The sequence below is a fragment of the Epargyreus clarus genome, unplaced genomic scaffold, assembly GCF_041222505.1.
Source record: "Epargyreus clarus isolate Ecla_fem2 unplaced genomic scaffold, WU_Ecla_fem_2.2 ptg000036l, whole genome shotgun sequence".
In the NCBI taxonomy this organism is placed as follows: Eukaryota; Metazoa; Arthropoda; class Insecta; order Lepidoptera; family Hesperiidae; genus Epargyreus; species Epargyreus clarus.
This window is the reverse complement of record NW_027332241.1, coordinates 850,047-1,070,224: the sequence shown is the minus strand read 5'-3', so window position 1 is coordinate 1,070,224 and position 220,178 is coordinate 850,047. Positions and strand designations below refer to the sequence as shown.

The 220,178-nt window shown below is 36.4% G+C and overlaps 9 protein-coding genes and 1 non-coding gene across 15 annotated transcripts; 5 read left to right on the top strand and 5 right to left on the bottom strand.

The window, feature by feature from the left end:
* Positions 1 to 7,219: 7,219 nt before the first annotated feature.
* On the bottom strand, positions 7,220 to 20,607 carry LOC140757028 (uncharacterized). The gene is made up of 6 exons (XM_073092581.1): positions 19,434 to 20,607; positions 14,913 to 15,021; positions 11,152 to 11,336; positions 10,229 to 10,341; positions 9,540 to 9,695; positions 7,220 to 8,981 (listed from the first exon to the last, which is right to left on the bottom strand). Exons 1-6 carry the CDS (start codon positions 20,450 to 20,452, stop codon positions 7,927 to 7,929), a joined length of 2,637 nt encoding a protein of 878 aa, XP_072948682.1. The 5' UTR covers positions 20,453 to 20,607; the 3' UTR covers positions 7,220 to 7,926.
* An 11,771-nt stretch (positions 20,608 to 32,378) lies between these two features.
* Positions 32,379 to 38,647, bottom strand: LOC140756867 (uncharacterized). Of its 2 annotated transcripts, none has more exons than XM_073092399.1 (4): positions 38,278 to 38,647; positions 36,805 to 36,926; positions 36,074 to 36,170; positions 32,379 to 35,237 (listed from the first exon to the last, which is right to left on the bottom strand). In XM_073092399.1, exons 1-4 carry the CDS (start codon positions 38,486 to 38,488, stop codon positions 34,537 to 34,539), a joined length of 1,131 nt encoding a protein of 376 aa, XP_072948500.1. In that variant the 5' UTR covers positions 38,489 to 38,647; the 3' UTR covers positions 32,379 to 34,536. The 2 variants fall into 2 exon arrangements, with proteins under 2 accessions (XP_072948500.1, XP_072948501.1); XM_073092400.1 differs by having other exon boundaries at positions 38,290 to 38,647.
* A 280-nt stretch (positions 38,648 to 38,927) lies between these two features.
* Positions 38,928 to 67,667, top strand: LOC140756895 (uncharacterized). Of its 2 annotated transcripts, none has more exons than XM_073092431.1 (11): positions 38,928 to 39,349; positions 55,108 to 55,243; positions 56,921 to 57,026; positions 59,450 to 59,981; positions 61,615 to 61,807; positions 63,221 to 63,327; positions 64,234 to 64,332; positions 64,780 to 64,848; positions 65,908 to 65,991; positions 66,786 to 66,865; positions 67,412 to 67,667. In XM_073092431.1, exons 1-11 carry the CDS (start codon positions 39,151 to 39,153, stop codon positions 67,433 to 67,435), a joined length of 1,629 nt encoding a protein of 542 aa, XP_072948532.1. In that variant the 5' UTR covers positions 38,928 to 39,150; the 3' UTR covers positions 67,436 to 67,667. The 2 variants fall into 2 exon arrangements, with proteins under 2 accessions (XP_072948532.1, XP_072948531.1); XM_073092430.1 differs by having other exon boundaries at positions 38,928 to 39,361.
* Positions 67,668 to 87,600: 19,933 nt separating this feature from the next.
* On the top strand, positions 87,601 to 147,557 carry LOC140756894 (fatty acyl-CoA reductase wat). Its single transcript, XM_073092429.1, has 15 exons — positions 87,601 to 87,690; positions 106,596 to 106,790; positions 107,448 to 107,709; positions 136,034 to 136,149; positions 137,084 to 137,206; positions 138,007 to 138,191; positions 139,056 to 139,139; positions 139,678 to 139,787; positions 140,597 to 140,682; positions 141,412 to 141,527; positions 142,096 to 142,218; positions 143,015 to 143,134; positions 144,158 to 144,348; positions 145,338 to 145,404; positions 146,040 to 147,557. Exons 2-15 carry the CDS (start codon positions 106,599 to 106,601, stop codon positions 146,140 to 146,142), a joined length of 1,878 nt encoding a protein of 625 aa, XP_072948530.1. The 5' UTR covers positions 87,601 to 87,690; positions 106,596 to 106,598; the 3' UTR covers positions 146,143 to 147,557.
* TRNAV-UAC (transfer RNA valine (anticodon UAC)) lies at positions 134,978 to 135,050 on the top strand. The gene has a single exon. It is a non-coding gene; the product is annotated as a tRNA-Val (tRNA).
* Positions 147,558 to 151,404: 3,847 nt separating the features above from the next.
* On the bottom strand, positions 151,405 to 164,387 carry Zip102B (Zinc/iron regulated transporter-related protein 102B). The gene is made up of 6 exons (XM_073092439.1): positions 164,110 to 164,387; positions 162,025 to 162,211; positions 161,116 to 161,226; positions 158,715 to 158,853; positions 157,811 to 157,929; positions 151,405 to 154,198 (listed from the first exon to the last, which is right to left on the bottom strand). The coding sequence occupies exons 1-6, from the start codon at positions 164,203 to 164,205 to the stop codon at positions 153,978 to 153,980; spliced, it is 873 nt and encodes a 290-aa protein (XP_072948540.1). The 5' UTR covers positions 164,206 to 164,387; the 3' UTR covers positions 151,405 to 153,977.
* On the top strand, positions 155,167 to 156,350 carry LOC140756807 (neuronal acetylcholine receptor subunit beta-3-like). The gene is made up of 2 exons (XM_073092343.1): positions 155,167 to 156,138; positions 156,327 to 156,350. Exons 1-2 carry the CDS (start codon positions 155,167 to 155,169, stop codon positions 156,348 to 156,350), a joined length of 996 nt encoding a protein of 331 aa, XP_072948444.1.
* Positions 164,388 to 166,995: 2,608 nt separating the features above from the next.
* Positions 166,996 to 172,742, bottom strand: LOC140756907 (uncharacterized). Of its 2 annotated transcripts, XM_073092444.1 has the most exons (6): positions 172,298 to 172,742; positions 171,154 to 171,189; positions 170,258 to 170,380; positions 169,661 to 169,819; positions 168,831 to 168,903; positions 166,996 to 167,067 (listed from the first exon to the last, which is right to left on the bottom strand). In XM_073092444.1, exons 1-5 carry the CDS (start codon positions 172,362 to 172,364, stop codon positions 168,869 to 168,871), a joined length of 420 nt encoding a protein of 139 aa, XP_072948545.1. In that variant the 5' UTR covers positions 172,365 to 172,742; the 3' UTR covers positions 166,996 to 167,067; positions 168,831 to 168,868. The 2 variants fall into 2 exon arrangements, 1 of the variants encoding a protein (XP_072948545.1); XR_012103915.1 differs by lacking the exons at positions 166,996 to 167,067; positions 168,831 to 168,903 and adding an exon at positions 168,978 to 169,003 and having other exon boundaries at positions 170,258 to 170,412; positions 172,298 to 172,741.
* A 3,922-nt stretch (positions 172,743 to 176,664) lies between these two features.
* On the top strand, positions 176,665 to 194,799 carry LOC140756892 (uncharacterized). Of its 3 annotated transcripts, XM_073092426.1 has the most exons (14): positions 176,665 to 176,992; positions 178,138 to 178,290; positions 179,189 to 179,356; positions 180,298 to 180,357; positions 180,959 to 181,078; positions 182,051 to 182,209; positions 185,033 to 185,179; positions 188,164 to 188,349; positions 189,138 to 189,254; positions 190,013 to 190,180; positions 191,156 to 191,272; positions 192,066 to 192,230; positions 193,268 to 193,473; positions 194,125 to 194,799. In XM_073092426.1, the coding sequence occupies exons 1-14, from the start codon at positions 176,932 to 176,934 to the stop codon at positions 194,287 to 194,289; spliced, it is 1,992 nt and encodes a 663-aa protein (XP_072948527.1). In that variant the 5' UTR covers positions 176,665 to 176,931; the 3' UTR covers positions 194,290 to 194,799. The 3 variants fall into 3 exon arrangements, with proteins under 3 accessions (XP_072948527.1, XP_072948528.1, XP_072948529.1); XM_073092427.1 differs by lacking the exon at positions 179,189 to 179,356; XM_073092428.1 differs by lacking the exon at positions 193,268 to 193,473 and having other exon boundaries at positions 194,125 to 194,274.
* A 1,475-nt stretch (positions 194,800 to 196,274) lies between these two features.
* On the bottom strand, positions 196,275 to 208,152 carry Ets97D (DNA-binding protein Ets97D). Its single transcript, XM_073092438.1, has 11 exons — positions 207,833 to 208,152; positions 206,734 to 206,832; positions 205,611 to 205,732; positions 204,221 to 204,377; positions 203,429 to 203,561; positions 202,318 to 202,443; positions 201,873 to 201,946; positions 200,401 to 200,483; positions 199,662 to 199,803; positions 198,219 to 198,372; positions 196,275 to 197,315 (listed from the first exon to the last, which is right to left on the bottom strand). Exons 1-11 carry the CDS (start codon positions 207,978 to 207,980, stop codon positions 197,186 to 197,188), a joined length of 1,368 nt encoding a protein of 455 aa, XP_072948539.1. The 5' UTR covers positions 207,981 to 208,152; the 3' UTR covers positions 196,275 to 197,185.
* Between the last annotated feature and the right edge of the window lie 12,026 nt (positions 208,153 to 220,178).

Genomic DNA, 220,178 nt, shown 5'->3' with positions numbered 1-220,178 from the left:
GCAAACATATTCCATATTGCATGAAACAAATATTTTTCCTTGTAAATAACAATTTATTAAGTGACAAAACTTTACTGTAATATGTTAGGGACAATTTAGCAATTACTTAAAGGTTTCAATGGGGAATAATGTTAGAAAAATATAGAGATTACCCCACAGCCCTGTATTTGTTTTGTACCCAATCTTGATATACCCATACCAATCAAACCTATTCTTACTTAATAATTTATATCGGTCAGTTTACATGTACTTTTGACGACCCGCGTGGCGGAGCGGCCACCATACCGGTCTGACACGCAAAGGGTCCCGGGTTCGATCCCCGGCCAGACAGATATCTAAATGATGAATTTAGATTTCTGTTTCTGGGTCTGGGTGTTTGTGTATTTGTCTATGTGTGTCCATGGCACCCACGACACAGGGAATCCTAGTGTGGGGCTGTGAGCGTTTATTATTATTTATTATTATTAATTTGCGCCTGAAAGTTGAAAATCGTATTTAACAACATTTTATTTACAAAAAACGAAATGGAATTTTACGTTTGAATAGGGTTTCATAAATGTTACATAACCTTACATAAATATACATTATTATGTAAATTCGTTTTTTTATATATAGATAAAATTAACATTACATTGGAAATAAATAACGGCAATATATTAAAATTAAATATAAACATAACACGTCTTATGTATGTATTTATAAACTAAAATTCCTTAAAAAAAGTTACTCATATTTTAAATTATAGAATTATTGTATACTTAATATACTAGTATGTTCCGCGTCAAGCTGCTAGTCCGCTCTGAAGTTGTTGCGAGCAGGTGTAGTCATACAATTTGCTATGGCGACGCGATTCATTTCTATATTCAGAGCAGACTAGCAGTTTTACGCGAACTATACGTAAATACAGTAACACTTATGCGAGACAAGGTCGTATCACGACACATTGCGACGTCGTGTCGCGGTACGATGTCGTAACAATCGTTGTGTCGTAATTGCTTATGACACATAACGATTTTTGTGTGTCGTAATTGCTTACGACACATTACAGTGCTTGAATAGGCAGATACTCAGAACATACTGGATCCATTGCTATCCATTGAGATTGCATCGTCAGTTTCCACGACACGACGTTGCGCTGTCGTGTCGTGAAAACGAAAATGATAACGTACTATTAAATTAGCAGCACGTAACACACGATAACGTGTTCCGAGCGTATAATATCGTACAACGTAATCACTCAGCAGGGATTCTTTGTATTGCATCGGTATTTGTATTGTATGTAATGTGTTATATTAGCAGCACGTAACACACGACGGTGTGTTCCGAGCGTTTAATATCGTACAACGTAATCACTCAGCAGAGATTCTTTGTATTGCATCGGTATTTGTATTGTATGTGTGTAATTGGTGTATATGACGCAAATTGATAGAATTTGTTCTTCAATATAAAAAATCATTTCCAGGGAATATTGAGTATTACATAATTATTATTTTCTGTATAAAAACAAAACTTGATAAATATAAAATGCACTTATTTATTTTATTCCATAATTTTAAATAAAAATTGGTTGTTAAAAAATTCTCTCCACAAATTTCAATACTTTATTAAGTATTCCAAAAATCCCCAAATTTATTATGTCTGTTTATTACGCTCAAATAGATAATTAAGAAAAACCAAATGAAAAATAAAACAAAAAAATTAAAAAATCAACATTAAAAAATAATTAATTTAAAAAATGCATTCAAAACTTTTGGAGATTGTATTTATTTTATTATGCAATAAATTTTAGTTCAATATTTTTCTAATACAACATTTTTGCTTAAATAATCCATATAAATTTTGTTAAAAATGAAAGTTGCATTTTTTATATAAAAGACGCCACACTAAATCACTTTTGTAACCAGTTAGACCTTTATATCATTATTATTTTTTTATAATGTATTTTATAATGTAGGAGTAGCAGACGAGCATGCAGTCCAGCTGATGGTAAGTGGTCACTGCAACCCATGGACATCTGTAATCAACCCCAGATAGGATTAGACATTCCTACCTGAGGTCAACCACAGACGCTCTGCTATCCCTGAGGACTAAGCTGGAACGCCTCGGAAAAGTTCATCACCCAATCGCTAGATGGCGTTAATTATTGGGATATGTTCATAGCAAAGTTACTAGATTGCAACAATTATTACTTTATAGTTTGATTAACTATAAAGCGTGGTTTTACTTTTTGAAACTATAATGTATACTATAGAATACTTTGTCCGCTACGGCACGTGTCTGACATGCTATTTGTCTGTAGATGTCGCGGTGTAAGTCAGATGAGCGTATCTACAAAATATTAAAAATCGTTTTTCTACAAAACGGTTCTCAATGTAGTCCTTTATGAAATAGCAAAACGACGTAACGCTATGTAGCGACTTCCCGCTACTCGTTAAGAGATGGCTTAACTCCTTTCAGCATTTTTCGCTTATCCTTATAAATTCGGATTTGGCCCTGAAGGCCTATTTGAAAAATCCACCCTGTATACAAGCTCCGAATTGAGACTGTCGGAGCGCGGTCGCTGTTCGGACATGATCACCTAGCCCATAGGGAGATCTCCCTTTGCCAAAGTGGTGACCCCATAGATTAGTAAAGATACTTCGCCGCCTTGAAATTGAATGAAACCACAAACGGCTTATTAGTAAGTTCTTTTTTTGAATTCTTCACAAATAAAAACATTTTTAGAGAAGATTTACGAATAAATAACTAACACTGCGTAATTTACATAATAAATAAATAAGTATTTCAAATATTTTAGGGACATTTTAGCACGGCGACGTGGCAAAACTTTTTTACGCAACTATTTCAATTCTCAAAACTGGGTACATTTTCTTGTTGGGAGTAAGTAATCTTTACTAATCTATGGGTGACCCTGAAAAGAACACGTCCCTTCTCGATGGTGGCAATAGAGGACCGAATGCTGCACCGGAATTTTGACATTCATAATCGTTTAATGCATCAGTCAACAAAGATACTGCGCGGAATCGAGAGCGTTTTAATGTTATCAACATGAGATTTTATGTAATTTATTTCTATTGGCATTAAAACATGCCTTAACATGACTTAACGATTAACCGTCGTAGAGTCAACTTACCCTGATGATGCTCCGTTTTGGAGCGAAACACGTGTTGGTGGTGGTATGTATGGTGGTGTATATTTTTAATTTTTGCATCTGCATGCATCCTTTGAGGGAGGGAGGGTGGTACATACTGCATGGTTTAAAATACATATAACAATCATACATATTTGTAGGATTGTTGCGAAGTAGTTTTAATTTTAATATTACATTAAAACATGCTTATAATCGCTAATTAATTTAACAGAACCTGAGGGATAGAAATAAATTCCTGGACTCTTCGTAATATATTCAACGAATTTTTCACATTTGAAACCGTGACAATGTAATGCCAGGCTGAAATAGGATAGAAAGCAAGGAAAAGGATTTACTTACAATGAATACTAAATAGTTACTTAAAAGTTAAAATTAACATGAAGTAATTAATTTTTAACAAACCTTTAAAATATAGTAAAAATAATAATAGAATATATAAAGAAAAATCAACCTTTATTTTTAAAGGTTGAATAATGTCTTTCCTTTTTGAAGAATAAATTAAAAACGTTTAAAATGACATTATTAATACTAAGCAATGTATAGAAACGGTGTAACAAAGAAATTAATGATTACAACCTAATAGAAGTGTATAAATTAAAATTGCAAAAGAAAAAGCAGTGTATAATTTGTATAATACGAAATTGTATAAATTGCAATTGTATAATTTGTATAAAATGAAATTGTATAGGAAATAGAAGGACGTAAATTGTATAAATTGTACTTGTACAGGAAATAGAATTGTATAAAATGAAATTATATTATTAGAATTTGTATATATGTATAATGTTTGATCTACATTAATAGCGTCAGTGTTGACAATTACTCATTGGACTTTGTCGTAATTGGTCTAAGGGCTCGTACACAAAACTGCGATGCGACGTCGCATCGTAAAGATATGCGAGCTTCCTCAACGCATCGCAAGAACTTGCGAATCAATTCGCATCGCGCATTCCTGCAATGTTTCGTCACACTTGTTGACGCCATTTTTAGTTCGCTCTGAGACAGCGTGTGGGGAAGACGTACAGAGCTGTATTTATTGGGTGGCAAGACGTATACTTTAATGTAAAAAATGACAAAGTACGTCGTTGACTTTTTTATATTACTGATTGAGGAGCGCCCTGTTCTTTGGAAAACTAAATATAAAATAAATGATATACATATGATAAATGGATGAACCCAAAATTTTCTATTACTCTTTCCTGTATCTCTTAAGCAATAACAAAAGTGCACACTTCTTTCTACGATCCATGTCACGACCTAATTTTCAAAATACGTTCCGTACGGTTGACGGCTGTCGGAAGAATGGTCACCCTGGGAGACGCTATGCCGCACGATATCGCATCGCAGCAATTCGTGTCGCAATTTTCTGCGTTGCGAATTCGCATCGCGTCGCATCGCAGTTTTGTGTACGAGCCCTAAGATCCCGATATAAGACGACCTTCATCGAGCTGCTAATGGATGATTTTTTTTTTATATCAACTTAAATGTTTCAAAAAGTGTATTGCAAACGGGTTGTCTAAAAAATTTCAGTCCAGAATATGATTCTTTTTAATTAAAAAAAAATTTTTTTTATACATTTCACTGGTCTGATTTTTTGGACAAATTACATACCGATCGAAAGTATGAAGCCTATAGAATACGCAAATGTTAGGTTGACTCAGGGCCGGATTTAAGGGAGGACAACCGGGGCCTCTACAAAAGAGGGGCTCCCACAATAGACTTCGGATTTTTTTTTAATTCCGACTAGTAAACACTGGTAAAAAAATATATCTTTTCCTTTGATATTTTTTTCGCTGTTTTACCTTTATCTACAGTACTTTGTACAAACATGAATACTAGAAGAATCTACCTGCGTTTCACAATAAAATATTTATTGAAAAACTCAACTGAAAAAATTGTTCATTTTATTCGGACAATAATTTGGAGCCAGGGGGCCTCCACTCCTTTGTTGCCCCAAGGCCTCTCGACCTCTAAATCCGGCCCTGGGTTGACTATGCTTTTCCTGTCACAACCCTTGAGTAGGCGGGTACAAACAGGTAATCAAGTTGACCTCCAAGGACTGTGACGGGAAAAAATAGTCAACTAACGTTTGCATATTATAAGGCTTGATACTTTCGATTAGTATGTCATTTTTGTATGAACGAAAAAATTGAATTTTTTAAGTATATTTTTGATTTCGTTCAACGCCATTTATTATGAAAATAAATAAAAAAAAAACATTTTGACAAAAAGTGGAGTTGGCTAGTTTGCGAATTAAGGTATCGATACTATCGATATATAAAATAATTATTTTGCTCACCTGTTATGTCATGTTATATTATTTTTTTCTGTTTGTTTTATGTATTATATGTATTAAGTACTATATATCCTTAATGTAACAGGATGTTTACCGAAATAAATGTTTTCTTTCTTTCTCTTTGACATTGACATTGACGACCCGCGTGGCGGAGCGGCCACCATACCGGTCTGACGCGCAAAGGGTTCCCGGGTTCGATCCCCGGCCAGACACATATCTAAATGAGGAATTTAGATTTCTGTTTCTGGGTCTGGGTGTTTGTGTATTTCTATGTGTGTGTCCATGGCACCCACGACACAGGGAATCCTAGTGTAGGCTGTGAGTGTAGAAAGCGTTTGTTTGTTTGTTTTTTTCTCTCTTTCTTTCTTTCTATATTAAAGTGTCCACAAGAAAACAACGTGCATAGATCAAATACTTAGCAATATATGTTAATAAGTTTGAAGGTGCGAATTTTATGTATATTTGTTCTCTTGTAAAATTGATAAAATGTAGATACGTTCATCTGACTCTTACACCGCAATGTTTCAAACCTTTATTCGTGTCAAATAGTCTTGGGCTTATTATAGATTAGTATAGATATCTCACCGCCTTATAATTGAAGGAAGCCAAACAAACAGGCAGCCATTTTCCCATAACGTCTCCGACTGTCATGGTGTAATTTACGCAAAACAATAAAACTAACTAACATGTGCAGTAAAGTGGTGCAAAAACAACGCGAAATCGAAGAAAAAGTGCGGAGAAATGTCGTTTTATTTGTGAATGCTCTAAAAACTACATTTTTTCATATTTTTCAAACACGAAAATAGTTGACAGTGACAATTTCAATTGTCAACATTTCACATTTTCTTGTTAGGAGTGAGTAATCTTTACTAATCTATGGCGTAATAGTTCCCAACTGGGTCGCTCAATCTAGTTCTAGCTCCTAAACGAACTAGTTCGCTCTTTTAGTTCGTCTGCACCCAGCTGCTTACCGAACAGTTAGGAACTGAAGAACAGATGAACTAAAAGAGCAAAAGATCTGCCTTTTTTTAAATCAATTTGTCGATTTGAATTTTGTAGATTATGTACGAATGCATAAATTAAAATGTTTGAACGCTAAAAACAGGATCAACCTATTGATTCATATAAAATATGACATTAGTTCGGTTACCGCCATTTTTCACTAGTTCAGTTAGGAGCTATTTCCCGCTCAATAGCTCGTTAAGCTATTGAGCGGGAAATCGGGGATCTAGTTCGCGTAGTTCATCTGTGTGAGCGGTTCCGAACTAGTTCGTTCGCGAACTACACAACACTAGTGTCAAATAAGTGAAAAAAATAATAATATTTCCATCATCAACCCATTACTGCCCCACTGGGCACGGCTCCTCTCAGAATGACAAGGATACAGAATGACAGAAGGCCATAGTCCACCGCGCTGGACAAGTGCGTATTGGTAGACTTCACATACCTTTGAAAACTTTTTTGAAATGTCATTTTCTACCAATCCACACTTGGTCAGCGTCAAAACTAAAAAACACGCTTTTACGATAAAATCAACTAAAAAGTAGAAAATAATTTTCAAACTAGGAATCAATTAAGGAACAGTAAATAGTATAATTGTGGAAAAAGTGTGGGGTGCTTTACGAAAACTGATAAATGGAGCACCCCACGCTTTTATCACGATTATACTATATACTGTTACTTAATTAAACGTTACTAGAAATTCAAGACGGCGGAAATTTTCTTATCCACCCTATTATAACATGGGTATCAGATGAAAGAGTTTGAAAGAAAGAAAGAAGAAAGATTTCTTACTTTCTTTCAGATGAAAGAGTTTGCTGTAAATAACATAAAAAATGCTTTTAAAACATTGTTATTTTAAATTTATGGGTTTTAATATTTAGTTATCATTACTGTCATTTAGAAAACGGGACAATTTTGTAACCTGAAGTTATTTCGGGAATAACGGGACGAATCATCGAAAAAAGGGACTGTCCCGTTTAAAAACAGGACGTATGGTCACTTTATATATGATTATGTACCACTGTGGGAGGATATCCGTGCCCAGCAGTGGGACAGTAATGGGTTGATTGAATACTAAAGTTGATCATACTTGGGAACTAAGCTGGAACGCCTCGTGTCCCATTTAACATAGGAATCCTACCTGAAATGTATTACAATTTGTAAAACATTTCACATGTAATACATTTGTAATTTACAAATGCTTGGTTCTTAAGGACTAAGCTGGAACTCCTCATGTCCCAATTAATATTAGGGTCCCATCTAAAATTCATTATAAATGTCTGTTTACCTGAAGACTAAGATGGAACCTCTTGTCTTCCGTACCACTTTCCTGTTCTCTGGCAGAAATCGGTGTGACAACGGTACCTCCATGCAACTTTACCAATGAACTAAGTCAGAACGCTTCGTCAACACTTATCAGAAATTGGTGTGACATTGGTACCTTTAGTTCTTCTACTTAAGGTTTCATTTTGCAAAATTATTTAGTTTCAATAATTTTAATTTCTTTCTTTGAATTGTCGCCTTCTTTATCAACAACTAATAATGTAAATGTTTTGACGCCCACATTGCTAGTATTACTAGTAGCCGTATTACTAGTAGCCGTATTACTAGTAGTAGTACTAGTATCAGTGCTAGTACTAGTATTAGTATTACTAGTATTATCATCATTAGATACAACTTTCTTCTTTTTAGTATAACTCTTTGTAGCCGGTGTCGTTCTAGATCGTTTGATCGGATTAGGCATTTCGGTATCTTTCTTTTTTCCCTTCAAAATTATCTTTTCGTCTTTTATAATTTTAACGGGAGATAATAATGGATCTGTTTTGGGCAATATTTTTACAAATTTAGGCGTGTCCTTTGATGATACATTTTCATAATTCGTCACTTTGTAGACCGCGACGGGCTTTGGGCTCTTCTTATTAATATTTTTTGTAATCGAAGCATTTTTACCCGAAACTTTTGTGATCGAAGCATTTTTACCCGAAACTTTTGTGATCGAAGCATATTTACCAGAAACTTTTGTGATCGAAGCATTTTTACCAGAAACTTTTGTGATCGAAGCATTTTTACCAGAAACTTTTGTGATCGAAGCATTTTTACCAGAAACTTTTGCAATCGAAGCACTTTTACTGAGATCAGTTTTACCCGAAGCATTGTTACTCGAACTTTCTTTACTAATGGACGCATTGTTATCATCATAACTATTTATTTCTCTATTACTAGTGATGTCCGTGTCATCCCTCTTAATTTTATTTTTAGTCTTAATTTCAGTCACATTGACTTTCCCATCCCTATTTTTGAACAACATATAGCTGTTTATATCGTTCGCTGTAAACTTTTTGTCTTCGAGCAGTTTTATCGAAGTTAGTTTATTGGCAATGAGGACGGATAAGTCTGTTATGTGGTACTCTGTGAGTAGGATATTGACACTGCTACCCGAATAGTTCTCTATTTTGGGATCAGCGCCGTTTTCGACCAAAATTTCTATCGTTTTCAGAAAATTCTCCGATACTTTCGTGTGATTTGAACTGTCTGAAAATAATTAATAATAATAATTTAATTTCATTTGAGTAGCAGACGAGCATGCAGTCCACCTGATGGTAATTGCCTACTGCCGTATGAACATCTGTAATCAACTCCAGATAGGATTAGATTCCGCCGCTATCCCTGAGGACTAAGCTGGAACGCCCTTTCCACACCCTTCAAACCAGAACACAGCAGCGCTTAACACTGCTGTTATGAGGAAGAAATTGGTGTGACGGTGGTGCCGCTGGAGTCAAACCACAGAGGGTTCTACCACATTTAAAGTAAACTATCTTTATTTGAAGTTTCTTTGTTTTTTGTCCCTTAAGTCCTTAGGTAGCGGCATATCTATGGCTGACCTCAGGTAGAAATTTAATCTTATCTGGGGTTGATTACAGATGTCCGCAGTACAAGCGACTTATCATCAGGTCGACTGCATGCTCGTCTGCTACTAAAAGAAAAATCCCTTTGGCTACGGAACCCTACGTTACCGTACACCATTTTTCTTTTCTAGACCTAAAAGATATGTTAAAAAGATAGATAAAGATAAAGATAAAGATAACTCACTCGAAGCCTCCATACAAGCTGCCGCGACGGCTAGGAATAACGCGGTGCTCCCACAGTTGGGCATAGCCCTGTTGATGGTGCGGGGCGAAGCCCCCACGAGGAGTTCCGTGGTGCTGGGGTTGCCCTGCTTGCTGGCTAGCATCAGGGGCGTGTAGCCTGGGGGCAGGGGGTCGAAACATTTTTAGGGGTTCGAAACATTTTGTTTTTTTTTTTGGTCATGGATATTTTAGAGGATACGGGATTTTTTATTAAGGGATTTGTAACATTTTTTATTAAGGGGTTTGTAACATTTTTTTCAAGGGGTTTATAACATTTTTATTATGTGATTAGTAACATTTTTATTGAGGGATTCGTAACATTTATTTTTTGGCCAGGGATATTTTGGAAGATACAGGTAAATTGTTTAAATTCCTTATCAGGAGGTAGTAATATTTTGCTTTTTTTTTTTGATAGACGTGAATATGTTTTATATAACTGTCACCAAAGAGTACAAATAGCTGCAATGAAAGATGTTCATTTTTGACTTGTTAACTTCACGCCTGGTACGGATATAAAGGACGCTCTCAACAAATATAATAAATAGTATATTAATCATAAAATTATTTACGCTTTCTTAAGTTTAATTTCTGGTCACATTTTTGAGCATTTGAACTTTCCAACCTATGGGAAAATTCCTGATTATATCTCACCTTGATTATCAAACATAGAACATATGTTATCTAAGAGAATTTGGGCCAATTCTTCATCGGAGAAGTCCTCCATTTTCGATTCCCAAAGTTCCTCGTCATCCTTCAGGATTTGTCTGAAAACAATATATTAATAAATTATCTTCTAGTTATAACGATCAAGATGTGAAATGAACTTCCTTCTGAGGTATTCCCGGGATGCTATGACATGGGGTTTCTAAGAAGTGTGCAAAAAGAGCTCTCCTTCAAAGCCGGCGATTCTGACGACTCCTCTTGTGTTGCAAATGTCCATAGGCGACGGTGACTGCTTTCCATCAGGTAGCCTGTCTGCCTTATCGCTAGACTGTGTTCTGGTTTGAAGGGTGTGGTAAGGGAGACATACTTTTCCGAGGCGTTCCAGTTTAGTCTTCAAGGGTAGCGGCGTATCTGTGGCCGACCTCAGGTAGGAATCTCATATTATTTAGGTTTGCTTACAGATGCCCATGGGTGGCAGTAGCCACTTACTCATAACTCTGTACTGGGCATCTGTAAGCAAACCTAAATAATATGCGATTCCTACCTGAGGTCGGCCATAGATGCGCCTCTACCCTTGAAGACTAAACTGGAACGCCTCGGAAAAGGATGTCTCCCTTGCCACACCCTTCAAACAAGAACACAGTCTAGCGATAAGGCAGACGGGCTACCTGATGGAAAGCAGTCACCGTCGCCTATAGACATTTGCAACACCAGAGGAGTCGTCAGAATCGCCGGCTTTGAAGGAGAGATCTTTTTGCACACTTCTTAGGAACCCCATGTCAAAGCGCCCCGGGAATACCTCAGGAAGAAGTTCATTTCACATCTCGATCTTTATAACTAGAAAATAATTTATTAAGGCACCTACCACACAGATAATCCTAATGAAACTAAGTGTAAAAAGCGTAACTCACCTAGCATTAACCTTGCAATGTTCTAGCGCGACTTTAAGATGTTCTGAGGAGACCTCAGCGGCGGTGTGGAAGAAGCTCTTCCCCTCGTCGTCCTGCAGGCGCGGGTCGGAGCCGTGCTGCAACAGCAGCGCCGTGCACCGCTCCCCGCCCTTGTATATCGACATCTGCAGCGCTGTTTGCGAGTACTGGAATACGTACAATTGAATAATACGTGTAATAAAAACCAAATTGAGAAGGAGAAGGATTAGGCCATAGTCAACCGCGCTGGTCAAGTACGTATTGGTAGACTTCACATACCTTTGAGAACTTTTTTTTTATTATAAATCTCTCAGGTATGCAGGGTTTCCTCGCAATGTTTTCCTTCTGTTTTGAGCAAGTGATAATTAATTTCTAATACGCACATATCTTTGAGGTGACGTGCCTGGGATTTGAACCTCGGACCTCCAGTTCGAGAGGCCGAGTTTCTTAACCATTAGGCTATCACTGCTTTTTATTCTCCTTCTCATTCTGAGAGAATACCCGTGCCCAGCAGTGGGATAATAATGGGTTGATGACGAAACTAAATTGAATTATACATCAAATCAAATTGTTTTTTTTTTTCTGTCTGAAATAAGTCAATTGAAATTGGATTAATACAAATTATATTTATTAATTAATTTTCTGCTTGTGAATACTGAAATATCTATACACAAAAATCACTTGCTGTTCGTTAATCTCGCTAAAACTCGAGAACGGCTGGACCGATTTGGCTAATTTTAATTTAGAATAATTTGTGGAAATTCAGAGAAGGTTTAAAAGGTCAAAGATAAATATGAAATACATTTTATAAAAAGTTTCTGAGGCGGTATAAAGTTTGCCAAAAAAGTGGTCAAATAAAATAATATTGATTACTTCAAATCAATATTATTTTATTTGTCAAATCAGATCAAGTTAAATCAAATCAATTTTCAATTTGATTCATCAATTAATTATTTTTGTTTGCGCCTAAAAAGTTTCCTTTCATTTCTAAGTCGAACCATTAATAGTTCTACCACCATCATTTACATATATGCGTCATAGTATAGATATCTCACCGCCTTATAATTGAAGGAAGCCATTAATTGGCTAATTAATTTAACGGCTGATAATTCTGTCAGCCATTTAATGGCTGTCATGGTGTAATTTACGCGAAACAATGCCGACATGCGCAGTTAAGTGGTGCAAAAACAAAATCGAAGAAAAAAGGCGGAGAAACATCATGTCATTCGTAAATGATCTCAAAATTACATTTTTTTTTAATATTTTCCAAACACGATAATAGATGACAGTGACAATTTCAATTGTCAAAACTTACATATTCTTGCTAGGAGTGAGTAACTTTTACTAATCTATGATATGCTTACATAGATATACTACTAATAACGACGTAGTATGCGCATATATTTTCCTCATTATAAAATCATTACGTGTTACATCGTATGACGCGTATTTACATTCGTAGTACTACCTCACGTTTCTCAGCTTGTGATGTAGAGAACAAACATCATTATCAACGATTATGCTGATAACCGCGGAATATTTTTACTCTAAAATTACGTAATACTTATGTGATACGACAACGCCCACGACAACTTCATAGTTTACTCTAGTTATTTATTTACTAGCTGTGCCCGGTTTCACCCGCTTTAAAAAGAAATAACGAGTGAAACCGCGGGATACAGCTAGTACCCCGCGGTAGATACCTGCCAATAAATGTCCCGTCAAAATCGGTTCAGAGATGAGCCGGAACAAACAGACAGACAGACAAAAATTGTAAAAAATGTTATTTTGGTGTATGTACCGTATGTATAATGTATATCCATATACATGTAGTGAAAAGCGGTTATTTCAATATTTTAAACAGACACTCCAATTTTATTTATATGTATACACGAGCTTTTGCCCGGGGCTTCTCTCGCGTTACGTAGTAATATTTTGATCCCCTATTTTATCCCCTTGGGGGTAGAATTGATCAAAATCCATCTCAGTCAGTCCTATATATATATTTAGATTTATAAATTAAATGGAACCACAATAACAAGAGAAACAGTGTTTACAATGAATAAATTTGAAATCAGGTCAAAGGATACATTCCAACTGTCCTTACTATTACGGGTAATCACATTATGCATTATATTACAAGTTACACATTTTTAAAATCTAAATATATATAACTCAAAAGGAGACTGACTCACATAGTGATCTATCAACGCACAGCCCAAACCACTGGACGGATCGGGCTGAAATTTAGCATGCAGGTAGATGTTATGACGTAGGCATCCGCTAAGAAAGGATTTTGATCAAGTCTACCCCCAAGGGGATAAAATAGGGGATGAAAATATTACTTCGTAACGCGAGCGAAGCCGCGGGCATAAGCTCGTATTACATAAAATACAATTATATTTTAGGTAATACAAAAAAATCTATGTCTAAAGCTAAGAAAAAATAATAGTAAGTCGAGTTCAACGGCATTAAGTTAGATTGGATGAATTGAATTAAATTTTAATAATGTCAATAAAAAGTTCAGAGCGGACTAGCAGTTTACGCGGACTATATAACTACAACCGTTTTACTGTTTTTACAATTACCGAATTATTATTTCCCCTCAATGATAACATTGTCCTTATGTGTTTAAGAATGATTTCTTTGAACACAACTTTGTAACCACTTCAAATGTAGACTTTTGAACCATTTTTTTTTTTTGAAATTTATCATCACTTTCTTTAACAGTGAAGAAATAATTGTAAGGAACTATACGACGCGTGGCAACGATCACCATACAGGAGAGTTACTACCATCTCTTAAAACAATATTATTTTAATCATACATTGAAATTTCGTACCACGACCTCGTTAAAGTAATATTGTCTTTACAATATTACAATAAGCAGTTTTGTATTGTGTCGGTCGAAATTATTCATTTTTTTGCAGGAAATTTAACTTTTTAAGCAAAATATGACAATTTCAGTTGTTTTTAACACTTTTATTAGCTTGGGTTGTATGTATGTATGTATGTATGTATGTATGTATGTATGTATGTACGTAACAGTAACGGAATCTTTGAACCCGATTTCTATCCACTTTGAACGTTCAGTTTAATTCAAAATTTTGAAAAATTATCAAAAAGCAATGACAATACACATTTTTTAATATTTTATACCATAATCCTTATCGACATCCTCAGGATTAACTATTTTCGAGGCGAGAGAAAGCGCCTTAGGGAGAGTTCTGGCAAAGTTACTAGATTGATTTTTAGTTTTGAAAAATAATAATGTTATTTCCCTATAACTCAAATGTCCTGAAACATATCTATAATGCCATCTTGTAGAATGATTTTTAGGATTCCGTACTCTCTCAGACCCTCCGCTGTCTGTTCGTGAGTCACAGGGCTTTATCTCTTAAACCGTAATAGATAGACACTTGATTTTTTTTACAGACGTTGCATAATGATGGCCGCTATAACAACAAATACTAAAAATTAATAAAATAAATACAGTTCAAAAAACTAAAAAACACGCTTTTATGATAAAATCAACTAAAAAGTAGAAAATAATTTTCAATCTAGGAATCAATTAAGGAACAGTAAATTGTATAATTGTGGAAAAAGTGTGGGGTGCTTTTAGAAAATTGATAAGTGGAGCACTCCACGCTTTTTTCACATACAGGTCAAGCGAATAAAACCGTGGCAGGAAAATAGCATTCTATTGGACATTGGACATTGTCCAGCAGTGGGTTTGTACTCACATTATTGATGTTTGTGGTGACGTCGATGGTGCCATGTTTGTTCCTCAGCGCTGAACACTGTCGCTTGAGGAAGTCCAGGTCGTTCGCCATGACTGCTTGATGGATGGGCCTGAAAGTAATATATAAGTTGCAGAAAGGTTTTATAATATAGGAGCGGACGAGCATGCAGTCCACCTGATGGTAAGTGGCTGCTGTCGTCCATAGACATCTGTATTCAATCCCAGATAGGATTAGATTTCTACCTGAGGTCGGCCACAGATGCGCCGCTATGCGCCCTGAGGACTAAGCTGGAATGCTTCGGAAAAGTATGTCTTCCTTACCACACCCTTCAAATCAGAGCACAACAGCGGAAATAGGTGTGGCGGTGGTGCCGCCGGAGTCGAACCACTAAGACTTCTAACACTTTCAAGAATATTATATTTGCGTGTCGTGTTAGCGAATATATTGACTTTTCGGGGCCCTTCTTATGTCGGGGACCCTAGTCACAGGCCCCCTGTGCCCTTAGGGAAAACACCCACATTATATTTTAGTCAATTATAGTATACTAGCTGACCCGGCAAACGTTGTGTTGCCATATAAATAAAAAAATGTTGCGGGTGAACAACCCTTATAACTTAGGGGTATGAAAAATAGATAGTAGCCGATTCTCAGACCTACTGAATATGCATATAAAATTTGGTGTAAAAATCAGTAAAGCCGTTTCGGAAGAGTACGGTAACTAACATTGTGACACGAGAATTTTATATATAAGATTAGTCAATTATAGTAAATGTTATGATGACCCGAGTGGCGGAACGGTCACCATACTGGTCTGACGCGCAGAGGGTCCCAGGTTCGATCCCCGGCAAGACAGACAACTAAACGATGAATTTAAATATCTGTTTGGGTCTGGGTGTTTGTGTATTCGATTTTGTGTGTTCATGGCACCCACGATAGAATCTTAGTGTGGAGTTGTGAGTGTAGAAATCATTTTATTAACGAACTAGCTGACCCGGCAAAACTTTGTACCGCCTCAAAATCAATTTAACAAATATATTTCATATAAAATATAGCCTATGTTACTCGTGGATAATTTAGCTTACGAATGGTGAGAGAATTTTTAAAATCGGTCCAATAGTTTTTGAGCCTATTCATTAACCAAACAAACAAACAAAGTTTTCCTCTTTATAATATTAGCGTAGAAAAGGTATTTATTAATTTTTCTTAAGTCTTGCCTCATCAAAGTGACTGTTACGCCCTTTTTTCCAGCCCATTTATTACTCACAACCAATAATTCTTACTAAACAATGAATCATTTACAAAGCACATTATATTACAATGTACAATGATTCCTTTATTATCTGATATTCAATACTTTTGACTCAATCATTGTATGTTTTATACATAGATTAGTAAAGATACTTCGCCGCCTTGAAATTGAATGAAGCCACAAATGGCTTATTTTAGTAAGTTCTTTTTTTGAATTATTGACAAATAAAAACATTTTTAGAGAAAATTTATGAATAAATAACTAATACTGCGTAATTTACGTAATAAATAAATAATTATTTCAAATATTTTAGGGACATTTTAGCACGGACACGTGGCTAAACTTTTTTACGCAACTATTTCAATTCTCAAAACTGGGTACATTTTCTTGTTAGGAGTGAGTAATCTTTACTAATCTATGGTTTTATAAGGTAGTTCTTACGCGCGGTTTTGTACGGAATTTTTACACGTGGAAGGTAATGTTTCTTATGCGTTTGTATGTATGTATGTCTCATTCTTTAACGCTGTGTAGATTTTAACATATAAGGTGTTTATTTATTTATTTATTTAATTATTACAAAGTCCACAAAATTGTGTCGTTGGATTCGTCCAATTGTAGAAGTAATATATTCTATATTTTTAAGCCCGAAGGTTTTTTGTTTTTAAAAGACTTAAAAAAGGAGGAGGTTTCTCAATTCGACCGTATATATATGTTTTTTTCGGGTATAACTTCGTCGTTTATGAACCGATTTTGTTGATTTTTTTTGTCTGAAACAAGATATTTTGAAGGTGGTTCCATTATAAGGAAATCAGGGTCTGATGGCAGACCAGAAGAATCGGTTGTAAGTTTATTCATTAAGTATATGTATTCTATATAACATTTTAATACAAACGTTAGTATGTCATCCCTAAAAAAAGTGAAAAAAAAAGTTAACGAAAAAAATACAACCGACTTCTATGTCACTTGTGTTTGTGCTGCAGCGTGACAAAGAATGAGACATACATATGTATAGTCTACGCCAAACTGCTAGTCCGCTCTGAAGTTGTTGCGAGCATTGTAGTCATACAATTTGCTATGGCGACGCGATTCATTTCTATATTCAAAGCGGACTAGCAGTTTTACGCGGACTATAGATACTCTCAGAATACATTACCCTCCGTCGGGGTATGAATGACACTCATACATCACCCGATTACGTCATCATTCGTCGTAAACCCTTTGTGGTTCGACTCCGGCGGCACCACCGCCACACCTATCTCTGCCTCATAACAGCAGTGTTAAGCGCTGTGTTCTGGTTTGAAGGGTGTGGTAAGGGAGGCATACTAATGCGAGGCGTTCCTGCTTAGTCCTCAGGGGTAGCGGCGCATCTGTGGCCGACCTCAGGTAGGAATTAACCCTATCTGGTGTTGATTACAGATGTCCATGGGTGGCAGTAGCTTACCATCAGGTGGACTGCATGCTCGTCTGCTACTCCTATATTATAAAAAATTCACCCATCTACTATATACAAACATTCTGTCGAATCTATTTTATATACACTTCAAATTTCAAGCGAAATTGATAAGAAGGGATTCCCCTATGGCAATGTAAAGGTTATCCTTATATTGCACAATATGTTCTCTGATTAGTATATATATTAGGGTCAGTAGGAAAATCCAAAATTATTACACATACAGGCAAGCCAAGGGCTTGGAGGTAGAACACTGTGGGTCAACTTCGGCGGCACCACAGTCACACCTATTTCTACCTAATAACAGCAGTGTTGAGCACTATTGCATTCTGGTTTGAAAGGTGTGGTAAGAGACATGCTTAGCCCTCAAGGGCAGCAGCGCTGTGGCCGATCTCAGATAGAAATTTTATCTTATCTGGGGTTAATTATAGACGTCTATGTATCGCAGTAGCCACTTATATCAGGTAAACTGCAGATTTATTAATGCAGTATTATAAAAATTAAAGCATTGTTTCAGTATCAGAGGGTCCTAGGTTCAAATTCCATGCATGCACTTCTGATTTATCATAGTTATGTGTAGAGGCCTAGTGGTTTTAAATCGGCCTCTGAATCGAGATTTGATTCAAATCCAGGAATTTCTCAATTCACATAATTTTTCAAAGTGTGTATTAAAAATTGATTGTAATGTGCTTAAATGGTGAAATAAAGTTTGTGAGGAACTCTGTCATACAGGAGTTGATTAAGAAAAGGTCATCAAAGGCATTGGAAGTCTATGAATCCAAAATTGGCCCAGTGTGAACTATGACCTAAGCCCTTCTATGAGAGATTATGTCCAGCAGTGGGACAATAATGGGGTTATGAGTTCAACATGTGAAAATTTAAACTCAAAAATTACAGATACTGAGAAAGTAAGAACCATTTTTTAAAGAAATAGAAGTAATATAGTCCGCGTAAAACTGCTAGTCCGCTCTGAATATAGAAATGAATCGCATCGCCATAGCAAATTGTATGACTACACCTGCTCGCAACAACTTCAGAGCGGACTAGCAGTTTGGCACGGAATATAAAAAGGTATCAGTCTATTGACAGTATGGCATTGCTATATGGACATTTATAATCAACCGCAGATAGGATCAGCCATAAATGCATTTTGAGAACAAAATAGTACCATATATAAATGGCCTCTTTATATAAAAAGTAGAAATAGGCCTTAGTGCTTTCAGAATTAAACCGTGAAAGATTCTAGCACTTTTACTATTTATTATAAGATCGTTATAGTTGTGGAACAAAGTCGGATTTAACAAATACCAAACTTTACAGGGCAGCCATTTCAAGTTATTCACAAACGTCATTTACTATGAGCGCATTTCAAATCCGTCGTAATACCTACTGATTAATTTTAAAACTAAAATACGTAGATTTTTTTCTGTAATGCAGTAATAATATTTAGACAACGACTATGACGAGATAATCACAGTTTGCATAACAAAATTTTCAATGAGATTTTTTTATTAATTCTTTTGTGAAACTTGCATCATTTGGACGTAGTTATGCAAAATGGATCCAACCCACAAAAACCATTTTTTTAGTTATTATCACAAATGCCATCAACTTTCGTATATGCAAATTCAAGCAGCATGGTACATTTCTTCTTTGGAAATATACAGATATCAGTGATACCAACTTTAAATAAGCTATTTAACTTTTACTAAACCTATTTTCTTAAAAGCTAGTTTTTGTGGTTGGATCTATTTTGCATAACTATGTCCATTTGTGAATATCAATAATTCTATTGTAGTTTGAAACAAAGAAAAGTACTTACAAATAACCATCTTCATCCCGTTCTAAGCAGTAGTTCCAGTCGATGATTGCTTGTTGGTACAGCAATTTACCCCTCTCGATAGCACTCAGGTTCTGCAGGATCTCCGGTGTGGCCCAATGGAACTTGTCCATAGGCTTCGCACAGACCATGATAACTGACCCGTCACTCAAAGTCAAGGGCACTGACTGCGGGGCCAGTGTATGCTGGTCAACACTGTTGAGTAGCACATTTGGGTTGTACAGCAGTTGGGGTATTTTAACTGAATGTTGGCTGGATAGTGATATATTCCCGATGCTGGAGTCAGAAAAATTACTATCCTCGTTCAAAATCCCCTTCAATTCCGGAAAATTTTCAGCTTCTTCTACTTTTTCGGTCACTTTTTCCTTTCTTTGCGTAATTACGTCCTTAGGGTCGATAACAACTCTTTTTAACTTCTTTTCAATGTCTTCCCGGGGCACTATGTACGGTTGTTGCCGCCTAATCGATCTAGCACGGCGTTGTTTTAATTCATCTAATATTTTACTAGCCGTTTCGTAAGTTTGGCACTCGGCGTCTTTTTTTAAATCATCTCCCGCCTTCGAAGGTTCCGATTCTTTATTCGAATTTTCTTCTTTATTCAAACTGTCGCTCAGTAGCGCTAAAAGCGCTCTGATACGCAATTCCTCGCTTATGACAGAACTAAGCACAGTAAAAACTAGGTCGTAGTTTTTTTGACCGATTAATTTCACTAATTGGTTCGAATTCTTCTCGACAACACGCCCGTTTGAAGTGAATCTCGCGATCGTAGTACGTGAAAAGTTGACTACGTTTGATCGACTGAGCAACGTCAAGTCTGGGTACTCCCCTCGGAGGAAATCGTTCGGCTTAGACTTGTATATAACTTGCTCAACAGACACTGAGCCACTCTTCAAATAACGTAGCAACAATTCTTTCGGTGCACTTGCTAACGATATAGTACTCCCTTTCCTTACTACCACGGGAGTTTTGGGCACTGTTACCTTCGATACATTGGCATCCATTTCGACACAAATTAAAGCTACAATTGTTACATTAAACGGAAATTCATATTTTTATCAGTTGTCACATTTTTAAGGCTATTGTGTAAACATTAATGATATGAATAGTATCTTAAATTCATTTTGTAATTTCATTTTACTGGGGCATCCCCTTTGCTAACTTGTAGAAATATCAACATAAATTCCATAGAGTACGGTCCAAAGTAGTCACCTGTACCACAGATAACAAAATATTCATACTATACTGTCATTCCATGTTTTATTTTGTAATTATTTATAGAAATGATAAAAGATTTAACTGCTATTTTGTCTTAAATGTTTATTTAAATATATCCGATTATTCAGACTTTAATTCAGTGAATAAAAATAGCATGTATGTAAAGAGTGCGTTCAGAAACCTAAATTTATTAACCAAAAAATTTTTTATGCAAATCCTAGTATTAAAATGTCAAAGATAGTTTACTTCACATTATATAGAAACGAAATAAAGTGTATTATTCATTTAATAATACTGTATAATCGTATACTTTTAATGCATTTTTGTTTTAAAAAAATACATCGATAATAGACAAGTAAAATCGCGCCAAAATATAAAAAACAATTAGCTCAAATAGAATAAAATTATGATTTTACTCAAGTTATATACGTTTCTTACATTTTGTAACTATTGTTTTTATATCCGGCGGCACCACCGCCACACCTATTTCTGCCTCATAACAGCAGTGTTAAGCGCTGCTGTGTTCCGGTTTGAAGGGTGTGGTAAGGGAGACATACTCTTTCGAGGCGTACCACCTTAGTCCTTAAGGGTAGCAGCGCATCTGTGTCTGACTTCAGGTAGGAATATCCAATCCTATCTGGCGTTGATTACACATGTCCATGGGCGGCAGTAGCCACTTACCATCAGGTGGACTGCATGCTCGTCTGCTACTCCTATATTACAAAAAAAAAATTAAATTAGATCGTATGTATGACTATTTCTGTCGCCCGGATTGGCGCCTAACCGTCTTAATGTAGTTCTTACATGCGGTATTGTTAAATTCGTTTTGGTAACTAATGACGTATGAATGTATAGTTCGCGCCAAACTGCTAGTCCACTCTGAATATAGAACTGAGTCGCGTCGCCATAGCAAATTGTATGACTACACCTGCTCGCAATAAATTCGGAGTGGACTAGCAGTTTGACATAGATTATACCCTACATTGAAATTTAACGAAATTAAAAAGGCACCACTAATATTTTTTCTTCGCAACAACCGTTACTATGATACTTTAAATACGAGTCCCCTATTTAAATTAGGTCATCCTGTTTGTACATATGCATAAAGTAGAACAAACATACATTTTATAGTCAGAAATAAGAAAATCTGTACTTCGGGTTATTATTTTCTAGTTGGGTGTGGTAATTATGCTAAATCCCTCATAAAGGTGTTATGTGTCGTTATATATTTATATTATGTTTTTACTCAAGCTAAAAGTTTTAAAAACTACAAATCTATGAAAAGAACTTAAAAAAAGGCAGCTTCAAAATAGCCTATGTCACACCAATAATTTAGATGAATCCAACGGCACCTCATATATTAGAATCTATGAAGCCGTTTGGGTTGCAGGACGTGTCAAAGAATTATACATACCTATACCAAAATATTACTTATGTAATTAGATAGTAAGTAGTAATATTAATCATTTGATAGTAAACTTTATCATCCAGCACATACATTATTGTCCCACTGCTGGGTACGGGTCTACTCTCAGAGTGAAAAGGCTTTCGACACCTTGAGAACATTTTTTTGACATTTTTTAAGGGTAAAAAAAATATCATAGTTTGAAAACTAGAAACCACGCTAAAATCGCACAAGGAAAATCGTTAATCATGATACCTGACGATCCTGATGAGGTGAATGGGATACAATTATTAAAATCGTGTATTGTCATCGGTTCTTGATAATTGTTTAAAATTTTTAATTTAATTGGACAAAAATTGAGTTCACAGATTCCATTGCATACATACATACAGGTCAAGCTAATAAAAGCATGGTAAAAATGTTTAAGTCCTATTCTCAGACCTACTAAATACAAACACAAAATTTAATAATAATCCTTCAAGGCATTTCGGAGAAGTTTTGTTACAAACACTGTGACACGAACATTTTATATTTTATACATTGCAAGATTTGTGATAGTTTTTGAACAAGTTTTTGAACGTAACTTAATTGTGTTGTGACGTAACATCCGCCCATAGAGAAAGTAAATCCGGGGATTCCCCAAAATTATGTTATACCTATGCTTACTACAACAATAATATGTCACAATACATTCACTGTTTCAAATTACACTGTACTTTGAAACTTAGGCTTATGATAATAAGAAACTAGTAAATTAACCTTACATACTTATTACATTTGTCATTATTGAAAAGGGCTAACATTTCATTTCATGTAGGTAAATTATTTGCTGATTCCATAGATTAGTAAAGATTACTCACTCCTAACAAGAAAATGTGCCCAGTTTTGAGAATTGAAATAGTTGCGTAAAAAAGTTTTGCCACGTCTCCGTGCTAAAATGTCCCTAAAATATTTGAAATAAATAATTTATTACTTATGTAAATTACGCAGTATTAGTTATTTATTCGTAAATTTTCTCTAAAAATGTTTTTATTTGTTAAGAATTCAAAAAAAGAACTTACTAAAATAAGCCGTTTGTGGCTTCATTCAATTTCAAGGCGGCGAAGTATCTTTACTAAACTATGGCTGATTCAGTTTACTGTACACACGATTATCTTTGAGGTTTAATAATACCTACCTGCTTAGCATTATCAAATTTGATTTTTGTAAACTATTGTTATCTAGTAATCTTTATCTACGTAAATAAATAAAATAATTGACAGATTTTCATGTTAAAATAGCAACTTTTTAGTAAATGTCATAAAAGTATATACGGTACTTATAGCAAAAAAAACAATATAAGATTTTTGTTTCTTTTTGGCTAATCTCCAAAACGGCTAGACTAGCAGCTAAGATTTTACTAAGAGAGACTTATACTATTATTATTCATGAGAAAGAGTTAGGATTCCATGCACATAAAAAGCGCAAGAAATCTCCCAAATATTTACACTTTAAAATACGGATCAAACCGCGGGTCACAGCTGGAATCTTATAAAAAATAGCAACCATATACTAATATCCATTAACTTAAAATAAGTCGGTATATTTTCATGAATTACTTTGATTTTACTTACATAATGTTGCATTTTTAATGGAAACAGATACTGATTTTTTTGTTTTGGCATACTTGCTTTTATTTTATATTTATAGGATTTTGTAATCAACCCCAGATAGGATTAGATGATTCCTACCTACAGTCGGCCACAGATGCGCCGCTACCCCTGAGGACTAAGCTGGACCTCCTCGGAAAAGTATGTCTCCCTTACCACACCCTTCAAAACGGAACACAGCAGCGCCTAACACTGCTGTTATTAGGTAGAAACAGGTGTAGCGGTGGTGCCGCTGGAGTCGAACCACAAAGGGTTCTACCACCTTCTTATCCTATCCTACCTTAGATTGAAAAGAAATCTATGGCCACCTGCCAAGTAGACTGCATGCTCGTTTGTTACTAGGAACTTTCTCTCGAGTTTGTTATATTATTGTCAACCCATTACTGTCCCACTGCTGCGCTCGGGTCGAGATGAGAAGGATTAGGCTATAGTCGTATTGGTAGACTTCACATATCTTTGAAAACTTTTTTGACGATCTGTTAAAGCAAGTGATAATTAATTTGTAATTTGCACATAACTTTGAATATTACAAAGCGTGCCTAGGACTCGAACCTCGAAACCTCTCTTGAGGCAGAGTTTCAATATAATACGGCAGACAGGATGGATTTGGGGCCCTGGGAGCCTTGTCGCAATAAAGGAGCGGGTTCCTAATTATTTTCCGAATAAAAGAAACATTTTATTTCTGTCAAGTCTTTCAAAATTTTACTGTCAACCTTTAACTATTACAAAGAATGTAGTAATTAGTTAAATATTATCGGTAAAAATGCGAATAAAGACTTGGAGAAGAAAACATAAGTTCCTGACTCATAAAGTTAGATCTAGCTTAGATATCCCTTTTGTGGAGACAATAGACTTGTCTGCCCTTCTGAATACGCCCTTGAAGGGAAATGACACAGTTGTATTGCCCCAGTTATATCTGAAACCTACATCAAGTTGAAATATAAGCAATCTACCTTTAAGCTTATTCTTTTGAACTCATTCAAAAATCAAAAAAGCAATGATAATTGTCAGCCATTAAATTTCACAGTCGTAATAAGCTAAAATATTCAACAATAAATTAAGTTTCATAGTATTAAAAAAATAACTCTATATTAAGGTATCACAGTTCAATTTTATATAACATAAAAATCAAATCCATAGACAATTTTTTCATTCATAAATTGAAATTGTCTATGACAAGGGGTGTCCCGTGTCTCTAGAACGAAGAAAAAGAGACAGGTATATAAAACAACTGTACCCTTACCATGAGTTTTTACGTTTTGACAAATATGACTGTTTTGGTATTTGTTTACGTATTTGCCCATACAATTTCCAATCAGCGCCCCTACTGGATTGTTTCAGAACTATAGTATCAGTAACGTAACATTAAATGTCTAAATAGACTTTGAAGGTGGTAGAACCTTTTGTGGTTCGACTCCGGCGGCACCACCGCCACACCTATTTCTACCTTATAACAGCAGTGTTAGGCGCTGCTATGTTCTGGTTTGAAGGGTGTGGTAAAGGAGACATACTTTTCCGAAGCGTTCCAGCTTAGTCCTCAGGGGTAGCGGTGCATCTGTGGCCGACCTCAGGTGGGTATACCTAATCCTATCTGGGGTTGTTTACAGATGTCCATGGGCGGCAGTAGCCACTTACCATCAGGTGGACTGCATGCTCGTCTGCTACTTATATAGGTATTATAAAAAAAGACAAAATGGCGCTTTATGTTTTGTTTCTCTTCTTCTTCTCTCTTGCAAACATGTGAGGCAGACAAAAAGACTTGCACATTTACTTATTGTTACCCAGTCTACTGAAGCAAACGGAACAGAATAATGGATTGAGTAAACGTAATGTATAATTGTGGGAAGTTTTGAAAACTCATGGTAAGGGTACTGAATGTAAATGAGATGGGAATATGTGTTTTGGTAACGTCAAAATATTTCAGAATTTCAGATTAGTGCTGATTGCTGCTCACAAAAATGATTGTTACCAAGTGACTTTATCACAAGGTATATTTTATTATTAACACGCTTTTATTAGCTTGGGTTGTATGTATGTATGTAGGTATGTATGTAACTATGTAACGGAATCTTTGAACACGATTTCTATCCACTTTGAACGTTCAGTTTAATTCAAAATTTTGAAGAATAAATGATCAAAAACCTGACAATACACGATTTTAATAATTTTGTACCATTGTCCTTATCAACATCCTCAGGATTAACGATTTTCGAGGCGAGATTGTTCGAGCGCCTTAGAGAAAGTTCATCGCAAAGTTGCTAGATTGCAACTATTATTGCTTTTTAGTGTCAATAATTTTATACCCTTCATCTTTAAAATTTTCTTGTTGGGATTTATTTGGATAATAAATAGATATTGTATGTACTATGTTTCAGTTTCGGTGATGCCAAAATAAACTTCTTTTGGTGCTTGATTTAAATTTTTGTACATAAAATTTGATAACCTTGCTGTAGATAGGGTAATCAGACTTAGTTGTGTAAAACATACAATTTTAACCTCTGTAAAGTGTAGTATAGTAAATACTGATAAGTAAAAACCTAAAATTACATGTTAGAAAAGTATTCACTATTTTAATCATTTTTTGTTATTTTCACGATATGTTATTTTTAATAATAATTAAATGATTCTCATTTATAAAATCGCTGGCTGGTAAGATGTTATGATTGAGCATAAAAAAGAACATGACTTGACATTTGAGTGTTACGAGTATTTTCAGCGGGAATAAAAAAGTTGTAAGCTTGTTGAATAAATAGTTTTATTTTTACATAACTTTGAATTTCGTTTGTTTTGTACAACGTATCATTCTCGATTTGATGCAATATTGATTTACTAGTAAAGTTGGTAATAAGTTCAATTCAATTCAATTCATTTATTTATTGCAGGATAAGGTGAAATACATTATATATGGAATACATTAGTTTTGTGGTCCTATCCTAACCCAAAGGGTATGCAAATATGTCATAGGTAATAATTCTAATTAAAATAATAATATTGAATTAGAAAAGGATACAATAATAAAATTAATAGAAATCATCATATTAAATTATTAAATAAACAACAAAATAGCATGTCAGTACAAATAAAAATATTTTATTATAAAATAATGGCTCATACATAAAACAGACAAGATATAATAGAAAAATAATTGTTTCAGTTAATGACATTATAAAAATCATTAATATGGTAGTAGGACTTGTCAATGAGATATTCGTGTAATTTATTTTTAAAGTTTTGATTGTCGCTTATATGCCGTATTGTTTTTGGTATTTTATTGTATATCACTGGTACTTTGGAAAATAAGCTTTGTTTAAATATATGTGTGTTACATTTCACAGTTTGTACCTTATCTTTAAGACGGACTCTAGAATGAAATTTAAATAATTCTGGATTACGTTTTACAAATAAAGCGCATTCAAAAATATATAAGTATATACTTACTATGATTTATTAAGAAAGAAAGAAGAAAATAAATATGATTTATTAAGTCAAAAATTGTGGGGATAAATTTATTTTCAGATGAATCGTTAAGCATTTAGTAAATACATTTGTAGGTTGTCTAATAATTTACTTCAGTTCGAAATGTGCTTTGTTATAAATGATCTAATGATGTTTATTTGTTATGTTACATTTGAAAACATAAAAATAAATAAACGATTAAATTACACACATATATATATGAAATAGTGCGATAAGTAATAAGTTTCTATTATATTTTTCTTTATCATTTTACTATATAAGACCTTGCATACAATAGGTTTTTTTATAACAGGAATAGCAGACGAGCACGCAGTCTACCTGATGGTAAATGGCTACTGCCGCCCATGGACATCTGTAATCAACCGCAGATAGGATTAGATATTCCTACCCGAGGTCGGCCACAGATGCGCCGCTGCCCCTGAGGACTAAGCTGGAACACCTCGGAAAGGTATGTTATATGTTGAAATAGGTAGAAAGAATATCGTACAATATATACCCCGAGATTATCCCTTCCCGTTCCTTTTCTTTTAGTTTGTCATTTATAATTACTTCCCAGAATTTAATCCTTATAAGCGACACTATCCAATGGTGGAACTTGTTCGATTCCCGGGTAAGGAAATACATTAAAAATATCTAATAATGCAGTTTTAGTTTTTTTTTAATCGGCCTCATAACTCCTTTCTTTCTTTCAATTTTTCGCTATTTCTTATAATTTCGGATTTGGCCCTACAGGCCCATTTTAAAAGTTCACTTATAAAGGTTTTTAGTGCTAAAAAGGATGAAAAATAAAAAAATAAATATAAAGGTACATTTATTCTTACATAATTTATACAACTTCCAAAAAGAAAAAAGAGATCAAAAATTCACAAAAAACAGTCTGTTTATAGATTCAATACTAATTCATGTATAATTAATGAAATACCAAATAATGGTTCGGACCTATGTTCTTTTTTAAATAATATACGACGTAAGACGAGCATGCAGTCCACCTGATCGTATAGTCCGCGTAAAACTGCTAGTCCGCTCTGAATATAGAAATGAATCGCGTCGCCATAGCAAATTGTATGACTACACCTACTCGCAACAAATTCAGAGAGGACTAGCGGTTTTAAGCGGACTATACAATAGTCAACATTTTAACACACTTTTACCACGCTTTTATTAGCTTGACCTGTATGTATGTTAAGGAATCTTTGAACTCGACTTTTACACACTTGAACGGACACTTTAATTCAAAATTTTAAACAATCATCAAGAACCGATGACAATACACGATTATAATAATTTTGTCCCATTATCCTCATCAGGATCATCAGGATTAACGATTTTCGAGGCGGTGTTCGAGCGCCTTAGAGAAAGTTCATGGCAAATTTACTAGATTGCAACAATTATTACCTTTTAGTTAACTATAAAAGCATGGTTTTTAGTTTTTTTAATAATAATTTACATTTATTTCATTTTATTGTTCATCATACATATGCAGTCGGAAAATCTTTACAAAAACCAAAAAAACAATAGATTTTCTTAATTAAATTAAATCTAGATTTTCCATACACACCTAAATCAAAATAATACATAAAAATATATCTAAGAAGGCACTAATATTACTATATCTAGAGTAAACTTAGCAAAAAAAAATTTCAAAATCGGTGGGGTGCCAATTATTTACATAAAACAGTCTTTTTATATCAACCCTTATTTCAAAAATGAACTTTATTTTCAAAATATTAAAAATATACTAGCTGACCTGGCAAACGTTGTGTTGCCATATAAATAAAAAATGTTAAGGGTGAACAACCCTTATCACTTAGGGGTATGAAAAATAGATAGTAGCCGATTTTCAGACCTACAGAATATGCATATAAAATTTGGTGAAACTCAGTAAAGCCGTTTCGGAGGAGTACGGTAACTAACATTGTGACACGAGAATTTTATATACATATAAGAAGATATAAAAATATATTTAGTTTTAAAACAAAAACAAAATTCTCCACTCATAGTCGCACACTTGGATTTTTACCGGTCATGGACACAAACAAATACAGAAATACCCAGAACATAAATCTAAATTCATCCTTTAGATATTTGCTTAAATGGGAATCGAACCCGTAACCCTTAGCGTGTAAGACCAGCATGCTGACCGTTGCGCCACGCCGGTAGCGAAAAAGCATAATCTACCTGATGTTAAGTGGACTGTGGATTAGATATTAATCATCATCATCGACCCATTACTGTCCCACTGCTGGGCACGGGTCTCCTCTCAGAATGAGAAGGATTAGGCCATAGTCCACCGCGCTGGCCAAGTGCGTATTGGTAGACTTCACATACCTTTGAGTTGTTTTTTTTAATCTCTCAGGTATGCAGGTTTCCTCACGATGTTTTCGATCACCGTTTAAGCAAGTGACAATTAATTTCTAATACGCACATAACTTTGAAAAATCAGAGGTGCGTGCCTTGGATTTGAACCTCGGACCCCTCGAACGAGAGGCCGTGTTTCTTAACCACTAGGCTATCATTGCTTAGATATCAATAATGGACAGAGGAAAATTTATTTGCAAAAGAATATAAAGTTCATTTCAGAGTTGGGTTAGAGTCAGTCTATGAAACAAAATTTTCAGACATTTAATCTTAAATTTCGTAAAAATTAATTATATATTTTTTAAGCTATTGCATAGCTTCTATCGCGGGCCTTGAGCGTGGAGACCGAATCCAGAAATTCCGTAACGAAAAAAGCCTAACACCCCCCACTCCGACCGGCACAGCGGTGATACTTTTTAGTAGCGATCTGTGCGCCCCGGGGCGCACACGCCAGTTGTCGGGTTAATGACTTTTTGAAATATCACGCTTGCAATTTGCATAAGTTGATAAAAATGCTATGCAATAGCTTTACCGCGGCAGTCTCTGAGTGCCACACGTATTTTTTTTATTTATAACATTGAACGAACGAGCATGCAGTCCACTTGACGGTAAGTCACTGCCATATGGCCTAAAACCAACTCCATATCGCGGTGTAAGAGTCACATGAACGTATCTACATTTTGTCAATTTTACAGGAGAGCAAAGAATACTGTGAGAATTCGCCACTCCATACTTTACCAGATCAATAATAGAGATTATATACAGTAGTTTAAATAAAAATATACAGGGTGAATTTTTAAAACGGGCCTTCAGGGCCAAATCCGAAACTATAAGGATTAGCGAAAAATGCTGAAAGGAGTTACGAGGCCGATTTTGATACAAACTAAAACTGCATCATTACTTTTTTAAAATAACTTTTTCCCTAGCCGGGAATCGAACGAGTTCGTTTTGAAAAAAAATGCACTTTCTATATTATTCCACTATCTGATAGTGTTGCTTATAAGGATCAAAATCTGGAAAGTAATGATAAATGACAAACTAAAGAAAAAGCCTCAATTTTAAGAAAATACATATTTTTTCATATTTATTTGGCAGTTAAGTTTCCGCCATTCATCAATTTAAACATTTCGTGTATTAACTTTTTTTTTGGCTCAATGTTTCTAATCATTCGAAATGGACGTTTTGTTACGCAATAATTTATATTTTTATGCCCGACTTAGCTAAGGTTATTTTTAGGACCATTAAAATAGATTTACTTGCTATGGACCGAGTTTCGTTTAATACAGATGTAAAGTTGACAATTTGCGAGAATTACTTTTTAGAGTCAAATCCGAGTGATTACTAAAAAAGAGATATAGAAAATCATATTTAACGTTGAAACGAAGTTGAAAAACAACAAACAATAAGAATTTACTATTTAATCAGTTATCTATTTTCATTAAAAAATAAATCCCAAAAACGGCGGTTACTTATTTGCCAAACTATTACTTTCTCATACTAAGCCGTATGGCATAGTCATAACATCGAATAATTAGTTGATTAACCAACAAATTCTTCAATGCTATGACTTATGTCTGTTTCTAAAGAATTATACATAAATCATATGTTATGTATAATCCTTAAGGGTTAGTATGCCAATGTATGGAAAAATACGTATTTTCTTCAAAATTTTGCTTTTCCTTTAATTTGTCACATAACATTACTTCCCAGAATTTGATCCTTATAAGCGACACTATCAGATAGTGGAATAATATAGAGGTGTCATTTTTTTCAAAATGAACTCGTTCGATTCCCGGCTAAGGAAAAAAATATTTTAAAAAACTAATGATGCAGTTTTAGTTTTTATCAAAATCGGCCTCGTAACTCCTTTCAGCATTTTTCGCTAATCCTTATAGTTTCGGATTTGGCCCTGAAGGCCCGTTTTAAAAATTCACCCTGTATATTAATATATTGTCGTACTATTAGAGTTTTTAAAAATATAAATAAAAAAATATATTTATAAAAGCTTACAAAACACAATATATATATTTTTTTTATTTATTCGGTTTTATATTTATTAAATATTGAATACAGCATAACGTCGTTTTGCCATTTCATAAAGGACTCATTGAGAACCGTTTTGTGAAAACATACCGATTTTTGATTTTTTGTACATACGTTCATCTGACTCTTAAACCGCGGTATAGAACAGGTTCTACCTTTTTTTTTTATAATATAAGAGTAGCAGACGAGCATGCAGTCCACCTGATGGGAAGTGGCTACTGCCGCCCATGGACATCTGTTATCAACCCCAGATAGGATTAGATATGCCTACCTGAGGTCGGCCACAGATGCGCCGCTACCCCTGAGGACTAAGCTGGAACGCCTCGGAAAAGTCTGTCCCCCTTACCACACCCTTCAAACCGGAACACAGCAGCGCCTAACACTGCTGTTATTAGGTAGAAATAGGTGTGGCGGTGGTGCCGCCGGAGTCGAACCACAAAGGGTTCTACCACCTTCAATTGAAGCCATTCACAGCGTCGCCACTTCTGAGGACTAAGCTCGCGTCATATGTATGTTACTACATATTTTGACATCATATTATGTTTCTTTTAGACCCGTACCAGACATAGCACAAACATTTGAACACATGTTTGAATACAGTGAAGGACGGGTATTTGAGATCCGTGCTCAAACATGTGTTCAAATGTTTGTGCTATGTCTGGCACGGGCCTTACACATATATTCGTGAATAAAACAGTAATTCGACTTTAATGTTGTTAATTCAACATCAGCTTTAAGAGAAAATGTGCTAAATCCAATTATAAGTATTTTAATAATCCATTACTGTCCCACTGCTGGGCACGGGTCCTCTCAGAATGAGAAGGATTAGGCTATAGTCCACCGCGCTGGACAAGTGCGTATTGGTAGACTTCACATACCTTTGAAAACATTTTTTTGAAGATTTCTCAGGTATGCGTTTCCTCATGATTTTTTCCTTCACCGTTTAGCAAGTGATAATTAATTTTTATAATAGACGTAACTGAAAAATCAGAGGTGCGTGCCTGCGATTTGAACCTCGACCCCTTGATGAAAAGGCCGAGTTTCTTAACCACTAGGCTATCACTGCACCTGTTACATAAAAAAAAAAGTCTAAAATCATGTATGTGTAGAATCGAAAGCTTATTTAAGACAATTATATTTTTTGCTTTTTTTGAATTTAGCACATTTTGACTATAAGTTGCTAAATATAAATAGAACTAAAGGTGGGATCTAAAACAAACTAAAACTAAATATGTTATACAAAATATAGTACCTATTACATAATACTGATTTTATATATCATACCTTAGAATTATAATGACGGAAGTGCAAATCTCGCGATTCCTTAAAAAGATTTAGTCTTAAACATTTAACTGGATTAGTTAATAGACAAATTTTAAAGTATTTTTAGCAAAATGACTAAAATTTTTAGTCAACCTATTTGCAATATATTTTGAGACATATGAAAGTACGTTTCATCCATTATCCAGCTCGGTGAAGGTTTTTTTTTTTTATAATATAGGAGTAGCAGACGAGCATGCAGTTAACGTGACAGTAAGTCGCTACTGCCATACGGACATCTGTAATCAACCCCAGATAGGATTAGATATTCCTACCTGAGTTCGGCCACAGATGCGCCGCTATCCCTGAGGACTAAGCTGAAACGCCTCGGAAAAGTCTCTCTCCCTTACCGCACTCTTCAAACCAGAACACAGCAGCGCCTAACACTGCTGTTATAACAGAAATAGGTGTGGCGTTGGTGTCTCCGGAGTCAAACCATAAAGGGTTCTACCACCTTCAAAGGACCTATATAAGAATCTTAGACCATTAGAGGCAGCTGAAGGCAACACTGATACTAATACATTGCTCTCCGGCGCACGGTATTTGCACTTACATCATTTTAATTTTAAAGGAAAGATATAATTGTTTTACAAATTATAAGTTTGCAATATTAATACCACAATTATTACTGGCAGTCATATTTATAGATTAATGTCATATACAACAGTGGACCGGAGAGGTCTACCTTCAAGTATACCAGCGCAGGTATAGTCCGCGCCAAACTGCTAGTCCGCTCTGAAGTTGTTGCGCACGGTTTAGTTAGCATCTACTCCGTAACGTAAGCACATTAACGTAACTATGTACCCGTGGGCGAGAGCGGGCAGCTTGTAATTTGCTATTGCGACGCGACTCGTTTCTATATTCGGAGCGGACTAGCAGTTTGGCGCGGAGAATACAAATTTAAAATAGTATACTAAAAGTATACTCTTCATTCAGTTAAGAATTTTATGAATTAGCCCTTTCATGTATGCATGGGCATATATTGGTCCTTTTAATAAATTTTAGGACATATACTCTAGCAAATATTGCAATTTAGACATAGAAATATTACAAAAAACTACACAAAAATGTAGAAGACCAAACAATCATCTAAAAGGTTTAAAGTTTGCAATGAAAAAACGTACAATAGGCATGATGACAAATTTTGAAAACCCCTTCTATAATGTACATACACGTCTACTGATTCCAAAAATCGTATTGTTTTTACAACAAATTCCGTATTAACGAAAATAATGGCATATTTTTATACTTATTTTGGATTAAGCGCGAAAACGCTCGCGGTGTCATGGCGTCTGATGGTGACGTCACGTTAGAACATCCCATACAAAAGTTCAAGCAATTCAGTGACATACCCAAAAGTGACGTCATTCGCGCCCCGATTAGCGTTTCAGACAAGATGGCCGACTGCATTATTTTATACTTTCATTTTATTTAATCTTAAAGTTATTTTTTAAACTGAGTCATTTTTGAGAATCCTTTCAATATATTGTTTTTACTTAAATCATTTATTCTTTGATTTTTTAATACTACCATCATGCCTATTAATACAGTACAAATCCGTTCTTAATTTTCAGTTTATCATTAAACTTACACTATTTTATACATAGGAAAGTCATACTTACAAATTATCATCATCATCATCATCATTTCCCTCATCTATCACTAAATTATCATGAGTATCATAGTCTTGCTTATCACAGTCATTTTTATCAACAATATTTGGTCCGTCATCAACTTTTGTATCTCTATCATCATTATCATTATCATTAGCATCAATTCGATTATCAATGAAATTGCTAGTCATGATAGTTGATAGATTTCGCAAGTAATTCTCCATGTTAGCCGCTAGAGCTGTCATTATTTGGCTTTCAATACTATTAACGTTAGTATCGAAGGCTTTATTACCATCCAAATCACTGATAGAACCTTGTGGAATGCTAGATTTGAGTAAATTAGCTAAAATGGGATTCGCTTTAAGCGTTTCCTGAGTATCATGTTCAACTATATTCTCTTTTTCAATAGTTTTAACATTTTTCGTGTGTACCCGCTTATGTAGTACAAACACGTCGGGATCTTTGAAACACTTCGAACATTCATTGCATCTATATGTAACTTTATTCTCTAAACCAAAACTACTGATACTATCTACGTCTGTCTGTCTGTCCGTTTGTTTGTCGTCTATATCTGTGCTAGGATCTATAGGTAGGTTGCGCTGTTGTAGAATATTCTCGATTTGGTCATAATTTAAGCTCATCTGGTCTGATTGGTTACTTGTCGGAGATCTTGAGCTGTCTGTGTTCGGTGAGGGCATCTGTTGATCTGAAAATGATAAAATGATGATAGTATTGATGATAGGGTGATGATAATGATTATTGCCCGATAATTAACATCAACAATGTCTATTTTAACCTCACAACAACAGTATCTATAACGGTTTCTGGTTTAAATATGTAAGACTTATAAGATGCATAAAGCATATAGCATAAAGATGTATAAAACACTTATAAGATACTTATTTAGATCATTTAAACCTTATTCAGTATATTTCAGTATATTTCTATGGCCGACTTTTAGACCAATCTGTACCCTTACCATGAGTTTTTACGTTTTGACAAATATGACTGTTTTAGTATTTGTTTACGTATTTGCCCATACAATTTCCAATCAGCGCCCCTAGCGGATTGTATCGAAACTATAGTGTCAGTAACGTAACATTAAATGTCTAAATTGACAAAATGGCGCTTTATGTTTCATCTCTCTTTTTTGCGAACATGTGAGGGAGACAAAAAGTTCATCCTCACATGAGCACTTACTTATTGTTACGTTTACTCAGTGGTGCGCTTTCGACAACTCATTCTACTGAAGCAAGCAGAACAGCAAAATGGATAGTAAACGTAACGTAAAATTGTGGGATGTTTTGAAAACTAATGGTTGGGGGTACTGAGGTTAATTACAAATGTCTTTAAGCACCAGTGACCATCAAATCCACTGCATGTTAGTTTGCTACTTCTGAGGACTAAATTCGATCCTCGCGCAAGTCTCGTACCTACTACATTTTAAACGAGAACACAGCAGCGCTACACTACTGTTATAACAGAAATAGGCGTGGTAGTACCTTGAGGTCGAACCACAGAGGGTTTTTATACTAAACTTACCATTATTAAATAGGTTCGTGTTGACATCAGTAACTCCGGCTGCCTGCATCGCTAGCATTGTTTGTACGTATATAGCTTGCGCCATCTGTTGGTGCAACTGAAATTATAATAAATTGATATTTATTAGACGACCCGCATGGCGTAGCAGTCACAAGTCTGATGCGCAGGAGGTCCCGGGCTCAAATCCCGTCCAGACAAATATCTAAATGATGCATTTAGGTTTCTGTTTCTGGGTCTGGGTGTTTGTGTATTTGTTTGTGTGTGTGTCCATATAACACATGATACAGGGAATACTATTGTGGGTCTTTGAGTGTAGAAATCGTTTATTTACATCACAAAGGTTTTTCTTAAATTAATTAATATATTATTATGATCCATTAAAAAATTATGTATTGACAAAAGAAACAAATGGAGAGAAAATTAGAGACAAAAAACTCTATTTTTTTATATTTCCTTAAGGTTTCAAGCCCGCTATATATTGCATTAAAATCATTTCAATCAAAACTACTTTTTACAGAAAAAAAATGCAAAAATTTACTTAACAAGTTAGTAAAAAGTATTTTGAATTTGGGGCTCATGTTAAGATTGCGTCAAGTTTACGGCCCACTTCACATTCTCGAGAGAAAGCGAGAAAACCACGAGGAATGAGAATGTGGAGCCTATACGAATTGGGTTTTTCTTGCGTTCACGCGAGAATGTGGAGCAGGCTTAACATTAGTTTAAGTACATACCCTAGGATCAACTGCATTGGACGGTGACCATGGTGTGAACACTCTTCGGTGGTATGGCGTCGGTGCTTCCGTTGGTAGATTCCTGGACGGTATTGCGTCTTTCCTTAATGTTCTCCATTGACCTGAAATTTATATGGAAGACTTATTAGGCAGATCATCAAAATTAAAACTAAGATGTTTTTACAATCCAGAAGTAAGACGAGCTTGCAGTCCACCTGATAATGGCTACTGCTACTCATCAACATCATCATCAACAACCCATTACTGTCCCACTGCTGGGCACGGGTCTCCTCCCAGAATGATAAGGATTAGGCCATAGTCCACCGCGCTAGCCAAGTGCGTATTGGTAGACTTCACATACCTTTGAGATTTCTTTTTTTTTTATAAATCTGTCAGGTATGCAGGTTTCCTCACGATGTTTTCCTTCACCGTTTAGCAAGTGATAATTAATTTCTAATATGCACATAACTATGAAAAATCAGAGGTGCGTGCCTGGGATTTGAACCTCAGACCCCTTGATTGAGAGGCCGAGTTTCTTAACCACTAGGCTATCACTGCTATACTGCTACTCATGGACATTTATTATCAACCTTATATAAGAGTCCTACCTGACGTCAGCCTCAAATATGTTGTAGAGTGTAACCTACAAACCTCCTTCTATCTCTATATCGAAAACCTAATATTTGAGATGAAAAAGAAAAAAATGACAATATCCTGTCATGTCAATTGTGTATATATGAAAATTAATATATTATCATTTTTAATTATTCTTATTGTTCGCTAACTTTCGCTTCTCAATTGTAATCTATAAATCTATAATATAGTGTGTCGTGTAAATAGCTTTGGAGTATTAGTTCTAACGATGCACCACTACACATTCTATAATGTCATTAACCCTGAGGACTAAGCTGGAATGCCTTGATTATGCATGTATCACTTCTTTGAAACACAGCAGCTCTTAACAATACTATTATTAGGTACACACAAGTGTGGAGATAGTTCCTCCATAGTCAAGCCACTAAGGGTTAGACAATACAAAATTTCTAATTGAGAAATAGTTTCAACCACTTGTTTATCACTAAATCTGTATTAGCCCCAAATAAGACTGAGTTTCTGTCTGAAAACTGAGTTACTGTTATACTGGTGCCTGTGGTCTTCGAAAAATATGAGAAACTATCCACACTTTAAATCAGTACACAGCAGTGCTACACTGCTGTTACGAAACAGACATATGTAGGGCAGTAGAAGCAACAGTCATCCAGAGCAATGTCAGATCAAGGGATGTTCTACCTTTAACTTCCAGTATTATTCGTTTTTAGACCACCCTACCTTATTAAAACCCTAATGTAGGTAATAGGACACTACTGTAAACGTTGGAAACGGTGTAGTGCGCAATAATGTTATTTTAGTGTCTATTAGAGTTCAATTTCTACTTACCGTGGTGATTATGCATCTAGTACCATAATTATATACCTTTATATTTACCAGCGTTTGTTATTGTGTAATCATCGGGCGTGAAGTGCAAACTGCACACTTTTGAGTACTTCGTGTACGGCTTCCCTCTTTTCAGGATCTTATTCCACAGTTTAGCTAACTCCTCATCCCTAGGGAACTGGTGGAAGGACACATTTTTCACCTTCCCCGCCATCGACGTACAGCGCGGCACGGTACAGTAATACGGCATCTTGCTATCTCAAAATACGCAGAAAAACACTAATTAACATATCTAAATCGCGTTCTTTCCACCTTTTTTGCGTCCAAGCAATTATGTTACAAAAACAAACAAAACTTCGCGCATAAACACCAGCCAAGCGCCGACATGATTAGAAAAAAATTGTTTTGTTTGTCGTTGGCCATGTTTCCGTCAACTGTCACTTGAGTTTGTCTATAGAATTGCGTATTTATTTTGCATACGCCGGCAAATTATTTATTTATTCTTATCGTTTTACGTAATGATTTCATGAGTAAAGGTCAATTTTGATTATCTACATGGGAATACCCTGAAACGAGGACATATATTTCGAAAATTGCATATGTAATAAATTTCTTTAATCTGTGGTTAGTCTCTACAGTTTCTGGCACCAGAGTGGTGGTTTCTCATTGTCTGTGTCTACGCCATTTTTCTGAAAAAGTGGGAAGTGGGGAAGGGAAAAAAAGGTGAATACATGTCAAATATTTCAAGGCTGCGGGCTAATGAATTCGATTTTTGTAAATGTTATAAGTTCGGGGGAAAATAATTGAAGTTTAACGCGCAGTAACTGTGTTGTGCGGTGTGTTTTAATGAGTGTGCGGTGCGTTGATTGCCGGAAAATTGTACCATAACAAAGGTTGGCTGTTGGGATCGCGATGGGCTATTACTGCACAGTGCCACAATGCACTTCGCTCGCCGGTAAGACGAAGAACGTGAAGTTCCACCGTTTCCCGCGCGACGTAATCATGGCTGACAAGTGGAACATAATTTTGAAAAGAGGAAAACCGTACACAAAGTACTCCAAAGTTTGCAGCCTGCATTTCACCCAAGCAGATTATAACGTTACAACCATGGGTAAGAATAAAGGTATTTGGGTTTTTCCATGTCTATAGCTGTAATACATATATATGTATATCGTATATATTATATTTTCACTTACCGGGTGACTCATTTTTATGCGTAATATTTTTTGTGTAAGGGAATCTTGGAGGACGGAAATTTAGCAAACTTAACACTGTTGCAGCTCTGAATTATTTCCACTAAATGTGTTGAAAATGGAATTGTTTATGTATGTTTGGTTATCTGCGATAGCTGCGCCAATTTTGGTGAATCATCCGACGATAGATAGATTATTGGATTGTGTTGCAACACAAGATAATTTATGTAGATTTTTGACAGCCAAGTGTCCTTTGTCTTGAAAATTTCAAAGTTAACTTTTTAGTATGAAATAGGTACTCTGTTTGTTCATTTTATTCTCAATAGTTTTATCAAGATATTTCTGTCCTACTGCTAGGAACAAAACTTATTAAAAGCAAAAAGGTTTAGGGGATAGTCCACTAATACCCATTAGTAATCAATCATAACCAATCTTTGCTTATTTAGTTCGAAATTTGATTCAAATTCAAATCTCATTTATTTCTAAATTGATTCATGTAGAATAGTTTTTGGATGTCAACAAACTACCACCGCTTTGGATGGTTTCACTATGGAGAAGAAGCGGTGCAAGAAACTCCATAAGTGTGCAATATTACTATTTAAGTAACTAGTCATTATTATCACAAAAACTTTTGACACTTTTGAAATAATTTATTGAAAAGGGAAGTAATTTTTTTCTTTATAATATAGAAGTAGCAGACGAGCATGTAGTCCACCTGATGGTAAGTGGCTACTGCCGCCCGTGGACATCTGTAATCAACCCCAAATAGGATTAGATATTACTACCTGAGGTCGGCCACAGATGCGCCGCTACCCCTGAGGACTAAGCTGGAACGCCTCGGAAAAGTGTGTCTCTCTTACCACACCCTTTAAAATGGAACACAGCAGCGCTTAACACTGCTGTTATTAGGCAGAAATATGTGTGGCGGTGGTGTTGCTGGAGGCGAAACAAAGGGTTCTACCACCTTCTAAATGTAGCCTATGTCACTCCCACAATTTAGACGAACCTATCAAAACCTCATATGTTGTAATGTATCAAACCATTTGAGCTGTAGAGTATGGCAAAAAATAAAACTTACATAAATAATTACACTTGAAAAACATTACCCTCTACAGTTAGAAAAAAATTGTCAAATTGTGAACTTCAGTTCAACATTTAATAGATATTACCAATGTATTGACCAAGTGCAGACTGGCAGACTTCACGCTATTTAAAGAATTTTCAAAAATGTAGGTTTCTTCATAAAAAAATTCTTCATCTTCTTCCATAGCACATGCAATAACTAATTCGTAACATGCATATTCGTAACTTCAATGCATGTGTTTTGTTCCCTGGACATATAATACGAGACCAAAGCGCTATTTTCAGAGGCTTTACTTGTAATGCTTAAACAATTTTTCGATGTGCCCTGATGATATGTGGCTGTTACCACTCATGTACATGTAATGAACCCTAGATAAGATAAGGTAAGCCCTGAGGACTAAGCTAGAATGCCTCAAAAAAATATGTATCCCTTACACACTTCAAAGCAGAACACAGCAGCGCTTGATACTGCTGTTATAACAGAAATAGGTGTGGCGGTGGTGCTTGCGGAGTGGAATCATAGAGGGTTCTACCATCTTCAGAAACACGTGATTTCCATATATTTAAATCCTTACTAATATTATAAATCCGAAAGTAACTCTGTCTGTCTGTCTGGTTGTCTTTTCTTCACGCCTAAACCACTGAACCGATGTTAATGAAATTTTGTACAAAGATAGTTTAAAACTCGAGAAAGGACATAGGATAGTTTTTATCCCGGAAATCCCACGGGAACTAGGGATGGCGATCTAAGATCGATTAATCAGAGAATCTATCTTTTGGACCTAAAAGTCGATTATTTTAATCGATATTAGTAAGGATTGAATCGTAAACTTTGCATTTGTTCAAGTGATGATCTTTAGCAAAGGTGTTGTCCATGAGCCCACGAAGGTTCCAGACTTGGTACGACCAATTTTCGCCAGATGGCGCCACTGGTATTCCAATATATATGTATTTATGTATGTTAGTATGTCATATTATTTTCTTTTAAACGCGGGCGAAGCCGCGGGCGAAAACTAGTGTTTCTATATATATGTTATGGAAGATATGAATATGAACATATATACATGTTGTATAATTTTTTTTTATAATATAAGAGTAGCAGACAAGCATGTAGTCCGTGTGATGGTAACTTACTGCCACCAATGACCCAGATGTTCATTGGTGGCAGTAACTTACCATTAAGCAACCCCAGATAGGATTAGATTCCTACCTGAGGTCGGCCACATATGCACCACTACTCCTTAGGACTAAGCTGGAACGCGTCGGAAAAGTATGTCTCCTTTACCAAACCCTTCAGAATACAGCAGTGCTTAACACTGCTGTTATTAGGTAGAAATAGGTGTGGCGGTGGTGCCGCCGGAGTTGAACCACAAAGAGTTCAAATGATATAATTTTGTTTTGCCATCGACCGTATCTGTACATACAACATCTGTAGACATAAATCCACCATAAGAAATAAGTCTACCACTGATATACTACTAGTAAAAAGGTAGATAGGTTACTAACAAAACAATTTACGCTCTTTGGTGGTACTTGGCGAGAAATGCACATTAGGAAGGTGTAAGGTGCAAGTAGGATAGCGTGTCTAAATGTATGTGCAAAAACGAGATAGACATAGTTTGTATGGGACAGTTAAGCTGTATTTCATGTGCCACTTTTTGTATGTGTATGACTAAAGCAGTGATAGCCTAGTGGTTAATAAACTCGGCCTCGCAAATGAAGGGTCCGAGGTTCAAATCCCAGGCACGCACCTCTGATTTTTCAAAGATATGTGCATATTAGAAATTAATTATCACTTGCTCCAAACAGTGAAGGAAAACATTGTGAGGAAATCTGCATACCTGAGAGGTATATAAAGATTAAAAAAATTGTCTCAAAGGTATGTGAAGTCTACCAATACACACATGACCAGCCCGGTGGACTATGGCCTATCCTTCTCATTCTGAGAGGAGACCCGTGTCCAGCAGTGGGACAGTAATGGGTTGATGATGATGACCTATTTTTAATAGTGGTATATTAATTGACTTTACTATCAAATAGGTTGTGTAAATAGGGTAAAATTTGTATATAAAACCTGTCATCCTGTTTCAAGGTGCCATTTCAGATTGATTGCTTTTGCCAAATAATTTGGCAAATCTCATTAGCAATTGGAAATAGGTTGTGGTTAACCTCCTCTTCATGTATGGTATGATGACGTAGTTAAATGTCAAACATAGTTAATTGTATCAGTTGTTATTTTGCGCAAATCCATGCTATTAAGTTAGGATTAAAACTACTTCGCAACAATCCGCTACCAATATGTATGATGGTATAGTCCGCGCCAAACTGCTAGTCCGATCTGAATATAGAAACGAGTCACATTGAATAGTAAATTGTAGATATTAGCGGAACGAAGACAGTGCGGGACCACCTGGCACCCTCCGCTGCCCGTTCGCGCCCACGGATACATAGCTGTGTTAGTATGCCCTTACGTTGCTACAGAATATATGCTTGTAGTTGTGCGGAACAACTTCAGAGCGGACTAGCAATTTGGCATGGACTATATACATTTTAAACCATGCAGTATGTACTACCCTTTTGTGGGAGGGAGAATGGTAAATGCCATACAATTCATACAAGGAAATTGGTATAACAACTGAACTCTTCATTGACCCACTACTGGGCATGGATCTCCTTGGGAGTGAGAGATTTAGGTCATAATCTGCCACTCTGACCGAGTTTAAATTGAAAGAGTTAACATACTTTTGAGAAAGTTTTTTTAATGGATTGAAGGCACATTAGTTTCCTCATAAAGTTTTCCTTAAATGCTAAACCTTATAAATTCATTACTAATACATTCAGAACTTTGAGTAATCAGTTGTATATGTAATTGAATCGCAGATCCTTACCACACCCTTCAAACCAGAACACAGCAGCACTTAAAAATTCTCTTTACTTACTGTATTATTTAGAAATAGGTGTGGCTGTGGTGCCGCTGGAGTCAACACAGTGGGTTCTACCACCTTCAAATTTGGACAGTGGGTTCATTTTATAATGTAGGATTTTTTGGTACTCCAAGCGTAAGAGAGTTAAACGTGAGTTGAAATTCTGTTTGAATATTTGCCTATTTTGAAGCAAGCAGTAAGAGAATTTCAGATAGAATTTTGCTACTTCTGTATAACACAAAAAAAACTTGGTTTTAGTTACAGTATTTTAGGTTCTGCATGGTGAAATGAATGAGTAATATATAACTGACTACAAAAATTTCATATATAAAATTCTCGTGTCACAATGTTAGTTACCATACTCTTCCAAAACGGCTTAACCGATTTTCACCAAATTTTATTTGCATATTCAGTGGGTCTGAGAATCGGCTACTATCTATTTTTCATACCCCTAACTGATAAGGGTTGTTCAGCCTTAACAATTTTTTATTTATATGGTAACACAACATTTGCCGGGTCAGCTAGTTTCATTTTAAAATTGAAATTTAACATAATTATATTTTTACTTATAAGTTCATTATGTTATTGTTTTGTGCTTTTTGTAAGATTAGGTAACTTAATTCTGTTTATTAAGCTATTGCATAGCCGACCGAATCGAGAAATTCCGTAACGAAAATTCCTAACACCTTAATTCGTCAACTTGAAAACAGATGGCAGTAATACACATTTTTTTTAATTTTATTTTTTAACAACAATGTTGATTAAGTCTGATGTTTAATATGTTTATGCCACTAGCGGTCACTCATCTAACATCCGACCTCGACAAACGTTGCTTAAGTTACGTCTTAGTAATTTAAATGTTGATTACAATTGCTATTTTAATGTTTTTGTCACTAGCGGTCACCCATCCTACTGTCGGCCGTGCCCTCCATTGCTTAATTTACGTTTTAGTAATTTGAATGTTGATTACAACTGTTATTTTAATATATTTTTGTCACTAGCGGTCATCCATCCAATTTTCGTCCGCACCCACCGTTGCTTAACTTACGTTTAAGGAATTTAAATGTTGATGTTTTTAAGCTATTGCATAGCTTCTATCGCGGGCCTTGAGCGAGGAGACCGAATCCAGAAATTCCGTAACGAAAAAAACCTAACACCCCCCACTCCGATCGGCACTGATGTGATACTTTTTAGTAGCAATCTGTGCGCCCCGGGGCGCACACGCCAGTTGACGGGTTAATGACTTATTGAAATATCACGCTTGCAATTTGCATAAGTTGATAAAAAATGCTATGCAATAGCTTTACCGCGGCAGTCTCCGAGTGCCACACGTATTATTTTTAATTAGTGTAACTGATATACTACCCTTCTAATTAATTTAATAAATATTTTTTTTAAGTCATTCAGCGAGTATCTTTTCACTACTTAAAAATATTATTATTTATATAACTTATATTTAGAAGCTGTTGATAAAAACATGATTTTTAGGGAAAACCCAACATCAATTTTATACAATAACATAATGAAAGTTCCGTCTGTGATAATTTTTGATCTGTGAACCGTGATACATGAGATAGACATACTCCATTTGAATTTAATCACTTATTTAACCTTATGTATGTGATAACAGCGTTGTGGTGGGAAATTTGGCGTAGGCTATGGTACAGGGTTCGAATCCTAGTCCTAGGAAGTTAAGATTTTAAGTTATGTATGTATTAGAAGCAGTTGCAATGATTGTTAGCAAAATGTGTTAATATTAACACTTTCATGTAATAATATACAAAGTTATAACGATTTATTCGTAGTGTGAACGTTTTGACCCGCAATAACATGCTAATTGTCCAAACTAGTGATGAAAAGATTGTTTTTAAGATTAATATTTATTTTGTACGTAAATAAGTTTCTATAAGGAAAATGTTAAGTGAGATGACAAGAGAATAAACATGAATGATGTCATGACATCACAGAATGGCTTATAGCTAACTGATGCAGAAATGTGCAGGAAACAGCCCTAAGATCCGTGTAGCATTCGATAGGATAGGTTCTGGTTTCCATCTAGCTAGGTATCTACCAGTAATACTAGTAATAAAATCAATTTTTATCTAAGTTCGAAATTTGTCATTTTTTTATTTTATTTACTGAACAAGCATGCAGTCCACCTGACGGTAAGCTACTGCTGCCCATGGACATCTGTTATCAATCACAGATATGATTAGATTCCTACCAGACGTCGGCAACAGATGCGCCGCTACCCCTGAGGGCTAAGCTGGAACGCCTCGGAAAAGTATGTCTCCCTTACCACACTTCAAACCAGAACACAGCAACGCTTAACACTGCCGTTGTTAAATAGAAAAAGGTGTGGCGGTGGTGCCCGCCGGAGTCGAACCACAAAGGGTTCTACCTTCAAGATATGTTTCCTTTGCCACACATTTTAAACCAGAACACAGCAGCGCTTAACACTGCTGTTATTTGCAACAAATAGGCCTGGATATAGTCCCTTTGGAGTTGAACCACAAAGGTCTACCTTCAAGCAAGGTTATAAACAATAAACCAAATTAAAACAATCTTTTCATTACTAGTTTGGGACAATTAGCATGTTATTGCGGGTCAAAACGATCACACTACGAATATATTGTCATACCTTATTATATTGTTACATGAAAACGTTAATATTAAATCATTTTGTTAACAATAAATACTATTATAAGCAATGATAGTGGTTAAGAAACTCGGCCTCTTGATCGAGGGGTCCGGGGTTCAATCCCGAACACGCACCTCTGATTTTTCAAAGTTTTGTGCGTATTACAAATTAATTATCACTTGCTTAAACGGTGAAGGTAAACATCGTGAGGAAAACAGAAATCGTAAAAAAAGTTTTCAAATGTATGTGAAGTTTATCAATACGCACTTGTCCAGCGCGGTGGACTATGGGCTAATCCTTCTCATTATTAATTAAAACAATGTTTGTAAATGTTTCGAATAACGAATAATAAACGAAAGATAAAAACTGACCAAAGTAAAAGTCGTCGTCTTGACGCCATCATCGATTTTGTTGCCATCTTTGTCAATTGGTCAACCTAACTTACCGGACAAATCCTTACTAATATTATAAATGCGAAAGTAACTCTGTCTGTCTGTCTGTCTGGTTGTCTCATCTTCACGCCCAGACCACTGAACCGATTTTAATGAAATTTTGTACAAAGATAGTCTGAGACCCGAGAAAGGACATAGAATAGTTTTTATCCCGGAAATCCCACGGGAACTAGGGATGGTGATTAATCGAGAATCGATCTTTTGGACTCAAAACATCGATTATTTTAATCGATATTAGTAAGGGTTGAATCGTAAACTATGCATATGATCAAGTGTTGATCTTTAGCAAAGTTGAAGGTACGAATTTTCAGTTTTATGTATGTTAGTATGTTATATTATTGTCTTTTAAACGCGGGCGAAGCCGCGGGCATAAACTAGTAATAATTATTTTGTGAAGATTCTGAGTTTGTTTTGAACTCATAATATTCAATAAGTATTATTTCGTGTACGATTCGTTTTTTTCTTACAGTTTTCATTAAATTAAAGCCAAAGTGGTATTTATTTTGTGGCGATAGCGAGACAGAGACTCCATTAGTTAAGTTTTTGTGTTAATTATTACCTACTAGTTTTTGCCCGCGGCTTCGCCCGCGTTTAAAAGAAAATAATATGACATACTAACATACATAAAACTGAAAATTCGTACCTCCATGACAGTGGCACCATCTGACGAAAATTGGTCGTACCAACTCTGAAATCTTCGTGGGCTCATGGACAACAACTTTGCTAAAGATCATCACTTGATCAAATGCATAGTTTACGATTCAATCCTTACTAATATCGATTAAAATAATCGACTTTTTGGTCCAAAAGATTGATTCTCCGATTAATCGATCTTAGACCGCCATCCCTAGATCCCTAGTTTACCGGGATAAAAACTATGCTATGTCCTTTCTCGGGTTTTAGACTATCTTTTTACAAAATTTCATTAAAACCAGTTCAGTGGTTTAGGCGTGAAGAAGAGACAACCAGACAGAGAAGAGTTACTTTCGGATTTATAATATTAGTAAGGATTTGACCACCATAAGACGAGATCGCGAGATTAAAGGCTCAATTTTAAGTTGTAGTGTATTTCAGTATTTCAAATAACAACTAATTAGTGATAGCGAGATATTCTGGAAAATCCATCTCGTCGATGCATTATTTGCGCTGGCAGTCGCAGTGTGGTGTTGTGAACACTTGATGACCAATTATCAAACACTAGCTGACTCGGCAAACTTTGTACCGCCTCAAAATCTATTTATCAAATATATTTCATATAAAATATAGCCTATGTTACTCGTGGATAATGTAGCTTTCGAATGGTGAAAGAATTTTTAAAATCGCTCCAGTAGTTTTTGAGCCTATTCATTACAATCAAACAAACAAACAAAGTTTTCCTCTTTATAATATTAGTATAGATTGATTGCCATTGCTTTGTTAAAACGAATAATCATACTGGTAGCCATTATCTAATATAGCTAAATATTGCAGAAAAACGCAAGTAAGCCCTTTACGACTTGGTAACAATTTGGAAACTTCTAATTTTAATGATACTTTGTTATCCTTCATTACCATATTGCGGTTGAATGCTAAGAATTATAAGTATTTTAATGTGTAATTAAAAGTACTAAAATTAAAGTAATAATTATAGTTTAAAAACTAAAAACCACGCTAAAATCGCATAAGGAAAATCGTTAATCCTGATTCCTGACGATCCTGATGATGAGAATGTGGTAAAAATATTAAAATCGTGTATTGTCATCGGTTCTTGATAATTGTTCAAAAATTTAATTTAATCGGACCGTTCAAAGTGGGTAAAAATCGAGTTCAAAGATTCCGTTACATACATACATCGATGTAGAGCGTTGTTTTACACTCCTCTTACTAGAACTAAGTATGGTACTGCAGTACTTTTATATTTCGGTCATGTAATTATTACAACAAGCACCTTCAAAGTGTCGACCCTTTCTGTAACTCGATAGGTATCTACAGGAGGAGTGTACGACAGATAATGCAAAAACTTAAATAGATTTTTACATCATTTTTTTTTCTTCTGCATTATTTTAATGTATGTGTTTCTGTTCCTTTTCATTGTGCTACTTCATGTTTATTTTGCTTTTATCTTTATGTAAAATTTAATAGTGGAAACTATAATTATTCCTCTGCTTGTATGTATGAATCATTTACCTATGTTATATAGTATGAATTGTTTGTTTCCCAAATAAATAAATAAATACATACATACAAACATACATACATACAACGCAAGCTAATAAAAGCGTGATAAAATTAAACACATTTATATTACGGCACAATACATTTGATAGCGATGCTGAGTTCCATAGTCACTTGGGATATGTCCTTTACGTAAAAAATAAAAACTTATTAGGGCAATTCAAAGATCACTCATACAGCTGACAAATGGCTGTTTTCGAAAACAGTCACACGAAAAATTTGTCAGACTATACACAAGTTTGTTGCATCACCGCCACGTGAATTCGCGAGTGACATTTGCAAAGTGACCATTTATTCTGTCACTCAAAATGGGACGTCGATATATTTATGTCAATTACTTATGGATAATCTCATTGAAAAAAGTTTTTTTTATAATATAGGGTAGCAGTAATTAAAGAAAGAAATAAATAAATGAAACAATGAATAAATGAAAAAATAAATAACTGAAAATGTTTTTTTTTTATAACATAGGAGTAGCAGACGAGCATGCAGTCCATCTGATGGTAAGTGGCTACTGCCGTACAGACATCTGTAATCAACCCCAGATAGGATTAGATGTTCCTACCTGTGGTCGACCACAGATGCCACGCTACCCCTGAGGACGAAGCTAGAACGCATCGGAAAAGTATGTCTCCCTTACCACACCCTTCAAACCAGAACACAACAACGCTTAACACTGTTGTTATAACAAAAATAGGCTATGGTGCTGCCGGAGTCGAACCACAAAGGGTTCTATCATTATTGTCATTCAAGGAAATTGAACAATTTTGTGTCCCGAAGTTCCTTTCGGGGACACCGGAACAAAGAATCGAAAAAAGGGACGGTTCCGTTCAAAGCGGCAAGTATGGTCACTTACGACATGTCCCCGACTGACACGTCACCCGAATGACATGTTGTCGGGTTTGATAACAACACAATGATATCTTTCGCTATTGTTTTGTTGTTTTTATAGCGATGTGTGACCTAATTCTGTTTGCTGTGTCGAGTGGTCGCTGTTTTTCCTGTTTTTATATATGTTTTTTGTCACGTGGTCAACGCGGTAAAAAATGTGAATTTTTGCTCGATAGAAAACCTGTGTAGTATCTTTTGACGGTGGTAGAACCTTCGATTCTGGCGGCACCACCGCTACACCTATTTCTGTAATAACAGCAGTGTTAAGCGCTGCTGTGTTCTGGTTTGAAGGGTGTGGTAAGTATGTCACTTATCCGAGGCGTAACTTAGTCCTCAGGGGTAGCGGTGCATGTGTGGCCGACCTCAATATCTAATCCAATCTGGGGTTGATTACATATGTACCTACATGGGTGGCAGAAGCCACTTACCAGCAGGTGGACTGCATGCTCGTCTGCTACTTCTATATTATAAACAAAATAAGTGTGCTTGTGACCGGAATCGAACCCAACACTCATAACTCATACTGGCCGTGTCACTGCCGCTGTCATAACAGGAAGAGTAATGTTTTGATTTGATTCAGCACCACAAAATGTATTTAAAATTTACACATACAAATTTTTGGGGAAATCCATCCGATAGAAATTGATTTTCCTTCTTCCCTATTTAAGTTTATTTGGGAATAATGATGCTTATTAATGGATCAGGGGCCGTTCAAGTATTACGTAACGCAATTTTTGAAGATTTTTGACCCCCCCTCCCCCCTTGTAACGCACCGTAAGGTTTTTCTATAACCCCCCCCCCCCTCCCCCTCTCTAAACGTTACGTAACACTCAAGTGTCCATTTTTACCCTAAACTCGCTAAAAAGTTATGTTATAGTTTTTATCCTTGGGCGTGTTCAGCCGAACTAGGTATCCTGAGAATTCTAAGTTAGTTTAAGTATAATCAAAGCATATATACTGCTATACTGTACTATACTTAGTCTAACTCAGAATACTCAGGACTTAGTTCGGCTGGACCCACTCATTCAAGGGATTCCCCGTAAAACGTAAATGAAATGGGTTGCCAATTTAGGAGTTTTAATTCTCTATTTTTTTATTAAAAAATGTTACGTAACGTGTATTAAGAAAGACCCCCTCCCGCCCCTGTAACGCATCGTAACGTTTTACAAGACCCCCCCTCCCCCCCAAATTGCGTTACGTAATACTTGAACGCCCCCCCATGTGTATGTTGTTGAAAACCAATAATAAGATTTTATTTAACTTGCCTTGTTAAACTAGTTTGTATGCTTCATCATCATCATCATCCCATTACTGTACCACTGCTGGGCACGGGTCTCCTCTCAGAATGAGAAGGATTAGGCCATAGTCCACCGCGCTGGACAAGTGCGTATTGGTAGACTTCACATACTTTTAAGATTGTTTTTTTATAAATCTCTCAGGTATGTAGGTTTCCTCACGATGTTTTCCTTCGCCGTTTATTAAGTGATAATTAATTTCTAATACGCACATACATTTGAAAATCAAAGGTGCGTGTCTGAATTTCAACTTCGGACCCCTCGATCGAGAGGCCGAGTTTCTTAGCCACTAGGCTATCACTGCTATAATTGCACTGATTTAAAAGTAAATGGACAAAAAATGATTGTTTTTATGGTTCCATACCTAAAGGGTAAAAATTCGCCAAGTACTAGTCAAACTCGCACATGGAGGCTTCCGTACCACCAAATGTTCATTACATTTTATTTATTTTCATACAATAACCATATTAAAATATGTTTTATTGTTCTTATTTGTATTTATTATAATAGCAGTTATAGTAGTAAATGGATTGTATAAAATTTAACGGTCTTCCTTCTACGGTTTAACAGTTAGATCGGAAAATGCCGAAAAATACCGGTTTGTTGTATGGAAACCCCCTTTAATATTCAACTTTATTGAAATTTATACATAGTACAACAGGAACCGCTGTAAAAATACAAAAAAATAGAAGCATCAAAATAGATACGGGTCGTATATTGAGACTGCAATATTTCGTTATTCGCGTTATATCTTGTAGCGTAATAAGTAGACAGTTCAAATATTCATAATACACTAGCTGACCCGGCAAACGTTGTTGCCATATAAATAAAAAAAATGTTAAGGGTGAACAACCCTTAGGGTATGAAAAATAGATAGTAGCCGATGCTCAGACCTACTGAATATGCATATAAAATTTGGTGAAAATCGGTAAAGCCGTTTCGGAGGAGTACGGTAACTTACACTGTGACACGATAATTTTATATATAAGATTTACTGCCTACGGTTGCTATGTATACAAATAATATAACATAAAACATACATTAAAATTTGATGGTACGGAACCCTCCGTGTGCGAGTTCGACACACACTTGGCCAATCATTTTGTAAATGTAACTGATTAAAAATATGATTCTAAAAATTAATTCAGAATAAAAATAATGAAGAAACATGAATGTTGTATATTTCCTCACTATATTTTCCTTGATTGCTAAAACGTGTGATAAATAGTTAAATGTAAACTGTCAATAAATAATATAAGCTGGGCTATCACTGTCCTGTCGTGAGGACTGCGGACGAGTGCTACTAGCGTACTGTTACGCGGCAGCCCTTGATTGTCTTTTAAAAAAAACACACACTCCTGTCACTACTGGTTTAATGTCTTTTAAAAGTACAGAGATTTTATCCCCTCACTTTTCTTTTATAATATTGAATTTAAATGTTTCGCGGACTCGGATTAGGTGCAACTGGCGGCCACATGGTTGGAAGGCGTTATATATTAATTAAGAATGATGAGGTCGGCAGTATATTGCTAAGGAATATTGAATATAACAGTACCCGTGGTCCCGACAAAGCGTCCAGAGGAACACCGTGGGGTTTTAGCCAGGAGTCCGGCATATCCACAACGCTGTCCCCGCGGTTGAGAGGAACATGAGAACATGAATGGTTTCGCCGCGAAAAACATGCTATCATAGTTCTCAAAATCAGTGTTCTCGAAAAACTCAGGGGTTTTTAGGGTTCTGTAAGAAAAAACAAAAACGGGACCCGTGTAGGATCACTCGTGCGTTTGTTCTTCCATGTTAACATCTATAAAACCGTTTGGGCAGCAGGACGTGTTAGAGAATAAGACATGCATGTTTACGCTCGTAAAACATTACCCTCTGCACTAGCATAAGAAAGGTGTTAAGCTGTTTAAATTGATAAACTGACTGTTCCATTTACTTATAACTAGCGATGCCCCGCGGTTTCACCCGCGTTAAAAAGGAATCTAACAATATCATAAACATAAAAAAAAACATCGAGACTAAATGGTCTTTGAAATTTGCTTCCTGGAGCCTAATTCAATTTCGAGGTCTTCCTTTAGGATAATATAAACGTAAAATAAAACAAAAACTCTATTTTTCCCCCTAAATGTTTTGTTATTTCATGTCAGATGCGTTTTTGTTTTACCACGTTTTATAATGAATTCACGGAAACGTGGTCGAACGGGATAAAAAGTCCTATGTCCGTCTCCTGGTTCTAAGCTACCTCCCCACCAATTTTCAGCCAAATCGGTTCAGCCGTTCTTGAGTTATAAATAGTGTATCTAACACAACTTTCTTTTATATATAGATATAGTAGAGTAGCAGACGAGCATGCAGTCCACCTGATGGTAATTGGCTACTGCCGCCCATGGACATCTGTAATCAACCCCAGATAGGATTAGATATTCCTACCTGAGGTCGGACACCACACGGTCGGTCTACCACAGATGCGCCTCTACCCCTGAGGACTAAACTAGAACGCCTCGGCCCACACCCTTCAAACTAGAACACAGCAGCGCTTAACACTGCTGTTAAGAGACAGAGATAGGTGTGGCGGTGGTGCCGCCGGAGTCGAACCACAAAGGGTTCTACCACCTTCGAACATACATACAGTCGAAAAACCTTACCCTCTGCGGGTAAGAAAGCTGTTATTTCGAAGTTACAAACATACAGCTCAGTTTTATTAACATTATTTTGTATACACGATAAATGTCTGCGGGTTTTCCCCCAAATATGACATCACTAGGATTAGAAGCTGTCACCGTTCTATATTTAGTCTGAATTTTTTTATGTTTTTCCCTAAGTATTCATTATTCGCAGTTATACTTGAAAGGGATGAAAACGCCCTAAATATTTACGGTAATGACATTGAAGGGATTTTTGAAGGTAGTAGAACCCTTTGTGGTTTGACTCCTGCGGCACCATCACACCTATTTGTACCTTTTTTTTTGTTTTCGAGGGGGAAACCTTTAAAAGGTACCCGATGACGTGGGAGCGACGCCGGGTTATGTGGGATTTTTACCGCATTAAAACCCTCCCCGGTGGCCGTCCTCAGCGCTTAGTGGAGAACTCCGGGATCTCCAATGGAACACAACCGGAGTCCTCCGAGCGCGATGCCCACCTATTTGTACCTGTAACAGCAGTGTTAAGCGCTGTGTTCCGGTTTGAAGGGTGTGGTAAGGGAGATATACTTTTCCGAGGCGTTCCAGCTCTGTACTCAGGGTTAGCGGTACATGTGTGGCTGACCTTAGGAATCTAATCCTATCTGGGGTTGATTACAGATGTCCATACGGTAGTAGCCACTTACTATTAGGTGGACTGCATGCTCGTCTGCTACTCCTATATTATAAAAGTAATGAAAGGACTGTTATATATATAGACGTGGTCATGGACCGTGGCGAGACAAAATTATATTGGTGGTTATTGATAATTTATGTCATTTTTGAGTAATTAGGGTTCCGTACCCAAAGGGTAAAAACGGAACCCTATTACTAAGACTTCGTTGTCTGTCCATCTGTCACAGGGCTGTTTTTCCGGAACCGTAATAGATAGACACGTGAAGTTTTTACACGAGGAGCATAACGGTGGCCGCTATAACAACAAATACTTAAAATAAAATAAAGTTGAATATTAAGGGGGGAGGGGGGTCCATACAACCAACCGGTATTTTTCTGCAATTTTCGGTCTAACTGTTAAACCGTACTGGGAAGACGGTTGAATTTTTACAATCCGTTTACTATTACTGGTATTATAATAAACACAACCATAAAACATATTTTAATATAGTTATTTTAATTATATTATACGTATATATGTATACCCCAACGCCATCTATTGTTGTTTCAAATAACTAAGTATTGTTGAAAATATTAAAATGAATAAAAATAAGTAAAAACAATGAATAGTGGTACGGAAGCCTCCATGTGCGAGTTCAACTTGTACTTGGCGAATTATTATTTTCTATTTTTATATTCTCGGAATACTCAGTCTTGCTTTGAGTTCTGAAATGTTTGATTTCTGCAATGTCTTTTGCAATGAAAGTGTGATAAATGAGTGCATAACGATGTTTTATTAAATGTTGATGATTATTGAAGATTATATTGTAACTTTGGAATCCCTTTTTGTTTAACATATGTTTCTTATTTATCTTTGCAGGTCAATGGAAGACGCTAAGTAAGGACGCGGTGCCATCACAGAACCTGCCCAAACTCAACCCCGACGGCACAGTGATGGTTATACGCAAAAGTCGCACCGTTAAATACAAGGAACACAAGAAGGATGATATTGTTGGGTGAGTTGTTATGTTTCTAGTTGTTATAACTAATGATGTGCCGAGTCGGCCATTTTTGGTATTCGAGTACTTTAGTACTCATATAAAAAAGAATCGAGTCAATACTCGAGTCCAAAGTATTCACAAAGTACTCGAGTACATTGCAACATACAGTCCAATAGCACGGAAGAGCAAAAAAAAGAAAAAAACGCCACTCACTACACAAAATTAAACAAGTTTTTACTTGTACGAGTTGTAGTTGTAGTGTACGAGTATCGTCAGTATTCGAGTATCACTGGTACTCGAGTATCACTATTGGTACTCGAGTATGCGATTTTATGTAAGTACTCGAGTACTTACTCGAGTCGACCTGACTCCGCACATCTCTAGTTATAACTAGTGAATGCAATCCCGACTCGAGATCGTAAAGTCGAGTTCCCGCGGGATTAGAAATATCAATCCCGGGATCCCGAGATTTTCGGGATCTCGTCTAGTTAAAAAATCACATCACTGTAAACGATGAAAACTGCTTGTTGGTTATAGTGAGGTTAAATAAAACAAAATATTATTGGAAACAAAAACCTTTATCCTTTCATTTAAGTAAATTACGAAATAATTAACAGTTTTACTAAAATAATCAAAACAAGGTATAGAATAAATATAGTTCAAAAAATAAAAAACACGCTTTTATGATAATAAAAAATTTACTCAAAAGTAGAAAATAATTTTCAATTAAGGAACAGTAAATAGCATAATTGTGAAAAAAGCGTGGGGTGCTCCATTTATCAGTTTTCGAAACGTTTTCGAAATTGATCCCGAAAAATTACACGGGATCTCGCGAGATCGGGATCCCGCGAGATCGGGATTGCATTCCCTAGTAAGAACGGAACCCTATTACTAAGACTCTGCTGTTTGTTCGTCTGTCCGTATGTCACGGGGTTTTAATCTCCGGAACCGTAATAGATAGACACTTGGAATTTTTACAGAGAATGTATAACGGTGGCTGCTATAATAAGGAATACTAAAAAAAGTTGAATAAAAAAAGAGGTCCTCATACAACAAACTGAACAAAAAAATGAAAATTTTGGTGGTACGGAACCTCCGGGTGTGGTTTCGACTTGCATTTAGCCAATTATTAGCTTCACAAGTATGTAGTGATACGAATCGGAAACTACCATTTGAAACATATTTTCTTGATAGGTCAACACCGTTGTTTACATTTTGGACACCTAATTATGAATCGGACTATAGTTTAAAATTAATCATACATTTTGCAGACTCATTTAGTTTGGATGACAACACATGATTATATCATTGACGTCATCAAAAATCCAATATGGCGGTCCCAATTATTATTTATGCTCTCCCATATTGGTATCAAATGAAAGAGTTTTCTAAGAAAAATATAGTAGAATGACATCACCAAAATTTTTTTTTAAATATCCATTAAAAATTATTACTTTTTTAAGAATAGTCATTTAAATTTCATGATTTTTTTAATTATGCTAAGAGATCACCATAACAGCCGATGATAATTTGTTTCTAATATGCTTATATCTTTGAAAAATCAGTGGTCTGGGATTTGAACCTCGGACCCCTCTATTAAGAGTTTCTTAACCACTACGCTATCACTAATACGTTCTAACAATGAAAGCTTTTTAAAAAATTGGTTCTAATACACATATTGTATATTTCCAGGGACAAACCGGAGAAATGGTCACCGCTAACCAACCACACTGGGGTGCCCCTGACCGGCACGCCGGACAGGACAGTCCCGAGTGGCATGGAGACCCACGACAGCGCTGTGAGTACTTATATATCTATACTAATATGATGAAGAGGAAAACTTTGTTTGTTTGTTGGATTGTAATGAATAGGCTCAAAAACTACTGGACCGATTTTAAAAATTCTTTCACCATTCGAAAGCTACATTATCCACGAGTAACATAGGCTATATTTTATATGAAATATATTTTATATATAGATTTTGAGGCGGTACAAAGTTTGCCGGGTCAGCTAGTGTTATAATATAGGTGTAGCACACGAGCATGCAGTTCACCTGATGGTAAGTGGCTACTGCCGCCCATGGACATCCGTAATCAAGCCCAGATAGGATTAGATATTCCTACCTGAGGTCGGTCACAGATGCGCCGCTACCCCTGAGGACTAAGTATCGCCTCGGAACAGTATGTCTCCCTTACCACACTTCAAATCAGAACACAGCGCTTAACACTGCTGTTATAACAGAAATAGGTGTGGTGGTGCCGCCAGAGTCGAACCACAAAGGGTACCACCTTCAAATACAAAAATTAACAAAATCTTTAAAATACATAATTTGTTGGGATTGGTAGTCCGGATAATCTCGGATCCGGATAACCGAGGTACGGATAATCGTATTTATACTGTACCTCGGATAATCATTTTTAACTAAGAACATAGATTAGTAAAGATTACTCACTCCTAACAAGAAAATGTACCCAGTTTTGACAATTGAAATAGTTGCGTAAAAAAGTTTTGCCACGTCACCCTTGCTAAAATGTCCCTAAAATATTTGAAATAATTATTTATTTATTATGTAAATTACGCAGTATTAGTTATTTATTCGTAAATTTTCTCTACAAATGTTTTTATTTGTCAAGAACTCAAAAAAAGAACTTACTAATAAGCCGTTTGTGGCTTCATTCAATTTAAAGGCGGCGAAGTATCTTTACTAATCTATGAGTAAGAATAAAATTAAATAACAAACCAATTTACTAATGAAGTGAATTAGCATTAATAAATATGTACCTAATTTGACTTTATTTGGTTATTGTAAATGACATTGAACAATGTTAATTTAAATATGTTTAAAAAAAACTAAAAATAAATCGTAGACAACGCCTCGGAATATATTGAAACTCAATTTGCAATTTCTAAGGTGGTAGAACCCTTTGGAGGCACCACCGTCACACCTATTTCTGTTATAACAGCAGTGTTAAGCGCTGCTGTGTTCTGGTTTGAAGTGTGGTAAGGGAGACATACTTTTCCGAGGCGTTCCAGCTTAGTCCTCAGGGCCAAAGCCGCATCTGTGGCCGACCTCAGATAGGAATCAAATCCTATCTGGGGTTGTACAGATGTTCGCACGCCAGTAGCCTTACCATCACGTGACTGAGTGCTCGTCAGCTACTCCTATATTATAAAAAAAATATGCTTTAAAATTTTATCAAGAGGTTTAGTCTGTCTTTATTGGTTTGTGGTAATAAAACTTCTACCAGAATTTGAAATTTTATGAATGTCATTCCCATTTAAACTGAAAAAAGTTGCTGAAAAACGTGAATACAAAATTACTTTAAGGTATCATTAATATACTCGTTCATAAATTTGAAATAGGTCAATTTTTTTAAGCAAATTATGTGAGATATATAAAAAATTGTTGCAAAAAATCTAGCTATTGGGTTCAACTATAGAGAATTATCTACAATCCCATGCAAACAACAATAGGAATGATGACAATATTAAAAAATCAAAGAATAAATGATTTAAGTAAAAAATAGTAATTTTTGAGAATCCTTTTAACACTGTAAAAGGATTCTCAAAAATTATCCAGTTTTAATATAAACTTTAAATTTATTATATTTTCAATAAAACAAAAGTATAAAATACTGCAGTCGGCCATCTTGTCCGAAACGCTAATCGGGGCGTATGACTTCATTTTTAGGTGTGTCACAGAATTGCTTAAAAGTTATATATGGGAAGTTATAGTGTGACGTCAGCAACGGACGCCATGACACCCGCGAGCGTTTTCGCGCTTAATTCAAAATTTTGTTTTAAAAATGCTATATTTTCGTTAATACTGAATTTATTGCCGAAATAATACGATTTTGGAATCAGTACACATGTATAGTCCGCGCCAAATTGCGAGTCTGCTCCGAATATAGAAACGAGTCGCGTCGCAATAGAAAATTGTAGATATTAGCGGGAAAAATCTCCCGCGGGTACATAGCTGCGTTAGTGTGCCCTTACGTTGCTACGGAGTATATGCTTGTAGTTGTGTTCGACCGCATTGGCTCTCTGACTGACACTGCGCGCAACAAATTCAGAGCGGACTAGAAGATTGGCGCGGCCTATATTATAGATGGGGATTGGAAAATTTGTCATCATGCCCCTATAAATAAATATAGACATTTAGTTATCCACACAAGCACACACGAATACCATTTAAAATATAATTATGTTTAATTATTCCAGTTGTCCTACCGTCTCCAAAAACTGTCAGATCTCGCCAACATAATATCACCACATCAGAGCCAACAGTCACCAAGCCCTCCACAGCCTCAAGTGCAAATCAAACCTAAAAAACAGGATGCTTTCATGCAAACAGACCCGATACAAAACGAGGATGAGGACCAACAACAGAGCTACGAATCCTCAGAAAAGTCCTACAGCCCGACAATGGAGTATCAGTACAAAGAACAGGAGTACAAAGACCGCGAGCAATTCACTAAAGAACAAACGCAATACGTTAAAGAACAAACGCAATACGTCAAAGATCAAACGCAATTCGTCAAAGATCAAACGCAATTCGTTAAAGATCAAACGCAATTCGTGAAAGACCAAACGCAATACACGAAAGACGAAGAGTTTGTACAGAAGAAATACGAGATGCCCAAGGATTATACGAAGCCCGCTGATGACTATATACCGCAGACTAATGAGGAATATAACAAGGAAGCTGAGAAGTATGCATTGGAGAGGAAATCCCATAATGGATATGAGAAAAGTATGTATTTTTATAATATAGTAGTAGCAGATGAGTAGTCCACTTGATGGTAAGCTACTGCCGTATGGACATCTGTAATCAATCTCAGATAGGATTAGATTCCTATCTGAGTTTATATAGGAGTAGCAGACGAGCAGTCCACCTGATGGTAAGCTACTGCCGTATGGACATCTGTAAACAACCGTAGATAGGATTAGATTCCTATCTGAGGTCGTCTCAGATGCGTCGCTACCTTAGGACTAAGCTGGAATGCCTCGGTTAAGTATGTCTCCTTACCAGAACACAGCAGCGCTTAACACTGCTGTTATAACAGAAATAGGTGTGACGGTGGTGCCGCCGGAGTCGAACCACAGAGGATTCTACCACCTTGTGTGTTGTGATTTCGATTCGCAGGTGGCCAATTATTTTTATAATAATACTAGTTTGAGTGAGAAATGTGTTAAATTGTCAACTTTACAGATGTATTGTTGTATAGCAAGTTGAAAATCTATTATAATGTTCCTAAAAATAACCTTATCTAAGTCGAAAATAGAAATACTCGGAGAACAAAACGACCGCTTTCGAATGATTATATGATATCACTAGGATTTGCCCGCGGCTTCGCCCGAGTTTAAAAGAAAATAATATAACATACTAACATACATAAAACTGAAAATTCGTACCTTCAACTTTGCTAAAGATCATCACTTGATCAAATGCATAGTTTACGATTCAATCCTTACTAATATCAATTAAAATAATCGATGTTTTGGGTCCAAAAGATCGATTCTCCGATTAATCGATCATAGATCGCCATCCCTAGTTCCCGTGGGATTTCTGGGATAAAAACTATCCTATGTCCTTTCTCGGGTCTCAGACTATCTTTGTACAAAATTGATTCAGTGGTTTGGACGTGAAGAAAAGACAACCAGACAGACAGACAGACAGAGTTACTTTCGGATTTATAATATTAGTAAGTATTAGGACATAAAAAAATGTTAATGCGCGAAATCTTAAAATTAATGAATGGCGGGAACTTAACTGCCAACTTAATATGAAAAAATATGTATTTTTTTAAAATTGAAGCTTTTCCTGTTGTTTGTCATTTATCATTACTTCCCAGAATTTGATGCTTATAAGCGACACTATCAGATAGTGGAATAATATACAGGTGTATTTTTTTTTCAATATGAACTCGTTCGATTCTCGGTTAGGGAAAAAGGTATTTTAAAAAGTAATGGTGCAGTTTGAGTTTTTATCAAAATCGGCCTCGTAACTCCTTTCAGCATTTTTCGCAAATCCTTATAGTTACGGATTTGGCCCTGAAGGCCTTTTTGAAAAATTCACCCTATATATGTATATGTATGTACGAATTTAATTGTTCTGTTAATAACTTAAATTTTATTATAATTTTATTCTGAGGCGATTCATTATGATTGATAGTTCGATCTTCTACTACAGTAATATAATTTTTTTATCATTAAAAAATATTTTCTAGTTTTTAGTTCTATTAGCAATAAAAGCGTGTTTTTTTTAGTTTTTTTAAACTATTATTTATTTGTTATATTAACCATAAATGTGTGGTTTATAGTTTTTCTTTTTTAATAATTATTGATTTTTTTTAATAACCTTTTCATTCTTTTTTTCTTTCCAGCAATAGAATACCAAAAGCAGCTATCGATAGAGAACAACTACCAGAAGATCCAGGACATGTACTCGTTCGCGGAGAAGCACGCCGGCTTCGAAACCCGGACCGAGTTCGCGGCGTACCAGCCGACCTACACGGACAGCGCGGAGGTGTTGCGAGGACAGCAGCATAACCTGCAGATGTTGCAAGAGCAGCACAGGTGAATGATTGTTTGTTTTATTCATTCATTCATTTACTTAATTAATGTATCATTTACTTATTTATTTATTGCACATCTACAAAAAAATAAAATGATACAAAAGGACACAGGTAGGTAATGGTCACTCATTAATTCATTCGGTTATTTATTCATTAATTCCTTAATAATTAATTAATTCATTCATTCAGTTCAAATAATTTTCATTTATTCATTTATTTTTTTCATTTCTTAATTCTTTCATTTATTACTTGCACCTCTTCAAAAAATAAAATTACAAAAGGGCACAGGTAATATTTATTTATTTATTATTTTATTCAGTTATTAATTAACATTTATTTATTTATTTTTCATTTATTTATTGCACCTCTACAAAAAATAAAAAAAAATACAAATGGCATAGGTATTGTGTATTTATTCATTCAGTCATTCATTCATTTGACATATGTGATTTGAATAAATAAATAAATCATTTAATAATTCATTTTTTCGGTCATTTATTGTACCTCAACAAAAAATTAAAAAGATACAAAAGGACATAGTTAATGCTTATCTATTAATTAATTAATTAATTTATTTATTTATTATCTCTAAAAAATAAAAAAATAGAAATGGGCTCTGGGAAAACATAATATTGCATATGAGCAGATGCTGTTTGGTGTTTGTTTCGCGACATTAGTAATACTGAATAAAAAAATGGGTGATGTTGCATAGGAACATAGGTGACGATGCCCAGACACAATGTTGCGGAGCATAATAAACTTTATGCACATGACTTAAAAAAATATTGCATGTCTGGGATTCGAACCTAGCACTCCACATTATAGTCGTCACAATTTAATAGGCCCATTTTGACACATGTCATCGCTAGACTCTGAGCATGTGACATACCAATCGATTACCAAAGAAACCGATTTTTACGAAAAATCGATTACAACACCACATCGTATTGTATAGATTACTTAATATTTTGTATACATAATAATTATTTAATATTTTTCCAAATCATCTAAATATTTAATAAAAAAGGAGCAAAGAAAATAAATTCTAGTGTAATTTAAAAATTTAATCATGTTTACAAGACTAAATAAAACATCGCTCGTAAACTGTATTTTTTTCGTTTTATCATTCACTAAGAAACAAAGTCTTGATTATGTAATTGTTTGTTATGATGAAAAAGGGCTAAATAATTAGTTATTGATAATTCTAAGTATCGATTATTTGAAAGATCATCGATTATGGTTTCTCTCGAATGTTTTGAAGCCGCAATCTCTAGCCGTCACGTGGTCAAAATGGGCCTATTAAATTGTGACGACTATAGGCCAAAATTCGAACCAGTACACTATAATTTAATTATTTTAATATATTCGTTTAAGTTGAATTCTAATACAACTTCAATTTTCTATTTTATTACAGAATAAACGAAAATCAGAATTTCTTTAATGAGAATCATATAAAACAAGAGATAGACTTCGTTAGCGAGGAGGAGAAGTATTTGTACGAGCGGAATAAGGACCATATAGGTAAGTTTCTTTATATTGTTGCCTTGCGGAGGGTAATGTTCGATCGTATTTGTGTGTATGTATGTATGTATGTTTTATGCTAGTGTTATGTTTTTAAATATGGGAGTAACAGACGAGCATGCCTTTATATTCGTTTCCTGGTCGCGGAGGGTAATGTACTGCGGATGGTAATGTTCGACCGTATTTGTGTGTTTGTATGTATGTATGTTTTATGCTAGTGTTATATGTTTTTGTATATAGAGCATATATAGCAGACGGTAATGCTGTCCACAACATCAGGTTGTATGGACATCTGTAATCAACCTCAGATAGGATTAGATTAGACCTGTGATCAGCAACAAATGCTCTGCTACCTAACCGAATATCTCGGATAAGTATGTCTCTCTTACCACATCCTTCAAACCAGAATATAGTGACTTCTTACCACCAGGCGACCCGTCTGCCTTATCGTCAGGTATACACATAGATAAGTATAGATATCTCACCGCCTTGTTATTGAAGGAAGCCATTAAATGGCTTAAATGGCTGACATCGTCAGGCTGTCATGGTGTAATTTACGCGGAACATGCCCCATAAAGTGGTGCATAAACACGAAATCGAAGAAAAAGTGCGGAGAAATAACGTTTCATTCGTAAATGATCTAAAAATTACATTTTTTTAATATTTTTCAAACACGAAAATAGATGACAGTGAAAATTTAAATTGTCAAAACCGGTCACATTTTCTTGTTAGGAGTGAGGAATCTTTACTTATCTATGGGTAAACATTATAAAAATTAAGAAATTCGTATGACGCAATTCATGATGGCACCTGATGATGATACTGATGATGTTGTTGATGTTAATGATACTGATGATGATGATGATGTTGATGTTAATGATACTGATGATGATGATGATGTTCTAGTAACAGATACGGACGTACAGTCGGAGTACGAGCGGCAGGTGATGGAGCAGCGCCTGTTGCAACAGATGCAGGTCAAACAGGAGCCCGATGCTAGTAGCGGTACGTTTGTTTATTTAATTATTTACCAGCTGACCCGGCAAACTTTGTACCGCCTAAGAATCTATTTATGAAATATATTTACATATATACTCACCTTTTGAACCTTCCCTGAACTTCCACAAATTGTTCTAAACTAAAATTGCGCCAAGTCGGTCCAGCGGTTCTCGAGTTTTAGCGAGACTAACGAACAGCAATTGATTTTTATATAGATACAGATAGGATTAGATATTCCTACCTGAGGTCGGCCACAGATGCGCCGCTACTCCTGAGGACTAAGTATTGCCTCGGAAAAGTATGTCTCTTACCACACTTCAAACCAGAACACAGCAGCGCTACACTGCTGTTATAACAGAAATAGGTGTGACGGTGGTGCCGCCGGAGTCGAGCCACAAAGGGTTCTACCACCTTCAGAGTAATATGTAATTGTTTGTGTAATGTTTGTTTCAGGCTGTGAGAGTGTAATGCAACCGCAGACGAGTCCGTATTACAACACGAACGGACATACAAATGTTACAGGTGAGTTTTGTAACGATACTTCATATACCCGTTTAACAATTTTTAACCTCCTCCCCCTTAGACCTGATCTAAGTGCTAAGACACCCTCTTGAGTTTTGACGTAATAATTCAGAAGTACGGTTTAAATATTATTCTACCAACAGAAAGTTTAAAAAAACATATTTTTTTTCTTGCTTAGGAATCATAATTTACTGACAAAAAAAATAACAAAATAATACAACCGACTTCTATGTCACTATGAAGTAAAAATTAATTGAAATAAATTTTGGTTTAGTACATATTTCTGAAGTCGGCGCTCATATTGGACACGTTGTTAAATACACGCGGCTAAATATATTTCGTTGGATAACGGCGTAAACAGCGTGTCCAGTATGAGCGCCGACTTCAGAAAGATGTACTAAACCAACATTTATTTGAATTATTTTTTACTTTGTAGTGACATAGAAGTCGGTTGTATTTTTTACTCTTTTTAGGGATGACATACTAACGTTTACATCAATATAATAAATATGAATGAAAATACTTAATGAAAAATCTTCCAAACGCACTAGTCGGCCTTACGACGGCCTTTTGAAAGTTCCCCTCGATTTAGACCCTGATTTCCTTATAATGGGACCACCTTGGAAATATCTTTTTTCCAACTAAAAAAAAAAAAAATATCAAAATCGGTTCATAAACGACGAAGCTATCCACGAATAAACATAAAAATAAAATTCGCCTTGGGGTACGCGGGTAACGCAGTTAATGTGCCCGTACGTTGCTACGGAGTATATGTTTCATAAATTCATAAAAATATTTCATATCCCATCAAGTAAAACACGATTTCAATTGAACACGCCTATAATTGGCTTACATGCATAGAAAAGTTGTATACGTATAATATTATAGTTTATAAGTTTTGTTTGTTAAGCTGTTGGCGTGGTTAAATAAATAAATAAATAAATGTCAGTAGTTGTGTTCGACCTCAGTGGGTCTCTGACTACACCTACGCGCAACAACTTTAGGGCGGATTTTAAGTTTGTTGCGGCCTATACTAACATAACGATGTTATCCCCGCAGACGGCTACTACTCGCAACTGTCGCGGCCGGGCCCGGAGCTGCTCATCGCCAAGCAGAACGCTCTCGCCGCGCACACGCAGCTCTGTGAGTACACACACACCCCCTACCACCCCCTACCACCCCCGGCACACACCACTGTTCATAATATCCCGCCTTTTATACACCCCTACCACACCCTCCTGTCACACCACCACCATTTCACACCACCTGTCATACAACAGCATTTCATACCTCCTTTATAACATAACCCCCTACAGCATACCACACTACAATATATCCCCCTACAACACATTATAACATATCTCCCTTATAACATAACCCCCTACAGCATACCACACTACAATATGTCCCCCTACAACACATTATAACATATCTCCCTTATAACATAACCCCCTACAGCATACCACCCTATAACATACCCCCCTACAGCATACCCCCTACAGCTTATCCCCCTTATAACATAACCCCTTATAAAGTAACATTTACAATTACAATTACAAGTACTCCATTTACAACATACTTCCCCCGCTATAACATACCCTCTCCTACTTCCCTGCAGCCACTCTCCCCCAAACATGCAAATATCCCCTCATTCTTCAAATCCCACCTTTTTATCTTATCCCTTCCACCCCATCTCATGAGTAAATCCCAAGATTCCCCAAACCCCACCTCCACTTCTACCTCCATGTACCCCTCTACATTCCCATTTCTTCGTTTTAGGATACTGACAAAATACACAAATCCCACGCCCACTCCTAAATTCACTCTCCCCACTCTCGTAAACTCTCTCTCCCCATTCCCGTGAGTCCAATAATTCCCCAAATCCCATTCCCTGGTTTTAACACCCTATTATATATTATATTTGTTCTCCCCTACAGGGCAGAACACAATGAAGCGACCCTTCTTCTACAGTGAGACGAATCACTACAACACGCCGCAACTTATCCATAGATATGAGGTGAGATCATGTTAATACATATGTATATTTATTTAATATTGAAGTAAATATGTATAACACAATGGAACAATTCGTCTACATAGGTACATATATATAATTAATTAATTATAATCAAATTTTACTTAATCCCGAAAAGTATTAAGTAAAATTACTAAATTGCCCGAAATTGCCAAAGTCTGCTAATTATTGTAAGTTTTGCAAATTGGCTATTTAATGGCAATTGGCTAATTTTAATATGATATAAAAAGTTTTGCAATAATTAGTTCCCAATTTCATTTTTTTTGTACGTGATAACATCATTGTTAAGCAATTTCAAAAAAGGCACATTCTGTATGTATGTATGTATGTATGTATGTATGTATGTATGTATGTATGTATGGAATGTACGTGATTTTCTCAGAAACTACTTATCCCATTTAAATGGGTGGGTTTCAGTTGATGATATATATTTTTTATTTACAATGAAATTTAACTTCATCTGTACATAACTTCACACGAGTTTTTTGGTATTTTTTTCGATTTTGAATATGTTTTTTGATTTTCCAGGACGTAACGAGAATCCAACAGTGATGAGAGACATTCCAAAGTTTTCAAAATAAAAATATATTGTATAATTATAATATACTGTAATATAACAAAAACAAATTCTCTATTTGACGGTAATCTCTCCCGTGGTCATACATTTTGTTGTATGTATAATTATTATAATAAATGTATAATTATTTTTTCTCTTGTATAAGTTTGGATTTTTCGTTTCTTTGACTGTAGCGCTTTTAAAATTGACTAGTGTTCGCCTAAAAGATAAAATGCGATCGATATTTTTTGATGAATTGATTTTTTTTTATTTGTCACTAAGACTTGTCAATCGGAAATCGGAAATGGTCAAAATGAAAATTACAAAATTTTGTGTCAATTTTTTGCGGATCGATTTTGAATACGGCAGGTTTAAATTTAGTAATTTCTAAAATTCGATTCAATGTCAAAAAGTACTCATTGAATAAAGGTATCGAATACATAAGTATCGCTATCGAATACAAAAATACTCGATACCGCAAAGTATCGATACTTTTTACTTAGTTTATTACTGTTTCTGCACGCTTGGCGTTTGCCGTAAACTCCAAACGTCTACAAATGTTTGATCAAAAGCTATGCTACAAATCTACACAAAGCAACACAAACGCTCTATTCATACGTTAGAATTCGTGATAGTTTGGTAAGCGTGCGGGCGGGCATAAGGCCTATATCGTAAAAAATAACTGTGTTATGCAATCCTGCACTATTACTTATCAAAGGATATAAATAAAAAGATGATATAATAATTATATTAAAAAAATACATTTTAAAAACATTTTTTGTATTTTCTGTGTCAACCGATTTTCCGTTTCATTTGGTTTTTGACAAGTTTTAGTGACAATACCATTACTAAAATTTTGGTCGAATTTTAATTAACGGACCAACCTAGTGTATTTAAAAGTTCTACAGTCGATGTTATCTTAAAGGTAAATATATAAATCCAAATGGTTTAGGCAGGTTTATTGTTTACGGTGGAAACACTTGTGATGTCGAAAATAAGTCATTTTGAGTCATTTTTTTAGTTCTTCAAAAAAAAAATCATACATAAAACATCATTACATCTTTAAAAATACAATGATGTAAGTACAAATACCATTTTGAAGATAAAACCCTTTGTAGTACGACTCCGGTGGCACCTCCGTCACACCTATTTCTGTTATAACAACAGTGTTAAGCGCTGCTGTGTTTTTATGAAGTGTGGTGAGGGAGGCAACATATCCGAGGCGTTCCACCTTAGTCCTCAGGGGTAGCGGCGCATCTGTGACCGACCTCGGGTAGGAAACTAATCCTATCTCGGGTTGTACGGATGTTCGTACGGCAGTAGCCACTTACCATCAGGTGGACTGCATGCTCGTCTGCTACTCCTATATTATAAAAAATGAACTGGAGAGCAATGCATGAGAATGAGTCGCATTGCCTTCAGCTGCCTCTCGACATCGACACTACCGCCATCTAGCGTACGGTGAGCACACGAGAGTATTACATTGGATAGTAAAGCACTTTTTAAACTATTTTTATACATATGCCAATCTGATGATTTGTACTTGCGTCGTAATTCTAAAGGTGAAAATAATTTGTATTTTAAAATGAATTTTGAATTTAAAATGGCTGTTTCGACATTTGTCAGTGGTTGTAAAGATTTATTTTACATTTTACAATTTGTGTAATGCGTCGAGTCTTGACAACTTTTTGTAAGGACTTTAAAAAAATCTGAACTTTCAAAATACCATAATAGCGATGTATGCTGCTGTGTTCTGGTTTGAAGGGTGTGGTAAGGGAGACATTCTTTTCCGAGGCGTTCCAGCTTAGTTCTCAGGGGTAGCGGCGCATCTGTAGCCGACCTGAGATAGTTCTCCAATCCTATCTGGAGTTGATAACAGATGTCTATACTGCAATGACTTACCATCAGGTGGACTGCATGCTCGTTTGCTATTTCAATTATATATTTAAATCACGTGACTAATTTGGGTCGTCTTCTATCTTAACCCGGTAACGCTTTTCGATATTTCCTGTAAGAACTCTGGGAGAAAATGTGTAGTGTTTAATGCAACGTTGTGTTGTAGACGACCCGCGTGGTGGAGCGGTCACCATACCGGTCTGACGTGCAGAGGATCCCGGGTTCGATAGACAGATATCTGAATGATGAATTTAGGTTTCTGTTTCTGGGTCTGGGTGTTTGTGTATTTCTCTCTGTGTGTCTCCATAGCACCCGCGATACAGGGAATCCTAGTATGGGGCTGTGAGTGTAGAAAGTGTCTTTTTTTTATGTCATGTCAAACCAACGGCTACTCTTCGAGTTTTGCGATAGCCCTTAATACACCCTTTCACACCCTTAACAACACCACCCTTAAACTAATCAAATTTTATAAAGATTGTTCTATGCCGGCATTTTTTCTCAAAAAATAAATATACATCACGCAAGTTGTGAAGTGTCAAAATAAATCTCAAAGGTTTGTTGTTGCCATTATTTTCGAGTTTATTGTTTTATTGTTTATCTCTTTTATCTATAATATATCTTTTATTATACTTTATTATATTTAAAATCTGATTACGTTGTTATATCGTAAATCTATTTTATTTTATTTCGTCTCTTGTATAAATAAATATTGTATGTCATAGATCAAAATAGTTACCATTTTAAGTAATTTTCGATATTTTCCGCATATTTTTTACGTTATTGTTTTTTTTTTGTAATCATTTTATATTTCTTTTTTGACACAGCTGTTATGAAACAACTTATACGTTCATATAGTGTTTATTATACAATTATACAGCGCGCAAAGTTTTTCTTTTGTATTAATTCAGCTTAAAGTTTTAAATATATATTTTTTGTTGATTTTCTTCAGTTATTTTTATTATTGTTTAAACTAAATTTTGTTTTAATGCATAGTAAGTCGTATCTTTAGAAATATAATGACGTTGCTAATACTACGTACTCGAGAGAAATGCATTAGAATCAGTTGCTTTCAGCCGCCTTCGGACATCGACACAACCGCCATCTAGCGTACGGTGAGCACACGAGAGTTTAACATTGGATAGTTTGTCACTAGTGCTTGTTTATATAAGTGACTTTACATAAGGCACTTACGTCATTATATTTCTACAGATGCAACGTTACTACATATGTATATACACGCAGACAAGTGTAATATATAGATATTTTATTATATAACGCTGTATATAGATATTGATAATTAAAATTAAAATATTTATATCTGTCTAAATTATGTTATTTTTTATTATGTATTTGGGGTCGTTTGAGTATTACGTAAGCTTTTACTATACTATCCCCCTCCCTTTTGCGAAAGTTAACAAAACTCTCCCCCACCCCCTATGCTTATGTAGACATTGTAATGAAAACCTAATAGTGATTTTTACAAAAAAAAAAACAGATGTCAAAGAAATTTTTCTGACGTAACTATCAACTTGACCCCCTAGCCCCCATATCGTTAAAACTATGCGAATCTGACCCCCGCTAAGTGAAGGGGGATCACACGTTGTTGTAATTTTGACCCCTCACCAAAAGGGGTCAAGGAGTCCTTAAGTCATTGTAATACTAGATCACCATCAAAAGGGAAAGTTCCGACATTGTAATTCTAAACTCCTACTCAAGGGGATGAGGGGTCTTCATTTATTATAATTCTAGACCCTAAAAAAGGGGGAGAGGGTTCCACATCGTAATTTTAGACTCTTAAAAAAGGGGTGGTGGACTTTCGTCATTGTACTTTTAGACCCTACTAAAGAAGGGAGGGGGTTCTAACTTTATTGTTATTCTAAAACCCCCAATGCTGTGTCTCACGTGTTTTAAATTCTGGGGGGTCGTAATACTCGATTGACCCCCAAACAAAACAAACAGCTGTATCAAAAAGAGAATACAACGCCGTTTATTTTTATCCGTGGGGAATATAATGTTTGCTAGGAAGTGATATTATATCGAATTTACTTCGCAATTGTTAGATGTAGCTTTTAAGATGTGTGAGTTGTTTTTTTTTACGTCCTCAGTGGTTATAGGGGGCCGGTTGTGACTGATGTGAATTGTGTAAAGATAGATATCTATCTACTCGTATATATCACAATACATGATCTATATATTTACGTAACTTAAGCTGGAAGAACCGCCTGTGGTTTTTGGAAGGTGGTCGAACCCTTTGTGGTTCGACTCCGGCTACACCACCGATACAACTATGTCTGTTATAACAGCAGTGTTAAGCGCTGTTGTGTTCTGGTTTGAAGTGTGGTGAGAGGGATATACATATCCGAGGCTTAGTCCTCAGGGGTAGCGGCGCATCTGTGGCCGACCTCAGGTATCTAATGTGGCTGTCTAATAGATGTCCACCCGCGGTAATATCCACTTTACATCAGGTGGACTGTAGAAAGATTGATTATTAACGACGATAAGATCTGAGGCGTTCCAGCTTAGTCCTCGTGTGTATAAGGATATGGGGCGTTCCAGCTTAGTTCACGATGGTATAAGGACATGGGGCATTCCAGCTTAGTCTTCAAAAGTATTCATTCGTGTGTGATCGCGTATATTATACATATTTCACATCGGTCGAAATCGGCCCGCCGTTTTCAATTCGTCACAAGAACACTTTTCTCGCAGTGAAATCAAAAATTTTCTTGCCAAAGTTACGTTTTTTAAAACAGATTGGTTTCGTTCATTTCGAAATGTCTGTTAGTAATTAAGCGCCTCTAAAGACATGCTACTTTTGGTATCGACGATCCAAGGTTAGCACCCGTTATTGACAATCTATCTGTTCTTTGTTTTTGTATCACAAATTAATATTTGACTATTTAACAAAAATTGGAAAGAAAATTTTAACGAGCGTGCGAATAAATGTCAAAAGTCGATCTTTCGTAAGCATATTGGATAGATCGGTTATTGATAACGAGCGTAAGTCGCCAAAATATGCTAACAATCTTTGGTAGACAAAACTCCGATAGATTGGTTATTAATAACGGATAAAAGTCGCCGAATATGATGCATTCGATTGTCAAAATGCGAAACGTCGATGTTAAAAGTAGTATGTACGTAAGGGTGTTTGTCCACAGCCGCCGTCACTGAGAACGAGATTATTTCGGGCCGACTTTAATATGAAATGACGGACGTGCGGTGGACACGTGGCTATAGTAAATGTTTGTATAGTCCGCGTAAGACTGCTAGTCCGCTCTGAATATAGAAATGAATCGCGTCGCCATAGCGAATTGTATGACTACACCTGCTCGCAACAACTTCAGAGCGGTCTAGCAGTTTGGCGCGAACTATACCGTTACTTCGACGCCGTCATCTCGGTGACGGCGGCGGTGGACAAACGCTCTAAGGCTGTATTATAATTGGGTTCTAAGGCGGTGGTTGCTTTGCGAAAAGTGACTTATACATATATATGGTGTCTTTAAATTTCTTTTATTCATGGTGCTCGTTTTTTTTATAATTAATTAATTATTATTATCGTTTCTCTTCCGAATTTTGCTGCATTTTTCGTTTCTTTATGATAAATAGTGTTTGTTTAATAGAAAATTATATTGATGTTCGAGTACAAGTTTCACTGAAGTACGCACAGATGTTAGATGTATCGCTAGATGTTCGAAGGTTTTCGTTTGTCGCGCGGTAAAATATCCAAAGTTGAAAGAAGGAAAGAATGAAAGAAAAATAATATAAGGTTTGTTTCGTTTTGCACTAAAATGTAACATAATTGGAATAAATATTATGCAGAAATTTGCTATTTAAAAATGTTGCACACTTTTACTTTTCTCCAAATTGTAAATAATGTTTTTTCTCTGGTTTTATGGTTCTAACATCATCATATGTGCAAGTGAACATATAACATAAAATTGTCGATTTAATATATTTAAAAGTCTATTTTTACCCGACTGCCAAGGAAAAGTTATGTTTTTTTGCCGATATTGTAAAAAACATTATTGCATACTATAATGTTTCTTTTTATATTTTATCCAAGATATTTTTTGTTGCTATTTAAATTCATATACATATTTTGTTACGCTATTTAAAAAAGATGTTGCATATTTAAATAGATATTTTCACGCGCTTTTATGCCGATGTTATAAAACATTTTTTGTATAATAAAACATTGACATCAATTAATTTAATTCATATTTTTCTGATGTTATTAAGTTTCTTTTTATATACTAACACTTATGAATATTTTTACACTTATGAGGTGTTTCCGGACTGTTATGACATGGGGCTCTTCAAAAACGTGTAAAAATAGCTTTTCAAAGCCGTCGATGCATTAGAAACTCCTCTGGTGTTGCAAATGTCCATAGGCGACGGTGACTGCTTTCCACCAGGTGGCCCGTCTGCTTTATTCTTATACAAAGAATGAAAAAATCAGAACATTTTAACATATTAACATTTATTTTGAAAATTATTTTGTATTCTGTAAAATTTTGTACATTCGTTATCGTAATGAGTAGCTGTATGCGTATTGAATTTTTTATATTTCCTTAGTAATGATATTTAGTATGCAATTTCTTTTTAAAACCAAAATTCGAATAACTTTGGATATTTTAGTGTGCGACTATATTATTTACCATAGTTTCTAAGATAAAAATAAGAAAGTGGGGTGGTAGGAATATATTTTGAAAAATATTGAGCGTGCACGATTTGTTTCTTTCTTTCATTTACCACATAATCGAGTCTCTAATTATTTTTATTTTTTGTTTTATATCATGGTATATGTATATTTAAAAAAATGTAATTATAAAACTGAAGGATATTTATATTACGAGAGTGTTTAATAGAAAAGAAAATTATTATATTTTATTATTTGTACGCTCTAAATAGACCAAAGCTGTGAGTTATTATAAAGAATGTTGTAAAATATAAAAAAATGTATGTAAAATGTATGCATGTTTTTGTTATACAAGTGTTATATTTTTTGTTATCATCGAAATTGGTAACAATTACTTTAAAATGTATATCGGCTTACAAGATATTTTGAAACGTAATCATAGTTTTTATGTTTTTCATGTTTAAGTTTTAAAATTATACTTTTTATGATAGTTATACTTTACACGATATCTTTTAATCATTATACAATTGATACATTGTATTTTTAAATACGTTTTTATTTAAAACATTTATAAAAATAAACTTATATTGTTCACATTTAAACAGAGAATTAAAGTTTTTTTATATTTAATTTTTATTTTAACTAATTTAAATATTTAAAAATTTTGTTAAAATAACCTTGTAATAAAGAAACATGCGTATATTTACATAAACATGATTTTTCATGAATTATTTCAAATTGACGGTTCATTTATTAAATTAATATTTCTGTTGAGACATATTTTATCGTAAATCATTTTAAATATTACATTTACAATCACTAAATGATTTAAACTTAACTATACATTAATATTTAGTGTCAAAATTATAACAAATACAATTATATTTATTGCATTTAAATAAAAAATATATTTTTGGGATTTTTGTATTACACACTTGTTTTTATTTAAATTATACATTTTAAGTACGTTTTAATTTTATATTTTTGCATTTAACAAAATTATTAACTACAAAATAAGTTCTTATGTTTTACTGTTTTGAAAATAATCTTCCGTATTAAAGAGAGCTTTTAAAATTGACGAGTACGACACGATTTCATTTTACAACATCCAATGTTTATAAAAAATATTTAAAAATTTGGACCAAAAAGATCTATCATCCTATAAAATTGTGTAATCTTCGAAATGATTTGATAAAATTGTTCCAAAATAATACGTATGTATCAGAAATTAAAAAAAAATGAACAGCAATTTGGGATTATTATGAAAAATCGTGTTGATAAAATGCTACCTTATTTTTACAATGACGATGTGCACTGATCACGCAAAAAAATTGAAAAATTGTTTTTATAACTTGTATCAATAAATGTTGCTATTAAAGTGCTGGTATATCTGTCTGTCTCGCTTTTACTCTATAGTGTAAGCGGGATAAGTATACTAAAGCTGCTATTTTGTAGTACATTTTGTATTGATACAAGTTATAAGTTTTCTGTTTTTTTTTTTTTACATTTTGCTGAGGATATTGATTTTTATGTTTTCTTTTATAAGAAAGATATTTAATATATAGTTATCTGATGGTAAGTGGTGACGGCCTTCTATAGACATCAATGTAAGGAGAGCAATTATTCTGTATTTTAATAAATAGTATTTAGTGATAGTTTGATTGTGGTGGTGTAGGTGGCCACCGTCACACTTATTACCTTTTAACAGCATTTTAAAAGAAATCAGTTAATTACCTACGTCTCACCATCAGTTAATCACTTAATTATCTTTCTTGTGAATGTGAAAGAATTTTTTGTGATAAGTCGTGATGTAAATTAGTCGTAAGGTGGTCGCAGCCATGTCGTCGTCGTAACATGCAAAGGAGCAACTTTAGGTTAAGTACATTGGAGATGTTATGCTAGATACATTTTTGTTTATATATTTTTTACAGCAGTGGCCATTTGAATAAAATAAGTGGAAAAATATATATAATTGTTTTATTTTTAGCTCTAATTAAGTTAACTGAGATAATGTATAGCTGAAGCTCAATCTAATATTATTTATGTCGTGATAAAGGACAGTTGTAATCAACCACAGATGTTATGATTTGAAGGGGTTCTACCCTTTGTGGTTCGACTCCGGCGGCACCACCGCCACACCCATTTCTGTTATAACAGCAGTGTTAAGCGCTGCTGTGTTCTGGTTTGAAGGGTGGTAAGAGAGACATACTTGTCCGAGGCGTTCCAGCTTAGTCAGGGGTAGCGGTGCATCTGTAGCCGACCTCAGGGTGGAATATTTAATCCTATCTGGCGTTGATTATAGATGTCCATGGGTGGCAGTAGCCACTTACCAACACGTGGACTGCATTCTCGTCTGCTACTCCTATATAATATTAAAAACAAAAAAGGATAAGACTTATACCTGAGGTCGGCCACAAATGCGTCGCTACTCGCTACCCCTGAGTACGAAGCTGAAACGCCTCGGAAAAGTCTGTCTTCCTTACTACACCCTTCAAAACGGAACACAGCAGCGCCTAACACTGCTGTTATAACAAAAATAGGTGTGGCGGTAGTGCCGCCGGAGCCGAACCACAAAGGGTTCTTTTTTTGTATTTTTTTTATCGAGGGGGAAACCTTCAAAAGGTACCCGACAACGTGGGAGCGACGCCGGGTTATGTGGGATTTTTACCGCACTAAAACCCCCCCCGGTATGTCCTCTGCGCTGCATAGAGGGCTCCAGGATCTCCAAAGGAACGCAACCGGAGCCCTCTTAGCGCGTTGCCCCGTCGGGCTCCGCCCAGGTGAGCTGGACGCTCGCCACACCATCTGGTGCGTACGACGGTATGCGACCACACATACCGCCGTCCTTCCCGGGGCCGCTGGCTGGGCGGTTCGAGCTCCCACTCTTGCCGCCCGCAACCCCGGAAGCCCCCTTTTAGTCGCCTCTTACGACATGCAGGGGATACCGTAGCCCTATTCTGGTCCCGGAACTACAGGGATAACACAAAGGGTTCTACCACCTTTAAACAATTTTTGTATCGTCAAAAAATCAATTTTGGGATTAGAACCTCGGACTCCAAAAATGTCCGATTATCGCTACTTATACCTACGTAAAGAACCTTTAAATTAAAATAAAATTGTAATGAAACTTCGTCAGCCTGAGCATAGCTGTACCTACTTACATTACTATACATATACATTATTCAAACCATATTGTTTTTGCCTTATTATTCCTGGATAGTCAAAGGTCATTTACAGTTAAAATATGCAGCAGACAAGAATTGTTGAAATAGTTCGTTTTTGGAAATTAAATTAAAAATAAAAAAATTTAAAAACTAAACCCACGTTACAATCGTATAAGGAAAGTCATTAATGACGATCCTGATGAGGCAACTGGGACTAAATACTTAAAATCATATATTTATTTTATTTTATTTATATATAGCAGTGATAGCCTAGAGGTTAAGAAACTCGGCCTCTTGATCGAGGGGTCCGAAGTTCAAATCCCAGGCACGTACCTCTGATTTTTCAAAGTTATGTGCGTATTAGGAATTAATTATCACTTGCTAAACGGTAAAGGAAAACGTCGTGAGGAAACCTGCGTACCTGAGAGATTTATAAAAAAATCTCAAAGGTATGTGAAGTCTACCAATACGCACTTGGCCAGCGCGGTGGACTATGGCCTAATCCTCATTCTGAGAGGAAACCCGTGCCCAGCAGTGGGACAGTAATGGGTTGTTGATGATGATTTGTTTCCATTTAAACAATTGACGTGGACTTGAAAACGGCAGCAGGGGCGGACTAAGCTCGTCAGAGGCTCTAGAGTGTAAAGTTTTTTTTTTATTATAATATAGGAGTAGCAGACGAGCATACAGTCCACCTGATGGTAAGTGGCTACTGCCGCCAATGGACATCTGTAATCAACCCCAGATAGGATTAGATATTCCTACCTGAGGTCGGCCACAGATGCGCCGCTACCCTTGAGGACAAAGCTGGAACGCCTCAAAAGAGTAAGTCTCCCTTACCACACCCTTCAAAACGGAACACAGCAGCGCCTAACACTGCTGTTGTTAGGTAGAAATAGGTGTGGCGGTGGTGCCGCCGGAGTCGAACCACAAAGGGTTCTACCACCTTCAAGTTGAATGGTGCCCCCAGTCTAAGAAATAGATCTTATTTCCAAGCTTTTACAAATGTCTACAAGGGAACTCGTTTTTTTCTTCTTTTTAATAATATAGGAGTAGCAGACAAGCATGCAGTCCACCTGATGGTAAGTGGCTACAGCCGCCCATGGACATCTGTAATCAACCCCGGATAAGATTGCATTCCTACCTGCGGTTGGCTAGATGCGCTTGCTATTGAGGACTAAGTTGGAATGCCTTGAACTTATTAGACAGACATAGGTGAGGCGGTGGTTCCGTCGGAGTCGAACCTCAGAGGGTTCTACCAGCTTTGTTTTCTGTACCCTAGGCCCTTTGTCCCTAGACTAGAATAGGGCTATGGTATCCCCTGCTTATCGTAAGAGGCGACTAAAAGGGGGCTTCCGGGGTTGCGGGCGGCAAGAGTGGGAGCTCGAACCGACAAGCGACCCCGGGAAGGACGGCGGTATGTGTGGTCGCATACCTTCGTAAACACTACATGGTGTGGGAGGAGCGAAAACTGCTCCCCCAGGGTAGAGCCCGTTGGGCATCGCGCTTGGAGGGCTCCGGTTGTGTTCCGTTGGAGATCCCGGAGTTCTCCAACAAGCGTTGAGGACGGCCACCGGGGGGGTTTTAGTGCGGTAAAAATCCCACATAACCCGGCGTCGCTCCTACGTCGTCGGGTACCTTTTGAAGGTTAACGCCTCGACAAAAAAAAAAAGGCCCTTGTACCTCCTCCTAGACCGCCAGTGAACGGCAGTGCCTCCAAAATCGAACCATAAAAGGCTCTACAAATTTAATTGACTGTTTACGTAAAGTTTTCACGCTAGTTGTAGGGTTCAATGTACTCAGAATTTGTTCCTTGTACTTTTATTAGGGTTCCGTACACAACGGAACGAAACTACTAAGCATCCGCTGTCTGTCCGTCTGTCACAGGACTCAATCACTTGAACCGTAATAGATAGACCCTTGATTTTTTACAGTGTATGTGGGAGAATGCTTCATTTCATATATATAAATATTCCGTTTTTAAAATCACATGATATTAATTTCGAACTACCGCTCCGTATTAACAATTGGCTACCCGTATCATGGTATAAAAAAGGGGCGCGCAACTGTCAACAGATCAGAAGTTGTCCAATAGTGGGCACGGCACGGTGGTGCTCTGAACTGTTTGGTATTTTGCTTGGGTGTTATTGTTACTGTGGTGGCATTAACGCTTATTCGTTTAATTATTTTAACTATAATTTTTATAAATATTGGTTAAATTAGTTGAATCGAAATACCATTGTAGATCTACCTACCGGCGCGCCCACATGTACCTATGTGTAATAGAGTTCCGTATAACAACAAATACTAAAAATATAAATATTGAAAAAATGGGATGCAAGCAATGCCCGAACGGGATTTTTCGGCGTTTTGAGTTAATCTCAATCAACAACCCATTACTGTCCCACTGCTGGGCAACTATCCACCGCGCTGGACAAGCGCGCATTGGTAGACTTCACATACCTTTGAGATTTTTTTATAAATCTCTCAGGTATGCAGGTTTCCTCACGATGTTTTCCTTCACCGTTTAGCAAGTGATAATTATTTTCTAATACGCACATAACTTGCAGAGGTGCGTGCCTGGGATTTGAACTTCGGACCCCTCGATCGAGAGGCCGAGTTTCTTGACGACTAGACCATCACTGCTTTTTACTGAGTTAATCTATTTATTTAAAACATAAAAGATATATAATATCGATATGGTAATTATTAAGATATCGTTAGGTTAGCTAATTACGTAATAATTTAAGACAGACGGTCCCTTACGTAGGGACTGAATAAATTAACCGACTTGGTATTACATGGATCTCAGAATTTTTACAGAAGAACTAAGTTGCGAGACTTGCTTTTTTATTTACAAGTTAAGGCAAACAGTTCAAGTTATCACAATGCATTTGTTCAATCTTGTCAACTTTAGGTGGGTAGATGTAAATATTTCACCGGAGTTGTCTTGTCAATGTCGCTTCGAGCGACCAGTCGTCGTCGACCCGCGTGGCGGAGCGGTCACCATACCGGCCTGACGCGCAAAGGGTCCCGGGTTCGATCCCCGGCCAGACTGAAATCTAAATGATGAATTTAGATTTCTGTTTCTGGGTCTGGATGTTTGTGTATTTGTCTATGTATGTGTCCATGGCACCCACGACACAGGGAATCCTGGTGTGGGGCTGTAAGTGAAGAAAACGTAGAAAGCGTCTTGTCGTCCGCGAAAACATACAAACTTTCTGTACGTTCCCTCTCGCTCCTGTTTTCCACGTGGACTAGCCGTGCTACCGCGTGTGCATTGCAAAATGCAGAGACTACTCCTCAGGAAGATCAGTCCGTGTTTACTTCCTTGAGCCCCGTGACAGCGCCGTGCGTATCACCCCTGACACGATTCGAGCCCGCAGGTCGACTTGGAAGCAACGTTGGTGGTTTTATCTATTCATCTGCTGGGACGAGGATTGGGTCATACCTCTTAAAATCATACACCATACAGTCCACTGTTTTTTTTTATATAATATAGGAGTAGCAGACGAGCATGCAGTCCACCTGATGGTAAGTGGCTACTGCCGCCCATGGACATCTGTAATCAACCCCAGACAGGATTAGATATTCCTACCTGAGGTCGGCCACAGATGCGCCGCTACCCCTGAGGACTAAGCTGGAACGCCTCGGAAAAGTCTGTCTCCCTTACCACACCCTTCAAGCCGGAACACAGCAGCGCCTAACACTGCTGTTATTAGGTAGAAATAGGTGTGTCGGTGGAGCCGCCGGAGTCGAACCACAAAGGGTTCTACCACAAAGGGTATCCCGATAGGAACGCGTGGCTGTGCCGCAAACCTACAATGTTGTCTGGATTTCAAGCTGGATCGTACACATTTACTTATGACCATTGATATAATACCTAAATGGCTACTATGATAATTAATACTAAAAATAAAAAACAAAATAAGTCTGAAAATTTCCTGGTACGGAACCCTCCGCCTGCAAGTTCGGATTGCACTTGGCCATTTTTGTATTGTGTAAGTACGTATGACCACGAATGTGCGTAAGACAAGATAACCTTTAATTCTAAAAAAGATCAATTTTGATTTCCTACTGTCGAATTATTGGAGGCCATTTTATTATAAAGAATAACAGGTAATGGTTTCCGATTTAATAAAAATATGTACCTACTTGTTTGTTTATTTGTACTACGTAAATAATTTTTTTAAGTTTGTTATATTACCATAGTTAGAAATTCGCCTTAAACAAAATTATCAAGAAGACATCTGATCCTGCATCGCCGCCGTGCCGTGGGAACGCTGACTCCACCACCGCTCCGTTTCCACTGTATAGTCCCGAACGTGGGAATTCACTCTGGGTGCTAACATTGCCCCAGCAAGTCACTTAGGATAGTTAGTTTTAATTTAGGTTAGATTTAATCCAAAACATGTAATATTCTGTTTTGATTAAATACGTTTATATAAGTAATTCGGTCTTTCTGTATCCTGGCTGCTGCATCCCGACGCATTATATAACTAGTTTTAGTAGTAAAGTTTTATTTTTCTTTGGTAAACGTACCAATTCTCAGAAATGATACCTAAGTACTGTAATATTTCTGTATTTTTATAACTTGGTTAAGTTTTAAAAGGAAAACATCGTAAGGAAACGTATAAACCTAAGAGTTTGGAAGAAAATGTGAGCCGTCACGGGACGCCTGGCAGATGTGAAACATCGACATTATTTTGTAAAAGTAATATGCAGAAATGAACATATTGTGATAGGAACTAAATATGTCATAATGATAAAATAAAATATTACGATTATTTTCCAGATAACGATGACTATTTATTGAATTCGATTGCGCATGGCGACGCGTCGCCACACCGTACACACTACTGCATATAGACTGTATATATATATACCATCGTATAGCGTGGCATGCGGCATGCGTCGCCACGCCAGAAATCGGTTTTACGTGCGGCTATAGATGTTTCACATCAAAAATCTCGAAAAATATTGTTCTGGTTAAAGACATTTATTCTCAAAAGAAATATACATTTTCTGTTGTGAAATATTGTTATTGTACAGCATTGTAAATGGAACAATCATTTCGGTGAGTAAACAGCAAAAATATTTTATTCAAAGTAGTTTTATAAGAGTGTCTACCTACCTGAGGTATTCCCGGAGCGCTATGACATGGGACTCTTCAAAAAAGATGCAAAAAGAGCTCTCCTTCAAAGCCGGCGATGCATTGGCGACTCCTCTGGTGTTGCAAATGTTCCATCAGGTAACCCGTCTGCTTAATCGTTAGGTTAACCAATTATACAAAAAATCTATTTCTGCCTAATAACAGCAGTATTAAGCGCTGCTGTGTTCTGGTTTGAAGGGTGTGGTAAGGGAGACATACTTATCCGAGGCGTTCCAGCTTAGTCCTCAGGGGTAGTGAATCATATCTGGGGTTGCTAAAGATGTCCTTGAGCGGCAGTAGCCATTAGGTGGACTACATGCTCGTCTGCTACTCCAATAATATAAACAAGTCCCCGTACAAAATCAATATATTTCAGCTTTACTTTTTTATTTTTCGTTTTTAGTTTTTGTTGTTATAGCGGCCACCGTTATACATACTCTATAAAAATTCAAGTGTCTATATATTACGGTTCAGGAGAGAGCCCTGTGACAGACGGACAGACAGCGGAGGCTTAGTAATAGGATTCCGTTTTTACACTTTACCTGCGGAACCCTTAAAATAGTAATACGACCCGCGTGGCGGAGCGGTCACCATGACGATCTGACGCGCAGAGGGTCCCGGGTTCGATCCCCGGCCAGACAGATTTCTAAATGATGAATTTATATTTCTGTTTCTGGGTCTGGGTGTTTGTGTATTTGTCTATGTGTGTCCATAGCACCCACGATACAGGGAATCCTAGTGTGGGGCTGTGAGTATAGTTTGTGGATAATGACTTTTTGAAGACTCATTTCAAATTTTGCCGTTAAAGTCCGACTTTATTACAGGATGTAATATCATTAAAACGGTAGTTATTTCAAATGTCAACCGTTCTATATCTCAATTCATTCAGCATCGAAATATCTAGATAAATTACTTGATCGACGCGTTTAAGTGACATTTATTTATAGAAGTATAAACAAGTGGGATTTACCTGATGGAAAAACACAGTTGTAGGACAATGGACATCTGTACCCTTTAGTTTTAACGTTTTTACAAAAATGACTGTTTTGGTATTTTTTTACGTATTTTCCATACATTAAAATAAAGAGCAGAACATTTTATTTATTTTATTTTATAAGACCCACGAGTGTCTACCTATTTCTGTGTAATAACAGCAGTGTTAAGCGCTGCTGTGGTTTGGTTTGAGCATTTCAGCTTAGTCTTCAGGAGTAGCGAATGTATGATTGACCTTAGATTGGAATCGAATCATATCTGGGGTAGTTACAGATGTCAATGGTTGGCAGTAGCCACTTATCCTCAGATGGACTGCATGCTCGTCTGCTACTCTAATATTATAAAAAAGTACCCGTACAAAATCTGGTATCTTTTCTCTTTACTTTCTCATTTTAGTTTTTATTGTTATAGTGTGACCATACTAACACACGTTTTGTGAAAATTTTAAGTATATATCAATTGATAATAACGGTGCAAGAGATTTAGCCCTGTTACTGTCGGACAGACAGCGGAGGCGTATTAGAGTCCGGTTTTTACACTTTAGCTGCGGAACCACAAACCCGAGTTTTTTTTTGAGCTCTGAACGTGTTGCCCTACCAGGCTCCGCCCAGGTGAGCCCAGGTGCTCTCCACACCGTTTGGTGTTTACGACGGTATGCGACCACACATACCGCCGTCCTTCCCGGGGTCGCTTGCTGGACGGTTCGAGCTCCCACTCCTGCCGCCTGCAACCCCGGAAGCCCCCTTTTAGTCGCCTCCTACGACAGGCAGGGGATACCGTAGCTCTATTCTGATCCCGGTGCTACATGGACAGGGTGCAACTTTACCTGATATTAAGTAAGATGCTACCTTAGACAAAAAACACTCGCCTAGAAGTAGCGTATTCACCCTTGACTTGAACAATCCTAGATCATATGTATCGGGAAACGACGAAGGATTCCATTCTTTGGTGGTTCGCAGCAGGAATGAGTTGGTAAAACGCTTAGTCCGTACGAGAGGAACATTAACCAAATATCGATGGTATCCCGCGGTTCGTCAAGATGTCCGATGATGGAAAGGGGCAGCAGGAATTAAATTGTGAAGTTCAAATGCACACTCACTAAAATGTATTCTATAGAAAACAGTCAGGCGAGCAACATAGTCACGGTACAAATGTTATAGATCCTTATACTGTAATACAAGGTTTGAAGGTGGTAGAACCCTTTGTGGTTCGACTCCGGCGGCACCACCGTCACACCTATTTCTACCTAATAACAGCAGTGTTAAGCGCTGCTGTGTTCCGGTTTGAAGGGTGTGGTAAGGGAGACAGACTTTTCCGAGGCGTTCCAGCTTAGTCCTCAGGGGTAGCGGCGCATCTGTGGCCGACCTCAGGTAGGAATATCTAATCCTATCTGGGGTTGATTACAGATGTCCATGGGCGGCAGTAGCCCCTTACCATCAGGTGGACATGCTCGTCTGCTACTCTTATATTATATAAAAAAAACGTAGTAACATAGACATATACATAGTAAAGCCTACAAAAATAGGTATATTCATATCCAAAATCGGTATGTGACAAAAATACATAAGTATTCCATTTTGGCAACACTTTGTTTTCGCTGATAGTTGTCTGTCTCAGGTAATGTATTGTTTCCATTTTTTAACACGTACTCTGTATCAAAAATCAATAAATAAATCAGGATAATTTCCATTCTGTGAAATCGTGGAACAATTAATCATCATCATCATCATCATCAACCCATTATTGTCCCACTGCTGGGCACGGGTCTCCTCTCAGAATGAGAAGGATTAGGCCATAGTCCACCGCGCTAGACAAGTGCGAATTGATAAACTTCACATTCCTTTGAGATTTTTTTTTATAAGTCTCTCAGGTATGTAGGTTTCCTCACGATGTTTTCCTTCACCGTTTAAGCAAGTGATAATTAATTTCTAATACGCACATAAATTTGAAAATCAGAGGTGCGGAACAATTAATGCAATTAAGTATTTCGGTAGGACAGGGCCAATATCGGTAGAAATACCGACAAATCGATAGGTTCAAGACCACTGGTTGCCACTGAGGACTAAGATCCGTCATACTTTTCAGAGGGGTTCCAGCTTAGTACTTGTGGGATAGTGGCGCATCGGTAGCCGACCTCAGGTAGGAATCTAATCTTATTTTGGGTTGATTACAGATGTCCAAAGCGGCAACAGCATCATGTGGACTGCATGCTCGTCTGCTACTCCTATATATTATAAAAAAACTGATTTACATAAATCAGTAATCGACACCCATTACAAGAACTGGTTCACATTGTAGGTGGTACTTTTCCGGTTAAACCACTGGTTTTACCACTTTTAAATGATCTTAAGATCTATGACATCTGTAAACGATTCAAAAAGCTTTGGGTCCTACTAAAATATTTGTAATGTTTTCGCTACTCATAATAGGTAGTTACTTACTACTTTTTTATTGTAATACTAAGTTAGTGCAATACTAACTAAAATAGGACTAAGTATGAACGCCTTGTGTATTAGTTTCTTTTTTTAAATTTAAAATAGCAAACAAGCATTCAGTCCACAGAAACTTTTGTGGTTCGACTCCGGCGGCACCACCGCCACACCTATTTCTACCTAATAACAGCAGTGTTAAGCCCTGCTGTGTTCCGGTTTGAAGGGTGTGGTAAGGGAGACATACTTTTCCGAGGCGTCTCAACTTAGTCCTCAGGGGTAGCGGCGGAATCGGCCGCAGGTAAGAATCTCATCTTATTTAGGTTTGCTTACAGATGCCTATGGGCGGTAATAGCCACTTAGTACCATTACAAGTTTCTACACTCACAGCCCCACACTAGGATTCCCTGTGTCGTGGGTGCCATGGACACACACATAGACAAATACACAAACACCCAGACCCAGAAACAGAAATCTAAATTCGTCATTTAGACATCTGTCTGGCCGGGGATCGAACCCGGGACCCTTTGCGCGTCAGACCGGTGGCCACTTACCATCATATGCACTGAACGCCTGCCTAAGAACTAAGTTGGTACGCTTCGGATAAGCAGTTTGTCTTACCACACATCAAACCAGAACACAGCAGCGCTTAACACTGCTATTATAACAGAAATAAGTGTGGCGGTGCCGCTGGAGTCGAATCACAGTTTCTATCGCCTTCTTAATAAAGGTATAATATTGTGTGTATATTTGTCCGTTACAGAAAAATATGTATAATATGTAAAACCTTTCGGTAAAGGATTTGAAATGTCAACACGTGAATACTGACCAAGGGTCAATAGTAAGTTAAAGGTATGCTCATACTCTTGCCAAATAAATTTATTTTAACCGCGTCCTTATTTTATAAGGAAAGTTCCGTAATGTACTACTTATTATAAAAACAAAAAAACGCCAAGGGGGAGTCGAACTCGCACACAGAGCGTTCCGTACATTTTTTTTTTGTTGACGACGGGGAAACCTTCAAAAGGTACCCTATGCCTTGGGAGCGGCACGGAGTTATGTGGGATTCTTATCGCACTAAAACCCCCCCGGTGGCCGTCCTCGGCGCTGCGTAGAGGACTCCGGGATCTCCAACGGAACGCAACCGGAGTCCTATTAGCGCGATGCGTTGGGCTCCGCCCAGGTGAGCTTGAAACGCACCACACCATCTGGTGTTCACGACAGTATGCGACCAAACATACCGCCGTCCATCCCGGGGTCGCCGTCCATGCCGGGCGGTTCGAGCTCCCACTCTTGCCGCCCGCAACCCCGGAAGCCCCCTTCTAGTCGCCTCCTACGACAGGCAGGGGATACCGTAGCCCTATTCTGGTCCCGGAAATACAGGGACAAGAGCGTTTCGTACCTACCACCTAATTTACTTTTATTTTCATTTTAAGTATTTGTTATCATAGCAGCCCTACAAGCCATATAATAAATGCGTGCAGGAGATCTTTATCTCAATCCTCATGAAAAAAACAACGCATCTCTTTTGTAAGAATAGCAGACTAGCGTACAGTCCACATGATGGTAAGGTTACTGTCGCCCATGTATATCTGTTATCAACCCTGAGTATGTCTCCCTTACCACCCTTTCAAACCAAAACACAGCAGTGCTTAACACTGCTGTTATTACGGAAATATGGTTGCCGGTGATGCCGCCTGAGTCGAACCACAAAGTACGAACTACCACCGTCAAAACTTTCGATTTTCTGTTATAAATACTCGTATAATATAATTTAAAAATATTTGTCGTTGAGCCACAGTATTCGTTCGTGCTCGTTCGTGTTACAATATGAAGCGAGAGTGTGGATACACTCTTGTAAATAGTGACATCACGTCGTGTAGAACGAACGAGCGTTTCTTTCCATCAGTACATACCGCGCTTTTCGACTTAGCGCACTATTGTGTTATAATATATAGTGTAAACAAGTTCTTAACATTCGGTGAGTATTTTTTATACACTCTTTATGTTTTATACCGCTTTTATATTTTCAACCGACTTCCCAATTATTAAGTTATCTATTCGACGCGTATATTTTTTTTAATAGTAAAAAAAATAATGCGTTTAAATGAAATGATTATATAAATGTATTTTTTGGTATTTATTAACATAAACTACAAAATATACTTTTCTGTTTAAATATTTTTCTGCTTTTTTTATAATAATTTATTAAGAAAAAGAAAATATTTGAGAAGTTAAAATATTTAATACCGTTTTTAGTAAAAAAATAATAAGTAATAAATAAAATACTTATAATAATTATATAAATGTATTTTATTGTTATTCATTACCAAAAACTACAACTTTTAATAGTTGCATTTTTGGCTTGTTTTTATATATTTAATTATTTTATAATTGTGATATTATAAATATGATTTTTGAGGTTCTTTTGCTCGTTTTTATAATGCATAATTTATTACAAGGATATTTATTAGGAGTGATGTTAAAATGCTTAAAGCTTTTTACGATGTGATCTTTTAAATATAAATTTTTAAAATGCATAAGTAATACTTATATTACAAGGAAAATTATTACGTGTGATGTTATAATACTTAAAGCTTTTTACGATGTGATCTTTTAAATATAAATTTTAAAATAATTTTAAAACTAAGTAGGTAGACACTTTAAAAATGACGTGCACCGAAAATTATGAAATTTTACACACTTTCTGATCATAATTCTAATTTTAAACGATTATTTTCACGGCAATTGTTACAGCGTTTATATTTTATCATGATTATCCCACTGCTGGGCACGGGTCTCGCAGAATGAGGAGGATTTATCCCATTCCACTTTTAGTTCAACCCTTTGTTTATTAGAGGCACCACCGCTTCTTTTTCTGTCTAATAACAGCAGTGTTCAGCGCTGCTATGTTCTGGTTTAAAGGGTGCGGTAAGGGAGACATACTTATCCGAGACGTTCCAGCTTAGTCCTCAGGGGTACAACGCATCTGTGGCAAACTTCAGGTAGAACTTATCTTATTTGGGATTGATGACAGATGTCCATAGGCGGCAGTAGCCACTTACCATCAAGTGGACTGCATGCTGTATTGTTTGCTATTTTAATATTAAAAATATCTCTGGGCTCCGTTGTTTTCTCAGAATAAGAAGGGCTTAGGTCATAATCCACCAAGATGGTAAGGTGTGAATTAGTAGATTCACATACCTTTGAGAACATAAATAAATCTTATATATAAAATTCTCGTGTCACTATGTTAGTTACCGTACTCCTCCGAAACGGCTTTACCGATTTTCTCCTAATTTTATATGCATATCCAGTAGGTCTGAGAATCGGCTACCATCTAATTTTCATACCCCTAAGTAATAAGGGTTGTTCACCCTTAACATTTTTTTTTATATGGCAACATATCATTTGCCAGGTCAGCTAGTACTTAATAAATCCTTATGTTCTTTTACTTAATACTTAAGTACCAAGTAGGTAATTACTGGTAGTAGTCTCTGGTGTGTTGACTAAGGATTGTTAACTTGATAGATAGTTTCGACGTATACGCGGGTTCAAACCTCTGCATCTCAATTTTTTGTCCCTGTAGTTCCGGGACCAGAATAGGGCTACGGTATCCCCTGCCTGTCGTAAGAGGCGACTAAAAGGGGCTTTCGGGGTTACGGGCGGCAGGTTCGAGAGGGAGCTCGAACCGCCCGGCTAGCGACCCCGGGAACGACGACGGTATGTGTGGTCGCATTCCGTCGTATACACCAGACGGTGTGGTGACACAAAGTCACCTGGGCGGAGCCCGACGGGGCAGTGCGCTGAGAGGACTCCGGTCGCGTTCCTTTGGAGATCCCGGAGTCCTCTACGCAGCGCCGAGGACGGCCACCGGGGGGGTTTTAGTGCGGTAAAAGTCACACATAACCCCGTGTCGCTCCCACGGCACCGGGTACCTTTTGAAGGTTTCCCCCTCGAAAAGAAAAAAAAGAGGTACTTACTGGCAAATAAATAAATATTTCTTTGTCATATTATATTGTTTTTACATCGTAATTAAGATAAATAATAAAAATGTAAAATTATGTTAAAGTTAAAATAGAGATCATTATGTATTATGTTATGTTATGTTATGTTATGTATTATGTTATGAGAGTATTATGTTAAAGTTAAAGTAGAGATAAGTATGATCAAAAATAACAAAGTAAATTGCTAGTCGAATAGCTAGCGGTGGGTTCCGTGGCACCATTTTCAGTAAAAATTTGCTATTACATGTAAGTTAATAGAAATTATTTTTTGATACACGTAAAAAAGAGAGTAAGTATGTACTTTTTAAAGAATTTTATTGATAAAATACTTCTGTTATGATTTCTCTTTGAGTAATAATAGTTTAATCAGAAACTAATTATAACTTGCTTAAACGGTGAAGGAAAACATCGTGAGGAAATCTGCATACCTGAGAAAAATGAAAAAATAATAACTAAGCTGGGACGCCTCGGATAAGTTCTCGTATGTATCCCTTACCACGCTCAAACCAGAACACATCAGCGCTTAACACTGCTAGTTATAATAGAAATAGGTGAGGCGTTGGTGCCTACTAAATCACGTAATTTGAAACCTTACGACTTTGGTAATTTTTGATGTGAAACATCTATAGCCGCACGTAAAACCAATTTCTGGCGTGGCGACGCATGCCGTGGCGACGCCACGCTATACGATGGTATATATATACAGTCTATATGCAGTAGTGCGTACGGTGTGGCGACGCGTCGCCATGCGCGAAAATCGTAATATTTTATTTTATCATTATGACATATTTAGTTCCTATCACAATATGTTCTTTTCTGCATATTACTTTGACAAAATAATGTCGATGTTTCACATCTGCCAGGCGTCCCGTGACGGATCACATTGTTTAAAATCACGGGCAGTTGCTTCAATTTTATTATATACTAGTAGCGGCTTCGTCCGCGTCTAAAACAAAAAAAAAACATGACATACATATAACTGAAAATTTGTACCTTCATTAGAATGACAGTGGTGCCATCTGTCGAACATTGGTCGTACCAACTCAGAAACCTTCGTAGGCTCGCACAACTTTGCTAAAGATCATCACATGATCAAATGCATAGTTTAAGATTCTAAAAAGCACATACAGACAAACATTCATTTTGGATAACTATATACCTAATCATTAACTACAAGGTTATTTTGTTTATTTTATTACAAATTCAATAAATATTTATCTACGTGCAAACGAATGAGATGTTTTTGAGGTCTTTTGTTAACAATAAAATTATATTGTTTTTCAGCGATTTTCTGTATGCGTAATAAAACGTGATATTGAGATGTTTATTTATTCTCTATAACTAATTTAAAAATAATCTAAACATAAGCAGTGATAGCTTAATGGTTAAATCGCTTCAATCGAGAGGTCTCAAATCAATCAAATCAAATCAAATCAATTTTTTTATTCAAAATAGGTTCTTTACAGATCACTTTTTGAATGTCAAAGCAACTACCACCACTTCACAAGGTGTTTCGTTATGGAGAAGAAGCGGCGAAAGAAACTCCATAACACACATCTTTTAAAAAAAATGTTTTTGACAATGTTAACTTAACGTAATGGTACATGTGGAGCTGGAGCTAATTCAGACCACACCGTTTTGTCAGTTAAATAATCACTTACTTTATAGTACGCTTTTTTACATAGCGTTAGTTTAACGACATGTTTAAACTTTTTTTCTGTGAGATTCAAAATGTGGTCGGGTATTTTATTGTAGTAGCGAATACAGTTGCCCACGAAAGAACTAGAAAGTCTAAGGTTCAAATCCTAGGCACGCGCTTATTTTAATGATGAAGTAAAACATTATCAGGAAGACTGTATTCCTGAGAACTCGTAAAAAAAGTTACCAAAGGTATGTGAAGTCTGCCAATACCAATAAAACTATATTTTTTTAATATTTTTCAAACACAAACATAGATGACAGTGACAATTTCAAATGTCAAAACTGGTCACATTTTCTTGTTAGGAGTGAGTAATCTTTATTCATCTATAGCCAATACGCACTTGGCCAGCGCGGTGGACTATGGCCTAATCCTTCTCATTCTGAGAGGAGACCCGTGCACAGCAGTCGAACTACTTATTAACAATTTATTTAAAGCTTTACAGCCAATTAATTAACAAAATTATAATACAACAATGCTTCTAAAAGTAACGGTAAATTCATTTAAATATGCTTTTAATTGGTAATTAAATTGTATTCAAATTATTCCAAAGTGTTCAATGTCGAATTATAATTAAAGGAATATTACCATAAAATATAACGCATGAAGTGCTTTACCAAGTTCTGGCAACCCACACAGTGTATATTAGGTACCTGAAAGGTTTTAACGTGTTTTCCTCTATTATAATATTTTATTTCGACAAATACTTTAATCAATTGAAAACATCATTTTAATGTTGAAAATATATGATAATAAAGAAAGACAAACATAAAAGATACGCGCGAAAACCATAAACCTTCCTTGGTAGTCGGGTAAAAAAAGCTTGCTACACCCACAGTTCCACACTAGGATTCCGTGTCGTGGGTACCATGGACACACACAGACAAATACACAAACACCCATACCCAGAAACAGGAATGTAAATTCATCATTTAGATATATGTCTGGCTGGGGATCGAACCCGGGACCCTCTGCGCGTTAAACCGGTATAATGAAAGCTCCGCCACGCGTGGTTTTATTTAAAATATGATTTAGCAAACGAGGGTACATTCCACCATCATAACATCGCAGATGCGTTATTAATATCCAATACTGCGACGGAAATCTTTCGTCAAATTTTGAATTGACTTTTAAATTATTACTTATTTTTGACATTTAGCACTTATCTAAATACTTAATGTCAATGTGTCTTAGACAATACTGATCGAATTCTGCGTCCGTCGTTCGCCAAGCCACAACCGTTACAATTTCAAATGTGTGGATAGAGTGTTTGACTTGGTTTGTGTTAGCAAGCGCTTGTGGCCGTTCCAATGGAGAGTCCGTTTTTAGCAAATTAAGGGGAATTTGCCGCAAGCAATTACGTTGTGTTCACACATTTGTGCGTTTGTAGAGGTTTGTAGTCTGCGACAAATGCCGAGCGTGTGGGTACAGTAGTGACTTACTCTTCTCGAACTAAAAATTTATACATACTAAATTTTGTAGAATTTGCGTAGTATACACGAATTACGCACATATAATACAAACACCGATTGTAATACAAAGAATCTCTGCTGAGTTACGTTGTACGATATTAAACGCTCGGAACATGCCCTCGTGTGTTAAGTGCTGCTAATATAAACAACGAAGTTAAAGGGGTGTCGATAATATCTTGAACTGCTTTGAGAAAATTATGGTACGATCGTGTCGCTATTTTGCTCGACTTGGCGGTGGCACTGCCGTGCCCCTAGATCGCCAAACTTCTAATCCTGTAATTCTAAAATGTAATTTTAAGGTGTAAACTATATAGATAAGTACTCAAGTACTCTCTTTTAAAAGTGAATGAGTCATTAAGTTTAACTTTTTCAAAGAATTTCGATTCTCATGCTCAAATTTTTGCCTCCAAGGTCCCAATTCCCTTCAAAATCAATTTATTGTTTGGAAAATATTCAAAACAGATTTAAATCTTGTTTTGTTTTGCGTAAAACTGCTAGTACCCTCTGAATATAGAAATGAATCGCGTCGCCATAGCAAATTGTATGACTACACCTGCTCGCAACAACTTCAGAGCGGACTAGCAGCTAGGTGCGGACTATACACAGTTATAATATTATTTCATACGACCTCGGGTATCTTCAAAGGCACTGGTCATGTGGGATTTTTACCACACTACCCTATTTAGTATAAGAATGCAAGAAAGAATGTATTTTCTGATGTATGAAACATCTATATGAGACGTCCATTTTCATTTTGTTTGTCATTTAAGTCATATAACCATTACTTCGTGTAGTTTAATCCTTATAAGCAACACTTTCAGCGTAGTAGATACAGGTTGTGTTTTTTTTCGAAATCAACTTATATTTATTTCATTGTCTCTCATTGTAGTGGCGTGATTTCTGTGACTTTCCAAGAACAATTATATTACAAAACAGGAAAAGTAAAAATAATTACTTTAATTGAAAGTTGTATCAACAGGAAAAAATTACGACCTCTCATTTATATACAGGTTGATTTTTTAAATTTTCGTGGCCAAATCCGAAACTATAAGAAATAGCGAAAAATGAAGGGAGTTACGAGGCCGATTTTGATAAAACTCATTGCATCATTCGTTTTCTTTTTATCTACTTTCCTAGCCGAGAATGAGCAAGTTCATTTTGAAACGAAAATTACATTTATTATTCCACCATTGGATAGTGTCGCTATAAGGATAAAAATCTAGGACGTAATAATAAATGACAAACTAAAATAAAAGGCTCAAAAAGTATTTTTTCCTTAGAAATTAAATAGAAAAATGAAAAGAATTTAATGGTACGGAACCCTCTGTGTGCGTTCGCGCACTTAGCCAATTATTTATTTATTCCACAAGAAGTATAGATTCTTTTTTTTTTTTTTATAATATAGGAGTAGCAGACGAGCATGCAGTCCACCTGATGGTAAGTGGCTACTGCCGCCCATGGACATCTGTAATCAACCCCAGATAGGATTAGATATTCCTACCTGAGGTCGGCCACAGATGCGCCGCTACCCCTGAGGACTAAGCTGGAACGCCTCGGAAAAGTATGTCTCCCTTACCACACCCTTCAAACCGCAACACAGCAGCGTTTAACACTGCGGTTATTAGGTAGAAATAGGTGTGGCGGTGGTGCCGCCGGAGTCGAACCACAAAGGGTTCTACCACCTTCAAAACTTTTCATTCGTATTACTAATATGGGTAAGCGAGTACCATTGTACCGATTAGTATATTCTTATAACAATTTGTTTAATTCTATAGATATCTTGGCAACGCGCCCTAGTAAATTCAAAAGACTAGTTACTAAGATTATAAACCTGTACAACATAAAACCTATTTTCATCAACTTTTGTTACTGTTACTGTTAACCATCATTGAATTAATAGAATATAATTGAATATCTTGCTTTGTAAAAATATCTAATTATGTAGTATATTTTTTAACATACAAAATAGACTCTTTTTTTAAAAAATAAATAATAAAGTAACTTATTTTTGTAAGAACCACTAATATGAACCAGTAAATCGTGGAAAACGGTGCTGGTAGCAAAGTTAAATAAAATGTTAGATGTAATCATATTTCTGTAATTTTGTATTTTGTTACTGTTTGTTTTCTCTAATAAATTTAAATATATATATATATATATATATAAGTACAAACTGTATATTTTGTAATTGTTTAATAACTTTGCCGCAATAAAATTTGAATTTATAATTTCATAGTACAAACAATTTTGTTATGTTTGAAAAGTGTGTTTGAATGTTCAAAAGAGGAGACAAGGAGGCGGAAATCATTACATACAAACAAACATAACCATATATGAATATAATCGGATATAATTTAAATGGATCTATTGAAAATGCAAGTGTAATAGCATTGAGGCCAGTATGTTACGATATATGCTTACGAATTACATATTAAAATATATTATTATCGTAACTCAGAATAAAAATTAAGACTGAGCCCGAAACATTGATTTTTTTATAATATCAGAGTAGTACATGTGCAGTCACCAGAAGATAAGTGCGGTGGACTATGACCTAACCCTTCTCATTCTGAGAGGAGACCCGTGCCCAGCAGTGGGACAGGAATGGATTGATAATGATAAAGATTAGATTCCTACCTGAGTCCGGCCACAGATGCGCCGCTACTTTTGAGGATTAAGCTGGAACGCATCGGAAAAGTATGTCTCTTACCACCCTTCAAACCAGAATACAGTAGCGTTTAACACTGCTGTTATAACAGAAATAGGTGTGACGGTGGTGCCGCCGGTGTCAAACAGAGGGCTCTACAAATGAAATACAAATTGCATTTGTGTGTAGATGTATCTATTGTGAATGTTGCGATCAACTATATGTGATGTACTATTATATTAGCAGCACTTAACACACGATAACGTGTTCCGAGCGTTTAATATCGTACAACGTAACTCAGCAGAGATTCTTTGTATTGCAATCGGTGTTTGTATTGTATGTGTGTATTCGTGTTTACTACGCAAATCGGCATTGATTCAGTTGGTTGCGTCTATCTTTTTTTGTCTGAGATTCATAACATTTAAATTAGAACAATGCAATGTAGGCTTTATTGCAAAATTGCTTATTCTAGCAATCTTAATAAAAATAATGCTTAGTTGCAAAATGATATGATTTTTGATGTGAAACATCTATAGCCGCACGTAAAACCGATTTCTGGCGTGGCGACGCATGCCGTGGCGACCACGCTATACGATGGTATATAATATATAATATACAGTCTATATGCAGTAGTGTGTACGGTGTGGCGACGCGTCGCCATGCGCAATTGAATTCAATAAATAGTCATTGTTATCTGGAAAAAAATCGTAATATTTTATTTTATCATTATGACATATTTAGTTCCTATCACAATATGTTCTTTTCTGCATATTACTTTTACAAAATAATGTCGATGTTTCACATCTGCCAGGCGTCCCGTGACGGCTCACATTTTTTTATTATAACATGTTTTTATTAGTCACTAGCCTTTACCTGCGGCCTTCTCGGTCATAGGTATATAACAATAGATCTATCCCACTAGAAAACTTCTTAAAACAAGTAATTTTCTGAATAAAATATTCCCTATGCCCTTTCAGGCGGTCGCAGCATAAGATTCCGTCGTCTTTAAACACTACGAGGATATCTTGTTCAGTAAATGAATGATGAATCTCAGGTGACCTAAATCAGCCTGTATGTTATGGCTTATTGCTTATAAGGATCAAATTCTGGAAAGTAATGATAAATGACAAACTTAAAGAAATCATTTTTAGGGTGCCATACCTAAGGGTAAGCGGCACCCTTACCTTACTTTGAAGGTGGTAGAACACTTTGTGGTTCGACTCCGGCGGCACCACCGCCACACCTATTTCTACCTAATAACAGCAGTGTTAGGCGCTGCTGTGTTCCGTTTTGAAGGGTGTGGTAAGGGAGACAGACTTTTATGAGGCGTTCCATCTTAGTCCTCAGGGGTAGCGGCGCATCTGTGGCCGACCTCAGGTAGGAATATGTAATCCTATCTGGGGTTGATTACAGATGTCCATGGGCGGCAGTAGCCACTTACCATCAGGTGGACTGCATGCTCGTCTGCTACTCCATATTATAAAAAAAAAACCCCTATTACTAAGCCTTCGCTGTCTGTCAGTCTGTCACAAGGCTCTATCTCCTGACCCGTAATAAATACACACTTGAAATGCTTACAAAGTATAGGTACTTGGGTGGCCGCTAATAATAAACGAATGCTAAAAATAAAAAAAAGTTGAAAATAAATGATCGACTTGCACTTGGCCAATTATGAAGAAAATAAGTACTTACATATTTTTACGCAATGCATAGGTAGATTACAGATGTCCATGGGCGGCAGCAGTAAAAAGCAGTGATAGCCTAGTGGTTAAGAAACGCGGCCTCTCGATCGAGGGGTCCGAGGTTCAAATCCCAGGCACGCACCTCTGATTTTCAAATTTATGTGCGTATTAGAAATTAACTATCGCTTGCTTAAACGGTGAAGGAAAACATCGTGAGGAAACCTGCATACCTGAGAGATATATAAAAAAAAAAAATCTCAAAGGTATGTGAAGTCTACCAATACGCTCTTGGCCAGCGCGGTAGACTATGGCCTAATCCTTCTCATTCTGAGAGGAGACCCGTGCCCAGCAGTGGAACAGTAATGGGTTGATGATGATGATGATGATCGGCGGCAGTAGCCATTTACTAACCGGGCAGGTAACAAATCCTTCTATCATAGTCAGGTAAATATAATGATTAGGTGCTTACTGATACGATATTTTTATCAATGCCAATGAATTGAACATACACGGCTCGAATAGCACGTAAGTGCTAATTGGTCAGATTTTTCAAAAAGATCAATAATTTGAAGGTGCTAATTTTATTACATTTAATGCGTATTTTTTCCTTGCAAATCAATAACCTTAAAAAAACGATCTGAGGTCGATTAATCGAAGAATTGATATTTTGGGCCAAATAATCGATTATTTTAATCGATCTCTAGTAATGGATCGATTCAGTGTATCGATCTTTCATCCTAGAAAATTCGATTTTTTCGAATTCGAAATTTCGAATGTCGATTTTTTCGAAGTTGGTTAAATGTGTTATAAACAGTTTTTGCTGACGGATACGTATTTCAGTGCTTGTTTGGTCCTGATGATCTTTTTTCGCTATCTTCGCCCTTTTTAGCTGAAAAGATCGAAAATCTATTTTTGGGCAATCGATTCTTTGGCTTCGATTTATTTGTGAATCTATTTAATACACTTCAATTCGAATCGATCTTTTTCGGAAAGAATCGCCATTCCTATTTAAAAGGTAACACCTTATTGTCCCATTGGTGTTATAGTTTGAAGGTGGTGGAATCCTTTGTGGTTCGACTCCGGCGGCACCACCGCCACACCTATTTCTGTTATAACAGCAGTGTTAGGCGCTGCTGTGTTCCGTTTTGAAGGGTGTGGTAAGGGAGACATACTTTTCCGAGGCGTTCCAGCTTAGTCCTCAGGGGTAGCGGCGCATCTGTGGCCGACCTCAGGTAGGAATATCTAATCCTATCTGGGGTTGATTACAGATGTTCATGGGCGGCAGTAGCCACTTACAATCAGGTGGACTGCATGCTCGTCTGCTACTCCCATATTATAAAAAAAAGTATTTGTTGTTACAGTGGCCACCGATATACATATTCTGTAAAAATTTCAAGTGTCTATCTATTACGGTTCAGGAGATAGAGCCCTGTGATTGACAAACAGCGGAGGCTTTAATAATAGGGTTCCGTTTTCACCCTTTGGGTACGGAACCCTTCCTAAATACGTACATAGAATATACCTTTAAAACGCACATCCGTTCAAACATTTTTACTTTATTTAATAATATTTTTTTAATAATATTAGAGTAGCAGATGCCCGTTACCCCTGAGAACTAAGCTGGAACGCCTCGAATAAGTAGATATGTCTCCCTTACATCCTTCAGACCAGAACACAGCAGCGCTTAACACTGCTGTTATTACAGAAATAGGTATAACGGTGGTATAGTCCGCGTAAAACTGCTAATCCGCTCTGAATCCTTACTAATATTATAAATCCGAAAGTAACTCTGTCTGTCTGTCTGTCTGGTTGTCTCTTCTTCACGCCTAAACCACTGAACCGATTTTAATGAAATTTTGCAAAAAGATAGTCTGAGACCCGAGAAAGGACATAGGATAGTTTTTATCCCGGAAATCCCATGGGAACTAGGGAGGCCGATCTAAGATCGATTAATCGGAGAATCGATCTTTTGGACCAAAAAAAATCGATTATTTTCATATCATAATCGATTATATGTCATATTATTTTCTTTTAAACGCGGGCGAAGCCGCGGGCAAAAACTAGTATAGAAATGAATCGCGTCACCATAGCAAATTGTACTTCACCTGCTCGCAACAACTTCAGAGACTAGCAGTTTGGCGGTGACTATACCGGAATTGAACCAAGAGTTCTACCACCTTTAAAATATAATAAAGATTCTAATTAAATGTAATATGTTTAATATGGCCTTTAACTGACGCATATCCTACAAGGAACTTAATGGCCTAGTCGTTAACCTAGAAACGTGAAATTTAAGGTGATCTAAGGTCTCTCTTATACCTACCTACACACAACGTAATCTTATATATAAAATTCTCGTGTCACACTGTTAGTTACCGTACTCCTCCGAAACAGCTTTACCGATCTTCACCAAATTTTATATGCATATTCAGTAGGTCTGAGAATCGACTACTGTCTATTTTTCATACCCCTAAGTGATAAGGGTTGTTCACCCGTAACATTTTTTATTTATATGGCAACACAACGTTTGCCAGGTCAGGTAGTAATATTATAATATAGCAGTGATAACCTAGTGGTTAAGAAACTCTTGCTCGAGGGGTCCGAGGTTCAAATCCCAGGCACGCACCTCTGATTTTTTCAAAGTTATGTGCGTATTAGGTATTAATATTATCACTTGCTTAAACGGTGAAGGAAAATATCATGAGGTTGAGAACAAAAAAAAATGTTTTCACAGGTATGTGAAGTCTACCAATACGCACTTGTCCAGCGCGGTGGACTATGGTCTAATCCTTCTCATTCTGAGAGGAGACCCGTGCCCAGCAAAGGGACAATAATGGGTTGATGATAATGATGATAGAGTAGAAATAATAGTATAGTAGTCAAAGTAGTTTGAAGGTGTTAAAATCCTCTGTTATTCGACTCCGGCGGCACCACCGCCACACCCATTGCGTAATAACAGCAGTGTTAAGCGCTGCTGTGTTCTGGTCTGAAGGGTGTGGTAAGGCAGATATACTTTTCCGAGGCACTCCAGCTTAGTCCTTAGGGGCAGGGGCGCATCTGTGATCGGTTTGACCTTTCGAAACAAACAGAAAAGTAAGATTAATAGGTTGTTTATCAAAGAGTTACTTTAATATACTGTAACTATGTAGTACGTGTTATGAACATAACAAAAAAGCTTTTTTAATATAGGAAAAAACGTTGACGTTGACTAAAGAAGATAGACTTCGCCAAAATATTGAAGCATGCCAAATTCTGCGGATTTGTGTAGTATACACGAATTACTCCCAATATCTTCTAAATATGTATAACTCAAAGGTGACTGACTGACATAGTGATCTATCAACGCACAGCCCAAACCACTGGACGGATCGGGCTGAAATTTGGCATGCAGGTAGATGTTATAACGTAGGCATCCGCTAAGAAAGGATTTTGATCAATTCTACCCCCAAGGGGATAAATAGGGGATGAAAATATTACTTCGTAACGCAAGCGAAGCCGCGGGCAAACTCGTAAATCATATAATTGCAATACAAAGACTCTCTGATGAGTCGTTAAGTTGTACGAAGATGGTGGAACCCTTTGTGGTTCGATTCCGGCGGCACCACCGCCACACTAATTTCTAGCTAATAACAGCAGTAAAGTGCTGCTGTGTTCTGTTTGATGCGGTAAGGGAGACATACTTATCCGAGACATTGCAACTTAGTCGGGCAGCAATGCTTCTGTGGCCAACTTTAGGTAATCTTATCTGGGGTTAACTACATGTTCATAAGCGGCAGTAGCCACTTACCATCAGGTGGGCTGCATGCTCGTTTACTTAAATTGGGAAGTAATAAATATATTAAACGCTCGGAACACACCGTCGTGTGTTAAGTGCTGCTAATATAACACATCACATACAATACAAACACCGATTGCAATACAAAGAATCTCTGCTGAGTTACGTTGTACGATATTAAACGCTCGGAACACGCCGTCGTGTGTTACGTGCTGCTAATACAATAGTACATCACAAACACTTGATCACAACATTCACAGACCAGCAAGTTGTTCTTCAATGCTGTTTCAGGGCTTTATCTAACTTTTTAGTCTGTGGTATCGTACTTTAAAATCGAGAAAAAATTAAGTAAGTTCCCGAATCGATGAAACCAGTTATAAATAATAATATAGTATGCTTACGTCAATGATAGGTATCTATAAAAAATACTTCTTTACGTCGTAATAAATATGATCGAACCCTTCCTTATTCGAAGGTACCATACCGTCACATCTATTTCTGTTATAACAGCAGTGTTAGGCGCTGCTATGTTCTGGTTTGAAGTGTGGTAAGGGAGACATGCTTTTCCGAGGCGTTCCAGCTTAGTCCTCAGCAGCTGTCCTCAGATAGGATATCTGTGTGTGATTACCGATATACATATGGCAGTAGCTTCCAAAATACAGCATTGGCTGTGATAGCCTAGTGGCTAAAACTCAGCATCTCAACAGGGGCCTAGGTTCAAATCTTAAGCACTTCTGATATTTCAGAATAATGCGGTATCTGATATTTCAGAATAATGCGGTATATATTATAAAGAGGAAAACTTTGTTTGTTTGTTTGATTGTAATGAATAGGCTCAAAAACTACTAGACCGATTTTAAAAATTCTTTCACCATTCGAAAGCTACATTATCCACGAGTAACATAGGCTATATTTTATATGAAATATATTTGATAAATAGATTTTGAGGCGGTACAAAGTTTGCCGGGTTAGCTAGTTAGAAATAAATCATCATTTGCTATAACGGTCAAGTTCTTAAAAAGTTCTCAAAGGTATGTGAAGTCTACCAATACGCCCTTGTCCAGCGCGGTGGACTATGGCCTAATCCTCATTCTGAGAGGAGACCCAAGCCCAGCAGTGACAGTAATGGGTTGATAATACGGCAGTAACTTAGCATAAACCGGTCGTGGATTTCCCGTTATTTAAACAAAAGACTGCATACAATGATTTTGCGTCGAAAAACCCGTTTTAAACTAGTTACTAACCGTTTCAAAACGCACTGTTATGGCTAAATCGATCATGGTTAATATAAAAGATATTTAAGTAAGCATACTTAGAAGAGTAAAATACATAGATAGATCACTCCTAACAAGAAAGCGTAGCCAGTTTTGAGAATTAGAATTGTTGCGTAAATAAAGTTTTGCCATGTCTCCGTGCTAAAATGTTCCTAAAATGTTTGGTAACACTTATTTATTTATTACGTTACTACTACTACTATATACTACTACTACTACTATACTATGTAAGTATTACTTATTTATACATACATTTTCTCTAAAATGCTTTTATTTGTCAAGAATTCAAAAAATAACTGACATTTGCCTTTTGTGGGTTCATTCAATTTCAAGGCGGTGAAGTATCTTTCAGTTTTACTTATCAAGGTATAAGATAAGTTAAGGATATCCTTTTACGCCGAGGTTCTTAACCTTTCATAATAAAGGACCGTTAAATACATTTCACAGGCATTTATTCAAGTTGCTACGTATTTGAGGGTCGAAACTTCTAACTGGATTTTAAACCAGTTGACCACAACTGATTCAGCTGAAATCTTGCAAACACGTTTTGTTTGATTGACAATGACATTCGCTTAGTGACGTATATTTATTTTTTAAATACGGGAGTATTTTTAGGGTTCCGTAAAAGGTTAAAAACGGAATCCTTTTACTAAGACTATTGTCTGTCCATCTGCCCGTCTGTCACATGGCTCTACCTCTTGAACCGTAATAGATAGACATTCGAAACTTTTAATAGTAATTTGTATACTTATGTTATAGTTGAATATTTAAAAATAAAAAATAAGCTAGACGATTTAGTCAGGAGTATAACAATGCCAGACGCGTGCAAAAAAATATAAAAAGTTCACTTGAGGCAACTTAAATTGGGTATTGAGTATTGAAATTTTAATGTGGTATCAAAATACTTTATTTCATTATAAAAAATGTGTATTGCAACAAATATATTGTTTCGGAAAAAAAAAATTAAAAAAATTGGGGTTGATTTAGCTCCGCTACTCACCAGCAAGGGGGGGTCCGGATATAATAGGAGAGGTAGGTGACAAGTTTTAAGCTTGCCTCAAACACCTACCTTAAAAATTGGTGCTAGCTCTCGGACCATTAAATAAGATCCGGAAAGAAAATTCTGGTATGTTTTTGTTGTGCGTAATAAGTATAATAACTTAATAATATTATACGATCGCGAGATTGTTTTTGTTTGAAGACGCTAAACACTGGAAATACCAGTCATAATAATAAATACGGCCGAGCCGGTTTTTTTTTTCTTCGACTTGGCGCGAGCACTACCATGCCCCCAGTCAAATGCAAGTTGACTTCGCATAGGGTTCCGTAGTACCACATTCTTTTTGTTTTTTTTTTTTTATTTTTAGTATTTGTTATTATAGCAGCTATTGAAGTAAATGCATTGTTAAATCCTGTACTGTCTATTTATTACAGTTCAATAGATTAATCGAAAAACGAAAAATAGCTGTTTCTTGTAAGGTGATCTCCATATATTTTTATTTTTAGGATTTGTTATTATAGAGGCCACTGTTATACATACTCTGTAAAAATTTCTAGTGTCTATCTATTACGGTTCAGGAGACAGAGCCCTGTGACAGACGGACAGACAGCGCAGGCTTGGAAAAGGGGTTCCGTTTTTTTTTTCTGAACCCCTGACAACGTGTGTACCAAATTTCATGACAATCAGTTATCTAGTTAAGGCGTGAAAACAAACAAACAATCCTTTATTAAGTAGTTATGTGTACTTAGTATACTAATATTATAAAGAGGAAAACTTTGTTTGTTTGATTGTAATGAATAGGCTCAAAAATTACTGGACCGAATTTAAAAATTGTTTCACCATTCGAAAGCTACATCCACGAGTAACATAGGCTATATTTTATATGAAATATATTTGATAAATAGATTTTGAGGCGGTATAAAGTTTGCCGGGTCAGCTAGTCAATGTATATAGTGCTTTTGTAAGCTATCAATTTATTAAGTTGGCAATAATGACAAATTAAATTAAATCAAGGCACGATTATGTAAATTATGGATTGATCTTTATCTTTTACATGCCTGCGTGTACGCATGTGCGTTGCTTTTTATCTATTTATTATATATTTACTAGCTGACTCGGCAAACGATGTGTTGCCATATAAATAAAAAAAATACGTGTGGCACTCGGAGACTGCCGCGGTAAAGCTATTGCATTTTTTATGCTATGAAAACGCTCAGAAGGAATTCCAGAAATACAATATATTCTTCCATAATCATCAACATTTACATTAATACATCTTTATCCACTATTTTATCATATCTCCATTATATAAGACATTGCAAATATCAGCTGACATTTCATAACTCCAAGCAAGACCGAACATTCTAAAATATAAAATAGAAAAGTATTTAATAAGTGACATAAAGTATTAACAACCAGCAATATAAATGGATCAATGCGATGTGCCTGTGACATTTGGCCGAATGTTACAGGTACATCGCATTTTTCATTAATAAATGCACTTTGTTTATTCATATTTAAAACACTTTGTACACAAATTATTTGTACCATAAATCATAATGGCGTTTCGATTTTGTGCTGTCAAGTCTGTCAGTTGTAATTGTACGTTTAAAAATAACAAACACTCTTTTACGTTATTTTATCAATCCAGAATTCAACATAGCTTATGTTGATAAAACATATTATTTGGATAATATGGTAATATAATTTTGAATTTTATAATGGAATATAAAATATACTTCACGCAATTATAAGATTTCTGCACGGATTATAAAAAAATGTGTATTACTGCCATCTGTGTTCAAGTTGACGAATTAAGGTTATCAAATAAAATAATAAGGAATGTAAAATAATACTTTATTCAATTATATCCATATTTTTCTATTGACAGTCAACAACTCGGTTGCCTGGAGACTTGATATCCAACAGACCTCCACCGCTATTTTCACTTACACCACCAGGGGCGCCGGCAGCATTTGGTCAAGGTGACGGCGCACCAGTATGCCATTTTCAGTTCTGACTTCATAATGGAGTCTACCTAATCTTCGGATGACGACTCCGAACTCCCATTTAACTCTTGGGTTGGTGTAACTGCGGACTTGTACCTTATCACCTTGTCCGAACTCCTGCGTTGGCGGTGCATTGTAATGTAATCTGGATAGTGGGGCGGATTTCTTAAATAAGGCATGCATATAGGTTCTTACCTCTCTGCCGAACATTAACTGATAAGGTGATAACTCTTTTGTATTAGGTGTACGTCTCAAGCGTGCCTTGACAGTTAACAGTTTATCAAATAAACTTCCGCTCTTGCTGATATAAAAGAACATTCAGGTATTAGCCGATTATTTTCTTTTTGTACATTCAAAAATTTAAATTTTAGCTTTGTATATATTTCTCCAAATTCGTACCTGTATTTTATTTCCTCTTCTAAATTTTCTTCTTCTGTAAGCCATTCAATTTTTTCTTGAATCGCGTAGAATTTGTTCAAATTTTCTTGTAAAGAATTCAGTCGTATATTTATTTCTTCAATGTAAATTTTTTCTATTCCCGAAATGTAATTTTCGGTTCGTTTCATTAACCCACGTAATGTGGCTCGTATTTCCTTATTGTTTTTTAGTTCATTCGACATCTCGTCGCCAATAGCAAATAAAATAATAAGGAATGTAAAATAATACTTTATTCAATTATATCCATATTTTTCTATTGACAGTCAACAACTCGGTTGCCTGGAGACTTGATAGTTGGATATCAAGTCTCCAGGCAACCGAGTTGTTGAAAGGTGTTACTTATTTTCGTTACGGAATTTCTCGATTCGGTCGCCGCGCTCAAAGCCCGCGATAAAAGCTATGCAATAGCTTAAAAATGTTAAGGGTGAGCAACCCTTATCACTAAGGGGTATGGAAAATAGATAGTAGCCGATTCTCAGACCTACTGAATATGCATATAAATTTGGTGAAAATCGGTTAAGCCGTTTCGGATGAGTACGGTAACTAACATTGTGACACGAGAATTTTGTATATAAGATATTTAAAACATTACTTACTATAGTTTAGTAAGTAGTAATAAGTCGGACATGGAGAGGAAAAGTGTGATTAGACGGTGGTAGAACTTTCTGTCGTTTGACTCCAGCGGCATTGTGTTACGGTATTGAGGGAGACATATTATCCAAAGTTTACCAACTTATTCCTAAGTAGCTGACCTCAGGTAGGAATCTGATCTAATCTGGCGTTGATTAACGATATCCATCAGAGGTAGTAGCTCACCATTAACATGCTCGGTTGCAGGTTCTAGAAAATCTTTCTTTTCTAATTTACGTTTTATTTGTTTCAGAAAATGAATTACACCTTAGAACCTTCCCCTTTAACCAACACTGATCTGACGAAAGACAAAATGGACAAATGGGTGGAAGGCATCGCGGGGGGTGAAAAAATAGAAGTTGATGTCTATGGAAAACCTACTGAGAAGCAACTCAAAGAGCTGGAGAACGTGAGGAACTTGAGTAAGGAGTTGCAGGATAACTTACAAGTAAGTGTATAATAATTTTAATTCAAAGGTTCCGAAGATAGAACCATTTTGATATAATATAGAAGTAGCAGACGAGGATGCAGTCCACCTGATGGTAAGTGACTACTGTCGCCCATGGGCATATAATCAATCAAATAAGATTAGATTCTTACCTGAGGTTGGCCACAGCGCCACTACCCCTGAAAACTAAGCTGGAACGCCTCGGATAAGTATATCTCCTTTACCCTTCAAACCAGAACACAACAGCGCTTAACACTGCTGTTATTAGAGCAGAAATATGTGTGGCGGTATTGCCGCCGGAGTCGAACCACAAAGGGTTCTACCACCTTCTAAATACTTCGACTTCGGCACCGCTACACCTATGTAGAATGTGGTAAGGGAGAGATAGTCCTCAGGGGTAGCGGACCCCTGAGGACTAAGGTGGAATGCCACGGAAAAGTATAATTTCTGAACCACCCTTCTAACCTGAACACAACAGCGCTTAACACTGCTTATTTGACAGATATAGGTGTGGCGGTGGTGTTGCCGGAGTTGAACCATAGGGTTTACCACCTTTAAACTTTAGGTATTAAGTAGGTTACAGATACCGCATTGGCCCTTACCAGTAACTCTACAAGCTCCTTTGCTACTCAAATCTGACCAAAACTGATTTTCCAGGAACTAGAAAACGCAGTGCACATCCCCGAAGTAGAAAACCAGGCTCTAACACCAACCGCACCTATCTTGGACTACTCAGAAGACCATGAGTTTGTCGCTGCTAACCAACTCGAAGGTTATTACGCAGAAGAAGACAAGATTGACGCGAAAGAAGAAGAGAAGAGAAGGCTGATGAAGGGTAATGCGGCTAAAACAGAGATCCAGCAGTTTTATAAGGATCAGAGTGTGTTTTTGACTGGTGGCACCGGGTTTTTGGGGAAAGGTAAGTTGCTTGCTTGGTTGGGTTAGGTTAGGTTATAGTGTAAGTTAGCATTCGACATCCTACATTTTTATAATATAGGAGTAGCAGACGAGCATGCAGTCCACCTGATGGTAAGCTACTGCCGCCCATGGACATCTGCAATCAGTCCCAGATAGGATTAAATATTCCAACCTGAGGTCGGCCACAGATGCGCCGCTACCCCTGAAGACTAAGCCGGAACGCGTCGGAAAAGTATGTCTCCCCTTACCACACCCTTCAAAAAAGAACACATCGACAGCAGCGCTTAACACTGCTGTTATTAGAGCAGCAATAGGTGTGGCGGTATTGCCGCCGGAGTCGAACCACAAAGTGTTATACCACCTTCTAAATGTTTCAACTTCTACACCTATTTAGAATATGGTAAGGGAGAGATATATGAACGTTTTTAATAATCAATCGATCCAATGTTTTGCATACAAACGATCGATATTTGACAACTACTGCATACTTAATTGTTCAATTTGGATCTTTGGTGGGAATTCAGATTGAGTTTTAATTGCGGGCTTTACCCGAGATATTTAAAATATGTGGTCAGGGGTAGTAACGCATTTGTGGTCGATAAGACTCTAATCCTATCTGGGGTTGATTATAGATGACAATGAGTGGCAGTTTATACTTATCATCACATGGACTGCAAGCTTGTCGCTACCCTAAATGAAACGCGGCTGAAATCATCGACATTATTTATTTATATCGAAGGCCTGAAATATCTACATTTTAGTAGATATGTCGAAAAATTTAACAAGATATTATCGATAATTATATTGATAATTCCAAACGTTTACATAATATTCAAGCAGAATATTCAGAACCATTTTTAGCTGATAAATTTCAAAGATTATAAAATTTTGGCGACATTTTGTCGCCGTATAGAACATTCTATTTCCAAATCAATATTTATTATGTTTTGACATTGACAGCTGTCAATCTGTAATTTAGTCGTTTTAAATTTAGAGCCTGTGGACGGATTTCATAAATAAGGAAAATAAAGTTATTTAAAGATATTTACTACCGGTGTGTTTGTATATAAATTCGTTTTAATATAGTTAATTAATTATTCAACGTACTACAGGTCGAGTTCCAAGGATTAAGTTAATTAAGAATTGGTTAAGTGTGATCTGTTATAGCAGTGATATTGGTTACGAATCTCGGCCTATTGATCGAGAGGTCCGAGGTTCAAATCTCACCTCTGATTTTTCAAAGTTATGTGCGTATTACAAAGTAATTATTATTTGCTTAAACGGTGAAGGAAAACATCGTGAGAAAACCTGCATAGCTAAGAAATCTTAAAAATAAAAAATGTTTTCAAAGGTATGTGAAGTCTACCAATACGCAGTTGTCCAGCGCGGTGGACTATGGCCTAATCCTTCTCATTATGAGAGGAGAGCTGTGCCTAGCCCATATTATGCACCAATTTCAGATCTATCATCAGAACCTAAGTATCATTTAGATCATTGGTAAGCCAATAAGAATCAAGAGAATCTAAACTCGATGGCATTGGATCATTACTGTCATTAGGGTTCCGTAAACAAAGGGTAAAAACGGAACCCTATTACTAAGCTTCCGCTGTCTGTCCGTCTGTCACAGAGCACTATCTCTTGACATGTACGAGTAATAGATAGGCACTTGAATTTCTTACAGAATGTGTATAAGTATGGCCGCTTTAACAACAAATAATAAACATAAAAATATCTTGTAAACAAATGTGGATCGGCATACAAGAAATCGTCATTTTTCGGCGTTTTCCGCTTCATCTATCGAACCCTAATAGGTAAACAGTTCAAATTCTCACAATACATTTACTTCTATGAGTCCTATGCTAAAATGCTGATGATGATACAATGATGATGAACAATGATGCTGCTTCTATGATACAATACGAAATAAATATACCCAATAAATATAATATAAAATACATATATACCCAACAATAATAACAAGGATATAATCCGAAAACACTAAATCATTTTTCATATCAAATTTGACTTTTGCGATTACGGGATTGTTTGGAGACGTCGGTATGCAAATATGCTACTAATATGCAAATATGCAAATGCATATAATCCGATTTCTATTTATAAACCATAATGAAAATATATGCACCGATTTATAAAGGGTAACACTGACATTCAAATTATTATTCTTTAGTAATGTCATGGTCGCATCAAATACGTTGTATTTATCTAAAAATGGCTTTTAGGAGGATCCCAGTGTAGGATGACCTTCACCGAGCTGGTTAATGGATGCAATGTGTTTTTATATTAAATTAAATATGTCAAAAGTATATTGTAAATGGGTTGACGAAAAAATCAGTCCAGAGTATGAGAAAAATAATAATAACATAATTATGTTATAAACGTTTTTAAAACAATTTATTTGTACTAATAATTGTTTACAATTATGAATTTTACTGTTAATTGTATTAGTTTTACTAGGGTTCCATAAATTGTTAATTGTATTAGTTTTACTAGGGTTCCATACCCAAAGGGTAAAAACGGAACCCTATTACTAAGACTCCCTTGTCTGTCCTTCTGGCCGTTTGTCACGACACTATCTCCTGAACCGTAATAGATAGATACTTGACATTTTTACAGAGTATGTATAAGGGTGGCCGCTATGACATCAAATACTAAAAATAAAAAAAGTTGTAAATAAATGGGGGTCGCTATACAAGAAACCACTATTTTTTGACGTTTGACGCTTTATCTATTGAACCGTAATAAGTAAACAGTTCAAATTTTTACAATGTATTTTCTTCAGTGGCTGCTATAACAAAAAATACTAAAAATAAAAAGAAATGAAAATGTTGATGATACGGAACCCCGCTATACATACTCTATAAAATCAAGTATCTATCTATTATGATTCAGGAGATAGAGCCTTGTGACAGACGGACAGACAACGGAGGGTTTCTAATAGGGTTCCATTTTAAAAATGTTAGTTAAAATGGAAGCCTGTTATAGTCCGCGTAAAACTGCTAGTCCGCTCTGAATATAATAAAAGCGTGTTAAAAATGAATCGCGTCGTCATAGTAAGTTGTATGACTACACTTGCTGGCAACAACTTCAGAGCGGACTAGTAGTTTCGCGATAACTATACTAATAATGAAGGAGTTTTACTCGATTCATAATGACAATACATGACAGTACAAACATTGAACGTTAGCGCTGAACCCTTACGTCGAGTCCATAGATTTATCCTACTGAATGGTCGAGAGTCGAGTCTGACTCGCAATCATAGATTAGTAAAGATGACTCACTCCTAACAAGAAAATGTACCCAGTTTTGAGAATTGAAATAGTTGCATAAAAAGTTTTGCCACGTCTCCGTGCTAACATGTCCCTAAAATATTTGAAATAATTATTTATTTATTATGCAAATTACGTATTAGTTATTTATTCGTAAATTTTCTCTAAAATTGTTTTTATTTGTCAATAATTAAAAAAAGAACTTACTAATAAGCCGTGTGGCTTCATTCAATTTCAAGGCGGCGAACTATCTTTATTAATCTATGCTCGCAATTAAGATATTTTTCCGTTTATCTAGAACAGTCTGGAAAAAATATAATTACACACGCATAAAGAAATAAGGTCAACATCATTCTATTCACTTATATGTTAAAAATCGTAGGCGTAGTTAAGGATGGCAATGGATATGGTGAGGTCGCAACCTTCAAACTGGTATAGATGACTATGTATTACTGACGCGTATATTTTACTATTTATTCTATACCTTTTGTCCGTGGGTTCGCTCGCGGTCAGAGATCAGGCAATGCAATTATTCGATAATTGTATGCTGTTCTCGAACCTAGCGATTTTTCCGTATTGAGATATCGGCCGTCCTACTGATATACCGAAATGCGATTTCAGAGAATGGAGATTATCCCGGTTTTTTTACCGATTTTTGATACATGTTAAGAAATTGGGGATAAAATAAAATATTTACTGATAATTTACAACTATTTTGGGATGATAACAGGTTTCTAAACAGATAGTCAACTATCAGCTAAAAAAAGATCGTCAGGAGTAAACAATCTTCCGGGACTAGAACAGAGGGCTACGGTATCCCCTGCCTGTCGTAAGAGGCGACTAAAAGGGGGCTTCCGGGGTTGCGGGCGGCAAAAGTGGGAGCTCGAACCGTCCAGCAAGCGACCCCGGGAAGGACGGCGGTATGGTCGCGTACCGTCGTGAACACTATATATGGTGTGGGAGGAGCGAAAACTGCTCCCCCAGGGCAGAGCCCGATCGGGGCAGCGCGCTTGGACTCCGGTTGTGTTCCGTCGGAGATCCCGGAGTTCTCCAACAAGCGTTGAGGACGGCCACCGGGGGGGTTTTAGTGCGGTAAAAATCCCACATAACCCGGCGTCGGTGGCGGTGGGTACCTTTTAATATTTGGAAATCCCGATTTTGGGTACGAATATACCGATTTTACTGAACCCTGATCGTATGTTTTGTATTTGATGACATGGCAGTGATAGCCTAGCCTGGAAATCGGTCGCAGGTTCGAATCTCAGGCACATAGGGCTTTTTCCTTGAGTTTTTTTTTGTCAACTATGTTTGACTCGTAATCGGGAGTCCCACTGCTGGGCACGAGTCTCCCTATAACTGAGGTCTGATAACGCGAAAGGTACACCAACACCAACTAAATTGAATAATTAAAATTATAAGTCATTAACATTAACATTACATCATCTTCATATAGATCCATCATTGTAACTTTAGTTTAATATAATGTACTGTAATGTGCAAACAAATTATAAATAACTATGTACTTAGTGCAAAAATATTAATGTTTTGACCTTGGTTGTAAATCTATATATATAAACATGCGTATTTGTCTGTATGTCCTTGGTTGTAGATCTATATATATAAAGATGACTGTTTGTCTGCACGTCCTTGTTAGAATCGTGAACTATGCATTTGATCATGTGATGATCTTTAGCAAAGTTGTGCATGAGCCCACGAAGGTTTCTGTGGTACGACCAATTTTCGACAGATGGCGCCACTGTCATTCCAATGAAGGTGGTAGAACCCTTTGTGGTTCGACTCCGGCGGCACCACCGCCACACCTATTTCTGTTATAACAGCAGTGTTAGGCGCTGCTGTGTTCCGTTTTGAAGGGTGTGGTAAGGGAGACAGACTTTTCCGAGGCGTTCCAGCTTAGTCCTCAGGGGTAGCGGCGCATCTGTGGCCAACCTCAGGTAGGAATATCTAATCCTATCTGGGGTTGATTACAGATGTCCGTACGGCAGTAACCACTTACCATCAGGTGGACTGCATGCTCGTCTGCTACTCCTATGTTATAAAAAAAATCATTTTCAGTTATTTATTTTAAAACGCGGGCGAAGCCGCGACCTTTACTAGTACTAGGACATTATAAAACGCATCAGTTGTAGAAATATTGCGACATTGACATAAAACATTATATCCTGTCTCTTTCTTTGTTATATAATATAATCGGGTAAGAAAAGGACAAAGAATATCGTTTTGTAATTTGGTAGAAGATTAGCGCCATCTATTGACAAGTTGTGAAAGATAGCCACAAAATAATATAAAATTCAATTTATATACATTGGTAGACCTTAAATAAATTTAAATAACATCGTATTATATTTAAATGATAATTCGTATTATATTTACATGATAAATAAACGAAAAAACTGACAATCCATGACTATTTATGTGACGTCATGCTAAATCCAATATGGAGGATGTTTAAGCGTCCCCAATGATTTGAATTTTAAATAAACTTTCACAGAGGAATCCGAAAAAAACATATTTTAAAAAAGTTTTATAAATATAAATGATTTAAGTTTATTTACTTCAAATGAGATATTTTATTAATGTTTGCTTTCGTCTACAATATTTTAATAACGAAGTATTAATTAACATGTACAGAAAAGTTCACGGATCATGTTTTATTTATTGATTTATTTACCCGTGGATGTTATGCGGAACTTAAATTGAATGGAATCGTACGGATTGGTCATTAATCATATTTCTTCACAAAAAAGATAACCTCAAACAAAATATTGCAGCTGGGTCGCTTTAATATTTTGTATAGATACTAGTGGTGCCCGCGGCTTCGCCCGCATTTTAAAGAAATAAAATGACATACATAAAAGGGAAAATTTGTACCTGCATTGGAATGACAGTGGTGCCATCTGTCGAAAATTGGTCTTACCAACTCTCAAACCCTCGTGGGCTCTTGGACAACAACTTTGCTAAAGATCATCACTTGATCAAAGGCATAGTTTCTGATTCTATAACTACTTACGAATTAAAAATTAATTAAAAAGAACCTTTTCCCACGGACTAAATTGTAAATCTAAACCATTTTCAAGTCCCCTTGAACACACACAACAAATTTCATCAAAATCAGTCCAGTCGTTTAGGAGGAGTTCAGTGACATACACACGCACATAGGAAATATATATATAAAGATTTTTGGTAGAACCCTTTGTGGTTCGACTCCGGCGGCACCACCGCTACACTTATTTCTGCCTCACAACAGCAGTGTTGAACGCTGCTGTTCTGGTTTGAAGTGTGGTAAGGGAGACATACTCTTCCGAGGCGTTCCAGCTTAGTCCTCACTGGTAGCGCGTCTGTAGCCGATCCCAGGAAGAATCTAATCTTATCTGGGGTTGATTACAGATTTCCATGAGCGGCAGTAGGTTATCCTCAGGTGGACTGCATGCTCGTCTGTTACTCCTATATTATAAATAGTAGCCTACGCAAGTTAACCTTAGCCACAATACTTATAATACAATTATAACATTCTTCATACAATTTAAATTTATTTTGAATATTCAGTAATGTCAAAAAGTCAATGAAATGCATTGTATCAATAATTAATTTAAATAGAATGGAAAATTTTATAGTGAATAAACTAAACTAGAGCACGTTTTCTGTGGCTTGGATTTATAACCTAATTCATCATCATCATCAACTCATTACTGTCCCACTGCTGGGTACGGGTCTCCTCTCAGAATGAGAAGGATTAGGACATAGTCCATCGCGCTGGCAAATGCGTATTGGTAGACTTCACATACCTTTGAGAACTTTTTTTTAAGATATTCAGGTACGCAGGTTTCCTCACGATATTTTAGTCCATTGAACTGTTACATTTTTTAGGCCTAACCTTGCGTTTTTTACGGACGCAATTTTATTTGTTTGAAGTGTAGGGGGGAGGGGGCAGTGTAAAGCTAATACCAAGTTTGTGGGGTCGCCACCCTTGTCCCATGGCCGCCATCTTGAAAATAGGGGTTGAAATGGTTTTTACGATATATCTCTTAAACTATTTATCAGATAAAAAAAAAATTAAAAACATTCTTTGTTGCAAATTAAATTCTCTATAACTTTGATCCAGTAACTTTTTGTCGTAGAACTATAAATGAAAAAGTTATAAGCGAAAATGTTAAGAAATTCGAGAAAAGAAATTATATTATTCGATATAACTTTGTTTTTGATCATTTTACGAAAAAAATATTTCAGACCATTTTTGTAGCTAATTTTTTGAGGAACAACTTTTATAAGCAACATTTTTTTATTAAGTCAATAGCTAAGGTTTTACAGCGCTCTGAAGTGAGTACTATTTGTCAGCACTCTTAACTATACATATAATAATGTGTCATCAGTTATTTTTTTTATTTTGTTATTATAATTTTTTTAATTATGAATTTGGCAATATTATAATAATGAATTATTGACTCTTTTCCTCACCACCCACGAGGTAGAGTCTAGAGGCGCGTTTTTTTTGGGGTTTGGGGATACCACGTCCCCAATAGGCATAATCCACGGTGATTTTCTAAATTAAAACTACTCCTTCCTCAGTCTTTTCGATGGACTAGCCCTTTTTTTTTTTTTTTTGTTTTCGAGGGGGAAACCTTCAAAAGGTACCCGACGACGTGGGAGCGACGCCGGGTTATGTGGGATTTTTACCACACTAAAACCCCCCCCCCGGTGGCCGTCCTCAGCGCTTGGTGGAGAACTCCGGGATCTCCAATGGAACACAACCGGAGTCCTCCAAGCGCGATACCCCGGTCGGGCTCTGCCCTGGGGGGAGCACTTTACACTCCTCCCTCACATCTAGTGTTTACGACGGCATGCGACCACACATGCCGCCGTCCTTCTCGGGGTTGCTCTACGGACGGTTTGAGCTCCCACTCTTGCCGCCGGCAACCCCGGAAGCCCCCTTTTAGTCGCCTCTTACGACAGGCAGGGGATACCGTAGCCCTATTCTAGTCCCGGAACTACAGGGACACGATGGACTAGCCCTACACTTCAAAAAAATAAAATTGCGTCCTCTAAAAAACGCTACCCCAAATGTAACTTTTCAATGGACTATTTTCCTTCACCGTTTAAGCAAGTGATAATTAATTTCTAATCCGAATATAACTCTCACCTCAGATGTGCGTGCAACCTATTTGTGTATAATAACAGCAGTGTTAAGCCCTGCTAGTCCGGTTTGAAGGGTGTGGTAAAGGATATATACTTTGCTAGCATTCCAGCTTAGTCCTCAGAGGTAGCGACGCATCTGTGGCAGACTGCAGTAGCAACGTTATCTGGGGTTGATTACAGATGTCCATGGACGGTAATAGCCACTAACTATCAGGTGGACTACATGCTCGTCTGCTACTCTTAATATATTATAAAAAAAACTTCTTTAATAAAAGTACCGCGGACCTAGTCCTAAGGAAAGGCGGGCCGCAATTGGCCCGCGGGCCAGCGGTTGTCCATAAAATATAATATTATGCGTAGTATAGTGCGCGCCTGCTAGTCCGCTCTGAAGTTGTTGCGGGCAGGTGTACTCACACAATTTACTATGGCGACGCGATTCATTTCTATATTCAGAGCGGACTAGCAGTTTTACGCGGACTATAGTACATTAAAGAAATAATTAGCATAGATTGCGTTAATAAGTAGAAATCTTGATATGAATAATGGCAGTGCAAAATTAGTTCAATTGTGAAATATACAATCACTTAACAGCATATTTCGCCAAAATTATAATATTTATAATAACGGAATTTGGTAACTCAATTTAAATTTAAATTATAATTGTTCGTGCTATGTCGTTCTCATTTTTAGGGTTCCGTACTCAAAGGGTAAAAACCGAACCCTATTACTGAGACTTCGCTGTCTGTCCGTCTGTCTGTCACGAGGGCTATATCTCCGGAACCATAATAGATAGACACATGAATTTTTTACAGAGGATACGTAACAGTGGCTGCTATAACAACAAATACTAAAAATAAAATAAAGTTGAATATTAAAGGGGGTCTCTATACAACAAACCGGTATTTTTCAGCATTTTTCGATAACTGTTAAACCGTACTAGGAAGACGGTTGAATTTTTTTAAAATTTTTGAAATCCATTTACTACTATAACTGATATTATAATAAATACAAATAAGAACAATAAAACATATTTTAATATGGTTATTTTATAAAAATAAGAAAAATATAATGAACATTTGGTGGTACGGAAGCCTCCATGTGCGAGTTCGAGTCGTACTTGGCAAAATTTATTTTTAAAATATAGGAGTAACAGACGAGCATGCAGTCCACCTGATGCTATGTGGCTACTGCCGCCCATGGACATCTGTAATCAACCCCAGTTAAGATTAGATATTCCTACCTCAGATCGGCTACAGATGCGTCGCTTCTGAGGACTAAGCTGGAACGCCTAGGAAAAATATGTCTCCCTTACCACACTTCAAACCAGAACTCAGCAGCGCTTAACACTGCTGTTATGGGGCAGAAATAAATGTAGCAATAATGCTTCCGAAGGGCTTTATCACTTTTAAAATGTCGTAATTCTTAGCATTTATTCTTATCATCAATTATAAATTTTATCATTTCAATCGCGTTACTTACTTAGTAATACTTTTATTACGCGTGTATTTTTAATTCCAAACATTTTGCGAATAAAAATCTGTTTAATAACCTCTTTTATGATTTGAACGCTTTTCCGAGGCGTTCCAGCTTACCTCTCAAGGGTAGCGGCGCATCTGTGGCCGATCTCAGTAGGAAACTAATGTTATCTGGGGTTGACTGATGTTCATGTGTGGCGGTAACCACTCACCATCAGCGTAAGCTCGCCACACCCTCTGGTGTGTACAACGGCACTCATGTCGCCGTCTTTCCCGGGGTCGCTGGCCGGGCGACTCCAGCTCCCACTCTTGCCGCCCGCTACCCCGGAAACCCCCTTTTAGTCGCCTCTTACGACAACCTGCCTTTTTTTTTTGTTATCGAGGGGGAAACCTTCAAAAGGTACCCGACAACGTGGGAGCGACGCCGGGTTATGTGGGATTTTTACCGCATTAAAACCCCCCCGGTGGCCGTCCTCTGCGCTGCGTAGAGGGCTCCGGGATCTCCAAAGGAACGCAACCGGAGTCCTCTTAGCGCGTTGCCCCGTGGGGCTCCGCCCAGGTGAGCTTGACGCTCGCCACACCATCTGGTGTGTACGACGGTATGCGACCACACATACCGTCGTCCTTCCCGGGGTCACTAGCCGGGCGGTTCGAGCTCCCACTCTTGCCGCCCGCAACCCCGGAAGCCCCCTTTTAGTCGCCTCTTACGACAAGCAGGGGATACCGTAGCCCTATTCTAGTCCCGGAACTACAGGGAACACGACAACCTGCCTATCGATAGCGTAGTCTTATTCTGGTCCCGGAACTACTGGGACAATCCGTTACCACTCCCGAGAACTATAGTCACCTCGAAAGTCAATCGGCATCCACAAAACCGTTTTATAAAAAATATGTTAAAACAGAAAATAACAGTTATTTTCAAATGGTAGGTAACATAATAAAAATATGTGTAAAAACATTTAATTTATTTCGTTGCAAAAATCTCAGATTATGAAGGAGTGTGGTAATATTAATTTTACAAGACATCCGTTAACTAAATCAAAATGTTTTGCAAAAGTTTAAATTAAATTTGTCTGGTAAACTGGTGTTTTTGTTTTGCAAGACATTTGCAACAAATGTTATGGATTGGCTATGCAGATAAATTGCATTAACCGATTCCCATTCGCCATTTTTGAATGCAGAAATATTTTGCAATGAATTATTGGTCTAGTAAGAACTATTCGATAAAAACATATAACAAGTATGTCGTAATAATTGGCCAAGTGTCAGTCGTACTCGCATATTCGTACCATCAAATTTTTATTTAACAACAGTGATAGCCTAGTGGTTAAGAAACTCGTCCTCTCAATCCGAGGTTCAAATCCCAGACCTCTGATTTTTCTGAATTATGTGCGTATTAGAAATTAATTATCACTTGCTAAACGGTGAAGGAAAACATCGTGAGGAAACCTACATACCTGAGAGATTTATAAAAAAAATCTCAAAGGTATGTGAAGTCTACCAATACGCACTTGTCCAGCGCGGTGGACTATTGACTAATCCTTCTCATTCTCAGAAGAAACCCGTGCCCAGCAGCGGGACAGTAATGGGTTGATGATGATTTGATTGCAGAAATATATCGCAATTAATTATTGGTCTAGTAAAAACTATCCGATAAAAACATCAGAAATATTATTATATTCCTAAATAATAATAATACAATTTGCGGTTAAATTATGATGGCGAATGAATATGTATTTAACGAAATAATCTACATCTACACTATCTTTACTAATATAATATTATAAAGAGGAAAACTTTGTTTGTTTGTTTGGTTGTAATGAATAGGCTCAAAAACTACGGGACCGATTTTAAAAATTTTTTCACCATTCGAAAGCTCCATTATTCACGAGTAACATAGGCTATATTTTATATGAAATATATTTGATAAATAGATTTTGAGGCGGTACACAGTTTGCCGGGTCAGCTAGTAATAAATAAGCATATAATAATAAGCGATTTAAAGAATATTAATTAACGTAACAACTTATTAGGTTTAATATGAATTTTAAAAAAAATCGGCCTTCTGTAGGCAAAAATTGTTTAAGATTCATTATTTTTAACGCACTTTTTGGACAAAGACTTTCTAAGATAATCTACAAAAGTTCTAGCAAACATTTTTTAAGATTTATTTAAATAAAATGGCATTAAGAGTGCAACGCACTTTTTACAAAGACTTATTACGAAGTTTCGTAATGAATTACATTGGAGTCAAGTCAATATCCATTAACGGAAAGATTTAGGTTTTTTTCTCCAACACTTAACGTGTAATCTTCGAGTTCAAACATCAAAATAATTGTATAAAACTAATAACGGGTTCTTTAATAAATACCTTTTTGAATACGTGACGATGCATTAAAAATCTTGTGTATTTTTACAAGTGTTCATTTGACTTGATATTTTCGTACAAGTTATATAAAAGTAAATAATCATTTAATGTTATTAAATAAGGATTTGTTACATATTCAGCTTATTTATTGCGGTTACATACCTTACTATTATTATTTGAAGGTGGTAGAACCGTTTGTGGTTCGACTCCGGCGGCACCACCGCCACACCTATTTCTACCTAACAACAGCAGTGTTAGGTGCAGCTGTGTTCTGGTTTGAAGGGTGTGGTAAGGGAGACAGATTTTTCCGAGGCGTTCCAGCTTAGACCTCAGGGGTAGCGGCGCGTCTGTGGCCGACCTCAAGTAGCAATATCTAATCCTATCTGGGGTTGATTACAGATGTCCATGGGCGGCAGTAGCCACTTACCATAAGGTGGACTGTATGCTCGTCTGCTACTCCTATATTATAAAAAAATCCTATTTAGTTAATATTTAATCTTCATTTTGTATTTGTGGCACCTACGGTGGCACTTAGTCACTTACAAATTGTCAGGTACAATATTTTTCTTAAACTACTACCGGATCGGAACGCGACCTCTACTGAGAAGATCCGCATAGAAACTCAATGGAATTGTCGCTTTTTTATAACAATAAATGATGATGTTATAATTTAAATATTATCTCAAGTTGAAATTTTGATTAATTCTTCGACATTTTATAACGTTATTATCGTTATAACGTTACGAAAATAACATTATAATATAATATATCTCGTTATAATGTAACGAAAATAATGTTATGTTATTAATATTTTTTACAGGTTCAATTTAATTTGTTGTGTTTTTTGTTTTATCTATGCATGGTGTGTAGTTTACTGCGTAATTTTGTTACGCCATTTGTTGTATTAGTTGAAACACAATGTACTTTATTACTTCTTTTATTTATTAGGACTCAATTAAACATTACACTTTCTTACAGAACTCCTAATCCTTTTTTACTCCCGCCATCTTATATCCTCTTGTGCGGTTTTAGTGTTACCAGCTCCCTTTCAGTGTTGCCACTCGTAGCTCCCTTCTACCTGTCATGTTCCATTCTTCCAACATCCTCCTCTTTTAATCTTTTAATGAATTGTGTTTTACTATTTGTTACATGTTATGACAATTTTGTTACAATGTCTTGTTATACAAAATTATAATTACAAATTACAAATATTATTATCCTAATGTAAATTTAAACAAATATTTATTTTCTCTTAACATAGTCGTTAAGTTAATCACCATATTTAATCAATAATCATGAACATATTTTGGTATGTAACATACATAATAATCATCCAGATATTTAGGTTTCCTTACAAGCCTTTCAGACCTCCTTTGTGACTGTTCCGGATCAATAGTATTATCCTTTTCTAAATAATCTTCAACAACTGACTGACTATTATTTTCACCGGTTGAAAGACTTGTTGGTATCCCCTCACAAAATTGATCTAAGTAATCACTATTTATAGGCCTGCCTGGTGAAATGTGAGAAAAGGCTTTATTCAAATGCCACCGATTCCGTCTAAAGTTACCCTTGTCAGTACTTACAATATAAGATCTAGGTTCATCACATTTTTTTACAATAGTCCCATAAGATTTTAAATCTGTAATCCAAACTTTATCTTCTATGTCTAAATCTGGCAAATTTGATGCTTTATGCCTCTTATTGTAGTAATATGCAGTCTTATGTTTCCTTTCAATTTGTTTATTCTTCAATATGTCTTCAACTATTACCGGCTTATTTAATTTACTAGGTAGAATAGGTAAATTGTCACGTAATTTACGATTGAACATTAATTCTGCTGGACTATAACCCACTTCCAAAGGAGTATTCCTATACACTAGCAAAGCTAAATAGATATCTTCATTTTTAGACAATAAAGACTTTGCTATTTTAACCCCAGACTCTGCCAGTCCATTACTCTGTGAATAATAAGGACTGCTGGTGATAGATTTAAACCCATACTCATTAGCAAAATTATTAAACTTACTTTTAAATTGCGTGCCACAGTCTGACCTAACTACTTCTGGTATGCCATATCTGGAAAATACTTCTTTACACTGAATTATTACTGAATCTTCGGTTAAGTCTTTTAATTTTGAAATTTCCAGAAATCTAGAATAATAATCTATCATTACAATGTACCAACTATTGTTAAATTTAAACAAATCGATTCCTACTTTCTGCCAAGGACGATCAGGTATGGATTCAATAATCATTTCCTCTTTGTGATTTTGATAAAGTTCAATACATTTACTACAAGTTTTAACCTTACTTTCTATTTGCTTAGACAGTCCTAACCACCAAACTGATTGCTTAGCACGTTCTCTGCATTTTGAGATACCCAAATGACCTTTATGTATTTTATCTAAAATTTCTTCTTGCATGGAATTTGGAATAACAATTCTGGAATTAAATAAAAGAATGTCAGCTTCGATAGAAAAGTTAACTCTGTACTGATAATAATCTTTGAATGAACCTAGACAATTTTTTCTCGGCCAACCTTGCACAGTAAATTGCTTTAATTTGATACAAATGTTACACTTATTTTGTTCTACTTTTATCCTTTCTAATATTTCACTTGATAAGGTTTCATTAGTGAGTGAATTAAGATCTATTTCTTCCAAATTTTGAGTAACATTAGTTAATGGCATAGGTTGCCTTGATAATGCATCTGCCACTACCAATTCTTTACCCGGTGTGTATACAACTTTGTAGTCAAATTTTGTAAGTTTAAGCCGTAATCTTAACAATCTTGGACTCAGATCATTTAATTGTTTAGTTTGTAATATTTGAAGGAGTGGTTTATGATCTGTTTCCAAAATAATTTGAATACCTACAATATAGTCTTTAAACTTCTCAGCTGCCCAAGTAAGTGCTAAACATTCTTTTTCTATCTGTGCATAGTGTTTTTCAGCTGCTGTGAGAGTTCTACTGGCATACATAACAATTGATCGTTGACCCTGTCTATCAACTTGCATCAAGGCTGCTCCCAACCCATAACAACTACTATCAGCTGATACTATTATGGTCAGAGATGGATCATAATGTGCTAATGTAGGTGATTCTTTGAGTTTATTTTTTATGTCCTGAAATGCCAGTTTTTGTGCATTTTCCCAAACAAACATGTGATCTTCTTTTAAAAGTGAGTACAAAGGTTCCAGTAAATGAGACTTTTTAGGAATAAATCTGCCTACAAAATTAACCATACCTAGAAACTGTAATAGTTCTTTCTTATTAGAAGGTGCACTGAAAGAGTCTATTGCTTTAATTCTTTCCGGATCTACTTTTATTCCTATTTCATTTATTATGTGACCTAAATAACTAACCTCCTTGACTCTAAAAATACATTTGCTCTTGTTTATGGTTAACCCTTCCGCATGTAATCTTTTTAAAACTTCTTTAAGCATTCTGTCATGGTCTTCCCTACTTTCCTCAAATATTAGAATATCATCCATATGTATTGCCACTTTAAGATCCTTAAACAAATTAGAGAACTTCATACTGAAATATTCAGGAGCACAATTAAGTCCAAACGGTAAACGATTATATATATATCTTCCAAATGGAGTTATAATAGTTGTAAGCTTTTTTGATTCCTCGTCTAACTTTATTTGATGGAACCCTGAAGTAGCGTCAATCTTAGAAAAATATTTAGCCCCTTTTAGCTTTGCCAATGTATTTTCCACCTTTGGAATAGGATAAACCGGTCTTAGAATATTCTTATTTACCTCAGTGTAATCCCCACAGATTCTTACTTTATTATTTTTATATATAACAACAATAGGTGAAACAAAATCAGTCGCCTCTTCAATTGGACTAATTATTCCTAATCTCTCTAATTTATTAAGCTCTTCCTTAACTTTTGGCCATAAGGGAATTGATATATTCCTAGGTGAGGAATGGACATAATGTTTTGGATTCTCTATTAATTTAATATGAAACTCATCCTTAAAAACACCCAACTCATTAAATATGTTTGGAAATTCTTTCTCAATAGCATTTTCAATATTACTAGTCCAATTATCATACATACTAACTGCACATATTTCAATGACCTTCATAGCCTCAATAGCAGGTCTTCCTAAAATAGCTGATTTTAACCCTCTAATAACATAAACCTTACCTTCAAACTTATTATTTTTATATTCTAATTTTAGTCTTACAGTTCCAATAACTTGCAATCTTGTGCCGTCTGGCCCCTTCACTTTATCATCACAGTTCACTATAAAAAACTGGCATTCCAAAGCTAAGTCCTCTGATATGGCACTTATATCTGCTCCTGTATCAATTAAAAAGTTCACTTTATCTTTGGATTTGCTCCCTTGTGTCATACAAACATCAATTAAATATTTATGTTTAGTCTCACAGAAACTCACCTCATATTCAGTTTTATCACACTTCTCCACATTTCTTACTGATTTTCCTCGACAAAAGCGGGCAAAGTGTCCCACTCTTTGACACTTATGACATGTCACTTTATATGCTGGACACTTATCCCTGGGGTGTCTCTGTAACCCACAGAACCAACATTTCTGTGTTTTCTTTCTATAAGTATCTTCTTTAATTACATTTATGACTTCTTCTTTTTCTCGCATAACCTTGCACTCTTCTTTTTGAATTTCTGTTTGCTTTCCCATTAAAGTTGCTTCTTCTAAGGTTAAATCATTCTTTAACAGCATTCTGTCGCTGACATTTTTGTCGTATATTCCTGTAACGATCCTGTCCCTGATTAACTCTTCTTTGAGTGTTCCATACTTACAATTCTCAGCTATTTTATGTAAGTCCGTTATAAATTCGTCAAATTTTTCCCCTTCTTTTTGAACTCTTGCATTAAATTTGTACCGTTCATAAATGACGTTCTTCTTTGGAGAAAAGAACGTGTCAAATTTTTCGATAAGTTTGTCATACGAAAGTTTTTCTTCAAATTGAATAATTATATCTTCGGCTTTGTCCCCCATGCAGTACAGCAAACAGTCAATTTTGTTCTGATCCGTATATTCTGCATGGCCAGACAACGCTATATATCGGAGAAATCTTCTTTTGTATTTTGGCCATTCTTCCGGCACAAAACTGAATTGTCCCGGAGGAGGGACTTTCATCAACTTTTCCTGTTCTGCCACCATGTTGTATTAGTTGAAACACAATGTACTTTATTACTTCTTTTATTTATTAGGACTCAATTAAACATTACACTTTCTTACAGAACTCCTAATCCTTTTTTACTCCCGCCATCTTATATCCTCTTGTGCGGTTTTAGTGTTACCAGCTCCCTTTCAGTGTTGCCACTCGTAGCTCCCTTCTACCTGTCATGTTCCATTCTTCCAACACCATTGTTTTTGTGTGTTTATAAGTAATGTGTGTGTTGTGTTGCATGTTGTTTATTGTCAAACAGGTAAGTTTTCCTTATAGTTTTATTAATCAGCTTTTAAAATAGTGCATGAATATAAATATTTGAATATTTTAATGCATCTTGGCTTGATTTAGTTTGTTTTTCGTGTGGTTTTCTATTTTTGTGTGTTTTTTTGGGTAATGATAGGTTAACACAACATTAAATTATTTGCATTTAATGTTTAATGTCAAATAGTTTTTAGACTATTTATGTAAGTACAGAATGTTCTAGTCCACTTAGGTAGTGTATTTACAAGATAAATATATAATTAGGTAATGTTTAAAAGTTTTTGTTTGTTGCCATCACGAAATATGTAGTAATTAATTAAATAATACGAATTTTATTTAAACTTCTTTAGAAGATCATTGTTTTCCTGTCGTCCCTAAAATTTTCATAATTCTGTTTATAACCAATATATATTAGTCTGAAGATGCTGATATTATTAAAGATAAAAAGATCGCTTATTCAGCGAACCCTTAGGCTGTCAGAGAGAGTTAGTTAATACCCAAAGGTGTATTATATTAAAAACAAATCCATTAAATTAATAAAGCCTATTACCCATTTCTATAGTAAGCATCAGAAAAGGGACTGTACCTAGTGGTTCCCTAGATGCACCACCAATACACCTATTTCTGCCTTATAACAGCAGTGTAATGCTGCTGTATTCTGGTTTGAAGTGGTAAGGCACCAATTAAGGTCTTAAGCAGCAATGCAGCTGTTATAGATTATTAGAATTAATATAGGTATAAAATTCTTACAATATTAGGTATATTAGTTTGGTATTTATGTCACCCAGTGTGGTATTCAAAATAAAATTAATTTTATTTATTGAAATTTAACTTACATACATAAGACTATTAATTTATGAGTAAGTCATAGATTAGTATAGATATCTCACCGCCTTGTTATTGAAGGAAGCCACAAATGGCTGACATATACGTAAAATGGCTGACTGTTTTCCCATTACGTCTCCGATTGTCATGGTGTAATTTACGCGGAACAATGCCGACATGTGCAGTTAGGTGGTGCAAAAACAACACGAGATCGAAAAGAAAGTGCGGAGGAATATCGTTTCATTCGTAAATGCTTTAAAAACTACATTTTTTTACATATTTTTCAAACACGAAAATAGATGACAGTGATAATTTCAATTGTCAAAGCTTTGTGTGTATATAAGTAATGTGTGTGTGTGTTGCATGCTGTTTATTGTCAAACAGGTAAGTTTTCCGTATAGTTTTATTAATCAGCTTTTAAAATAATGCATGAATATAAATATTTGAATATCTTTATGCATCTTGGCTTGATTTAGTTTGTTTTTCGTGTGGTTTTCTATTTTTGTGTGTTTTGGGTAATGATGAGTTTACACAACATTAAATTATTTGCATTTAATGTTTAATGTCAAATAGTTTTAGACTTTTTATGTAAGTACAGAATATTCTAGTGCACTCAGGTAGTGTTTTTACAAGATAAATATATAATTAGGTAATGTTTAAAAGTTTTTGTTTGTTGCCATCACGAAATATGTAGTAATTAATTATATAATATGAGTTTTATTTAAACTTCTTAGTAGATCTTTGTTTTCCATTGGTCCCTTAAATTTTCATAATTCTATTTAAACCACTAGTTCATAGTTTGAAATGAAATGAAATTTATTTATTTACATGAATGATACATTTGAGGATCCTGTTATTATAAAAGATAATAAAAAGATCGCTTATTCAGCGAACCCTTAGAAATCCCTTAAGTGTTTCTCTAGATGCACCACCAATACACCCATTTCTGTCTTAAAACAGCAGTGTACCACTGCTGTTTTCTGGTTTGATGTGAAGACATGAGGCATTCCGACTTAGGCCTTAAGCAGCAATGCAGTTGATAGATCTCAGTTAGAACTCCAATCAGTTATTATTTTAATAGCATAAATAGGTATAGTCCGCTTAAAATAGCTAGCCCGCTCTGAATATAGAAATTAATCGCGTTGCCATAGCAGATTGTATGATACCTGCTCGCAACAACTTCAGAGCGGACTAGCAGTTTGGCGCAGACTATACAAAGTTCTTACAACATTAGGTATATTATTTTGGTCTTTATGACCCACCTAGTGAGGTATGCAAAATAAAATTAATTATATTTATTGATATAAACTAATATACATAATACTATTAATTTATGAGTAAGTCATATATTAGTATAGATATCTCACCGCCTTGTAATTGAAGGAAGCCACAAATGGCTGACACGTACGTAAAATGGCTGACTGCTTTCCCATTACGTCTCCGACTGTCATGGTGTAATTTACGCGGAACAACGCCGACATGTGCAGATAAGTGGTGCAAAAACAACACGAGATCGAAAAGAGAGTGCGGAGGAATATCGTTTCATTCGTAAATGCTTTAAAAACTACATTTTTTTACATATTTTTCACACACATAAACAGATGACAGTGATGATTTCAAGTGTCACAACTGGTTACATTTTCTTGTTAGGTTAGGTTAGGTTATCTTTACGAATCTATAGATTAAGTTAAGTAAAAGTAAAAGTTAATATATTTATTACTTTTTGTCAATTTTACTTGCAATTGAATACAGATGTTTACATTAGTGATATAATATCAGGTGGACTGCATTTTTGAAAACATTACATAAGAATGCAAATTACATACAATTTTGAATGGGATTCTTGAAGGACTCAATTAATAAAACGGGATTCGGATTTTACAAGACGTTTAAGATACAACCGGTTTCACTAAATGGGTTTATTTACCTTTATCTCAGATTAACAGAAAGATAGATGGCCTCGTGAAATTAAGTCTCAAATTGCTACTTCTTAGATTACGAGAAATTATTTTAAAATGTAAATTTATGATTTGTTATGCCTCGTTTTTATCTATTTCTCAAATATGGTATTTAATAGTAAAATAACATAATTTTTCTACATTAAATATAATACATAACATACAAACTACTCAATCATGGACAAAAAATAGTAAATTTATTTTTCTAAAATCCAATATTTATAATTTATTTTAATAAAAACTATATGTTGCATAATTAATGATTATTTATATTGACATCAATTTTTCATAATAATTGACATCGAATTAGGGAAAGATTCTAAGTATGTTCGACTCTATGTATTTTGTGTTCGGCTCTATGTATATTTTATTTTATGAACTGTCAAGTAATCATTCTGTCGACTTTGCGTTGTAACGAATAACACTAAATTATGCTGATTGCGTTGCAAAGTAGAATCTGGAATGAGTCGTTACGTTATCATATTAAATGCTTAGTAATAAAAAATGCAGTCATTATAAAATGGTGCAAATATTTCGACATAGAGCAGATTCGCAACATTCGAATTCGCAACATTTGAAAGTGGTAGAACCCTTTTGGTTTCTATCTGTTAGAACAGCAGTGTTAAGCGCACTCAGTCAAAGTTAAAGAAATAGGCATGTGAAAACGAGTGAAAATAATCCATTTTACTTTCTTTAATAAAAAATCGATTATTGTAGGAATCTAATAATCATTTCGAGTTCTCAAAATTTGATAGCAAAAAAAAGTCACAAAATTTTCTCAAGAATGTTGCAAGTGATCATTTAAAATAATCGTTTTCTAAAATATAATCTATATACTAAAAACGATTAGATTACTTTTTTAATAACCGAATATTATACTCTTATAAAAATAATCGACGATCATAGTAATTCTTCTTAAATTTTTAACATTACCAAAATTACGTGTCCTTTCGTCATAAGGAATTGCTTCAATGTTTGTTCCATGAACCTTTTGGTCTGACTTTTATGCGTTCAACATCAAGTTTCCGCTTAGTATCCGGAAGTTAAATAAGATAACGCGAGAATGCTGTATTTTTATAAAAGTCCACATAACACGTCACTGCCGTCAATGTCTCTCATTAACCTCACTTATGATTGGAGTTTTACCTGAGGTGAGAAAATATGAACTGATATGGTTGAGGACCAAATATCTGACACAAATACAGCAACGTTAGACATTATATTTCAAATCAAATCAAATCAATTTTTTTTATTCAAAATAGGTTCTTTACAGAGCACTTTTTGAATGTCAATACAACTACCACCATTTCACAAGGTGTTTCGTTATGGCGAAGAAGCGGCGGAAAAAAAAGTATTTTACAATGATAAACTTAACGTAATGGTACATGTGGAGCTGGAGCTACTTCAGACCACACGGTTTTGTCAGTCAAATAATCGCTTAGTTTATAATACGCTTTACACAGCGTAAAAAAGCAGTGATAGCCTAGTGGTTAAGAAACGCGGCCTCTCGATCGAGGGGTCCGAGGTTCAAATCCCAGGCACGCACCTCTGATTTTCAAATTTATGTGCGTATTAGAAATTAATTATCACTTGCTTAAACGGTGAAGGAAAACATCGTGAGGAAACCTGCATACCTGAGAGATAAAAATCTTAAAGGTATGTGAAGTCTACCAATACGCACTTGGCCAGCGCGGTAGACTATGGCCTAATCCTTCTCATTCTGAGAGGAGACCCGTGCCCAGCAGTGGGACAGTAATGGGTTGATGATGATGATGATGATTTACACAGCGTCTGTTTAATGAATATAAGCTAGTAATAGGTAACGAAGGTAGTCAAACACAAACCAAGTAGGATTGTACTACTTGAATCTACCTAATGTAGAACTTAGATTAAACGGACTAATTATTACCGTTCGGCATTCGGATAATTAAAATTGTTGAATGTTTGAAGAATAACCGGTTTTATGCACATATTATAGTGTTATGTGTTTATTGAAACAACAATTACATATAAAAATATTAACGGATACATTTTCCAATATACGATGTTCGTAAATACATATACACACTCGCACACACACACACACACACACAAGCACGCACATGTTAATAATGTAACTATCCTAATAATTTTAGTAAAGTATTATTTTACTCTAATGTAAATAATATGTACATGTAACAGAATATTTACCTAAATTATTATTATCCGTATTGTATACATTTTGGAACAAACTTCCTTCGTGTTCAGAGGGGGCGTAATATTGCAGTTGTTTACGAATGTACAAATTGTGAAAATGTTTACTGTTTCAATAAAATCTATAAACAATCTATAAATATTTTCTTAGTATAAGGTTATACTTGTACAATTGTACATACATAATTGGTTGTAGTTGGTAGACCGGATAATCGCGAATACGGATAACCGAGGTCTGGATAATCGAGTTTATATTGTAGATACTCATAGATTAGTAAAGATTACTCACTTCTAACAAGAAAATGTACTCAGTTTTAAGAAAGGAAATAGTTGCGTAAAAAAGTTTTGCCACGTCTTCGTGCTAAAATGTCCCTAAAATGTGTGAAATAATTATTTATTTATTACGTAAATTACGCAGTATTAGTTATTTATTCGTAAATTTTCTTTAAAAATGTTTTTATTTGTCAAGAATTCAAAAAAAGAACTTACTAATAAGCCGTTTGTGGCTTCATTCAATTTCAAGGCGGCGAAGTATCTTTACTAATGTATGATTGTACTAAGTAACGTAGACGGTAAAAAATTATATAAAATAAAACAAAAGACCCTTTATTACGTCCATAGAACTACATAATACATATTCTAAAATATGAAATCACCTGCTTAATTATTCAAATATGCTCTTTTACCAATAAAGGTTTATTAGTTCTTTATATTAGGTTTTAGAGAGGTCGAGCTATAAGACAATTTACATACAGGAATGTAGTGGGCTATGACGCACAATATTTAAATAAATAATTTTTAGTCGATTTAACTTTAAAATCTTCAATTTGAATCTCATTTGCAATTCTTTGGCAAGGTATAAAGATTTTTCGGAAACGAATAAAGTAGGTTTTCATGAAAATATATAAAGATAAAAGATAAAGATAAAGATAAAGATAATTTATTTGCTTTGAACAGTGAGAAAAGTTGTTACATACAATATTAATAGTCTCTTATTCAGCCTTTTCAAGCATGCAAATGGAAATAAATGAAATGAAATTACATTATATAAAATTAAATTAAACCAAATTAAATTAACTATACAACCTATACAATAAAATTAACTATACAACCTATATGATTAGGTATATGAAAAATTATCATTTTTATTTCAAAAATAAGAAGGTATTGTTTTTAATGATTTAATTGTGTTGGTCATAGATACATAAAGATTACTCCTAACAAGAAAATGTAAACAGCTTTGACAATTGAAATTGTCACTGTCATCTATTTTCGTGTTTGAAAAATATTAAAATAAAATGCTTTTTTAGAGCATTTACGAATGAAACTATATTTCTCAGCACTTCTTCGATTTCGTGTTTTTACACCACTTTACTGCACATTTCGGCATTGTTCCGCGTAAATTACACCATGCCAGCCATTAAAAGGCTGACACATTGTCAGCCATTGTAATGGCTTCCTTCAATTACAAGGCTTCCTTCAAGTACTAGTTAGGATTATTTTGTGATGGCAACAACAATTTTTTTTTTAAATATGTAAAATACGCTTCATTCAAAGTCAATTTAATTATTATTGTCTAAAATGTGTACTGACAGGTACTTTATAATTATATTTTTAAAACATTTTAATCTTTTAATGGCTGAAAAATTTAAAATAAGCCATAAATAGTCATAACGTATTTGTTATAATGACACAAAAACATAATGTTATTTATAACACAATATAAAGTTATTTATAATTCGAAATTATTTCTTGGTAAATTGAAAAATGTGTTAATTTTTACTGTTAAAATAATAATTGATAAGTTATTAAAAATAATTAAAATATAGTTTGCATTTTAGGCTTATTGATTTTTTTTAAATTAATCCACCATTTTGTTTTCCAGATGGCAGAATAAGCTTGAAAGCGAGCAGAGTTATTGAAAAAGTTATTTTGTAATAACTGTTATTTTTATAATATAATTATGCTATTTATTATTGGTGTTTGTTCTGAATAAAAATATTTAATTCTTTACTGTTTTTTTTATTTTTCGTCATATTTTAGTAAGAAGAACTTGTAAGTATTCTGGCATATATATTTTTTATACCTTGCCGTCAATTTACTTTTTAACAAAACTATTACTTTTAATGTTGTTTTGGCGTCTCATATATCTTGAATTTTCCAATTTGTATATGTATTACAAATTATGATAACTTTAACAATAATGAAACATTGTGAGAAATATTAACCAAAGAGCTATGTAATAAAGGAAAATTGTTATATAACACGACTGCTTAAAAATATTGTATATGCCACTCCTACAATTTCGATGAATCCAACGATACCTCATATATTGTATATACTAACTATATACTAACCTTTGTGGGTCGACTCCGGCGGCACCACCGCCACACCTATTTCTACCTAATAACAGCAGTGTTAGGCGCTGCTGTGTTCCGTTTTGAAGGGTGTGCTAATGGAGACATACTTTTCCGAGGCGTTCCAGCTTAGTCCTCAGGGGTAGCGGCGCATCTGTGGCCGACCTCAGGTAGGAATATCTAATCCTATCTGGGGTTGATTACAGATGTCCATGGGCGGTAGTAGCCACTTACCATCTGGTGGACTGCATGCTCGTCTGCTACTCCTATATTATAAAAAAAAATACTAAGACTTCGCTGTCTGTCCGGCTGTCTCTCTGTCACAGGGCTCTAGCTCTGGAACCGTAATAGATAAACACTTTTTACAGATGATGCATAAAGGTGGCGGCTATAACAAATACTAAAAATAAAACAAAGTTTAATAATAAAGGGGGTCTCTATACAATAAACCGATATTTTTTGGCATTTTTCGATCTAACTGTTAAACCATAATAGGACAGTAGATTTTTTTACAATCCGTTCATTACTATAACTGCTATTATAATAAATACAAATAAGAGCAATAAAACACATTTTAATATGGTTAATTTATAAAAATAAGTAAAATATATTTAACATTTGATGGTACGGAAGCCTCCATGTGCGAGTTCGACTCGTACTTGGCGAATTTTAAATTTTAGTATTTGTTATAGCAGCCCATAGATTAGTAAAGAGTGAATACACTCTTAACATGAAAATATAACGTTTTGAGAATTGAAATTGTTGCATAAAAAAGTTTTGCCACGTTACTTTGTTTTTTTGTACATCTTTAATTTGTTATAAATTACAGCGTAACCTTTTACGAGTTTTGGCGGAAGCATACAAAAGAATAAAAATGAAATTAATAAACATAAAAATGAATAAAAAAAATGATAACTCCGGTTTTTATGAAGCCGAATTCAAAAAGCCGTATACCACGCAACACGCTCGTGTTTTTTAAAGAGATCGCGGAAATAAATAGCAAACAAATAGCAGCTAGAGATGTGCCGAGTCAGGTCAACTCGAGTCAGTACTCGAGTACTTACATAAACTCGCATACTCGAGTACTAATAAGTGATACTCGAGTACCAGTAATGTTCGAATACTGACGGTACTACACTACACTGACTCCAGTCTTATCTACCTCATATAAGCAAACGTTTAATTTAATAGTTTAGGCACTTTTTCATCGTGATATTGTTACTGTGTGTTACAAATTACTCGAGTACTTCGTAACTAACTCGAGTACATTGTGAATACCCTGAACTCGAGTACTGACTGGATTCTTTTTAGATAGTTAATTGTATCAGGCGTTACTTTGCGGAAATCCATGCTATTAAGTTAAGATTAAAACTACTTCGCAACAATCCGCTACAAATATGTATGATGGTATATATTTTAAGCCATGCAGTATGTACCACCCTCCCTCCCTCAAAGGATGCGTAAAGATGCAAAAATTAAAAATATACACCACCATACATCCCCCCCTCCAATGGTTAATGGATTCTTTTTTATATGAGTACTAAAGTACTCGAATACCTAAAATGGCCGACAGGGCACATCATTAACTGCAGCACTGCGAAAACCGCTTAGGGAGCTAGGGCCTCGTCGATGCGCATGTTTGTGTGAGTGTGCCGTTTCGAACGCTTTGTAGGGAGTTTCCATACTGTTACATATTTCTACTGTGCTTTTACCGTTACTATTTTACTAACATGACTGTTATAAGTGTACGTTATGTACTTATCGACATCATTAAATTTAATTTAATGAAGATAAAAAGAAAACAATGAAAAATAACATTTTTATGGGTAATGAGATATATGTAGTAATAAACACGTAGTATAGCTTTTAAATGTGTTTATAAATATTCGCGCCTTACAGCGTTTAACCAGCGCCACCTAGTAGCAAGTGTAGCAACTATTTAAACTATATCATGATTGCGATTTAGTATGATTCGTACATTTTTAAGAACTTTTTAAGAACTCTCAAGCGAATAAAAACCTAATAATAGAATAAAACCTGATAATAATTTATATTACTTTTTAATACACATAATTTTGAAGATTAAAGTTGCGTGCCTGGGATTCGAATTTTATAACGCTAAATTTAGATAAGTTTTAAACAACACATAAAATCAGTTAAAAATTATAGTTAGGTAATAACATATATAATTCATAATTTCGTTATTTACGTCAACTGGTTCCGTGGTGTAGTGGTTATCACATCTGCTTTACACGCAGAAGGCCGCCAGTTCGATCCTGGCCGGAATCACATTTTTATTTTTTTAGAAAACATAGTAACATACATAATTTTATGCCTACAATCTATTTTTAATAAGTTAAAAATAACTTTTTGAAGATTTTTTTTTCACACTTGTGACAACATCAGAGCGTTTTTAGCGTGTGACGTGGTTACGCGCTAGTGTACATATAATATTATTTTATTAATTACAACTAAGAAACGTCTTTTATATGTACAAAATAAAATAAAGTGGAATATTAAAGGGGATCTCCATACAACAAACCGGTATTTTTTGATCTAACTATTAAACCGTACTAGGAAGACAGTTGAAATTTATACAATCCGTTTATTACATAACTTAAATTATATCAAACACAGATAAGAACAATGAAACATATTTTCATATGGTTGTTATATAAAAATAAGTAAATTATGATGGACGTTTGGAGGTACGGAAGATTCCATGTGCGAGTTTCGACTCATACTTGGCGAATTATTTAAATATTTATTTTATTTTCGGTTATTGTCCCCTGAATCTGAGATATTTTTACTACCTCCTAGCTCAACGGGAAGGTAATATAAAATTGATTACAAAATTCCATCTAAAAATACAAGATCTCAAGGGCGTTTTTAAAATCTTTGCAATTATAAATTATACAAAAATTATTCTGTAAAGGAAACCTTTTCTTTATCAATAACCTGTCTTGAAATAAGACGGCGAAAAATGGCCCTTATTCTGCTTGATAAAAAGAAGCCTTACAAATCATGGGCACATTGGGTCCCTCAGTAGTACTTTAGTGACCTTAAGAGGGCATTATCACCAACTTTGAGAAATACAGCCCAAGACCATAGTAAAGAAAGAGTAGTAGCACAAAATATTCGTTTTTATTTTGTGCGCACACATTTAAACCCGCGGAGGTCGACTTGTATGAAGCTGTGCTACTACTCTTTCTTTACTATGCCAAGACTCTTTCTTCAATAGGTCAATGTACACACAATTTCTTTGATTACAGTATTCATAGAGAAGATATTGCGATCTTGTGGCGATGTGGAGACTATCTATGTCCTGGTTCGAGGCAAAAAAGGCAAGGACGCGGCCAAAAGACTCCACGATCTTATGGACGACTTCGTAAGTTATAATATTTTGGCGCGAAAAAACAAGTGATTTTTTTATAAATTACGCAAATGTTGCGTATTGCAACAATATTATTGATGTTTGCTTTTAAAAACTAAATTTATCAAATCCAAATAAATATTTTTGTAGCACATTATTATTGAGAATTTGTAAACTGAGAATCAGGAAATGTCCAAATTGCGCTTCTCACCGCGCTAACGCCATCTTGTGACAATTTTACACACTGCTTGGATTACTTGTATCGTACAACTGAATTGACTTTCAGCTACTTAACAAAGGATAGCGCCACTTAACTAAAAAACAGTAGTCATTCGTGCGGTAACTTCCCACTACTCAACAACAGATGGCGTTACACGATTATCAATCATTCTATCGAAGTTATTTAAACATCTTTTGTTTTTTCTGTGGAATATTTTCTAGTAAATTGCACTAATGACCGCATCATATTAACGACGCCACCTAGTGATAACTTTATAAACTTTTTGTGTGTTCATATGTTGATTTACTTTGTACTCAACAAAAGCTGGCGCCACACGACTCTCATTCATTCTATCGAAAATATCTTAAGCATGTTATCGTATTATTTTTGTTTATGTATTCAGTTGATTTGCTTTTACAAATGAAAAATATATCCAAGCTCTAAGCGGAGACTTTTGGAGCGTGGAACTATCTAGACATGATCAATTCGTGCGGGTATCTAGACATCCTATTTTTTTTATGTAGCCTTAACTAACAAATTAACTATATTTAATATGTTTACATAACAATTCTAATAATTACATAAAAATAAAGTAGAAAAAGAATAAAATAAACTAATTTTTAACAGAAATTAAACTAAAAGAATAAAACAATATTCAATGAAATGATGAAATGAATGACCTTTAGAACTTCGATAATGGCTGCAAAATAATGAAGTTATGTCTTCCAGCTTTTCCATCGGGCTCATGAAGAAAATCCCAAAGGAATTCATAAAGTGATTCCCATCATTGGGGACATGGAGCAGCCTGGCCTCGGCATTAGTGATGAGGATAGAAGGACGCTTATTTCTAAGGTAACTAACACGGAAATAGGATAAGATTCCGTTGTTTTAGTAGCTTAAGATAGAATCCTTCACGGTTTTACTCCGGAGTCTCTGTCTCACCTAATTGCCTTACCACAGCAGTATAGCTCTCCTAAGGTATAGAACGTTAAAGTAGAACTATGGCAGAATGTGTGGTTCAATTTCTTCGGCACCACTGCCATACCTATTTCCCTTATGGCAGCAGTATAGTGCTGCTGTTTCCTGGTATGAAAGGTGCGAAGCGTTGTCGCATATTCGATATCAGGTAGAAATTCGAATGATTCATTGGATAATCTTGTAGGAAGTTGAATAAAAATAAAAAATATTTAATTCAAAGTAGATTCTCTACAGAACTCTCTTTGAAACTCAATACATTTACCTCCACTTCACAAGGTGTTTTGTTATGGAGAAGAAGCGGCGAACGAACATCAAAAGTTCATAATCTTTAAAAATGTTGTCTACAATGATAACTTTAATCTTAACCTTAATTTTAGCATAGACTGGTAGTTTGTTTATTATACTGGTAGCTATTTTATTTATTTTTATTAAGTTTGCCCTTTTGTACCATAACTTCATGAGGTTAGAGGTGATACAATAAAATAAATAAATAGACAAGTATTCGTACACAAAAACACACAATACCTTAAATGTAAAATAAATTTTAATTATGTCCGGAAAATCGATTTGGATTATTGAATACTTTTTACCCTGAATTTCCTACAGAAAATATGAAACTGACGCACAGCGAAGCAAAGCCGAGTTTCTTCAGTAATTAATAATAATAATTCCAGGTGACAATAATAATAAACGCTGCAGCAACTGTCAAATTCGACGAGAAACTGTCAATAGCGACTGGTATCAACGTAAGAGGAACGAAAGAAGTGCTGAAGCTGGCTAAGGAGTGCCGTCAGCTGAAGGCCATCACGCACGTGTCCACTGCCTTCTCTAACACACATGTGAAGCATATTGAGGAGAAGTGAGTTTGAAAAACTTTAAAGCTGATTTATAATATAGGAGACGAGCATGCAGTCCACCTGATGGTAAGGCACTTGGCTAATAATAAATTTAGCTACCTAATGATAATTTTAAAGCCCTTTGTGGTGACTCCGGCACCGCTACACCTATTGCTCTTTCAACAACAGTGTTAAGCGCTGCTGTATTCTGGTTCGAGGTGTGGTAAGAGACATACTTCTCCGAGGCGTTTCAGCTTAGTCCTCAGAGGTAACGGCGTATTTGGCCGACCTCAGGTAGGTATATCTTATCCTATCAGGAGTTGATTACACATGTCCATGGGCGGCAGTATCCACCTACTGGTGGACTGCATTTTGTCTGCTACTTCTATATTATAAAAAATCCTTTTTTTCGCTGATTTATTCACATTTTTTTGGGTATTTTTGAGCTCGCAGTCTCTCGGGCGAAAGACCCGTGGCATTTTGCCAATCCTGCCGCCCTATAGTTATACCACTGAATTAGGGCTCGAACACAAAACTGCGATGCGACGCGATGCGAATTCGCAACGCAGAAAATTGCGATGCGAATTGCTGCGATGCGATATCGTGCGGCGTAGTGTCTCTCAGGGTGACCAACAACAACAACCACTGTGCGATGCGAATCAATTCGCAAGTTCTTGCGATGCGTCGAGGGAGCTCGCAGATTTTTGCGATGCGACGTCGCATCGCAGTTTTGTGTACGAACCCTTAGACCTTCAAAATCCTTATAGTTAACAGATGTCCATATGGCAATAATAACTTACCAAGTGAACTGCATGTTTCTAATTCTGCAAGTGTCTAATTCAGTTTCACGATAAATATTTTTGTTAATTCAAAATACCTTTTTCCAGAATTTACGAGCCACCAATGACCGCGGAGGCTTTGGAAGCTGTGGCGGAATTGGATGAGAATTTGCTAGAAGGGATCCTACCTACGTAAGTTTGAATACATGAAATGATTAGTTACTAGTTTTTACCGTGGTTTCAGTCGCGGTCAAAGGTTTTTATCTATTTCTTGGGAACGCTACTTTTGTAGGGTTAAAAGGCCCCCTGTCCCTTTCTGAACCCCTGACAACGTGTGTACAAAATTTCATATCATTCCGTTATGTTGGTAAGGCGTAAAAGTACAGCAAACAAACCAACTCACATTCACATTTATTAATAGTTTATTTTTAAAATTAGGATTATAATTTTAGGTTACGATCGTAATTAGTATCCGTCAAGTACTCGAAATTGAACCATATTAATTAATTCTTCATTTGCAAATATTAATATATTTGCAATATTCGAAAATATTTTTTTGAGAAATCCTTCCGTTAGTCTTCAGTATTTTTGAAAATCATTTCTGTGACTTTGTTTTTATTCTGTTACCTTTTATTTATTATGCTTTTATTAGTTATTAGCCAAAATAATTCTTGGCTCCTGTGTAATTTAAGCTTCAAATGTAAAACTAACAGGTTTTATGTTTTTTCAGGCTTCTAGGCAAATACCCGAACACATATTGTTTCACCAAAGCAATAGCTGAACAGGCGGTGAGGAAGTACGGCGAAGGTCTGCCCATCTGCATTGTTAGACCTTCGATTGGTAAGTAATTTCTATAAAAAACACATTACTCTCCCATTGCAGGGTACGGTTCAAAATAAAAAGGGTTTTAAAGGGGCAACATAAACATAAAAAATAAATGAGCAGAGTATTTTTTATGTAACGCAGATGTTGATTTGAGTTAGTTAAATTAAATACGGCCCGGGTAGCTAAAATATCCTATTGCGAAAAATATGTACTATGTATAAAATACGTATTTTTTGCCATTTGACAAATTTTGCCGCCCTCCTTAGAACGCTGCCGGGGCGTAAGTTAAATTTGTCTAAGATAAAAAGGGTTTAAGTCAGTCTTAAATTAGAGTTAGTTTAATTAAATAGGGTCCGGATAGCCAAAATATCCTCCCGCGAAAAATATAAAATACATGATTTTTTGCCACTTGACTTGCCGCCCTATTTAGAAGGCTGCCCGGGTGGCAAATTGCCGCCCTCAAACCAGTTTAGATATAATAAGATTTTACGTACAGACAAATAGTTAAGCTACAACGTAATTACGAGATTATAATTGGTAGATCGCATAGATAAAGAGACAGATAGAGAGCCTAGAGATTTAAACTCGGTCTCTCAATCGTGGGGTCCGAGGTTTAAATCATTGATTTTTCAAAGTAATGTGCGTATTACAAATTAATAATTTAACGGAAATCATCGTAAGGAATCCTGAGAGATATTAAAAAAAATCTCAAATGTATGCGAAGCTTACCAATACGCACGTGTCTACCGCGGTGGATTATGGCCTAATCGTCCTCATCTTGAATACAATAATTTTGGTTCTGATCTGTGAATTGTTTCCTGCAGTGATATCTACATATGAGGAACCTATCCGAGGATGGACAGACAGTGTGTACGGACCCACGGGGTTAGTCGTCGGTATTGGTACTGGGGTAAGTAACCATATGCTACATATATTTACTGTTAGGGACGACGGTAGAAGATAGAAAATTTAATTCTTAAATAAGAGTGTTACGCGTAAAAAAAGCCGCTGTAGATCGCTTAGTCCTCAGGGATAGCGACGTCTGTGGCCGACCTCAGGTGGAAATTTGGTCTTGTCTGGGTTGATTACAGATGTCCGTACGACAGGAGCCATAGAAGAGGTTGACTGCATGCTCGTACCTCTAACGCCTTAATGGGGAAGAGGCGGTCCGTCCTGGGCCCCCGATCCTGGGGGCCTCCAAACGCAGTTGCTAAAAAAATGTTGTCAGAACCAAACAATCTGTGAAATGTGTATCACTCAGCGAAAAAAAGGTCACCGAATCAGGCGAATAATTATTCACATTTGTAATTTTGTAAAATCAAATCAATTTGTTACACTGGGGGGCCCATTCTACTTTCCGGGAACTCCGACCACCTTAGTCCGCAACTGGCTCATGCTACTTTCATATCTTATATATAAAATTCTCGTGTCACAATGTTAGTTACCGTACTCCTCCGAAACGGCTTTACCGATTTTCACCAAATTTTATATGCATATTCAGTAGGTCTGAGAATCGGCTACTATCTATTTTTCATACCCCTAAGTGATAAGGGTTGTTCACCCTTAACATTTTTTTATTTATATGGCAACACAACGTTTGCCGGAACAGCTAGTAAATAAATAATTAACATTATTCTAGGTACTTCGAACAATGTACATGGACCTGAATAAGGTGGCAGACATGGTGCCAGTGGATCTCACTGTCAACGCCATAATAGCCTCCGCTTGGCATACGGCTAAGAACTTCAAAGAAAAGTGAGTATTAACTAGCAATTTTCATTAAAAAAACCACGACTGCTTTAAAATATAGTTATGTAACTCACACAATTTAGACGAATCCAACGACACCTCATATGTTAATCCGTCAAGCCGTTCGTGCAGCGTGACAAAGACTGACATATATATACATACACACATAATTACATACAAACACCTATTATATACGAACATATAGTCCGCGCAAAACTGTTAGTCCGCTCTGAATATAGAAATGAATCCCGTCGCCATAGCAAATTGTGTGACTACACCTGCTCGCAACAACTTCAGAGCGGACTAGCAGTTTGGCGCGGACTTTTATGACGTATATTATATTTCTTTTCGTTTGACGACCCGCGCGGAGTCACCATACCGGTCTGACGCGCAAAGGGTACCGGGTTCGATCCCCGGCCAGACACATCTGAATGACGAATTTATATTTCTGGGTCTGGGTGTTAGTGTTTGATTGATTGATGATTGTGTTGTGCACTCACGACACAAGGAATCCTAGTGTGGAGCTGTAAATGTAGAAAGCGTATTTTCGTTTTATCTGTATTTTTTTTCTCAGTCAAACGTCACACATCCCTGTCTACAACTACGTTTCCGGAGCGCAGAATCCCATAACATGGGGAGAATTCATCGAGTCTAACAGGAAGAAAGGGTCGGACAAACCTACCATTAAAGCTGTTTGGTAAGTTTTCTACCACATTAAAGGTGGTAGAACCCTTTGTGGTTCAACTCCGACGGCACCACCGCCACACGTATTTCTACCTAATAACAGCAGCGTTAGGCGCTGCTGTGTTCCAGTTTGAAGGGTGTGGTAAGGGAGACATACTTTTCCGAGACGTTCCAGCTTAGTTTTTAATGGTAGCGGCGCATCTGTGTGAGATGGAGTTTCTTTCGCCGCTTCTTCTCCATAGCGAAACACCTTCCGAAGCGGTGGTAGTTTGTTGACGTTCAAAAAATATTATAATATATGAATCAATTTTGAATAAATGAGATTTGACTTTGAATTTGAATGGTGTCATACGATTCTACTGCACCAAATTGTATTTATAATTATTATATGATTGCTTAATATCCGTTCCGCTACTCATCAATAGATGGCGCCACACGTTTTAATGCTCGAAATAATTTAGTTAGTGTGCCACGTTGACCAATTAAGGATTTGTAGACTCAACGATCTTTGAAAACTTTTTCACACTATCGAGCATGTTTTTCTTTACATTTAAAACTATGGTAATTAATATTCAACACGCCATTAATTATTATTTTTTATAATTATGAAATATATGCGTATGCCTTCGAGACAGGATTCTTAACTACATATGTTAAAAACTTAAAAAAAATGTGTGTAATATGAAATAAAATATATATAAGGCTATTTTTCATAGATTTCATACTACATAACAGATATTTTTTCATAAACTTTCATACTACATATTATACTATTTTTCATATTTACAATACAATTATTTGTATTACAGGTACTACGGTTTGAACCCAACCAACAGTTACTACATGTTCCGCTTCTACGACTTCTTCCTCCACTACCTGCCGGCGTTGTTGATCGACTTCTTCTGTTTCCTGACAGGAAGGAGACGAGCGTGAGTTTTTTTTATAATATAGGAGCAGCAGACAAACAGTCCACCTGATGGTAAGTGGCTACTGCCATGGACATCTGTAATCAACTCCAGATAAGATAAGATTTCTGCCTGAGGTCAGCTATAGTTGCGCTACCCCTGAGAACTAAGGTGAAATGCCTCGGAAAAGTATTCTCCATTACCACACCCTTCAAATCAGAACACAGCAGCGTTTAACACTGCTGTTATTAGACAGAAACAGGTGTAATCAACCCCAGATAAGATTAGATTCTTACCTGAGGTCAGCCACGGATGCGCCGCTACCCCTGAGGATTAAGCTGGAATGCCTCGGAAAAGTATGTCTCCATTACACACTTCAAACCAGAACACAGCAACGCTTAGCACTGCTGTTATTGGGTAGAAATAGGTGAGACAGTGATGCCTCGAGAACTGAGCTACAAAAGATTCTACCACCTTTACAGGAATGAGAAGGACTAGGGCATAGACCAACGTATTGGCTCAGTGCGAATACCTTACATACTTTTCAGTCAAAATATTAGAAATTAACTATCACTTGCTTGCATGGTGAAGAAAATCATCGCGAGGAAACCAGCACACCTGAGAAATCTTAAAAACGGTTCTCGAAAGTATGTGAAGTCTACCAATACGCACTTGTCCAGCGCGGTGGACTATGGCCTAATCCTTCTCATTCTGAGAGGAGACCCGTGCACAGCGGGACAGTAATAGAGCTAACAACAAATCTTTGAGAACTTTTTACCACGCTTTTATTAGCTTGACCTGTATGTATGTAAGTATGTATGTGTGTAACGGAATCTTTGAACTCGATTTTTACCCACATTAAACATTCCGATTAATTTAAAACTTTGAAGAATTATTAAGAACAAACAATACACGATTTTAATAATTTTATCCCATTCTCCTCATCAGGATCGTCAGGAATCAGGATTAACGATTTTCCTTGTGCGATTTTAGCGTGGTTTTTAGTTTTTAAACCATATTTATACTTAATTCGCAATTCTTTTCCAGAATGTTGAAATTCTACAAGAAAGTCTCGAAGCTAGCGACCATCCTCTTCTATTTCTCGACTCAGGACTGGAAGTTCAGTGACGATGGAGTGAGGAGCATGTGGCGGTCGCTGTCCAGCCAGGACCGGGTGGTGTTCCCCTTCAGCATCAGCGATATGTCCTGGGATTACATGACTGAGACCTTCTTGCTTGGTATTTTTTTTTTGTAAAATAAGAACTTCCCAATTATCGTTTAAGTCATAATTTTGCATACGTTTTTGGTTGGCAATGCATGATCATTTATTACATTAGGTCTAAAACCAATATGGAGGACGCTCTAAGATGGCGATCTTATTAGTTTTTAAGCACCTCCATTATATGGAAACTGCTTTTTGGATAGGAATGAGAAAAACAAAATTACGTTAATAATAAGCTACTTTTTAAAAGTTATTAAAACTCTTAGAAGGGATTCAAAAAATACAATATATTCTTCCATAATCATCAACATTGACAATAATACATCTTTAACAATTAATTTGTCACACTTCCATTACAGAAGACATTGCAAAGATCAGTTGGCAAATCATAATTCAAAGCTTGCATTCTTTTTGCTTGCTATATTTTTGGAATATTCAGTCTTGACTGAATATTCCAAAAATATAATATACAATATTAAAAATGACATTAATTATTAACAACCAGCAATTATGTGGTCAGTAGCACTACCATGAGTTTACAAAAGTATTACTCGCTAGCGACTGCGTAAAATAAATGTATGAAAAATTGTACAGCGCCTCTGGTGGTTACTCGTAGAAGTAAAATCCGTAGTGGCGTAACTCGATACGTAAAAAACCTATCGAAATCAAATCGCTAGCGAATGTCATTATGATCTATTGCCATACAAATTCGGTCCCATGAGTCATTAATTTGACAGACGTTGACAAGAAATGCCGTAACGATAGTAGTTATGTTATTCACTAGCAAAATGACAATAGTTTTCTATTTACAATTTCTATAGTGGCGTTTCTATGCCAACTCATGGTAGTGCTACTGGTGTATGTAATAATGTAGTATACTATACAGAAATTAGTGTGATGTGACTGTAACAATATAGATAGAGGTGAAAAAAATACTTAAGTAGTGTGGCACACTCGTATGTTTTTCATTTTTGATTTTTTTGATAAAGATTATTCTAATTCCAGGACTTCGTGTATACTTGGTGAAAGATGACTTGTCTACCCTTCCGGAGGCTAGAAGGCGGTGGAGAAGGTAACAAGAATTAATTTTATTTAATACTTTTTGTTATATAGGAGTGTAGCAGACGAGCATGCAGTCCACTTAGTGACTACTGCCGTACAGACATCTGTACTCAGCCCCAGATAGGATTAGCCATCCTATCTGAAGCCGATCACACATGCGCCGCTGCCTGAAGACTAAGCTAGAATGCCTCGGAAAAGTATGTCTCTCTTACCACAGCCTTCAAACCAAAACACAGCAGCGCTTAATACTACTATAAGTAGAAATATGTGTGGCGGTGATGACGGAGTCGAGCCACAGTGTTCTTCCACCTTCAAACTTCTCGCTACTCGTCAAAAGATGGCGCTGCACGCCATTAGATACATAAACATCTTCACAGATAGTGTATGTATCATAAAGAACAACCTTTCTTAAATTTTTCGTAACTCATTTTTTTTAACGATCACAATAACGAATTATAATTTGATTTTGAGTCTGTGTATTTCTGAGCTTCACGCAAAAAGAAAAAAAAATAATCGTAAAAAATAAATTACATGGGTCTTTTTTTAATATGTAATAAAATATGTGTTTCAATAGTAATATTTTTTATTTAAACAAGAAAAAATTGTTATTCACTTTAAAATATTTTTTTATTATTTTTGTTCCAGGCTTTTTTACTTGCATCAAACGCTTAAATTGATAACTCTTATCGCAGTACTGTCACTTGTATATACTCTACTCAACGGATTGTACAATTTTATATTTGGCTGATTTAATTAATCTCTATAATTAGTTTTAAATGAGCATTTACTTAATAACAAATGCACTTCGATGTTGGTATTTAAAATATTACAAATTAAAAAAATATAAGCGAACATCAATAATTCTATTTCATGTAAAAATAAATAGAAAATATTAGCGATGTCAATAATTCTATTTCATATGAAAACAAAATACAAAAAATAATTATAAATGTATTTACATGATGTCTATATTTTATTTTTGTAAATTTAGCACTCTGAAGTCCATTTTATTATTACGTCAATGAAATTAAATAAGTATTATTTGGCTGAATAGAAGGAAAATACGTGTAAAGAATAATTAAAATAATTAGTATTTATTATGAGATTTTTTTATCTGTGGTAAGCTTTTGCCGGAAAATGGGACGGCCATCTTGGATTTTTTTATGTAGTTTTATGGCTTTATTTTGTAATAGAACTCATAGAAAATGTGATTATCTTTCGTTATATATGAACAAATATTCAAATTCAAATATTATGAAGATGTTTGTTTTATACCTACCGATTATTACTAACTAGGTATCAACTATCAATATATTTTCTTTGGTAAAACTTGTTTAAAAAGTGCTCTGTAAAGAACCTATTTTGAATAAAAAAAATGATTTTGATTTTTACTCATTTTTGGACGAATAAAATGAAAAAATTACTCAATACTTTGCTAATAACAGGAGTATTTAGAACATATAGTTTATTTGTATACATCTCTGTTCTCTACTTATAAAAATATATTTCAAATATACTGGTGATTATTATAACTGTTATTTAATATATTCAGTATTCGTTACTCGTTATTAAATAGCGTGCTATAAGTATGCATAACAGACGCTATATAAGCTTTCATGGTATACTTATAACGTTTATTATAGAGTCGAAAATAACGTTGATATTGCGCTAAACATTTTATTATTCATAATAATATAGCAATTTTGAATACTGTTATGTTAGGATATTTGAAGTATTTCTTGAATAATTAAGTACTTCTAATTTAATACAGGTTTTTTGCTCAAATGTTTATAGTATCTAATGTTTTTATAACAGAGATTTTATTCTATTTTGAAACTTGACTTAAGCTAAAAAAAACCCTACTAACTAATCATGAGATTTTGACATGAAATTATCGGAAATTTGAGATTTAACCAATCTATTTTTATATAAGTTATACATTATTTAGAAGTTAAGAAAATAGTAAGAATATAAGGTATTATTATCACGGTGTGTGAAAAATATATTCATAATTATATTTTGTATTTTGTAACTTTTTATTGTAATAAGTTCTAGAAATTGTATACGTAATGTATGTTGTTGTGATAAATGTTTAAACAAAGTTACCATACTGGTTGTGGTTGATGTGGATAAAAATGAAATTAAAGAAATTGAAATATATAATGCCCTTTTTATTTTGCTACGTTTCAATATTTATTTTTAAAAGGAATCGATCCTTTTCAACGTATTAACAATCCGCATTTTGAAAAAATATCATCATCATCAACCCATTACTGTCCCACTGCTGGGCACGGGTCTCGTCTCAGAATGAGAAGGATTAATAGGCCATAGTACACCGCGCTGGACAAGTGCGTATTGTTTTTTTTTTTTATAATATAGGAGTAGCAGACGAGCAAGCAGTCCACCTGATGGTAAGTGGCTACTGCCGCCCATGGACATTGTTATCAACCCCAGATAGGATTAGATATTCCTACCTGAGATCGGCCACAGATGCGAAGCTACCCCTGAGGACTAAGCTGGAACGCCTCGGAAAAGTCTGTCTCCCTTACCACTCCCTTCAAACCGGAACACAGCAGCGCCTAACTAAGAGGTGCGGGCCTGGTATTTGAACCTCAGACCCCTCGATCGAGATATCCCTTTGTCAAAAGGTGTCCAGTAAATAACTATTGTAAATGACATATTTTCTGAAATATTTAAGTAATATCGGTTAAGGAGTCTTAAAAGAGATTAAAAAACGCCAATTTTATACAAGCGATTTATTTAATATTATACTTACAATAAAAACACAATACAAGATTCATACACTGTTCATAAAATACAGAAACATCTCACTAAAATGTCTTTAAAATATATTTTCAATTTGGATCATTTATCCGTTATTTCATATACCCTTGAGACATCAGTTGTGCATACATCATCACGTGGGCGAGTTTCAAACAAAATGGTTTTATTTATGTTATGTATAGGTAATGGGCATATCTGTTACCCATTTCAAATCATAATATTACAACTATAGTCCGCGCCAAACTTCTAGTCCGCTCTGAAGTTGTTGCGCGCAGGTTTAGTTAGCATATACTCCGTAACGTAAGGGCACACTAACGCAGCTATGTACCAGCGGCGGCAGCGGAGGGTGCCGGGGGGTCCCGCTCTGTCTTCAACCCGCTAATATCTACAATTTACTTTTTCGACGCTACTCGCTATTACTAGAAGTTTGTTGCGGACTGTACTAATGAACGAAAACAAAAAAATACAGCTTATGTCACTCCCACATTTTAGACGAATCCAATGACCCCTCATATGTTAATCCGTCAAGCCGTTTGTGCTGCAGCGTGACAAAGAATGATAAATACATATTCTAGAAAAACATTACCCTCTGCCGCTACAAACATTTTGAGAAATGGGTGATACGACTCGAATATTAGAATTATTCTTAATTATTTATGAATAATTTAAACGCTTTCTACACTCACAGTCCCACACTAGGATTCCCTGTATCGTGGGTGCTATGGACACACATAGACAAATACACAAACACCCAGACCCAGGAATAGAAATCTAAATTCATCATATAGAAATCTGTCTGGCCGGGTGTCGAACCCGGGACCCTCAACGCGTCAGACCGGCATGGTGAACGCTCCGCCACGCGGGTTTATTGTTGACTGTATTATTTATGACTTTTTTTTCATGTATTTTATGAACAGAAAAAAAATAATAATTATTGAAAGACATAATTTCTTATTAACAATACATTGAGCCTGAATTCATTCATTTTTCACAGTTCCAATAATAAGGACAATTTTGTAGCTCTCTGAAGTTATACTTCTTTTGGAGGCATTTAAGAAAAAAAATATTAGTTTTTTTTTTATAAAATCGACATTATAAAGTTGGCTACTGAATGTCAGAATTAAAAAAAAAACTACCAAGAAATTAAATTTATTTTAAATTAAAAATAATATTAAATGTGCCCAAGAAGTATAACTTCTCACTTGCATACATGACACACGCTTTTTTAAAGTATTATTTTAACTTTCTTAAATGCAAAGTGTCTTTATGTGACTATTGTAACAATTTTTGAAAACATTTAGAAAACGTAGTTAATTTCAGTTTGTTCAATTATTAAGTAAATTTTTATTCAAATTTCATTTTGAAAAATAATAGGAACTATTCAATTAGAAATTTTGAATCAAAAATGATTGCTGTGTTCATAAATTAGAACGTTTATAATAATTCAAAAGTTATAAATAAAATTCGATTTTTTATATTAAAGAAATGCAATATACAAAAAAGAGGAATCCTCACTACCTGTAATTTGGCTACTGCCGCCCATGGACATCTATAATCAACCTCAGATAGTAATAAAGTCCTATCCGAGATCGACGACAGGTGCATTGCTTCCCCTGAGGACTAAGGACTGCAACGAGAGATAAGTGTCTACCTTACAACACTTCACACCAGAACACAGCAGCGCTACACTGCTGTTATAACAGAAATAGGTGTGGCAGTGGTGCGGCCGGAGTCGAACCACAAAGTTCTATCACCTATACATAAATTTATTGCATATTCAAGATTTACATTATATACAAATACCAAAAACGCAATAAAACGTTTATATATTTGTAAACATTATAAACCTATTAAAAATTAATTTAACTTTTTATTATATTTATTTACATAATTCAATAAAATTGCAAAAAAATATATCACAAAGTGACTTTCCCAAACCCTTAGTAAATAATAAAATCATTTAAAATGCCTTATAATGTATGAAAATAATTAAAACATCTCACAATATAATGAACTAAATTAGTAATGGGGCCCTTAAGGCCGTTTTCCTGTCGCGTGTGTATAGTGTTTGCACATAAATGTGTCACATGCATCATAATCATTTAGCAAGCGAGCATGCAGTCCCCCTGATGGTATTTTTCTACTACCGCCTATGAACATCTGTAATCAACCTAGATAAAGTTAGAGTTACCCGAGGTTGGCTTCAGATGCGTTTTCTCCTGAGGACTAATCTGGAACTCCTCGGTAAAATATGTCTCCCTTAACACACCCTTCAAACCGGCACACAGCAGCGCTTAACACTGCCATTATTAGGTAGAAGTAGATGTGGCGGTGGTAGCGCTAGAGTCGAACCACAAGGGGTTCTACCACCTTCATGTAATGGTAGAGCTCCATAGACCATATAGGAGTTTACCGCCATTAAAAGCCACTTGCATCCTATCGTGTCACGCGAGGGTTCGTAAAGAGACTACAGCGAATTAGCATGCGAGTGAGACGTGCGTGTGTGAGAACTACGCGCGACAAGAAACACGTCTTAGTACGAGCTTAATACGAAAATAGTTTTCGGGCTAAAGCTGTCCAAATAGCTTATATTTAGACATATATAAACAAAATATAAATTTAATATAAACTGCCACTCCATTAGATCGGCTACAAGCACTTGCAAACCTATACGAAACTATTCAAACGTTCTATCCACCCGTTTGCCGCGGCATTATATGACAAGTTGCTATTTTGACAAATTTACGATAATATTCGAAAATGTTTTTCGTATTAAAACTTAGGCGAATACAGTTACTAGGCCGAAATCGATTTTAAATATAAAATAGTCACATCACATTTGTCCGTTTGTAAAATATTCTAAAAAATCATTTTAATACTACAAAATATACATGTATGTATTTTTTATTTATAAACTCATTAAATTATAGTATATATTGAACGTAATTACTAAAATACAGAACAAAAAAGACATTTGCATGAAATATAACGTGATTTACGAATATCTGTAAGAATTTTTGACAAAAGTTGTTCACGACACAACAAATAGTAACGTTCTTGAGTTAAAATAATATTTAATTGATTTTTGCCTAAAACAGTTCGAAATTTCACGTTTTTTCTAGAAAATAATAGTCAAATTTCAAACTCTAGTAGGCAATAAATAGTACATATATAACGCTAGCTACATTATGATAATATAATATAACGATATTTAACGTTATATATTATGTTATATGTTTAATAAAAAACGAAATATATATTTATTCCATTTCTGTGTATAATGTAACAATACAGTTTACAGTTAATTTGATACAAAAAGCAAATAGCTTACCTGTCGATAGTTTTCGTCTATAATATGTATAGAACATAATACAAAAATTAAAAATATTAGGCCAAAATTTATACATATTATTAATGTATTATTATACTTTACATCACTAGCTCTACCATTTATATCAATTATATTTATGTATATAACGTCTATAATTTATTTAAATATACATATTTCTAACAATACACAGTGTACTATATATTATGTCTATGCAGATATATACAAAATACATTATTATGCACACATACATACAAAGATACTACATGAAAACGTATTACAGTCCTGATGGTAAGTCAACTGCTATGGTCATCTGTAACCGACTCCATATAGAGCAGGTTCTACCTCAAGCCGATCACAGATGCTTTGCCACTCCTGAGGACTAAGTGATATTCCACTCCAAGGGTCTCCTCTCAGAATGAGAAGGATTAGGCCATAGTCCACCGCGCTGGCCAAGTGCGTATTGGTAGACTTCACATACCTTTGAGATTTTTTTATATAAATCCCTCAGGTGTGCAGGTTTCCTCATAATGTTTTCCTTCGCCGTCTTAAGCAAGTGATAATTTCTAATACGTACATTACTTTGAAAAATCAGAGGTGCGTTGCCTAGGATTTGAGCGTCGGGCGCCTCGTTCGAGAGGCCAAGTTTCTAAAGCCTAATGGTTTAGAAACTCGGCTATAACTCGTCAAATATCTTTGTCCAATGTACATTTGATCAAATAAATTAGATATGTTCAACCAACTAGTAAATACTAGCAACACCGATATTTGATCAAAGATTTTTCGAACTAGAAACAATCGCTAAAAACAGTCGCTCCACGTTGTTCCATTTTTAACCGACTTCAAAAAAAGATGAGCTTTCTCAATTCGACCGTATATATGTTTTTCTCAACTAAGCAAATTATAAAGACATCTCGGACAACGATATTTGACAAAAAATTTGATCAAATGTTGGATATTAAAATTGAATAAAGGTATTTGATGAGTGGAGTACCACCCTAAGTAAGATTTCCACTAAAAATCTACTATTATAGGACTAAAATCTCATGTTGTAATCAACAGTGCGTTGCACCTTAAATTAATTTGTTAAAATTCTTGATATCAGTACATTTGTCTTACCACACTTCAAACCAGAACACAGCAGCGCTACACTGCTGTTATAACATATAGGTAGTAATTACATATAAATATTTAGTAGATACAGCGCTTCCACTTCTCCACTTATATTTTAAGCTACCATACATATATTGGAGATTTTTTGATGTCATACAAAATTTTTAGTAGTGTTATTCTACAAATTTAAAATTTCGTTAAAATTCAGTTACACTGGAACCATACATTGAATCAAAACAAAAAAAAATAACATAGTGTTTCCCAAAAAATGATTTATAAAATCCATATCCTATTTATGAAATCCATTTTTTTCTGTTTTAAATTATTGCAACGTAATAAAAGATCAATATTGATATATTTTCAGAACTATTCTTATTTATATAAAATTTATATAACAGATCATAAAATATGTCTTTTAAGTTCGGAATACTAAAAATCCATTCCTTTTGACCAATTTATGTTATAAGCATTTTGGGAATTTTGTCACGCAGGTATATATGCCTGTGTTTAGACCTATACACGTTTTTAACACTCAATCTTTATCTACCAAAGGACAAAAAATTGACAATTTCTAGTATGAAATAATTGTCAAATGTTGAACTTTGGCAGGCAAAACATTGGATTAATTATTAATAGTGGGCGCTTATCCTGCATGTGTGTTACTTGAATCATTTAAAATATAATTTACAGGGTTCTGTACTGAAAGAGCAAAAACGGAACACTATTACTAAGCGTCCGCTGTCTATCCGTCTGACCCTCTATATCTTAAATCATAATAAATAGATACTTGAAATTTTACAGAGTCACTGTGGCCGCTTTAAGAGATATTTCTTTTTATTTTTAGTATTTTGGCCATAGTTATACAAATTTTGTAAAAAAATTTAGGTGTCTATCTATTACGATTCATGAGATAGAGTCCTATGACAGACGTACAGACGGCGGAAATTTAGAAATAGGATTTCGTTTTTACCCTTTGGCTACGAAACTATAAAAACTGCTCCCGTTGTTTTATAATACAATCTCGGAAAATGAAATTGGAACACTTTACATGAATATAGCTGCTTTACATATTATATTATAACACAGTAATTTAAAATAATTGTTCTAATTTAGTTGTTTCATTTATGTAAAACATGTAAGCATTTCATGACGTTATAACGTCGTGCAATATAACGTTATAACATACGACGTTATTTGCGTCTAATGGCATATATTATAACGTTATAACGTAAAACGTTATTCGATATAACGTTATAACAGTGACCGTTATTTAGCAATAGCATGTATAACGTTATAAAATACGCCGTTGTAATATATAACGCTAATTTTAACCGTTAACGTTATAACTTAACGTTTAACTAATGTTCATGGCCCATAGTTAATAAAACGGGTAACATAGCACCAACGGCTAATATTATCACCTCGCAGAGTTGGAGACCCCCAAAGCCCTTTTTGGCGGGGACGCCATCTTGCATCGGCAGTAGTGTGTGTGTATGGGAGTGTGTATGTGTGAGTTCGGGTAATACGTGAACTGTTGCTACGTACAAGAATGTTCCCGCCGAAAACAGCATCGCAATACCTGGAAGAAATAATAACAGTTACTATAGAATATAACTGTTTAAAATATAACAACTGCTATAATTGTCTTATATATAAAATTCTCGTGTCACAATGTAATTTACCGTACTCCTCCAAAACGGCTTTAACGATTTTCACCAAATTTTATATGCATATTTAGTAGGTCTGAGAATCGGCTACTATCTATTTTTCAACCCCAAAGTGATAAGGGTTGTTCACCCTTAACTTTTTTTTTTATTTATATGGCAACACAACGTTTGCCTGGTCAGCTAGTTATATATAACATAATTCAAATTATTTAATTAAAAGTATGTTTAGACGGTGGTAGAACCCTCTGTGGTTCGACTCCGAAGGCATCACCGTCACACCTATTTCCGCTATAACAGCAGTGTTAAGCGCTGCTGTGTTCTGGTTTGAAGTGTGGTAAGGGAGACATACTTTTCCGACGCGTTCCAGCTTAGTCCTCAGAAATCGCAACGCATCTGTAGCCGAACTAAGTTAAGAATCTATTCTTATCTGTAGTTGATTACAGATGTCCATGGGCGGCAGTAGCCACTTACCATCAGGTGGACTGCATGCACGTGTCACTATTATATTTTAAAAAAATAGCAGTCTCTAAATTTAAAACAAATGACACACAGATCACGGACAAAACTACTGTATAAAATACTAGCTGACCCGGCAAACCTTGTACCGCCTCAAAATCTATTTATCAAATATATTTCATATAAAATATAGCCTATGTTACTCGTGGATAATATAGCTTTCGAATGGTGAAAGAATTTTTAAAATCGGTCCAGTAGTTTTTGAGCCTATTCATTACAATCAAACAAACAAACAAAGTTTTCCTCTTTATAATATTAGTATAGATAAATTTGACACTGCGTAATTGTAATTTATACAAAAGATTAGAAGAGGGGCGTCGTTGGTTTACGATTACAATGAACAAACACAACATTATTAATTAGTATGTCGCCAACAATGATATTGTTAAGTCTTTTGTTGTCAAGTTTGTTGTTAACAAACAAATTTGTTGTTTCGAGCGAAAAGTGTTCATTGGACGACGGGTCACGGGAATCCAACCGAGAATGGGTGTTGCATCGCGACTTGCTACGCAACAACAATCTGTCGAAGCCGCCTAAGAACACAACGACTGTTTTAATACGTTTTATGTTAAAGAGCTTCTTTTTCGACGACCAAGAAACTGTGTTTAGTATAAACAGCTGGGTTTTCTTCAGTTGGGACGACGACAGATATAAATGGAATCCCGCAGAATACGGCGGTTTGACCGAAACTATATTTAATAGCTTTTACGTATGGTTACCGCGTTTGAACGTGTACAATCCGTTCGGTTACGATGAATACGACAGCATGACGCCTACAATGATGTGTTCGGTAACTAATACTGGACATATATCTTGCTTGGGACGACTGTTGGCCGAAAACGAGTGCAGCTCCAATCTTACAAGATGGCCATTCGACACGCAGACTTGTTCGTTCAAATTTAAGGCCCATGATCATAAGAACCCAGTGATTTTCACGTTTAATTCCACAAGAGGGATATCGATGTTAGCAGCGGAGTATGGGCCGGGATGGAATATAATCGATTTCGAAAAAGCCGAAAATCTTACGTCGGAAACTCAGATATTTTTATCGTTTGTGGTCGAAAGACAAGGGGTCGGTTTGGCCGCTGTTACGACTATCCCTGCATTGGTATTATCAGTACTGACGATAACATCTTTATTTTTGGGCCAAACTCGTATACCTATACAGATTTTAAGTTTGATCGGCCATTTTTTCTTCCTACGAGAAATGAACGAATTGATACCGAAGAGCGGTGCGACTACGCCGACGATTCTGCGTTTTGTTAGCGGATCTGCGATTTTTACGACAATCGCAATAGTTTCGAGTTTCTTTTTAAATCTTTTGCGGAAACGAAAGGTACAACCATTTCAATTTGTGGTTATAATCAATGATTTTGTCAAAAAAACTCCGATTAAATATATAATTATACCATTATATGCAACTTCTGAAGGTATTGAAAATAATGAAAATACTGAAATTTGGTGTTATTTTGTTGATATTATTAATACTATTACTATTATAATATCAATAATTGTCTATTTAAGCGTTTACTTCACTCACGTTCCTAGAGAATTACCATTTGACTATGATTCTTTTTGAAATTTCATGAAATTATATAATAAATTTTGGAAATTTTGAAGTCTTTTTTTAAGTAGCAACTGTTCATGCCCAGTGATAGCCTAGTGGTTAAGAAACTCGGCCTCTAGATCGAGGGGTCCGAGGTTCAAATCCCAGGCACGCACCTCTGATTTTAAAAGTTATGTGCGTATTAGAAATTAATTATCACTTGCTAAACGGTGAAGGAAAACATCGTGAGGAAACCTGCATACCTGAGAGATTTATAAAAAAAAAACTCAAAGGTATGTGAAGTCTACCAATTCGCACTTGTCCAGCGCGGTGGACTATGACCTTCCTATATAATCCTTCTCACTCTGAGAGGAGACCCGTGCCCAGCAATGGGACAGTAATGGGTTGATGATGATGATGATCATGCAGTCCACCTGATGGTAAGACACTCTGGACATCTGTAACCAACTCCATATAGACCATGTTCTACCTGAAACCGATCAGCTTTGCCACTCCTGAGGGCTAAGGTAGCCTCATATATAAGTAAACATCTATACCTTCCCACCGAAAAGCAACTTTATCTTTTCTGCCCATGATCATCTGTAATCAACCCCAGATAAGATTAGATTCCTACCTGAGGTACCACAGATGCACCACTATTAAGCACTAAGCTGGAACACCTCGGTGATACAACCCCAGATAAGATCAGATTCCTACCTGAGCTCGGCAGAGATACGCTGCTACTGAGGACTAAGCTGGAACGCCTCGGAAAAGTATGTCTTTTACCACTTCAAACCAGAACACAGCAGCGCTACACTATTACTGAAATAAGTGTGACGGTGGTGCCGTTAGTTGAACCAAAACGGGTTCTACCACCTACTAAATATGCTTTTAATTCAATTATTTGTGTACTTATTATATTAAAATTCGTACGTTAAAAATGTATAAATTTTTTGCTGTAATTGAAATTGTCAAATTGTGTATCTTTTTTCTTTAAACAATCTTTAAAATTTCCTTCCGTCCTCTTCCCCTCCAAAATAAAGGTTTTTTTAAATAATAGCTATATATAACAATAGCTATATTAAGATTCTACCTTAAAGAGGTAATCTTTTAAAAGTTTCTTATAAAAAAACCTTTAAAATTCACCCTCCCCCCTCTACCCTCCAAAAGAGTTATTTCAACACACCAATACCTATATTACGATTCTACCTTAAAAATTAACCCTTTTTCTTAAAAAAAATAAACTTAAAAATTTCCCCTCCCCCCTCTACCTTTCTAAAATTTAAGTTATTTCAACTAACCAGTAGTTACATATACTGAATTTGTAAGGTATTCTACCTTCTACCTACCTTCCTACCTTATTAGATTCTACTTTAAAACTTAACCTTTTTTTTCTTTAAAAAAATCTTAAAAAACCCCCTCTTCCCTTTTCCCCTCCAAAATTAAAGTTATTTCAACTCACCAGTAGCATTGAAGTCGCTCAAAGTCTGTTTGCTCTCGTTACCAATACCAAAATAAGTTAATAGTGAGAGCAGGGGAGCGGCGCACGAGAATATCAACAGATGTTTCCTTATTCTGTTCCTGTAACAAACATTCAGAATGTTAGTATGTAGTACTTCCCGCTCGTCGACAGATGGCGCCACATGTTTCTGAATCACGCTATCGAAGTTTTCTCAACATGTTGTATATATGTTACAGTCAAAGTGATCAAATAGCTATTAAACGTAATGAATGGTTAATATGTATAATAACTAATAAATTAATCACTTTATCCGGCTGATATATATAAGAGCGTGTTAAAGTTAGTCAAATTAACAAATATGTTATTGTAAAATCCCGAAGTACGGTAAATCTTAAGATTAACTGACATTATTAATGATGAATTATGTTGTACCAACGTCTACTTGGTTGTTGTATTACAGTGACTAGGAATCAAATAGTTTAGGTCCGAATTATCGTAAATTATTTTCTACTGTGCTCGCTGGGCGCTACCGCGCTATGCTCGCTTAGTTTTATATTGTCTTATATGTTCCAACCTATCCTAACCAATTTAATTAGAAAAACCTAATCTATCTTAATGCTAAAGTTGCCTCTCTATATTTCCAATCGCTCACTCAGTAATGTCGTCGCACAAGTTATTAAAACAGTATGTCATTATCAGCCGTAAATTTTCCAAACCTTTTTCTTGCGACTACACACATACCGTCGTCCTTCCCGGGGTCGCTTGCTGGACGGTTCGAGCTCCCACTCTTGCCCGCAACCCCGGAAGAGCCATTTTAGTCGCCTCATACGACAGGCAGGGGATACCGTAGCCCTATTCTGGTCCCGGAACTACAGGGACAAATGAAAAAAACCTACAAACGTACCTTTCTAGCCCAGCGTGCATCAGGAAGGTGACCAGGCCAAACGCAGCCGGTGCCTTATGCAGCATGATCGCCAGGAAGACTATCAGTTCCACATCAGCATGAGAAGTAGTGGCTGCTGCACCCAGGGCTATGCCGTCAGCTGGAACACACCACATTATATTAGGCAAACAGGGTAAAGATTATTTTTTATAATATAGGAGTAGCAGACGAGCATGTCCACCTGATGGTAAGGCTACCGCCGTTGACATCTGTAATCAACCCCAGATAGGATTAGATATAGGTACTATTGAAGTCCGCTACAGATGCGCCACTACCCCTGAGGACTAAGCTGGAACGCCTCGGAAAAGTCTGTCTCCCTTACCACACCCTTCAAACCGGAACACAGCAGCGCCTAACACTGCTGTTATTAGGCAGAAATAGGTGTAGAGGTGATGCCGCCGGAGTCGACCCACAAACGGTTCTACCACCTTCCAAAACGTTCATAGCTAAAAATGGTCATCATCATCATCGACCCATTACTGTCCCACTGGGCACGGGTCTCCTCTCAGAATGAGAAGGATTAGGCCATAGTCCACCGCGCTGGCCATGTGCGTATTGGTATTGGTTAAAACTACTTTTTGTAGGTTTTCCTCATTTTATTATCGTTCACCGTTTAAACAAGTTATAATTAATTTGTAATACGCACATAACTTTGAAAAATCAGAGGCGTGCCTGGGTCTGAACCTCGGACCCCTCGATCAAGAGGCCGAGTTTCTTAACCACTAAGCTACTGTTTATATTTTTAAATGGAATATTTCTGTAAAAATAAATCTACCACGTATTTTATAAAACTACATATTATTATAAGGAAATTGTTATCGTAAATTTATTGTTTCGTCATTTTACGACTTCTATATTACATGTAACTGATAAGTGTAACTTGCTACATAGTTAGTGTAACGAAATGTATTACAAATATATGTAATTTTTGATAATAGAGGCTTTGCACTCCTCTATTTTAAACACGCTTGTTCACGGAGGCTTAATTTAAACATCCTTACTAATATTATAAATCCGAAAGTAACTCTGTCTGTCTGTCTTTTTTTTATAATACAAGAGTAGCAGACGAGCATGCAGTCTACTTGATGGTAAGTAGCTACTACCGCCTATGGACATCTGTAATCAACCCCAGATAGGATTAGATATTCCTACCTGAGGTCGGCCACAGATGCGCCGCTGCCCCTGAGGACTTAGCTGGAACGCCTCGGAAAAGTCTGTCTCCCTTACCACACCCTTCAAAACGGAACACAGCAGCGCATAACACTGCTGTTATAAGGTACAAATAGGTGCGGCGGTGGTGCCGCCGGAGCCGAACCACAAAGGGTTCTACCACCTTCAAACCTGTCTGTCTGTCTCTTCTTCACGCCTAATCTAATGAACCGACTTTAATGGAATTTTGTACAAAGATAGTCTGAGACCCGAGAAAGGACATAGGATAGTTTTCATCCCGGAAATCCCACGGGAACTAGGGATCTAAGATCGATTAATCGGAGAATCGATCTTTTGGACGAAAAAGTCGATTATTGTAATCGATATTAGTAGGGATTGAATCGTAAACTATGCATTTGATCAGGTGATGATCTTTAGCAAAGTTCTTGTCCATGAGCCCACGAAGGTTTCAGAGTTGGTACGACCAATGTTCGCCAGGTGGCGCCACTTTTATTCCAATAAAGGTACCAATTTTCAGTTTTATGTATGTTAGTATGTCACATCAATTTCTTTTAAACGCGGGCGAAGCCGCGGGAAAAAACTAGTTTTAAATATAACAATCATTCTTTTGGCAACTGTCTATGAGAGGGTAGTTAGTAAAATGCACCCCACGCTTTTACTCCGAATTGAATTACTTTATATTCGGTTTGGCCCTGAAGGCCCTTTTTAAAAATCCACTCCGTAAGAAGCTAGGAGGGTTTTGTAGCATCGAAATTTCAATCTTTTATTATTACCACGCTTTTATTAGCTTGACATGTATGTATGTAACGGAATCTTTGAACTCGATTTTTACCGACTTTTAACGGTCCGATTAATTTAAAATTTTGAACACTTATGCAGAACCGATGACAGTAGCAGTAGTAATAATAGACTAGTTTTTAAACTATTATTATTATATCTAACTAGATGACCCGGCAAACTTTGTACCGCCTTAGAATCTATTTATGAAATATATTTCATATTTACTCACCTTTTAAACCTTCCCTGGACTTCCACAAATTATTCTAAACTAAAATTAGTCAAATTGGTCCAGTCGTTCTCGAGTTTTAGCGAGACTAACGAACAGCAATTGATTTATATATATATATATATAAAATATAAATATAAATATATAAATATAAATAAATAAGTTTAATAGTATTATAATACTTACCCGCCGCATGGACCACTAAGCCAACTGTAGCGGTGACGTTCTTTTCCACTGGATTTCCCGTGTCGTTATACCTTGAGGACATCTGATCCACTAGGAGCATGAAAACGAAACCTGCAAGAAATAATTTTAAATACATATTAAAAAAACCTACACACACATCTCCACACTAGGATTCCCTGTATCGTGGGTGTCATGGACACACAGAGACAAATACAGAAACACCCAGACCCAGAAACCTAAATTCACACTTTAAAATCCGTCTGGCCGGAGATCGAACCCGGGACCCTCTGCACGTCAGACCGGTATGGTGACCGCTCCACAACGCGGGTCGTATTAAAAATAATTATGGGTACCCGTACCACAAAATAATTTATTCTTAGACATAAAAGTAAAAATTTGACATAAAAGTGAAAATTTACAATAAATAAAGCGAAAAACACCGAAAACGTATCTTCTATGGCGACAAGCATTTTATTTCAAGATTTATTTTTATTTTTAGTATTTCAAATCAAATCAAATACTTTTTTAAAATTCAAAATAGGTTCTTTACAGAGCACTTTTTGATTGTCAATACAACTACCACCACTTCACAAGGTGTTTCGTTATGGAGAAGAAGAATTTGTTGTTATATGGGCCACTATTATATATGCCTCTATAAAAGTTACAAGTGTCTATCTATTACGGTTCCCGAGATAGAGCCCCGTGACAGATGGACAGTGGAGGCTTAGTATATTCCGCGCCAAACTGCTAGACCGCTCTGAAGTTGTTGCGAGCAGGTGTAGTCATACAATTTGCTATGGCGACGCGATTCATTTCTATATTCAGAGCGGACTAGCAGTTTTACGCGGACTATAACAGGGTTTCGTTTTTACCTTTTGTGGAAGGAACCCTAAAAATAATAATACGAACCCAGCACAAGTGATATCCCGATAACGGAGTGCAGGTCATCATGGACAGCCGGTTCCGGGGTGTAGTCCTTCGTGACCAGGGTCGCTCGCTCCGAGAACAACGCCCTCACACCCTCGGGGATGATGACTGCTAGCGCCGTGCCTACAAGGAGCCCCGCGCCGAATACTGTCACCTTTTGGAGTTTGTCCTGGTGATAGGGGTTTGATTAGATTGATTGGGGGTATAATTTAGACACACAAACGCGTGCAGATACAGACAAGCAGGCAAGCACACATACAGACACGAACGCGCGAACACACACATACACGCAGGCACGCACACGAGCACGTACACAAACGCGAACGCACATACATAGAGAAAGAGAGTCACATACACGTCACACACAGGCAGGTACACACATATGTACACACTCACACACAACAACATGCACACAAGTACGTACATATAAACAAACACATAGAAAGAAAGAGGGAGATAGACTCACACATACGTGATACACATGCATTGTGCATGTGTATGACGTATGTATACAAGCACACGTATACATAAGAACAGGCACACACACACATGCACGTACGCAGTCACACTCAGGCAAGCACGCACACACACACACCCACACACAAACTCACATACTCATAAATATACCAGCACATAAAGACACACACAGGCATGCACACATACGCAGGTACGAACATAGGTATGGACACAGGCACGCACACATTTACACAAATAGACATACATATGCAGGTACATAAGCAAACACTCTCACACACATACCAACATTCGTACATACCAACTGTTCATTTCATACTAAAAAAATTCACTGAACAAAATTGTAATTTTGAATTAATAACTAAATTACGACACCATATTTTAGTTTTTCATTATAAGTGACATGTAACTAGAGATAAAAATATTCTGTAAATATATATAAAAACCACATTTATTCAGTCCAAAAGATGGTAGAACCCTTTGTTCGAATCAGGTGGTATAGTCCGAGCCAAACTTCTACTCCCCTAGTAGTACTAATACTACTAGTACTACTACTACAGTTTGGCGCAGACTATACCACCACCACACATATTTCTGCTTTACAACAGTACAGCACAGGTGCTCCGGTTTTAAAGGTATGGTAAGGAAAACATACTTGTCTAAGGCATCTCAGCTTAGTACTCGGGTGTAACAATACATCTGTGGCCATCCTCAAGTATGTTTCTATTTCTATCTGGGGTTGGTTATAATCCATGGGTAACAGTGACCATATTTTTTTTTATTATATAGGAGTAGCAGACGAGCATGCAGACCACCTGATGGTAAGTGGCTACTGCTGCCCATGGACATCTGTAATCAACTCCAGATAGGATTACATATTCCTACCTGAGGTCGGCCACAGATGGTGCGACCCGAGGACTAAGCTGGAATGCCTCGGAAAAGTATGTCTCCCTTACCACACCCTTCAAAACGGAACAGCAGCGTCTAACACTGCTGTTTAGACAGAAATAGGTGTGGCGGTGGTATCGCCGGCGTCGAACCAAGAGTTCTACCACCTTCAAAGTCCTCATATGTAAGTCAGTCATCCAAACCCTTCCACTGAAAGGCGTAAAAGCTTCTTGCTAGAAATAGGTGTGACGTTGGTACCTACCGAGCAAACCAGACTGGTTGTAATGCCCTTCAAAGTTATTGCTTTTTATTTTAAAAACTTAAGAATACTTAATTATGATGAAAAGTACTATTTTAACTGCTTGAAAAACAACCAAGTAATAAAAATTCTACTGATTTAGAAGATTATTTAAAAAATATATTTAGATGAATAGTTTTGTGTAATTTTATTAAAATGAAAAAATGTATTATATATTTGATATTCTATAATAATATGTATTATAGTATTTTATTGGTACTTATGTTAAAGTAAAGTGCGAAATATTTAATAAAAAAGTTTTTTTCATACAAAATTTGGTGGAACTTTCTATTTTTTTAATAAACAAAATTAGTAGGTCATCAGGCAAAGGTGTTAAGTGCATGCAGCCGTAATAAAAGTAAATATAAATAATTAATTTAATTACTTTTAATTATTAAATAACTCACCTCTGACATAGAAACATTTAAAGGTATACTTCCAGCGACATAGGAACCGACTAACATCACCAAACTTAACAAAACAAGAACGAGAGTTTCGTCCATTGTTAACTTTTTTTAACACGTCAGAATAAGTCAAAGGTCTCTAATTACTGGTCTATAGGAACCTCATGCATAGTTTTAGTTGAAGATTTTGAAACTCATTTGTATAATACACAGGTAATTTCGTGATTTTTGACAACACAGCAACCAATATGTTTCGATTGACTTGTCAACAGTGACTTCGATCGGTAGGGATGTGCGTAGTACGTATGTTAATCGAGTCGTACGGTACTTTAATCGATTAAAATATAATATATAAATTTAAATCTGGATTATAACTGAATGTATCTCAATATTTTCCTTATTATTGAACAATGAAATTACTATTACTTAAATTCGACTGAAAATAACTTTATTGAGATAATACATATTAAATATTTACATTTTGTAAAACTTATATATATAAAGAACATTCTAAACTAAACTATACATACATATTATACACATAAATAAAAACTTTATAAAAATAGTAACTATAATTAAATATAACAAGCTTCGTCCAAATTGTTGTCTTTCGGAAGAGTTCCCAAAACACTGGCGACATTACCACGCTGAATCGCTAAGCTAATTCTCTGCTGGACGTAACCGCCAGCCCTTTGGTCATTGGTGCACTCGATTACTATTACCTAATATATTATTAAGTTTCACACTGTAAAAATCTGCCATACCTCTTATAACTACTAGTTTGAATCAATACATATAACATATTTTAAGTAAAGTTTCTGGTTAATTTACGTCACCAAAATCTGTCATCATCTTCGATAACTAAAAGCTTGTTATAATTATTATTAATTCTGATTTTTGCATACCTTATCTATATCTATTCTCGTATTTTTATATTAATTACAAATAGACAATAAAATAATATCACTCTCATTAATTAAAATGATCGAAGTTATAACTGAACATACAAAAATCGAATCATCGTCTTATTGACTTCACATCACTATTAATTGTGTTGCCAACTTGTCACGAAATATTTTACGTAAGTGTTGCAACAGTATAACGAAACTGTTACACATAGATTTCTTTATACAATAACAACTTTTTAGTAGTTTCACGTGAATTGAAATATTTAATTCATAACCTTTAATCGTTCTGAATAATGGAGATTTTAAATTAAATAATGCCTTACTAAGCATGAATAAGTTAACAAATCGAAAATGCACACTTTTCAAGATGTATATGTGTGTTAAAAGACCTGTTAATTTACTTATTTATCACTTTACAAATTAAGCAATCCTTTTTTTACGAGGAGGAAACCTTCAGAAGGTATCCGATTTTTACCGCACTATAACCCCTCGGTGGCCGTCCTCAACGCTTGTTGGAGAACTGCGGGATCTCCGACGGAACACAACCGGAGTTCTCCAAGTGCGATGCCACGATCGGGCTTTGCCCTGGGGAAGCACTTTTCGTTCCTCCCTCACCGTCTGGTGTTTACGACGGTATGCGACCACATATACCGCCGTCCTTCCCGGGGTGACTTACTGGACGGTTCGCTCCCACTCTTGCCTACAACCCCGGAAGCCCCTTTTAGTCGCATCTTACACAGGCAGGGGGTACTGTAGCCCTATTCTAGTCCGAGGGCCATAGGGACAAATTTAACCAATCCTAATGGACATTGCCATCAAAAATCTTACATATAAAACTCTCGTGTCACAATGTTAGTTACCGTTCTCCTCCGAAACGGCTTTACCGATTCTCGCCAAATTTTATATGCATATTCAGTAGGTCTGTGAATCGGCTACTATCTATTTTTCATACCTCTAGGTGATAAGGGTTGTTCACCCTTAACATTTTTTTATTTATATAGCAGCACAATATTTGCCGGGTCAGCTTGTAACATATAAATGTACGTATGTACCTATATGTACGATTTTCAACATTATATACTTATTATTATTGCTATTCAATTAAAATTCTATATTAATTTAGTTATGCTTTCAAAATAATTATTTTTCGGGTCTCAGAGTTACTCTTATATTTACTGTGAGGTTCTAACGCCCGTTATTAATAAACTATCTATCCATTGTTTTGCCTGACTAAGATCAAAATTGAACAGTAGATGTATACTAGAAATTGAATTGTATAGATAGACTAGCTGACCCGAAAAATGTTAAGGGTGAACAACCCTTATCATTTAGGGGGATGAAAAATAGATGTTGGCCGATTCTCATAGATACCGGATAAGCACAAAAAATTTCATCAAAATCGGTCAAGCCGTTTCGGAGGAGTATGGCAACGAAAACTGTGACACGAGAATTTTATATATTAGATTAAGAATCAATTAATAAACTATCTATCCATTGTTTTGCCTGACAAAGATCAAAATTGGACAATAGATTCGTATTAGAAATTGAATTTTATTGATTGATTATGAATCAATAATGGACATGGACTCAAGTCTTTTTTATAATATTGGAGTAGCAGACGAGCATGCAGTCCACCTGATGGTAAGTGAATACTGCGGTATGGACATCTGTAATCAACCCCAGATAGGATTAGATATTCTTACCTGTGGTCGGCCACGAATGCGCCGCTACCCCTGAGGACTAAGCTGGAACGCCTCGGAAAAGTATGTCTTCCTTACCACACTTCAAACCAGAACACATCAGCGCTTAACACTGCGTTTATAACGGAAATATATGTGGTGGTGGGGGCGCCGGAGTCGAACCACAGAGGGTTCTATCAATTTCTGTGCCAATAAATACTAATTAAGGCAGTATAAATTGGCGTTAACTATCCCAGCAGTGGGACAGTGGATTAAAAATGGTCAGAAAATAAAACTCCATATGATAATGGTGGTATTCTTTATTATTTCTTATAAAATCAAAGTTATCTTCTAAAACATCGTGCATAGATAACCTGAAAAAAGATTTTTTTTTAAATATATATAATTATCTTAAACATAAAATTCTCGTGTCACAATGTTAGTTACCGTACTCCTCCGAAACGGCTTTACTGATTTTCACCAAATTTTATATGCATATTCAGTAGGTCTGAGAATTGGCTACTATCTATTTTTCATACTCCTGAGTAATAAGGTTAATAAGGCTCCTTAACGTTTTTTTATTTATATGGTAACACAACGTTTGCCAAGTCAGCTAGTAGGTATTATATGTACTGTCCCTGTAGTACCGGAACCAGAATAAGGCTACGGTATCCCCTACCTGTCGTAAGAGGCGACTAAAAGGGGCTTCCGGGGTTGCGGGCGGCAAGAGTGGGAGCTCAAACCGTCCAGCAAGCGACCCCGGGAAGGACAGCGGTTTTGTGTGGTCGCATATCGCTGTAATCACCATGGGATGTGAGAGGAGCGTAAATTGCTCCCCCAGGGTAGAGCCCGATAGAAGGGCATCGCGTTAGGAGGACTCCGGTTGTGTTCCGTTGGAGATCCCGGAGTTCTCCACCAAACGCTGAGGACGGCCACCGGGGGGGTTTTAGTGCGGTAAAAATCCCACATAACACGGCGTCACTCCCATGGCGTCGGCTACCTTTTGAAGGTTTCCCCCTCGTCAACAAAAAAAAAAAAAAAAAGGTATTATATGTATATATTTTCTGGAATGAATTTGTAAATTAGCGTACACTTCACACTTCAATCATCACACTTCGATCCTATTAGGGATCGAAGACTTCACATGATGATAAGTGGCTACTGCCGCCCATGGACATTTGTAATCAGCAGATAAGATTAGATTCCTACCTCAGGTTGTCAACAGACATAGTCCGCGCCAAACTCCTAATCCGCTCTGAATATAGAAACGAGTCGAATAGCAAATTGTAGATATTAGTGGGACGAACACAGCGCGAGACCCTCCCCGCACCCTCCGCTGCCCGCTCTCGCCCGCGGGTACATAGCTATATACGTTATGCCCTTACGTTGCTACGGAATATATGCTTGTAGTTGTGCGCAACAACTTCAGAGCGGACTAGAAGTTTGGCGCAGACCCTGTTACCTCTGAGGACTAAATTGGAAAGCTTCGGATAACTATGTCTTACGACACCACTCTATCCAGAACACAGCAGTTCAACAGTGTCGTTAAATCCTTTGTGGTTCGACGGTACCACCGTCACGCCTATTTCTGCCTCATAGCATCAGTGTTAGGTAAGTGCTGCTGTGCTCTGGTTTGAAGGGTGTGGTAAGGGAGGCATACTTTTCCGAGGCATTCCAGCTTAGTCCACAGGGGTAGCACACCTGTGACCGACATCAGGTATCTGGTGTTGATTACAGATGTATGGGTGGCAGTAGCCACTTTTAGTCTGCGTCAAACTGCTAGTCCGCTCTGAAGTTCTTGCGAGCAGGTGTAGTAATACAATTTGTTCGCCGCGATTCATTTCCATATTCAGAGCGGACTAGCAGTTTTACGCGGACTATACCATTAGGAGGACAGCATGCTTGTTTTCCTGTATTATAAAACTAGCTGACCCGGCAAACTTTGCGCCTCAAAATCTATTTATCAAATATATTTCATATAAAATATAGCCTTTGTTACTCGTGGATAATGTAGCTTTCGAATGGTGAAAGAATTTTTAAAATCGGTCTAGTAATTTTTGAGCCTATTCATTACAACCAAACAAACAAAGTTTTCCTCTTTATAATATTAATAATATTAGTATAGAAAAATACTTACAGGATCCACTTTGTTATATAGTTCGTTTTCAATTTCTATTATTTCGGCGGTGTCTTCGGATTTCCGGGCTCGTCTACGTGTGTACCAATATATACCAATTGGTATTAATGTAAGAAATAACAGACAAGGAGTTATATATAGATATATTGGTTTGGTCTGTCGTTCATCTGAAACTTTAATTATTAGGTTCACCAACTCTTCATTATCAACCCATTACTGTCCCACTGCTGGGCACGGGTCTCCTCACAGAATGAGAAGGATTAGGCTATAGTTCACCGCGCTGGTCAATTCGTATTTCATATACCTTTTAAAACTTTTTTTTTAAGATTTCTCAGGCATGCAGGTTTCCTCACGATGTTTTCCTTCACCGTTTAAGGAAGTGATAATTAATTTCTAATACATACATAACTTTGAAAAGTTAGAGGCCTGGGATTTGAACCTCGGACCCCTCGATCGAGAGGCCGAGTTTCTTAAGTTGTTGGCTATCACCAACTCTTACTGGAGCATAATTTTAAATAAATTACATTACAAAGATTTTAATAATTGACCAAGCGCGCAAGTCACATACAGAGGATTCCGGAGGATTCCGCGCCACCAATTTTTTTATTTTTTTATTTTTAGGGTTCCGTACATAAAGGGTAAAAATGGAAGCCTATTACTATGCCTCTGCCCCCTATCCATCTATCACAGTTTCGAAATTTCGGTGTTCGAGCGCCTTACAGAAAGTTCATAGCAAAGTTACTAGATTGCAACAATTACTTTTTAGTTGAATTAACTATAAAGGCGTGGTTGTTATTTTTAATATTTAATTGATAAAGTAAATATATTACCTAAAACCAGCGTAGTAGAAACACATGCGTAGTTCGTAAATGTTTCAAATAAAGCACTGGCATCGCATTGTACTACAGATTTATGATAAGTTTCGTCCAAAGTTATGTCCAATAATGATGTGTTTTGTGATGAATTAATTGTTTCTTGGTCCTTATTCACTGAAACAAAATTGGTTTTATAGTTCACACTTTGACAAAGGGAGATATCCCGCCGGGCTAGGTGATCATGCCCGGGGAGCGGCCGTGCTCCGACATTCTCAGTTCGGAGCTTGTATATATGCAAGATTCTTAGAAAACTTCGATAGCGTGATTCAGAATACTCGTGGCGCCATCTCTTGTCGAGTAGCGGGAGGTCGCCACAACACGTATTAAGTCACATCACACTGATTCATGTATAGGCCCGTGCCAGACATAAACTAAATATTTCAACAGACTTTGCTCATTTGAACACTTATTTGTTTAAATTTTTTAACCTGTCACTCAGGTCGTGGTCTCCTAGCAACTGGACTTTGTGCATGTGTAGCACGATCCGCATATATTTGAAGTTTGATCGCTTTGATGCGTGAGTTTATTATAATAATTAGTTTATTTACTTACCTTTCGTTACGGACCAGGTATAAGTAGTTATTTTAGTAGCGTTCTGCACAACACAGTTATATTTGAATCTATCTCCTATTTTATATGTAGTTATCTTATCGAATCTCGGTTCTAAGATGGCCTCTGAAATCATATTAAGGTCACGGTTATGTTATCTGTAATTAGCAAACGTTGAATTAGTTAAAAGCTTAGAACCCACTTTTTTATAATATAAGAGTAGCAGACGGGCATGCAATCCACCTGATGGTAAGTGGCTACTGCCGCCCGTAGACATCTGTAATCAACCCCAGATAGGATTAAATATTCCTACCTGAGGTCGGCCACAGATGCGCCGCTACCCCTGAGGACTAAGCTGGAACGCCTCGGAAAAGTCTGTCTCCCTTACCACACCCTTCAAACCGGAACACAGCAGCGCCTAACACTGCTGTTATTAGGCAGAAATAGGTGTGGCAGTGGTGCCGTCGGAGTCGAACCACAAAGGGTTCTACCACCTTCAAAACCTCTGTGGTTCGACTCCGACGGCAATATCGCTGCACCCGTTTCTGCCCATGAACAGTGGCGTCAAGCGCTGCTGTGTTCTGGTTTGAAGTGTGGTAAGGGACACATATTTTTCCGAGGCGTTCCAACTTAGTTCTAAGTAGCGGCGCATCTGTGGTCGACCTCAGGTAGGAATATCTAATCCTATCTAAGCTTGATTACAGATGTACATGGGCGGCAATAACTACCGTCAGGTGGAGTGCATCCTCGTTTGCTACTCCTATATTATGAATAAAAAAAACTGTCATTCCAATGAAGGTATAAATTTTCAATTATATGCATGTTATTTTTTTAAAACGCAGACGAAGCCGCGGGCATTACTAGTTTTACATAAAAATGAAAAAAAAATGATTTCTTACCTGGGTTCCGGTTGGGTAGCGCTGACTGTAGAATATCTATAAAGAAAATAATTCTCCTTAAAACTGTACTAATAGCATAGATTAGTAAAGATTCTTAGTTAGTAAAACTTCGCTGCCTTGAAATTGAATGAAGCCACAAATGGCTTATTAGTAAGTTCTTTTTTTGAATTCTTGACAAATAAAAACATTTTTAGAGAAAATTTACGAATAAATACCTAATACTGCGTAATTTACATAATAAATAAATAATTATTTTAAATATTTTAGGGACATTTTAGCACGGAGACGTGGCAAAACTTTTTTACGCAACTATTTCAATTCTCAAAACTGGGTACATTTTTTTTGTTAGGAGTGAGTAATCTTTACTAATATATGACTAATAGTGATATAATTGTTGAAGGTGGTAGAGTCCTGTTATATTCAAATAATTTAATCATAGTATTATTTTAATTAATTATTTTGTGTTATGTATGTATTTTAATGATTTGTTATTTTTGTAATAATAAGTGACCATTAAATAGTCACTGGCTGTATGCGTCACACGATTACATATAATGAGCATAAAAAAGAAAGTATGGGAAAGCACCGTAATAAAACACCGTTTCATATGAAAAAAAAGAAAATTGAAATTGGTTAAGATATACTCGATTTATTCAAGATTATAAGAAATCGGGTTTTTCTAATTTTCCATTAAAACTGGTGAACATTTTCAAATTTCCACGAAATGGGACCCCCTGCGAAACTAGCCGCATACAAATACAATGGTGTTTGAATCATGTCGATCGGTCGCGGCATCCCGAAAAATTCGATGATTTTTTTTTTTATAATATAAGAGTAGCAGACGGGCATGCAATCCACCTGATGGTAAGTGACTACTGCCGCCCATGGACATCTGTAAACAATCCCCAGATAGGATTAAATAGTCCTACCTGAGGTCGGCCACAGATGCGCCGCTACCCCTGAGGACTAACCTGGAACGCCTCGGATAAGTATGTCTCCCTTACACACCCTTCAAACCGGAACACAGCAGCGCTTAACACTGCTGTTATGAGGCAGAAATAGGTGTGGCGGTGGTGCCGCCGGAGTCGAACCACAAATCTACCACCGTGTCTAGAGTGCCGTAAAACTGAAAACGAATGCTCACCGAAACTTTTCACGTTGAAGAAATGAAGCAACAATTGACATATAACACAAAAGTTTATGGAAGTCATTCTGTTTTCGATTAAAACTTCCTGTTGTGTAACTCAGAATAAAAATACAAGTGTTTCATTTACAATTAATATAATTCTTATAATACTTCTGTGCTCTTGTTATAATTATTGTTTGTCTGTTGTCCAACTTTTTAAATAACACAAATAATTATATATTCAGTTAAGAGAAACAAATATTTATGCGAACAACAATACACAGTATTTCGCGGTATGTACACGTAAATATGTATATAGGTAACAACCACGTATGAATAAATATATGAAGCAATTTCCTCAACGAAATACATATGTTTCTGATATATAATCCAACATGTTGTGTGTGGTTTTCGGAAAGGTTTTTTGGCAGCTACACAAGCGATTTTTATTCCGTTTCCAATGGGTAAAACGGAACTTTACTTCATTACTAAGACACTAGGAAGACAGTTGAATAATTGATGCAACGGAATCCTGCACACGCGAATCGTACTTGGCAATTTTATATTCAATTTCACTAAAAAAAAATTTTTTACGTCATTTTAATAAAATAACGACCTTAAAGTAGAACTTACGAGTTAATTGATATAGTTCGCGCCAAACTGCTAGTCCGCTCTGAAGTTATTGCGAGCATGTGTAGTCATACAATTTGCTATGGCAACGCGATTCATTTCTATATTCAGAGCGGACTATCAGTTTTACGCTGAGTATATTAAAGTGAATAAATCTTCAGATTATAATTAGTCATTAGTAATAATACTCGAAATTATAGTAAATGTTTATAATGGTTAATTTTTTTATAGTCCTGTTCGAATTTTTCCCACTTCTTAGGCAATTTTGACAACCTAACAACATTATGATGACAAGTTTGTCAGGCCATAAATATAATCTGGAGGCACGGCAGTGCCTCCGCCAAGTCGTAATAATATTATTATTACAAACAGTTGTTTATATATATTACTAGCTGACTCGGCAAACGTTGTGTTGCCATATAAATAAAATAATGTTAAGGTTGAATAACCCTTATCACTTAGGGGTATGAAAAATAGATAGTAGCCGATTCTCAGACCTACTGAATATGCATATAAAATTTGGTGAAAATCGGTAAAGTCGTTTCGGAGGAGTACGGTTACTAACACTGTGACACGAGAATATATATATATACTTAAGATCTATTATTAGTTTTTTATTAGCATATTTTTACCTAGCAGTGTAGGTAGAACTCAGTGGTTCGACTCCGGCGGCACCACCGCCACACCTATTTCTGTTATAACAGCAGTGTTAAGCGCTGCTGTGTTCTGGTTTTAAGAGTTTGGTAAGGGAGACATACTTTTTCGAGGCATAGTCTTCTGGGGTAGCGGCGCATCTGTGCCCGACATTAGATAGAACTACTATTTTATCTGGGGTTGATTACAGATGTCCATGGGCGGTAGTAGCCTGACCATTAAGTGGATGGCACGCTCATCTATACTAATATTATAGAGGAAAACTTTGTTTGTTTGTTTGATTGTAATGAATAGGCTCAAAAACTACTGGACCGATTTTAAAAATTCTTTCACCATTCGAAAGCTACATTATCCACGAGTAACATAGCTATATTTCATATGAGATTTTGATAAATTGATAAATAGATTTTGAGGCGGTAGGTACAAAGTTTGCCAGGTCAGCTTGTCTACTATACTTATAAAGAGAAAATTGAGGTGTTCTGACAATTTCAACATTATTATCCAGTACGAATTATTTATTTAAAATTATTTACAACAGGATAAATATACAAATAATCGTGACCTGTTTACTTTGTGTTACCCATATATTTGATAATGAAAATAAATGGTTTCTTTCTATATAGATCCCAATTAGGGACGACCTTCACCCAAGTGTTTATTTGTCGTCGTCAACCCACTACTGTCCCACTGCTGGGCACGGGTGTCTCAGAATATGAAGGATTAGGCCATAGTCCTCCGCGCTGGCCAAGTGCGTATTGGTAGACTTCACATATCTTTGAGATATTTTTTTTTATAAATCTCTCAGATATGCAGGTTTCCTCACGATGTTTTCGTTCACCGTTTTAGCAATTGATAATTAATTTCTAAAACGCACATAATTTCGAAAAATCAGAGGTGCCTGGGATTTGAACCTCGGACCCCTCGATCGAGAGTCCGAGTTTCTTAACCACTAGGCTATCACTGCTTAAAAGAACTATCACTGCTTTAAAGAGTTTATACTTAGGTCTAACCTAACCTAACCTAACTTAGGTTTACATAGTTACATACAGTTACATACTGAATATAGAAATGAGACGTCGCAACATCAATTCTACCCCCAAGGGGATAAATAGGGGATGAAAGTTTGTATAAATCATCTTTGTTAATAATATTACTTCGTAACGCGAGCGAAGCCGCGGGCAAAAGCTAAATATAAAAGCTATAAAATAAAATTAACCATACTTTCAATATTAATTACAATGGACAATCTTTAGCTGAATTAAAACAAACCACATTTCTAGGGATAACTATTGATGAAAATATAGATTGGGGAAACCATATAGAAAATGTATGTCATAAATTGAACAAGTTCAAATATGCTCTAGTGAGACTACGACAAACAGCGAGTCTTGATACAGTTCTCACTGCTTATCACGGCTACATCGTTTCAGTTCTACGATATGGTCTAATATTGTGGGGAAATCTAGCCATGTAAATAGAGCTTTCCTAGCGCAAATAAAGTGTGTTCGAGTTATTGTGGCGCGGCGCCACACGACTCATGTAAGCCTCTATTCAAAAAGCTCGATATACTGACTCTTGCATCAATGTATATACATGAAGCATGCTTGTTTGTTAGGTACAACCAAAGACTATTTAAAACTGCTGAAATTGTTCAGTTCGTTCAGTTCATTGTTCATGTACCTTAGAAACACCAGACGTGGTCAACGTCTAGTACTCGACAAACCACAACGAACGTCTTTGCTCCACCGAAATGCTTATGGAATGTGTGTTAAAATATATAATAACTTAACGGATGACATTAAAAAGGAATCATCTAATATTTTCAAATCTAAACTAAGAACATATTTATTATTGAACATTTTTTATAATATAAATGACTTTCTATGTAACTGATTCTATTGACATTTTTTATTATTATTGTATTTTCTTTGACAACTACTACTGTATTTAATTTGCATGCTACCGTATAACATTGTATGAAAAACATTTTTTTAATTAGCCTTTTCCTTTAGTTTGTTATAAAACTCGCACCCACTAAGCTAGGATTTTCTTATATTCCGCCCCTAAGGGGTTGGAAGTTTATTTAAAAATCTACTAAATTTGATACAAGCTCTTCGAAACTAGTATTTTGCTTTCTAATAACAATGAAACATTTATTTCACAGATTTTAGAAAACAACCCTACGCGGGTAAAATAGGGGTTAAAGTTTGTAACATGTTTTAATTAACGTGCACGAAGTCGCTGGCAAAAGGTTTTTTTTTCGAAAAACATGCCGTGTAATTATTTTTAAAATGTAATTATTTCATAATAAATATTTAAAAACCTGCGGTATTTATTATTTTTGTACTTCTTTATTAGGTTAATATTGTAACTGTCCCTATAGTTCCAGGACTAGAATAGGGCTACTGTATCCCCTGCCTGTCGTAAGAGGCGACTAAAAGGGGGCTTCCGGGGTTGCGGGCGGCAAGAGTGGGAGATCGAACCGTCCAGTAAGCGACCCCGGGAAGGACGGCGGTATGTGTGGTCGCATAACGTCGTATACACCTAACACCATATGGTGTGGGAGGAGCGAAAATTGCTCTCCCAGGGCAGAGTCCGCTCGGGGCATCGCGCTTGGAGGACTCCGGTTGCGTTCCGTCGGAGATCCCGGAGTTCTTCAACAAGACGGCTAGAGGGACTAGATGGGGATTTTAGTGCGGTAAAAATCCCACATAACCCGGCGTCGCTCCCACGTCGTCGAGTACCTTTTGAAGGTTTCCCTCCCGTTAAGAAAAAAAGGTTAATATTGTAAATAATTAAATATAAATTGTACATTTTCAACATTAAAGTACATAGCCGTGTCTGGGTTTTAGAAATTTGGGTTTTCAGTGTAATATGAAACCGCTAAGTTATCGCAGTGACAAACACGAAAATAGCAATAATATTACATTGAAACTAAAATGGATATAGAATGATTCACACCAGGAATATTGTTTTCCCTTAAACATTTAACACAATTGTGATGGACTTGTATAACAATGCAGTGTTAAATAATGCAATTTTAAAGTTTATCACATTGCTACGTATCAATTTAATTCTCAAGGACATTAATAGACATTAAGGACTTTTTGCGTCGACAGTTTATAAATAGATAGAATCAATTGTTATTTAAAAGTGTATTTATTCTATTTACAAAGTGATAAGTGTACAATCTCATATTATTTTGCATTGCACAGCAATAGCTAAGTGCGAAGTTACCTTACCACAAGTGTTTTTTATGTTCAAGTGTTTGTCAATTTCGGGAAAGGAATAAGTGAAGAAGGAAAATACGCATTGTTTTTGACTAATTGAAATTCGTGGATGATTTTGGATGGTTTAATTATTTGAATATGAGTTCAAATAATCAAATTTTATTACAATTTGTGGTATTCTTATTTTTTATAGAAATGGGTAAGTGAATAATCAATTATTTACTATAAATAGACTCACTAGAAATAATAATATCTTATATATAAAATTCTCGTGTCACAATGTTAGTTACCGTACTCCTTCGAAACGGCTTCACCGATTTTCACCAAATTTAATATGCATATTCAGTACGTCTGAGAATCGGTTACTATCTATTTTTCATACCCCTAAGTGATAAGAGTTGTTCACCCTTAATTTTTTTTATTTATATGGCAACACAACGTTTGCCGGGTCAGCTAGTAATTAATAAAATACATAGTATCAAATAATTTGAAGGCAGTAGAATCCTTTGAGGTTCGACTCCGGCACCACCGCCACATCTATTTCTACCTAATAACAGCCGTGTTAAGCGCCGCTGGCTGGCTACTGTCCGTCATGGACATCTGTAACCAACCCCAGATAGGATTAGATATTCCTACCTGAACGGCCACAGATACGCTGCTACCCGAGGACTAAGCTGGAACGCCTCTGAAAAGTATGTCTCCCTTCAAACCAGGACACAGCAGCGCTTAACACTGCTGTTATAACAGAAATAGTTGTGGCGGAGGTGCCGCCGGAGTCGGACCACAAAGGGTTCTACCACCTTCAACTTTATACCTTATTAAATGAATTACTCTGCGGTGGGCTATGTGAACCTGGCACCAGACTTCGGAAAATTGTTTTTTTTTTTATGATTCCTATAGACTATGGTAAGTAGTTGTTTGTATTAAAAAAAATTCGTTTGTAGTTACCCCAAAAAAAAATTGGCGACCTTGAAAAAAATCTCCGCACCCATCAAGGTCACCAATTTTTTTTTGGGGCAACTACAAACGAAATTATTTAAACAACTATTAAACAACTACTGACCATAGTCTATAGGAATCATAAAAAAGTATAATTTTCCGAGGTCGGGTGCCAAGTTCACATAGCCCTCTGCAGGGGGGTAATATTTTGAGTGTATGTATGTATGTGTGTATGTATGTATATGTCTCCGTTTTTATTACGTCACAGCCTAATCGATTTGACGAATCTTACACATGAAATGTCGTTGGTTCGTTTAAATTGTGACATAGGCTATATATGTACTTTTAAGCCGTTTTTTTTTTCATTTTATTCTAATAATTATCTGTTATATCTTGTACTTCTAGGTACAGCTCAAAAAGAAATATATTATCCTTACGAAGTCGAGCATGTAGAAAGCGAAACGTTTAATATCACTTTCGATTTGGCCTATTTGCCTGATGCTCCCTTTATAGGAAAATATCGAGGAAAGTGGTACTTCTCGCTATATCGAGACTCAGGTAACATATCATCATCATCATCAACCCATTACCGCATCTACTAATCCGCACTTGGTCAGCGCGGTGGACTATGGCCCAATCCTTTTCATTCTGAGAGGAGACCGTGCTCCAGGGAAGTAAAAGGTTTAAAGGGTTTAAAGGTGGTAGAACCCTTTGTGGTTCGACTCCGGCGGCACCACCGCCACACCTATTTCTACCTAATAACAGCAGTGTTAAGCGCTGCTGTGTTCCGGTTTGAAGGGTGTGGTAAGGGAGACAGACTTTTCCGAGGCGTTCCAGCTTAGTCCTCAGGGGTAGCGGCGCATCTGTGGCCGACCTCAGGTAGGAATATCTAATCCTATCTGGGGTTGATTACAGATGTCCATGGGCGGCAGTAGCCACTTACCATCAGGTGGACTGCATGCTCGTCTGCTACTCCTATATTATAAAAAAAATGTTCTAATAGCTCTGTACCCTTACCATGAGTTTTTACGTTTTGACAAATATGACTGTTTTGGTATTTGTATGAGATTGTATTCGGTCGGATTGTATCAGAACTATAGTGCCAGTGACGTAACATTAAATGTCTAAATTGACAAAATGGCGCTTTATGTTTTGTGTCTCTTTTTTGCGAACATGTGAGGTAGACAAAAAGTCTTGAGCACTTACTTATTGTTACGTTTACTCAGTCTACTGAAGCAAACGGAACAGAATAATGGATTGAGTAAACGTAACGTAAAATTGTGGGATGTTTTGAAAACTCATGGTAAGGGTACTTATAGAATGTTTGTCTATGCGCTCACGGCCGCTTTTTTGTGTTGTTTAGTGGTCATATAACGTATCTCTAGTTTTAATATATCATTACATTACATCAATATATTACGTATAAGTTGCTTTATAATTTTATACCTTCTTTCAGATTCTTATATAAATCAAATTCCAATCGATACTCTAGGCACATCATTTTTATATCAAACTGTTATACCGCCTTATACATATGACTTAAAAAGTTATAACGCAAAAATATTTGCCGATCAACATTTATTCTACGAAATAACAGTAACCGTAAAATCTTTAAAGGAAAGGGGTAAGTTTGCATTAATCTAATTAATCCCAGCGAAAAATGATGGTCAAAATGTATCGAATTATTAAAGACGAGCTTTTGTCCGCGGCTTTGCTCGCGTTACGAAGTAATATTTTGATCCCCCTTTTTATCCCCTTGGGGGTAGAATTGATCAAAATCCTTTCTTAGCGCATGCCTACGTCAAAACATCAACCTGCATGCCAAATTTCAACCCGATCCGTCCAATGGTTTGGGCTGTGCGTTGATAGATCACTATGTCAGTCAGTCACCTTTGAGTTATATATAATTAGATAATTAAATTAATCACATAGAATAGAAATCATGACGATTGTACAAGTTGTACAACTTCAAGGTATTTTAAAAGAAAAAAGTTCCATTAAAGTTATGATGCAGACTTATTTTATCTATTCTTTTAAATACCATCCTTTTTAAGATAGAAATAGGTGTGACAGTGGTGCCATCACGTTAACCAGAAGTTTTACAAAATACGCGGACATGAGTTGCATCAATCACAATTTAGAACTTGTATATGCAAGACTAGCTGTGCCCCGCGGTTTCACCCGCGTTAAAAAGAAATAGGGGCACAGCTAGTTCTAAAATATAAGTAGCCTAAGTTACTCCTTATTACATCAGCTACCTGCCAAGTCCCGTCAAAATCGGTCCAGCCATTTCAGAGATTAGCCGGAACAAACAGACAGACAAGCAGACAAAAATTAAAAAAAAAATATTTTGGTGTATGTACCATATGTATATTCATATGTATGTAGGAAAAAGCGGTTATTTCAATATTAAAAACAGACACTCCAATTTTATTTATATGTAAAGATATTAAGAAAACTTCGTTAGCGTGATTCAGAAATGTAAGGCGCCATCTTTTGTCAAGCGCCACGAAGGAATATTGATGATTGTGATTTAAATAATTCATTAATTCATTTTATTTTCAGATGAAAAACATCCGTATGTGCCTAATTATATTATAAAAAAACACACATGGGAACCAATAGGTATTTTAACATTTATATTTCATATATAAAATACATAGATTAGTAATGATTACTCGCTCTTAACAAGAAAATGTAACCTTTAGACAATTGTCACTGTCAATTATTTTCGTGTTTGAAAAATATTAAAAAAATGCAGTTTTTAGAGCATTTACGAATGAAATGATATTTCTCCGCACTTTTTTCTATTTTGTGTTGTTTTTCCACCACTGAGCTGCACATGTCGGCATTTTTTCGCGTAAATTACATGTCAGTCGGAGACGTAATGGGAAAACAGTCAGCCCTTTTCCTTATGTTTCAGCCATTTGTGGCTTCCTTCAATTACAAAGCGGTGAGATCTTTACTAATCTATGGTTATCAGGCAGAAATAGGTGTGGCGGTGGTGCCGCCGGAGTCCAACTAAAAGTGTTCAACGTTTTTAATCTGTACCCTTACCAGGAGTTTTTATTTTTCGACAAATTTGACTGTTTTGGTATTTTTTACGTATTGGTCCATACGATTTCCTAGTTCTGACACGATCCGCTAGGGGCGCTGATTGGAATTTGTATATTTGTCGAAACGTAAAAACTCCTGATACAGGTACTGAACTGTTTTTGCTTTTCAGTTATTTTAACATCGCCGACAAAAAATACGATAGAATTTCATGATGGTGACACTATTGAACTTCAATGTATGGGGGTAAATTTACACCGGTATGGTAGACTAGTATTTTCTGGTAAAGGAGGTAAGCACTTTTTTATTTATATCTTCTATTTTTATATAAATACATTATATATAGCTAACGACACTGACGAGATACCTCAGCTAATACACAACATACAATTTATAGTACATTGTTTTAAACTTGTAGAAGCTACTTATTAAGCATAAATAAATGTATACTTGTGAAAAACACACATACATTAATAAGCAATGGATTGCGAGATCTAAATGAATATTACCACAGACCTTTACAATGCAAAAACATAACTTGTAAAAAAGCAAGTCTCGCAACTTAGTTCTTCTACCGTAAAAAGTTGTGAGATCCGTGTGATACCAAGTCGGTTAATTTATTCAGTCCCTAATTAGAGGATCTTTTAGATTAAATTATTTCGTAATTAGCTAACCAAACAATATCTTAATATACTTACTATATCCATATTAAAAATCTTTTATGTTTTAAATAAGTACATTTAGCAATTTCGGCCAATTTAGTACTTTGCTACTTAATACTTTGTGGGATTATGTTACCTTTAAACATAATTATGTCTAGGTATCTATTGTTCCATCATATTACACATATACAGGTATATTGATTCATTAACCGAAGCGTTCTAGCTTAGTGCTCAAAGGTAGCGGCGCATCTGTGGCCGACCTCAGGTAAGAATATCTAAACCTATCTTGGGTTGATTACTGCCGTCAATTTTGCAATCAACCCGGCTACAGATGCGCCGCTGCCCCTGAGCATTATGATGGAACGCCTCGGAAAAGTATGTCTCCCTTAACACACCCTTCAAACACAGCAGCTCTTGAAACTACTGGTAGGCAATAGGTGTGGCGCTGTTGGGGTCGGATTCGTACCACAAAGGGTTCTACGTCTACGTTTTTAAAAAAAAACCCGATCATTACGTTTTAGTTGTTTTCAGTCCTTTACATGCAAAAGCACCTTAACTTTTTTCTGTAACGATTAATTTAACGATCTTCTCTTTATTTGCAGATATTGCCACTTATAATGGTGACATATATGCGATGAATTTGACACTCAATCGCAATTATGATGGAATAGAACTCCGTTGCATTGGGCGGTCGTTGGTGGATGGATCATATAAAGATGTACACACGTCACAACGGAAAGTTCTTTTGAAGTATATTAACGGTAATTATTTAATTATGGTTTAGAACTTAGTTATAACTAATAACAACACAATAAGCAGTGATAGCCTTTTTTTTGTTAACGAGGGGGAAACCTTCAAAAGGTACCCGGAGCCGTAGGAGCGACATAGGGTTATATGGGATTCTTGGGAGGAGAGCTCTGCCCAGAATTGAGTCAATAATGAGTTGAAAGTCAATGGAGAATTGGGAACATACCGATCAGGCATCATTGACTTAGATATGAAACGATCAAGCAGATGGGGCAGTTGCTAACCTTTCCGAACTAAAAAGCAGTACATTGTCGTAAAAAAGATCACCTGGATAAACATCAGAAATGTATTAAATACACATTTCAGAGATTATGCGTTATGACGACTTCCCGCTACTTGTAAAGAGATGGCGCCACGAGTATTCTGAATCACGCAATCGAAATTTTCTCAACATATTGCATATATATTATACAAGCTCCAAACTGACACACTCCTCGGGCATGATCACCTAGCTGGGAAGATCTCCCGCCACTGTTCTAAATAAATTCAATTCAATTCAGTTGTTTTGCAAGAACATCGTGATATGCATAGGTCTTAAAATCATCAGGTTTTCTTATATCCTACCCAATCGGGTGTGCACTCTTAGGTATTTATAGGATGTCCCTGTAGTTCCGGGAATAGAATAGGGCTACGGTATCCCCTGCCTGTCGTAAGAGGCGACTAAAAGGGGGCTTCCGGGGTTGCGGGCGGCAAGAGTGGGAGCTCTAACCGTCTAGTAAGTGACCCCGGGAAGGACGGCGGTATGTGTGGTGGCATACTGTCGTGAACACCAGATGGTTTGGGAGGAGCGAAAACTGCTCTCCCAGGGCAGAGCCCGATCGGAGCATCGCGCTTGGAGGATTCCGGTTGTGTTCCGTCGGAGATCCCGGAGTTCTCCAACAAGCGATGAGGACGGCCACGGGGAGGGTTTTAGTGCGGTAAAAATCCCACATAACTCGACGTCGCTCCCACGTCGTCGGGTACCTTTTGAAGGTTTCCCCCTCGATAAAAAAAAGGTATTTATAGGAAATTATTATTAAGTATAAGCATTCATATGACTGCAATAGAAACAAAATGATAATAATCAAAGTCAAACAATTGTGTTGTACACAAAATAATAATAACATCATTTCTCCTACTGTAGTTATGGGAGCAGGGCATCGAGGAAATAATTGCAGTCTATTTCGCGAACAAATTAAATTTTTATTTAAATTTAAACACAACTTGTAACAAAATAAAATAAAAATGATATGATAGGTAGAGTCACTTTCCGCGATGGAGGTGAACTGTTCCCATGGCGGACGGCCACCTGCACGTGGGACGCGCCTCGTCAGCGTTGACCGTTCCGCGTAGACACGATGCAGCGTGAGAACGGTGTAGGGCTGGCGCGATGCAGCCTTAACGTGTAGGGCTGTCCCTTACACGTAACTCTCTTCAAAACAATAGTTAGGACAATAACATAAAGCGATTAAAATGTCAAATAATTGATTAATTCTATTATTATACATGAAGCAGTGATAGCCTAGTGGTTAAGAAACTCGGCCTCTTAATCAAGGGGTGTGAGATTCAAATCCCAGGCACCTCTGATTTTTCAAAGTTATGCGTATTAGATTTTAATTATAACTTGCTTAAACGGCGAAGGAAAACATCTTTAAGATTTCTCAGGTATGAGGAATCCTGCATACCTGAGAAATCTTAAGGTCTACCTATGCGCACTTAGCCAGCGCGGCGGACTATGGCCCAATCTTTCTGATTCTGAGAGGAGATCCGTTCCGAGCAGGTTACCAGTGGGTGGTTAATATGTAATTTGTATATATAATTGTGTATAAATTGTAATTAAAAATAAAAAGAAAACTTAGTCAAATTTGGTATTAAAATAATCGCGTAGATTATAAAATTCCAGTCTTTGAAATAACATAGTCTATTTTTAAGCAGTCGGGTTATTAGTTTTTAGGGTTCCGTACCCAAAGGGAGAAAAACGACACCCTATTACTAAGACTACTCTGTCTGTCCGTCTGTCCATCTAGCCATCTGTCCATCTATCACAGCGCTCTATCGCCTGAACTGTAATATATAGATACTTCAAAATTTTACAGAGTATTTATAAAGGGGGCTGCCATAACAACAAATACTAAAAACAAAAAAATAAAGTTGAAATAAATGGGGGTCGCCATACAAGAAACCGCTGTTTCTCGACGTTTTTCGCTATATACAATGTATTGAACTGTAATAGGAAGACATTTTAAATTTTCATAATGCATTTACTTCAGTAGCTGCTATAATAACAAATACTAAAAATAAAGAAAAATATGAAAATGTTGGTTGTACGGAACCCTTCGTGTGCGAGTTCGACTTAGTCAATTACTATTACAATTTATCTAGTTACAAGCGGTTGAACTTGCTTTGGTAAAAATAATAATAAAAATCTTTATTGAGCCAATTTAGATCTGTATCGTTTGAGAAATTATTTAATAATAATTTACAATGTTTGGTACAACGCAAGTGTACACTTCCCTCTATACTAAGGATGACCTGTATCATAGAAGCCAGGACTCTTCAAAGAAATGTTTCAGTTTATAGATAATAAACATGTGTAATAGTCATATGATCAGCTAAATTAATAAAAATAGATAATTTACAAAACTCAAAAGAAATAAACAGAAATATGTTGTGGCAAAAATGTAATGTATACGTATGTAGTTGTTTTAGATTGTCTATCCTTGTGTAAGTGTATGTGTAAAATATTTTTAAACTTTTTAAAAGATTGTTTAATATTAATTATCACATTTATTTTGCAGAACCTAAGGTAACCATTCGGACTCATCCTTCAGAACGCTCAGGACGTATATATTCTGCTGTAGGAAACGAAATAACTATATGGTGTAATTGTTATTTATGCCCTGAAGATACGAAGATAGTGATGTATGAAGAAGACAAGTTTGGCAGTAATTTTCTTTTTATTTTTTTATAATATAAGAGTAACAGACGAGCATGCACTCCACCTGATGCTAAGTGGCTACTGCCGCCAATGGATATTTGTAATCAATTCCAGATAGTATTAGACATTCCTACCTGAGGTCGGCCACAGATGCGCCGCTACTCCTGAGGACTAAGCTGGAACGCCTCGGAAAAATATGTCTCCTTTACCACACCTTTCCAACCACAACACAGCAGCGCGTAACGCTGCAGTTATGAGACAGAAATAGGTGTGGCGGTGGTGCAGCCGGAGTTGAACCACAAAGGATTCTACCACCTTCAAAATTATTACTTATACGTTAAGTACTGTTACTTCAGTTCATACGTAAACCATATCACTTTTGAATACTTTTTCGGTTTGGGGGCATTGCAGTGCCTGCCAAGTCGAGCAAAATTGGGCCCGTAATTTTGCGTTGACATTTTGTTGGTATTTAGTTCCAATCATAATGCATGTTTAGTTCATTGACGTCATTTTAAATCCAATATGGAGTATGCCTCAAAATGGCGGACATTTATTTGTATGCACTCCCAAGATATCAAATGAAAGGGTTTTCTTCGAAAAATACCAAATACGATTTAGGTTATTTTTTTAATGTAACTTTATCCTCCATTGTATGGCAATGAAACATATTATTAACAAGTAATTAATTTAAAAAATCAAAAACCCGACTGCACCAAAAAGGCTGAAGTAGAATTTCCAAAAGCAGTGAAATAGGCATTTCATTATTTTTATTAAGAAAGCCAAATACAAAGTTTCATAGTAGGTGTCTGCTTCAAAAACAAAAGATGTTCAAACAACATTATCCTATTTAATCCTCGTAGTGTTCATTTACGCTATATAAAGAACCTATGTGTAAAATTCCAACACGCTTAAGTTCAGCGGTTTCCCTTTGCGTTGATCTCTGGCACAGCAACTCTCTCATTTAGTCAGACAGTCATCTCGATGTGTATATACGAGTATATATGTACTAGCTGACCCGGCAAACGTTGTGTTGCCATATAAATAAAAAAATGTTAAGGATGAACAACCCTTATCACTTAGGTGTAAAAAAATAGATAGTGGCCGATTCTCAGACCTACTGAATAGGTATATAAAATTTGGTGAAAATCGGTGAAGCCGTTTCGGAGGAGTACGGTAACTAACACGAGAATTTTATATTTAAGATATATTATATAATGTATGTGTAATCTCCTCTTAATTTCCTTTATTTTCACACCCTACTCGATAGGTTTGGTTAACTTTTTTAAAACGTGTTACTATTTTGCGAAAAAATTCACCATTTACGGTCTATAAAATATATAACATCAGTAAATCAAAGTTTCGGTCATTATTTTACCTCGTTAGAGGTAGCATTTCATTATTTTTATCCAACAAACCTGATACAAAATGTCATAGTGTTTGCTTCCAAATTGACGATTGTTCAAATGAACTTTTAACCCTTATTTTACCCTCTACGGGGTTGATTTTCCGGAGGAGGATAAATAAGTGCGTCCTTGTTCCTATCCAGAAAGCCAAATACAAAATTTTATAGTAGTTGCTTCAAAATTAAAGGATTTCAAAAAAACTGTTTTCCCCTATTTAACCCTCTTAAGGGTAGAATTTCCAAAAGGCCTTTCTTAGTACTTATTCAAGCTATATAGAGAACCTGTGTGCAAAATTTCAGAACTGTAAGGTCCTTGGTTTAGGCTGTACGTTGATTTCTGAAAAATGAAAAAGTCATTTAGTTAGTCAGTCTGTCAGTCACCTTACTGTTTTATATATATACAAATATGTTTTTATAATCTCCGTTTTAATTTCCTTTCATTTGATACCCTACTCGATAGGTTCGGTTAACTTTTTTTTTTAAATGTCTTACTATTTCGCGCCAAAAATCCGCCATTTTTTTTTTTTTTACTAACACTTATCTAAGGGCACTCGGGTCATTGAGACAAATATAATGACACTTTAACTGTTGAAATTCATCCAGCCGTTTGTAAGATCGGATCAAATAAAGAAAGACAAACATACAAGATACGCGCGAAAAACATAACCCTTCCTTGGCAGTCGGGTAATAAAAAAATGAGACGTGTCAAAGCACACCCGGATGGAACGAAGTTCCTCTCGATTAATTAGTGAAGGAATTGTAATAAAATTTTATTTCTTTTAAGTTAGATAGTGTAATTATTATGTACAAAAAAACCTGCATACACTTAACAAAAATAATCGTTGCAACACCACCACCACACTGTTCAATGCGAAATAGAAAGACGAAATGAAAATAAGGCTTGCTCTCTATGAGAGAGAGAGAGACAGACAGAGAAACGCGCGCACGTCGCACGGCTTACAACTGTAGCAAAAAGTGTCATTACAACTTTTGGTCTTAATTTTATCCGTCTAGCCCAGAGATGTATAACCTAAAGATAAGTTACTATCCTACATACGTCAAGTGGTGTAAATCGACTCCAGCGAACTCCAGTCGCTCTCGAGCGGCATAGTAATTCACACGTATGTCACTGTACACGTTAAACGTCATTATTTTAGTCTTTTAAGCCTCAAAATGCCTTCTTGTGCAATGCGTAAATGCACAAATTATGCGCATAAACAAATCAAGCTTAATGGAATTACATATCACAAGTAAATTGAGGAAATTATTATATTTTGTTTTGATTTACGTTTTCGTACACTTGAAACGCAAGGTCAAACACTAGTTGTCTTTTTTATCACATTGTTCTAATATCTCTGTCCCTTATAGAATTTTTGTCTAAATATTTAGAATTTTTGTCTAAATATTTGTCTAAATAGTTAAAGGTAAGTAAAATAAAAAACGTCCATGTGTGCTATCAATGCAGTTTCGCTCAAGTTAGTGGGCGTGTACCCTGTCTATAGTATAAAACGTCATTGGTCTAGCCCCCTTTCGCAACGCGCGATAAGGAACGTCATTCCAATATACAAAGAATATTTAAAAATTTACAGATCATCCTGTACTGAAAAATGATACAAATACGAAAATCAAGATAAAATTGCAACTAAAGGAAAGTCACAATAATTCAAAATTCTACTGTAGTGCTCATTTCTATATTAAAAAGAATAATGCATCTACTACAGATTGTAAGCAATCGCAAAGTGTTACCGTTGTATTAGCGTACACTACTCCTAAGGGTAAGTTCACAAGAGTTCATTAAAAAAAATATTCATATAATAATGCTTCTTCGCCCACAATGCTTTTATAATATAAGAATAGCAGACGAGCATGCAGTCCACTTCACGGTAAAAGGGTATATAAAATATATTATAGTTTGCACCAAACTGCTAGTCCGCTAAAGTTGTTGCGAGCAGGTGTAGTCATATAATTTGCTATGGCGATTCATTTCTATATTCAGAGCGGACTACAAGTTTTACGCGGACTATACTGTCGCCCATGGACATCTGTAATCAACCCCAGATGGGATAAGCTGGAATGCCTTTGAAAAGTATGTGTCCCTTACCGCCATTCAAACCAGAACACAGCAGCGCTTAACACTGCTGCTATAACAGAAATAGGTGTGGCGGTGGTGCTGTCGTAGTCGAACCACTGAGGGTTCTACCGCCTTCAACGTGCAAGATGTGGAAATGAACTTCCTCCTGAGGTATTCCCGGAGCGGTATGATGTGGAGCTTTCCAAAGAAGTTGGAACAAGAGCTCTTGTTCCAACTTCTTTCTCCTTCAAACTCGGCGATGCTAGCGACTCTGGTGTTGCAAATGTCCATAGGCGACGGTGACTTTCGTCAGGTAGCCCATCTGCCTCATCGTTTAAAATAATTTATTGGCAAGAGTAAATTTCAGATGTCCATGGGTCGCAATAGTTATACAATTAAATGGACTGTACACTCGTCTGGTAATTCAATTTGATTCAAAATATTGCCTTATTTTATTATTTAAAAGAATAATGAAATGTATTTATATTTCAGAAAAACCTAAGAAGACAATTTTGAAAAACATTACGGAATATCGAAAGGGAGATCGCTTTAATGGCACATGTACTGACTCAAACCAAGAGAAATATTATTCTTGGATCATTACAAACGGTCAGTTCTTATTCATTCATCAACATCATCATCATCAACCCACTACTGTCCCATTGCTGGGCACGGGCCTCCTCTCAGAATGAGAAGGATTAGGCCATAGTCCACCGCGCTGGACAAGTGCGTATTGGTAGACTTCACATACCTTTGAAAACTTTTTTTTTATAATTATCTGGTATGCAGGTAGCAGGTAGGTATGCAAGTATTAAAAAGTGGCAAACATTATCAATAACCAGTAATTAGATGGTCTATACACGAATCAGTGTGATGTGACTGTAGCAATAAGCTTAAAATTATACGAAGGTGGTAGAACCCTCTGTGGTTCGACTCCGGCGGCATCACCGCCACACCTATTTCTGTAATAACAACAGTGTTAAGCGCTGCTGTGTTCTGGTTTGAAGGGTGTGGTAAGGGAGACATACTTTTCAGATGCGTTCTTGCTTAGTCCTCAGGAGTAACGGCGCACCTGCGGCCGACCTCAGATAGGAATATCTAATCCTATCTGAGGTTGATTACAGATCTCCATGGGTGGCAGTAGCCGCTTAACATCAGGTGGACTGCATGCTAGTCTGCTACTCCTATATTAAAAAAACAGAAGTGTTAAGCTCTGCTCTGTTCTGGTTTGAAGTGTGGTAAGGGAAACATTATCCTGTGGTTGATTAAGGCTGTCCTTGGGTGGCAGTTGCCACCTACCATCAGATGGACTGCATGCTCGACTGTTCTTAAATTGTAAAAAACAATCACATTTATATTCTTTCCAGAGTACCATACCAGAAAATCATTGAACTCCTCTTTGGGATATGCGGTTTTAGATATCGAATTGGCAGATTTTTACAATAATTGGATTTTGAAATGCGTTGCTACTGACTATTCCACGTCGAATTATCTTTCCGCATATGACCAAATTTCTTCAACAAAACTAATATTAAGTAAGTTATGTATATATATAATGTTTATAATTAAAAAGTGCGGCACTCCGGGACTGCCGCGGTAAAACTATTGCATAGCATTTTGAAGGTGGTAGAACCCATTGTGGCGAACTCCGGCGGCACCACCGCCACACCTATTTCTGTTATAACAGCAGTGTTAATAGCTGCTGTGTTCTGGTTTGAAGGGTGTGGTAAGGGAGACATACTTTTCCGAGGCGTTCCAGCTTAGTCCTCAGGGGTAGCGGCACATCTGTGGCCGACCTCTGGTACGAATATCTAATCCTACCTGGAGTCGATTACAGATGTCCATGGGCGGCAGTAGCCACTACTATTATAAAAGCGTGTTTTCTTAAGTATTATTTTTTGTATAATACACTACCGGATCGACATGATTTTTGCGTAGTGGTTACTTTAGGGAGCAAAGAATGACAAAGACTGCTTTTATCCCGGAAAAATGCATGGTTCCTCTGGAATAATATAATAATTGTATCCTAAAGGAGACTTCTATTGGAGTTTCATTATTGTTCAGTAAATAAAGTTTTACCATATGTTACACGAGAAAGCTTGACCATCATCATCATCAACAACCCACTACTGTCCCACTGGGCACGGGTCTCCTCTCATAATGAGAAGGATTAGGCCATGGTCCACCGCACTGGATAAGCACGTTTTGGGTAGACTTCACATACCTTTGAGATGTTTTTATAAATCTCTCAGGTATGCAGGTTTTCTCACGATGTTTTTCTTCACCGTTTTAGCAAGTGATAATTAATTTCTAATACACACATAACTTTGAAAAATCAAGGTGCCTGGGATTTGAACCTCGGACCCCTCGGTCGAGAGGCCGAGTTTCTTAACCACTAGGCTATCACTGCTTTCTAGGATATCAAAGCTTGACCAATTTGATAAAACATGGCCAGATATATGCACTTACTTTATTATTTAAAATCATAATGAAATCTCTTTATATTTCAGAAGAAAATGAGAAGACAATTTTGAATAACATTACAGAATATCGAAATGGGGATCAATTTAATGGCAAATGTACTGACTCAAACCAAAAGAAATATTATTCTTGGGTCAAATCAAAGGGTCAGTACTTATTCACTATTAAAAATCAGTTTATTTGAAAGTGGTAGAACCCGCTGTGGCTTCACTACGGCGGCACCATCGCCACACCTTTTTTTTTTTTTTTGACGAGGGGGAAACCTTCAAAAGGTACCCGACGCCATGGGAGTGACGCCGGGTTATGTGGGTTTTTTACCACACTAAAACCTCCCCCGGTGGCCGTCCTCAGCGTTTGGTGGAGAACTCCGGGATCTCCAACGGAACACAACCGGAGTCCTCCTAACGCGATGCCCTTCTATCGGGCTCTGCCCTGGGGGAGCAATTTACGCTCCTCTCACATCCCCTGGTGATTACAGCGATATGCGACCACACAAACCGCTGTCCTTCCCGGGGTCGTTTGGTGGACGGTTTATGCTCCCACTCTTGCCGCCTCAACCCCGGAAGCCCCTTTTAGTCGCCTCTTAAGACAGGCAAGGGATACCGTAGCCCTATTCTGGTCCCGGCACTACAGGGACACCATCGCCACACCTATTTCTGCATAACAACAGCAGTGCCACACTTAAGTGTTGCTGTATTCTGGTTTGAACGGTGTGGTGGAAAAGTATGTCTTCTTAATTTTTCAGAGGCATTCGAGTTTAGTCCTCAGGAGTAGCGGCACATGTGTGGCCGACCTCATGTAGGAATCTGATCTTATTTAGGTTTATTTCTAATCTTATCTTATTTTGGTGGATCCATGTGCGGCAGTAGCCACTTACCATCAAATGCTGCACGCTCTCTTATATTATAAAAAAATAATTCACATTTATGTAACTTTCAGGCTTGAAAACCGAAACATTGAATAGCACTTTGGGAAGTGCGGTTTTGGATATAAAATTGACAGATAGTTACAATAATTGGACTTTAAATTGCATTTCAAGTGACCACATCATGTTGGATTTTGTCTACAAATATGAGATTATTTCTTCAACGAAACTAATATTAAGTAAGTTATGATTTTGTATAATGTTTATAATAAATAAAAATTATAATTTCAAAACTAAAAACCACGCTAAAATCGCACAAGACTCCCAAGGAACCCAGTACTGTCCTACTGCTGGGCTCGGGTCTCCTCTCAGAATGAGAAGGATTAGGCCATAGTCCACCGCGCTGGACAAGTGCGTATTGGAAGACTTCAAATACCTTTGAAATTTTGTTTTTTTTTTTTTATAAATATCTCAGGTATGCAGTTTTCCTCACGATGTTTTCCTTCACCGTTTTAGCAAGTGATAATTAATTTTTAATACGCACATAATTTCGAAAAATCAGAGGTGCCTGGGATTTGAACCTCGGACCCTTCGATCGAGAGACCGAGTTTCTTAACCACTAGGCTATCACTGGCATCCCATTACTGCCTAATAACAGCAGTGTTAAGCGTTGCTGTGTTCCGCTTTGAAGGATGTAATAAGGGAGACATACTTACGAGTATTTGATGCATATAACTTAGTCCTCGGGAGTAGCTTCACATCTGTGACCGACCTCAGGTAGGAATCTAATCCTATCTGGGGTTGCTTACTGACTTCTATGGCAGTAGCCACTTACCATCATGTGGAGCAAATACTCATCTGCAATCTTATGTTATAAATTAAAAAAGCACTGTAATTTTTTGTAAATTGAAATAGCACTGCTGTTATTAGGCAGATGTAGGTATGGCGGATGTGTCCACATGTGAACCAGAACTACCACAAGAGCACAGTATAAGGATCTATACAGTATTGTAACTCGGTCCTGCCCTTGAATTATATACCTACAGGGGCGCAGGGCGAGAGTTCGCATTAGGGTTGCGCGCATACTGTAGGTATTTTAATTACGTCCGCCTTTTTTCTAGTTTTTTTTTATTGTGAATATTATATTTTATATAGATAATTAATTACATACAGATAATATTAATGTTATAATATTTTTTTATTCATTTAATATAAATTTTATATAGATTATTATACTGTGACAAAAGTGAAGTATTCTATCACATCTAATTTTCAGTTCTCGACGCAATTCAAACCCAAGTCAAAGAAGAAACACATATGTACCAACATATAGGATATTGGTACATATTAGCCATTGTTTTGCTGGTGCTAATAATAATATCAGTATGCATCTATGTATGTGTTATCGGGTGGGCGCGAAATAAGAAGAAATTGAAGACGAATGAAATAGTGAGTGACAAAGCAAAGACTATGGCTCGAAATGTAAGTTTTAGGGTTAATTACCCCAAGGGTTCAAACGTAACTGTTATAATAAGCTTCGTTAGGGGTTGCTTAATAAACGCTTCTACACTCACAGCCCCACACTAGGTTTCCCTGTGTCATGGATGCCATGGATACACACAGTGGTGGTTTAAAGGTGGTAGAACCCTTTGTGGTTCGACTCCGGCGGCACCATCGCCACACCTATTTCTGTTATAACAGCAGTGTTAAGCGCTGCAGTGTTCTGGTTTGAAGGGTGTGGTAAGAGACATACTGTTCCGAGGCGTTCCAGCTTAGTCCTCAGAAGTAGCAGTAAATCTATGGTAGGTAGGAATGAAAGGTAGGTCAGGTAGGAATGGAACCCTATCTGGGGTTGATTACAGGTGTCCATGGGCGGCAGTAGCCACTTACCATCAGGTGGACTGCATGCTCGTCTGCTACTCCTATATTATAAAAAAATACATATTACAATACAAAAATAAAACAATTCTAATTATATAGCCCATGGACATCTGTAATCAACCCCAGATAGGGTATGTATTTTTAATACAGTATATTTATTTATATCACGGCGTGCGTAAATTGACGTTTTACGCACGCTTCGCGTGCGCAATCCTCGTATTGTAATGTACTATTCTAAAATTCTCTTTTCAGAATACAAATTGTGACGTCGTATACGCCCAGTTGACTTTATCAGAACCTACTCGGCCAATACTGGACGAACGGTTGGAATACGCGCAAATATGCGGTTATCTTAAACCAAACGTCTGTACGAAATGCACCTTAGATAAAAAATGCAAAAAACATAGGACTAAGTAAAAGATCGTATGTAAGTTAGGAATGGCGATCTGAGATCGATTGTCGAAGGATTAATCTTTTGAACCAAAAAATCGATTATTTTAATAGATTGTCAGTAATGGTTCGATTCAGGGAATCGATATTATATCCTAGAAAATCTTAATTCGATTTTTTCGCAAATATTACAATTCAAACATTTTAATATAATTAGATACAATTAATTTAACGAAAATTCAACATTACATGATTATTAATATTATTAAACGTTAATTAATTTAAATTTAATGTCATAATTCATGAATGTCATAAAAGTTATGTTCAAATAAGATTTTATTAAGTTTTAACTTAAACAATCATCGATATATTTTAGAAATAAATATATTAACAAATGTGTTATAGACATTATTTTGCTAACGAATACGTATTTCTGTGATTGTTTGGTCCTGACACCGTTTTTTGTTTTTTTACGCTAGCTTCGCCCCTGAATAGATTGAAGATCGATTTTTGAAGAGTCGATTCTTTAGGCCTCGATTTTTAACTAATCGCGGTCATGGATCATTATCCGAACTGTGATGTGCTTGCTGATGACTGGAAGCTGATCATGTCTGTATGCTTGGAGTTCTGTGAGTTGTCTGTATGTTAGATCTGTCTAGTTAGTGTAAGTGGCCTCGGCCGTTCTAATTAGATCAATAAAATAAATAAATAACACTTCGATCCCAGAATCGATTTTTTTCGTAAAATTCGCCATCCCTAATGTAGTTTCGTATCGGATACAATGATTTATTTGATTTGGAATGAAAAAAATAGTTTATTTTTTACATATTTTTTGTAATTCTTTAATAATAATTTAGTAAATATTTTTCTAGTATGTAATAAACAGATTTCTTAATATAGTATTGTTATTTTATTACTTATAGTCCGCGCTAAATTTCTAGTCCGCTCTGAAGTTGTTGCGCGGAGGTGTAGTCAGCGAGCTAATGCGGTCGAACACAACTACAAGCATACTCCATAGCGACGTAAGGGCACACTAATGTAAGTAATATCTACAATATGCTGTTGCGACACGACTCGTTTCTATATTCTGAGCGGACTAGAAGTTTGGCGCAGACTCTACCTATATATCTATAAAAGTAATGGTTTATCTTTTTAAAATTTCAATTGTATTAATTTTTGCCGATTTATTTCAAGTAGGAATTTGCACGTAAAAGTCATTCAAAAATAGTTCCTAAGTTTAGTAGATTTTTTTAATATAGTATATAGTAATATAGGAGTAGCAGACGAGCATGCAGTCCACCTGATGATAAGCTACTGCCGCCCATGGACATCTGTAATCAACACCAGATAGGATTAGATATTCCTACCCGAGGTCGGCCACAGATGCGCCGCTACCCCTGAGGACTAAGCTGGAACGCCTCGGGAAAGTCTGTCTCCCTTACCTGTGTGGCAATGGTGCCGCCGGAGTCGATCCACAAAGGGTTCTCCTTCGAATCCAAATGGAAATGGAAAATTCGAATCCAAATAAAACAACATTTTTAACAAAAAGTAAACTTTATTTGTACAAAATATAGATAAAACTTAATCTTATTGAAAGGTCCACTCTCTAGGCAATCTTTACATCTTCCGTACAATTTTTACAATTTTACAAATCTTAATATAGTAAGTCTTAATTTAATTATGTAACAAAATTATAATAATCGTATAACAGTAGTAGCGGTGATAGCCTAGTGGTAGAAACTCGGCCTCTTGATCGAAGGGTCCGAGGTTCAAATCCCACGCACCTCTGAGTTTTCAAAGTTATGTGCGTATTAAAAATTAATTATCACTTGTTTAAACGGTGAAGGAAAACATCGTGAGGAAACCTGCATACCTGAGAAATTAAAAAAAAAACAATTTTCAAAGGTATATGAAGTCTACCAATACGCACTTGTCCAGCGCGGTGGACTATGACCTATCCTTCTCATTCTGAGAGGAGACCCGTGCACAGCAGTGGGACAGTAATGGGTTGATGATGATGATGATGATGAATTAGAACAACGATGTTTTTTAATTTTTGCTAACAAATTTTGACATTTCTATAATAACTTCTACTGTTTTCAAAAACCATAATATTGCGTCAATAAATTTAATATTAATTCAAATAATAACATCTTTTCTATTTTGAATTAAGCGCGAAAATGAAGGTGTCATGGCGTCGCTTGTGACGTCACGCCTTGACATTTCATAGAAAAGTTCAAGCAATAGTGACGCATGTGAGGTATGACGTCATTCACCCCGATTAGAATTTTAGACAATATGGCCGACTGCAGCATTATACTTTTATTTTATTGAAAATATAATTAATCTTAAAAAATATATTGAAGTGTGGTCATTTTGTAGAATATTTTTTTAGAGATATTTTCACTTAAATCTTAAGTTGTGTACATATTATTCTACGATTATTATAAATTATTATTACTGGTAACCAAAGAAATAATTAAAATATATTATATAAGTGAACTTTATTAGAAACAGCTTTTACCCGCGGCTTTGCTCGCAGATATTTTTATCTATCCCTCGGGAACAGTACTTTTTTCGGGATAAAAGATACCCTATATGCTTTTCTGAACTCCTGACAACGATGTACAAAATTTCATGACAATCTGATCATGACACAAAGTTTCATGACAAACAAACTCATATTCGTATTTATAATAATAGCTAGGATAGGACTATATTGGTTTATAGCCTTTCTCTTATCTCATATGTACAGCATTTTTAGGTTATAGTCCGCGCCAAACTGCTAGTCCGCTCTGAAGTTGCGAGCAGGTGTAGTCATACAATTTGCTATGACGACGCGATTCATTTCTATATTCAGAGCGGACTAGCAGTTTTAGCGGACTATACGATACAAAACGACCCAACCTAACCTAACCTACCCCTATTTAACAGCAAAGTCTTCATCCTCCCACGCACCCTTGTTGACATAAACCTCCCTGACTAACTCAGCCAGCTCACCAGCCCCATATCCCAACAGCTGTCGGAGATCACAGACAAATTTGTAGACGAATCTGAAAATATTATTTAAAAACTATTTAATTTCAAGTACATTTTTTATATAATATGGGAGTAGCAAACGAGCAGTTCACGTGATGGTGGCTACTGCCGCTTAGAGACATCAAAGTAGTATTTTTTTTAATAGGAGTAGCACTCCACTACTCCTATTAAAAAAAACTTCCACTTGACGGTAAGTGGCTACTGCCGCCCATGGACATCTGTAATTTACGTAGATAAGATTAAATTCTTACTTAAGATCGGCTACAGACGGCTACCTTTGAGGGTTAAGCTGGAATGCCTCGGAAAAGTGTGTCTCCCTTATTTCACCCTTCAAATCAGATATATTACTTCTTTCAGTTATATTTCCCTCTCCCATGTCCCCTTTATTTTCTTCTCTCCACTCCATCTACCCAGCTTCCCTCAATAGCCCTTTCTTCCCTTTACCCGTTTCTCTCCCTTTACCCGTTTACCTATAATTACTCCTCTCCCTTTAACTATCCCTCCCCCTCCATTTACTTTTTCTATCTTCTTCCATCCTATATTTACCCCATTTCCCTCAACTTCGCTTCCATTTACCCCTTTCCTATTTATCCTCTCTCTATCCATTTACCACCCTCTCTGCATAACCTCGGTCATTGATTCTCTATCTCTCCTTCCATTTAGATCCCCCACTAACAGCTCCCCCCACCATTCACTCCTAATATCCATACACACCCTCCTTTTCACCCTCTCACTCACTTCCCCCACACCATTTACCCGCTACGCTCCATAATCCTCACTTCCCCCCTCACTCATTACTCTCCTACCATTCACCCTACGCCTCATACCCCCTCACCACTTCCCCCTACCATCTACCCTTCACCCATCCCTTACCACTCCCCCACCACTCACTCTCCCCCCTCCTCCCCCCAACTTACCGCTTGCCCGCCACCTTGGCGATCATGTCCCCGTCGTAATAGTACCGCAGCGCGCGAGACAGCTTCTCGTAGTTCATGGCGGGTTTGTGTTTCCTTGCACCCCACAGTCGAGCCACTCGCTCCGGCTCCAGCAGCTTGAACTCACCCTCCGTGCCTAGAGAACATTACTATTACATTGGACACAGATCCTCTAGCGTCATAAGAAGATGCGGAAGGGGCGGTCCGCCCCGGGCGTCCGATCTTGAGGGGCCTCCAAACACAGTTGCTAAAAAATAGGTAACAACCTATGAAATGTGTATCAGTCAGCGAAAGCCCGAATAATTCTACGACACACTTTTCAATTTTTAAAATCAAATCAACTTTTTACACTTGGGGGACCTCCATTTAACTTTCCGCCCCGGGCCTCTCGACGACCTTAATCCACCACTGCACAGATCCCATGTGCGTCATCTGTTAATGTAAGTGGAATCTAAACCATAGTGCGATGACGTCATATCGAGCCGTGTATGCTACACCGGTATTGAATTGTGTGTCGTACAGTGACAGTGTGTTGTCATCACACAGTGTCGTGTCGGATTGTCATGTCGTGTCGTGTTGTGTCGTGTCGTGTCGTAGCGTCTTGTCGCGCCATGCGCCCCGGCTTCAGCACCTTCCGTACCTGTAATACGGCACCACTACAGCCCACTGCTGCCCCACTGCTGGGCACAGATTCCCACGCAGAGTGAGAGAGACCTACATGAACGCTAGCGCAATCTATTACTATATAGGGAATCTAGACCACAGTGAAATGACGTCATATCGAGTAAATACGTATTGTATTTAATCGTGTGTCGTGTCGTGTCGTATGTCGTGTCGTAAGGTCATTTGTGTGTCGTGACCTAGTAGCGTCTCGTGTGTCGTGTCGTGTGTTGTCTCGCAAGTCGTGTCGTGACGTAGGTCATGTCGTGTGGCTTGTCGCGTGTCGTGTTGCGTGTAGTATCGCATGTCATATCGTGTGTCGTGTCTTGTCGTCGTGTCGATCCTTCAATAAAAATCGATTTTGTCGTGTCGTGTCGGAGTCGTGTCGTCTCGTCGCATATCGTCTTGTCATGTCATCAATGTCATCATGTATCGAGTCGATCTCGTGTCGTGATGTCGTGTCGGTGTCGTGCCGTGTGTCGGTGTCGTGTGTCGGTGTCGTGTCCGTGTCGCATCTTATATAGTCGGTATCGTGTGTCTAGTCAAATGATCGTGTCGTGGCGGAGTCGTGTCGTATCGACGTCGTGTCAATGTCGCTTCGTGCGTGTGTCGTATATTAACATCTTTGTGTCGCGTCGTGAGGTCGTGTCGTGTCGGTGTCGTATCGTATCGACGTAGTGTCAATGTCACTTCGTATGTGTGTCGTATCTTAACGACTTTGTGTCGTGTCGTGAGGTCGTGTCGTGTGTCGTGTCGGCGTCGTACCGTGCCAGCGGATGACGTCGAAGTACTCCGCGCTGGTGAGCAGCTCCAGCAGGAACTGCCACAGCTGCACCTGCCCGTTGCTGCCGAAGCGCGAGGACATCAGCTGGCACATAGAATCCTCGGCACATGCTCGGACTAGCAGCTGTAACACATATGTAACACATATTCGTAAACGTTACGCGCGGTATTTACAGATAAAGATAAGAATGAACTATTTGCGTTCATTCTATTACCTATTGACCGAAGATCGAAATTTAAAAAATGTATATTCTAGTATAAAGAAATTGTCAAAATTAAATGTGGTTCTTTGGTATGTAAAACATTGGATAGATTGATTATTAATAACGAGCGTATATGTACTTACTGACAGACTAACTCACTCACTCACTCACTCATTCACTCACTAATTCTCTTAGTCAGTCATCCATCCACTCACTTTTGAACTTCTAAGTCCACAGCCCCAGGATTGGATAGTCCTACCTGAGGTCTTCTAGGGATGCGCCGCTACCCCTGAGGACTAAGCTGGAACACCTTGAAAAAGTATGTCTCCCTTACCACCCTTCAAACCGGAACACAGCAGCGCCTAACACTGCTGTTATAACAGAAATAGGTGTGACGGTGGTGCCGGTGTCAAACCATAAATAAAAAAAGAATCTCGCACACATTCATGCACTTACACGCAACCATGAATTATAATTTTACGCACAAATCCATGCACGAAGGCATGCATATGCATTACCTGTTTCGGTTTCTTCTTGATGGCCGACTGTGGTACTTCTAATGGGTCTAATTTCACCACCGGTTCGTCTGTTTGAACTACAGCTGAGGACAAAAGTGTCATCTATACAGGGTGAATTTTTTCAAACGGGCTTTCAGGGCCAAATCCGAAACTATAAGGATTAGCGAAAAATGCTGAAAGGAGTCACGAGACCGATTTTGATAAAAACTAAAACTGCATCATTACTTTTTTAAAATAACTTTTTCCCTAGCCGGGAATCGAACGAGTTCATTTTGAAAAAAAATGCACCCTCTATATTATTCCACTATCTGATAGTGTTGCTTATAAGGATCAAAATCTGGAAAGTAATGATAAATGACAAACTAAAGGAAAAGCCTCAATTTTAAGAAAATACATATTTTTTCATATTAATTTGGCAGTTAAGTTCCCGCCATTCATCAATTTAAACATTTCGTGTATTAACATTATTTTTTGGTTCAATGTTTCTAATCATTTGAAATGGACGTTTTGTTTCCCAGTCATTTATATTTTTATGTCCGACTTAGCTAAGGTTATTTTTAGGACCATTAAAATAGATTTACTTGCTATGGGCGGAGTTTCGTTTGATACAGACGTAAAGTTGTCAATTTGTTAGAATTACTTTTTAGAGTCAAATCTGAGTGATTACTAAAAAAAGAGATATAGAAAATCATATTTAACATAATTTACTAAGCCGTATGTCATAGTCATAACATCGAATAATTAGTTGATTAACCAACAAATTCTTCAATGGTATGACTTACGTATGTTTCTAAAGAATTATACATAAATCATTTGTTATGTATAATCCTTAAGGATTAGTATGCCAATGTATGGAAAAATACGTATTTTCTTCAAAATTTTCCTTTTCCTTTAATTTGTCACATAACATTACTTCCCAGAAATTGATCCTTATAAGCGACACTATCAGATGGTGGAATAATATAGAAGTGTATTTTTTTTTTCAAAATGAACTCGTTCGATTCCCGGCTACGTAAAAAGATATTTTAAAAAACTAATAATGTAGTTTTAGTTTTTATCAAAATCGGCCTCGTAACTCTTTTCAGCATTTTGCGCTAATCCTTATAGTTTCGGATTTGGCCCTGAAGGCCTCTTTGAAAAATTCATCCTGTATATAATAAATGATTAGGCTATAGTCCACCGCGCTGGTCAAGTGCGTATTGGTAGACTTCACATACCTTTGAGATTTTTTTTATAAATCTCTCAGATATGCAGGTTTCTTCACGATGTTTTCCTTCACCGTTTAATCAAGTGATAATTAATTTTTAATACGCACATAACTTTGAAAAATTAGAGGAGAGGAGAGTGTGCCTGGGATTGGAACCTCGGACCCCTCGATCGAGAGGCCGAATTTCTTAACTACTAGGCTATCACTTATCGGTGTGCTACCTAATTATGTCTAGGAAAATTTAAGGGATGATAAACAAACTTACCTATAAATTTACATTTTCGTAATAACTCAAAATGTGTCCAAAATAAGTCACCGGGGTCAGAAGGTACTTTCTCTCTGTAAAAAACAAATTAAACATTGAAATACATTTTTAAACACAAATAATTTAAGTACATATCTTAATGTATTTAAAAAGAAATTCTGGACATCTTTAATCAACCCTAGATAGGATTAGATTCCTACCTGAGGTTGACCACAGATGCCTCACTACCCCTGAGGACTAAGCAACGCCTCGGAAAAGTATGTCTCCCTTACCACACTTCAAACCAGAACACAGCACGCTACACTGCTGTTATAACAGAAATTAGTGTGACGGTAGTGCCACCTTAACCACAAAGGGTTCTACCACCGTGGACTAGAAGAGTAACTTATAGGTGTGACGGTGGTGCCAAAGGGTACAACTAAAGTCATTAATATAACATACTTACTTAAATATAATATTGGTCATAGCACACAGTTCACTTCCATTTATGTTCCAATCGGAAAGTTTTATTCCAATTAAATTGAATTGTCTGACAGCCCACACTATCCATAACTTTACATGTTGCACTGACCTGAAAAAATAAAAAAAAATACAATTAGTATCGTGGGTGCTATGGACACACACAGAGACAATACACAAACACCCAGACCCAGAAACCTAAATTCATCATTGATATCTGTCTGGCCGGGGATCGAACCCGGGACTCTGCGCGTCAGATCGGTATGGGGAACGCTTCGCCACGCCGGTCATCAAAATAAAAAAAAATAGAAATAAAATATTAAATAATTAGACAATTATTTAATATTTTATTTTTATTTTTTTTAGTTTGGTTTTGGTTAGGTTATCAAAGAGGTAAAATTTATTGTTTTAAAACTAAAAACCACGCAATCGCACAAGGAAAATCATTTATCCTGATTCCTGACGATCCTGATGAGGAGAATGGGATAAAATTATTAAAATCGTGTATTGTCATCGGTTCTCGATAATTGTTCAAAATTTTAAATTAATCGGATCATTCAAAGTGGGTAAAAATTAAGTTTAAAGATTCTGTTATATACATACATACAGGGCTAATAAAAGCGTGGTATATTCCGCGTAAAACTGCTAGTCCGCTCTGAATATAGAAATGAATCGCGTCGCCATAGCAAATTGTATGACTACACCTGCTCGCAACTTTAGCGGACTAGAAGTTTGGCGCGCACTATTACACATAAACTCACATTAGCATTTATAACATTAGTTAAGATGTTAAGAAAACTTCGATAGCGTGATTCAGAAAGCGCCACCTCTCGACGCAATGCGACATATTTTCAAACAACTTTTAAACATATAGATATACTAGCTGAACCGGCAAACGTTGTGTTGCGATATAAATAAAAAAATGTTAAGGGTGAACAACCCTTATCACTTGAGGATATAAAAAATAGATAGTAGCCGATTCTCAGACCTACTGAATGCATATAAAATTTGGTGAAAATCGGTAAAGCCGTTTCGGAGGAGTACGGTAACTAACATTGTGACACGAGAATTTTATATATAAGATGAACATCACTCACCAATCCCCCGGATCGTCCGGGATTCGAACCCGGGTGTGATCGGTCCTGAAGTGTGAGTCCACCACCCATTTCACCGCGGCAGCATGTGGCGCCTCCCCCGTTTCTCCTGGTACTGTTTCCTCCACGCCCAGCGCTGTAAAAAAGATTTTATCATCATCATCAACCCATTACTGTCCCACTGCTGGGCACGGGTCTCCTCTCAGAATGAGAAGGATTAGGCCATAGTCCACCGCGCTGGACAAGTGCGTATTGGTAGACTTCACATACCTTTGAAAACAAAATTTTTCAGGTATGTAGGTTTCCTTACAATTTATAGGATTTATTAAAGCAACGAAGTAAAAAAAATATCTACAAATTCACGTGTTGTCACGTGCTACATTTTTGGACACGATGTTCATGTTCCCAATGTTTGTTTTTGAAATATTCGTGTTTGTGTATACCTACCGTATTTAACTATTTTCAACGTATGTTAGGAGTAGCGGACGAGCATGCAGTCCACCTGATGGTAAGTGGCTACTGCCGCCCATTGACATCCGTAATCAACCCCAGATAGGACCAGAAATTCCTACCTGAGGTCGACAACAGATGCGCCGCTACCCCTGAGGTCTAAGCTGGAACGCCTCGGAAAAGTATGTCTCCCTTACCACATCCTTCAAGCCGGAACACAGCAGCGCTTAACACTGCTGTTATTAGGCAGATATAGGTGTGGCGGTGTGCCGCCGGAGCCGAACCACAAAGGGTTCTACCACCTTTAAAAGCTCGTGTCTCCAGCTGTACCGTGACGTCACGCACCTCTGTTGTCCCGCTGCGGCAGCTGCACCAGCTCCTCGTCCGGCTTCAGCACGTCCAGGATGTTGATCTTGCGCTCCGCGGGTCGCACTTGTACATTCACTTGGACAACGCCTTCGCCGCGGATGCACTGCTCTACCAGGGTCTTGTGGTTCTCCAGCTGGAAAGGAATGATTATGCTACAATATTATTTACTAATATTATAAATCCGTAAGTAACTCTGTCTGTCTGTCTGTCTGATTGTCTCTTCTTCACGCCTAAACCACTGAACCGATTTTAATGAAATTTTGTACAAAGATAGTCTGAGACCCGAAAAAGGATATAGGATAGTTTTTATCATGGAAATCCCACGGGAACTAGGGATAGTGATCTAAGATCGATTAATTGGAGATCGATCTTTTGGACCAAAAAAATCGATATTTCAATATTTTAATCGATATTAGTAAGGATTGAATCGTAAACTATGCATTTGATCAAATGATGATCTTTAGCAAAGTTGTTGTCTATGAGCCCACGAAGGTTTCAGAGTTGGTACGACCAATTTTCGCCAGATGGCGCCACTGTCATTCCAATGAAGGTACGAATTTTCAGTTTTATGTATGTTAGTATGTCATATTATTTTCTTTTAAACGCGGGCGAAGCCGCAGGCAAAAACTTGTTCAATATACTTTAATTTAAAAGGTTGCTACACTGTAAAGAGTAGAAAGAACCATATAAGTATGGTTCGACAGGGAAGGTACCATCGTTACAATACAACTTTTATGAAGCAGGTCTGCTTTTTAGTAGAAAGGGTATGGATGTACATTGACTTAATTATGAAGATTTGAAGGTGGCAGAACACCTTGTGGTGCAATTTCGGTATTCTCGTCACACCTATTTCTGCCTTATAATAGTGGTACTAAGCGCTACTGTGTTCTGGTTTAGAGTGTGGTAAGGGAGACTTACTTTTCCTAGGCATTACAACTTAGTGCTTAGGAGTAGATTATTGAATAAAATATACATACTAAGTGGCAGTTCAATTCGCGGTGTAAGAGTCAGATGAATGTATGTACAAAAAAACAAAAATTGGTTTCTTTTTCACAAAACGGTCCACAATGTAGTCTTTTATGAAATGGCAAAACGACGTAACGCTATATTCAATATGTTTATTTCAACTACTGTATATTATCTCTATTAATGATCTGGTAAAGTTTGAAGTGGCAAATTATCACACTATTTTTGCTCTCCTGTAAAATTGACATAATGTAGATACGTTCATCGGACTCTTACACCGCGAATTATGAGTGACGACATCTTGCCAAACATCATAAGTAAAAAATATGATAATGAATATACATTCGCATATCATAATTAAGTAATATTAAAAAGTTCATTCTAATTAATAATCTCTTACCATCTTAGCATCCTGGAGCCAGAAGGTGTAGTCAGATAAGTCGGTGTTCAGCCTCCGTTCCAGCATAGAGCGTAGTTTTATTAACCTTGTCCGTATATCCATTAGTTGTACTATTACCTCTTCTGAAAATTCAATTAAAATAAATAATTTTAGCTTGTAATTGTTGCTTATTAATATTTTAAGATTATACATTTTTATATTTCACATTTTTTAAAATAATTTTTTTTTACGCATGCTGGACTTGGGGAGGAAGCTGGTTAATGTGTGATGCGTGTTACGAAAAGTGTGTTTGGGCAATGCAAAAAGAATTTGAGAGAGAGATAAATGTTAGACAATATAGAAAAAGAGTTATGTTTGGTATATTTAAATATTTGTAGAAAATTAATCTTATATATAAAATTCTCATGTCTCAATGTTAGTTACCGTACTCCTCTGAAACGGCTTTACCAATTTTCACCAAATTTTATATGCATATTCAGTAGGTCTGAGAATCGGGTACTATCTATTTTTCATACCCCTAAGTGATAAGGGCTGTTCACCCTTAACATTTTTATATTTATATGGCAACACAATGTTTGCCTCATCAGCTAGTATATGTATAGGCATGTATACAGGGTGAATTTTTCAAATAGGCCTTCAGGGCCAAATCCGAATCTATAATGGTTAGCGATAAATGCTGAATGGAGTAACGGGACCGATTTTGAGAAAACTAAATCAGTATCATTACAATTTTTAAAATCAAGTTTTCTAATCCATTATTAAATGAGTTCATTTTCAAAAAAATAACACACCCTGTATTATTTCACCATCAACGTTGCTTATAAAGATCAAATTCTCGGAAGTAATGACAATCTAAAGGAAAATGCTAACTTTAAAGAAATTACATTTCATTTTCATACATTCTCATACTAAGCCTTTACTAATTCTTTAATATTATATCAATAAGTGCAATTTTCTGCCAATACGCACTTGTCCAGCGCGGTGGACTATGGCCTAATCCTCATTCTAAGAGGAGACCCGTGCCCAGCGGGACAGTAATGGGTTGATGTCAATAACCATGAGAGTACAACAGGCTGGCAACTAAGGCTGTGATTATAGAAAGTATTTTTATCATTGGGTATACCTCCAGAGTCAGTGCTTTGCATGGTGTCGTCATCATCAGGTGTCTCGGAGAAAACAGCTAATGGTGTCTGTAGGATTTCTGTCCCTGATGGCAGTAGCCCTGAAATTTTTATGAAATATAATATTTTTTCAGAAATATGAATTGTACCGAGTTTAATATCTTTAGTACTATAAAATTTTTGGTTACAAAAAAAATATAGGTGTAACATTGAAATGTACTTTTTTTAATATAGACGTAGCAGACGAGCATGCAGTCCACCTGATGGTAAGTGGCTACTGCCGCCCATGGACATCTGTAATCAACCCCAGATAGGATTAGATATTCCTGTCTGAGGTCGGCCACAGATGCGCCGCTACCCCTGATGACTAAACTGGAACGCCTTGGAAAAGTCTGTCTCCCTTACCACACCCTTCAAACCGGAACACATCAGCGCCTAACACTGCTGTTATTAGATAGAAATAGGTGTAGCGGTGGTTCCGCCGGAGTCGAACCACAAAGAGTTCTACCACCTTCGCTTTCTAGTTCTTTAGTAATATAAAATTTTTGGTTAAAATAAATATAGGTGCAACATTGAAATATACTTTTTTTAATATAGACGTAGCAGACGAGCATGCAGTCCACCTGATGGTAAGTGGCTACTGCCGTATGGACATCTGTAATCAACCCCAGATAACATTAGATTCTTTTTTGAGTTTGGCCACAGATTTGTTGCTGCCCTTGAGAACTAAGTTTGAATGCCTTGGATAACTATATCTCCCTTACTACACCCTTCAAAACAAAACACACCAGCGCTTAACACTGCTGTTATAACAGAAATCGGTGTAGCAGTGGAGTCACCGGAGTCGAAACACAAATGTTCTACCTTCAAGTTGGAATTGGTAAGTAAATTAGAAAAATACAACAGTATACTAAAATACTTTAGTTAGTACGATACAGTATTACATAAGGAGCATAATAAGTTCGTTACTTATTAAGTTAGTTGAATATAAGTTACTTTTCAACCACGAAAATAACTTAAAGGTGAACTTGAGACAAGTTTTTGGTTTAGTCGCTATTATAAAACGTATAGTTAATACGTAATATTAGTAGTATTACTCACCCAAATCAGATTCAGTCACATATTGGGGCAATATTGACATCGGATCAGTAGAAACAACATCACCAGAATCTTCACTGAACGTATTTTCACTATTTTCCATTTTAATACCTCGGACATTCAACAATTCGTTTATGTCGGACACCTCCATATTTAACAATAATTACACTGTCGCAACACCAAAGAAAACACGAAATATCACTATAATGTCGTAAAAGTTACTTTTCGAAGTTCAAGATTAGAATATTATTTGAAAAATTATAGGAAAAGGAAATTGATTGTGTGCTTCCACTTCCGCGTGCGCCAATTTGGGATACCATAGATAATGTAACAATTAGTGATGCGATGTCAGATTGATTGGTCGAAGAATCGATCTTTTGGACGAAAACATCGATTTTCAATCGATACTAAGCAACGAAACTATTCCTATTAGAAAATCGACAGTAATTTTTTGCTGTTGGATCAATCATTCCACGTGAAATCGAGAATTTAGGAGTAACACTAGAATTGAAATGCTGTATTATTTGTTATATTATTGAATTACAAAAATCGATATCCAGTCGAATAAATTCTTGCTTTCATACAAACAATTACTTTATGAGCAAAATATTACATTTTGTACTAAACTTGAATAAAATCAAACTATTTTTTGAATATTATACCAAATATATTATTATTTCAATATAATAATTAAGTATTGTGTTAGTATATTACAGTTTATCTTTGACATATAAGTAAGAGCTCTTGCTTCTATTTATACTCTGTGGCTCTATATTGACAATGACAAATGATAATGTCAATTTTAATTTGGAATTTGGATTTGATTCTTGTTTAGTGTTTACTAAACTAAACTTAATATTTTCTTATATCTTATATAGCTTAGAATGTCCGCATTCGTTCTGTAGGCAAATTATATGACAAACGTCCAACTGTATCTCGTATGGTAGCTTAAGGTATCAAAACTTATCAAATCTGGAGACACTACCATTATATTTATTGCCTTATAATAGCAATGTTCTGGTTTGAAAGGCGGTTCAGGGGGGTTACTACCATCTCTTAAAACAATATTATTTTAATCATATTTTTATTTTTTTTGCAGGAAATTTAAGCAAAATTTGACAATTTCAGCTGGTTTTATACAATGCATAAACGAAAAATTAATAAGGGTTTAAGTTTGTTCAACTGTGTATGACAAATATTTTACTGTTTTAAGGAGGAAATAAATCTTTTCTGAACTATGATGGTTTTTAAAAGACGGTGGTAGGCACCCAAGAAAGATACTAGTTTTAGCTCAGCTGGACAGCATGCTCGTTGGCTACTTCAATCTTGAAATAACTACTAGTATACTATAACTAGTAGTAGTAATAGGCAGTGGCGGAGTAAGGTCGTCTGGGCGGAAAAAAGCCTTAGTATAAAAAGTTGATTTAATTTTACAAACTTTTACAGAAGACTTGAAGACATTTATACGTATTTTAGGGATTATTTAGTCCTGACAACCTCTTTTTCGCTGAAATACTCATTTCAGAAATTGTTTGCTCCTGACGACTAGAGGCCCGGGGTGGACCACTCCTGCCATCCACTCAGTCCGCCAATGCCTTCAGGCATTTATTAAAATCGTAAATTGAATTCCTAGTGTTAGTACTGTTAGTGTAACTGGAAGGTAGGGGTCGCCCAGATATTATTACTCTTATTGAAATTTTTCACAATTTTTTTTTATAATATAGGAGTAGCAGACGAGCATGCAGTCCACCTGATGGTAAGTGGCTATTGCCGCCCATGGACATCTGTAATCAACCTCAGATAGGATTAGATATTCCTACCTAAGGTCGGCCACGGATGCGCCGCTACCCCTGAAGACTAAGCTGGAACGCCTCGGAAGAGTCCTTCAAACCGGAACACAGCAGCGCCTAACACTGCTGTTATTAGGTAGAAATAGGTGTGGCGGTGGTACCGCCGGAGTCGAACCACAAAGGGTTCTACCTTCAACTTTCTACTTTATGCTTAACTGGTAGTAGTTTAAAAACCTTCCCCCATCCCAGGCCTCATTCAACATTAAGGCCTTCAGCCTCCTACGTACTTAGTCTGCCACTGATGTGAAGTCTATCCATCCACACTTGGTCAGCGGACAGTGGACAGTGGATGGACTTGGTCAGTGGACTATAGCCTAAACCTTCACTCTGAGAAGAGACCCATGCCCAGCAGTGGGACAATAATGCGTTAACGAAAGAATATTATATAACTTACTAGCTGACCCGGCAAACGTGTTGCCATATAAATTAAAAAATGTTAAGGGTGAACCATCCTTGTCACTCAGACCTACTGAATATGCATATAAAATTTGATGAGAATCGGTAAAGCCGTTTCGGAGGAGTACGGTAACTAACATTGTGATACGAGAATTTTATATATAAGATAGATATTACCATGTTTACTTTGTATTTTTATTTGCATTTAGCAATAAATGTAAACAATGAAAGAATAAAATTACAACAAATTGTTTATTTTAACAACTTATTGTTTGAAACTCCATAAAAATTTACAGAACATTTTCTTAAGTAATCTAATATATATATATTTATGTGTGGTTTATGTTTTCTACCAATTGCCACCTACTGTATTTTTATACAAAGTACTCAATTCTTTACAACTAAGAAGGTAAAAACCTTTACGGTTCAATTCCACCACCGTCACACCTATTTCTGTTATAAGAGCAGTGTGGCGCTGCCGTGTTCTGGTTTGAAGGGTATCTAAGGGGCATACTTTTCCGAGGCATTCCAGCTTAGTCCTCAGAGGTAGCGGTGCACCTGTAGCCGACCTCAGGTAGGAATATCTCATCCTATCTGGGGTTGATTACAGATGTCCATGGGCGGCAGTAGCCACTTACCATCAGGTGGACTGCATACTCTTCTGCTACTCTTATGAAAATACGAGTATATATAATTACATAGGTATTTAGTATTTATATAAATTACACAGTTTTACAAAAAAACATAGTCAACCAGATAGCATTACAGTAATTAAGATAAAGTTAATTATTATTGCTCGTAATAAAACTACCGTTACGGACGGACATACACAACATATAAAATTATTATACGTTGTTACTGTTTAACATAAAAAAATATATGAAAACTTTAAATGAAAATATTGTAAATAGTCATAGATTAGTAAAGATACTTCGCCGCCTTGAAATTGAATGAAGCCGCAAATGGCTTATTATAGTAAGTTCTTTTTTTGAATTCTTGACAAATAAAAACATTTTTAGAGAAAATTTACGAATAAATAACTAATACTGCGTAATTTACATAATAAATAAATAATTTATAATAATAATTTCAAATATTTTAGGGACATTTTAGCACGGAGACGTGGCAAAACTTTTTTACGCAACTATTTCAATTCTCAAAACTGGGTACATTTTCTTGTTAGGAGTGAGTTATCTTTACTAATCTATGTAAATAGTATTAAAATGATTTATTAAAACATTTTAAATTTATTCTTTACTTTTGAAATAATATTGAAGTAAAAACGAGTTTGCAGTCGACAGTATAAGTGGTCTCTGCAGTATGGACATCTGTAACCCACTCCATATACTTTTGAAGGTGGTAGAACCCTTTGTGGTCCGACTCCGGCGGCACCACCGCAACAACTATTTCTGTTATAACAGCAGTGTAAAGCGCTGCTGTGTTCTGGTTTGAAAGGTATGTAAGGGAGTTACTTTTCCGAGGCGTTCCAGCTTCGTCCTCAGGGGTAGCGGCGCATCTGTGGCCGACCTCAGGTAGGAATATCTAATCCTATCTGGGAATGATTACAGATGTCCATGGGCGGCAGTAGCCACTTACCATTAGGTGGACTACTCGTCTGCTACTCCTATATTATAAAAAAAGTACGCTTTTTATGTCGAACCCATAGACTTAGATTTTTTTCGTTTCGCTAGTCGAACCACAAAGGGTCCTACGACCTTCCCTTTCTAATAATATAAGTTAATATTATAATTGTCAGTTATTTGGAATAACTACGCAGTATAACATGAATATAAACAAGGTATTTTAAAAGCATATAGTGAGTTTTGTAGGTTACTTATTAGCATTTAAAAGCTTCCTGATTTATCAGCAGTTTAACCACTTAAGATGAATATTTAGTAAAGATGACGGATAAGAATTATTTATCTTCCTTAATGCCAGGAAACTTTATGAGTAAAATCATTGACTATTTTATGTCCCTGTAGTTCCGGGACTAGAATAGAAAGAAAGAAAGAAAGAAGAAAGAAACATTTATTCGGATAATTGCAACACAAATGAGATACTATAATAGAGAGAGACAGAAAAAAAATTACAATAGTCTAAAACAAAAGAAAAAAAATAAATAAAACAACAACAAAAGGACAATAAAACACTACATGGTGTGGGAGGAGCGAAACTGCTCCGCCAGGGTAGAGCCCGTTAGGCATCGCGCTTGGAGGGCTCTGGTTGTGTTCCGTTGGAGATCCCGGAGTTTTCCAACAAGCGTTGAGGACGGCCACCGGGGGGGTTTTAGTGCGGTAAAAATCCCACATAACCCGGCGCTCCCACGTCGTAGGGTACTTTTGGAAGGTTTCCCCCTCGTGAACAAAAAAAAAAGGTGATCATCTTAGGTTTATCTTCTGTTCTATATGGAGTTGGTTACAGATGTCATGGGCGGTATTGAATATCATCATCGTCAACCCATTGTTGTCCCACTGCTGGGCACGGGTCTCCTCTCAGAATGAGAAGGATTAGACCATAGTCTACCGCGCTAGCCAAGTGCGTATTGGTAGACTTCACATACCTTTCAGATTTTTTTTTTATAAATCTCACAGAAATGCAGGTTTCCTCACGATGTTTTTCTTCATCGTTTTAGCCAGTGCTAATTAATTTCTAATGCGCACAATAATTTCGCAAAATCAGAGGTCCGTGCCTGATTTGAACCTGGGACCCCTCGATCGAGACGCCGAATTTCTTAACCACAAGGCTATCACTTGTATTGAACACTTATCAACAAGTGGACGATATGGGATTCAGGTTGAGAGTCTATCAGACCAATGGGTGTATTTTTTCTTAAGGTTCTTTTCTTTAAGGTTGTAAAAAAGGTCGTCTTGTCTCATCCTTTAGTATGCCTTGCAGCCCAAGAATTAACATTTATAACATTCCGTACCCAATAGTTAATCACGGAACCCTATTAATCTGGAGATCTGTAGTCAACCCCTGATAGTATTAAATATTCCTACCTGAGGTCGGCCACAGAAGCACCGCTAACCCTGAGGACTAAGTTGGAACGCCTCGGAACAGTATGTATCCCTTACCACACCCTTCAAACCAGAACCACAGTAGTGTACTGTGCCAGAACCCAGCAGCGCTTAACATTGGTGTTATTAGACAGAAATAGGTTTGGCGGTGGTGCCGCCGGAGTCGAATCACAAAGGGTTTTACCACCTTCATATATCACCAACTGGTGCAAGACATCCAAGTACTACAAATATGTGTATTTATGTTTATCTAAATATATATAACTCAAAGGTGACTGACTGACATAGTGATCTATCAACGCACAGCCCAAACCACTGGACGGATCGGGCTGAAATTTGGCATGCAGGTAGATGTTATGACGTAGGCATCCGCTAAGAAAGGATTTTGATCAATTCTACCCCCAAGGGGATAAAATAGGGGATGAAAATATTACATCGTAACGCGAGCGCAGCCGCGGGCAAAAGCTCGTTTATAATAAAACAAAACTATAATGTGACAATGATAAAAATGTAAACCAACTGGATTTAATAAATAATATATTTGCGTTAAGGTCGACATAGCTATAAATATAACTTGTAGGCCAATGTTACAAGTAGGTATGATCCGTATGATGTATGGTTTACGGTATTTTTAATTTAAGCGGTACATATTTAACCTAATTTAGAATTATAGTAAACATCTTTATATATATATATATATATATATTTCTTATGTGCGTGTGTATGTCACCGAACTCCTCCTAAACGACTGGACTGATTTTGATGAAATTTGTTGTGTGTGTTCAAGGGGACTTGTGGTTTAGATTCACAATGTAGTCCGTGGGAAAAGGTTTTTTTTTAATTAATTTTTAATTCGTAAGTAGTTGTTGATTTTGGAATATTTCACATTGGATTCGACAGACTTCGCTACCATCGCAGTTTCAAATATTCTATCTATTTTTCAAACCCGTAAGTGATAAGGGTTGTTCACCGACAACATTTTTTTTTATTTATATGACAACACAACGTTCGCCGGGTCAGCGTCAGCTAGTATAATTATGTATTTTTAAATTTTATACTATTTTTAGAGCGGCCATTATAACTACTTTGTAAAATTTCAAGTGTCTCTATTACGGTTTAAGAGATAGAGCCCTGTGACAGACGGACAGACAGCGGAGGCTTAGTAATAGGGATACATTTTAGGAGTTTTCCCTTTGAGTACGGAACCTTAAAAACTCAAACCAGACTATAAAATCGCGCTTCAAAAAATATGAAACAATAAAATATTGTTATTACTTCGCCCGCATTATAAAAAAAAACATGATATATCCATTTAACTAAAAATTTGTACCTTCATTGAAATGACAGTGGCGCCATCTGGCGAAAATTGGTCGTACCAACTCTGAAACCTTCGTGGGCTCATGCACAACAACTTTGCTAAAGATCATCACATGATCAAATGCATAGTTTACGATCCTATAAAGAACGTATAGACAAACATTAATTTTATATATAAATATAGATTATTAAGTTATAAAATATGAAACACGAAAATATTGTAATAATATTAATAAGAGATTATTTTCTTACTCTTGACAATATTTTATTGTTTTGTTTTTTTAGAAGCTGTTTTTTTAGTTGTTACTTATTTAAACTTATCATCGTGAAGTAATTACATATTTCTCACGTCTCGAAATCATTAAATAAATTCATTCATTCATTCATTCAATTCATTCTACTTGTCAATAAATTGTAATGAAATGCAATTGAATCGTAATATAATCCTTACTAATATTATAAATCCGAAAGTAACTCTGTCTGTCTGTCTGTCTGGTTGTCTCTTCTTCACGCCTAAACCACTGAATCGATTTTAATGAAATTTTGTACAAAGATGTCTGAGACCCGAGAAAGGACATAGGATAGTTTTTATTCCGGAAATCCCACGGGATTTGGGGATGGCGATCTATGAACGATTAATCGGAGAATCGATCTTTTGGACCAAAAAATCGATTATTTTAATCGTTATTAGTAAGGATTTAATCGTAAACTATGCATTTGACCAAGTGATGATCTTTAGCAAAGTTGTTGTCCATGAGCCCACGAAGGTTTCTGAGTTGCTACGACCAATTTTCGCCAGATGGCGCCACTGTCATTCCAATGAAGGTACAAATTTTCAGTTTTATGTATCTAAGTATGATATATTATTTTCTTTGAAACGCGGGCGAAGCCGCGGGCAAATACTAGTTAAATTATATAAACAAAAACTTAATATTAAAACATTTATATACAATGTATGTACTTTTTAGGGTTCCGTACGCAAAGGGTAAAAACGGAGCCCTATTACTAAGCTCTCCGCTGTCTGTCCGTCTGTCACAGGGCTCTATCTCCTGAACCGTAATAGATAGACACTTGAACTTTTGACAGAGTATGTATAATAGTGGCCGCTATAGCAACAAGTAGGTACTAAATATAAAAAAGTTGAAAAAAATTGGGGGTCGCCATACAAGAACCGCTCTTTTTCGACATTTTTCGCTTTATCTACTGAAACCGTTGTGGCGACCTCCCGCTACTCGACAAGAGATGGCGCCACGAGTATTCTGAATCACGCTATCGAAGTTTTCTAAATATCTGGCATATATACAAGTTCCGAACTGAGACTGTCGGAGCACGGCCGCTCCCCGGGCATGATCACCTAGCCCGGCGGTAGATCTCCCTTTGCCAAACCGTTATAGGAAGACAGTTCAATCTTTCACAATACATTTACTCCAAAAGTATAATAACAAATACTAAAAAAAAAAAAAATGGTAGTAGGTACGGTACCCTGCCACCGTGGGGATTTTAGTGCGGTAAAAATCCCACATAACCCGGCGTCGCTCCCACGTCGTTGGGTACAGTCTACTCAAATGGTATGACTACACCTGCTCGCAACAACTTCAGAGCGGACTAGCAGTTTTACGCAGACTATACCTTTGAAGGTTTCCCCTTCGTAAAAAAGGCGCGGTACCCTTCAGATGCGAGTACGACTTGCACTTGGCCAATTATACATCCCACTGCTGAGCAGGGTCTCATATCAAAGTGTCATTAGGTTAAAATCTACCGCGCTTGTCAAGGGCTTGGTAATCACATACCCTTGAGGATTTTCTTTGAGAACTCTCAGGCATAGATTTCCTTACAATGTTTTCCTTTAAGTGAATAGTTTGCAATACGCACTTAATTTTTTCTAAGCAGTGATAGCCTAGTGGTTAAGAAACTCGGCCTCCCGATCGAAGGGTCCGAGGTTCAAATTACAGGCACCTCTGATTTTTCAAAGTTATGTGCGTATGATATTATTACTTGCTTAAACGGTGAAGGAAAACATCGCGAGAAAACCTGCATATTTGAGAAATCTAAAAAAAAGGTTTTTAACAGTATGTGAAGTCTACCAATAAGCGCTTGTCCAGCGCGGTGGACTATGGTCTAATCCTTCTCATTCTGAGAGGAGACCCGTGCCCAGTAGTGGGACAATAATGGGTTGATGATGATGATGGTATAACTTTGAAAAAAAAAACTGGGATTCGAACCTCGGACATTTAAATTGAAAAAGTGAGTTTCTTATATATGTTTTATAATGCCTGTAGAAGACATAGAGTAAATGTATTAATCTACCACTAGTACTTGTCAGTGGTATCTCACCACCACCGCAGTTTCGCCAAATAACTATTTATTAATTTGACGACCCGCGTGGGGGAGCGGCCACCATTCCGGTCTGACGCGCAAAGGGTCCCGGGTTCGATCCCCGGCCAGACAGATATCTAAATGATGAATTTAGATTTCTGTTTGGATCTGGGTGTTTGTGTATTTGTCTATGTGTGTGTCCATGGCACCCACGACACAGGGAATCCTAGTGTGGGGCTGTGAGCGTAGAAAGCGTTTATTAATCTGTGGTTTCGCCGTGACCACTGTCCATGCAACTGGGTCGAAATCATCATCATCATCAACCCATTATTGTCCCACTGCTGGTCACAGGTCTCAGAACGAGAAGGATTAGGCCATAGTCCACCGCGCTGGCCAAGTGCGTATTGGTAGACTTCCTATACTTATGAGATTTTTTTTATAAATCTCTCAGGTATACAGGTTTCCTCACGATGTTTTCCTTCACCGTTTAAGCAAGTGATAATTAATTTCCAAACTGGGTCGAAATATATGCAACAAAGAAATAAAAAAAATTGTGAGCCGTCACGGGACGCCTGACAGATGTGAAACATCGACATTATTTTGTAAAAGTAATATGCAGAAAATAACATATTTTGATAGGAACTAAATATGTCATAATGATAAAATAAAATATTACGATTTTTTTTCCAGATAACGATGACTATTTATTGAATAAACATTTATTTTCATTAAATACAAAAATTTACGAATTTATTTCAAATCGTGACTACTTAATTGGCACAGTCGATTGCGCATGGCGACGCGTCGCCACACCGTACACACTACTGCATATAGACTGTATATATATACCATCGTATAGCGCGGCGACGCCACGAAAGTCGCCACGCCAGAAATCGGTTTTACGTGCGGCTATAGATGTTTCACATCAAAAACCTATATCGTGAGTACTTTACATAGTAAAATGTCTCAATTCCGCGATAATTTTAGTCTAAAATGTATACCTGTAGAAGTAGGAAATAATCACGCAGTCCACTTGACGGTAAGTGGCTCCTGCAGCCCATGGACAATGGACATACATAATTATTTATAATCAACCCAGATAAGATTAGATTCTTACAATGTAATCTATACATCAATAAACTTAAGAGGGATAACAACTGATAGGTGGCCACTCATATATCGAGTCATCGGATTGACTAGAATAGTTTTTTTATTGTATAGGAGTAGCAGACGAGGACTCATGGACATCTGTAATCAAGCCCAGGATTAAATATTCCTACCTGAGGGCATAAGGCAGTGAAAGCCTAGTATAAGGCAGTGATAGCCTAGTGGTTAAGAAACTCGACCTCTCGATCGAGGGGCCCGAGGTTCAAATCCCACGCATCTCTGATTTTTCGAAATTATGTGCGTATTAGAAATTAATTATCACTTACTAAAACGGTGAAGGAAAACATCGTGATACCTGAGAGATTTATTTAAAAAAAAATCTCAAAGGTATGTGAAGTCTACCAATAGGCACTTGTCCAGCGCGGTGGACTATGGCCTAATCCTCCTCATTCTGAGAGGAGACCCGTGCCCAGCAGTGGGACAGTAATGGGTTGATAATGATGATAATGAACCTGAGGTCTGACACAGATGCGCTGCTACCCTTGAGGACTAAGCTGGAACGCCTCGGAAAAGTATGCCTGCCCTACCACTCTTCAAACCAGAACACAACAGGGAGACATACTTTTCTGAGGCGTTCCAGCTCAGTCCTCAGGGGTAGTGGCGCATTTGTGGCCGACCTCAGGTAAAAATATTTTATCTTATCTGGGGTTGATTACAGATGTCAATGGGCAGCAGTAGCTACTTACCATCAGGTGCACTGCATGCTCGTCTGCTACGCCTATATTATAAAAAAAAACTTCGGTTGCGTTCCGTCGGAGATCCTGGAGTTCTACAAGCGGTGAGGACGGCCACCGGGGGGGTTTTAGTGAAAAAAAAAGTCGCACTTCCATGCCAAAATGTGAGACCTTGAACATGTTTTTAAAATGCAGAGTCGCAAAAACCCCATAAACGTCATCAAATGGAATATTTTGTTTAATTATATCGCACATAAAGTGTGTTTACATCATCCGTGTTTGACCCTCTGTAATTCGTGACCCCGGCGTCGCCGCCAAGCCTATTTCTGTAAAAACAGCAGTGTTAAACGCTGCTGTGTTCTGGTTTGAAGTGTTGTAAGGTAGACATACTTTTCCGAGGCGTTCCAGCTTAGTCCTTAGGGAGCGGCGCATCTGTGGCCGAAATCAGGCAGGAATATGTAATGCTGGAGGTTTGTTCTAATGCACGTACAGAATTGGTCATAACGCTCATCATAACGTCAATAACGCTCTAACTGCAATATGATACGTCGAGGATATCCTCCAAGAAGAAGAAATTTAAAGGTGGTAGAACCCTTTGTGGTTCGACTCCGGCGGCACCACCGCCACACCTATTTCTACCTAATAACAACAGTGTTAAGCGCTGCTGTGTTCCGGTTTGAAGGGTGTGGTAAGGGAGACAGACTTTTCCGAGGCGTTCCAGCTTAGTCCTCAGGGGTAGCGGCGCATCTGTGGCCGACCTCAGGTAGGAATATCTAATCCTATCTGGGGCTGATTACAGATGTCCATGGGCGGCAGTAGCCACTTACCATCAGGTGGACTGCATGCTCGTCTGCTACTCTTATATTATAAAAAAAAAAGAATATGTTGTACCCTTTGGAGGGTTTCAAGAGGTTGGTATTTAAAAATTGCAGTAGCCAGCACGCAGCCCGATTTAAAATCAATAGAGCACATTTGGGATAAGCTAAAAACGACGATTAAAACAGCATCGAACCCACCACAAACCCTTAGCCACCTTCGATATGCTGCACTGACTACCTGGCGCGACTCGTCGCAAGACATCAATAATGTCATCCAAAACGTGCCAGACCGAATGCAGGCATTCGTAAGACCTAGAGGAGGAAATACACGATATTAAAACGTACAACATGTTATCAAAGATCAAACAGTTTTTATTTACTAGTACTCAAAACTGTAGTGTTTAATTTTGTGTGAATGTGACTTTGCGCTTTAACTTCATTATACTCTTAAAAACATTGTTTATGATAAAACATGATTAAAGATGACAATTGGATGAACAACGATCAAAATCCTCCTAAACTTGCAGTGTAAACTGAAAAAAACGGAAGTTATCAAATATATTATACTTGGCCAAGTTTCCGTGCCGGTGAGTGTATATTAAAAAAGAACAAATTCTAAAAAAAAGATTTTAAAATTGTACTTATAGTGCATAGATTAGTAAAGATTACTCACTCCTAACAAGAAAATGTACCCAGTTTTGAGAATTGAAATAGTTACGTAAAAAAGTTTTGCCACGTCTCCGTGCTAAAATGTCCCTAAAATATGTGGAATAATTATTTATTTATTATGTAAA

Bases quoted from the DNA above. Each gene is read 5' to 3' on its own strand.
- LOC140757028 (XM_073092581.1), bottom strand. From the start codon at position 20,452: ATGGATGCCAATGTATCGAAGGTAACAGTGCCCAAAACTCCCGTGGTA. The intron at 11,337-14,912 runs GTGAGTACAAAC...TACGTATTCCAG, and splicing joins TCACCACAAACATCAATAAT to TACTCGCAAACAGCGCTGCA. The intron at 10,342-11,151 runs GTGAGTTACGCT...TATTGTTTTCAG, and splicing joins CATTGCAAGGTTAATGCTAG to ACAAATCCTGAAGGATGACG.
- LOC140756867 (XM_073092399.1), bottom strand. From the start codon at position 38,488: ATGCCGTATTACTGTACCGTGCCGCGCTGTACGTCGATGGCGGGGAAG. The intron at 36,927-38,277 runs GTATATAATTAT...TATAAATTTCAG, and splicing joins AAACGCTGGTAAATATAAAG to GTCAATGGAGAACATTAAGG. The intron at 35,238-36,073 runs GTAAGTTTAGTA...TATCATTTTCAG, and splicing joins CACGAACCTATTTAATAATG to ATCAACAGATGCCCTCACCG.
- LOC140756895 (XM_073092430.1), top strand. From the start codon at position 39,151: ATGGGCTATTACTGCACAGTGCCACAATGCACTTCGCTCGCCGGTAAG. The intron at 57,027-59,449 runs GTGAGTACTTAT...TAATTATTCCAG, and splicing joins TGGAGACCCACGACAGCGCT to TTGTCCTACCGTCTCCAAAA. The intron at 63,328-64,233 runs GTAAGTTTCTTT...ATGATGTTCTAG, and splicing joins GCGGAATAAGGACCATATAG to TAACAGATACGGACGTACAG.
- LOC140756894 (XM_073092429.1), top strand. From the start codon at position 106,599: ATGAATTACACCTTAGAACCTTCCCCTTTAACCAACACTGATCTGACG. The intron at 141,528-142,095 runs GTGAGTATTAAC...TTTTTTTCTCAG, and splicing joins GCTAAGAACTTCAAAGAAAA to TCAAACGTCACACATCCCTG. The intron at 145,405-146,039 runs GTAACAAGAATT...TTTTTGTTCCAG, and splicing joins GCTAGAAGGCGGTGGAGAAG to GCTTTTTTACTTGCATCAAA.
- LOC140756807 (XM_073092343.1), top strand. From the start codon at position 155,167: ATGTCGCCAACAATGATATTGTTAAGTCTTTTGTTGTCAAGTTTGTTG. The intron at 156,139-156,326 runs GTACAACCATTT...TGTCTATTTAAG, and splicing joins ATCTTTTGCGGAAACGAAAG to CGTTTACTTCACTCACGTTC.
- Zip102B (XM_073092439.1), bottom strand. From the start codon at position 164,205: ATGGACGAAACTCTCGTTCTTGTTTTGTTAAGTTTGGTGATGTTAGTC. The intron at 162,212-164,109 runs GTGAGTTATTTA...CCCTATCACCAG, and splicing joins TAAATGTTTCTATGTCAGAG to GACAAACTCCAAAAGGTGAC. The intron at 157,930-158,714 runs GTACGTTTGTAG...TGTTTGTTACAG, and splicing joins ATGCACGCTGGGCTAGAAAG to GAACAGAATAAGGAAACATC.
- LOC140756907 (XM_073092444.1), bottom strand. From the start codon at position 172,364: ATGACTTCCATAAACTTTTGTGTTATATGTCAATTGTTGCTTCATTTC. The intron at 171,190-172,297 runs GTGAGCATTCGT...TTTTCTTTATAG, and splicing joins CTTCAACGTGAAAAGTTTCG to ATATTCTACAGTCAGCGCTA. The intron at 169,820-170,257 runs GTAAGTAAATAA...ATTTTGTTTCAG, and splicing joins TACCTGGTCCGTAACGAAAG to TGAATAAGGACCAAGAAACA.
- LOC140756892 (XM_073092426.1), top strand. From the start codon at position 176,932: ATGAGTTCAAATAATCAAATTTTATTACAATTTGTGGTATTCTTATTT. The intron at 178,291-179,188 runs GTAACATATCAT...ACCTTCTTTCAG, and splicing joins CTCGCTATATCGAGACTCAG to ATTCTTATATAAATCAAATT. The intron at 181,079-182,050 runs GTAAGCACTTTT...CTTTATTTGCAG, and splicing joins AGTATTTTCTGGTAAAGGAG to ATATTGCCACTTATAATGGT.
- Ets97D (XM_073092438.1), bottom strand. From the start codon at position 207,980: ATGGAGGTGTCCGACATAAACGAATTGTTGAATGTCCGAGGTATTAAA. The intron at 202,444-203,428 runs GTGAGTGATGTT...TTATTTTTTCAG, and splicing joins CCGGACGATCCGGGGGATTG to GTCAGTGCAACATGTAAAGT. The intron at 197,316-198,218 runs GTAAGTTGGGGG...TAATATTTTCAG, and splicing joins GCCAAGGTGGCGGGCAAGCG to ATTCGTCTACAAATTTGTCT.